The 288358-nt window shown below is 43.2% G+C and overlaps 2 protein-coding genes and 1 long non-coding RNA gene across 4 annotated transcripts in view; 1 reads left to right on the plus strand and 2 right to left on the minus strand.

The window, feature by feature from the left end:
• The first annotated feature begins 9857 nt into the window (after positions 1–9857).
• On the plus strand, positions 9858–144271 carry GREM1 (gremlin 1, DAN family BMP antagonist). The gene is made up of 2 exons (XM_073552149.1): positions 9858–10200; positions 143199–144271. Exon 2 carries the CDS (start codon positions 143200–143202, stop codon positions 143740–143742), a length of 543 nt encoding a protein of 180 aa, XP_073408250.1. The 5' UTR covers positions 9858–10200; position 143199; the 3' UTR covers positions 143743–144271.
• On the minus strand, positions 111022–114981 carry LOC141055528 (uncharacterized). Its single transcript, XR_012221484.1, has 2 exons — positions 114014–114981; positions 111022–113973 (listed from the first exon to the last, which is right to left on the minus strand). It is a non-coding gene; the product is annotated as an uncharacterized lncRNA (long non-coding RNA).
• Positions 144272–168200: 23929 nt separating the features above from the next.
• LOC141055532 (formin-1-like) overlaps positions 168201–288358 on the minus strand; it is a 412359-nt gene continuing 292201 nt past the window's right edge. For both annotated transcript variants that reach the window (XM_073552151.1, XM_073552150.1), the window contains 12 exons: positions 265462–265549; positions 215029–215090; positions 214524–214612; positions 214127–214256; positions 212817–212963; positions 206368–206427; positions 206097–206217; positions 192317–192409; positions 187914–187965; positions 186797–186946; positions 173968–174052; positions 168201–169297 (listed from right to left, as the gene is read on the minus strand). In XM_073552151.1, coding sequence (XP_073408252.1) covers positions 169253–169297; positions 173968–174052; positions 186797–186946; positions 187914–187965; positions 192317–192409; positions 206097–206217; positions 206368–206427; positions 212817–212963; positions 214127–214256; positions 214524–214612; positions 215029–215090; positions 265462–265549 — 1122 coding nt within the window. In that variant the 3' untranslated portion in view covers positions 168201–169252. The remainder of the gene's footprint in view (positions 169298–173967; positions 174053–186796; positions 186947–187913; positions 187966–192316; positions 192410–206096; positions 206218–206367; positions 206428–212816; positions 212964–214126; positions 214257–214523; positions 214613–215028; positions 215091–265461; positions 265550–288358) is intronic.

The raw sequence follows: 288358 nt of genomic DNA on the forward strand, positions 1-288358 counted from the left end.
GAAAAGGGTTTCATATTTGTCTGGCCACCACCTACGACCACTGGACGTGATCGCTTTTCCGACTGCAGAGGACACGTGCTAGCCGAGTGACCAAACTGCCGGCACCGGTAACAACGCGTGGAGCTTCGCACCGGACGTGGCTTGGAGCCGGTGCGAGACACCTCCATAGGTTCGGAGGATGTAAGCTCCTGAGCGGAAGATCTTAGCAGCTCGGTGAAGGTGGGAGCTAAGTTATCCCTTCGTCTAGATTGAGCACGTTCCAGCCCGTGCTCCGTAAACCGGAGATCAATGCGGGTGGAGATGGCAGTCACTTCCTCCAGACTTGTGGGGACCTCTCTGGTTGCTAGAGCATCTTTGGCATGCTCTGCTAACCCTCTCCAAAGCACAGGGATGACTGCTTTATCGGACCACTCTAGTTCGGAAGCCAATGTCCGGAATCGGACGGCATAATGGCTGACAGAGAGAGATCCCTGTGTTAGGGCCAATAATTGGAGAGAGGTGTCGTGCATGATCCATGTTCCCAAAAATACCTGCTTCCGAGCCGCGAGGAACTGAGCAGCCCCCTGAACACGGGATCATCACGCTCCCACAGTGGCGTAGCCCACTCTAATGCCCTGCCAGATAAAAGAGAAACAATAAACCCCACCTTAGCCCGCTCTGTAGGGAACCGTGCAGCCAGTAACTCAAGCTCGATAGAGCACTGACTCACGAATCCCCTACAGGTGGCGCTGTCACCCGAAAACTTGTCGGGGAGCGGGAGGCGAGATATTGTCGGTATAGGCGTGAGTGTGGGCACGCGTGAGACAGCCTCTGCGACTGCCTGAGCAGCGGCTACCGTAGCATTCGCAGCTGAGGTGGAGCTCTCGATAGCCGCCAACCTGCTCTCCAGCTGCCGAATGTACCGCTGTAGCTACTGCAGGTCCGCGATTACTAGCCAGACCCTGGCGCTAGTATAATGTTAGGGACGGCGGAACGCACTAAATATAAATAATAGGAAGTGTGTTCGCCGCCCGGGGTCCACCGTGCAGTAGGTGTAACAACCGCTGCTGAGTAATGGCGGACTCGCTTATATGGCGGTATACTGCGCTCTGGTTAAACGTCACCCGGGGTGCGCAGAGCGGACTCTGTTAAACTCACTGAGGCCCTAAAGCATAAACGCCGAGCCTGTTAGCTTCACAGGTCTCAGCTGGCGTGCACACACGGTATATGGTCACAGGACACGGCCCAAGACAGAGGTCGGTGTCCGACTTGACCTACCGTGCGTGCGGCGTCGCAACTGCGGATGCCGGTAAGTGCTGCTAACTGCAGCGCGGCGGTAACTACTGCCGCTATACGATAGTGCCGTGAGGCGTGACACCATCGGACGCTAATGCAGAGGTGCGGTATGCACTGTGGCCTATAGCTTGCCACTGACTGGCGCTGACTATCTCTCTAGTTCCCTATCCACATGTGTAATATCAGAGGGAAGGGGTTTCAAATGAGTCAGTCACCAGAATCATACATCCGTGACCATTCACACATAGCAAGTATAGCCTATACTAGCGCATGGGCGAGCCGCCATGCGGGCCTTTTATAGCCATGCGCTTCCGGGACCTTCCAGACCTCTGAGATGGGCCAATCAGATCAGGACAAGGACCTGAGCATGTGACCCCCGTTCTCCACTGGGAGATCCTCTCGTGGGCATGCCCAGTAGCGCGGCGAGAGGACTTAGCCTCTTGAGTGGTTTCCTGCAAAGCAGGTTGCGCTACCATTGCTGGTCCAGAGGTGGCAGCAACATCCAAACCCAGAGAGCTGGTCTGAGCAGGGCGCCTGGATCGCCGAGATTGCTGTGCAGGTCCCTGAGCGGTCAGAAAGGAATAAGAGACCGCTGGATGTATGGCTCTGGATTCCTGCTGTGCAGCTGCAGGAATCCGACGCCTATCATTACCCCCCTTCCTAGGGCCCCCCCCGAGCCTCGCTACGCTCAAAGGCCGCGATCAGGAGCGGAGCGTGGATGTTCTCCACTGGCTCCCAGGTCAGCAGGAATCCGACGCCTAACACCAGGTCTGTTTGTGACCCTGTAACCCAGGCAAGAAAATACACAGAAAGTAATAGATATAGAGAAGGTAGTACTCATCCAGACTGGTGATCAGGATAAACCATTTTGCCTCCACGTGCTTCACCCATTAGCTCATCAGGAGTCTTGGTAAAGATAGCAAGTCATGATAATGGCTGATGTTGCAGATTTGGTGCAGAAAATAATCTGCAGCATGTCAATTCTCTGTGCATTTTTGCCCTTCGTTTTTCTTTTTTTTCTTTATTAAATATTTTATTTAATATTAAAATAATTTTTATAGCAATACAATACAAAACAACAACACAGCCATAAACGGGACCCAGTTCCTCCCACATTTCACCCTTTTAAACATAACAGATTATAAGTCTTGCACTATGAATAACAACTATCCTAACAATAGTAATGGCGAATCCAGAACTTGGTTTGGCACATTTGTATAGACGACTAAAGCTGCCCAATATGGAATAAAACATCTATTAAGTATTTAAATTGAAACTATACATAAATCAAAACAGACCTAGTCTAAATCTTCACAGTTCTCTAGATGCTGGGCTGGAGCCGTCAATCCATGGAGCCCATATTTTTTTCAAATTTGGAGATGGCCTACCTTTTCTAATATATATATTTTGCTCCAGATTTAATAGCCAATTAATTTTATTTATAAATTCTGTTACTGTGGGCGCTTGCTCTGATAACCAATGGTGGGCTATCAATTTCCTGGCCATGTATAACATGCGTGCCATTGCTGTTTTGCCATGTTCGTCAGTGTTCAGATCTTCTATATATCCCAGTATACATACTAATGGTGAGGGATCTATATCGTCTGAGTATGTTCTATTAGGCTACTTTCACACATCAGTTTTTTGCCGTCAGGCAGGATCCGGCTATTTTTAGAAAAAACGGATCCGGCATAAATTTTGGAGAACTGTAGAAACGGATCCGTTTTTTTGCTGGATCCGTCTGGCAGGTTATATCTGTTTCCGGGGGCTGGCCAATTGGATCTGAGCATGCGCAGACTTAAAAAAAACGGATCCGGTGGCTGGATCCGTCTTTTTCTGGATCCGGCGCATTCCGGCGCCCATAGACTTTCATTGTAGCAAAAAGCTGGAAGCGCCGGATCCGGCGCTTCCGGCTTTTTCGCCTGAGACAAAAAACGTTACAGTAGCCGTTTTTTCCAGACGCCGGAATGAGACAAGTTGCCGGATCCGGCAAAAAACGGATGAAACGCAATGCCATCCGGCGCGATCCGGCGCCAATGCAAGTCAATGGGGAAAAACTGGATCCGGCATTGCATTTTGCCGGATCCGGTTTTACAAAAAAAAGCCGGATCGCGCCTGACGGCAAAAAACTGATGTGTGAAAGAGGCCTTAATGATCGCTAATATAGCCCTCCAAAAAGTATCCAAAGCAGGACATGTCCACATCATATGAAGCATGTTAGCCGGGGATATTTTACATCTAGCACATAGGGGTTCAGGTCGAAACCCTATATTGTGGAGAAATTGGGGTGTTCTATATGACTGGTGCAATACCTGTAAGTGGGAAAATCTATGGCATTTGCTCAGGGATAACTGTGGAACTCTTTCCAGTGATTCAGACCACAGCCCCTCTTCAATAGGGCTTATCATGCCCTCCCATTTTTCTTTTGCGCTTTTTCTGGGCAGCTGGAGGCTGCTGTTTTTAGGCTGGGGGGGGCCCCACACCGTTTTTTTTTTTAAATTATTTATTTAAATAATTAAAAAAAACAGGGTGAGGACCCAACTATTCTTGAGAACCAACCTTGATGAAGCTGACAGCTGAGGGTTGCAGCCCCCAGCTGTAATTTTCATCTGGTTGGTTCATAAAAAGAAGGGCACCCCACGTCGGGTTTTCATTCATTCTTCTCTCCCGCCGGCAGAGCAGGAGAGAAGAATGCCAGCCAAGGTCAGCACCAGCCGCTGGGAACAGCGCTTACTGTAGCTGCTTCTTCCCGGCGGCCATCCGTGTGGTCCTGATGCAGCTCACGTGTGGCACACGGTTGCCACACGGAGGTACCACATGTCCACAGGGACAAGGATACCGTTTTTTCCTGTACTGGAATTATCTGGACGTGTGAAACTGGCCTAAAGTGGAGTAATAGTGTGATGAAATTGTTCTTAGCGGTGATCTGGGAGTCAAAGATGCTTCCAGCAGACTTCCCCATGCTGTTCTCCTTCTATTCAGCACCTTTCCCATCCATTTCAACATTTTCACTGCCCCGCAGACCCCTTTGTAAGGTCTGCGGGAAAAAATCTTGGCTTTCCCATTGACTCCCATTATACCCATTACTCAAAACATGCATGCGAATATAAGGAATTGCTTGGTTTGCATAATAAGCACTCAAGCATTTTAGTGCTCGCTCATCCCTATTCAAAAACCAGCAGAATGAAGGCAACAATGTTTACCCACCCAGGCCTCCAGACAAATGCACTATCAGGATGCAGCAGACCCATGTAGTTAAGATGGCGGTAACACAGGTGCAAAAATACTGATGAAACAACCACTCACAGCCTACCAATCTATGGAGGGGGTGGTTGCACAATAGAAACTTGTATGCGGCGCTGTTCACACAATGGTAATGCAAAGCATCTGGTTTACAGCCTATTAGTGACGCCCATACTATTAGAGTAGGCGGGCTGCCCAGAGCTATCCAAATGCTCTCTCATCCCTATTAAACATCTGTAAGTAAAGTGATCTAGAGATACTTTCACATGTGTGCCAAATATCACAAATTCTGGTAATATTTCACGGTAAGGATACCGTTATGGCCTGACTTGGGTTACAGCAGTGCTGATGTAGCCACTAGGGGCAACACCACCAGGTATCGTAGTCAGGGATAGCCAAGGAGTCGGCACACAGGAGCAGCAATGTAGTTTAAAGGAACAGCACGTAGTTTAGTTAGGGGTAACCAGGGATGGGTACACGGAGCAGCAGTAGAATCTTGAGGATAAGCACCAGGTGAAAGGAAGCTTGACTAGAGGCTGGTAGCTCAATAATCTCACAAGAAAGGGAGTGCAATGCCAGGTTTAAATAGGGTGTTTAATCAGAGTGGAGCCAATCAGGAACAACACAGGTACAAGTATTTGAGTAAGCACAAAACTGTCCAGCGAGCAGAATGGCTCAGAGGAAAGAGCTGCTGCCTGGTGAACAAGAGCTGCTGGGTTTGAGTCTTGATAGCTACATTCACACATCCATTTCCATTTATATGGGTCACCCTCCCAGGGCCGTGGGGTACTCGGTACCGGGCCGGTGTCGGCGGGATGTGTTACAGCAGCAGTGACCCGGTCCGTGGCCCTGGACGCCCAATTAATAGGGGAAGTTTGAATGGTGGGATGTAGTTAATGGAATAGTTCGTGACTCCACCTGTGGTGCTCGGCAAGTGAGATGTTAAGCCGACGCTGCGTGCAGATCCTCTGGGGCTGATGGTGTGTTGCAGCCAAGATGGTGAAGCTCCCCACAAGTGAAGCTGTAGCCCCAGGGCAGTGTAGGGGTAGAGGAGAGGCACCAGCAGTGTAGTGGCTGGCACCCAGATGTAGCAGTGCTGGGTGTGTTGGCGCAAGAATCAATGGAGGACACCAGGGCTTGTAGTTCCAAAGCTTTACTCACAGTCTGTAGTACACACAGGTGCCTGCCTCCGTACTGTGTCCTCTGGGGCAGAGGCTCAACCAACCTCCCGGTCCGATGGAGTGCTCTCTTCCAACGCTCCGCCAACATGTGCCTTTCTGAACGTCTCCTCTTATAGCGCCTTTAAGTGTGAAGTACTCCTAGTACTGAGTTACACTGGAGTTCCTCCTGACAGATGTTCCCAAGAACTCTACTTGTACGGCAGACAGCTGTAGCCTGCTTCGGGGACTCCTTACTCCTGAGTCCCGACTCACTATCAATGTTGCTGTTGTGCCCCCAAGTCTTAGATGGGAGTAGTGCATTTACAGCCCACTACTCCACCGGTGTCTGCTGCAGGACCATTAGTGTCCATACAAACTCGGGGACCGGACCCCGGCCTTGCGCTTAGAACTTCTAGGCAGGGTTCTTCCTCTAACCAGCGTCCTCTGGCCCCTTTTAGACTGGTTTCACATTAGCACTTTTTAAGCGCACGCACGGCCGGGGGTAGCTCCGCCCCCGAGCCGGCTCTCTGCCCGGCGTGCCCGCCCCTTGCTTGTAGCGCCGCCTCCTAGCGCACAGCGGCGCCTGCGATCGGCGCACCCTATCTTTAGCATAGGGTGCGCAGGCCGTGCGCTAGTTGCGCTTTGACCTGCGCTGCGCACTTTTGACGGTGCGCCGTGCGTGCCAAAATCCGAAAAGTTTGATTTTGGCGCGCACGGCGCACCGTCAAAAGTGCGCAGCGCAGGTCAAAGCGCAACTAGCGCACAGCCTGCGCACGATCTGCGCACCCTATGCTAAAGATAGGGTGCGCCGATCGCAGGGGCCGCTGTGCGCTAGGAGGCGGCGCTACAAGCAAGGGGCGGGCACGCCGGGCAGAGAGCCGGTTCGGGGGCGGAGCTACCCCCGGCCGTGTGTGCGCTTAAAAAGCGCTAATGTGAAACCAGCCTTACTCCTACGTTCTGTACTAGTCTTTCCTTCTTATGGAAGGTCAGGTCTTTCTCCTTCTGTCCTTTCCTGTGCCAGCTGGCACAGAGCACTCCTTCCTCCATCCCTCTTCCAGCGATCCTCTCTCCTCACTCCTCTCTGAGTGGCTTCCTCTCTCAGACTGACCCGTAATCCTAAACCTTCCCGCTCTTTTATGTATTCTAAACTCCACCCGCCTCCCTGCACGTTTCGTGGTCCAAGCAGGGAGCCACCAAAGGTGCGGTGCTCTGCTACACTCCAAGCAGGGAGCCGCAATGTGGCTTTGCTGAACTACTGTGTTGTGTGGGATGCGAATGTTGGAGCGTGGTCAGGAGTTCCCACCTTACCTGGATGGTGGGGAACCACACCTCAGGAGGAGGTGTAGTACCTCTGTGGCGACTGAGCCTCGGGGGTACCACATATACACCCATCAAAAATTGTATATTATTAATTTCTAATATCTTTCTAAAGGTTTTTTTCCTGTTGCACGTCTTTTTGTCAAAAACAACAGTATTGGGCTAACTCTGAGAGCATTTTCTAGCCAACCTACTTCAATTAAAAAAACAAAACAATCTGAACAAAAACCTGAACTTCATTTGGATTTTTCACATCATTTAGATTTCCAACATTAAGGGGGTGGTCCAAAAAAGTGGTGTGACTTGTGGGGGGGGGGGAATTGGTCTCTGCTCTCTGACTTTCGTCTTACAATGAGCAATGACAGTGTGCTCTCTTGATGGCGCATCACTTCTCATCAGAGAGGGCAAGAGAGTGCACTGTCACTGTGCATATTGAACGTAGTGCACAGTGACAAGATCCTATTGAGCGTACATCAGAATTGACAACTGACGCATGCTCGGTAAAGCAGGGACTAGCCCAGCACCAGAAATGGAGGTCACTGATGACTGCAGCCTAGGCCCCCTGATTATGTCCTATTTGAGTATCCCAGCATGCACTGAGGATTTTCAAACAAAGCATCAACAGGAAGTAGTTAAAAAAAAAAAAAAGCAGTTGAATAGTGTGGAAACGCTAGAGATATTTTAATTACAGTATGTTAGAAAAGAGATTACATTATTATATTACATAGACAGACATTTGGAATAAAATAATTGTTACTTTTGGACCACCCCCTTCAGGATAGGTTCACACAATCAGATTTTTAATGAAAAAAAACAGCCAGCATTCGGACCATTGTTATTCCATGAGGCAATGTAGATCAAGATTTTTTTTCACAGACTGTATCAGGGTATGAAAAAAGACCAGTTTCTTCCATAAATCAGATGAAACGATGAGAATAATCCATTCAAGTCTATTGGTGGGCAAAAAAATCGGATGCCGTACGGAGCCACAGTATAAGGCTGGTTTCACATTAGCGCTTTTTAAGCGCACGCACGGCCGGGGGTAGCTCCGCCCCCGAGCCGGCTCTCTGCCCGGCGTGCCCGCCCCTTCCTTGTAGCGCCGCCTCCTAGCGCACAGCGGCGCCTGCGATCGGCGCATCCTATCTTTAGCATAGGGTGCGCAGATCGTGTGCAGGCCGTGCGCTAGTTGCGCTTTGACCTGCGCTGCGCACCTTTGACGGTGCGCCGTGCGCGCCAAAATCCGAAAAGTTTGATTTTGGCGCGCACGGCGCACCGTCAAAAGTGCGCAGCGCAGGTCAAAGCGCAACTAGCGCACGGCCTGCGCACGATCTGCGCACCCTATGCTAAAGATAGGGTGCGCCGATCGCAGGCGCCGCTGTGCGCTAGGAGGCGGCGCTACAAGGAAGGGGCGGGCACGCCGGGCAGAGAGCCGGCTCGGGGGCGGAGCTACCCCCGGCCGTGCGTGCGCTTTAAAAGCGCTAATGTGAAACCAGCCTAACATCCATCATACGAATTGTTACCATTCTTTGACATAGGAAACTGTAAACGGTGTTCAAAATTATTAATAGCTGGTGCTGTTAAAAACTGGACGGCGCACAGATGGCAAGTGAGAAAATAATTGTCCGAATTTATTGAATGAAACTGACAATTTTTTAAATGGTCTTTTGAGCCTAAACATTCTCATAAAATAGCATCAAAAAAGAAGTGGCGTTTGTCTGAAAGCTGCTGACTGAAAAAAATCATACAAAAGGCATGTAAAACTAAGGCCACATGCACACATTGAGTATTTGGTCAGTATTTTACCTCAGTATTCGCAAGCAAAAACCAGGAGTGGGTGATAAACACAGAAGTGGTGACGTGTTCCTATTATACTTTTCCTCTGATTGTTCCGCTACTGGTTTTGGCTTACAAATACTGAGGTAAAAAACTCACCAAATACTGAACGTGTGCACATGGCCTAAACAGCGTTTTTTTTACATGTGTCTTTTCTGGCATTTTTTTTCCTGTGGTTTATTAATTTACTTTTTGAAAATTAAGAGGTTTTAGTACAGGCCATTCTATTCACATATCGTATGATTTCCACCTTTCTCTAAAATTCACAATATGGAATGTCAAAAACTGCCACAAAAAAAAGTGGCTATGTTCACACTGATTTTTTTTAAGGAGTTTTTTTTGTGCAGCGTTACTTAAAAAAAGTCTAAAAAATGTGCGAAAAAATGCTCAGAGTCTTCCTACTCATTTCAATGTTTGAATCACTTTGCTGTTTTTTTGTTGGTTTTTTCAGCATTTTTTTCTTCAGGGTTGGAAAAAAAATGACTAGTAGGAGAAAAAAAGTGTTTTTATTAGGCATATTCCTCCATACTTAAAGGGGTGTGTGCACACAATGTCTTTTTTTTCAGGTGGATTCCGCCCGGATCCCTAAATAAACGTTAAAAATAATGGTTACTGGGATGTCAGCACGACTTCTGCACGTTCCGGTCCGTTCTTGTGGTAGTTTCCCTTTGGAAGCCACAACTATCTCATCAATGAGGGGAAAAAAGGCATTGGCAGCAAATTTGTCACAAAAAAACAACATATAAGCTGCCAAATGGGGAAAAAAACATTTTCCTGAAGCAGCAGTGTGCACAGACCCTGACACAGCAAGTGAAAAAGGCGGTAAAAAAACTATTCAAGAAAAAATGCTTCCAAAGATACTTCAGCTAAATAAAATGAAAAATGCTGAAGTGGTTTTTACTTCAAGACTCAGTCCTTTTTGAACAAAACAATAAAGCAAAACAAAAAAAAACTCCGAGTGGAGACAGAGTTTAGTTTCTTTCCCCAAACGCCGTGTGCCGTGAAGCCCCTCTGCCGCCGCTGCGGTTTGTCTCTATGTCTGTGGCGTGTATAGAGCCGCGTCTGTCCCACACTCTGCGTGTCCTGTCAGTGAGGCTACGAGGACAAGTGTGTGACGGGAGGTGTCAGCGGGGGCCGGAGTCTCCCGGAGGAGGCCGGGAAGTGTCAAAGGGGCGGATGAGAGCGGCCGCCCGGACTGCGGGCGGCCAATGGTGTGGGGGCTCCGGAGCGGAGCTCAGCTGGCAGACATTTAAATGAGAGACAGGACGGCGCTGCGGCAATTTGTAGCCGGGATCTGAAGGATTTCCTCGTATCCTCCCGCATGGACAGCGCAGCAAGGAGACAGCTCCTGTGAGGCAGACACTCCACACAGGTGACCTGAGCCGGCTGTGTCTGTGCTGGGCTGTCACACAGCGTGTGTGGTCATACAGTGTGTGGCAACATAGTGTGTGCTGTCATACAGTGTGTGTGTGTTGTCACACCGTGTGTGGTAATATAGTGTGTGCTGTCATACAGTGTGTGCTGGGCTGTCATACAGTATGTGTGTGCTGTCATACAGTGTGTGCGTGGTAATATACAGTGTGTGTGTTGTCACACTGTGTGGTAATATATTGTGTGCTGTCATACAGTGTGTGTGTGTGTTGTCACACCGTGTGTGGTAATATAGTGTGTGCTGTCATACAGTATGTGTGTGTTGTCACACTGTGTGCTGTCATACAGTGTGTGCTGGGCTGTCATACAGTATGTGTGTGCTGTCACACTGTGTGGTAATATATTGTGTGCTGTCATACAGTGTGTGTGGTAATATACAGTGTGTGTGTGTTGTCACACTGTGTGCTGTCATACAGTGTGTGCTGGGCTGTCATACAGTATGTGTGTGCTGTCACACTGTGTGGTAATATATTGTGTGCTGTCATACAGTGTGTGTGGTAATATACAGTGTGTGTGTGTGTTGTCACACCGTGTGTGGTAATATAGTGTGTGCTGTCATACAGTATGTGTGTGCTGTCATACAGGGTGTGTGTGTTGTCACACTGTGTGGTAATATATTGTGTGCTGTCATACAGTGTGTGCTGGGCTGTGATATAGTGTGTGTGTGTGTGGTAATATATATACTGTAGTGTGTGCTGGGCTGTCACACAGTGTGTTGTAACATATAGTGTGTCACACAGTTTGTGTGGTAAAATACAGTGTGTGTGTTGTCACACTGGTAATGTAGTGTGTGCTGGCATACAGGGTGTGGTAATATACAGTGTGTGTTGTCACACTGGTAATGTAGTGTGTGCTGGCATACAGGGTGTGTGTGTTGTCACACTGTGTGGTAATATATTGTGTGCTGTCATACAGTGTGTGCTGGGCTGTGATATAGTGTGTGTGTGTGTGGTAATATATATACTGTAGTGTGTGCTGGGCTGTCACACAGTGTGTTGTAACATATAGTGTGTCACACAGTTTGTGTGGTAAAATACAGTGTGTGTGTTGTCACACTGGTAATGTAGTGTGTGCTGGCATACAGGGTGTGGTAATATACAGTGTGTGTTGTCACACTGGTAATGTAGTGTGTGCTGGCATACAGGGTGTGTGTGTTGTCACACTGTGTGGTAATATACAGTGTGTGGTAATGTGTGCTGCTCTATTATATAGTGTCACCTGTGCTATTATAGTGTGCATGTGTCTTCTGTATTACTATTATAGTGTTTCTTGTGCTGTTATATACTATGTGTCCTGTTATTATGATTTTGCTCAATATTATTATAACATGTATATCTTGAACAATTCCATAGTGCCCCTACTACTGTTATATAGTATGTGCCTAACATGCTATTATATAGTGTCCTTTTGAGTTAGTCTATACTGTAACATTATATATAGTGTTTCCCCAGTACTTTATATAGGGAGTACTGTAATATTGTATAGGCTATGTGCACACGCTGCGGTTTTGGCCGCTGCAGATCTTCAGCAGTCCTGCAGACAGTATACAGTAGCATGTTATCCTATAGGAGTTACAATCTGCTGTGCACATTCTGCGGATTTTTAACTGCGGAAAAGCTGCGGTTTTGAATCAGGAGAAAGCAATGACATGTCAATTCTTTTTGCGGATTCTGCTGCGGTTTACCATCTCCTCCATTGTAGAGGTGATAAACCGCAGGTCATTTTACCTGCGGTTCCGCAGATAAAAAATCCACAGACTAATCCGCAGCGTGTGCACATAGCCTGATAGTGTCCTCTGTACTGTTATATAGTACATGCTGTAATGCTATATAGTGTATTTGACTCCTTATACTATAATTACAATTGTGGCCAAACAAACTTTAATTTTCACCAACTCTTGCTGTTAGCGTCTTTCAATCTTGTAGTCTGATGTGTCTATGGTTACTGCAGTACAACTCTATAAATATTTTATTTTTTATTTTTTTATACTTTCTATTGAGAAATATATCAAGTTTACGTTAACATTCAATATTTAATTTTGACCCTTATTATTCAAGAGTTCTGCTCTTTGCTCTGTCAGTTGGATATCAGTTTCTGGGCAATATCCTGACCGATGACCGCCCGTTCTTGTCTAATCAATGCTCGGAGTTTATTACAGTTTTTGTTTGCCAACTCTGTTTTTGAGAATTGACCACAAGTTCTCAGTGGGATTGAGATATGGGGAGTTTCCTGGTCAAGGACCTAAAATTTCAATGTTTTGTTACACTGAGCCACATGCTTATCACTTTTTCGGTGTCACATGGTCTCCGTCGTGGTGGATAAAGCATTGTCCATCACTAAATTGCCCCTGGGTCATTGGGAGAAGTTGTTTTTGGAGGAGGGTTATATCCCATTCATTATTCATAACAGTGTTCTTGGGCAAAATTGTGATTGATCCCCTACATGGGTGAAAAGTAACCCCACACGAGTGGTCTCTGGATGCTTTACTCGTGGTAAAGCTCATTTTCTCTTCTCTAGGCCAATCCTTCTTCTAGATGTCGCAGTCTAAAGGGGCTTCATCAGAGAAAATAACTTTACCCCAGTGTTTTGCCGTCCAATCTCTGTAGTTCCAGTATAGATATTTTCCCCCATGAGCTAATATAACATTACGTCCAGCTTTACCTTATGGCAAAATAACAAGGAATTGATTTCTTATACACGTGCATAGATCATTGGGGAACATTTCTGACCCCTTCTAGCAACTATTTTTATATATTTCTGACACTGTTGCATATTTCAAGCTTTTACAAGGTTGCATTTTAGAGTCCATATTACTGCAGCAACACCCAGTTGCCTTATACGTCTATTAAATTCATCTTTGATCCCTACGAGGAACTTATTGCTCCCTCCACTTAGGTGTTAGAAAGTGCAACATTTCCATCTGTATCTCTTACAAGGCTCATTCACACGTCAGTATTTTGCATCAGTGTCTGTATGCCAAAGCCAGGAATGGAACTTACCGAGAAAAAAATATAATTGAAAGACTGACTCCTGGTCCTTATTTTGGAGACATTCCTGGTTTTGGCATACAAATACTGATGTGTGAAAGAGGCCATACATGTAGTTCTACATATGCACCTTTCTGTATGCTGTGACGTTTCCTACTGCTTTATTTTTGTAATAATGGGACATAGAGCGAATCATTGTATATAAAACTTAATGTATAAAGATCTTCTCCATTGGGCCTTGGGTAGGATTCGTAGGATTTCACATGTAGGTGAAAAGGTATTATGTTTTGTCATACATCTGGATTCATAAAGTGAAGTTTATGCTTTTTTTTTGTGCCGGAGAACATTCTGTTTAGTTACGGTCTTACTAATCATTAGCTGTTACACTGACACTGATAGTAAATATACATTTCACAAATATAAGGCGAAATACCTATATAAAAATACTTTTCTGCAAATTACTGCTGCTTCGCTTATGGGGGAAGAAGACTTCTTTCAGGGATTGTCGTATTTGCAGTTACCAGGATATGATGTAGAGTTTTACAGATAGGATTTCTCATGTACGTCTCTTAAGCTATGGCAACAGAGTTCTTTTCAGAAGTGCAAAAACTGCACGTTTTCTAGCAAAGAAGACTGCTATGGCAAACTATTATTTTTTTTTTTTTTTTTTTCCTGAGATTTTTTTTTTTCAAGCTTTTTAGTAGGACAGTGGATAATTTGAGATGTTTCCTTCAGGACATGCAGATTCTTTTTCCTACCAGGAATTTTTCAAAACTTCTTCAGCCGGGGTCACACTGGCGAGGAATACGGCCGAGTGAGAGGCGCTAAAAGCACGCATTACACACGGACCAATGATTCTCTATGGGGTCCCTCGCACCAGCCGTATATTTCTCATCCGTATTCTACGCTCCGTGCCATTCGCAGCATGCTGCGATTGTCAGCGTACTACGGTCATAGTACGCCAATGCAAGTCTATGGGTGCGCAAAAAATACGGATTACACACGGACCACACATGTGACTTGCGAGAAATACGCACCCGGTGTCTTTTAGCAAAGCCGGCAATTCAGTGCACTATACTGTAAACTCACACTGACAGGTTTAATAAAGAAACGAAAGAATAGATATATACACATAGAGAATACATATATATATATATATATATATATATATATATATATATTATGCATTCTATGTGTCTATATCTATTCTTTGGTTTGTGTTATTAAACCTGTCATAGGGCTCCATTATATGTCCATTTTGCAAGCCTGCAAGAAAATCTCACCATACGGATTACATACGGATGCTTACATGCGCAAAATACGCGACCAGCCGACCACACCTTGATTACGGATGACATACGGAGCACTGTTTAGGGGCCATTCATCCGTATTATGCATGTAAAATACTGACCGTATTTTGCGTTGGTTAGTGTGACCCCGGCCTTCGGGGTGGAATATTCAGAGTGAAGAGTTTGAACAGCAAAGTGAATTTCCCTATTAAGTTAATTGGAAGAGTTTTTGGAAAGGATTTAGGGGAAAATCTGCTTCAAGAAAACTCCTCTAAAACTCAATGAGATAGTGTAAAAGGGTATGTGAACACCCTTGATTGAGGCTCCAATCAATTCCTGCACCAAAAACTTTACAAAAAGACTACATGTGCACATACCCTGAAGTGTGTTTGCGCACACAATCTTCTTGTTGAGTTCTGAAATGAAAACTAAGTGGAAACATTTTAAATCTTCATTAAAAAAAAAAAAATTGTCATTAAAAGAGAATTTCTTCTAAAAACTCAGTGTGAACATAATCTGAAGGTGGCTCAGAAATCTTTTCAGTTGGGACTTCTGATGCTAAAGTGGAAGACTTTTATCATATGGGTGACAGAATAAGAAACCAATGGAAAATTATCACTTATTTGTATTGACGTTACAAAAAAAGTGTACCGTAAATGCAGCGTGTGATCTTCTCTTCCTGACCAAGTTTGGAAAGTCTGCAAACTTGGTCAGGAGGAAATGATCACCAATAACTTTTATTATGGACATCTGATCTTAAATTTTTAGTTCAATGTTTTTAAAAGACAAGTACACACCTATGTACATAGAGGATGTGGTGTCAACAGTAATGTAAAGGGTTATGAATCATCGCAATAATTGCATTATGTAAAAAGGGGTAAATGAGTTCCCATCGATTTCCTATATTGGTGCTCGTTACTGGAAGATTATTCAGGGTCTATTCACTTACCCAGCATTTGGTTTATATGAGCTGTCTTGTTTTGTTTTACTAGTGTGTATGTATATTATATTTTTTTATCTGCCATGATAGATTCTATAATATACAAGTTAAAATTGAGGGAGTATTCACATGCGACACACTTGTTGCAGAAATTTCTGTGACTGAAAACAAGTTTCATATATCTGAGTGGAATAAGTCTCATTACCATGTGCATGGCTATTGGCATGTCATACCAGAAGTGACTCGTAAGGGCTTGTGCACATGTTGCAGATTTGATTCCAGCAAAGTTAAGAAACCTGAAATGTCATGTACACGTTGAGTATTTTTGACTTGCAGATTTGTTGCAGAAAATCTGCAGCATGTCAATTCTGTGTGGGGTTTTTTTTTTTTTGCCCTGCATTTCTCACTACTGACCTCACTCAAACGTTTTTGCAGCTGCATTTTCCTGTCAAGAGATACAGAAATTTCTGCATCCATTAACTCAGCGTGTGCATATACCTTTTAGATGTCAAAACTAATTTGGCTTCAGATTTGGGAAGGCTGAACTTGTAATTTGGTGCAATCCACTGTATCACAATGTGTTACCTGGCATTAGTTAACATTTTATATTATATTCAATATTATTCTATTTAAACAAGTTATGCTTTCATTTTTGTAAGGGAGCAGTCAGACGTCCGTATAAATCGGTCCAAGGGTGGACTAAAATTCATAGTGGCCGCACGTCTACCGAGTGTGATGGCTTCCTGTATTTCTACAAAGCTGTCATGCTTAGTCAGGGGACCCGTGGCCAGTCCGTGCATTGCTGTCCGATCTTGGACCAATCTGAATGTGCCCTAACCTTGTTCTATCAAAGGGGTTACTACTTGGCCAACGCTTTCTCAATACTCATGTAAAATAACAGCCCATACTCTCCTCTGGTGCAGGCACCTTTCCTGCAATGCTCTTGTGGCATATCTGAGAAGCTACTACACTCTCCTCTTCTTGGAACACAAATGACATTTTAAAGAAGTGAGTGAGGCGGTCACTGATTGGGTGCAAGGCAAAAGTCTCAATGTCACATGAGCCATGGGAAAGCCAATGCCAACAATATTGGAATGGCACCGGAGGGAGTACAGCTGTTATTTTACATGAGGGAAATATAGTGATTGAGAAGGGGCAGTCTAAGTTATGGACTAAACTTAATGTTGTATTGCATAACTTTTTTTTAATATTTTGAAATCTAGCTTCTGAGACATGGCAGTGCCATCAGTAAGGCACTGTCCAAATAGTGAATATTGGAACTTATGAAACCATCCTAGTGTCAGTACACACAACCTCTTTAAAAGGGTTTCCTACTTTCAGGAACATGGACCACAAATACTCTAAAAAAACAGGGTGGGTACTCTCCTTTCCTTGCTCAAGTGCAAACTTCTCCAACAGCTCAGATCTGTGTTTTGGCTGCAGCAGTGACGTCATGTTAACAGCGCACATCACCGCGGTAGCCAATCTTTGTTCTTAGTGACTTGTACCGTCTACCTCGAAACAGCCACTGAGCACCAGCGGTGATGAGCATTGTTATTGCCTCGTCACTGCTACAGCCAAAACACTGGGACTCAAGGAACATCGGGAAGTCAATGCTGGATGCGAGGAGGCTTAGTAATTGCTATGTTATTTTAGAACATTTAGGATCCACTTTTCTCAAAGTTGAAAACTCAAAGCTACAACTACACAATATATAAGATTTTATCTCCACTCAGATTTCTATGAATGAAAATTCCACACATGATTTTGACACTGTCCTTTATTTCAAACAGTCTAAAAGTTCTTCTACAGTTCTGTCACATATAAATATACCCTTTTAGCTGATATTTTGATATGTACCATGCATACCTGTATTCTTATGTACTATATTAATGATTGGCAGAATACACAGAAATAAATTCCTTTGTGTTATACTGTATCATCAGTTGTACTTGTGCAGCAGAACTCCATTAATCGTTTGGGACAATTGAATATGAAGTGAAATTTCATAGTCCTACACCCCGTACATTGTAACTAGCAGTTATCACAGACCTGAATGACAAATTGCACCTTACAACAACTGCTGCTTTTGTGCATTAATAACCAAATTATTCCCTACAAAACCTATGGAAACCACAAATCTCATATTGTACTATTACATTATTATATCCTTCAGCAAACCCTGCAGCATCCTGTTTTATAGGAAGATTGTATTAATACCACTGTTATCCTTCCCTTCAGATGTATGAAATCTCACCTGTAACGCTTGACTTTACTGACCACTGCGCTCCCATAATGCATTGTTTTGACTCTTTCCGTGCGCAAGCGTACGCATGCGTTTTGACGCCTTTGGACGGACCCAAAAAATGCGACATGTTGCGTCGGGCGCGTCTAGACGCACACCTTGAAGAAAAGCATGCGCACGAAAACACAGACGAACGCATGCAAACGCAAGACCATGCGTACGCCATGTTAAACATGGGTACGCATGTGCACGATGCGCTGCGCGCAAAAACGCTAATGTGAAACCAGCCTAAGCTGTCTACATGTCCGGCCCATAGATCTTAACAGCTTATTTAAATATTATTAAACATGTGATTTCTCTGGACTAGGACATCAGACTGCAGATGTGAAGGTAACAATTGTTACCACCCACCTTTCGTGTCTACCTCTTTCCTCATAGATTGTAAGCTTGCGAGCAGGGCCCTCATTCCTCTTGGTATCTGTTAAGATCTATGTGGTTATTGTTATGCTATAATGTCTATCGTCTGTACAAGTCCCCTCTGAAATGTAAAGTGCTGCGGAATATGTCGGCGCTATAGAAATAAAATTTATTATTATCATGTTCAACTTTCCATGATCTACATGCCATTATAGACTGGTAGAGTTGATCCTAAGGACAGATTTCTTTAAATCTGTATACATGACCTTGCAGAGGTAGCACTTAATGGTATTTGATGGGATTCTTCTTGGCTACATTTTTGGCAGTCCTCAATAACTCACTAGATTTGGTAGATTTCCTGGAGTTGTTATAGAGGCCAGGGACCTATGTAGGAAAACTAATAAAACTACTGTCTACAGGCTGTAAAGATTTGGTCCTCTCTATGAAAACTAACCAAAGGTTAGAGGTTTCCTTTGCTATTACAATATGTACATTTACCCAACCTTGTATTCCTCAGTGTCTCCTAAACGAACACATAAAACTAAACTGGTGGACGGGACTCTTGTTACTCTTCAGTCTTTGTAATCAAAACCAAAGAAAAGACAATGTGTGCATATGCCCTAATGAAATTAAATAAGTAAAAAAGCAAGTGCATTAAATAATTAAAATAGGGTATTTAGTAAACACTAGAGTTGAGCGACTTTTGTTTTTTTAGGGTCGCGTTTCGTTTCGTGAAACCCGACTTTTCCAAAAGTCGGGTCGAGCAAGATCGTCCGATTATAGGGAAAAGTCGGGGTCGTCCCGAAACCCAATGTAAGTCAATGGGGAATAAATGTCGGCAGTGAGAGGAGGACAGGAAACACACCTACAGTGCCCATTTGAATGCCAAAAGCATCAATTCTTCTTTCTTAAGCTTGTCAACCTTAATTAACTTCATAATACAAGTTACGCACTGAAAAATGGGGGTTATTTGGCTAAAGTTGTGGGGGGGGAGGGCTGGCTGCAGGTTTTCATGTGCCCTGGGCGAAAGAGCGCCCCTTTAACACATACCACAACTCATCATGCTCCGATACGGCAGAGAAATAGCGGTATAGTACAATGAAAAATACCTCACTTTTTACATCTCATGACGAGGCCCATCTATTTCTCCATACAGAATCATTGGTCCCATATAATGTTTGAAACAGTATATGATGAGCTCCACATAATGCTACAGTATATGTTGGTCCCCATGGATGAAGCTCCACTGTCTTATGGGCCCAAATAATGCTCCAAACATAATGGGCCCCATTTCTAATGCTCTAGTGTATAATGGGCCCTGTAAATGCTGCTCCAGTGTCTGATGTCCACCTTTGGAATGTTCCAGTGTATGGTGGGCCCCATCTATCATTCTCCAGAGTATAGTGCTCCCCAAAAATTGCTGTCCCAACATTGAAAACAATCAAATAAGTCTCCTCGCTAGGGAATCCCTGTACTTGTCTGGACAGGTGCTGTAGCTTGCTTAACAGCTCGCCAGCTGTTCTCACGCCCAGTATGGATTACACGTGATTGCACAAAGGTTAGAAAGGGTAATGTATCCCTGGATAACATGTATGGATAGCGTACACATTCAAAATATATGTCTATACAGCATGAGGCAGGCTCAGACGGTGTTAGGCCCAGTATGGATTGTACGTGATTGCACAAAGGTTAGAAAGGGTACCGTATCCCCGGATAACATGTATGGATAGCGTACACATTCAAAATATGTCTATACAGCATGAGGCAGGCTCAGACGGTGTTAGGCCCAGTATGGATTGCACGTGATTGCACAAAGGTTAGAAAGGGTACCGTATCCCCGGATAACATGTATGGATAGCGTACACATTCAAAATATATGTCTATACAGCATGAGGCAGGCTCAGACGGTGTTAGGCCCAGTATGGATTGCACAAAGGTTAGAAAGGGTACCGTATCCCCGGATAACATGTATGGATAGCGTACACATTCAAAATATGTCTCAGGAGGCAGGCTCAGACTGTGTTAGGCCCAGTATAGATTGCACGTGATTGCACAAAGGTTAGAAAGGGTACCGTATCCCTGGATAACATGTATGGATATCGTACACATTCAAAATATATGTCTATACAGCAGGAGGCAGGCTCAGACGGTGTCAGGCACAGTATGGATTTGACGGCCCAGATTACACAGCGGAGGAGCAGGGAGAGGTAAAGATTGCAAATGCTGGGGCCCTGCCCAAGCAAGGGGGGCCCACTCGTGGGCGTCGGTACTGGCACTGGGCCCCTCATAGTACAGCGGTGTGTCTGACGGCGGGTGTGCACCACCACCGTCAGAGACACTTGATTGCACTATGAGGGACCCTGTGCCAGTGCCCGCGCCCAAGAGTCGGCCTACCCACCTGTCCAGGGCAACGGCACTCGCACGGTGTCGTGCGGTAGGTGGTGACCCCGGCCATGGGGGGGGGAGGCAGCACAGTTAGGGAGTTTTAGAAAGTGGCATATGTTGATGTTGGACATTCAGCTGATGCAAAAGGTGAAATAGGTCAAGTCCCAGGAAGAGGTGGACCAAAGCAAGCCATTTTTCTGTCACCCTATGTGTCATCAGGGGAAGGTGGGACAAAATCCTTGGAAACCCATGCGTGGTTCATTTTAATGAAGGTTAGATCATCCACATTTTGGGTTGACAGACGGGTCCTTTTTTCTGTCAGGATTGATCCAGCTGCACTGAAGACTCTTTCCGATAGCACACTTGCAGCTGGGCAAGCGAGCTCCTGTAAGGCATATTGGGCCAATTCAGGCCAGGTGTCCAGTTTAGCGGCCCAATAGTCAAAGGGGAATGACCTGTGTGGGAGAACATCGATATGGGAGGAAAAGTAGTTTGTAACCATAGTTGACAACTGCTGTCTCCTGTCACTTTCCATCGATGCAGTATTACCAGTTGTGTGAGCGGTATTTGAAAAATCAGTCCACAACATTGTCATGAAACCCCTGTCTCCAACGCCACTTCTGCTGTGTGCACCACGAACACCTCTGCCAAGCTGCCCCCGGCCCGTACGGCTCGTGTGAGAACCATCACCGCTGCTGTGTGCTGGGAATGCCTCAAGCAACCGATTTACCAGAGTTGCTTGTTTATTAGCCAATATTAGGTCAAGGTTCTCCTGTGGCATGATGTTTTGTAATTTGCCTTTATAGCGTGGATCCAGGATGCTGGCCAACCAGTAGTCGTCATCGTTCATCATTTTGGCAATGCGGGGGTCCCTTTTTAGGATCCGCAAGGCATAATCTGACATGTGGGCCAATGTTCCCGGTGTCAATGATGCACTGCGAGTGCTGGGTGGAGGAGCACTTTCTGGCAAATCCACATCCCTCCAGTCACGCACAAACCCTGTACCAGACCTTGCCACGCCAACATTTTCACTTGCCCCACGAGATGCATCCTCCTCCCCTAAGTAATCATCCCCATCATCATCATCCTCCTCCTCCTCTTCTTCCTCCACCTCGTCCAGGAGAGGTCCCTGAGCAGACAATGGCTGAATGTCATCAAGGATTCCCTCCTCCTCTTCCTCCTCATCAACATTGGCTGCAGACGCCTGCTCCTTAAGGTGCGTCAAAGTTTGCATGAGCAGACGCATAAGTGGGATGCTCATGCTTAGGATGGCGTCGTCTGCGCTTACCAGCCGTGTGCATTCCTCAAAACACTGAAGGACTTTACAAAGGTCTTTCAGCTTCGACCACTGCACACCTGTCAACTCCATGTCTGCTCTCAAAGTGCCTGGCCGTGTATCCTCCCACAAATGCATTATGGCCTGCCTCTGCTCGCACAGCCACTCCACCATGTGCAGGGTGGAGTTCCACCTTGTTGCAATGTCGATAATGAGGTGGTGGTTGGGAAGGTGGAGCAATCGCTGCAGCTTCTGCATACGAACGGAGTGTACAGGCGACCGGCGGATGTGCGCGCACAGTCTTCGCACCTTCTGGAGCAGGGCTGTTAACTCCGGATAATTTTTGAGGAAGCACTGCACCACCAGGTTCAAGGTGTGAGCCAAGCAAGGTATGTGGCTGAGTTTTGAAAGGGCTATGGCTGCCACAAAATTACGGCCGTTATCACTAACTACCTTGCCTGCCTCAAGATGTACACTGCCCAGCCATGACTCAGTTTGTCGCTTCAAGTACTCGGCCAGCACCTCGGCGGTGTGTCTGTCGCCCAAACACATCATCTGCAACACAGCCTGCTGACGCTTTCCACTAGCTGCTCGATAGGGGGACACATCGTGTGCAACAGTGGCAGCTGCAGATGGAGTGCTCGTACGACTGCGCTCTGTGGACGAGCTTTCGCTTCTGGAGGAGGGTCGAACGCCTACAGCCAACTGTTTCCTATACCGTGGGCTAGGCAGCACTGTCCCACCACCGCTGTCCCCTGTGGACCCTGCATCCACCACATTAACCCAGTGCGCAGTGATGGACACGTAACGGCCCGGACCATGCATCAGTTGTGAGGTGCACCTTTCCGCTCACTGACTGCTTGAGTGCATGGACAATGCGGTCTTTCACATGATGGTGGAGGGCTGGGATGGCTTTGCGAGAGAAGAAGTGGCGACTGGGTAGGTCATAGCGTGGTACTGCATAGGCCATGAGTTCGCGGAAAGCTGTGCTTTCCACCAACCGAAAGGGCATCATCTCAAACGAGATTAGTTTGGCAATGTGGGCGTTCAAACCCAGTGTACGCGGATGAGAGACTGAGTACTTTCTTGACCTACTCATAGTGTCTGGGAGGGTGAGCTGGACTTGAGAGCTGCATATGGTGGAAGTAGCGGTGGACAGGGCGGACTGAGAGAGGGTTGATGATGGTGATGGAGTTGGTGTTCTTTCTGATGGCCTAGAATCAGTCTTTCGTTGATATAACAGTGGGATTCCCTGACTGCTGTGGCCTTGCAACGACACATCAACATTTGCTGCTGTGCTAACCGGTGGGCTTACAGTGGGGGAAACAATGTAGCGTTGCTGACTACCTTCGTTGTGATCAGTTGCACATGTGGCACTTGAGGTTTGGTGTTGTGTCCACGCTTGCAAGTGCATGCTGGTTAAATGTCTAAGCATGCAACTGGTATTCAAATTTTTCATATTTTTCCCTTGGCTAAAGGTCTTTGCGCACTTCTTACAGATAACCTTGGCCTGATCATGAGGATTTTGGTCAAAAAAGTGCCACACTGCACTCTTCCTACTTTGGCAGACATTTTGCGGCCTAGCACGCTGTGATCTTTTGACCCTCTGGACAAGCTGTCCAGCAACTCTTTTGATGTTTGGAACCTGTCTTTGGAGTGCTCCGGGCCTGCCAGATAACAGCTGTTGCGATGTCGATGTCTGCTGTGGATGCTCCTCATCTGAGCTATTGGAAGCAGCACCCTCTTCCCCCAATGGATGCCAATCTGGGTCATCCATCACCTCCTCTTCTATGTCATGTGCACCTTCCTCTGTGTCACCGTGTATGGTGGTATAGTGTGCGGGAAGGGGCACCTGAGTCTCATCAGGGTCAGAATCTGGCTCTGTACACTGCGAGGACAATGTAGTGCTCTGAGTGAATGTACCAGCAGAATCATCCATCAGCGGCTGTGCATCAGTGCACTCCATGTCAGATTCATCTTGGCCTGGGTAATTCACCATTTGACTTGATAATCCAGGCATGGTATGTGAAAACAGCTCCATGGAGTAATCAGTAGTATGGCCTGCGTCATCCTTCAATCTTGGTTGGGGTGAAGAACACAAGGAAAGGTGTGGTTCATGAACATGAGCATCCAATGACGACTCAGTGCTTTTACTTTTTACAACTGAAGAAGAGGAGGCGATAGAGCTGGAGGCTGAGTCAGCAATGTAAGACAAAACTTTTTCCTGATGCTCTGGCTTTAAAAGCGGTTTGCCAACTCCTAGAAAACTAAGCGTTCGAGGCCTTATGTAGCCAGACGATGACGCAGGGTCAGCACCTCCTGCATTCGGTCCTATTTTGCTCTTGCCACTACCATCAGATCCACCACCAACACCATCATTAACAGCTGCCAACCCCCACCCAATTCCACGGCCTCTTCCACCAGCCTTCCTCATTTTTGGTAGAAATGTAGACAAAATCCAACAAACTATATAGTAATGTAAAACAAGGTGTCTATAGGACAGGGGAGATTTTGAATTTCTGCAGACACTTGTGGACACTGGACACTTTTGGATTGTGTGAGGCCCAATGAATATCTGAGCGCTATGTGACAGGCTCGATGGCACAGCTGTGACAAAAGTGACTAGAGGATAAGGGAGATTGGATTGCTTTTAAAAAAGTAGTTTGCGGAGCAGTGGGTAAACAGCAATGCAGGAATGTCAGGAAGCCTTAGAAGGCAGCCCAACAACCAACACCACTGATACACCACTATATAGCCTCCCCTTGCACTGCACACACAGTGACTGGTGTGTTGTGCAGGCCAAATTGCTAGCAGCAGAAGCAGTTTTTTTTGTCTTCTTCCCTGCCTAACGCTCTCCCTACAGAATCAGCAGCAACCTCTCCCTATACTAAGATCGGCAGAAGTAAGATGGCGGTCGGCGTGCACGCCCTTTTATACCCCCTGTGACGCCAACAAAAAAAAAAAAAATCACTTGCATGCCCTTCTGAAAGATGGTGGTAACCCGTGCCTATGTCATCACGTTGCCAACAGTGTCTGTGGATCCTGATTGGCTGAAAGAGCGCAAAACAAACTTTTGAAACGCGACTTTGGCACGTAAGTCGCCAACCTCGTGGCCGACCTCATCCTAGGGTCGGGTTTCGTTTCATGAAACCCGACTTTGCCAAAAGTCGGGGACTTTTGAATTTTTTCGACCCGTTTCGCTCAACTCTAGTAAACACTGTTTATTGATCATAAAAGGCATAAGGCTGTCCCACCATGACAAGTTATACCCAATTGGGACAGTAACTACACTCTAATGTTAAAACCTACCTAGTGTGAACAGTGGCAGAAAGTCACCAGGTCCCTCCAGGACACCCACAGGACTCAGTGAGTCTTAGTAATGTGAATGATTTTTCTTATAAAAAGAAAATCCTCCTACTATCGCACACGGCCGCATGCGATCTGTGTACCCTATCTTTAGCATAGGGTGTACAGACCGTGCGCAGCGCATGCACAAATCCTACTAGCGCACGGTCTGCACACCCTATGCTAAAGATAGGGTGCACAGATTGCATGCGGCCGTGTGCGATAGTAGGAGGAGATGACCGGGCGGGGCTAAGCGGCGCCGTGCGCTGCATGTAAAATACGCTAGTGTGAAACTTGCCTAATACAATGATTTTGGTCAGTATCTATCATATACACTGGAAAGATCCCCCAACTGCGTAGCCCAGAAATATGCCATTGTGCACTACAGTTGTGGCCAAAAGTATTGACACCCCTGCAATTCTGTCAGATAATACTCAGCTTCTTCCTGAAAATGATTGCAAACACATTCTTTGGTATTATCTTCATTTAATTTGTCTTAAATGAAAAAAACACAAAAAGAATTGTCCTAAAGCCAAATTGGATATAATTCCACACCAAATATAAAAAAGAGGGTGGACAAAAGTATTGGCACTGTTCGAAAAATTATGTGATGCTTCTCTAATTTGTTTAATTAACAACACCTGTAACTTACCTGTGGCACCTAACAGGTGTTGGCAATAACTAAATCACACTTGCAGCCAATTGACATGGATTAAAGTTGACTCAACCTCTGTCCTGTGACCTTGTGTGTACCACATTGAGCATGGAGAAAAGAAAGAAGACCAAAGAACTGTCTGAGGACTTGAGAAACCAAATTGTGAGGAAGCATGAGCAATCTCAAGGCTACAAGTCCATCTCCAAAGACCTGAATGTTCCTGTGTCTACCGTGCGCAGTGTCATCAAGAAGTTTAAAGCCCATGGCACTGTGGCTAACCTCCCTAGATGTGGACGGAAAAGAAAAATTGACAAGAGATTTCAACGCAAGATTGTGCGGATGTTGGATAAAGAACCTCAACTAACATCCAAACAAGTTCAAGCTGCCCTGTAGTCCGAGGGTACAACAGTGTCAACCCGTACTATCCGTCGGCGTCTGAATGAAAAGGGACTGTATGGTAGGAGACCCAGGAAGACCCCACTTCTTACCCCGAGACATAAAAAAGCCAGGCTGGAGTTTGCCAAAACTTACCTGAAAAAGCCTAAAATGTTTTGGAAGAATGTTCTCTGGTCAGATGAGACAAAAGTAGAGCTTTTTTGGCAAAGGCATCAACATAGAGTTTACAGGAGGGAAAAAAGGCATTCAAAGAAAAGAACACGGTCCCTACAGTCAAACATGGCGGAGGTTCCCTGATGTTTTGGGGTTGCTTTGCTGCCTCTGGCACTGGACTGCTTGACCATGTGCATGGCATTATGAAGTCTGAAGACTACCAACAAATTTTGCAGCATAATGTAGGGCCCAGTGTGAGAAAGCTGGGTCTCCCTCAGAGGTCATGGGTCTTCCAGCAGGACAATAACCCAAAACACACTTCAAAAAGGACTAGAAAAAGGTTTGAGAGAAAGCACTGGAGACTTCTAAGGTGGCCAGCAATGAGTCCAGACCTGAGTCCCATAGAACACCTGTGGAGAGATCTAAAAATGGCAGTTTGGAGAAGGCACCCTTCAAATATCAGGGACCTGGAGCAGTTTGCCAAAGAAGAATGGTCTAAAATTCCAGCAGAGCATTGTAAGAAACTCATTGATGGTTACTGGAAGCGGTTGGTCGCAGTTAGTTTGGCTAAAGGTTGTGCAACCAAGTATTAGGCTGAGGGTGCCAATACTTTTGTCTGGCCCATTTTTGGAGTTTTGCGTGAAATGATCAATATTTTTGCTTCATTCTCTTTTGTGTGGGTTTTTTTAATTTTTTTTTTTTTTTTTTTTACATTCTTCATATTCTTATTCAACTATTATTCTTCTTCATCTTCATCATATTCTTATTTGACAGGCATTCCTGTAGTTATCTATAAAAGTTTGAAGATTACATCTTCCGTTCTGCCTGTCACAAAAGATTTACAACAGGATTTGTCCGCGTTCAGTTTGTCCTGCAGCAGGCATTTTCCAGGGGCACCACGAGGAGGAACGGACTCACCCCCATACACTGCTTAGTCATCTTCTGCTTATAATTTAGATAATGTCTCTTGCTTTTGTCTCTTGCTTTTGTCTCTTGCTTTTGTCTCTGGCTTTTTGGTCTCTGGCTTTTTGGTCTTCTGCTTCTTGATGGTTTTCTTCATGTTCTATGTCCTCTTGGTCATCTTTTTGGTCTTCTTCCGGGTCGTCGTCAGGGAGATCCAGAGTGATAACCAAAAACCATTTTCAAAAGCTTGAACTTGGAAATGTAGCAGAAGGTACAAGAAGGCTGAGGAACTGCTGAGAACCAGCTGATGGTACTGGAACCCGGATGGGTAGCAGAAGGTACCCATGAAAAACAAACAAAGTTGCAAGGCCGCGAGCCGGCCGCAGTTACCGAAACCCACAGTCCTACAGGGGGTGCTTGTCCTATTGGCAATACGGTACCAGCCTTTGTTGCCAGATCCCGAAGCCCATAAACTGCAGGCACCATAGACTCGGCTAACATGACAGGACAACGTATTGGTGGCAAAGTGACATTGACACTATCCGGAAACAGCTGGCGGTGCTGGAAACCAGGGAAAATACTACAAACAGAGTGGAGACAGTGGCACTTTCTGAGCAGCAACTGGCAGTGTTTGAGCCCAGGGTCAATCATGGAGTAGGCTGAGGCCTACTTGGAGCAAGTGTAAAATCTGACGTAGTTTGAATGTGGACGGCGCAGGGACATTGCCGGACACACAGCAGGGGAGCAGCTGGTGTTACTGAACCCCACTAACACAGGAGCTACTGTTTTTCTCTGTGCAGACGGCACTTCCGAGCAACAACTGGCTGTGTTGGAGCCCAGGGATTACAGTTCAGGTGGTAGAAACATGAACACAACAGGAGACCTGGATACTGTTGCCAACCAATTATTTATTCTGGAAGAGGACTGGCAAATTCTGGCGAGATCCAGGCCTTGTTCATTTTCAGAAAAGTAAGTCGGTTAACGTTATCGAAGGATAGTCGTGTGCGACTGTCAGTTCACCACCTGCGGCACTAAAGACGCGTTCCGATAATACACTGGCAGCAGGGCAAGCCAGCACCTCCAATGCATACTGGCTAAGCTCTGGCCATGTATCCAGCTTAGACCCAAAACTTGAAGGGGGAAGAGCTGTCTGGGAGTACACTGACAGGGCAAGACATGTAGTCTGTCACCATCTGACGGAAAGGTTGCCTCCTGCTGACTGGAGCCTTCTGTGATGGTGTAGACATTTGTGGCGGGCACACAAAACTTTGCCACATTTGGGCCATACTGGTCTTGCCTTGTGCTGAGGCGCAGCCTCTGCTCCCTCTTTGTGCAGAGCTTCCTCCACTGCCTTGACGCACAAAGCTGCTTTGTAAAGCAGTAGCAGCACTGCTCACGGGTGGAATGGAGAATATGATGGAATGCACCAGTATGTCTTGGTACTCCCACATTTTACGCTCTGGTTCAACGGTGTTATGAGGCTCTGTAAGTGGTCCCGGTAGCGAGGATCTAGGAGGGTGTACACCCAATAATCAACCGTGTTGAGAATGTGGGCGATGCGGCGGTCGTTTCACAGGCACTGCAGCATGAAATCAACCATGTGCTGCAGACTCCCAACTGCCCAAGAAACACTGTCCCCTGCTTGAGGCGTCATCTCTGCCTGCCTGCTCTGCATCACCCCACCCTCACTCTACATACTGACTACTAGAGCATTGTGTACCTCCCTCCTCTGGAGAGATGTCTTCCTCCTCCATTGACTCCTCCTCATCCTCCTCACAAAGTGTCCCCTGCCTAGGCCTTTGTGAGGAACCACGTTGCGCAGACTGTCCAGAAGCAGATGACATTTGTGACTCCTCAATCTCCACCTCTTCCAAAACCTCCTCCCTTAGTGCTTGCAGTGTTTTTTTTTTTTTTTTTTTTTGAAGCAGGCAGATAAGGGGGACAGTTATGATGACGAGTGCATCATCTGCACTCGCCATCCGCGTGGAATCATCGAAGGCACGCAAAACGTGGCAGATGTCCTTCATAGAGGCCCACTCAGTGGTGCTGAAGTGTGACCGGTGCACAGTGCGACTTGTTTGCGCCTGATGCAGCTGGTACTCCATTACTGCTGCCTGCTGCTCACACAACCGCTCCAACATATTTAACGTTGAATTCCACCTGGTGGGCAGGTCACATATGATGCGATGTTCCGGAAGGCAGAATCGGCGCTGCAGAGCTGCAATGTGTGATCTTGCCATGCTGGAACGCCGCAAGTGAGCGCACTCGATGTGGACCTTGTGCAGCAGTGCATCAAGATCCGGATAGTCCCTCTGAAAGCTCTGCACGACCAAGTTGAGCACATGTGCCAGACATGGGATGTGAGTGAGGTGGCCTAGGCCCAGGGCTGCCACCAGATTTTGGCCATTGTCACACACTACTAAGCCTGGCTGGAGATTCGCTGGCACAAACCACACGTCGCTCTCCTGCTTGATGGCATTCCAGAGCTCCTGTGCTGTGTGGCTTCGATTCCCCCAAAGAAATTCATTTCAGTATGGCCTGTTGACGTTTCACCACGGCTGTGCTCATATCGGTCATAACAGGCTCCTGCAGCACTGATTCTGAGGAACTGGAGTATGAGGAGTAGTCTATGTATACAGACAGGATTCCTGCAATCCTTGGAGTTGGCAGAACACTTACAGCGCCACTCAAGATCTGTACCTGGCTCCACAACATTGACCCAATGGGCAGTGAGGGAAAGGTATCGTCCCTGTCCATGGTTACTGGTCCACACATCGGTGGTCAGGTGGACCTTGCTACTGACGGCGTTTAGTAGCGCATGTTTAATTTTTCCCTCCACATGCTTTTGCAGGGCAGGGACGGCTTGCCTGCTGAAATAAAAGCGGCTGGGCACATTGTATTGTGGGACTGCCAATGCCATGAAGTTACGGAAGGTGTCAGTCTCCACCAGCCTGAATGAGAGCATTTCAAGGGCCAATAGTTTTGCAATGCCAGCATTTGGAGCCTGTGCTCGGGGATGGTTTGCAGAGTATGGCCACCTTTTCTCCCATGCCTTGCTACCGATGGCTGCCGAGTGGCCTGGGAGTGTGAGGATGACAGGGAACGTGGTGCTGTGGGTGGAATGTCACTGGGTCTCTGGACAACAGTGCAAGAGGTTCTTCCATGGCGATCCTGTGAGGAAGCCGAACCAGCTGTGTGAGCTGAAGGAAGAGGCTACAACACGAGCTGAAGAGGTGGTAGGTAGTGCTGTAGGTTGGCCTACGTCTTCAGTGTGTCTTTGTAACTCCACCACGTGCTTGGTCCGCACATGTTTCCACATATTTGTGGTATTCAGGTTGCTGACACTTTCCCTCTTTTTTGACTTTCTGATTACACAGCTTACATTTGACAAAGCAAATGTCATCTGTAACGGTGTCAAAAAAGGACCACGCACTGCAAGTCCTGGGAGTGCCCGTTTTGGAAGAGGAATGCTCCTAATGGGTGCTGAAGTGGAGGTTACAGGCAACCAAGTCTGCCCCCTCCCTCTCCCTCCTGTTTTGGCCTTTCAAGGAATATCTTCCTCAGAGCTGCTTCCACCACTGTTGTGAGCTCCTTTTTGGGTTTGCTTCTGGTGAGGGTTATGGAGCTGGCTGTGCTGACAGAGGAGTAGTGAGTTCTCTATCTGGACTCCCTCTGGTGAAGGGAGGTAATGAAGCTGATCTAAATGGAAGAGACCGGCCACCTGAGGAAGAGGACTGCGATTGGACATCAGGAGTTTGATTGGATTTAAGGCAGCCGATTTCCCTAGTTTCTTGCTGGTGATTTTTCCTGACTGTGGCTCCTGGTTTCCAGTTTGGTTCCTGCCTTCCTAAAGCTAAGTTTTCTCTGCTATTGTTCATATGAGTTTTTGTGTTCAGCCAGCCCTGGCTGGGACTGGGCTGAATCCCCTCTTTTGTCTCTGATCAGTTGATCTCTTTTGCTCTGTCTTCAGAATATACCTGAGTGCTGATATAGTGATTTGAAGTCTAGTGACTTCAGGGCCTTTTTCTCAGACGTGTTGGACATTCTTTTTGGCAGGGTTTTTTGCGTGATTGCAGACAGCAGCTTTTCTTTCCTGTCCTTTATAGTTAGCGAGGCTGAGCAAACGATGGGCCCTATCTTTCTACCTGTGTCTGTGTTTTCATCTTGTTTCACCGACAATACATGTTGGGGGCTGTCTATTGCTTTGGGGTCTGCTCTGGGGCAGTTTAGATTTTCCCTTTCTTTAGGCTTATTTAGTTCTCCGGCCGTGATGAGGCGTCTAGGACCACCGTAGGCACGCTCCACGGCTACTGCTAGTTGTTGTGGATAGGATCAGGGGTCTGCAATCCGCTAGTTACCAACCTCTCCGACTTTCTGGGCTTAGCTTGCTTTTTGTTTTTTCCTCCTCGGTGACTCATTCATAACACACCACCTTCCTGTTCCTCACGCCATGATGGGTCAAGGACCTCATCTACACTCCCCTCTTCAAACACTTGCTTCTCCTGGGTAGTCTCGCCAGCACAGTACACACCAGAAAGTGGCACCTGAGTCTCATCATCTGATGCGTACTGAGGTGTGCTGACCATAGGCACTGGCCCACCCGCCTCTTCAGATTCAGAGGGACAAAGCAGTTGCGCATCACTGCATACTCCCTCTTCACATTCTAGAATGCTGCTTGGCTGGCCACCTGTTTCCAAGCCAAGAGATTCAGAGAACAGAAGTAGAGATGGCTCCTGTCCAGGGCTCTGACTGCCTGGGCAATTTGGCAGGTGGTGAAGAGACAGATGGTTGCTCTTCAGTGCTCTGGCCCTGAGAGGACGTGGAAGTCATTGAAGTCGATGCGTTAGCTGCCATCCATCCGACAACGGCTTCAATTTGTCTGTCCCGCAGCAGTGGGGTACAGCGAGGTCCTACAAAGCTGCGCATAAAGGACTGTTGCCTGGTAAAACTGGGAGATGCTGAGTCACTGGTGCTCGCAGCAGGCACAGAATCCCCACGTCCTCTCCCTGCTGAAACTCCATGACCACGTGCCTTACTCCCTGCCTTCTTCATCTTGGTAGACTGATAAAGATAGGCAGAAAAGTACAAAGGGGGGGGGCTTAGTGTGCTTATTCCTGAACAGCTCCTAACAGGTATAGGAAACACTAATTTTATAAAGTAAGTGGACTACACTTTAATATGAGCTAATGTGGCCTACACAACTGTCAAGTGGAGTGTTTGGTGAACTTTATTTACGTGTTGTTTTTTTTTTTGTTTTTTTTTTTTTTTCAAAACAAAGGATGTGACCAAAGATGTGAAAGCGATAGTATCACAAACTTTTTGTAGCTATTACAATGCAGGAAGGTAACCTACAATGCAATAGATGAGGCTCCAAAAAATATGCTAATACTAATCTGGCTGCGGCTGCAGGGCACAAGCCAGCAAAAAAGCTCCTCTATCTACTCCTATATAGTGTTTTCAACCAACCAATGTAGATGGATACAGATGGATGCACACTAATAGGATAATTAATGAAAAATGAGCAGCAATAATACAAATATGTATGAGGCAGTGACGCATGCTGAGCGGCCTACAACCAGAGGTGGTGCAGGACACACTACAGCGTGAGCTGCACTCACAGACCTTGCAGACAGCTGTGAACAGCGCTGCAAGGCAAAAGAAAGCTACATTGATTGATATTGTGCTTTACCCAGGCTACATTATTATATAGCAAATCGCTATCTCTAACTGTCCCTCAGAGTCTTGAACAGCAGCCTGTCCCTAACTGAATTCACAGCAGAGTGAAGCCTAAACGGCGGCGGCTTTTATAGTGCATCATGACATCATTTCAGCAGCCAATAACAGCCATGCCATTAGTTAACATGCTTAACAGGATGTGCCCACACTTCTGAGGATTCCTCATTGGCTGAATCAAATCAACCTGGCTCATAGCATTATGGGAACTTCTGATTCCGGTATTCGATATGCAAAAAGTATCGAATTCCGATACAGCGAATATCGGCCGATACCCGATATTTACGGTATAGGAATGATCAACACTACTCATAAGACCTAATAGGATGTGGGGGCCTCTGGTTAGGACCCTCTGGATCTAGCAGAGTTACTGATATTTACCTACTGACAACCGCTCATTCAATCTGTCCATGCTTTGGACAATTATTTAATTGACTAGCGTCTATACAATGATATATACACTAGCTGAAGAGCCTGGAATTGGTCGGGCATAGTAGCTAACTGTGGTTAGTGATAACAAACAGTAATGATTATATTGCACAAATAAACATTTCACATCATTGAACACTACAGATTTACAACGAAAATTAACTAAACGTTTACTTAAGTATTGATAGTATTTTATTTTCAACTCATTCAAGAGCCTCTTGATAAACAACATTGCAAAGATGAACAGATTTTTGGCAGTTCCAACTCTTGAACAGATCATGTAAAGTTGACCATGAGAAAAGCATGGAGATTGCAAATCGATCCCTACTACTTTCAAGGACTGTCCCTGAGCCTTGTTAATGGAGATTGCAAATGCCAGTCGAAGTGGAAACTGGAGGCGTTTAAAATCAAAAGGCAAATCAGATGGAATGAGTGGAATTCTTGAAATGAAAATGTCCTCTCCTTTGGCACATCCTGTTGCTGAGCTGTGTATCTAATCCTATCCTGTGTGATACTGGGCTCCCCCTGCAGTCTGTGTCAGAGGGTGGTCTGTGTTGGCACGGTAATAAATTGTGTTATTTCCAGCTTTTACAGAAGGACGATATCATAGAAATGATAAGAATAATAGGCCTCAGTTACCACAATTGTTTACAAGGAAAACTGTTGCTCATAGCAACCAATTGCAGCTCAGCTTCTTTAAACAGCTCTGGTGAAATGAAAGATGCTTAGTGATTGGCTGCTATGTGGAGTGGGCGTGATAGAGAGAGAGATAGATATATATATCTAACACTAATAATTTTACACTTTTTGAGCAGACAATAGAAGCTAAGAGCCACCCTGGCATCTTTTTAAAATCTTTTTTTCTTCAGGACAACCCCTTTTATTAAAGATTAAAAAAAAAACAAAAAACAAAGGTCAAGAGTTGGAGGTTAGGCTAGTTTCAGACCAGCGTTTTTTGCCAGCAGCGCACGCCGCCGCTAAAACCCCACCCCCTGCCCTCCCCTCCGGTCATCTCTGCCTAGTATCGCACACGGCTGCATGCGATCTGCACACCCTACCTTTAGCATAGGTTACGCTGACCGTGCGCTAGTAGAATTTTGCGTGCGCTGTGGCCTTTTGACAGTGCGCACCATGTTGCATTTTGGTGCGCTCGGAGCACCGTCAAAAGGGCGCAGCGCACGCAAAATTCTACTAGAGCACGGTCTGAGCACCCTATGCAAAAGATAGGGTGTGCAGATCGCATGCAGCCGTGTGCGATACTAGGCGCAGGAGGCGGGGCTTAGCAGCGGCGTGCGCTGCTGGCAAAAAAGGCTAGTCTGAAACTAGCCTTACCTTCTTAGGCTATGTTTCCACAATGAGTATTTGGTGGGTTTTTCCTATTGTAGATTTTATGCAGCATTTCTGAATTTAGTAAATAAATTGGGTTGCTTGTGTTTTTTATTTCACGTGATTTTTGACACTGGTTTTTGTCTCATGTCGGTATGTCATCTCTTCATGACCGATGACATATACAGTGGCATGTAAAAGTTTGGGCACCCCTGGTTAAAATTACTGTTATTGTGACCAGTTAAGCAAGTTGAAGATGGAATGATCTCTAAAAGGGCTAAAGTTAAAGATGACACATTTTCTCTGTATTTTAGGCCAAAAAAATTATATATTGTCATTTTAAAAATTACAATAAGGAAAATAGGCCAATGCAAAAGTTTGGGCACCCTGCATAGTTAGTACCTAGTAGCACTCCCTTTTTAAAAATATCACAGCTTGTAAACGCTTTTAGTAGCCAGCCAAGAGTCTTTCAATTCTTGTTTGATGGATTTTCATCCATTCTTCCTTGGAAAATTCTTCCATTTCTGTGAGATTCCTGGGTCGTCTTGCATGCACTGCTATTTTGAGGGCTAGACACAGATTTTCAATGATGATCCAATCAGGGGACTGTGAGGGCCATTGAAAAACCTTTAGCTATCGCCTTTTGAGGTAGTCTATTGTGGATTTTGGTGTGTGATCATTATCCATTTGTAGAAACCATCCTGTTTTCAAATTCAGCTTTTTTACATAAGGTGTTATGTTTGCATCAAGAATTTGTTGAAATTTCATTGAATCCATTCTTCCCTCTACCTGTGAAATGTTCCCTGTGCATTGTCTGCAACACAACTCCAAAGCATGATTGATCCATCCCCATGCTTAATGGTTGGAGAGATGTTCTCTTCCTGAAATTCTATGCAATTTTTTTTCTCTGCACATACCTTTGATCATTGCGACCAAAGAGTTTTATTTTAACTTCAACGATTCACAGGACTTGTTTCTAAAATGCATTGGGCTTGTTTAGATGTTCTTTTGCATACCTCTGATGCTGAATTTTATGGTGAGGGTGCAGGAGAGATTTTCTTCTGATGACTCTTCCATGAAGGCCATATTTGATAAGGTGTCTCTGAACAGTAGAACAATTACCACAACTCCAGAATCTGCTAAATCTTTCTGAAGGTCTTTTGCAGTCAAGTGGGGGTTCTGATATGCCTTTCTAGCAATCCTACCAGCAGCTCTCTGAAACTTTGCTTGGCCTTCCAGACCTTATCTTGACCTCCACTGTTCCTGTAAACTGCTATTTCTGAATTACATATTGAACTGAGGAAAGGACAACTTGAAAACGCTTTGCTATCTTCTTATAGCCTTCTCCTGCTTTGTAGGCCTCCACCATTTTCAGAGTGCTAGGCAGCTGCTTAAAAGAACCCATAGTGGCTGTTTTTTCGCACAAGGTTAGTGGAGGCTATGTGTTTCTAAACCTGTGGAATATGCATCAGCTGGCCTTTCTTAACATTGAGGGTGAACAAGCCATAACCCTTACAGGCTAATTAAGGTCTGAAACCTTGGTCAAAGTTATCTGAGCACACAAATTTCCAAAGGTGCCCAAACCTTAGCATCGGACCATTTTTCTTTTTGTAATTTTTAAAATGTGAAAAAATTACAATGTGTATTACTTTTTAGCCTAAAATGCAAAACAAATGTGTCATCTTTAACTTTAGGCCTTTTAGAGATCATTTTATCTTAAACTTGCTTAACTGTTCACAATAACAGTAATTTTGACCAGGGGTGCCTAAACTTTTGCATGCCACTGTATGTAAGTCATCTGTCATGTCCGTGCCTTTGATGTGGGTTCATCTGATCAGCAGTCGTGTGCATTTGACTGTGGCATTTAGCACGTCGCAAGGCCCTCCAATCGGCACCATGCGATCATGTGATAGGGTTGTCATGACAGCTGGGTTACTGCAGAAGACACCCATACCTGTCATTGTAAGGCTCCTATGACATCCCAGATGGGTAGCCATCTGTCAATCTACATGATATCGGCAGTGATGCGCCTTAAACAGAGCAGCACGGAAGAGGAGAAACTGCTGTCAACATGACATCACTGAAAGATGTAGCAGCGGTCTAAGACTAGCCTGAGCTGGCAGAGTTTGGTGCGGAGCAGAACAGGCAGGTAGCTAGCATATCTTACATATTCTGACTCTTCAGTCCAAAGCACCTGCTGCCATATTTCTGTTATGTTGAGCCACTTGGCCTTGGTCTTCATGTTGAAAGTATGACTTATTGGCTACAATTCTTCCATGAAGTCCACTTCTAGCCAGACTTCTCCAAACAATAGATGGGTGTTAACTGGATCCCAGGTCTGAGCTGATGGCACTGCTAGACATCTTCTGATTTCTAAGAATCATGATGTCTTTCCTGCTGGCTGTAACTGCACGGAGGTGGGTGGGCAGGTGGCGGGGGGGGTCCGGCGGTGTCCCGCTGGTACTGTGGAAGGGCCTGGTACCACCAGCAGGTGCCATATTGGAATACCCGTCGCTTGGGTATTCCAATATGGCGGTTGGCGTACTTCCGGTGCAGTGGATTGTGGGATTCGGGGACATCCAGACGGAAGTAAATGACGGACAATTTAAGGCAATTGTATAGATAGGTTGTACTTAATGATGGTGGTAAAATTCGTTCGATAAGACTTATTTGTAAAAAATTGTAAATTTGGCACAAGTTTTGCAACTTTCAGGCTCTGCCCACGTAGCGTTTTTCAAGCTTTTTTTCCTGAGCAGAAACACATACCCTTGCCAGGGAAAACGCATACGCTTTTTGATGCGATTGTCATGCGTTTTGACATGTTTTCCTATGCGTTTTTGCAATTAGTGTATGTATGCAGAATCGCATGCGATTCCGCACAATTAATGAACATGCTGCATTTTTTCCGCAGCGGAAAAAAACGCACTATTAGCACACGTGCGGTTTACATTCTATTACATTAGATGCTTTTCTTAAGCATTTCCGCAGCAGACACGCTTGTCTAAAAGCGCTGCGGAAATGCTTAAATGCAACGTGGGCACACAGCCTCAAAGTTGAATTCTTGTGCCCTTAACCCAAAGCGTTCTCACACAAAATAGTTAAGAAACATTTCTCACTTGTCTACTTTACATCAGCACAATTTCTTTTTAAACTTTTTTTTTTTTGTTAGGAAGTTTATAAGGGTTAAAAAGTTGACCACATCACATTTGAAGTGACTTTGAGGAGCCTGTAAGATAGAAAATACCAAAACCTGACATTCTAAAAACTGCACCCCTCAAGGTGCTCAACCACATTCAAGAAGTTTAACCCCTTTGCGCTGCTGCCCTTTTTCATTCTTGATTTTCTGATTTTTGCTCCCCTTCTTCCCAGAGCCATATTTTTTTTAATTTTTATTTTTTTCCACATCAATATGACCATGTGAGGGTTTGGTGTTTTTTGTGGGACGAGTTGTAATTTTGAATGACTCCTTTGGTTTTACCATATTGTGTACGCAAAAATGGGGAAAAAATTCACAAGTGCAGTGAAATTTGCAAAAAAGTGCAATTCAAATATATATTTTTTTTTTTAATAATGTTCACCAAATATTAAAACTGACCAGCCCTTATGATTCTACAGGTCATTACAAGTTCATAGACACCAAACATGTCTTGGTTCTTTTAACCCCTTCGCACCCGAGCCTGTTTTTGCCTTCGTGACCGGGCCAATTTTTTTCAATTCTGACTAGTGTCACTTTGAGGTCATAACTCTAGAACGCTTCAACGGATCCTACTGATTCTGACACTGTTTTCTCATGACATATTGTACTTCATGATGGTGGTAAAAATTTTTAGTTATGATCTGCGCTTATTTGTTAAAAAAATCAAAATTTGGCGAAAATTTTGCAATTTTCAAACTTTTAATTTTTATGCCCTTAAATCGGAGAGTGATATCGCACAAAATAGTTAATAAATAACATTTCCCACATGTCTACTTTACATCTGCACAATTTTGGAAACATAATTTTTTTTTTTTTTTTTTTTTAGGAGGTTATAAGGGTTAAAAGTTGACCAGCGATTTCTCATTTTTACAACAAAATTTGCAACACCATTTTTTTTTTTTAGGGACCACCTCACATTTGAAGTGAGTTTGGGGGGTCAATATGACAGAAAATACCCAAAAGTGACACCATTCTAAAAACTGCACCTCTCAATGTACTCAAAACCACATTCAAGAAGTTTATTATCCCTTCAGGTGCTTCACATGAATGAATGGAATATGGAAGGAAAAAATAAACATTTAACTTTTTTTCACAAGCATTTTACTTCAAAACCATTTTTTGTTATTTTCACAAGTATAAAAAGAGAAAATGAACCACAATTTTTTTGTACAATTTCTCCCGAATACGCCAATGCCCCGTATGTGGGGCTAAACCACTGTTTGAGCACACGGCAGAGCTCAGAACGGAAGGAGTGCCGTTTGACTTTTTCAATGCAGAATTGGCTGGAATTGAGATCGGATGCCATGTCGCATTTGGAGAGACCCTGATGTACCTAAACAGTGGAAACCCCCACAAGTGACCCCATTTTGGAAATTAGACCCCCCCCCCCAAGGGACTTATCTAGATGTGTGGTGAGCACTTTGAACCCCCAAGTGTTTCACTAAAGTTTATAATGTAGAGCCGTGAAAATAAAAAAAATCATTTTTTTTCCACAAAAAATGATCTTTTAGCCCCCAATTTTTATTTTCACAAGGGTAACAGGAGAAATTGGACCCTAAGAGTTGTTGTCCAATTTGTCCTGAGTACGCTAGTACCCCATATGTGGGAGAAAACTACTGTTTGGGCACACGGTGGGGCTCTGAAGGGAAGTAGTGACGTTCTGAAATGCAGACTTTGATGGAATGGTCTGCGGGCGGCATATTGCATTTACAGAGCTCCTGATGTACCTAAACAGTGGAAACCCCCAATTCTAATTCAAACCCTAACCCCAACACACCCCTAACCCTAATCTCAGCCCTAACCACAAACCTAACACCAACACACCCATAACCTTAATCCCTAGCCCTAACCTGTGTACCTGCTTTTTTTTTTATTTTTGTGACAAGATCGCTGCCCTGCGATCTGACTCATAGTAACGCCACTTCTCCTCTGATCTCACACTGACAGATGATCAGAGGTGAAGCAGCGTTAATGTGACAAGATCGCTGCCTGGCACATAATAACGCGACTTCTCCTCTGATCTCACAATGACAGATGATCAGAGGTGAAGCAGCGTTACTATGTGACCAGATCGCTGCCTGGCACAGCTGTGCCAGGCAGCGATCAGCTGTGCCAGGCAGCGATCTAGTCACACAGTAACGCTGCTTCACCTCTGATCATCTGTCAGTGTTGGATCAGAGGAGAAGCCACGTTACAATGAGTGAGATCTCCGGGAAACAAGCAGCTTTCCCAGCGATCGCTCCCATTGGCTGCTGTGACGCTGACGTCATCAGGACCCGAACCAATCAGGTCTCTATGACGTCGGGGGTCCCAGGATGCATTGTGCACCAGGAACCCCGCGTTGTAAGGTATGTGGGGGTCCCGGGGGGCACAAAACTGCCGACAGTAGATAAACGTCGGCGCTGCACAAAGCCCAGCAAGCGCCAACGTTTATCTACTGTGGGCGGTCGGGAAGAGGTTAATTTGTGGTGAAAAGAAATCCAAAGGTGTTTTTATTTTTTTATTTTTTTTTCAAAAAAAATTTCCGAGACCCTCCGACTCCATTTTTCGGGAACTGGGGCTGGTTGAAAGCTTGTTTTTTGCATGCCTAGCTGATGTTTTTAATACCCTTTTGGTGCAGATATCTTTTGATCGCCCATTATTGCATTTTAATGCAATGTTTCGCCGAAGGTAAAAACATAATTCTGGCTTTTTTATTTTATCGTTTAGCAATCAGGTTAAAGTTTTTTTTAATAGGGCAAAAGGGAGGTGATTTGTACCTTTTTTTTTATTTGATCTTATTAAAAAAATATATAATTTTTTTTTACTTTTGCCATGCTTTAATAGTCTCCATGGAAGACTAGAAGCTGCCTTAACCCGATCGGCTCTGCTACATACAGGCTATGATCAGATCACCTGTATGTAGCAGAATTGCTGACTTGTTATGCATGCCAACCATTGGGCGGCGCTCATATCAGTCCGGCATTGACAACCATAGAGGTTTCCTGGAGACCTCTGGTTGTCATGCTGACCCATCAGTGAACCGCGATCACGTGACGGGGGTCACCGAGGGGAGGATTTCCACCGCCATTTGCGGAAGCGCGTGTTAAATGCCACTGTCAGTTTGACAGCGATATTTTACGGGTTAACAGTCGCGAATGGATCACGATTCCACCCGCAGCTGTCCTGTCACATGTCAGCTGTTCAAAACAGCTGACGTGCCGGAAAAGATATTTGCTCAGCGCCGTAGCCCACATCAAAGGGGTAGACACGACATGTGCCGTACTAGTACGGCGCATGTTGAGAAGGGATTACTAACCCTTCAGGTGCTTCACTGGAATTAATGGAATGTGAAAGGAAAATATGAACTTTTTTTATGTAAAAAATTTTTTTTTTACTTTACACCCAATTGTTCTTATCTTCACAGGAAAAAAAAAAAGAAAGTGGACACTTTTTTTGGGCAATTTATTCAGAGCACTCTGAGGCCACATGTTAGTGAAAAGTACTGTATGGGCGTACAGCAGGGCTTGGACGGGAACCATATTGGAGTTCAGATCTTGCTGGAATGGTTTGAGGGTGCCGTCACATTGACAGACCCCCCCCCCCGCGGTGCCAGAACAGCAAACACCCCCCCTTCTCCATAAGTGACATCATTTTGCAATCTACACCTCCCAATGAATTAATCTAGGGGTGAGTGAGCATGTTGACGCCACAGATGCCTCAGAGTTTTATACCATTGGGCAGTGAAGAAAGAATAAATTACACTTTTACCACTAAAATGTTGTTTTAGCCTCAAGAGCTAACAGGAAAAAATGGACTTCTTAGTTTGTTGCAAAAGTTTCTCCTTGGGCTGGGGTTACACTTGCGTGTGCAATGTGAGAGACTCTCTTCAATACCTGGCACTCAGACCAGAGTGCGCGGCTGCATAGAAATGCATGCAGCGGCACACTCCAGTCCTGAGTGCTAGCGGCAGTGCCGGGCATTGATGCGAGAGACTTGTGCTGCACATGCAAGTGTAACCCCAGCCTTAGTTCGCCAATACCCTACAAGTAATCGGGAACTACTTTTAAGGCATCATGCAAAGCTCAGAAGGGAAGAAGCGCCATACTATAGTGCTGATTTTACTGTTAAGGCTTGCAGGTGCTATGACCTCAAGGGCTCTCCCAGTGGTACCAGAACAGCATCACTTCCCCTCCCCGTAAGTGACACCATTTAACAAACTAAACTACATTTTGTACCATTGGGCAGTGAATAAAAAATGATTTACTTTAACACCAAAATTACAATAAATGGCGCTAAAATTGTCCCTGAATTTCTGCTGAACAATGTAATACCCCATATGTGGCTGTGCAGTACTGCTAGCCATACGGTGCTATTTGTATCCTAGAGTACAGATTTTCCTAGGTTTTTCTGGATTCCATATACAGAGCCTCTAATTGCTAGAAGAACAGAATCTCCCATCAGGTGACCCTATCTTGGAAATTTAATTCCAAAAGGGTTATATCTACAGATGTAGTGACTGTTTTGACTTCATGGGTGGTTTCCAGAAATGAGCAGCAGTGGATGTTAAGTGAAAATTGCAAATTGCTCTTAGTACCCCGTGCATTGTTAGATGGACGCAAAACATGCAGCCGCCAGAACTCGAACATATTATCTGAGCACACCCAAGATACTTGGATAACAATCGAGCATGATCAGAAAACACGTTATCCGAGCACGTTCGCTTATCACTAGTGGCAATATGTGGTCTGGTCACGGTTTGATTGTATTTGTTTGTTCTATGTGGTATTATTGGTCATTTAAAAAAAAAAAAAAAAAGTACTTAGAGTGTTGGATATTTTTAGAAATTTTTAATAGAGTAAGGCCGGAGTCACACTGGCGAGGAATACGGGTGCGTGAGAGGCGCAAAATGCAAGCATTAGACACGGACCAATGATTCTCTATGGGGTCACTCGCACCAGGCGTATATTTCTCCTCCGTATCCTCCGCTCCGTGCCACTCGCAGCATGCTGCGATTGTCAGCGTACTACGCCCGTAGCACGCCAATGCAAGTCTATGGGTGCGCAAAAAATACGGATTACACACTGAACACACGTGTGACCTGCGAGCAATACGCAGGTCTTTTGGCTGGTGAACAGGAAATGGGCCAATCCATCATCAGGAAGCGTAGACATGCAAATGAGCTCAAAAAGCGCTCCAGACATCCAGGAAGTACGCCTCCACGGAGTACAGCAGCAGCATGGCGTCCACTTACATAAATGTGGAGATGCTAATTGTGCTGGTGCAGGAGCGTCAAGAAATATGGGACCCACGCGACGCAAACTATGCGAACCGCACAAGAAAGGAGGCGTCATGGAGGCGCATCTGTCGCCAGATGTACCATGACTTCGGTGACAGACCACGTGATGAGCAGCAGGAAATTCGTAAGTGCAACCATAAAAATATAATTAACGTTAGCGCGCGCTATAAAATGACTCTACAATCAGCCCCCCCCCCCCCTTCCTGGGCATGTAATTTTAGCCTCATGAGGCCGTTACATTAGGATGTGACACGTGGCTTCACACAGCCATAATTAGGGGTTAGGCCACAAGCTCCTCATCCTCCTAGCCACTAAAATTAGTTTCAGGGGAGCTAATGAGACCCTGGGTATCGGCCCAAATACATATGCCACCATGGGTAGAACGCACACCCCATAAGGCCCCATGCCTAGACTACTGTTTGAAAATGTGACCTCTCAAATATGTGATTTTTGACAATCTTTCCTGTCACATTGCAGTGGAAGATGTGATGAAACGGTGGAGAAGCATCCGGGACCAGTACCGCCGGGAACGCCAGCAGCGGTCCAGGAGTGGGGATGCTGGCCATGTCAAGCGGAAATATATATATTATGACCGGCTGAACTTCCTAGCCCCAATTCTGGCTCTGAGACCGTAAGTACATACCTCACACCACATGACACAAAAACATTACACAAATACTTTACAGGGACAAAAATATTGATGTATTTTTGCCTCTGTTCTATTTCATAACAGAACTCAATCCAACCTTACGGATCGAGGAACGGCCTCAGAGGCAGAGCCCATTATTGATCCTGTAGGGGATGAGGTGGCTGGCCCATCTTCTCCCCCTACAAGAAGGATGTCTGAAGAGGAGGCATCACAAGACCACCCAATGGGTGCCCGACACAACACACCACCAGGACGGTCTGCAGCTGCAACCTCGCCCATCCTGGAAGAGATGGGCAACTTGAGCAGCAGCCCAACTGCCCAGATCAGGCCCTCCCCACAGGCTGCTCTTGCATCACGGCGAATAAGAAGAAGGCGCCAGGTCGCCATTCAAGAGAGCCGGACCCATGTGGACACTGGGGTGCTGAATTACTTGTCCAGAGTCACTACAGATGATGGTGAGGAGGCCTATGCACGTAGCCTCACCCTTTATCTCCGTGCCCTTACCCGTGAGGTCAGGCTCCGTATTAGGGGGTGTATTCAGATCCTGCTTGATGCAAGCACCCCCCCCAATACCCCATATGAGGTGTTTGAATTTCTGGAGAGGTGGCAGCTCTCGCCAAGAAATTTAATGCGCATGAGACCATCCACACAGATGCTTGCTCAAGCAGGGTCTGAACAGCCCCTAATACGTGGGCCAACACCTCAACCCCTTCCTCCCCCTACCCATCCTTCTATTCCGCAGCCCCAAATGTCTTCATCAAGCCAACCCCACCAATATGGCCACTTGTACCCACCCAGTGTTGGAGGCTGGTCCCAACCTGGTTGGGGACGATCTGGCTATCTTGGTGGGTATGAGCCACGGGCCTACCAGAGCCAACAAGAAGCCCCTCACCATCATCATTATTACTCTGGGCAGTATCAACAACAGGCCCAGGAGGCTGGACAACAACAGCATCATGGGCAACAGTATGGCCCCACACAGGGCGATGTTGGCCACAATGTCCAGCAGCACCCACAGGCTGTTCCTCCCCGTTCCCCTTCCCCTACATATGAGGATTTATGAATCAAAAATTTGGAGATGTCCAGTGACATGTAACTGGTGCTTCTAATCTAGACAAAAAAACAGGTGTTCTCCTTCACCAACATTTAGAACATAATTTAACTCACATTTTTAAACAATGTTTTCCAAACATATGAAACAATCCATCATAACAGGCAACGCTACCTCACGCCTTTCACACAGATATTACATGTGTGTATAAAAGAGAATATTTAAATGCGCTATGCTGTTTTACCTGAAAAGATGAAAATACACTAATCACTTGCTAATGCATAGGAAAGGCGTGCTTTCCTTTAGTTAAGTAGTCAACTTTATTAGCATTCTCTAGTAAACCAATTTGAGGCGACCAGCATTCACAATATCACGCTCTCTCAATGTCTTAACAAGTGATTTTTGTATTTTCATCCTTTCCAGTATAGCATGCTTAAATATTGTCTGTTCTACAGACAGGTAATATCTGTGTGAAAGATGTGAGGTAGCCTTGCCTGTCATGGTGGAATCTTTCTATGATTGGAAAACATTATGAGGAAATGTGAGTGTTCTTATTCACTTTATTTTGGTGATGGAGCTCACCCTTTGTTGCCTAATCAAGGTTAATGTAGGCATGCAGCAATGTTGTAATTGAATAATGTTTGGTGCATTTTTTTTCCGTAATGTTAAAGAAGGCCCAAAAGGTCTTTTTGGCCATTGCCAAATTTGTGTTCTGGCAAAATTATGTTTGCCTTTAAGCAAAACAAACAAAAAAAAGGCAAAACTAAAAATTTGTCTACTCTACTTAACGTCTCTGTGTGATTTCTCACTATCCATCACAACATACTTACAGACACCAACCAATGCAAAGAAACACTCATAGAATCATAAAAAGGCTTGAGTAATATATATTTAGACACACTTTGAAAAAAAGAAATTATAACATAGACACAGCATTCTCTTGCCAAGACGTTGCCCCCTCAGGTGAGATAAAGTAATTCGTGAATATATCACGCACTTTGAGGCCAGAGAGCGGTCTACGTTGAGGGATGATAGGTGGTCTCACCCTGCGCACATTGTCCGGCCTACGCACAACACCATCAGAGGAGGAACAATCATGGATCCTGGTGAAGTTATGCAGAACAACACAGGCTTTGACAACTTCATTCATATTTTGCTCACTCAACTGAATGGCAGACTGGAGTACCCGCCATGTGGCACAAAGAATCCCAAAGGAACACTCCACCAGTCGCCTAGCACGTGATAGGCGCAAGTTAAAAATTCTGCGCCTGTGGTCAAGGTTGCGCCGGGGATATGGCCTCATGACATTACGTGATAACTGAAAGGCCTCATCTGCCACAAGGACATAAGGGACTGATTGTTCGGGGGAGCCTGGTAGCTGGCGTGGTGGTGGGAGATCCAACTGGTTGGTGCGTAGCCGCCGACCCATTATGGAAGTATTGAAGACTCTAGAGTCTCCCGTCCTTCCATAGGCCCCAATGTCAACAATTATAAACTTGTATTGAGGGTCTACCAGAGCCAACAATACAACAGAAAAGTATTGCTTATAATTGAAGAATTGGGACCCTGAGTTCGGCGGCTTACGCACCCTGATATGTTTGCCATCCAGGGCCCCAATACAATTTGGAAACTGGCAGTCCTCCTCAAAGTCCCTTGAAATCCTTAACCAGTCTTCCATCCTGGGCTCGGGTAGGACCACCTGATGGAGTCTTGTCCAGATTTCTGCACATGTAGACCTCACTATGCCTGAAATGGTGGACTTTCCAATGAGAAACTCATGGTGGAGGGCGGCATAAGACAGGCCAGTGGACAGGAAGCTGTAGAACAACAGAAATAGTACAGGTTAGAATGGCTAAAGTAAAAAAAAAATCAGTTACATGCCGACCAAACTTGGTAGGAAATGAGAGATAACAACACACACATATGTGGTGGCACAATGACTAAGTGATATGCAGGACATATTAGATGTAACATTCTGCTGTGTCAGGTGAAACATATTTTGAGTAAGATGAGGGTATTAAACATTGTCCAAGAAGGCCAAAAAACATAAATTAACACACATTATGAACATAGAGAATGTGGTTGTGGAGTACATACCGTATTGTGAGTAGAAGTCGCTCCTCTGCAGATATGGCTTTGCGCATCCTAGTGTCCTGAAAGGTGATCCCAGGGCGCACTGTCTCCAAGAGGCAATCAAATGTGGAAATGCTCATTCGACAGTACTGGTAAAATTTGTCCGGATGCTCCCGCAGAGACGAATAGAGGCGGTGAAAATGCCCTCTTGTGAGTCGTTGCCTCAAAAGTGGATGTACCCACATGCGTCTCCTCCTCCGCGGATCCACTATCACAGGATATGGTTGGCCAAAGCTCCGTGACAAAAGCCAGGTAAAGAGAACCTGCTCGGTTGTATTGAATGTCAGACCCTCTGCCATGCTGCACAAAGAACACCAACACGCCTCGTGAAAGCAAGGTGAGAAATGTACAGAATGTAGGCAGCCACCTGTTTCTGAGTGTCTAAATAGGGTGCAGGCTAATGATTTAAATTGTTTGCAGGCCTCAAAACCATTAAATGTCCGTTTTGCAAGGCTGCGAGAAAATCTCGCCATATGGATTGCATACGGATTACATACGGAGACACACATGCGCAAAATACGCGACCTCACCTTGCTTACGGATGACCTACGGACCACTATTTAGTGGTCATTGATCCGTATTACGTATGTAAAATACTGACCGTATTTTGCGCAGGTTAGTGTGACTCCAGCCTAAGGCCCTGCCAAGAGTCATGGTGGCGGCTTAAAAAATCCTTTGGCCAAAACAAATGCTGATGAGTATGTATGTGATCTGGTGTTAGACGTTAATGTGTGTGATTGGTGAGGAATAAGATATGATGCAGAAGTGGAGTTTTTCCAAGAGTGGGCGGTGGGACTGTGGCAGGTTCGAGGGATGGAAGTGGGACTGTGGAAAGTTTGAGGGGTGGAGGAGGTCTAAAAACTGTACCAGCAAGGGGCCCTGAAATTCCTGGTGGTAGCCCTGATAACAATCGGCAACAATCTCATAAGGATTTGAGGGGTGTGTGGTTTTTTTTTTTTTTTTTTCTCCGACATTTGTATTTAGACTGTAAGTTCTTTGTCCCCATTTGTCACACTATTGTACTCTAGCAGGAAAGCATTTGTGACCCTCATGGTGTATAACTGTATGGGTATGCGCGCACGTTGCGGATTTGCTGTTGTAAAATTCTTGCGCGGATTCTTCCTCTTTTGGCAGAAAACACAGTTGAAAATCTGTGCAGATTTTCATGCGGTTTTCTCTGCGGATTTGTAAGCTAAATAAAGATATAATATTTAACTAAAAAAAAATTGTCATTTCCTTGTCCAACTTTTTTCATGCTCCATTAACCCCTTAATGTCCAATGACGGACACAGTCCGTCATCAGACATTTCCCCTGCTTTGATGAGGGCTCCGGCGCTGAGCCCGCATCAAAGCCGGGACATGTCAGCTGTTATGAACAGCTGACATGTGCCCGCAATAGGCGCGAGTGGAATCGCCGTCCGCCCGCGCCTATTAACTAGTTAAATGCCGCTGTCAAAGCTGACAGCGGGCATTTAAATAGCATTTCCAGCCGCCGGGCCGGAAATGACATCATCGCCGACCCCCGTCACGTGATCGGGGGTCGGCGTCATGTTGCCTGGACAACCAGAGGTCTCTATGAGACCTCTATGGTTGTTACAGGCAAATGGCTTTCAGCGCCACCCGGTGGACGGCGCTGAAAGCACAGCAGTAAATGTGCTACATATGGGCGATCTGCTCATCGCTCATATGTAGCAGAGCCGATCGGGTTGCGCAAGCTTCTAGCCTCCTATGGAGGCTATTGAAGCATGCCAAAAGTAAAAAAAAAAAAAAAAATGTTTAAAAATAAAAAAACCTAAAAGTTCAAATCACCCCCCTTTCGCCCCAATCAAAATAAAACAGTAAAAAAAAACCATCCCACATACACATATTAGGTATTGCCGCGTTCAGAATCGCCCGATCTATCAAAAAAAAGCATTAACCCGATCGCTAAACGGCGTAGCGAGAAAAAAATTCAAAACGCCAGAATTACATTTTTTTGGTCACCAAGACATTGCATTAAAATGCAATAACGGGCGATCAAAAGATCGTATCTGCACAAACATGGAATCATTAAAAACGTCAGTCCGGCACGGAAAAAATAAGCTCTCACCCGACCCCAGATCATGAAAAATGGAGACGCTATGGGTCTCGGAAAATTGCGCAAAATTTTTTTTTTTTTTAGCAAACTTTGGAATTTTTTTTCACCACTTAGCTAAAAGAGGACATAGACATGTTTGGTGTCTATGAACTCATAATGACCTGGAGAATCATAATGGCAGGTCAGATTTAGCATCTAGTGAACCTAACAAAAAAGCCAAGCAAAAAACAAGTGTGGGATTCCACTTTTTTTGCAATTTTACCGCACTTGGAATTTTTTTCCCGTTTTCGAGTACATGATATGGTAAAACCAATGATGTCATTTAAAAGTACAACTCGTCCCGCAAAAAATAAGCCCTCACACAGCCATATAAACGGAAAAATATAAAAGTTATGGCTCTGGAAAGAAGGGGAGGGAAAAATGAAAATGTAAAACCAAAAATACCCCTGGTCGTTAAGGGGTTAAAGACCATAAAATCCTTACATACCATGTTCAACTATAAGTGAATATATTATATACATACACACATACAGCTCTGGCAAAATTTTGAGACCACTGCACAGGTTTATAAAAATCAGCTTCTCTACATGTCTGACTTCCATTCCAGTGTTGAACTCCAACCAGAGTCCACCTCATTCTAATTAATATGCTTCTGATTAGGTGATCATCTGAACCAAATCTTATGTAACAAAGGAAAGTATAAAAAAAAAAAAGCCCTGCTGTGGTGTTCACAATCCTCTTGCAATAGGACAAGCTGGATGGCAAAACAAGTGCTAGTAATATCCCAAAAGTAATAGGAATGAAAAAACAACTTTTAACCATGCTAGAGGAATTAAAAAGAAAAGTCTTGAGTGAGAAAAAGGGCTCAATTCTGGCTTTACTAGCAGAGGGATACAGTGAGTGTCATGTTGCCTCCATCTTTAAAACTTCTAAGACGGCAGAGTCCATTACAACAAGGTCAAGCAGCAGACAATGGGAACAACAAACCTACAGACCGGCAGAAGGCGAAAACAACTCTCCACTGACCAGGATTACTGTCATCTTATTCGAATGTCACTCAGCAACCGCAGGATGACATCAAGTGACCTACAAAAGGAATCGCAAATAGCAACTAGGGTGAAGTGCACGGTTCGTAACAGGCTCTGAGAGGCAGGGTTCAAGTCATGTAAAGCTACAAAAAAAGCCTTTCATGAATGAGAAGTAAAGGAGAGCCAGGCTGAAGTTTGCCAAAGACCATAAGGATTGGGCCATAGAGGACTGGCGTAAGGTAAGCTTCTGAGTCTAGTTTTCAGCTTTGCTCAGCAACTGGTTGTCTAATGGTTAGACGGAGACCTGGAGAGGCGTACAAGCCACAGTGTCTTGTACCCACTGTGAAATTTGGTGGAGGATCGGTGATCTGGGGATTAGTGATGAGCGAGTATGCTCGGGTGGTCTCTGAGTATTTTGGTGTGCTTGGAGATTTAGCTTTCGTCGCCTCAGCTGCATCATTTGCGACTGCTAGACAGCTTGAATACATGTGTGGAATGCCTGTTGGGGAATTCCCACATGTATTTAGCCTGTGTACAAGTCACAAATCATGCAGCTGAGACAACGAAAACTAAATCTCCGAGCACACCAAAATACACCCGAGCATGCTTGGGGAGTCCTGAGCAACGATGCTACTCGCCTATCACTACTGGGGATGCTTCAGCAAGGCTGGAATTGAGCAGGTTAATCTTTGCAAAGGATGTAGGAATCAAGCTGCATACAAGGTTAGTCTGAAAAAAAACCCCAGTGGATTCCTTCTGCTCAGGCAATGTTCCCCAACCCTGAGGACTGTTTTTTCCAGCAGGACAATGCACCATGCCACACAGCTAGGTCAATCAATGTATGGATAAAGGACCACCACATCAAATCCCTGTCATGGCCAGCCTAATCTCCAGACCTGAACCCCATTGAAAGCCTCTGGAATGTAACCAAGAGGAAGATAGTCACAAGCCATCAAAGATGAACTGCTTAAATATTTGTACAAGGAGTGTCATAAGGTCATCCTAAAGCAGTGTGAAAGACTGGTGGAAAGCATGCCAAGATGCATGAAAGCTGTGACTAAAAATCATGGTTATTCCAGAAAATATTGATTTCTGAACTCTTCCTGAGTTATATCTTCATAGGTGTATAGGGGCCCATTTCCAATAACAATCACTCCAGTGTTCTTGTGGTACTTTGTTTGCTAACTGTGTAAGAAGGCTAATGGATGGTTACAATACTCTTAAACTCTTGTGCAAGTATGTTAGCACAGCTGAAACCAGTTTGGCTGATTAGAGAAGCTATAAACCTGACCTTCCTTTATGCTAGTTGAGAATCTGGAACATTACATCTGTTGGTTCCATTAAACTCTCAAAATGCCAGGAAAAAAAACTTTCATGTGAAACTCAACAGTCTATTCTTGTTCTTAGAAATGAAGGCTATTCCATGTGAGAAATTGCCAAGAAACTGAAGATTTCCTACAACGGTGTGTACTCCATTCAGAGTGGAGCACAAACAGACTCTAACTAGAGTAGAAAAAGTGGGCGGCCCCATTGCACAACTGAGCAACAAGATGAGTACATTAGAGTCTGTAGCTTGAAAAACTGACGCCTCACAGGTCCTCAACTGGCAGCTTCATTAAATAGTACACGCAAAACGCCAGTGTCAACCTAAAAAGTGTTATGGACAGTCGAATTCGTGTTTGGATCACACAGAAGAATATTTGTGAGACACAGAACTGAGAAGATGCTGGAAGAGTGCCTGACGCCATCTATCAAGCATTGTGGAGGTAATGTGCTGGTAAAGTGGGAGATTTGTACAAGGTAAGGACAGTTTCACACGTCAGTGTCTCGGTACGTGTAGTGACAGTTTTCTCACGTACCGGAGACACTGACACACGTAGACACACTCAGGAATGTGTCTATGCAGATGTCAGCGTGTTTTCACGGACCGTGTGTAAGACACGCTATGTCCGTTTTTGTGCAACAGCACGGATCACACGGACCCATACAAGTCAATGGGTCCGTGTAAACACGTACGGAACACGGATGCTGTCCGTGTGCGTTTTTAAAAGTCAAAGGGTTAACATTAAAAATAATTTTTCAAAAACACGGACAGCACACGGATGGTACACACGGACATACGGATAGCACACGGATGACCTCCGTATGCACACGGACACGGACAGCTCCGATACCGGAATTATCTGGACGTGTGAAACTGCCCTAAAAGGGGATTTTGAATAAGGAAGGCTATTGCTCCATTTTGCAACACCATGCCATACCCTGTGGACAGTGCTTGATTGGAGTCAGTTTCATCTTACAACAGAACAATGACCCAAAGCACACCTCCAAATTATGCAAGAACTATTTAGGGAACAAGCAGGCAGCTGGTTTTCTATCTGTAATGGAGTGGCCAGCGCAGTCACCAGATCTCAACCCCATTGAGCTGTTGTGGGAGCAGCTTGACCGTATGGTACGTAAAAAGTGCCTATCAAGCCAAACCAACTTGTGGGAGGGGCTTCTGGAAGCATGGGGTGAAATTTCTCCAGATTAACTGCTAGAATGCCAAAGATCTGCAATGCTGTAATTGCTGCAAAGGGAGCATTCTTTGACGAAATCAAAGTTTGAAGGAGATTTTATTTCAAATAAAAATCTTTTTTTCGAACCTTGTCAATGTCTGGACTAGATTTTCAATTCATCTGGCAACTCATTTGATTTAAAGTGAGCTTTCATGGAAAACACAGAATTGTCTGGGTGACCCCAAATTCTTCAACGGTAGTGTATGTATATATATTCGGCCAGATACCCTCATTCATAAAATGGTACATAAAGAGTTAACACACACACAAAATTTGCGTGAAACGCAGTTTTTTTTTTTTTTTTTTTTTCTAAATGTGTGGGCTCCTGCATAATTTTCATAACTAGCAGACTGACAGCTGTGGGCTGATAATATTCTGGGAAGGCGCTAATAGCCATAAAGGTATCCAGGCTATTAATATAAGCTCACAGATGTCTGTTTAGACTTTACTCGCAAGCTTACAGGAGATCCCCAGAGAAAAAATTGACATGGGGTCCCACTATAAAATCGAACCAGCAAAAGCTAGGCAGACAGTTGCCAGCTGATATTAATAGCCTGGGAAGGGGCCATGTATATTGGCACCTCCCCCCCCCCCCCTCCCAGGCTAAAAACATCAGCTCTCAGCCGCCCCAGAAATGGCGCAACTTATAGATGCACAAATTCTGGCACTTAGCCTCGCTCTTCCCACTTGCCCTGTAGCTGTGGCAAGTGGGGTAATATTTGTGGGGTTGATGTCACCTGTGTATTGTCCGGTGACATCAAGCACACTGATTAGTAATGGAGAAGCATCAAGAAGACACCTAGCCATTACTAATACTATAGTTTATATTGTAAAAAAACACACAGCCAGAATGATGAAATAATCACACAGACTCCTTTTTTATTGAATCTTAATTTATCATACTTACTGAATGCTTAATTCCCAAATCCCTCGATTTCCTGCAACAAAAATAAAATAACAAATCAACGTAAATACTCTCTGATGCAGTCCATTTACAGAGTGTACCATGACTATCTCATACTGTATGTAGAACAGTCACATAGGGATGTGTGACTGCTCTACCCGGCCTCTAGTGATACAGTGCAGGAGCGATTACCAACCGTCAGTGTATCACTGAGAGTTCATCGGAGTTCATGCTCACTTATGGCACCGCTGTGTGAGAATACACTGACCGTCCTCCAGACAGTGATACACTGCGGAAGGATTACCTCCTGTTAGTATATCACCGGAGGGTAGGTAGAGCAGTCACGTCTCCTGATGTGACTGTTCTGCACGTGAGATTGTCATGGGACACTCGTTATTAAATGGACTATGGCGGAAAGGTAAGTATATGTTGATTTTTATTTTACAACTGAACACAGTTGCCAGATGATGGAACTACTGTCCCATCATCGGCTCATGCTGTCACTGTTCTATATGACAGCAGACATAGCTAGATGGGAGTAGTAGTCCAGACAGACGCCCGCAGACTCTCCGCCCACCCGGTCTTCCTCCTTCCTTTCCGCAGCAGATTTAACTAACTCAATGTAAGTCAATGAGTGCAGAAATGCTCCAGATCCATGAAAAGAATTGACCTGCTGCGGAAAATAAAACTCTGCAAATCAGTGTGGCCTTTTCCACAGCATGTGCACACTAATTCGGATTTGCTGTGAAACGCTTCGGATCCGCAACGAGTGCACATAAACTGGATCCATAGGCTATCAGTGGTTGTTTTATTTAGCCTGAATAGTAGTAGGTATGGTGTGCGTGATTTGGATTTCACATTATGGTTGGCAAACTTTACTGTCAGATCGCTTTTGCATACCTGTTTTTGTTTTTCAATTTGTGTGGGTTTTTTTTTTTTTTTTTCACATTTAAAACCATCCTGTCGGTTTGTGTTAACTATAAACAAGCAACTGTTGACAGATCAATTAAGTGTCTCTATTTAGAACTTAGTGTATGCAAGTTAGGAGATACATGTAACAGCAAAGCAAAAAAAAACTTTCACCTTTTTAAGATTCCTAATGACCTGAGTGCAGAGAGTAATAAAGCTTGGTTTAACAGGGGTAGTCCCGAGTTTTTCAACATGAACCTCTTCCACTCCCTTTTTCCCTTCCTATGTGATAACCTGATTTTGTATCAAATGTATATGCTGTATAACTGATGCAAGCAGAAATGGAAAGAACCCATTAACTATTTTGGCATGTCTTTTGTCAGGTTATAGCATAAAATAATAGTTCAGCATTGGCACATAATGGGATATTCATTAATAATCAATGTAGCCCCTCTGCATCAGTTATGCAATACATATCTTTTCCACATAAATTCAGTTTACCTGTCCCGTGTAAGGAACAGACAGATGGGTACTCCAGAGCAAAAAAAAATTTGTAGCCAGTCTTCACAAGGTTAATAGATGAGGGTCCTGAATGTGGGCCCAGTCTAATGAAGCATGTACAAATGTGGTGTTGTGGAATGTGGAATGACTGTTCAAACCAAGCACAGGCGCTCGTTGTACCCATGGTGTGACAAACCTTTGAGTGCACCTTCCCACCTACTTGTTTTCCATCTGTCAAGTCAGAGTTGTCAAAGACTGGGAGTGGAGATAAAGGGGAAAACAAGAAGGTGTAGTTAAAGGGGTTGTCCAGGATTTCTGTATAATTGTGTTGCCTAGGATGCAGAATTCTGACAGTGTGTAATATACTCCCTGTCTGCATGGTGTCCTAGGAATCCCAATTGGGGTATGTGCACACATAGTTTTTTGTCTCTGCGGATTTTGTAGAGAAAACCGCAGGACAAAGTGCTGCGTTTTTTCTGCGGTTTTGCCCTGCGGTTTTCACCTCATAATGGATGAGGTGTAAAACTGCAGCGTTTCTGCACCAAACAATTGACATGCTGCGTTTTGAAAACCGCAGCAAAACCGCGCGGAAAAAAACGCAGCATGTTCACAGCTTTTTTTTATTTCCATAGGAAATAAAGGTACTGTACAACGCAGCAGAATCTGCAGCGTTTCTGCAGAGCCAAAAACGCTGCGGAAACGCAGCAGAAACCGCAAAGTGTGCACATACCCTAAGTCTGAGCAGCTCTCTCCTGATTCTGGAGGAGCTGCTCATTCCCCAACTAGTTTGCCTGTCTGGCTGACTGGTTGTAACTGCCCCCAGTCTCTGCCAGATCCTCCACCCCCACCCCCTGCCTCCTTCTCCAGTCTGAGGTTCTGCAGCAACTGATGTGTATTGCATATATACCTCATATCACTATGTGTGTGCATGTCCGGGATAGGCATCCGCACCGTCGCAGCTACAGCCACAAAATTTGGCACAGTCACACGTCTGTACCCCGAGAGTGTCCCAAGCTATGTTGTGAGGCGAAATTTTAGCCCCACACGTTACAATTCACCAAACAATTTTGCCCCTATCTACATAATGGGGGGGGGGGAGTGTGCGCACGCATCAAGCCCCGCCCTGTATTATGATGTCACAGTGGTTGCCATGGCGACGCTGATTCATTATAGGTTGCAATGGGGTTGCTTGTCATAACGGTTGCCATGGTGATGATGTCATAATGGGTATATGGGCATTGGACTAAGGGATGGAGGATATGTATGACGGGTATATGGGCACGGGACTATGGGATGGCGGATATGTATGATGGGTATATGGGCACGGGACTATGGGATGGCGGATATGTATGATGGGTATACGGTATATGGGCATGGGACTATGAGGTGAAGGATGTATGATGGGTATATAGGCATGGGACTATGGGATGGAGGATAATTATAATTTGTTATAACTAACCACTGTTAGTTACTATGCCCGGGCAGCGCCGGGCTCTTCAGCTAGTCTACATATATACCACATGTCCCCACTCTCTCCCGCTTCCGCTGCCACTCATTAAGCTCATGAATATTCACCTAACAACCACTTAACAAACACTGTCATCACCACTAATGGGCACAGAGCGGGACATCTCATCACACCAGCATCACGTCTAATGGGCAGAGAGAAGGGTCAGCTCATCACACTGGCATCCCCACTAATGGGCACTGCCAAAAGTCAGAGGTCAATGGTTAATAAAGTGTACTAGGTTATGTATGAGCAGTTACTGATTGGTACATTGGTGCTCAGAGCTGCATACTCTAAGCAGTCGGCCGTACACATAATGGAGCTTCATGTGCGAACAGTGACTAAATGTTGGGAGAGTCCCGACAATCTATAGAAGGAATTACATTACTACGACTGGACTAGGAGCATTAAAGCAATTTTCCTACGAACAAAATTAATTTAAAATCAATATATCTTTTCCACAATTTGTGTTTAAAGATAACCTTATAAGATTATCTCAGGACATGGACTCTTTTTGTAAACGCTTCCAATTGTGGAAATTATTATTCCAAGATGTATTGATTAAAATTAACTTTCTTCATGAGGAAAAACCCCTTTAAGCATGACTGCATACTGTCCCTGTAATGGTACCAATAAGTACAGTGCAGTGTACTGACCTTCGTACCTGTATACTGCAGTGTACCGGCCTCCATTTCTGTTTTCTGTATACAGTGCAGAGATGTTAGACTTCAGAGACTGATCTCACAAATATCAGCCGATAATACACCAATGTGATCTCGCATAGATTCATAGCACAGTGGCAGATCACACACTACCAATGTGATATAACAGATCAGCAGACACAGACCTCGCATCTGTGACGCATTGACGGACAATACACTACACCAGTATGATCTCCTCAAACAGATCTATTGCATATCAGCAGATCACAGAACTCACCAGTGATCTCTCACAGATCAGGACACCATAGACTAGACCTGATATATTTCTCTATCACATTAGCAGATTACACTTTGCCAATGAGATCTCACATGGATTCCTGACAGATCAGCCGATCACAAGCTTCACCCATGGGAGCTTCTCACATAGGAGGGTGACATAACCATGAACAATCACCAATGTGATCTCCCAATTATAGATCTTTTGCATATTATCAGATCACACACTCCGAGTGATCTAGCAGCCCACAGACCTGCGCAATGTTATCCGACACATCTGCGTCTTGTCATTCAAACTCTCTTGTGATCTCACCCTCAAGCGGATCTGCCGGTAACCAATCACAAGCCGCAGTGTGAAGACCCCGGGTGGTGCTGTCTCCAACTCTGCTTGAGCAGGTGTGGGGGCAGAGCTATCATGTGACCGCAGGCTGAGCGTCTGGTACTGACTGAGGGTCCGGTAAGTATGCAGAAGGTGTGTGACCAGCATGATGAGGGGCCGTGGCTGGCAAAAGAGGGGGCATAGCTCTGTTCTTGCCATGCCTCCTCTTTTGCTAGCCACGGCCCCTCATCATGCTGGCCACTCACCGTCTGCATACTTACTGGACCCTCAACAGTCAAAAAGGGGGTGTGGCGGCTGATTCTCAGTGCAGTGTGGCAGGGGCAGACACTGACAGCTTGGGACCTCTGTGCTAGAAATGTGTCTGGGCCACTCTCCTTCTATGGCGACAGAGATATATCTGTCTCTATATATAGAAATGAATGTGTATCGCCAACCAATCACGAAGCATCTTTCATTTCACCAGAGCTGTTCATAAGAAGCTGAGCTGTGATTGGATGCTATGAGCAACAGTTTTCCTTGCAAACAATCGCTAAGCATCTCTCATTTCACCAGAGCTGATTAAAAGAAGCTGAGTTGTGATTGGTTGCTGTGACCAACAGTTTTCCCACTTGACAACACCTCAGCAGACATGGTGGGAGAAATCTAGCATCCCTGGGAACATAAGCTCCCAGCCATTGTCTGCCCCCCTGAAAGGAGGAGAGCACATGACAGAAATGAATTCCCCCAACCCCCCCCCCCCCCGTGCCTATATACACATCACACATCCTCCATCCTGTAGGCACATCTTCCCTCTTAAACAGATCATTGGTATGGAAGTCAGAGCAAATCCATCCAGTGCTTTGGTTTTGACCCCAGGCCTCTCTTAAAGGGATCCTCGGTATGGAAGTTAGGACCGCTCCACTCGGCTTTGTGGTTCTGACCCCAGGGTCTCTTAAAGGGATCATTGGTATGGAATTTGGGGCAAATCCACTCTGCGCTTTGGTACTGACCCCAGGCCTTTAAAGTGAACTCCGGTATGGAAGTCAGGGCAAATCCATCCAGCACTTTAATTCTGACCCCAGGCCTCTTTTAAAAGGATCCCCGGTATGGAAGTCAGGGCAATTGACTTCAAATGCTCTGGTACTGACCCCAGGCTCTCTTAAAGGGATCTCCGGTATGGAAGTTAGGGCAAATCCCTCGGCGCTCTGATTCTGACCCCAGGATTCTATTAAAGGGATCATTGGTATGCAAGTCAGGGCAAATCCACTCAGCGCTCTGGTTCTGACACCAGGCCTCTCTTAAAGGGATCCGCAGTATGGAAGTTAAGACCGTTCTACTCAGCACTCTGGTTCTGACTCCAGGCTGACAGGATGATGTGGGACATTAGTGGTAGTTGTCCAGTGGCTCTGACTGACGGAATGATGTGGGATGTTATGGGTAGTCCGGTAGCTCTGGCTGACGGGATGATGTGGGATACTAGTGGTAGTAGTTCGGTGGCTCTGGCTGATGGGACGATGTGGGATATTATAGTGAATGTAGCTATGTGGAATGGGCGGGGCTCTGCACAGAGATATAGATATATCTCTAATTACAGGGGTTGGACAAAATAATGTAAACACCTGGAAACATCAGCAAAAGTTAGTTTAATATGGTGTAGGTCCACCTTTTGCGGCGATTACAGCCTCAATTCTCCGAGGTATGGATTCATACAAGGTGTGAATTGTTTCCAAAGGAATTTTAGCCCATTCTTCAGTTAAAACACCCTCCAGTTCTTTGAGCGACGATGGCGGCAGAAATCGACTAACTTGAATCTCTAAAATCGACCGTAAATGCTAAATAATGAGGTTTGGGGATTGTGGGGGCCAGATGAGATGCTCAACTTCATTAGAATGTTCCTCGTGCCATGCTTTAACGATTCTAGCTGTATGAATTGGTGCATTATCATCCTGAAAGATGGCATTCCCCTCCGGGAACCATGCTTGAACCATAGGATGCACTTGGTCGCCCAAAATGCCTAAATAATCTCGGCTGTTAATTTTTCCATAAGGGATATCATTGGCCCAGTGGATCTCCACGAAATAGTACCCCAGATCATCACAGAACCTCCGCCATATTTTACGGTTGGGAGAAGGCAGTCTGGATGGAATGCTTCTTTCAGCTGTCTCCAAACGTACACTCGGCCGGAGTTTGGAAATAGAGTAAACGATGATTCGTCTGAGATCACGTTTCCACTGCTCGAGGCACCAATTCTGGAGGTTTCTGCACCACTCTAAACGCTTGGAAACATTTGTCATTGAGAGTAGCGGTTTTCTAATTGCAGCTCTTCCGTGGAATCCAGATTTGTGCAGCTCCCGACGAACAGTTTTCGTGGAAACTATTCTGTAGGTGTTCATTGAGCACAGCAGTGATTTTCGGAGCTGTGGTCTTGCAATCCTCTCACAATTCGCTTTAGAGTCCGACGGTCTCAGTCAACTTCGACTTTCGGCCGGACCTGTGCTTTGCTGTGGATGTTTTTCCTTCTCTTTCAAACAGTCATTACTTTGGAGACAGTACCTCTTGACACGTCAAGCATTCGGGCACTTTCTGTTACACTAGTGCCTTCCATACGAGCACCAACAATTTGGCCTCTTTGAAAATCCGAGAGGTCTGCCATTGGTATCAGGTTCTCATCAATGTTCTTACAATTCTGCAAAACAAAGAGATAATTTGCATACACATCACAAATAATCAACTACAAAAATTACCATATGTCACGGTTTGCATGTTTATAACATGTTCGAAAATTATGATGCCAAAACGTTAGGTGTTTCCATTATTTTGTCCAATCCCTGTAGATAGAGAGAGAGAGAGAGAGAGAGAGATGTGTGTGTGTGTGTATGTGTATATATATATATATATATATAATATATATATATATTGTGATGTAGCGCTGTCATTCAGGGGATTCTCGCTTAGCCGCCACAAAACCAGATCCAGCACGGGTTTTCATAAAGTAGTATAGTCCATGAGGTTTATTCATCATCCTAAACCAAAGCAATATGCAACAGCATATAAACAGCAGAGCGTCCATCATAGCTTCACTCTGTAAACCCTGTGTTCACACAGGTTGTAGAATGTCCAGCATACAGGCTCTCTTAGCCTCATTTATCTCACCCAGGTCCGGGTCTCCTCATGGCTGCTTCAACTTACTGCAGACATTCATTCCCTCCCCTGGGAACTCTCAGACATGTGCAGTCATTCACCACAGCCACTCCACAGGCTGCTAGCCAGGAAGCTCCATCTCAGTGGGACCTTCCACACTGGACCAATCGGGTCCCAGCATTCACCCCCCATGTGACCTACCCTGCCACCATTATATGGTCCATAGTCACGCCCACCAGGTCACATGACTATGACCTCATCACAGGTCCTTCACACACATACACTTTACAATAGCGTTATTAAACACACCCCCTGGGTGGGTTTGTAGGTAACTGGTCCCTAACACACAGTGGTCACTGCACCACTATATAATATATTCATTATTTGTTATAACTAACCAGAAAGAGTTACCATGTCCAGGCATTGCCAGGCTCTTCAGCTAGTAGATATAGCGATATAGATGTATAAATATAGCCACATATACATGTGCATATACTGTATACTGCATAGTTTCCTTATTATGTATATTGCCGTCCCTTATTATACAGTGCCCTCTCGTTATGTACAGCACCGTCCCTTATATGGATTATATAGAATCGGCTCGGACTGGCCCACCGGGGAACCAGAGGATTCTCCGGTGGGCCCAGGCACTAACACCTGCTGGCATACTGCTGCCTAGGGCCCCTACTGCTCCAGGGGCCCCCAGCCAGTGGCTGTGGGGCCACTGAGTCAAGGGGGCCTGCCTTCTGCCAGCGTAGCAGCAACTGGAGACAGGATCCTGTCGCTGATGCTAAAGCAAAATGAATATTGACGCTTCCCCCACGCCCCTATGGGCATGGAGAGGCATGAAGACCACTTCACTTTAATAGCGGGCTGCAGCTAACACTGCCTGCATGTAAAGCTCCACCACTGCACTACACACAAAGCATCACTCAAACGCAGTGCAGCACATCCCGGCTTCCTGCCTGAGACAGCAAAGCTGGATGACGTCCTCATCCAGCGCACTGTCTCAGACAGAAAGCTGCCAGCGAGGAAGAGGCTGCTGGGATGTGCTGCGGGGAGGTGAGCTGTGCTGTGTGTAAGTGGTGTGTTTGTGTGGTGGTGGGGATGGACAATTATATTGGGGGGGGGAGGCAATGAAGGAGGTGATGGGCATTGGTGGGGGAGGCAATGATGGTGATGAAATGGGCAGTGGTGGGGGAGAAGGCAATGATGGAGGTGGAGAGGGGCTACATTATATTCTGTGGGGGCACTGCATTATTCTCAGGGGGCTGCATTATATTCTGTGGTGGAGCTGCATTATTCTCTCAGGACTACATTTTATTCTGGAGGGCTACATCATACTATGACGGGGCTACAGTATACTCTATGGGGGGGGGCTGCATTATATTCGGTGGTGGTGCTGCATTGTACCCTATGAGGGTGCTACATTATATTCTATGGTGGGGACTGCATTATACCTTTTGAGGGGGTTGCATTATATCTTGTGGGGTGCTGCATTATTTTCTATGAGAGGAGGGCTCCATTATATTTTGAGGGGGCTACATTACAGTATATACTGAGGGACTGTGCTATACATAAGTGAGTACACTATATACTAAGGGGCTGTGCTATGTATAATAAGCGATGACATCTTCCCCTACCTCCCCCATTCCTAAATCCATTATAAATCCCCCTTCCTCCCATCCCAAACACCCACTCCCCTCACTGTCCTCCTCTCCCCCACCCCAATCATTGCCCTCTTCACCACCTCTGTCATTGCTTTGTCTCTCACCAACCCATCATTGCCTTCTCCCCCACCACCCCCATCATTGCCCCCACCATCATTGTCATTCTACTACCACAGTCAATATGTAAAACAGGAGGGCACCACAGGACAAATCGAAAGGGATACACCTGAAGTCTGTAGGAATACAACTTGTATATACTAAAGAAAAAGACTATAGGCCATGCAAACGGGGATCACCTTTGAAAAATGTTACATAACTTTATTTGGTACAAAAAGCAGAACAACACATTAAACATTTAAGTCACACACGTGACATAACCTTATACTCATAATGGAGCTGCAGCCCAAAACCCGGTGACATGCAGAAAAATATATGGATATGAACAGGACACCACAGGATTTAAAGGGGGATATACCTATGTCTCAAAAATGTCAATTATTATATGGGCTGCTCCAGGTGAGTAGAACTATTATCAGAATATGAACAAATACACATGCAATACCATATAGAAAGACTGTAAATCTATGAGAACAGCACAAACTCATAAGAATGAAGGTGTACCAATAAGAGTATGACAAGATTGCCAATACTTGAATAGGACTGTAATATATAAAAAGGGCTAAACTCAGAAAATTCTGGATAGAACTGGAATATCAGTAGACAGGAATGGCTTGGTATCCATTTCAAGGATCCAAATGACCCATCGGGATAAAGGGTCAAAACAACCAAATGACTGATACCTCACATCAATAGGGAAGTGGGTCGCCCTCCCAGGGCTGTGGGGTACTCGGTACCGGGCCGGTCTCTCAAAGGGGAATGTCACAGCAGCGGTGACCCAGTCCGTGGCCCTGGGCGCCCATGTAAAAGGGGTTAAGTGATGGAATAAAGTTTGAGTGAATGATTCGTGACGCCACCCGTGGTGTTCGGCAAATAGGGGGTTAAGCCGGCAGATCCTCTGGGACAGATGGTATAAGGCAGCAAGGTGTATTAGCACCCCACAGGTAGAGCTGTAATCCCAGGGCAGTGAGGATAGGTGTTGAGGAAGAGGGTGCAGTGTCTGGCACAGGGATGAAGCAGTGCTGACGGGGTTGCAGGAAGAAGACAAGGACACAACAGGGTGCAGTTTCTTTACCTTTACCTTTGCTTGGCAAATGCAGTCCAGGGTCCAGATTACAGATGGCACAGAAGCTGGCTAGCTTTGAAGCAACTTGGGAATCTCTCTATGCAGATGGGTTGTGTAGTCTCCTTCCTAGCGCTTATTTTTAGCTACTTGCAGTACTGTGTTACACTGAAGTTCCACTTGCTTATTCTCTTTAGAACTCCCTCGTATGGCAGACAGCTGTAGCCTTCCTCTTCTGGCTCACACGTCGCTGTTGTTTTTCTGAGTCTTATGTGGGAATAGGGCATTTACTAAAGCTTCCTATTCCTCCGATATCTGTTGCAGGACCATCAGTGTCCGTACAGCCTTGGAGACCGGGCTCCAGATCATGCGCTATAGCTGGGAATGAGCCTGAACTCTGCTCAATCTCCCAGCTCTTCTCCTACACATCCACACACGTTGCCCTCCTCACACGAACTCCAATTTTTCCCTCCTGGTCCCCAGAGAGTAGCTCCTCCCCCAGTTTTGGTTCAGAGCTCCCTCTGCTGACCTGGAATGGAAACCGTGCTGTGATTAACTGCTAGAGAGATCCTTTATTGCTTCCAAGCATGACATCGCACTCCCTAGGAGGAAGGCAATGCCACTGTGGCGACCATACTCCTGGGGGCACCACATTAGCGTTTAGTACTGCCTATAAAGTACACAAGTCACATGGAATGGGCTGAGAAGATGCCCAACGCGTGTCGCCACTCTCGGTGGCTTCGTCAGGTGATGTTAGGATATAACAACGGTTCAGATAATGGCAGTTCGTTAGCACAGATGTGAGGCAGTCCTTAAACTGCAGCTCCTACTGCAAACTCGATGGCACCGGCAATGGCCGACGTGGGATCTGGCAAGCAAACAATACCCCTTCTGATAACAGTGGTCTGTGTCGGTACCTTCCACTGCCCCTAGTCCATATACTGTAGATGCCTACAAGGGTACGGGCCACTGTACGGTCTAGGCCCGACGTGACTCTTGCATAACTCTCCTGACAGTCTCAGTCAAGCAGGCCCAAAGTGGCTGATGGTACTACGGGTCACGGTCTTGTACGAGCCCAATGTGGCTCGGTAGGTATTTAATGGCCCAGTCAGGGTGCAAATGACTGTCCTGGCCCCGGTCACTTATGGGGTAAGTGTGTAGTACTCATGGACACTGAGCGTCCTGTGCCTTGCTCTCTGGCACTCACCGGACTCGCACTGCACATCCCTCTCTCTGGTCCCCATTGTTGGCAGCGGGTAGCGACAGGCACTGGCTTGCATGATGCTGGTGCTCGCAGGGCACTTCTCTCTCTGGCTGCTGCACAGCTGGCTCATCTCCGCTCGGTGTGCACGACTCAGCTCTGTGTGTACGGCACGGCTCTGCTCTGTACAGCTCTGCTGACACGGCTCTGCTCTCCAGGTGATGGGGGCTCCTTCTATATGGCCCGTCACCACACCGGTACACTCTGATGGGGAAGCAGAGCTCACTGCTCTGCGTGCCGCTCTCTGCAATGCTCCCCACACTCCTCTCTGCTGGCACCAGACTGCCCTGCCTCGCACGCTTTCTTCTTCTGTGTGCCAGATGCTGCGTGCCTTTTTCTGACTCTCCCTGGCTCTCCAGGTATGCAGGAAGGTCCCTCCCACTCAGGCTTCCCTCAGGCTGCAGGGGAAGGTCCTCCTCCTCAAAGCTATCCCACCGGGAACAGAGGATGCAGCCTTTCTAGTTCCGGACCCAGCATGCAGGTACCTGGGGTCCGGTCATCCTACTTGCATAGCGGTGGCAAGTGGGGTGATAGTTGGGGGGGGGGTTGATGTCACCTTTGTATTGTCGGGTGACATCGAGCCCCGGGGTTAGTAATGTGGAGACGTCAATAAGACTCCCCCATAGTCACATTGTAAGAAAACAGACACCCAGAATAAGGTCCTTTTAACTGAAAAAATGACACTCCTTTTAATAATCTCAATTAAAACATACTTATGACTTCGCCTAACTCACCAAAGCCCTCGATCTCCTGTAATAAAAGTAAAATAAAAAAACAATATACCATACCTGTCTGTCATTCTGTCCCACGCCGTAATCCATGTCTGGGGGAGAATTAGTTTTCAACTTGGACAGTGCCAAGATGTGACCATCCAGGCTGAGAACCACTGATGAATGAGATGCTGCGACATCACTGAGGCTGCGTTCCCAGCCGGGCTGAACTGCGGTGACCTCGGGACCATGGGAAAATGCCAGTGATGGGGTCACTGCAGCACAAGCTCAATGTCTTCACAGCAGATCACTGTGAAATTCTCACTGTGATATCAAATCCCCCCCCCACCTCTCACCCCACTAGCCATCACTACAGGGCAAGTGGAAAGAGCCGGGCAAAGCACCAGAGTTGGTGCATCTATTAGATGTGCAGCTGTGGGCTGTTGTTTTTAGGCTGGGGGGCCTAAATCAATGGCCCCTTACCCCCAGCTATGAGCTTTAGCAAGGCTGGTTGTCAAAAATGGAGGGGACCCACACCATTTTTTTTTTTTTTTTTTAATTATGTAACTAATTAAACAGCGTGGGGACCCCACTATTCTTGATGACCAACCTTGCTGACAGTTGCAGCCCCCAGCTGTGAGTATTGCCAGGCTGGTTATAGAAAATTGGGGGAACCCACGCCAGGTTTTTCATTCATTTAATTATAGCGCAAGCAGTGGGTGAGGTATACCGTCATCTGCTCCTGCTATTACTGTTCTTAGCAGCAGCAGGTGTAGGTTGATGGGTGTAATAGTCCCAAAAGCCCCCACCTGCTGTCATCATTCTGACTTTAATTTAACACTCATCATTCTCCTCTGCTCGCGCCGATCGCCGGGGAACAGTGCTTACTGTAGCGCTTCTTCCCCGGTGCCGATGTGTCACACGGATGACATCAATGTTTGTTCTCCATATGCACGTGTGCGGGATGTTTTGTGGCCTGCGCTGATAGTAAAAAAAAAAAAAAAAAATGGACAAGTCAGCGCGTTTTGCTCATGGACACATGGTCCGTGGAAACACACTTGACACAGACCCATTCATTTGTATGGGTATACGTGTGTCAGTGTCTCCGGTACGTGCGAAAACTGTCACCACCGGTACCGGAGACACGGATGTGTGAAAGAGGCCATATAAAGTGTTTTCACTTTCTCATTTGAAGCTTCAACATGTCCCAGTCTACAGGGTTGTTATTTCTGCTGTTTATTTATGGTCTCCTTTGAAGGCTAAACTGCCTCCATGTTGCCTACCGTACTCCATGTGATTTTACAATCTTGTTTGATAGCTTCATCTATATTTTTGTTTATTTCATCCAGCAACTTCCTCATCAGGGTTTTGGTCCTTGTCATTTTTTTTATCAGTGTTTATGTAGCGCCCCTGAAGGTTCAATCGCCACAGAGAGGTACTGCACCTCCTGAGGTGTAGTATCCCACTCTCCAGGTAAGATGGAGACACCTGACCAGACTCCAGCACCTGCACCCAGTACGGAAACCTTAGAACAGCAGGGCAACCTCTATGACCCCTACTTGGTTCATGAAGGGAGGTGGGTGGAGCTTAGGTTGCACTAGAGAGCAGGAGAACTGATAGGAAGTCAGAATTAGTTCCCCAGAGGGAGAAGCAGAGAGAGGACGTGTTGTGAGCTCATTTTCGGGTTTGCCTCTGGCTTCTGGTGAGTGTTATGGAGCTGGCTGTACTGACAGAGGAGTAGTGAGTTCTCTATCTGGACTCCCTCTGTTGGTGAAGGGAGGTAATGAAGCTGATCTAAATGGAGGAGACCGGACACCTGAGGAAGAGGACTGCGATTGGACATCAGGAGTTTCTGATTGGATTTAAGGCAGCCGACTCCCTAGTTTCTTGCTGGTGATTTTTCCTGACTGTGGCTCCTGGTTTCCAGTTTGGTTCCTGCCTTCCTAAAGCTAAGTTTTCTCTGCTATTGTTCATATGAGTTTTTGTCTGGTTTACTTAGTTTTTGTGTTCAGCCAGCCCTGGCTGGGACTGGGCTGAATCCCCTCTTTTGTCTCTGATCAGTTGATCTCTTTTGCTCTGTCTTCAGAATATACCTGAGTGCTGATATAGTGATTTGAAGTCTAGTGACTTCAGGGCCTTTTTCTATCAGACGTGTTGGACATTCTTTTTGGCAGGGTTTTTTGCGTGATTGCAGACAGCAGCTTTTCTTTCCTGTCCTTTCTAGTTAGCGAGGCTGAGCAAACGATGGGCCCTATCTTTCTACCTGTGTCTGTGTTTTTCATCTTGTTTCACCGGCATTACATGTTGGGGGCTGTCCTATTGCTTTGGGGTCTGCTCTGGGGCAGTTTAGATTTTCCCTTTCTTTAGGCTTATTTAGTTCTCCGGCCATGACGAGGCGTCTAGGACCACCGTAGGCACACTCCACGGCTACTGCTAGTTGTTGTGGATAGGATCAGGGGTCTGCAATCCGCTAGTTTCCTACCTCTCCGGTTTTCTGGGCTTGGCTTGCTTTTTGTATTTTCCTCCTCGGTGACTCATTCATAACAGACGTGTATGCAGCAGCCTCCTGTGAGCTGGAGCTGCTGGGGAGGAAAGGAACAAAGCTCAGTTCTCCAGAAGGAGAGGAAAGGACGGGACGTGTGGAGGAGAGCTGGGGCTAGAGCAGAGCTCTTCCCTAAGCTTATGCGCCAAAGGCCCAGCACCGGTATCCGAGGCGCTGTGTGATGCTAATGATCCTACAGCAGAAATTTGAGGACTAGAAGCTGTAAACGCTTTATTCCCAACTAAGAATCGACGACACAGTAGCAACATGTGTGAGCCGGGACATGATTGTAAGGAGTCCCTGAAGTGGGCTACAGCTGCCTGTCATGCGAGTGGTGTTCTAAGTAACAGAAAGAGGAACTTGAGTAATTCATAACTGCAAGTACTTCAGATTAGCACTAGTAAGGAGATGTCCAGTAAAGGCACATACGGACAGGAGTGCTGGAAGGGTGTACTTCATCTGCCTGGGAGTTGGCTGAGCCCCTCACATGGAGGACACGGCACTGAAGCGGGCACCTGTGTATGCCAGAAATGTGAGTAAAGCTTTGGAACTGCATTCAGCTGTGTCTCTGCCTTCTTCCTGCGTCACCTTCTCAGCACTGCTACATCTATGCCTGAATACTACACCATTTACCTCAACATCTACTACCACTGCCCTGGGACTACAGCTCTGCCTGTGGAGCACTATTACACCTCTGCTGCATCACACCATGTCTTTCCCAGAGGATCTGCACTGCAGCGCTGGTCTCCTTCTGACCAGATACCACAGGTGGCATCACAAACTTATCTACACAAAGTTTATTCCACCTATTTACATGGACACCCAGGGCCACGGACTGGGTCACTGCCACCGCGACACATCCCTTTAAGACACCGGCCCGGTACCGAGTAAACCCCACAGCCCCTGGGGTGATCCATTTACTCAAATTCTCATATGGGGGGGAAGTTACTCCTTCTGCTACTAAAGTCAGTGTTGCTCATTTTTCACTAAGATGTTGTAAATGAGCTGTCCATGTTTTTCATTGTCCCATGGACTTGTACTGGATTACTAAGTTTCTTTTTTTCCGCGGACACACTGTTTGGGGGGGGAAATTAAGTGTTATCTGTGAAAAACACTGAGTAGATGAATAATAAAATGCAGTGACATGTTAGTTAAATTTCCTAGTTCCCCTGTGAAAGTTAAATAGACACTCCTCAGTTATATTTGTTTTCTCTGAAACATACAAATGTGGATTTTTTTAATTAATTTTTTTCCAATTACACAATTAATAGGTGTTGGGTTTTGTGTGCAGGACCTGTGATCACATGGGTAGATCTGCAGCTCCGCAAGTCTGTAAAAGTGTGCTGATAATGGCAGGAGCTGCTGCTTTAAAAAAGAAAAAAATGGATATATGGTGTGTGTATAATAAATATATATTATAATATTTTGTGCCGAGTAAGGCTATGTGCGCACAGTTTTTTTTGGTGTGCGGATTTTGGAGAGAAAACCACAGGTAAATCCGCAGGCGGTTTATCTGCGGTTTTGCCTGCGATTTTTGCACCTCATAATGGATAAGGTGTAAAACTGCAGCGTTTCTGCACCAAACAATTGACATGCTGTGGATTGTAAACCGCAGCAGAATCCGCACCGTGTGCACATACCTTAGGCTTCTTGTTGGAAAGATGGCTGAGACTATGTTGCTGCTAGAGTTGTCACAGGCACCTGTGGTGCAACATTGTAGTCAAGCAGACAGTGCAAATCATCCTTGAGCTATGTGCACTTGAGTCCTGCATAACTGGGAGTTGTGCATGAAGACTGAGGGGCTGTAACTATCTTTTATTCCATAATACAGATGGATTAGAGAACCTCACAGCTTGTGCATGGCCAAGGAGGGTGCTGTGTGTTCAGAAAGCATCGGTCTATCTATAGAAGCTGTAACCTAAAAAACATTTTTGGACTTGCCAGTGTTCATCACTGCAATTGGAGAACTCCTGTGTATACCAAGAGTCCTGGCCGTCTGAGCCGACCCTGTGTGTCCAGCATTTTCTTCTTCAGTTATTACGGCCAAGACTCTGTACCATACATTCTAGCAGCTAAGCTCAGTGCTAGTGTTTATAGCCCTTAACCTTGTTGAGTAGTGTGGAGCGATACCTTCCGATATAGGGAAATATCGGATCGGATTGAATCGGACCAATACCCAAAAAGTATCAGATATCGCCGATTCCGATACCGGAAACCAATGCAAGTCAATGGGACACAAATATCGGAATTAAAATAAACTTTCTTTCCTTGTAGGTTAATTCTACATGAAGGAAAACTAAGAATAATGAAGAATGTATTAGGGGAGGTGGAGGAGACATTAAAGGCATAGAGGTTTAGCCCAATCAAATGGAATAGCAGGAAATAATTTTTTTTAAGACGTTCGGAGTTACAAAGATATTGACTATGTTAAAAGGGTTGGGTAGCAATAGAGGGAGACGTTCAGAAAAGGCACGTGTTGGCGGAGTGTTGGAACGGAGTGCTTCATCTAGCTTGGAGGTTGACTGAGTCCCTGACCCGGAGGACACGGCACGGATGCGGGCACCTGTATGCACAACAGACTGTGAGTAAAGCTTTGGAACTACATGCCCTGGTGTCCTCCAGTTATTCCTGCGCCAACACATTCAGCACTGCTACATCTGTGCCTGGCACTGCACCATCTACGTCTCTTCACTACCTCTCCATCTACACTGCCCTGGGACTACAGCCCTACCTGTGGAGGGCCACACCATCTGTCCCAGAGGATCTGTCTGCAGCGTCGGCTTAACATCTTCATTGCCAAACACCACAGGTGGTGTCACGAATCATTCATTCATAAACTTTAATTATCCACACGTTCAACATTTCCCTTTTACAATGGACGCCCAGGGCCACGGACTGGGTCACAGCTACCGTGACATCTCCCATTGAAACCAACGGGCCCGGTACTGAGTACCCCACCAGCCCTGGCAGGCGATCCAACTTGGCGGAAATACATAAAAGGTTGTCTGGGCTTTTCACATAATCTCAGTGCATATCTAGGCTGCAGAATGCTGACAATAAGTAATTTACCTTCTGCGGCTAGTCTGCACGGTTTCCAAGATATCATCTCTTGCTTCCAAGATAAACGTCCGGGGGGGGTGTTCTGGCATTGAAATGAGAACTGGTCATTTCCTCCTCCCTCACTAGTTTCACTTTCCATAGATCACTGTTCAGCATGTGTCTGGGAGAGGAGCAGCTGGGTGGTCTGCTCGCAGCCAATCACAGCCATGCCATTAGTTGACATGCCTACATGCCTAATAGGATGTGCCCACACTTCTTAGGATTCCTCATTGGCTGAATCAAATCAAACTAGCTCATAGTATTATGGGAACTTCCGATTCCGGTATTCGATATGCAAAAAGTATCGGAATTCCGATACTGCAAATATCGGGTATCGGCCGATATTCGCGGTATCTGAATGCTCAACACTATTGAGTGGTTCGTACCAGAACAAAGTCAACCTGTGTCAGTACTCCATCTTTGTACAGGGCACAGTGATGGGGTTTAGATGAGTAAAAATCAACACTTAGAAATTCATAATACGGCCACACGCACCGTTATATTGGTCCACTGACTAATCCTGCATCTCTTGGTGTTCATTTGTGTTACATTGTAATATTTACTGTTCTGTTAAGTTATAGAAGTATTCTGTTATTCAATGCAAATCTCACTAGATTTATGAATGCAAACTACATAGATTATTAAATAGATATTTGGACTTAATGAGGCTAGTGTACTTGCTTTGAAAAGCAATGTTAGTATGGCTGTAGAAGTCAGAAAGTGAGCCTCAAACTATATAAAATACCTAAAGTAACAAACTCAGCAAGTGCTCACCATCCCTGGGTCCAACATTGGCTCCCCACTGCTGCTCCCGTTATGGGGTTTTGACACCACTCTACAAAGTCACTGAGTTAATTAGCTACAATGTTGATAGCATGAGCTATCAGTAGAGGGTCCAGGTGTTGGACCACCACTGATCAGGTATTGATTGTCTGTCTGACTGACGTTTCCTAAGCTTTTTTTTTTTTTTTTTTTTTCCTCCCCTACGAGGAAAAAACTGACACACTGATGGGCACAAGGGTCAATAAATGAAAATATAATCTAGCACCCTTAAGGTCCATTTGTGGGGGGGGTTTTTCATAGGAGGGGAAAAAGTCTACCTTAGTCTCCATTTACACGGACCAACTGGTGGCACTAAACGTCTGGCGATTGGTAAACTTTTCCTGATGGGCGGTTGATTAATAGTCTGTTTACACAGTAAGAACACAGTATGCTATGAACACTGAACCAAGTATATTAGATGGCTCTGCGCATGTAGGCTGTCATCATTCTTAGCAGCACGTGTCCTCATTACACAGGACGATGCACCGCCAAGAATGATAATCTTTTACGCTGCACAAGAGATCATTTCACCCGAGAAACAAGCGTCTCTCGCTCGTCGTGTGATCAGCCTGTTTACACTGAGATTAATGTGAAACAAGCGTTCTTAAACACTTCCACAATTTTTCAGTGTAAATGCAGCTGTAGCTACAGCAGGCAACTGGCAGCTTTAGTGTTCATGGATCACCCCCAGGGCTCTGTACCAGGCCGGTGTCTTAAAAGGATAGGTCGCAGTGGCCTGGTCCGCGGCCCTGGGTGGCCAATGTGAAATGTAGCTGAATAAAGCTTATAGGTAGATTATTTGTGACGCCACCTGTGGTATTCGGCAATGAAGGTGTTAAGCCGACGCTGCGGTGCAGATCCTCTGGGACAGGTGGTGGGGCGCAGCAAAGATGTAATAGCTCTCCACAAGTAGAGCTGTAGTCCCAGGGCAGTAGTAGTAGTAGATGATAAAGGAGTGGATGATGTACTATGAGGCAGTGGCGTAGCGTGGGGGGGGGGGGGCGGTCCGTCCCAGGCGGCACGTGTGTTGGGGCGGCGCGGCAGCAGCAATTTCTCTCCTCCATGGGAGAAGCGCGGAGGCACAGTGCAGCATCGGGCCGGCCTGTGCACGGGCTCGTGAGGCTGAGCAGAGCGGCCTGTTCCGCCACCGATAGAAGGGGCGGGCCGTCCCCTCCAGCCTTTGCTCCTCGGTACTGAGGCGGCTTCGGCACTGAGGGCTGTGGTGGAAGCGGGGACGCTGGCAGCCTTCCCGGGAGGACGGGTCGAGGCACCATTCATTCATTGCAGAGCCGCCGTCTGACAAGGTGAGAGGTCTCTGGCGGTGTGAGTGCCCGACACCAGCGCCATTCCTGTGCCCAGTACAGCAGGGCAGGTGGAGGTGGGCGCACACACTGGCAGCCCGCAGTCCTCGTCTGGGACCCCACAAGGGCTCCTTGGGGTCTGTACTGTCACCAGTTCTCTGCCCCTCATTACTTGTGTCCTGGGGTGTGGGGCAGGCACATTACTGTGGGGGTGTCTGCTGGGGGTTGTAGTCCTTCACCTCCCTTCGTGTGCCCTTTGATATGATATAAATGGGGCAATTCTCTGCGCCCCCTGATAGTGAGGCCGGTGCTGGGTGGTCTCATCTCTACACCACAGTTTAAGGGGATTTCCATCACTTATTGTTGGGTCCAAGGTGGAATAATTAAGCCGAGACCCCCAAATCCTATTCTTGCCCCCTGGATCAGCGCCGCTCGTCACGCTCACAGCGGAGTCTCGGGCAATCTATGGTCATCAATGTCTGGAAGGGGTGTCTCGAGACCGCTGCAGCCAGTCCAATGCCACCAATCATCTGCAGTGTTCACGTTCTGTCCTGCATCATAGATGATGATGATGATGATGGTGGAGACCTCATCTAGCCGTCCTAATGGTCGTAGTGATGTGATGTCACACCGCACCATCGGTTGTCATTCTGGGGATGCTCCTTAAGTACACAGCCGTACGGTGGCCCCCAGCCGAGTGCAGGGGCCGGGGTTCCGCTCTCATCATGTATGACCGCATACACAGGTCTGCTGGATTTCATACACATCCTATACCCGTGTATATCTAGAGAACTGCAAGAAGATGAAAGTCTAGAAATTTAGAAATAACAGCAGAGCTAGTAGCAGACTAAAAATTAGATCTTTGAGTGTAGTGTGGGCTCTTCGGATGCTTCCGGGATCCGGATTATCAATGACCAAAGGGGCAGCAAATTTTTCGACCGCCCCGGGTGCCACAAACAGTTGCTACGCCACTGCTATGAGGTAAAGGTTATAGCAGTGCCGAGTGAGTTGGCTCAGGAAGAAGGCAATGACACAGCTGAGTGCAGTTCCAAGGCTTTTACTCACAGTTCAGTTGCATGCAGATTGCCCACTTGGTGCTGCGTCCTTCAGGCCAGGAGTCCAGCAATCTTCCCAGATGGATAGAGCACACCTTTCCAGAACTCCCCTCAATTTGTACCTTTCCTGGCTGTCTCACTGTGTTCCTTTTCTGCCTTCTCCTATGCAACACCTCACAGTCAGTGTCCCAGGTTAGCAGCTGTGGATCCTGTCTGATAACGTGCACAATTCGTTTCCTTGATCCTACTCCTTGCTGCCTTTCCGGCGAGATAACTGTGGACAGTGACCCCCTAAAGTGGCCACAGCTGTCGGCTTTGCTAGATAAGTCCTTAGTTCAATCCACTAGGCTAAGGGGCTGAGTCCCCTCTGTGACCTGATGGCTTATCAGCATGGAACGAGCCCCACGGCAGGCCTCTGCCTATCCCGTGCCTTTAAAATCCCTTTCCTCTTCCAGGGAACCTTCCTTCCATCCTTGTCCTCCCCCAGCAGCACCTCCAGCATAGGAGCTGCTGGACAACAAGTCTGTTCACTTCCTCCCCCTAAGGGGAATCTCTCTAACTTCCCCTTCTGCTATCCTGCTCAGCCTACAAGCTCCGCCCACCTCCCAGCACCCATTCCTATCCAAACCAGGTGAGTCAATACCTGCCTGGCCATAGTAAGAGGTGAGTGTCAGAGTACTTGTTGGGCGTCTCTCCCTTACCTTGGGAAGTGGGATATCACACCTCTGGTTGAGGTGCAGTACCTCTGACGTCTGAATCCTCAGGGGCGCCACATACCCGCCCCTGTTAAACGCATGTCCACGGGCTCAAACAAAGTGAGAAAAACATGATGTTACTGGAACATGCAAAAATATTTTTAAACACGTGTTATCAGATAAAACATTTTCAACTCAACTTCCCTTTACGGGAGGCACTTTCTCTTGAACATTACATTTTAACGACAATCTATATCCTATATACTATCTTGCATTATTTATGCTATGCTAATACCCATCCTATATTTCTTACTCCCTAAGTGTTATCTAACTCTGGTCGCATTGTTTTAAAGTGCTACTGGGGCAACTGCTTCCTCTTCAGGTTTGCCTCCAGATCTGGATACTCTCTTGTCCCTGTAACAGTATACTCATTTGTTACCTCATGCATTATAAACCAGTCTATCATACCTATACTAATATAAACATTTCTATCTTTTACCATACTGTCTACGTCATGAATATACTAAAACATTCCTATAAAGTGCTTCTAACCAAAAGGTTCTGAGTGACAACCGCCAGCTAAGGTTCGCCACTGCTGTACTTAACTATCTATACACATTTACTTTTCATATCAAAATTCTATACCTATCAATATACATTTCCTACATATTGCATAAGATTTACAGATCTAACACGTTTTTTATTAATTACAATGAAAAGCAGCAATTATCAATGATGAATGGCAAATACTGCCCCAGCCAGGGTATCTTCTAATATCCTTGTACTGTGTGGAGGACCCGCTCCAAACCTCCAACGGTGGTCCTGGGTGGGATGCAGGACATTCTGGTCTTCCCGCTTAGACCTTGTCTTCGGCCACATCCAACAAGTTTTTGTTCAGGTCTGTGATTTTGTGAAATGATGGATTCTTATTTTCCTAAAGACTCATGTAAAACCAAGAAAGAGAGCACCTTGATAGGCGCTAACTATTTACAAGTGGAGTGTCTGGATCACTCAGGGTTCATGTTCTTATTATAAAAGAAACACTTTAATGGGAAACGTGCAAAAACCCTCCTGGGTAACTTATGTACATTAGTGCAAGTCAGTTCTGATTAGCATCAGGTTTTGGCTGCTTGCATAGTAGAACTTGGCTGCTGCCACTTGATGGCTGCTGCCACTTGATGGCTGTGCAAGCACAGGACCATTTCTGTCCACAGGCACATTGCATAGCACCAGGATCATGGATTCCACACCCGGTGACTGTGTGGCTGGTGTGCACTGTTTGTGGGTGTCAGGAGTTCCACCAGGGTGTCATCAGCTGCAGTAGTGATGTCGTCGCCGGTTACCTGCATTTCTCTGGTGCCGGACTCCTTCCATTGCGACACTGGTTTCAGTTGTGTGTGCAGCTCCTCAACTTCTCCTTCCAGGAGTGCCAGGTCAGCTACCGACGACCGGTTGGAGCCTCTGTCTTCCTGGCCTGGGGAGTCTCCAGCTTTCACTCGCCATAGCGTCTTCCTGGTGCTCTCCCTTCTCTTCCACTTTGTTTAACCGGTGCGGGGCCTCTCTCTGCCCCCTGGGGGTGGTGTCTCTTTTCTTTGCTGCCAGACCAGGCTAGGAGGCGGACCCCTCCGGCTGTCGACCATGATGCTATCGCATAGAATTAAAGGCAGGGGGCGTTCATATTGTTTCGTGCTCTTTCTTGGGTGCTGACCACGAAGGCACACCTTACTTCACAGCCATGGCGGCCATCTTTACATTCAAAATCACAGTTCAATAAATCAATTCCTTTGCACATTTTAGGTTCAGCATTTCACAAATCAGTCAAATCTTTGGCACACAGGAACCAGTGGCAGCAGGCTTCGTAATCCTGTTAGTGACGCCAAGATTGGATCACCCCCAGGACTGTGGGATACTCGGTACCGGGTTGGTGTCTTAAAGGGATAGGAGGCGGTGACCCGGTCCGTGGCTCTGGGTGGCCAATGTAAAATGGGTGAAATGTAGCTGAATAAAGTTTATAGATAGATGATTCGTAACTCCACCTGTGGTATTCGGCAATGAAGGTGTTAAGCCGACACTGCGGTGCGGTCCTCTGGGACAGGTGGTGGGGCACTGCAAAGATGTAATGGCTCTCCATAGGTAGAGCTGTAGTCCCAGAGCAGTAGTAGTAGATGTTAAAGGAGTGGATGATGTAGTATGAGGTAAAGGTTGTAGCAGTGCCGAGTGAGTTGGCGCAGGAAGAAGGCAATGACACAGCTGAGTGCAGTTCCAAGGCTTTTACTCACAGTTCATTTGCATGCAGGTTGCCCACTTGGTGCTGCGTCCTTCAGGCCAGGAGTCCAGCAATCTTCCCAGACGGATAGAGCACACCTTTCCAGAACTCCCCTCAATTTGTACCTTTCCTAGCCGTCTCACTGTGTTGCTTTCCCCGCCTTCTCCTACGCAACACCTCACAGTCGGTGTCCCAGGCTAGCAGCTGCAGATCCTGTCGGATAACGTGCACAATTCGTTTCCTTGATCCTGCTCCTTGCTGCCTTTCCGGCGAGATTACTGTGGATAATGGCTGTGACCCCTAAAGTGGCTACCGCTGTCTGCTTTGCTAGATAAGTCCTTAGTTCAATCCACTAGGCTAAAGGCCCCGTCACACACTAAGCGATGCACCAGTGATCCCGACAACGATATGACCCAGTCAGGATCGCTGGTGCATCACTAAGTGGTCGCTAGTGAGCTGCCAAACAGGCAGATCTCACTAGCGATGTAGCGACGCAGCAGCGATCGTTACCTGTCAGACGCGGCGATGAAGACGCCCGCCCGCTTCCACACATCGCTCGTCGGCGCCAGCAAGAAGCGGCCGACGAGAAACGGCCCAGGACGTTATCGCGCGATCAGCGATAACCAGCGGGGGAGCCGGTCAGAGGTAAGTATCACACATAGCGATATCGCTAGCAATATCGCTGCTGCGTCACAAAATCGGTGACGCTTTAGCAATATTGCTAGCGATATCGCTTATTGTGACGGGGCCTTAAGGGGCCGAGTCCCCTCTGTGACCTGATGGCTATCAGTGTGGAACGAGCCCCACGGGTGGCCTCTGCCTATCCCGTGCCTCTAGAATCCCTTCCCTCTTCCAGGGAACCTTCCTTCCATCCTCGTCCTCCTCCAGCATAGGAGCTGCTGGACAACACACAGCTTACAAGTTCCGCCCACCTCCCAGCACCCATTCTTATCCAAACAGAGTGAGTCAATCCCTGCCTGGCCATAGTGTAAGTATGAGGTGAGTGTCATAGTACTTGTCAGGTGTTCTGTGTGTGGTTTGGTGTCTCTCCCTTACTGGGAAGTTGGATACCACACCTCTGGTTGAGGTGCAGTACCTCTGTGGCAACTGAACCCTCAGGGGCGCCACATTCAAAGTATTGTTTGAGTTTGTCTGTGCACCATCCCACCTACTTATTTTTCATCCATCTCTACCTTTTTTTTCCTGGCTACTGTTAAGCCAGAGATGTCAATGAAGATTGGGGTAGAGCTGGATGCAAAACCAGTGGGTGGATAGGTGGTCACACGAAGGGTGCGCCAAGCAGTGTGCTTGGTTTGAACAGTCATTTTATGCTGCCAGACAAGACACCCTAGCAGAAAACTTATCTTGCTCCTTTTATTGGCCTGTGTCAGGTGCTTTAAACTGCATGACTTTGCTATACATCTCTATGCATGTCTCCTTTTTAGGCCGGGGTCACACTAACCGACGTAAAATACGGTCCGTAGTTTACAGGCGTAATACGGATGAATGACCCCTAAATAGTGCTCCGTATGTCATCCGTAAGCAAGGTGTGGTTGCGTATTTTGCGCATGTCAGCATCCGTATGGCGAGATTTTCTCGCCGCCTTGCAAAATGGACATATAATGGAGCCCTATGACAGGGTTTCTAACAGAAACGAAGTAATAGATATAGACACATAGAATGTGTGTGTGTGTATGTGTATATATACACACTGTGTATATACACAAGTCATTGAGATAAATATATATATCACAGAGTTCTTCATAGCAGAATTGCAGCTAATTAAATTGCCGGCTTCTATAAAATAATTCCCCAACCCGACATGAAATGACACATGCTTTACATTCAGTAAAGCATTTCATTTCATGTTTTTTATATGTCCTTGACTAATAATTCGATGCGGGTTTGTGTGCAAAATTTGGGAGTTGTAGTTATTTTCAGGGGTTAATTCGTTGTTAAAAAATGCATGGGCTTCCCATTGCCCTGTAGCGGTGGCGAATGGGTTAATCTAACAAAGGGTTAATGTCACCTTACAATCGAATGGTGACATTAACCCTTTGTTATATTAACCCACTCGCCACCAATATAAGGCAATGGGAAGCCCACGCATTTTTTAACAAAGAATTAACCCCTTAAAATAACAACTACAACTCCCAAAGTTTGCACACAATCCCTCATCTAATTATTTGGCAAGGATATATAAAAAAAACATGAAATGAAATGCTTTACTGAATGTAAACCATGTGTCATTTCATGTCAGGTTGGGGAATTATTTGATAGAAGCCGGCAATTTAATTAGCGGCTATTCTGCTATGAAGAACTCTGTGAAAATATATAAATATATGGAAATCCAGAAAGAACTCAGCAAACCAGGATTGGAGTAAAATGATACTTTTTTTTATTTCTTCAACAAGGTATAAAAACGACCCACAAGAATCAGAAACCAGAGTGCATGGCAGGAATAAACGCAACTGGGACTATGCGTTTCGGCGGCCTAATCCGCCTTCTTCACGGTCCAAACCATTGACCCGTGAAGAAGGCGGATTAGGCTGCCGAAACGCGTAGTCCCATTTGTGCTAATTTCTGCCATGTACTCTGGTTTCTGACTCTTGTGGGTTGTTTTTATACCTTGTTGAAGAAATAAAGAAAAGCATAATTTTACTCCAATCCTGGTTTGCTGAGTTCTTGCTGGATTTCCTTTTTGTTCTCTTATTGAAGGATTTACTCCTAATCCAGTCCGTGCAGGTACTTGATTACCAGATGGAAAGACCCAGGAGTATCATTGCTGCAGCTGGACACTGACACACACACATATATATATATATATATATATATATATATATATAGTCACACTGACATGCATGTGTATATATAATATGTATTCTATGTGTATATATCTTTTCTTTCTTTATTAAACTTGTCAGTGATTTTACTGTATAGCGCACTGAATTGCCGGCTTTTCTAAAAGACACCGGGTGCGTATTTCTCGCAAGTCACATGTGTGGTCCATGCGTAATCCGTATTTTTTACGCACCCATAGACTTGCATTGGCGTAGTACGCTGACAATCGCAGCATGCTGCGATTGGCACTGACCGCAGAATACGCACGAGAAATATACGGCTGTTGGGAGCAAACCCATAGAGAATAATTTGTCCGTGTGTAATGCGTGCTTTTAACGCCTCTCACTCGTCCGTACTTTATCTGCCCTGTTAGAATGCTGTAGATAAGCCCCTGATGGCGGTGCCGGCAGCTCATGGTCCAAAAATGGGGTGACAGGCTCCCTGTAAGACGGTTAGGACTTTTTGACCTTTTCAGGTATGTGTACACGCTGCGGATTCTGCTGCGGATCCATAGCGGTTTTGGCTCTGCAGGTCCGCAGCAGATTCTGCTGCATTGTACAGTACCTTTATTTCCTATGGGAAAAAAAACGCAGTGCACATGCTGCGGATTTTTCCGCGCGGTTTTGCTGCGGGTTACAATCCGCAGCATGTCAATTCTTTGTGCGGTTTCACACCTTATTATGAGGTGTGAAACCGCAGGGCAAAACCGCAGGCTAAACCGCAGATAAATAGATTTTCCAACAAAATCCGCACAACCAAAATAACTACGTGTGCACTTACCCTTACACAGACTCCATTAGGGAAATTGGGGACGCTTAGTATTGGGCTTAAAAAAGAAACCTAAGAGAAATACAATCCAGACAAGCAATGATATCGGCTTTGTTTATTCTAGAAAGTGGCGCCTGTAAGGTGATTTAATTAACTTGTATAAATATATACAGTCTCTGAGAGAGAACCTCTGCAGAGCAGTCCATCAGCCATGCTGCAGCTCTGTAGAGGGATTTTTCCTAGAATGCTAAGATCCTCAGATATAGGAGTTGTGTATATTGAACTTGTATACTAATTTGGCTTGCCGTCTTTCTTCGTGCCTTAGGGCAGTACAAAGTATAATTAATTTGAAAATACATTTTCATGATCATCCAGGCCTATGTAAACACCGCAATTAGCTCCTGTCAGTGTATATTTTGAATGAGGCTAATGTATAGACATATGATCCCTGTAGGGGCAGCACAGAGTGTGTACACAGCGCGTCATATCAAGTATTGCTGAGATCATGTCTGTTCTCCATTTGATCCTTTGAAGGGGTGTCATAGATCTCACTAAATATTTTGTTTTGTATTTTCTACTGATTTGTACTTGGCCATCCCACCGCAACAAGGTGTACCCAATTGGCTTTTACGCATTTTTTGATCAAAGGTGTTAATGAAGCACTATATATATATATTTTTTTTTTTATTTTTTCCTTTACTATTGCTATCTACTTACTACAGAGTATATGCTCATTTTTGTTTTTTTCTTGGGTTTTGTTTGTCAACTGGCCACAATGTGAACATGCTCCTACAAATTACATTTATACCAACTTAAGACCCTGCTCATTTCTTTGATTTGTACCTGGGATGCATTGTTGTTCTCGTGTCTTGTCCTGAAAGGGAAAATTCAAAATTTCCTATTTTTGTTGTATACATGCCACATTGTGACAGCAAATTATGGTCCCCTTGCTTTTTCCTCCATGTCACATGACTCTGCAGAGACTGCTCTGCCTACTGTCTTGCCCCCCCCCTGCAGTTTTCCACCTACTGCACTATAGGAGTCCGCAGGTGGAAAACCGCAGAAACACAGGAAGAAATCCGCAGGAAAAATGCAGGTCATTTGACCTGCGGATCTTGTGAATTCTGCACAGAATACGCACCGTGTGCACATAGCCTGAGGGCTTAGGCAATGAGCCCACGGAATGTATTTTACTGCAGTGATATCTGGAGCGAAAAATATCATTGCAAAAGAGGATCATGGAAGCTGCACGTTTCAACCTTTTGTATGAAAGGGTGAAATCTATGTACACAGCATAAATTGACATGCTACGGCTCTTGCATCCTCCACATCAATAAGAGATATAGGTGCATTTCACAGCATGTGCATTATATTTCTTAAAATTTCATGCAATATGCTAGCTCTGTAAGGGTTTGGCCCTGTAGATCTGCTGCGGATTCGCCAGAAAATACAGTACAATGTTATCCAATGGGGAAAAAAAACCCACTATGCCCATGCTGCGGAAAATTCCGTGTGGAAACGCAGTGGTTTATTTTCGACAGCATGTCAGATTTGTGCGGATTCCACAGCGTTTTTACACACATTCCATTATAGGAATCTGCAGGCGAAATCCACAGTAAAACGCAGGTCATTTCACCTGCGGATTCTGCAGACTCCGTGCGGAAAAATCCGCGCGCAGTTGGAAAATCTATATTTTAAATCTATATTTTTGCTTGTGTGTGAACTGGGCCTTATTAGGTCTCTGATTTTATGCTTGATCAGCATAATGAAAGGACAGGGACCCTGATTCCAGGGTTATTATTATAGCGCAATTTATTCCATGGCGCTTTACATGTGGGGTATACATAATAAACAAGTATAATAATCTTAAACAATACAAGTCATGACTTGTACAGGAGACTGAAGGACCCTGCAGGCGAGGGCTCAATCTACAAGGGATTGGTGAGGGGAGAGCTGGTCATGTAGCGGTTTAGTGGTTACTGGAGGTTGCAGGTTTGTCGGAAAAGGTGAGTCGTCAGGTTCCTTTCCAAGGTTTCCATGGTAGGCAAGAGTCTGAAATGTTGGGGTAGAGCATTCGAGTACGGGGGATGCTTGGGAGACATCTTACATGCGACTGTGGGAAGAGGAGATGAGAGGGGAGTAGAGAAGGAGATCTTGTGGGGATCAGAGGTTGCATGCAGGTAAGTACTGGGAGACGAGGTCACAGATTTATGAAGGACTCAGGTTGTAGATGGCTTTTGTATGTCATGGTTAGGGTTTTGAACTTTGGGTATTGGGGAGCCAGTGCAGGGATTGACAGATGGGAAAGGCTGGGGAATAGCGGGGGGACAGGTGGATTAGTCAGGCAGCAGAGTTTAGAATAGATCGGAGGGGTGCGAGAGTGTTAGAGGGGAGGCCACAGAGCAGGAGAATGCAGTAGTCAAGGCGGGAGATGAGGGCATGCACTAGTTTTTTTCTGATTCTTGGTTGAGGAATGTATTGATCCGGAAATATTTTTGAGTTGAAGTTGGCAGGAAGTGGAAAAGGCTTGGATATGTGGTTTGAAGGAGAGATCAGAGTCAAGGATTACCCCAAGGCAGCAAGCTTGTGCGACTGGGGAGAGTGATCAGCTATTTACTGTAATGGTCATGTCACTTGGGGTGCAGTGAGACAGCTGTATAAATCAGAACGAGATCAGACCGCAGTCTGTAGACTGGCCGTCAGCTCTCCCAACCAGAGTGTGACCTCTTCATGCATTTCTATGCAGCAGCCACGCTCGGATCAGGAGACTTTGGTTCGATCTCGGTCTGATTTTATATGGCTGTCTGAATGCGCCTTTACTGAAAATCTTGTCGCAGCTCTGAAAAGACTGATTTCTGTTGCAATATAGTTAGCCCTCTCTATAGTGAGTTTTTTTTTTCCCAGTAGTCTGCTATGCATGAGCTTTGGTTAGCTCCAAACTACCCCATTTGACTGACAGCTTGTCAATCAGCAGAGCGGGGCAGAAGAGCTGGGTTAACCGGAGATCCAGCTTACCTACCTTACAATGCTGATCATCAGCTTTCTGCCTATACACAGTGTAAGCAGATAGCTGTCAGTTTATAAATGGGAAATATTTCCGTTTGGTTCTACAGAAAAACTACAGCAGAACATGTCTAATTAGCTCATATGGGGAAAGTGCATGATTCTTGTCTAATTTTTAAGCGATACCTGCCTTGTGTTCTCAACCAAACAAAGCCTTAGGCCCCCGTCACACATAGCGACGCACCAGTGATCCCAACAACAATATGACCTTGTCAGGATCGCTGGTGTCGCTACATGACCGCTGGTGAGATGCCAAACAGGCAGATCTCACCAGCGATCAGGACCAGCGACGACACGGGTAACAAGTGCACACGTCACTTAGTTACCCGCTGTGTACCTTAGATACCAGCGTGATGGCGCTGGGAGCTGGTATTCAAGGTAAACGGCGGGTTTCAGAGCGCTCCTGCTGGCGATTCTGTGGCTTCCACTGACATTGGCGTCGACAGAGCAGCAGCTTTTCCGTTCTACTCCGTTGGGGTGTGATTTGTCATCTGGCTCCCTGCTGCCTAAATGTGGGGAGCCAGCTGTCAGTTGGCATGATGTTGGTAGTCATGCCCCGTTGACAGAGCTGTTCTGAAGAATAGCTTATTTGATGTGGAGAAATTGCGTTGCCAGCAGGAGAGGTCGATGACTACTCTGTAGAGAGCAGGCAGGTAGGTAGCAACTACCTGCCTGTGTTTTTTTTTCTTTGTTTTTAAAGGCTATAGAAAAAAAAATGTAAATCCTAAGGCTCTGTTCACACGTTCAGGATTTTTCGCTTTTTTTAGCGTTTTCCCCCTGCAAAACCGCTTAAACGCATCCTATTAGAATGAAATCCGCAATTTTTATGCTCATGATGCTTTTTTTCCGCATAAAAAACACAGCATGTTCATTAATTTTGCAGAAAATCTGCGGATTTCATTGTATTAGGATGCTCCGGGAAAAAAAGCAAAAAATCCACAAAAAAAAAATTGCGGATTTCCTGGGAAGGAGTCTGGTTTTTCTCAGAAAATTTCTGCATACGTGTGCACGTAGCCTTATACTATGAAACCTCATAACATCCCCTGACTCCTCTAAGATTTAATACTTGTAATATTTGATACAGAACCTGTACGTGAAAGGCTAGCAAGCAGTGTAAATAAATCTCTGTAGTGAGTGGATGATGGTCACTTTCTTTCCATGTAACTTAATTGTGTTTTCTGCAGGGATATGAAAATGAGTGAGATTTAACAGAAGGTGGCAGCAAATACTGACTGTAAAACCAGTGAAATGTGAAAGACTGAACGCCCATTACTTAGCATTAGGAACCTGTTTGCTTTACAGAGTAATATATTTGAAAACTGGTGTAGATCAAAATGACTCCTTTTTATCAGCAAGATATTTAAACAGATCTTAAATAGTGTTCATTTTTTTTTCCGATCCAGTTATTGACAGTAATAAAACTTAAACTGCTTTCCACGTGGTGTATAGATAATATAAATATAATTTATACAGCTAAAAAGTTTGTGGAAAATGAGTCGCACTAAAGAATTTCTGGTAAGTGAATTTCAGCATGGCACTGTACGCTTATTACCTTGCTTTTAGCTGCACTCCTGCTTATCTCCTAACCAAAAAAAAATGCAGAAAACCATGGTCTCACTGGCCTCATCCCCTGCAACCACTTAAAACTGTACTTTGTGCATATGCCAGTTTAATATGGCCAGGAATTGTCCTAACCTTCATGCTTTGAAACGTGTTACTCAGCATTCTGTCAGCATCATATGTGTTGGAACCATCTTTCCGCTCACTTCCCAACATACGTTTGTCATGCAATTGCTCAATGACTTGTTTGCCTCTTTTATGCTTATCAGAGTTTTTTTTTTTTTTTGTCTATCAAAGATTTGCCCTGATTTCCTGCAATCTGTCTCTACTACTAGAGGGGATACAGTACACTTGACCACGGGTAGTGTACAATAAATTGGAAGGGGAGATGCCAAATGGACAACGCTTTAGAGTGATTTTTGGAGGAGTTAGGCTAGGGATACACTGTTAAGCCGTGTTTTCAATGGCTTCCGTCTGAATTCATTTTGTGGGCCTTCCTGGCATAGTTTATGCTCACCTAAGGCTACTTTCACACGTCCGTCGGTGGCATTCCGGCTCCGTGCGGCAAAAAGATGGAGTGCCGGATCCAGCCGTGAATGGAGGGACCGGAAGTATATGCGGAGCATCTTACGGCGCCTGACACAGCTATGTTGCGGAGTCGCCGGGGAAGAAAAGGATCCACGAGCCAGTGAACAGGGTATGAAAAAGAGAGAACGGGGTATGAAAGAGAGAGAGAGAGAACGGGGTATGAAAGAGAGAGAGAGAGAGAGAGAGAACGGGGTATGAAAGAGAGAGAGAGAGAGAGAGAGAGAGAACGGGGTATGAAAGAGAGAGAGAACGGGGTATGAAAGAGAGAGAGAGAGAACGGGGTATGAAAGAGAGAGAGAGAGAACGGGGTATGAAAGAGAGAGAGAGAGAGAGAACGGGGTATGAAAGAGAGAGAGAGAGAGAGAACGGGGTATGAAAGAGAGAGAGAGAGAGAGAACGGGGTATGAAAGAGAGAGAGAGAGAACGGGGTATGAAAGAGAGAGAGAGAGAGAGAGAACGGGGTATGAAAGAGAGAGAGAGAGAGAGAGAACGGGGTATGAAAGAGAGAGAGAGAACGGGGTATGAGAGAGAGAGAGAACGGGGTATGAAAGAGAGAGAGAGAGAACAGGGTATGAAAGAGAGAGAGAACAGGGTATGAAAGAGAGAGAGAACAGGGTATGAAAGAGAGAGAGAACGGGGTATGAAAGAGAGAGAGAGAGAGAGAACGGGGTATGAAAGAGAGAGAGAGAGAGAGAACGGGGTATGAAAGAGAGAGAGAGAGAACGGGGTATGAAAGAGAGAGAGAGAGAGAGAGAACGGGGTATGAAAGAGAGAGAGAGAGAACGGGGTATGAAAGAGAGAGAGAGAACGGGGTATGAAAGAGAGAGAGAGAGAGAGAACGGGGTATGAAAGAGAGAGAGAGAGAACGGGGTATGAAAGAGAGAGAGAGAGAGAGGTATGAAAGAGAGAGAGAGAGAGAGAGGTATGAAAGAGAGAGAGAGAGAGAGAGGTATGAAAGAGAGAGAGAGAGAGGGGTATGAAAGAGAGAGAGAGGGGTATGAAAGAGAGAGAGAGAGGGGTATGAAAGAGAGAGAGAGGGGTATGAAAGAGAGAGAGAGAGGGGTATGAAAGAGAGAGAGAGGGGTATGAAAGAGAGAGAGAGAGAGAGAGAACGGGGTATGAAAGAGAGAGAGAGAGAGAACGGGGTATGAAAGAGAGAGAGAGAGAGAACGGGGTATGAAAGAGAGAGAGAGAGAGAACGGGGTATGAAAGAGAGAGAGAGAGAGAGAACGGGGTATGAAAGAGAGAGAGAGAACGGGGTATGAAAGAGAGAGAGAGAACGGGGTATGAAAGAGAGAGAGAGAACGGGGTATGAAAGAGAGAGAGAGAACGGGGTATGAAAGAGAGAGAGAGAACGGGGTATGAAAGAGCGAGAGAGAACGGGGTATGAAAGAGAGAGCGAGAGAGAACGGGGTATGAAAGAGAGAGCGAGAGAGAGAGAGAGAGAACGGGGTATGAAAGAGAGAGCGAGAGAGAGAGAGAACGGGGTATGAAAGAGAGAGAGAGAGAACGGGGTATGAAAGAGAGAGAGAGAGAACGGGGTATGAAAGAGAGAGAGAGAACGGGGTATGAAAGAGAGAGAGAACGGGGTATGAAAGAGAGAGAGAACGGGGTATGAAAGAGAGAGAGAACGGGGTATGAATCATAGAATCATAGAATCGTAGAGTTGGAAGGGACCTCCTGGGCCATCTGGTCCAACCCCCTGCTCAAAGCAGGATTCGCTAAATCATCCCAGTTAGATGTCTGTCCAGCCTCTGTTTGAAGACTTCCATTGAAGGAGAACTCACCACTTCTCGTGGCAGCCTGTTCCACTCATTGATCACTCTAACTGTCAAAAAGTTTTTTCTAATATCTAATCTGTGTCTCCTCCCATTCAGCTTCATCCCATTGCTTCTAGTCTTTCCTTGTGCAAATGAGAATAAAGTTGATCCTTCTACAATGTGACAGCCCTTTAGATATTTGTAGACAGCTATTCAGTCTCCTCTCAGTCTTCTCTTTTGCAAACTAAACATTCCCAAATCCTGCAACCTTTCCTCATAAGACAGGGTTTGCAGACCGGTCACCATTCTGGTCGCTCTTTTCTGAACTTGCTCTAGTTTGTTGCTGTCTTTTTTAAAATGTGGTGCCCAAAATTGGACACAATATTCCAGATGAGGTCTGACCAAAGAGGAGTAGAGGGAAATAATTACTTCACGTGATCTAGACTGTATGCTTCTGTTAATACATCCTAGAATTGCATTTGCCTTTTTTGCTGCTGCATCACACTGTTGACTCATATTCAGTCTGTGATCTATTAGTATACCCAAGTCTTTTTCACATGTGCTGTCACTTAGCCCTATTCCTCCCATTCTATATATGCTTTTTTCATTTTTATTGCCCAGATGTAGTACTTTGCATTTCTCCCTGTTAAAAACCATTCTGTTAGTTGCTGCCCACTTCTCCAGTTTATTTAAATCTTTTTGAATCCTCTCTCTCTCTTCTCTAGTATTAGCTATCCCTCCTAGCTTTGTGTCATCAGCAAATTTAATCAGTTTACCCTCAATTCCTTCATCTAAATCGTTGATAAAGATGTTGAACAATGCAGGGCCCAGGACAGAGCCCTGTGGTACCCCACTTGAGACATTCTTCCAACTGGATGTGCAGCCATTTACGACCACTCTTTGGGTCCGATCACTAAGCCAGTTATGAATCCACCTAACAGTTGCCTTGTCCATTCCATACTTAGTCATTTTTTCAATAAGGATTGTATGAGAGACTTTGTCAAATGCTTTGCTGAAGTCAAGATATACTATATCTACAGCATTTCCTTGATCCACCCAATCAGTAATACCATCATAGAAGGAAATTAAATTAGTCTGACATGACTTATTAGTTACAAACCCATGCTGACTCTGTTTAATCACTTCATTCTTATCCAGGTATTGACATACATGTTGTTTAATAATTTGTTCAAAGATCTTTCCTGGTATAGAAGTCAGACTCACCGGCCTATAGTTGCCTGGGTCCACCTTCTTCCCCTTTTTGAAGATAGGAACAACATTTGCTCTTCTCCAGTCTTCTGGCACATCTCCTATTCTCCAAGAATTTTCAAAGATTATGGAGAGGGGTTCAAAAATTTCTTCTGCTATCTCCTTCAGTACTCTGGGGTGTAATTCATCTGGACCTGGAGACTTGAATTCATTTAGGTTAGCTAAGTGTTTCCTCACTATCTTTCTGTTTATAGATATCCTGGATTCTTCTATTCCCTTAATAGGACAGTGAATAACAGTTGATGTTACATTTCCTTTCTGAGAGAAAACAGATGCAAAATAGGAATTTAAAAGTTCAGCCTTCTCAACATCCTGTCTTACCATTTCATCATTTTCATCCTGTAAAAATCCTATAGCATCTTTGACTTTTCTTTTACTTTTGACATATCCCCAAAATCCTTTATTATTGCTTTTGACATCTCTTGCAAGCCTCAATTCATTTTCAGCTTTAGCTAATCTGATTTGTGCCCTGCAGGTTCTGCAGACAGCATTATATTCTTCTTTAGAAATGCCTCCTTCTTTCCATTTTATAAACATTTTTTTCTTCCTTTTTAGCATGTGCTTAAGTTCTGTGTTCATCCATCCTGGTTTCCTTAAATGCTTCCTATTCTTCCCTCTTTTCGGAATTGTTAACAACTGTGCTTTGAGAATTTCATTTTTCAAGATTTCCCATCCTTCCTGGACATTTGTCTTTAAGGATATCCAGCCATTGGATCCCTCCAATTCTCTTTCTGAATCCCTTAAAATCTGCCTTTCTGAAATCTAACCTTGACGTCTGAGTCTTCACAGGTCTTCCGCCTCTAGTTATCCAAAATTCTAAAATAGCATGGTCGCTACCTCCTAGGGTCCCAGCCACTTTTACCTCCTCAACCATTTCCTCCCTGTTTATAAGGATTAGATCCAAGGTAGCAGTTCCCCTTGTTTTCTCCTTTACCTTTTGGAAGATAAAGTTGTCAGCAAGAGAGGATAAGAATTTCCTTGACCTGTTAGTTTTGCCTGAGAGAGATTCCCAACAAATGTCTGGATAGTTGAAATCTCCCATGACAACTATGTTATATTTTTTGGAGAACTTGGCCATTTGATGCATAAAGAGTTCATCCATATCTTCAGCTTGCACAGGCGGCCTGTAGTAAATGCCTACAATGGTGTCCTTTCCATTGTTCTGTCCTTGTATTCTTACCCAAACAGTTTCCACAGAACTCCCAGTCTCTGAAGCTTCAATCTCTGTGCAGATATACGCATTTCTAACATACAATGCGACACCCCCTCCTCGTTTATCAAGTCTGTTTCTTGCAAATAAGTTGTATCCTTCTAGTCTTGTATTCCAATCATGTGTATTGTCCCACCAAGTTTCAGTGATTCCAATGACATCATATTTCTTTTCCTGTGTTAGTAGTTCCAATTCTCCTTGTTTGTTGCCCATGCTTTGTGCATTAGTATAGAAACATTTTAGTTTGTGATTGGTTTCTCTTTCTCCAATATTTTTATTAATTAGATTCTTTCGTCTTTGTTCTTCCTTTCCACTTCTAATAGCAGAGTTCTCAATAGCATTTGTCAGGTGTATGGCTTTTTCTGGTCTTTTGCTTCCCTTCCCATGTTGTTCTAGTTTAAAGCTCTCCTTACAAGTGTAGCAAGGTGACTTCCAAATACCTGCTTTCCAGTCTTCGTAAGGTGCACCCCATCTCTAGCAAGTAGTCCATCGTATAAGTAGTTCACTCCGTGATCCAGAAATCCAAATCGTTGCTGACGGCACCATCGACGTAGCCAGTTGTTCACCTGCAGAATCTTATTCCACCTCCTTGTTCCATGGCCATCCACTGGGAGGATGGAAGAGAAGACCACCTGCGCTCCCAGTTCTTTCACTTTCTTGCCTAAGTCTTCAAAGTCTCTGCAGATGGTTTCCAGGTCGTTTCTTACGGTGTCATTTGTCCCCACATGTAGTAGCAGGAATGGGTAGTCATCTGTAGGTCTGAAGAGTCCTGATATCCTGTCAGACACATCTTTAATTTTTGCACCTGGAAGACAGCACATTTCTCTTGAAGTTATATCCGGTCAGCAGATAGCGGCCTCTGTTCCTCTCAACAGGGAATCCCCCATGACCACCACTCTCCGTTTCTTCACAACATTTTTCTTTCTCCATCCAGGAGGACTCTGAAGGCGTACAAGGTTGCTGTTTGTTGGCAAAGTCTTATCCTGATGTATTTCTTCATCGTTTTCCTGCGTGAGAGCCTGGTACTGGTTTCTGAGCAGTATGGGTGCTGACTGCCTCCTGATCCTCCTGCTTCTCTGGGTCACATGTCTCCATTCCTCTGTTTCTTCAGGTGCACTTCGAATTTCTTCTCTTTCTGTAACATGAAGAGATAATTCTGCTCTGTCCAAGAACTCTTCACCTTCCTTAATGATCTTCAACGTAGCTAACCTCTCCGAGATTTTGCAACTTTTCCTCCAACAGGGTCACAAGCTTGCATTTGTGGCATGTGAAGTTTGGCTTTTCCACTGGTAAATCTGTGAACATGAAAGAGAGAGAGAACGGGGTATGAAAGAGAGAGAGAGATATCCGGGCATGCGCACAGGGTAAAACCGTGCATGCGGTGGCCGGATCAGGTAGAAGCCTGATCCGGCGGCCGGAATGTGCCATAGCGTAACATTGTCCCACAGAGTCGGGAGGGCCGCATCCGGCCATGTCCGGCTTTTTTCGCCGGACAAAAAAACGCTGCAGCACCCGTCCTGTCCGGCCGCCGGACAGAGGAATTCAGCCGGATCCGGTAAAAACCGGAACAAACGGAAGCACATGCGGCGCGATCCGGCGCATGTGCTTCTCAATGACAAAAAAACGCATCCGGCGGTAAAAAAAAAACGGATCCGTTTTTTTACACACATGCCGGATTGTGCCTGACGGCACAAACCGGATGTGTGAAAGAGGCCTAAGATAGATAATGTCCTTGTGCTTGTCTGACAAGAGTGACACTGGGCATGGGAGCACAAAGTAAGTCATTTAAATTCTATAGGGCTGATTTTGAGAAGATGAATTCATTAAGTAGTGTGCTCCTCTTTATGAATTTGATTGTATTTCAGTGATCTCTTTAACCCCTTCACATCCAGGCCATTTTCCTTTTTTTGCTCCCCTTCTTCCAAAAGCCCCAACTTTTTTTAGTTGTTCATCAATATGGCCATGTGAGGGCTTGTTTTATGTGGGATGAGTTTTTCTTTTGAACGGCACCATTGATTTTACCATATCATGTACTGGAAAACAGGGAAAAATTCAAAGTGCTGTGAAACTGCAAAAAAGTGAAATTCCACAATGGTTTTTTGAAAAAAAATTTTTTTTTGACCATGTTCATTAAATGCTAAAACTGACCTGCCATTATGATTCCCCAGGTCATTACAAGTTTGTAGATACCAAAGATGTCCAAGTTCTCTTTGGATTTTTTTTCACCACTTAAAAAAAAAAAAAAATTGCCATTTTTGAGGGGCTGGGCGAGGGTTTTTTTTTTTTTGCGCGCCAATCTGACGTGGTATAGATATCTTTTGATTGCCTGTTGCATTTTATTGCAATGTTGCAGAGACCAAAAAAGTAACTTTTTTTTTCTCATTATGCCACTTAACGAGCGGACTAATTCTTTTAATATATAGATCGGGCGATTTTTGAACGCAGCGGTACTAAATGTTTTTTTATTTGTTTTTATTTTGAATGGGGTGAATCGGGGGTGATTTGAACTGCTTCAATAGTCTCCATGGGAGACTAGAAACTGCGATCGTACGATCGCTTGTGCTACATAGAGCAGGGCTGCAGTCGTGCTCTATGTAGCAGAAAGGCTCACTTGCTAGGAGCGCTGTAATCACTGGTTTAGAGGGACAGCTGGGTCTTGGTACATTTGCAGTGGTATGATACTCCTTCCATTTCAATATGATCACTTGCACAGTGCTCCTTGGGATGTTTAAAGTTTTAGAAATCATTTCATATCCAAATCCGACTTTAAGCTTCTCCACCACAGTATCACAGACCTGCCTGTTGTGTTCCTTGGTCTTCATGATGCTCTCTATGCTTCAAACAGAACCCTGAGACTATCAGAGTAGGTGCATTTATACGGAAACTTGATTACACGCAGGTGGATTATATTTATCATCATTAGTCATTTAGGACAACATTGGATCATTAAGAGATCCACAATGAACTTCTGGAGTGAGTTTGCTGCACTGAAAGTAAAGGGGCCAAATAATATTGCACGCCCCACTTTTCAGTTTTTGATTTTCCACAAAAATTTAAAATAACCAATAAATTTCATTCAACTTCACAATTGGGTCCCACTTGTTGATTCTTCACCAAAAATTTACATTTGTTATCATTGTTTTGAAGCATGATATGTGGGAGAAGGTTGAATAGTTCCAGGGAACCAAATACTTTCGCAATGCACTGTATCTACGGTACTTTGTTTTCCATTTCCGGAAATATCTGGACGTGTGAAAACGGCCTTATAGAATGCTGTAGATAAGCCTTGAAAGGCGGTGGCAGCATCATATAGCGGCCAAAACAGGTGACAGGTTCGCTTTAACTAAACAACATCCAATTGTTTTTGGAAATTACCCATGCAGTCAAAATCATCACTACACCTGTAGGTAAATTCCCAGCAGGAGGTGTAATCTCAAAAATGAGGTCACTTGATGGGTTTTGCTCTTCCACAAACTACACTGCTCAAAAAATAAAGGGCGCACTTAAACAACAGAATATAACTCCAAGTAAATCAAACGTCTGTGAAATCAAACTGTCCACTTAGGAAGCAACACTGATTGACAATCAATTTCACATGCTGTTGTGCAAATGGAATAGACAACAGATGGAAATTATTGGCAATTATCAAGACACCCTCAATAAAGGAGTGGTTCTGCAGGTAGGGACCACAGACCACAACTCAGTACCAATGCTTTCTTGCTGATGTTTTGGTCACTTTTGAATGTTGGTTGTGCTTTCACACTCGTGGTAGCATGAGACAGACTCTACAACTCATACAAGTGGCTTAGGTAGTGCAGCTCATCCAGGATGGCATATCAATGTGAGCTGTGGCAAAGTTTGCTGTGTCTGTCAGTGTAGTGTCCAGAGGCTGGAGGCGCTACCAGGAGACGTGGAGGGGGCCCTAGGAGGGCAACAACCCAGCAGCAGGACCGCTACCTCTGCCTTTGTGCAAGGAGGAACAGGAGGAGCACTGCCAGAGCTCTGCAAAATGACCTCCAGCAGGCCACAAATGTGCATGTGTCTGAGCAAACGGTTAGAAACCGACTCCATGAGAATGGGCTGAGGGCCCGACGTCCACAGATGGGGGTTGTTCTCACAGCCCAACACCATGCAGGACGCTTGGCATTTGTCACATAACACCAGGATTGGCAAATTCGCCACTGGTGCCATGTAATCTTCACAGATGAGAGCAGGTTCACACTGAGCACATAAGACAGAGTATGGAGATGCTGTGGAGAGTGATCTGCTGCCTGCAACATCCTTCAGCATGACCGTTTGGCAGTGGGTCAGTAATGGTGTGGGGTGGCATTTCTTTGGATGACCGCACAGCCCTCCATGTGCTCGCCAGAGGTAGCCCGACTGCCATTAGGTATCGAGATGAGATCCTCAGACCCCTTGTGAGACCATATGCTGGTGCTGTTGGCCCTGGATTACTCCTAATGCAGGACAATGCCAGACCTCATGTGGCTGGAGTGTGTCAGCAGTTCCTGCAAGATGAAGGCATTGAAGCTACGGACTGGCCCACCCGTTCCCCAGACCTGAATTCGATGAGCACATCTGGGACATCATGTCTTTCTCCATCCACCAACATCACGTTGCACCACAGACTGTCCAGGAGTTGGCTGATGCTTTAGTCCAGGTCTGGGAGGAGATCGCCCCCCCCCAGGAGACCATCTGCTGCCTCATCAGGAGCATGCCCAGGCGCTCTACAGTAGGGAGGTCATACAGGCACGTGGAGGCCACACACAATACGGAGCATCTTTTCCTTGTCATGAGGCATTTCCACTGAAGCTGGATCAGCCTGTAGTTTGATTTTCCACTTTGATTGTATCATTCCAAACCCAGACCTCCATGGGATATTTATTTTGATTTACATTGATAATTGTTATGATTTATCGTTCTGAACACATTCCCCTATGCAATGAATAAAAATTTGCAACTGGAATATTTAATTGAGATATCTAGGATTTGGTATTTTAGTGTTCCCTTTATATTTTTTTTGAGCAGTGTATATTATGAAAATTTGTTCTCCAAGAATGAAAAAGTGCTCCTTCCCTCCTGAGTCTCACCATGTGGCTAAGCAGTACTGTATAGCCACATATCGGGTATTGCCAGATTCTGCAGAAATTGTGAGACAAACCTTGCTGCCATTTTTACCCATTGTCCCTTGTGAAAATGTAAAATTTGGGGCTAAAACAAATTTTTTGTGGTAAAAAAAGGTTAATTTTATTTTCACTGCGCAATGGTATAAAATTGTCAATATGATCACTGCACCTTTAATTTATTGAGATGTGTAGTTTGTAAAATGGGGTCACTTATGGGGATTCTGCTGTTCTGACACCTCAGGGGCTGTCCCAGTGGGTTATGGCACACGTAAACCACAACAACAAAATCTGCACTAAGGCACTCCTACCCTTCTGAGCTTTGCACTGTGCTTGAAAAGTAATTTCCAATTACATTTAGGGTATTTGTGCACTCAGGAGAAATTGTACAACAAACTGAGGTCATATTAGCTCTAATACAAATGAAAAACTTGGGGCTAAAAACATTTTAGTTGTAAAAATGTAATTATTCATTCTTCAACTCCCAATGTTAAATTCTGTGACACATCTGTGGAGTAAATATGATTACTGCACCCCTAGATGGATTCATTGAGGGGTGTAGTTTGTAAAATGGGGTCGCTTATAGAGGGTTCTGCTGTTCTGGCACCTTGGGGTTCTGGCAGTGTGACATGGCATCCTTAAGGCCCAGGGGTATTTCTGTTTTTGCATATGTTCCTTGCTCCCCTTCTTCCTAGAGCTATATTTTTTATTTTTCTGTCAATCTGGCCATGTGAGGGCTTGTTTGTTGCGGGACAAGTTGTACTATTGAACGACATAATTGGTTTTGCTAAATGTACTGGAAAATGGGAAAAATATTCAAAGTGCAGTGAAATTCCAAAAATGTAACTGTACAATTTTTTTTTTTTTTTTTGCCATGTTCACTAAATGCTAAAACTGACCTGCCATTAAGATTCCTCAGGTCATTACGAGTTCCTAGACACCAAACATATATAGTCTGTTTTTTTTATTAAGCTTTGGATTTTTTTACCACTTTAAGAAGAGAAAAAAAAAAAAAGAGCAATTTTCGAGACTCGTAGCGTCTCCATTTTTTGGGATCTGGGGCTGTGTGAGGCCTTATTTTTTGCATGCCGAGCTGTTTTGTTTCTACCTCCAAAAGGTGATAAATCTTTTTGATTTATTGTATTTTAGTGCAATGTTGCGGCGACCAAAAAAAGTAATCGACTTTTTTTTATTTTGCGTTACACAGTTTATCGATCATATTCTTTTTACATATTGATTGGGTGATTATGAGCGCTGCAGTGCTAAATTCTGTGTTTTTTTTTTTAATTTATTTTGAATGGGGCAAATGGGGGTGATTTAAACTTTTGTTTTTTTAATATTTTTACCCTTTTATATTTTTAGTTTTTACTTGCTTTAATAGTCTCTATGGGAGACTGGAAGCTACGATGTTCCGATGCCTGTGCTACTCAGCAGGGCTTCTCACTTAGTATGAGTGCCGACCATAGATCGGCGATCATAGCTATCCGGCAATGACAACCATATGGGTCTCCTGCAGACCCCAGGTTGTCATGCCAACCTGCAGGCATTTGACACAGGCAGCGATAGGCATGGTTTGCGACCCTCTGTCACTTCAAATATGAAGTGGTCCCTGCAAAAACTGGGTCTTATAAATGTTGTTGGAAAACTGAAGTTACTGATCACTTTACCCTTCTAACTTCCTAACAAAAAATTGTTTAAAAAATGATGCAGATAATAAATCACACTTCCCACATGTCTATTTTATAACCATTTTGTGTAGTATAACTATTTGGTTTAAGGGCATGAAAATTCAGAGCTTAAAACTTGCAAAAGTTTCTATTAAAATGTTTTTATATTTTCAGAAGTAAACTCAAATCATATAAACGAAAATTTAATGCTACCATGAAGTACAATGTGTCACAAAAAATAGTCTCTGGAACATTTCAACATATCCGAGTGATTCTAAGTTATAAACTTAGTGACACTAGTCAGAATTGAAAACTGGCCAGGTCAGGAAGGTTAAAACAGGGTGGAGGTTGAAATTTTTGTTTCAAGCATGTGATGCTCGTTTAAACTCCATCTTCTGGGAGAAATACTTCATTTTCAGGAACAATTTCAAGGGTATCACCACTTTCGGGCATGACTAAGATGAATCAAAGATCCTACAATGATTTTTTTTTTTAAATTCTTGTTTTGCATGTTGACCCTGTGTGAGCGACATGCAGATAGTCATCCATATTCTCTTCTATCCCTTGGTTGAAGTTGGCTTTTTTTCTTTTTTAAACATTACTAATTATGTAAGTTGGGAGCAAAGCTTTACAACTTTGGCAATCTGACAAGCCTATATTGTTTGGTGAATTTAAATCTAGAAAAATAGTATAAGCAGAAAAAAGTGGTTTCTGGATTTCATAATTACAGGATTATTCAGTGTTTGATGCAAGTAAAAATACAACTAAGGCTATTTACATTGCATTTATGGCCATTGTCGGGTGCATGCTCAGTAATCAACTTAAAGGTGTGATCCAGGAAAAAACTGGCTACTTCCTGAAAAAGCACCACCTCTGACCATGGGTTAGGTCAGGTGTTGCAACATTGTGCATGGTAGCGGCTGAGCTCTAATCATCGCAATCGAGCTTGGACTGACCCACAGGAAAATCCTCCGGTAGGCCCCTATGAAATAGTACTAATGAGTTGTGCGATTGCACTTGATTCACAATTTGCTGAAAAAGGTATATCGTAATCTAATCATTCATTAAACAAGCTAGTCAAGCTAATATTACATAAAAGTAAATTTGTGTACTAGGGTTGGGTTATTTTTTTATGTAGCTGAACAATGGGCCCCAAAAATCAATTTTACTGATGGGCCTTTGCCAACCCAGTCCAACATTGCACACAACCCATAGGTAGGGGTGATGTTTCTGAAAGAAAACAGCCATGTTTTTTTTGTTTTTTTTCTAATCCTGGACCACACGTTTAACAGAGTGAATCTGCTATAAAAGAAAAAACATATTGGCAGAATTGCTGTTATTTAGTTAGTTTTTGGGGAAAATAAAAGTGAGTAATTTAAGATCTGAACTTTGTATAGATACCAAACTAGTATAAAAAAAAAAAACTAATGTCAACCAAATTAAAGTTCTATTTCTTGTAAGGCAGGGAGGTGGTTAAAAAAAAAATAAAACAAACAAGAGCGCCTACTGGAACTCTGCTGCCCAATGTCCTGCCTAAACTTGTGCCGGTCTGCCATAGTTGAATGACCTACAATGTGAAAGACATAATAGAATAGTTAGTGACTGTATTGGTATTCAAAGAAATATGATTAAACATCATTGCCTATACTACTTAATGTGCTACTTTTAGGAAGACCTTTCACTTGCTCAAAAAAATTGTAATACCTTTTAAAATTCCCAGAGCCACTCCAATTCTTCAGTTCTTCAGTTTTGTGTTACATTGCTCCATTTTAGGAAATAGATGATTTTCAGTCTTCTCTGATTCGTGTACTTTTACCCCTCCCTCCCAGACACTGCCTATAACTGCTCAGAAGCTGATCTGTCAGTCTCAGATGCTGCCATGGGGTGAAAGCACAAACCCCGAAAGAAAACTCTGAAGAAACAGCCAGTTGAGCTACAAGCAGAGATTTCACATACTTCGCTTTGGAAGCAATAAATGAGAATGTCTGCAATGGAACGATGCAGTACAAAAAGGAAGAGTGGCAAAATCAGTGGAGCGCTTCTATTTTTACAAAGTATCTAAAGCCATTTCTTTTAGCATATGACAGTGACCTCTTTAATGCACAACATTCTTCATGTTTCTGCCCTTCTCTACTGGGGCTTTTCATGCAAATGGAGCGCACCCCACGGGCCTTAAGTTACTCGGTACTGGGCCGGTCAGGTTCTTTAAAGGGGATGTCATGGTGGCAGTGACCCGAACCATGTCCCTGGGCATCCAGTAAAAAAAGAGTAAAGTTATGTGGTCTTTAATCGTGACGCTGCGGTTTTGGTCCACTGGAGCTGTTGGTGATGCAGTAAAGATGGTTCAGCTCCCCACGGGTAGAGCGGGGCCCCAGGGCAAATATATTTGATTGTTCAGATGGTGGTGAAAGTTGGGGTGCAGAGGAAAAGTGAAGGACACAGAGGTGTGGTTTTCTTTACCTTTTACTTGAACGTAAATGCAATCTGGGGTACTACATACAGATGATGGATTGAGTCCGGCTTGCCTGGAGGCATTCAGGGGACCCATCCTGCCAGGTGGGAGTGGGGACCTTCCTTCTGCGCTCTGTTTTCAGGTCCCTGCTGCTTGTAGCTAAGCTGCGGCCCTCTCCTGCATGATGATTGCTAACTTGTATGGCTGACAGCGTGAGCCTATATCATGGGCACTGTCTTGTTCACAGTCTGCTCCCGTGCCTTCAGGTGTTCAGTGTGGCCAAGGAACTTGCAGTCCCCTGCACTCCAGATTCGGCTGTCAAGGCATAAGCTCCTGCCCAGCCAAGGACTCTGGTGTCTATTATCAGCGCTTTGCTCTGGGATCAGCTATACACAATTTTAGTTCCCCAGAGACCCTTGTCTCTGCTCCTGTCTCTTCCCTCTCCACAGACCAATTCTAACTGTCTTGTCATGAGCTCCAACTGCTCTCGTTTCCATGACATCTCTCGCAGCTGTCTTCTTACTGACTCACTAACCCTACCTGCTGGCCAGAATTTATAAGAAAGCTCCCCTTTCTGGCCTGCAGCAGGAATTGTCATATACACTGTTACCTGGCATGGGGACCCTCCTTCTGCCTCCAGGCATGACATCTCCCCTTAGAGGAAGCCAATGTCACTGTGGCAACTGGACTCTAGGGTGCCACACAAACAGCCACTTCTCCAGCTTAGATCAATGAAGCCTTCTCATCCACATCAATCTGTGCAAAAAAAACCCAAAACCTTAAAGCGAACCTGTCAACCATTTTGGCCGCTATAAGATGCGGCCACTGCCTTTCAGGGCTTATCTACAGCATTATATAATGCTATACATAAGCCCCCGAGATCCAACCTGCAAGATAAGAAAAATGAGTTTTATTATACTCACCTGGGGGGGTGCGTGGTCCAGTCCGGTCTGATGGGTGTCGCAAATCTGGGTCCGGCGCCTCCCATCTTCTTGAGATGCCACCCTGCTGCTTCTTCATCGCTCCCCAGCATCATGCTCCTGCGCAGGTGTACTTATCTGCCTTTTTGAGGGCAGAGCAAAATAATGCAGTGCGCAGGCACTGGGCCTCTTTGACCTTTCCTGACACCTGAGCACTGCAGTACATTGCTCTGCCCTCAATAGGGCAGAGAAGTACACCTGTGCAGGAGCGCGATGCCAGGGAGCGATGAAGCAACAGGAGAGCGGCATCGCAAGAAGATGGGAGGTGCCAGACCTGCGACACCCATTGGACCATACTGCACCGGTCCGCCCGCAGCAATTGAGTATAATAAAGCTTATTTTTCTTCACTTGCAGGTCGGATCAGGGGCTTATCTACAGCATTATAGAATGCTGTAGATAAGCCCTGAAAGGCAGCGGACGCATCTTATTGCGGCTGAAACAGCTGACAGGTTCCCTTTCAATACTGTTCCCTAGTGTAAATTATAAATAAGATACTTGCTTCCATTTCTGTGCTAGCAATGTTTGTGCCAGTCTCCCAAGGCTCATATAACATTGTAAGACATAAGCTGCAGTGCGCAACAGCACACGCTTATGTGCTGCCGTTCACACTTGGACATCCAAGGTTCATCCAAAGGAAGAGTGAGAACTGAAGAATTTTAGCGACTACTGATTGGCTGCAGTGCTCATGTATAACCACCTCGCTTGAGCCTCAGGAGACCCGATGCTGACACTGTTGAAGTAGCATTGGTGCAGGGGCTAAATATTTTATTATTCATCTTACGCTGGGAAATGGTGTTCAAAAAAATGGTTTTTCAAAGAGGTGAACAACCCTTTTCTCCAAAACCAGGATGGTCTTCTTTCAATCATATAGTTCTGAAACCTTTTTTGGTATAATGTTTGATGCTTTCGCAAAGCCTGTAGTTATCTGTATAGATATATTTGAAGAGAACCTGTAAAATCCAGGAATTCCATGTACGTGCAGGTATTTATTTTTCTCCCTTATCACGCCATTAATTCCACTGCGGTTTACAGAAATTATCGGCATGGGGGTAATCTGAGGTATATAGTGTTTCTGGACATAAGTTCCCTTAATAGAAGTATTAAAATATAACTTTGAAAGCAAGATCTAGAAATGATGTCATGTTCTTGTCAGTGTTCATTGTTAAATTATTCTAATTATTGAAAGGTTGTGTACCAGGATTATGCTGGAGTCTAGACCAATATATTGTTACACTACCCACTTCCTCATATTGCATTAGAACATGACTTAATGTCTCTACAATGTAAGAAATTTAGGAATTTAAGTAAACACCAGACTGATTACGTAGGCTTTTCTGAAGGTCAATCAAAGGTTTTTCTTTAAAGGAAGCCTAGCAACTCTGAATTCCCATTTTCTTCTAATTTTGCATTTAAGCTTTAAAATTCCAAAGGTAAAAACAGGCAAAATAAATAATCTGAGGGTATGTGCACACGGTGCGGATTTGCCTCTGCGGATATGCTGCAGTTCCGCAAGCAATGTACAGTACAATGATAATCAATGGATTTTAAAAACCGCAGTGCACATGCTACAGATTTTTCCGTGCGGATTTGCTGCGGTTTTAAATCCGCAGCATGTCAATTCTTTCTGCGGATTCCGCAGAGGTTTGACACCTGTTCCATTGTACAGGTGTCAAAACGCAGGGGAAATCCACAGGTAAAGCGCAGGTCATTTTACCTGCGGATTTACCTGCAAATCTGTGCGGAATAATCCACGGCACAATCCGCACCGTGTGCACTCATCCTGAGAGTGTGTGTGTATGTGTATATACACAAGTGGTCAAAATTGTTGGTAGCCCTCGTTTAATGACAGAAAAACACACAAGGGTCACAGAAATAACTTTAATCTGACAAAAGTAATAAATCAATCTATGAAAACTAACAAATGAAAGTAAGACATTTGCTTTTCAACCATGCTTCCTCAGAATTAAAAAAAAAAAAAAAATCCTGAAAGAGGCCTGGACATAAATGATAGTACCCCTGAAAATAATGTGACAAAAGGGACATGTTAAATCAAGGTGTCGACTAATTAGCATCACAGGTGTCTACAATCTTGGAATCAGTGAGTGGGCTACAGATACACACCATGTCACCAAACAGCACAGTGAGTATCACACTCAACATGGTTCAGAGAAAGCGAAGGAAAGAGTTGTCTCAGGACATTAGAAAGAAAATTATAGACAAACCTGTTAAAGGTAAAAGTTATAAGACCATCTCCAAGCAGCTTGATGTTCCTGTGACTACAGTTGTACATATTATTCAGAAATTTAAGCTCCATGGGACTGTAGCCAACCTCACTGGACATGGCCGTAGGAGGAAAATTGACAAATCAAAGACGGATAATACGAACAGTAACAAAAGGGCCCAGAAAAACTTCTAAACAGATTAAAAGTGAACTTCATGCTCAAGGAACATCCGTGTCAGATTGCACCATCCATCGTTGTATGAGTCAAAGTGGATTTCACGGGAGACGACCAAGGAGGACAACATTGTTGAAAAAAAAAAAAATCATAGAAAAGCCAGACTGGAATTTGCCAAACTACATGTTGACAAGCCACAAAGCTTCTGGGAGAATGTCATATGGAGAGATGTGCTTTCCCAGCTCTATGTTCACAGATGGAAAAATGAAGCATATCAAGAAAAGAACACTGTCCTGACTGCGAAACATCGAGGAGGCTCTGTTATGTTCTGGGGCTGCTTCTGGCAGAGGATGTCTAGAATCTGTGCAGGGTATAATGGAATGTTAAGACTATCAAGGGATTCTAGAGAGAAATGTGCTGCCCAGTGTCAGAAAGATTGGTCTCAGTCGCATGTCATGGGTCTTGCAACAGGATAATGACCCAAGAATGGCTAAGAGGAAAACATTGGACTATTCTGAAGTGGCCTTCTATGAGCACTGACCTAAATCCTATAGAACATCATTGGAAAGAGCTGAAACATGCCGTCTGGAAAAGGCAATCTTTAGGCTGTGTACACACGTTGCGATTTTTAAGCATTTTTGTCGCAAAAACTCTTAAACACATACAGAACGCACTACGTGCATTCCTATGGAATTCTGCACATGCTGTGCTAGTGCTGCGATTTTTTTCCGTGGTGGAATCGCATCGTGGAAAAAACGCAGCATGCTCATTCTTTTTGCAGAATCGCCGCAATTCTGAAAAGAATTGCTGTGATTTCGCACCCATAGGAATGCATGAGATTCGCTTACTTCCCGCATGTGGCTATGCCCACCATGCACAAAGTGAGCGGCTCATGTGCGGATGGTGTGGAGGAGAGGAGACTGTCCTCCAGGCCCTGGGTACCATATCCTTGTAAAAAAAAGAATAAAAAAAATCGGGTTATATTCACCTTCCGGCATCCCGCGCAGCCTTCCCGGGCCTTAGCAATGCTTCCGTTCCCAATAATGCCTTGCGAGACCTTTGATGATGTCGCGGTCTAGCGATAATGTAGCGGTCCCTATTCCTCATGACAAGGGCACATTCACTTATTTGTAAAAGAATACATTTGTCGGACCATAAGACGCACTTTTTTCCCCCAAAATTTTGGGGGGAAGTAGGGGATGCATCTTATGGTCGCAATGTACTAACCTCCGAGGCTGGTGCGGGTGCCGCTGGGGCTCTGTAGTGCGGTGGTGGCAGCGGGCTGTGCTACGGTGCAGGGGTAGTGGCTCTCTGTGCTCCGGTGCAGGGGCGGCGGCTCCGCCGGCATTTCCTCCCAGCCCAGAGGCCCCCCTACATCCCTTGCTGGCCGCCGCCATGTTGCGGTGGCCTCCGGGAACACAGCCGCTGGTCCAGGAAAGTCACATGTGCAGGTTCAGATCTCATCCCGAGATCTCGGGTGACGAGATCTCGGGGGATGAGATTCAAATCTCGGCAACGAGATCTCGGGACGAGATCTGAACCTGCGCATGCGCCGTCCATGGACCGGTGGCCATCTTCCCGGAGGCCACCGCAACATGGCGGCAGCCAGCAAGGGATGTGCGGAGGCCTCTGGGCTTGGAGGAAATGCCGGCGGAGCTGCCCAGCTGCCCCAGCACAGCCCAGCTGCTCCAGCACAACCAACCTGCCGCCACCGCACGAGCCTGGAGCACTGAATGACCCCTGTGACCACTCCTCCACCTGTGACTGATCCCTTCCCAGGTAAGCTGAATTCGGACTGTAAGATGGACCCCCATTTGACACATTATTTTTTTTCCTATTTTCCTTCTGAAAATTGGGGTGCGTCTTATAGTCCGAAAAATACGGTAATTATAAACATATGTTCATAGGTTATGCATGATTTTGCACATTTAATGAACTTAAGTTCATTAGTATGGCTGGTTGGTATTCAGCAATCAAAATTTATAGTGAATGTATGTCCTCAAGCTCCACATGGCTAAGCTGCTAACATGTGAAAAAAGGCTGCTCAGAGCAAATCAGCACCCATACTGCTCAGAAACCAGTACCAGGCTCTCACGCAGGAAAACGATGAAGAAATACATCAGGATAAGACTTTGCCAACAAACAGCAACCTTGTATGCCTTCAGAGTCCTCCTGGATGGAGAAAGAAAAATGTTGTGAAGAAGAAACGGAGAGTGGTGGTCATGGGGGATTCCCTGTTGAGAGGAACAGAGGCCGCTATCTGCAGACCGGATATAACTTCAAGAGAAATGTGCTGTCTTCCAGGTGCAAAAATTAAAGATGTGTCTGACAGGATATCAGGACTCTTCAGACCTACAGATGACTACCCATTCCTGCTACTACATGTGGGGACAAATGACACCGCAAGAAACGACCTGGAAACCATCTGCAGAGACTTTGAAGACTTAGGCAAGAAAGTGAAAGAACTGGGAGTGCAGGTGGTCTTCTCTTCCATCCTCCCAGTGGATGGCCATGGAACAAGGAGGTGGAATAAGATTCTGCAGGTGAACAACTGGCTACGTCGATGGTGCCGTCAGCAACGATTTGGATTTCTGGATCACGGAGTGAACTACTTATACGATGGACTACTTGCTAGAGATGGGGTGCACCTTACGAAGACTGGAAAGCAGGTATTTGGAAGTCGCCTTGCTACACTTGTAAGGAGAGCTTTAAACTAGAACAACATGGGAAGGGAAGCAAAAGACCAGAAAAAGCCATACACCTGACAAATGCTACTGAGAACTCTGCTATTAGAAGTGGAAAGGAAGAACAAAGACGAAAGAATCTAATTAAAAAAAATATTGGAGAAAGAGAAACCAATCACAAACTAAAATGTTTCTATACTAATGCACAAAGCATGGGCAACAAACAAGGAGAATTGGAACTACTAACACAGGAAAAGAAATATGATGTCATTGGAATCACTGAAACTTGGTGGGACAATACACATGATTGGAATACAAGACTAGAAGGATACAACTTATTTGCAAGAAACAGACTTGATAAACGAGGAGGGGGTGTCGCATTGTATGTTAGAAATGCATATATCTCCACAGAGATTGAAGCTTCAGAGACTGGGAGTTCTGTGGAAACTGTTTGGGTAAGAATACAAGGACAGAACAATAGAAAGGACACCATTGTAGGCATTTACTACAGGCCGCCTGTGCAAGCTGAAGATATGGATGAACTCTTTATGCATCAAATGGCCAAGTTCTCCAAAAAATATGACATAGTTGTCATGGGAGATTTCAACTATCCAGACATTTGTTGGGAATCTCTCTCAGGCAAAACTAACAGGTCAAGGAAATTCTTATCCTCTCTTGCTGACAACTTTATCTTCCAAAAGGTAAAGGAGAAAACAAGGGGAACTGCTACCTTGGATCTAATCCTTATAAACAGGGAGGAAATGGTTGAGGAGGTAAAAGTGGCTGGGACCCTAGGAGGTAGCGACCATGCTATTTTAGAATTTTGGATAACTAGAGGCGGAAGACCTGTGAAGACTCAGACGTCAAGGTTAGATTTCAGAAAGGCAGATTTTAAGGGATTCAGAAAGAGAATTGGAGGGATCCAATGGCTGGATATCCTTAAAGACAAAAATGTCCAGGAAGGATGGGAAATCTTGAAAAATGAAATTCTCAAAGCACAGTTGTTAACAATTCCGAAAAGAGGGAAGAATAGGAAGCATTTAAGGAAACCAGGATGGATGAACACAGAACTTAAGCACATGCTAAAAAGGAAGCAAAAAATGTTTATAAAATGGAAAGAAGGAGGCATTTCTAAAGAAGAATATAATGCTGTCTGCAGAACCTGCAAGGCACAAATCAGATTAGCTAAAGCTGAAAATGAATTGAGGCTTGCAAGAGATGTCAAAAGCAATAATAAAGGATTTTGGGGATATGTCAAAAGTAAAAGAAAAGTCAAAGATGCTATAGGATTTTTACAGGATGAAAATGATGAAATGGTAAGACAGGATGTTGAGAAGGCTGAACTTTTAAATTCCTATTTTGCATCTGTTTTCTCTCAGAAAGGAAATGTAACATCAACTGTTCTTCACTGTCCTATTAAGGGAATAGAAGAATCCAGGATATCTATAAACAGAAAGATAGTGAGGAAACACTTAGCTTACCTAAATGTATTCAAGTCTCCAGGTCCAGATGAATTACACCCCAGAGTACTGAAGGAGATAGCAGAAGAAATTTTTGAACCCCTCTGCATAATCTTTGAAAATTCTTGGAGAACAGGAGAAGTGCCAGAAGACTGGAGAAGAGCAAATGTTGTTCCTATCTTCAAAAAGGGGAAGAAGGTGGACCCAGGCAACTATAGGCCGGTGAGTCTGACTTCTATACCAGGAAAGATCTTTGAACAAATTATTAAACAACATGTATGTCAATACCTGGATAAGAATGAAGTGATTAAACAGAGTCAGCATGGGTTTGTAACTAATAAGTCATGTCAGACTAATTTAATTTCCTTCTATGATGGTATTACTGATTGGGTGGATCAAGGAAATGCTGTAGATATAGTATATCTTGACTTCAGCAAAGCATTTGACAAAGTCTCTCATACAATCCTTATTGAAAAAATGACTAAGTATGGAATGGACAAGGCAACTGTTAGGTGGATTCATAACTGGCTTAGTGATCGGACCCAAAGAGTGGTCGTAAATGGCTGCACATCCAGTTGGAAGAATGTCTCAAGTGGGGTACCACAGGGCTCTGTCCTGGGCCCTGTATTGTTCAACATCTTTATCAACGATTTAGATGAAGGAATTGAGGGTAAACTGATTAAATTTGCTGATGACACAAAGCTAGGAGGGATAGCTAATACTAGAGAAGAGAGAGAGAGGATTTAAAAAGATTTAAATAAACTGGAGAAGTGGGCAGCAACTAACAGAATGGTTTTTAACAGGGAGAAATGCAAAGTAATACATCTGGGCAATAAAAATGAAAAAAGCATATATAGAATGGGAGGAATAGGGCTAAGTGACAGCACATGTGAAAAAGACTTGGGTATACTAATAGATCGCAGACTGAATATGAGTCAACAGTGTGATGCAGCAGCAAAAAAGGCAAATGCAATTCTAGGATGTATTAACAGAAGCATACAGTCTAGATCACGTGAAGTCATTATTTCCCTCTACTCCTCTTTGGTCAGACCTCATCTGGAATATTGTGTCCAATTTTGGGCACCACATTTTAAAAAAGACATCAACAAACTGGAGCAAGTTCAGAAAAGAGCGACCAGAATGGTGACCGGTCTGCAAACCCTGTCTTATGAGGAAAGGTTGCAGGATTTGGGAATGTTTAGTTTGCAAAAGAGAAGACAGAGGAGACTTAATAGCTGTCTACAAATATCTAAAGGGCTGTCACATTGTAGAAGGATCAACTTTATTCTCATTTGCACAAGGAAAGACTAGAAGCAATGGGATGAAGCTGAATGGGAGGAGACACAGATTAGATATTAGAAAAAACTTTTTGACAGAGTGATCAATGAGTGGAACAGGCTGCCACGAGAAGTGGTGAGTTCTCCTTCAATGGAAGTCTTCAAACAGAGGCTGGACAGACATCTAACTGGGATGATTTAGCGAATCCTGCTTTGAGCAGGGGGTTGGACCAGATGGCCCAGGAGGTCCCTTCCAACTCTACGATTCTATGATTCTATGAAAATCCAAGAGAAGCATGAATGCCATGGCATGCGGCTGTCACACCCTTATAAGCCATAAATGGCTCTAGCACAGTACATCTTAAGAACGGTACCAAAAATGATCATACTGTAACGTGGTATCCAAACAGTGATTAAAGATTAGCACGGATGTCTATATGAGCCCTGACAATACTTTGCAACAAGCAGTAAAATCTAAAAATAAAAATATTGGCATCTCCATAGTGGTATTGACTTGCAGAATATATTTAGGGCTGGTTAAACACTTGCATTGGGCAGAGCTGTGGAGGGCTTAGTACTTCCTCCGTTAAGCCCCGCCCACTGCCGCACCTCTTTCATTCAGCTCCGCCTGTGTCTGCATGCATCCTGCGTACCCATCTTTAACATTGGGTATGCAGTCCATGCGCATCTATGCTGAAGCATCCGTATGTGTAGTTTTGACGTGCCTGTTATGAATGGGTCACAGAGGAGAAAAAAAAGCAAAACAAGCTAAGTCACAGAAAACCAGAGAGGTTGGTAAACTATGCAGATTGCAGATCCCTGATCCTACCACACAACTAGCAGCAGCCGTGGAGCGTACCTACGATGTTCCTAGACGCTTCGTCACAGTCATAGGACTAAATAAGCATGAAGCATGAAAATGGGAAAACTAACTGCCCCAAAGGAATAGATAGCCCCCACACATGTATTGACGGTGAAACAAGATGAAGGCACAAACACAGGCAGGAAAATAGGCTGAGAAAATGATGGGGCCCAAACTAACTAGAAAGGAATAGCTTAGTTACTCACCGATAACGGTGTTTCTCAGAACCCATGACAGCACCACGGAGAGAGGGGATCCGCCCTTCAGGGACAGGAACCTACAGATAAAAAGGGCGGTACCTCTCCTCCGCCTTCAGTTGGTTACAGAGCATCAGAGGGTCTCCAGGTTAGTTAGACAACAGAAATATATGCATAACATTATAATATTGCTTATTATCAGAAGCACCGTGTCTAAACGGAAACACTCTACTAACAGTAAAACGTGCCCACCACACTCGTGAAGGGGAGGGGAATAAGCGGGTGCTGTCATGGGTTCTGAGAAACACCGTTATCGGTGAGTAACTAAGCTATTCTCCCTCACCCATGACAGCACCACGGAGAGAATTACAGAGATTGGTAGCTTAGGGAGGGACCACCGCCTGAAGGACCCTACTCCCGAAGGTCAGGTCAGACGTAGAGGCTAGATCTAATCTATAGTGCCTAAAAAAGGTCAAAGGTGATGACCAGGTGGCCGCCTTACAGATTTTTTCTATTGATACCTCAGATCTTTCAGCCCATGAGGTCACCATCACTCCTGTGGAATGGGCTCTCAACCCTTCCGGAATGGTATTTTCACTGGATGAATATGCCAGGGCAATCGCATCCCTTATGCACCTTTCCAGGGTACTCTTAGATGCTTTGAGTCCCTTCCAAGGTCCCTGAAAACACACAAGGAGAGAGCCTTCCTTCCTACATTTCTTGGTGGCCTCTAGATACTGCACTAGGCACCTCATCACGTCTAAGGTGTGGAATTTGTCTTCTCCCTTCTTTTTAGGATTTGGGCAGAATGAAGGAAGGACTACCTCTTGGGACTTATAGAAGTGTGATGACACTTTGGGTAGATATGCCAGGTCAGGCTTTAAAATGACCCTATCATCTAGAATCTTTGTGAAAGGTGGCCCTACTGATAAAGCTTGCATATCGCTCACTCTGCGAGCTGATGTTAGCGCCAAAAGAAGCACTGTTTTTAACGACAGGATTCTTAGGGATGCTGAGTGAATAGGTTCGAATGGAGGGCCTGTTAGCGTGGATAGTACAAGATTTAGATCCCATGATTGTAATCTTTGATTAGCTATCGGCCCGGATCTGGATACGGCCTTAGTAATCTGTCACCCAGGGATTACCTACCACATTATGGTTATAAAGGTGCCCAAGGCCTCTACTTGTACCTTTAATGTGTTGACCGCTAGACCCTGTTCTAGGCCCTTTTGTAGAAATTCTAGGATTTTGTCAATGTGAACCTCATCCTGAACCTTTACCTCCGAAGTGGGTAAGAATTTTTTCTCTTTTTTTTTTTTTGTAGTGTAGTTATCAGGTTCTCTGAAATTCCTCTGTCTCTCATCAGTGCCCTCTCAAATTCCATGCTGTTAAATGGAATCTCCCTGCCTGAGGGTGTAACACTGGCCCCTGCGATAGCAGGTCCAGGAGATCTGGGAGGATCCATGGGTCGGTTAGAGAGAATATTCTTAGCCAGGAGAACCAGGTTCTTTTGGGCCAGAAGGGGGCTATTAAAATCTTTCCTGCCCCATCCTCCCTGACTTTTCTTAACACTGCTGGGATCAGCATGATCGGGGGAAAGGCATATGTTAGGCCCCATGTCCATGGGAGTATGAAGGCGTCCAGAGCTAGAGGATTCCCCCTGGGGTCTATGGAGCAGAAAGTTTCCACTTTTTGTTTCTGAAGTCGGCAAACAGATCTATGCCCGGGTCCCCCCACATTTTTACAATCTGCCGAAAAACGGATCGCTTTAGGACCCATTCCCCTTGTCATAATTGGGAGCGACTTAGAAAGTCTGCCCTTTGATTCTCCGTGCCCCGGATGTGTAGTGGTGACAGAGATAGCAGGTTTGCCTCTGCTAATTTGAGGACTCTGGAGAATGTTTCCATTAGGGCTCGGGACCTGGTTCCCCCCTGATGATTTATATATGCTATTGTGACTCGATTGTCCGAAATATGCGGACATGATGACCCCGGAGCAGGGGTAAGAAGTGTACTAATGCGTAGCCCACTGCTAAGAGCTCTCACTGGTTCGAGGAGGCTTCTAATTCTTGAACTCCCCACGTACCCTGGGCCACTTCGTTGTTCATGTGTGCTCCCCACCCTGTGGGACTGGCATATGTGGTAGCTATGTGTGTTATTTTTTGTTACCCAGGGGATCCCTTTGGAAGGGTTGTCTTGGCTTTTCCACCAGGTTAGGGAATGAGTAGTTTTTGAATTTAGGGTAATACGACCCTCTAGGTGTCCCCCTACTGCAGACTAGTTGGCTAGTACATCCCACTGTAGAACTCTCGTGTGTAACTGAGCCCATTGGACTGCTGGCAGGCAGGCGGAGCGAGAACCTAGTCGTGACATCGCTTTTCTTAATGTCATGGAGGGATTTTGGATGGCTCTTGTTACAATTTGAGCGATTTTCTCCTTCTTGCGGTCTGGGAGGCGGCACTCTTGAATGTTTGAGTCCAATATTAGACCCAAGAATTCCCGTACTCTGCTGGGCTCTGATCTTGATTTTTTAGATTCAGGAGCCAGCCCAGGCCTTGCAGAGTGCCCATCACTCTGTCCCCCTGTTCCCAGCGTTTTTGAACCAAGCTGGTTGCTATTAAAAAATAGTCCAGATACGGGATTAATATTATGTCTTGCTCCCTTATATGGGCCATCATCTCTGCCCGTGGAGCTACAGATATTCCGAATGGCAAGGCTCTATACTGGAGTTCTCTTATCTCGCCCTTTATCGAGACAGCTAACCTGAGATATTTCCTGGAGTTTTTGTGAATGGGGATGTGATAATAGGCGTCGCTGAGATCCAACACCGAGATTGGTGGTGGACCTGATTGACTCCAAAAAAATTTTTTTTTTAAATTTATAATTGTCTGAAACCTGCCGCCTGGCTTGGTCACCAGGAAAAAGAGGGGAGTAAAACCCCTTGCCCCTTCCCTGCAGGGGAACCTCCTGGAGGGCTCCTTTTTCTACCAGGCTTAGGACTTCGTTTCCTAGGGCTTTCTGCTCTTGCATACTGGATCTTAGCGGAGTCATTACATACTTTTGAGGCGGGAGGGAGAGAAGTTTATCCTTAGGCCCTCCTGGATTAGGGGGTTTACTGTCCATGGGTTGTTTGATATTCTTTTCCAGGCTGGGAGAAAAAAGGGTTAACCTTCCCCCCACCCTGAGCAAACTGTCACCTAGAGGGCTTTTTGTCTCAGGACAAGTTGCCGAGGAAGAACCCTCTATCTCTTCTCTTGTCAGCCCACTTTGCTCTCTCGGTGGTCTCCGCAAAAGAAACTTTCTATTCCGAAAGGGCCTCTTAGCTGCATTTGAGAGTGCTGCTGCTTTGGACGATAACCAGACTGAGTCTGCGGATGAGTCCGCTAGGAAGGCAGCCGCTCCCCTTATTACTGGGATAGAGTCTAGGATTTTATCGCTTGGCGTCCCGCTATGGCTGGCCTGAGGTTACCTCCAGCTAACTGCCATGCACCTTTAAGAAAGGTATCTGCCTTTTTATCTAGGGGACCCCTGAGGGTGCCCATGTCCTCAAAGGGGAGGGCAAAATTTTTTTTTTTTTTTTTTTGAGGCCTTTGCGACAGCTACATCGAGCTTCGGGCCCCTTTCCTCACAGGGATATTTCCTTTTAAGGGAAGGGACCGTGGTGTTTTTCCTGTCCGGTTTATCCCATTCTTTTTGATTAGACCCCGCACATTTTCATTTAGCGGGAACACTCTCCGCGCCTTTTCTGGCCCAGTCCCCCGAACATTATGTCCTGGACTGTTTTATCCGGCCTAGGGTCCAGCACCCCCATGGTAGACGTTACCGCTTTCACTAGTTTGTCCACCTCGTCTAGGGGGAAGCAGTGACGCCCCTCTGTTTCCTCGTCTGAGGATGAGGAACTGGAATCTGAGGGTTTTGACGTGATTTCTCCCGATGTCGAGGAATCTGACTGGGAAATCACTATTGTGTCTTTCTTTTTTTTTTTTTTGATTTGTCCCTATGCTTAAGGGATATAAGGGCACTCTGACCTCCAATTTAATCGCAGCTTTTAGGTCAGAGGCCAAATCCGGAGTTTCCTAACAGAGGATTTCTTTTGTACATGGTTCCGTTTTTTTTTTTTTTTTTTTTTTCGCACTCGATGTTTTCTTTGCTTTGGCTTTTGCCCCCGGTGGTCACTGGGGTTATAGCAGTTTTTGGCCCCTGATCATTTGACCATTCCCTTTTCCCATGGGGTCACATGGTCTAGGCAGGTGTTGGTGATAGCGTCTTGTGAAGCCACTGCAGAAACCTGGTGGAGTTACCAGCTGGCTTGAAGCCACTGCTGAAACTGGTGTTGAACTCTGGCTGCCTGGTGTCCGCAGCAGAGTGAGATGGTGAAGGTGGCAGCTGGCTCTGAGGTGTAGAACCACTCTCTCAAGAAATAGGTAGGGGACTAGCACAAGTGGGGCACCCCTTTTCTTTTCCCCTTCTTTCCCTAGTAAGGGAAATGGAACTTTTAATACAATGGTGAACATTCACGAAGATCACTCACCCAAAGGTATGCGGCTGCAGGTATCGATTCGGGAGATGGAGTCAGGTCCTGAATAGGCTGCACTCCTGGTGGCGATTTGCTCCTTGCAGCTGACGTGCTATGCTGCGTGGAGTGACTACTGGAACGACCATCTGTACTGCGTTCTTTTGACGATGATTGTGGTGGTGGTGCTGCTGCTGCTAAAGCTGCTGCCTGGCTTGCTGCTCCTGTTGCTGGTCACTATCCCCTTCAGGATCACCTCCAGCCTGGAGCGCTTGTGCAGCCACCATTTTAAAATTTCCCGGCTGGCGTCACCGCTCCCATCCTGCACCGCGGTCCCCGGGAGAGCGCTCCTGCGCATGCGCCGGTTCTAGGGACCCGGAAGCCGGCTTCTACTTCCGGGGCGGCCGCCATCTTGGTACACCTCTGTAACCCGGCGCCGCCCGCATGTTTACCGGGTCCCCACGAGCCCCGACTTCCTCTCCGGAGCGGCGGCTCCGGCGTCACTCCCGCCCGCTCACCCGGCAGCCCGCATGGGCCCCAGCAGTGGCGGCTTCGGGCACCGCACCTTCCCGAGGCAGGGGCCTTCCCGCTGCCACCACCGGTCAGGCCGGCCCCGGATCCTGGACACACGAAAGGTACCGTCCTGTGGGTCCCTCCGTCAGGGACAGGAACCCAACTGAAGGCGGAGGAGAGGTACCGCCCTTTTTATCTGTAGGTTCCTGTCCCTGAAGGGCGGATCCCCTCTCTCCGTGGTGCTGTCATGGGTGAGGGAGAAAGACACTGTCTGCAACCTGCAAAAAACCCTACAAAAATAATGTCCAACACTTCTGATAGCAAAATTAACCCTGAAGTCACTAGACTTCTCCCAATATTCAGACAGAGCAAAAAGAGACCAAACTAGTAAGGGACAAAAAGCAAATTGGCAAAATACTGATAAATAAGAGTGGAAATTCAGCACAGCCCCCAGCCGGGCCTGGCTGACCACACCAAAAACTGAATAGACCAACAAAATCAAGTGTGAACATTAGCAGAAAAACTTAGCTTTAGATGACTGGAACAGAGCTGAAAACCAAGAGCTGACAAGCCAGACAGAATCACCAGCAACTGAATAGGGCGTCGGCTGTCTTAAATCCAATCTGAGACTCCTGAGGTCCAATCGTCGTCCTCACTCTGAGGTGGCAGATTTCCACCGATCAAATCAGCCTCACTACCTCCTGTTACCACGAGAGGGAGTCTGGAAGGAGAACTCATAACTGGTGAACCAGAGAATGAACTCACAACACGCGCGCCCCCCCCCCCCGGCCACAACAAAATGCAATATGTTGCATTCGGCGCAGCATCAAAACGATACATCTGCATACATCCGTATGGCCTGCATACCCAATGTTAAAGATGGGTATGCAGGACGCATGCAGACGTAGGTGGAGCTGAATGGAAGAGGTGCGGCAGTGGGCAGGGCTTAACGGAGGAAATACGCAGCTCTGCACAACGCAAGTGTGAAACCAGCCTTAGATGTCACTTTCCACACAACAAATGTTGTAAAAACTAAACTTAAAATAAATTTGTACAGTGGAACGTAGGACAAAAAATAAACTAGTGTTACTTTATTTCCCATTTATCAGTACATAAATTATGGCTTTCAAATCTGCATGCAAAGTAAAAGTTATGTCTATGGAAAAATAAGTTATTGGTCTTGGAAAACAGAAAAAAAAAAATCTGTTTGGTAGGTGCCAACCATTTGTAGGTTGGGGTGACAATAGCAGTGTCCACTACTATCCATTGAGATACTAGTGTGTCTGAACTAATAGAATTTGAAACTATTTCATCTCCACTCCTGGCATGATGCTTTCCCTAGAATGTGATGGAATCAGTGTGGATTTGTCACGGTGGTGACAGACCTTTCTCTAGCTTTGGCATCTATTAGAAGATTCACTAGAATTAGAGGGGTTTTGCAGATCTGCTCACTTCTTCATTGGAGGTGAGTGATGACGAGTCAGCGGCCACCTGCCTATCCTATTCTAATGAAGATATGCACACAATGCAGGCCGATCACACGTCTCCGCACATATGTGGGGTCATGATGTTATTAACAATGCTCAATTCTAATGGAGAAGAGTTCTTACATACAACTCCCCTTTTAGCATTCACAACTCAAAATTTGGAATACTTTTCAACAAATCTCAATACAGACCTCAGATGTGCAAATGCTCACTTCGTCCCACATCAGCACTAGTCTAAACTTTCAGGTGCTGTCAAGAAAAGTCCTGACAGTGCTCAGGAGTGAAGAGAATTGCAGCAGTATAATTTAAAAGACGCCGTGTGACTTGCATTTTCCAGAGCCTCCCTTTTTCTTTCGGAGTCGGCAAGTGTCTTTCAAATCCTATTGTGTATGTGTGGCCACATGTGCACACTGTTCCTGCTCCTAATGTTCCAGTCTGATTTGAGTTACGTTTGTACATTTTAAACCAGTATTTTTCAGAGATTTAGGAGAATTTGCTTTCTATTTTGTTGCATTAGGAGTGTGCATGCCATCTTTTTCTTATTTACATAAAAGAAAGGTTGTTGAAGGATATAGACTGTTTCTTGACTGATCCTTTCTCAAGATATGGCTTCAAAGCAGTTTATAACAAACTCCTTGAGTATAATTCTGCATATGGCACTGAATTTCCTGAGTAATACAGCACTATTATAGACTTAGTGTAATTGTATAAATGGATCTGAAAATGCCTTTTTTTCGATACTGTAATCTTGAAGTAATTAAAATGACCCATGTTGGCTTTATCAGCCTTAAGATGTAGGAGGCGAATTATAAACTATTGGCACACTAGTACAGATGTCCTGTGAATCTTCATGAAATGATTTCAAATGTAACATGTGTTAAGGATGGAAGATGGATAATTGTTTCACTTTTTTTTCTTTAAGATGGGGTTAAGACTAGAGTTGAGCTAAACGGGTCAGTCAAATTCAAAAGTCGCCGTCTTTCGCTAAAGTCAGGTTTCGCCGAGCGAAACCCGACAATAGCATGAGGTCGGCGACCTGAGTGCCAAAGTCTCGTTTCCCATAATGCCTTCAGGCGCCTTTTCTCTGCCAATGAGCAAGGATGCACACTGTGGGCAACGCGATGACATGGGCAGCAGCCACCACCATCTTAGAGTAGGGCATTTCAGTGATTGGCTTGCTTTGTGTGGCGTCACAGTGGCTATAAAAAGCCCTGACCGCCGACTGCCATCTTACTTCTGCCGATCTTAGCATAGGGAGAGGTTGCTGGCTGCCGCTGCTTCTCAATAGGGAGAGTGTTAGGCAGGAAAGAAAACAGAGGCAGGGAAGAAAAAAGAATCTGTGCTTCTGCTGATAGCAATTGTGCTGTACAGTTAGTATGCAGTGACAGGGGAGGATTTTTTTGTGTGCAGCAGCGCTGGTTATTAGGCTGCCTTATAAGGCTACTTGATAGCTGCATTGCTGTGTGCACACTGCTGTGCAGACTGCTTTTTACACAGCACGCCTACTTTTATTATTTTTTTCTGAACCGTTACCGAGCGTTCATTTTTTTTCCCACACCGTATTGGGGTTGAGAGACAAACTCAGCAAGCATATGGGTATCATTCTTCATAAAAGAAATAAAGTATTACAGCACATGAAATCATATTGATACCCCAAATAATGGACAAAAATAAGGACTGATCGCAATAATGCATATAAACCAAAAAAAGAAACGATCATCAAGTCCAGAATCATCAAATATATAAATATTTTATTGGATTAATTACAAATATGGTAGCCAGTATAGGGTGGTACACACCAAAGTGCTATGTGCAGTTAACAAACACAAACGGGACGCAGGTGTGCTGTCTGAGATAAGAAAATGTCCTTTTTCTATATAGAAAGTGGCTAAATACAACTTAGATTAGTAAAATATGATAGACATTCCCTCAGATATATTTGCATGAAGATGATTAATTATACCGCCCAAGCGGCAGTCATTAAAGCATATTATCAATATGGTATCAGAGATAAAGCCCTGTAACTCACAGTACATACCTGACGAAGGCGCGCCGAAACGCGCGTTAGGGTGACGCCGGTGGTCACTGTCTTCATTCCCTCTTTGCCGCTACCTCCCTCGTGGCCTGGCGATTTGAACTCTGTATGTACTGTGAATTACAGGGCTTTATCTCTGTTGATACCATATTGATAATATGCTTTAATGACTGCCGCTTGGGCGGTATAATTAATCTTTTTCATAGAATCATAGAATCGTAGAGTTGGAAGGGACCTCCTGGGCCATCTGGTCCAACCCCCTGCTCAAAGCAGGATTCGCTAAATCATCCCAGTTAGATGTCTGTCCAGCCTCTGTTTGAAGACTTCCATTGAAGGAGAACTCACCACTTCTCGTGGCAGCCTGTTCCACTCATTGATCACTCTAACTGTCAAAAAGTTTTTTCTAATATCTAATCTGTGTCTCCTCCCATTCAGCTTCATCCCATTGCTTCTAGTCTTTCCTTGTGCAAATGAGAATAAAGTTGATCCTTCTACAATGTGACAGCCCTTTAGATATTTGTAGACAGCTATTAAGTCTCCTCTCAGTCTTCTCTTTTGCAAACTAAACATTCCCAAATCCTGCAACCTTTCCTCATAAGACAGGGTTTGCAGACCGGTCACCATTCTGGTCGCTCTTTTCTGAACTTGCTCTAGTTTGTTGCTGTCTTTTTTAAAATGTGGTGCCCAAAATTGGACACAATATTCCAGATGAGGTCTGACCAAAGAGGAGTAGAGGGAAATAATTACTTCACGTGATCTAGACTGTATGCTTCTGTTAATACATCCTAGAATTGCATTTGCCTTTTTTGCTGCTGCATCACACTGTTGACTCATATTCAGTCTGTGATCTATTAGTATACCCAAGTCTTTTTCACATGTGCTGTCACTTAGCCCTATTCCTCCCATTCTATATATGCTTTTTTCATTTTTATTGCCCAGATGTAGTACTTTGCATTTCTCCCTGTTAAAAACCATTCTGTTAGTTGCTGCCCACTTCTCCAGTTTATTTAAATATTTTTGAATCCGCTCTCTCTCTTCTCTAGTATTAGCTATCCCTCCTAGCTTTGTGTCATCAGCAAATTTAATCAGTTTACCCTCAATTCCTTCATCTAAATCGTTGATAAAGATGTTGAACAATACAGGGCCCAGGACAGAGCCCTGTGGTACCCCACTTGAGACATTCTTCCAACTGGATGTGCAGCCATTTACGACCACTCTTTGGGTCCGATCACTAAGCCAGTTATGAATCCACCTAACAGTTGCCTTGTCCATTCCATACTTAGTCATTTTTTCAATAAGGATTGTATGAGAGACTTTGTCAAATGCTTTGCTGAAGTCAAGATATACTATATCTACAGCATTTCCTTGATCCACCCAATCAGTAATACCATCATAGAAGGAAATTAAATTAGTCTGACATGACTTATTAGTTACAAACCCATGCTGACTCTGTTTAATCACTTCATTCTTATCCAGGTATTGACATACATGTTGTTTAATAATTTGTTCAAAGATCTTTCCTGGTATAGAAGTCAGACTCACCGGCCTATAGTTGCCTGGGTCCACCTTCTTCCCCTTTTTGAAGATAGGAACAACATTTGCTCTTCTCCAGTCTTCTGGCACTTCTCCTGTTCTCCAAGAATTTTCAAAGATTATGGAGAGGGGTTCAAAAATTTCTTCTGCTATCTCCTTCAGTACTCTGGGGTGTAATTCATCATTGGATAAAGAACTTACTCGCCTTTCTCTTCTCCCGCTCTCTTGGGTGGCGAGAATGCAGACTTTTAAAATGATCTGTCTCCCAAAAATTATCTACTTACTTCGGTGCCTGCCCCTAACAATTCCGCAACGGTATCTCACCAAAATTCATTCGCTAATGAGTAAATTTATATGGGCTGGGAAAAAACCTAGAATAGCCCTGAGATGTATGCATGCCCCGTTCAGTGGTGGAGGAATGGGTATTCCTAATATTCTAACATATCACAGAGCTGCTATCCTGGAACCGGCTCGAGATTGGTGGAAGAATGATTCAGACTTGAGATGGTTACAGATTGAGTACACCTGGGCACAGGCCCACTCCCCTAAACAATTCATAGACTCCCTGCTCCTAACCCCTTCGCCCCCCGGCGATCTTCTACCCACCACAGCAGCTCTAAAGAAAGCTTGGTCCTTATGGAGCAAGCCAGTGTCACAGGCTCTAGGTCCCAGCCTTCCCCTTAGATCGCTGGAAGCCTTCATTCCGAATTTGAATCTTGCCGCCTGGACACGTGGAGGTCCAATTACCCTAGCAGATCTCTATAGAGAAGGCGTCCTACTCCCGTACTCAGAAGTGTGTGTTAAATTTAACCTCCCCCGACACAGTTTATTCCAGTTTTTTCAAATACGTCACTTCCTTCAGTCCGCTCCTCACCTACCGGTTCCCACAACAGCCGACCACGCCGCAATTAAAAAATTCTTTCAAAATAGCAAAATCAAAGGCCTTTCATACATCCATAACCTGCTAAACTCCCCGGAACCGGACAAACAATTGCCGTATATGCTCAAATGGGAAAAAGATCTAGCCTCTCAGCTTCCGTCGCAAGAATGGTTCGCGGCCTCAAAATGGATCCACAAATTCTCTTCATGTCTCAATCACATAGAGCAATTAAAATAATATATCTGAGGGAATGTCTATCATGTATTTTACTAATCTAAGTGGTGTTTATCCACTTTCTATATAGAAAAAGGACATTTCTTTTCTATCTAAGACAGCACACCTACGTCCCGTTTGTTTGTTTGTTAACTGCACATAGCACTTTGGTGTGTACCACCCTATTCTGGCTACCATATTTGTAATTAATCCAATAAAATATTTATATATTTGATTCTGGACTTGATGATCGTTTTTCTTTTTTTGGTTTAACCGTATTGGGGTTAAAGAATATAATTACTATAATACTGCTCCTATGTACAAGAATATAACTACTATAATGCTGCTCTCTATGTACAAGATTATAACTACTATAATACTGCCCCTATGTACAGATGGAAGAGGCCACGGACATGGGCAGGGGGCAGCTGGTACTGATGGTGGTGGTACATTTGCTGGTTATGCCAAAAGCACAATAGCAGCTAAGGAGATGTTGAGCCAGCGTCGTCTGGCTCAAGAAGGCCTTTAAGGTTCCCTTTTCTGGGAGTAGGTAAACCGCTTTTAAAGCCGGAGCATCAGGAACAGGTTTTGGCTTACATTGCCGAAACAGCCTCCAGTTCTATCGTCTCCTCTTCTGAAATTTCAGAAACTGCAAGCACTGAGTCGTCAGTGCAGGCTTCTGGTCATGAACAACACCTTTCCTTGTGTCCTTCACCCCCACCAAAAGTGAAGGATGCAGCAGGCCACACTTCAGATCAATCCATGGAGCTCTTTTCACATACCATGCCTGGGTTATCCAGTCAAATCCTGAATTCCGCAGTCCAAGATGAATCTGACATGGAGTGCACTGATGCACAGCCACTGCTAGATGATTCTAATGGTACATCGACACAGAGCACTACATTGCCCTTGCAGTCTGAGCCAAAATCTGACCCTGATGAAACTCAGGTGCCCCTACCCGCATACTATAACACCTATTTTGCATCTGTTTTCTCTCAGAAAGGAAATGTAACATCAACTGTTCTTCACTGTCCTATAAAGGGAATAGAAGAATCCAGGATATCTATAAACAGAAAGATAGTGAGGAAACACTTAGCTAACCTAAATGAATTCAAGTCTCCAGGTCCAGATGAATTACACCCTAGAGTACTGAAGGAGATAGCAGAAAAAATTTTTGAACCCCTCTCCATAATCTTTGAAAATTCTTGGAGAACAGGAGAAGTGCCAGAAGACTGGAGAAGAGCAAATGTTGTTCCTATCTTCAAAAAGGGGAAGAAGGTGGACCCAGGTAACTATAGGCTGGTGAGTCTGACTTCTATACCAGGAAAGATCTTTGAACAAATTATTAAACATGTATGTCAGTATCTGGATAAGAGTGAAGTGATTAAACAGAGTCAGCATGGGTTTGTAACTAATAAGTCATGTCAGACTAACTTAATTTCCTTCTATGACGGAATCACTGATTGGGTGGATCAAGGAAATGCTGTAGATATAGTATATCTTGACTTCAGCAAATCATTTGACAAAGTATCTCATACAATCCTTATTGAAAAAATGACTAAGTATGGAATGGACAAGGCAACTGTTAGGTGGGTTCATAACTGGCTTAGTGATCGGACCCAAAGAGTGGTCGTAAATGGCTGCACATCCAGTTGGAAGAATGTCTCAAGTGGGGTACCACAGGGCTCTGTCCTGGGCCCTGTATTGTTCAACATCTTTATCAATGATTTAGATAAAGGAATTCAGGGTAAACTGATTAAATTTGCTGATGACACAAAGCTAGGAGGGATAGCTAATACTAGAGAAGAGAGAGAGAGAGGATTCAAAAAGATATAAATAAACTGGGGAAGTGGGCAGCAACTAAAAGAATGGTTTTTAACAGGGAAAAATGCAAAGTACTACATCTGGGCAATAAAAATGAAAAAAGCATATACAGAATGGGAGGAATAGGGCTAAGCAGCAGCACATGTGAAAAAGACTTGGGTATACTAATAGATCACAGACTGAATATGAGTCAACAGTGTGATGCAGCAGCAAAAAAGGCAAATGCAATTCTAGGATGTATTAACAGTAGCATACAGTCTAGATCACGTGAAGTCATTACTCCTCTTTGGTCAGACCTCATCTGGAATATTGTGTCCAGTTTTGGGCACCACATTTTAAAAAAGACATCAACAAACTGGAGCAAGTTCAGAAAAGAGCGACCAGAATGGTGACCGGTCTGCAAACCCTGTCTTATAAGGAAAGGTTGCAGGATCTGGGATTGTTTAGTTTGCAAAAGAGAAGACTGAGAGGAGACTTAATAGCTGTCTACAAATATCTAAAGGGCTCTCACATTGTAGAAGGATCAACTTTATTCTCATTTGCACAAGGAAAGACTAGAAGCAATGGGATGAAACTGAATGGGAGGAGACACAGATTAGATATTAGAAAAAACTTTTTGACAGAGTGATCAATGAGTGGAACAGGTTGCCACGAGAAGTAGTGAGTTCTCCTTCAATGGAAGTCTTCAAACAGAGGCTGGACAGACATCTGACTGGGATGATTTAGCGAATCCTGCTTTGAGCAGGGGGTTGGACCAGATGGCCCAGGAGGTCCCTTCCAACTCTACGATTCTATACACAGTGACACAGAGTAAGGTGCAGATGAAATTGAAGAGGTGGTGTTGGATGACCCAGTTGTTGACCCGGTTTGGCATCCATTGGGGGAAGAGGGTGCCGCTGGCAATAGGTCAGAAGACGAGAAGGTTCTGCAGCAGGCATAGTCATCTCAGCAGCGGTTATCTGGCAGGCACGTAGCTGTCCAAAAACATGGTGAAAAAACAAAGCGCTGCAGGACAGACGGTCAAATTAGCACAGCGTGCAAGCCCTGAAAATTTATACTATAGTAGGAAGAGTGCAGTGTGGCACTTTTTTGACCAAAATCCTATTGATGAGGCAAAGGTTATCTGTAAGAAGGGCCGAAGGACCTTTAGCCGAGGGAAAAATCTCTGAAATTTGAATACCAGTTGCATGCTTAGACCTTTAATCACCATGCACTTGCAAGCGTGGATGGACTACAAAACCTCAGGTACCACATGTGCACCTACTCCGACTGAAGGTAGCCAGCAACGCTCCATCACTTCCCCCACTGTAAGCCCACTGGTAAGCACACCAGCAGCAAGAAATGTTGAGGTTTCGTCGCAAGGCCTTTGCAGTCAGGGAATCACAATGTTTTTGCAACAAAAGACTGAATCTAGGCCATCACCAACCCCCTGTCAGTCCGTCATGTCCACCGCTAGTTCCCCCATATGCAGCTCTCAAGTCCAGCTCACCCTAGCAGAGACTCTGAGTAGAACAAGAAAGTACTCATCCTCTCATCCACGTACACTGGCTTTGAACGCCTAACATTGCCAAACTGATCTCATTAGAGATGATGCCCTTCTGTTTGGTTGAAAGCAAAGCGTTCCAAGAGCTCATGGCCTACGCTGTCCCCCGCTATTACCTACCCAGTCGGCACTTCTTTTCTAGAAAAGCCATCCCTGCCCTCCACCTGTCCACCTGCATGTGAAAGACTGCATTGTCCATGCACACAATCAGTGAGTGGAAAGGTGCACCTCACACAACAGATGCATGGCCATGGCTGTTACGTGTCCATCACTGCGCACTGGGTTAATGTGGATGCAGGGTCCACAGGGGACAGCGATGGTGGAACAGTGCTGCCTAGCCCACGGTATAGGCAACAGTTGGCCGTAGGCGTTCGACCCTCCTCCTCCAGAAGCAAAAGCTCGTCGACAGAGAGCAGTCGCACAAGCACTCCATCCGCAGCTGCCAGTGTTGCACACGAGGTGTCCCACTATCAAACAGCTAGTGGTAAGCTTCAGCAGGCTGTTTTAAAGATGATGTCTTTGGGCGACAGACACACCGGAGGTACTGGCTGACTACTTGCAGCTAGAAACTGAGTCATGGCTGGGCAGTCAGTGATAACAGCCGTAATTTTGTGGCGGCCATAGCCCTTGCAAAACTCAGACACATACCTTGCCTTGCTCACACCTTGAACCTGGTGGTGCAGTGCTTCCTAAATAATTATCCAGAGTTAACAGCCCTGCTCCATAAGGTGCGAAGACTGTGCTCGCGCATCCGTCGCTCGCCCGTAGACTCCAGTCGTATGCAGAGGCTGCAGCGATCGCTCCACCTCCTAAGCACCGCCTAGTCATAGCCGTTGCAACAAGGTGGAACTCCACCATGCACATGGTTGAGAGGCTGTGTGTACAGAGGCAGGCTGTAATGCATTTGTGGGAGGATACACGGGCAGGCAGTTTGAGGGCAGACATGGAGTTGTCGGGTGTGCAGTGGTCAAAGCTGAAAGACCTCTAAAGTCCTTCGGTGGTTTGAGGCATGCACACGGCTGGTAAGCGCAGACGACACCATCATAAGCATGAGCATACCACTTATGCGTCTACTCATGCAAACTTTGACGCACATTAAGGATCAGGCATCTGCAGTGGAGGAGGAAGAGGAGGAGGGAAGCCTTAATGACAGTCAGCCATTGTCTGCTCAGGGAACTGTCCTGGACGAGGTGGAGGATGAGGGGGATGATTATTTAGGGGAGGATGCTTCTCGGGGGCAAAAGAAAATGTTGGCTTGCCAAGGTCAGGTACAGGGTTTGTGCATGACTGGAGGGATGTGGATTTGTCAGAAAGTGCTCCTCCACCCACCACTGTCAGTGCATCATTGACACCTGGAACATTGGCCCACATATGTGATTATCTCTTGCGGATCCTAAAAAGGGACCCCCGTATTGTCAAAATTATGAAGGATGACAACTACTGGTTGGCCAGCATCCTTGATCCACGCTATAAAGGCAAATTACAGAACATCATGCCACAGGAGAATCTAGAGCTAATATTGGAGAACAAACAAGCTACTCTGGTAAACCATTTGTTAGAGGCATTCCCAGCACACAGCAGCGGTGCAGGTTGTACCACGAGCCGTACTGGGCCAAATGGAAGAGGTGTTCGTGGTGCACACAGCCGAACTGGCATTGGAGACGGGTTTCATGATCAGGTTGTGGACTGATTTCTCGAGGACCGCTAACACGACTGTTAATACTGAATCGATTGCAACAGACAGCAGTTAACTATGGTTCAAAATTACCTCTCTTCCCCTATCGATGTTCTCCCTCACAGTTCATTCCCCTTTGACTACTGGGCCTGTGAACTGGACACCTGGCCTGAATTGGCACAATATGCTTTACAGGAGCTTGCTTGCCCTGCTGGTAGTGTGCTATCAGAAAGAGTTTTCAGTGCTGCTGGATCAATCCTGACAAAGAAGGACCCGGCTGTCGACCCAAAATGTTGGTGATCTCACCTTCATTAAAATGAACCATGCCTGGGTTTCAAAGGATTTTGTATCACCCTCCCCTGATGACGCATAGGTTGACAGCAAAATGGCTCGCTTTGTCCTCCTCTTCCTCTGACTTCAGCAATTCCTCCATTTGCAGCTGCTGAACGTCCAGCCTATGCCTCAACATATGCCAGTTTTTCCACCTCCGTAACTGACCTGTACCCCCCCCACAGGGCCGACGTCAGCACTTGGCGGACCCAGGTAAGTGCTGGGGCCCTGAGCAGATGGGGGGGGGGGGCCCACTCGTGGGTGACGGCACTGGCACAGGGCACCTCACAGTACGCAAAGGTCTGACAGTGGGGGGGCCCACTTGCCGTCAAGACAGTCATACTATGAGGGGCCCTGTGCCACTGCCGTCACCCACGAGTGGGCCACCCCTGCTTGCTCAGGGCACCAGCACTTGCAATACTTACCTCTCCCTGCTCCACCGCTGTGACCTCTTCCGCGTTTCCTGACAGTGACATTCAGATCAGAGAGCGCGATGACATCACATCTGTACGCCATCTGCCTGAACAGTCCAAGTGCAGAGAGGTGGAATATGGCGACGCTGAGGAGTCTAGAGTAGAGCAGTGCCCAGCGAGGAGAGGTGTTTATTTTTTTTTTTAATGTTTGGAGCAATATATGGGGAGCATTATACACTGTAGAATTATATATGTTGCCCATCATACACTTGAGCATCATAGATAGGGCCCATTATACACTGGAGCATTATAAATGGGGCCCATCATACACTGGAGCATCATCCATGGGGCCCATCATACACCTGCGCATTATAAATGGGTCCCTTTATATATAGAGCATTATACACTGTTTGCATATTTAATTTTTTTATGTCAGGTAATTTTTTTAGTAAACATTTTCAAAAATTGAAAAAGCAGGTAGTCATATACAGGATATTTCCCAAATAGTGTATTACACAAACACAATAGAACCCCACAAAAAGCCCTCCCAACTCACCCAAAAAAACACCGTCTCTCCCGATGCATTTGGTCTCTCACAGCAACAATTTTTGGGTTGTACCCTACTCAACGCTCTCATCCAAGTTAATCTAGGAGGCGCCAACCTGGGTGTGTCCAACCAAGATGCCCACATATCTTCCCATTTCTTAGTTGCTCTCTTTTTCCATATCTATATTATTAACTGCATCGGTAACTTACGTGATTGTGGGTACAGAAGATCCCTTCCAGTGAGCCGCCACCCTTTTACGAGCTTGATATAATATTCGTGAGACTGCCAGCTGGTGCGCCTCCGAAAGCAGCAAAGTCTCCACCCGCCCCAGAAGAGCCATTTTGGGGTCTAGTACCATTTGACATTGATAGACAATATTAAGTAAATCATTCACACCTCCCCAAAACCTACGTAACCGAGGACAGTTCCAGGTCATGTGTATCAGATCCGCATTGGGCGTTACACATTTACAACAATCTGCCTCTCTAGCATAGCCCATTTTCAACAGCTGTACAGGGGTTCGATAAACTCAATGAAGCAAATAAAGATGCGGCACTCTCTGTGCCTCGCTAACCGAGACTTTCGTGACTTCTTGCAATGCATCCTCCCATTCATCATCTGTTAAATCACCCACATCAACTTGCCACTTATTCTTCAGCGTCTCCAAACTTGCCACTCTCTTTTCCAACATGGTTGCATGTATCATGGATATAATACCTCTTGATCCTCCTCCCATCACTACTCTATCCAACAGCGGAGTTTTAGCTGGATTACCAAGTGGAGCCAGTCGCTGTTGTGTTTCACAAGCATGTCTCAGCTGGAGACATTGAAAAAATCTTTTATTAGGGATGGAAAATGTCTGTTTGAGATCCTCAAAAGATCGAAACTCCCCTTCCGAATAAAGCTGTGATACTAGTTTAAGCCCTCTCCCATAGCTCAAAACCCTCTAATTTATTTAGCTCTGTATATGTCAAGTTTTTCCAGATCAGGGAATGTGCCGTGACTCCCTGTATACCCAATATTTCTTTGGTCGTATTCCATACCTTATCCATGCACTTCATTATCGGACTATTGATAGCTTGACCCTGACGGAACCGCCCTGAGTCTAGCGCCTGCACCAGTAAGTCCTTTCCCACTACGCATGTAAGCATACATTCCGAGGAACTTCGCATGAAGTAATCCTCCCCCCTCATCCTCTGAAATGCTGCAACTGCGCTGCAAGAAAATGCAGAAACTGGTCAGGAACCGCTACTCCACCCAGTTATTTAGATGTACGCAAAACCTCCAACTGAATTCTAGGAACACTCCTCTTTCCAGATAAGATCTCTAAATATTCTGTTTATCTCATAAAAGATTCGACCAGGAATCCAAATGGGCGCATTGTGGAGCTTCTGGCATGAGAATCATTTTTACCAGGTTTTCCCTTCCCACCATACTCAGTGGTAACTTGCACCAGTCCTTTATTTTTGGATGAAATTTAGCAAGTAGTGGGGTAATATTTAAACGCTCAAAATCTTGTATATTATACCCAATATGAATTACCAAGTATTTAAACTCTTTGACTACATTTAATCGTCCGGCCAATTCCAAGGAGTTCTCGGGAGCATCTCCCACCCGCATAATTGAAGATTTCTCCCAGTTAAATCATAAACCAGAGATCACTGCGAAGGATCCAAAGACTTCCATTACCACCCTCAGAGAAGACTGCCACTCTCCCAAAAACAAGAGCATGTCATCAGCATACGCTATTTTTTTTTCTTGCAAAGACTCATACCCAAACCCCTTAATTTCAGGTGTCGCCCGAATTACTACCCCCAAGGGCTCTATTGCCAGAGCAAACAGTAGGGGAGACAGTGGGCACCCCTGTATGGTCCCTCGAAAATTTTTCCGAGAACCCATCTTGGCTAATATAGCCCACAGATATGGCCATTCGACGCTGTCAAATGCTTTAGCAGCATCCAAAGATGCAACAGCCCTAGGTTCCTTTCCCTTTGATGGGATCTGTAAATTTAGGTACAACCACCAGATATTAATTGCAGTTGATTTCTCTTGCATAAAACCAGTTTAATCTGGATGAATAATACTAGATATTACTCTAGACAGCTGCATCGCCAGAATCTTTGAAAAAATTTTGACATCAACGTTTAAAAGGGAGATAGGCCTGTATGACTCTGGAAGACAAGGATCCTTATCAGCCTTGGGGATCACCACTATGATTGCTTTATTCAAGGACTGGGGCAAGTGCCCATCTTCCCTAGCTGCCTCAAACACCTTCAACAGCTTTGGAAGGATTATAGTTGAGTACTGTTTATATACCTCCACAGGCAGCCCATCAGACCCTGGTGTCTTATTCCATGCCATAGAATCTAGAGCCTCCTCTAATTCCTCCAGACTAATTGGTTCCTCCAGCCGAACAGCTTCCGATTCCGACAGAGTAGGCAGGCCAGCAGTCCCCAAAAAGTTACTGAGCAACTCGTCAGAGAACCCGCCCTGTGAATTATATGTCTCAAACTCGCTAAAAGTTGCTAGAATTGCCCCAGAAGATCTTTCCAGTTCCCCATTTTTGTTTTTTTTTATCTCCGCTACCATTGCAGGGCCAGATTGAGTCTTGATCAGGGTAGCTAGTAGATGTCCAGTTCGCTCCCCCTCCCCGAAATAGACCTGCCGCCGGAGGTATCGTTTATCTACAGCTTTTGAAAGCTTATGTTGGGCTGATCATTTTTCTGCATCTTTTAATGCGTTAAAATGTACAGTATATCCGATGGAGTTTTCAAATATTGCAATTCTGCAGAGATGGCTTCCTTCTGGAAAAGTTCCTCATTCTCTAGTTCAAACTCTATTCACTTCCGAGATCAACAGTCCTCTCAGATAAGCTTTAGATGCATCCCATATTCTTTCCCTGGGGGCTGTACCCTCATTAATAGCAAAAAATTATTTTAACAAGTCAGGGATCCTAGCATCTCCTTGAATACGTAACCAGAATGCGTTAAAATGACCATGGTGCCCGTTCCCCTCTCCCGCCATTTTCCCAATTAAATGTCGCCATAACAGGGGAGTGATCTGCCAAGGCCCTAGGTTGATACTTGTTTGTATAATTATTACTAGGCAAGTTGTATTTGATAGGATCCCTTTTATTATTGAACTACTATGTTCTCAATCAACCGAAAAGACTCAAATATCAAAGCCTAATATTTTTGGAAGTTGGAGTGGGTTTTTTTTTAGATTTGGCTTTCTTAGGAGGATATCTGTTTGTGCAGGTAACTATTACTGTGCAGAATTATAAGGCAACTTAATAAAAACCAAATATATACCCATCTCACTTGTTTGTTTTCACCAGGTAAACCAATGTAACACAAAATGTAGAAATAAACATTTCTGACATTCAAAACCTAAAAAAAAGGGACCAACAGAGCCACCTTTCTTTACGATGACACTCAGCCTTCCAACCATACATTGTCTGTTGCTTGATCTGTTTACGATCAACATTGCGTGCAGCAGCCACCACATCCTCCCAGACACTGTCCCCAGAGGTGTAATGTTTTGACTCCATGTAGATCTCACATTTTATGAGGGACCACAGGTTCTCTATGGGGTTCAGATCAGGTGAACAAGGGGGCCATGTCATTATTTTTTCTTTTTTTTAAGACCTTTACTGGGCCGCCACACTGTGGAGTATTTTGATGCATGTGATGGAGCATTGGCCTGCATGAAAATCGTTTTTCTTGAACGATACAGACTTCTTCCTGTACCACTGCTTGAAGAAGGTGTCTTCCAGAAACTGACAGTAGGTCTGGGAGTTGAGCTTAACTCCATCCTCAACCCGAAAAGGTCCCACAAGTTCATCTTTGATACCAGCCCATACCAGTACCCCACCTCCACCTTGCTGGCATCTGAGTCGGAGTGGAGCTCTCTGGCCTTTACTGATCCAACCTCGGGCCCATCCATCTGGCCCATCAAGAGTCACTCATTTCATCAGTCCATAAAACCTTACAAAAATCTGTCTTAACATATTTCTTGGCCCAGGCTTGATGTTTTAGCTTATGTTTCTTGTTCACAGGTGGTCGTTTCCCAGCCTCTCTTACCTTGGCCATGTCCCTGAGTATGGCACACCTTGTGCTTTTTGATACTCCAGTAACATTGCAGCTCTGAAATATGGCAAAACTGGTGGCAAATGGCATCTTGGCAGCTTCACGCTTGATTTTCCTCAATTCATGGGCAGTTATTTTGAGCCTTTTTTTCTTATCAACACGCTTCTTGCGACCCTGTTGGCTATTTGCCATGAAACGCTTGATTGTTCAGTGATCACGCTTCAAAAGTTTGGCAATTTTAAGACTGCTGCATCCCTCTGCAAGACATCTCACAATTTGACTTTTCAGAGTCCGTCAAATCTCTCTTCTGACCCATTTTGCCAAAGGAAAGGAAGTTACCTAATAATTAAGCACACCTTATATAGAGTGTTGATGCCATTAGACCACACCCCTCCTCATTACAGAGATGCAAATCACCTGATTTACATAATTTGCAGTTGGCTTTCAAGCCTATACAGCTTGGAGTAGGACAACATGTATGAAAAGGATGATGTGATCAAAATTCTCATTTGCCTTATAATTCTGCACAGTGTATAGGCCCATCATCCATTGGGCCCATCATACACTGCAGCATCATATGGGGCCCATTATATATGGAGCCTAATATAGGCCCATCATACAATGGAGCATCCTATGGGGCCCATCATATACTAGAGCATGATATGGGGCCCATTATATATGGAGCATTATATAGGCCCATCATACAATGGAGCATCATCCATGGGGCCCATCATATACTAAGAGCATCATATGGGGTTCATTATTTATGGGGAATCATATAGGATATGGAGCACATATGGGGCCTATTCTGTATGGAGCATTATATGGAGTCCATTCTGTATGGAGCAATATATGGGGCCCATCATATACTGTATGGAGCTTTTATATGCGACTCATTATACTGTATGGAGCACTATGTGGGGCTAATTCTACTCTATGGGGACCGTCCTATACTGTATAGCACATTATATGGGGACAATCATAGAATAGTAGAGTTGGAAGGGACCTCCTGGGCCATCTGGTCCAACCCCCTGCTCAAAGCAGGATTCGCTAAATCATCCCAGTCAGATGTCTGTCCAGCCTCTGTTTGAAGACATCCATTGAAGGAGAACTCACCACTTCTCGTGGCAGCTTGTTCCACTCATTGATCACTCTAACTGTCAAAAAGTTTTTTCTAATATCTAATCTGTCTCCTCCCATTCAGTTTCATCCCATTGCTTCTAGTCTTTCCTTGTGCAAATGAGAATAACGTTGATCCTTCTACAATGTGACAGCCCTTTAGATATTTGTAGACAGCTATTAAGTCTCCTCTGTCTTCTCTTTTGCAAACGAAACAATCCCAGATCCTACAACCTTTCCTCTTAAGACAGGGTTTGCAGGCCGGTCACCATTCTGGTTGCTCTTTTCTGAACTTGCTCCAGTTTGTTGATGTCTTTTTTAAAATGTGGTGCCCAAAACTGGACACAATATTCCAGATGAGGTCTGACCAAAGAGGAGTAGAGGGAAATAATGACTTCACATGATCTAGATTGTATGCTTCTGTTAATACATCCTAGAATTGCATTTGCCTTTTTTGCTGCTGCATCACACTGTTGACTCATATTCAGTCTGTGATCTATTAGTATACCCAAGTCTTTTTCATATGTGCTGTTGCTTAGGCCTATTTCTCCCATTCTGTATATGCTTTTTTCATTTTTATTGCCCAGATGTAGTACTTTGGTTTTTAACAGGGAAAAATACATTGTTAGTTGCTGCCCACTTCTCCAGTTTATTTATATCTTTTTGAATCCTCTCTCTCTCTTCTCTAGTATTAGCTATCCCTCCTAGCTTTGTGTCATCAGCAAATTTAATCAGTTTACCCTCAATTCCTTCATCTAAATCATTGATAAAGATGTTGAACAATACAGGGCCCAGGACAGAGCCCTGTGGTACCCCACTTGAGACATTCTTCCAACTGGATGTGCAGCCATTTATGACCACTCTTTGGGTCCGATCACTAAGCCAGTTATGAATCCACCTAACAGTTGCCTTGTCCATTCCATACTTAGTCATTTTTTCAGTAAGGATGGTATGAGATACTTTGTCAAATGCTTTGCTGAAGTCAAGATATACTATATCTACAGCATTTCCTTGATCCACCCAATTAGTGATTCCGTCATAGAAGGAAATTAAGTTAGTCTGACATGACTTATTAGTTACAAACCCATGCTGACTCTGTTTAATCACTTCATTCTTATCCAGGTACTGACATACATGTTGTTTAATAATTTGTTCAAAGATCTTTCCTGGTATAGAAGTCAGACTCACCGGCCTATAGTTGCCTGGGTTCACCTTCTTCCCCTTTTTGAAGATAGGAACAACATTTGCTCTTCTCCAGTCTTCTGGGACTTTCTCCTGTTCGCCAAGAATTTTCAAAGATTATGGAGAGGGGTTCAAAAATTTCTTCTATCTCCTTCAGTACTCTGGGGTGTAATTCATCTGGACCTGGAGACTTGAATTCATTTAGGTTAGCTAAGTGTTTCCTCACTATCTTTCTGTTCATAGATATCCTGGATTCTTCTATTCTCTTAATAGGACAGTGAAGAACAGTTGATGTTACATTTCCTTTCTGAGAGAAAACAGATGCAAAATAGGAATTTAAAAGTTCGGCCTTCTCAACATCCTGTCTTACCATTTCATCAATTTTCATCCTGTAAAAATCCTATAGCATCTTTGACTTTTCTTTTACTTTTGACATATCCCCAAAATCCTTTATTATTGCTTTTGACATCTCTTGCAAGCCTCAATTCATTGTCAGCTTTAGCTAATCTGATTTGTATCCTGCAGGTTCTGCAGACAGCAATATATTCTTCTTTAGATATGCCTCCCTCTTTCCATTTTATAAACAGTTTTTTCTTCCTTTTTAGCATGTGCTTAAGTTCTGTGTTCATCCATCCTGGCTTCCTTAAATGCTTCCTATTATTCCCTCTTTTCGGAATTGTTAACAATTGTGCTTTGAGAATTTCATTTTTCAAGATTTCCCATCCTTCCTGGACATTTTTGTCTTTAAGGATATCCCTCCAATTCTCTTTCTGAATCCCTTAAAATCTGCCTTTCTGAAATCTAACCTTGACGTCTGAGTCTTCACAGGTCTTCCGCCTCTAGTTATCCAAAATTCTAAAATAGCGTGGTCGCTACCTCCTAGGGTCCCAGCCACTTTTACCTCCTCAACCATTTCCTCCCTGTTTATAAGGATTAGATCTAAGGTAGCAGTTCCCCTTGTTTTCTCCCCTACCTTTTGGAAGATAAAGTTGTCAGCAAGAGAGGATAAGAATTTCCTTGACCTGTTAGTTTTGCCTGAGAGAGATTCCCAACAAATGTCTGGATAGTTAAAATCTCCCATGACAACTGTGTCATTTTTTTGGAGAACTTGCCCATTTGATGCATAAAGAGTTCATCCATATCTTCAGCTTGCACAGGCGGCCTGTAGTAAATGCCTACAATGGTGTCCTTTCCATTGTTCTGTCCTTGTATTCTTACCCAAACAGTTTCCACAGAACTTCCAGTCTCTGAAGCTTCAATCTCTGTGCAGATATACGCGTTTAACATACAATGTGACACCTCCTCCTCGTTTATCAAGTCTGTTTCTTGCAAATAAGTTGTATCCTTCTAGCCTTGTATTCCAATCATGTGTATTGTCCCACCAAGTTTCAGTGATTCCAATGACATCATATTTCTTTTCCTGTGTTAGTAGTTCCAATTCTCCTTGTTTGTTGCCCATGCTTTGTGCATTAGTATAGAAACATTTTAGTTTGTGATTGGTTTCTCTTTCTCCAAAATTTATTAGATTCTTTTGTCTTTGTACTTCCTTTCCATTTCTAATAGCAGAGTTCTCAATAGCATTTGTCAGGTGTATGGCTTTTTCTGGTCTTTTGCTTCCCTTCCCATGTTGTTCTAGTTTAAAGCTCTCCTTACAAGTGTAGCAAGGCGACTTCCAAATACATGTTTTCCAGTCTTCGTGAGGTGCACCCCATTTCTAGCAAGTAGTCCATCGTAACGGTAATTCATTCCGTGATCCATATATCCAAATCGTTGCTGACGGCACCATCGACGTAGCCAGTTGTTCACCTGCAGAATCTTATTCCACCTCCTTGTTCCATGGCCATCCACTGGGAGGATGGAAGAGAAGACCACCTGCGCTCCCAGTTCTTTCACTTTCTTGCTTAAGTCTTCAAAGTCTCTGCAGATGGTTTCCAGGTCGTTTCTTGCGGTGTCATTTGTCCCCACATGTAGTAGCAGGAATGGGTAGTCATCTGTAGGTCTGAAGAGTCCTGATATCCTGTCAGACACATCTTTAATTTTTGCACCTGGAAGACAGCACATTTCTCTTGAAGTTATATCCGGTCAGCAGATAGCGGCCTCTGTTCCTCTCAACAGGGAATCCCCCATGACCACCACTCTCCTTTTCTTCACAACATTTTTCTTTCTCCATCCAGGAGGACTCTGAAGGCGTACAAGGTTGCTATTTGTGGGCAAAGTCTTATCCATCTGTATTTCTTCATCGTTTTCCTGCGTGAGAGCCTGGTACTGGTTCCTGAGAAGTATGGGTGCTGACTGCCTCCTGCTTCTCTGGGTCACGTCTCCATTCCTCTGTTTCTTCAGGTGCACTTCAAATTTCTTCTCTTTCTGTAACATGAAGAGATAATTCTGCTCTGTCTAAGAACTCTTCACCTTCCTTAATGATCTTCAATGTAGCTAACCTCTTCGAGATTTTGCAACTTTTCCGCCAACAGGGACACAAGCTTGCATTTGTGGCATGTGAAGTTTGGCTTTTCCATTGGTAAGTCTGTGAACATGTAAGCAAGAAGTGCAGCTCACCAAATGGCTCCTGGCCTCTTCCATACTGAGATTTCTTGAAAACGATGAAAGATGAGCCAAAACTCGCGCGCCTTCCCCTGGTTTTCCGATTTCCTCTTTTCAGCTGCAACGGCCAAAACCCTGTGATCGTCGAGCTCGGAGACTCTTCACTTATCCCAGAAGGCACTGGGAATATGCAAATGATCTCCTCAAGACTCTTCCCCTGGTTTTTATCATACTGTAGCATTATGTAGAGCTCATCATATACTGTATGGAACATTATATGGGACCAATTATTCTGTATGGCGCACTATGTGGTGGCCATAATACTGTATGGAGGAATATACTGTCCATTTTTTGCGCTATTTTAGAATTTAAAATAGTTATCAGTCATGTAATGTAAGAAGTGAAGTATTTGTCATTGTACTATACCAATATTTCTCTGCCGTATCGGAGCATCATGAATTGTGGTATGTGTTAAAGGGGCCCACAGACACACTCTTGCCCGGGGCACACGAAAACCTGGAGCCAGCCCTACCCCCCACAACTTTAGCCAAATAACCCCCAGTTTTCAGTGTGCAACTATTATAAAGTAATTTGAGGTTGACAAGCTTAAGTAATAAGAATTGATGTCGTTGGCATTGAAATGGGCACTGTAAGTATGTTTACTATCCTCCACTCCCTGACAACTTTGCTTCCCCATTCACTTGCATTGGGTTTCGTGTTTTAGTCGGACCTCCAACTTTTCACAATAGTCGGCCGATTTCGTTCGACTCGACTTTTGAGAAAGTCGGGTCGGCCCTAAAAAAGGCAAAGTCGCTCATCTCTAGTTAAGACCTTTCTACTACCCTGATGGAAAGTGAAACTTACTCCTCTTTGCTTCTCTATAGAACATACACCAACAATTGGGCATTAGTCCCTGTATTAGAATTAAGGCTCCCGCCTACAACCTCATTGCCCAAATGCAACAGTATTTGATATTTAGGAAAGTTTCATGTTTTTATTTTACTTTTTCTCTCTTCTTGTACGTGAAAACTTTGAACTGATTTGTCAGTATTAGTTTTTACCATCAGTGTAGCTCTTAGCCCCCCCAAAAAAACACCTGAGGTTTCCCATATCAAAGAGTGAAAAAAGGATATACCGTAACTAGGTGGCTATTGTGCTGTCCAAGTGTTTTTGTTTTTTTTGTTTTTTTAACAGACCCATAGAATTTCATTGGAGAGATTGGGATTTAGATAAAAAAAACGGACATGTCACTTTTTTTCCCTCTCAACGTGGTGTGTTTTTGTGACAAAGTATCTGCAACATTTGGTGACAAATTTAAAGAGTGTTTGTGTGCATTAACTGCATTTGTCACTAAATTGTCAAAAATTTAAAGAGAATGTTTGTGCATTAACCGCATTTGTCACTTGGAAGAATTTGGCACAATATCATCAACAAATACAAAATAAAAAAAAATGACTTCAAATTGCAAATGAGGGATTCGATGTTTTATTGAAAGAAAAAACCTATTAACTCGTGAATAGTCCCATAGACCTTATCTGTGAAAAACAAAAATACATGAAAAACTGAAGGTTGATTCCTTAGATATTCCAATTTTGGGGGCATCTTAATCCCTCCAGCCGTACACTATAATAGGACAAAATGTTGTGCAGACTGTGATGGGTAAATTAACTAATTAGTTGCACTTTGTCTTTGATGCTTACAGCAACTTTTAATCCTTAACCCCTTAGTGACAGAGCTAAATTTTAAAAATCTTAATCTTACCAGTGTTACTTTATGTGGTAATTCTGGGACGCTTCAACAAACTTCAGTGACTTTGAGATTGTTTTTTCGTGACACATTATACTTTATGATAATGGTAAATTTAGGTTGATATGTTCTGTGTTTTTAAAAAATATCAGAAATTTGACAAATGTAAAAAAAAAATAGCAATTTTAAAACTTTGAATGATTATCCCTTTAATTCAGTTATACCATAGCAAAAAATAATAATTCCCACATGTCTGCTCTACATCAGCACCATTTGTAAAATTGTATGCTATTTTGTTAGCATTGTAGGAGGTTTAAAAATGTAGCAGCAATTTTTCATTTTTTCAAGGAAACTTACAAAATTATATTTTTTAGGGACCTATCCAGGTTTGAAGTGACTTTAGGGGTCCTATATATTGGGACACCCCCCAAAGTTCTAACATTTTAAAAACAACACCTCGTGACATACTGAAAACTGCTATCCGACAGTTTAACAACCCTTCAGGTGCTTTTCAGGAATTAATACAAAGTGGCATGATAGGAATGAAAAAGTTGATTTTCACCACCTAATTGTCACTGACTTCAGAACATGTTACTATAGCCGGCAGACTCTAAAGCCCCCGTTACACACTGCGATATCACTAGCAATATCGCTGTTAAGTCACCAATTTTGTGACGTTGCAGCGATATTGCTAGCGATATCGCTGCATGTGATATTTACCTCCAACCGGCTCCCCCGCTGCTTATCGCTGATCGCGTGAGAAGCTGCTGGACCATTCCTCGTCGGTCACTTCCTGCGGTGCCGATGAGCAACGCGTGGAGCCGGGCAGGAGGACGTAGGATCGCCGCGTCTGACAGGTAAGTAGCGATCCCCGTCCCCAGCGATGTCGCTGGTGAGATCTGCCTGTGTGGCAGCTCACTAGCGACCACCTAGCGATGCACCAGCGATCCTGACCGCGTCATATCGCTGGTCGGGATCGCTGGTGCATCGCTAGGTGTAACGGTACCCTTAGGCCGCTATTTGCTAGTGAATTCCCATGGCAAACATCAGGACCACACAATCATGATCTCAGGGTGCCAATTGGGATAAAGAGGGAGAAGCCATACTCTTTTAAACATTTATATGTAGTCAGAATTGGCAGCAGCATCTAAGGGGTTAAACAGATATGGACCGTGACAACACTGATCGTGGCTGATGCAGCAAGTTTTCAGCTACAGTGTACAGCCGACAGCTGCTGGAATGTTACTTGTATGGGGATGCTAGTTTCTTATATCTCAGGCCAGTTAAAAGACGTATTGACGGTCATTAAGGGGTTAAGATGCTCTTCAAAAAATATTCGCTCATATATACATTTTAAAGCCTGGGCCTTTAGCCTATCATGAACACCATGGGGAGCTTGTGCTTGCCATCCTTTCAAAAACTGGTGCAGCTGAAGCATCCCATTTATAAGTATACTCCGCAACTAGCAACTTGAGAATTTACTGATATTTCCAACAAGTACAGAGTCCTGGCACCAACTTTGCTGCATATTCTAGTGCTTTGGCCATTTTAGATCTGTTTAACTTTTGTGCTAGCCTTTTATTATAGAAACGGATTTTCAGGTGTCCCACTTCCAAAACTGCTGCCACTAAGTAAAATTTTTGTTTAATCTGTGTCACAGAATGACAGCACATCGCTAACGTATGCCGCTTATGACATGCGTTAGCAATGCGCTCGATAATGGGAGTGTATGGCAGCGTTAATGTCGCGGTGTAACGCAACCCATTAAACAGACTGCCTAAACGCAATATGAACCCAGCCTTAGTAGTTTTCAGTTACTGAAATGTTCGTGCTCTGGGGTGGGACTGTTGGCGGTTTTTTGTGTGTGTGTGTTCTGGCCGCCTCATCATTGTTTCTTAAATGACAGGTCACTAAAATAGAATGCAGGTCACTGAAGGTTCAAATATTGCACTTGCACAGTTAATATTGTTGTCTTAATTAGAAAAAGTAGCCACCAGAATGGAATCAGCAGCGTATGCATATATCGGCAAGATATGCTCTTAATCTGCACAAGCCTCACCACTGGTTGGCTGTGCCTGCGCAGATTGAAAGCATCACTTGCCAATAGATGCTACTGCGCATGAGTCGCCGGCGCCATTTTGTTGGAGCAAAAAAGAATTTGGCACCAGCAAGTTGGTGGCGGCGCATGCTCAGCTGCATCTATCAGCAAGTGATGGCTGCTACTGAACATACGTCGCTGCCATTTTTTTTTTTTTTTTTTAAATGCCACAATATTAACCCCTTTCCTACATTAGACGTACTATTCCATCCATGTGACCTGGGACCTAAGTCCCAAGGATGGAATAGTACATCTAGCGTGATCAGCTGCGCTCACGGGGGGAGCGCAGCTGATCACGGCCCGGTGTCAGCTGATTATCACAGCTGACACCCGGCACTATGTGTCAGGGGCGGTCACGGACCACACCTGACACGTTAACCCCTGGCACACTGTGATCAAACACGATCGCAGTATATCGGGGGTTTAGGGAAGCATCGGGAGGGAGGGGGCGCAATGTGCAGCGCTGCTGCGGGGGCCTTCTTCCCTGCAGGTCCTCGGATCCAATATGGCGGCGGGGGCCTGCAGGGAGCTGGCTTCATGTTTCCAAAGCGCCGGCATGAGGAAGCCTCCCACGCTGCCTGTGACAGATCGCTGATGTAATAAAGCAGATCGACAATGTAAAAGTGTAAAAAATAATTTCTAAAAAAAAAAAAAAATCGCTAAATAAATTTAAAAAAATATTCCCTAATTCATTTTTTGAAAAAATAAAAAAACAATAAAAGTACACATTTGGTATCGCCGCGTCCGTAACGACCCGCCCTAATAAACTGTCCCACTAGTTAACCCCTTTATTGAACCCATTAAAAAATAAAAATAAACGAAGCAAAAAATAAAGCTTTATCATCATACCGCTGAACAAAAAGTGCAATAACGCGCGATCAAAAAGATGGATATAAATATCTATAGTACCACTGAAAATGTCATCTTGTCCCGCAAAAAACGAGCTGACACAGCTTCATCAGCGAAAAAATAAAGTTATAGCTCGTAGAATAAAGCAATGCAAAAATAATTTTATATAAAATTGTTTTCATTGCATAAAAGCACCAAAACTTAAAAAAATGACAAATGAGGTATCACGGTAACTGTACTGACCTGCGTCCCAAAAATCGGAATAAAAAGCGATAAAAAAAGTCACGTGCCCGAAAATGGTACCAGTAAAAACGTCAACTCGTCCGCAAAAATTAAGACCTCACATGACTCGGTGGGTCAAAACATGGAAAAATTATAGCTCTCAATATATGGTGATGCAAAAACTATTTTTACAATAAAAAGTGTCTTTTAGCGTGCAGCAGCTGCCAAAAATAAAACCCGCTATAAATAATAAATCAAACCCCCCATTATCACCCCCTTAGTTAGGGAAAAATAATAAAATAAAAAAAAGTATTTCCATTTTCCCACTAGGGTTAGGGGTGTGTTGGGGTTAGGATTGGAGTTAGAATTGGGGGGTTTCCACTGTTTTGGCACATCAGGGGCTTTCCAAACGCGACATGGCGTCCGATCTCAATTCCAGCCAAAAACGTCAAATGGCGCTGCTTCCCTTCTGAGCTCTGCCATGCGCCCAAATAGTGGTTTACCCCCCACATATGGGGTATCAGTGTACTCAGGACAAATTGCACAATAACTTTTGGGGTCCTGTTACTCTTGGGAAAATAAAAATTGGGGGTGAAAAGATCATTTTTGTGGAAAAAATATATTTTTTTTAATTGTACGGCTGTACGTTATAAACTTCTGTGAAGCCCTTTCGGGTTCAAAGTGCTCACCACATATCTAGATAAGCTCCTTGGGGGGTCTAGTTTCCAAAATGGGGTCACTTGTGGGGGGTTTCCATTGTTTAGGCAGATCAGGAGCTCTCCAAACTTGACATGGCATCCGATCTGAATTCCAGCCAATTCTGCAGTGAAAGTCAAACGGCGCTCCTTCTCTTCCGAGCTCTGCCATGCGCCGAAACAGTGGTTCACCCCCCACATATCAGGTATCGGCGTACTCAGGACAAATTGCACAATAACTTTTCCAGTCCAATTTCTCCTTTTACCCTTGGTAAAATAAAAAAATTGAACCTGAAGTAATTTTGTGAAAAAAAAGTTAAATGTTCATTTTTTTTTTTTTTTTTTAAACATTCAAAAATTTCCTGTTAAGCACCTGAAGGGTTAATAAACTTCTTGAATCTGGTTTTGAACACCTTGAGGGGTGCAGTTTTTAGAATGGTGTCACTTTTTGGGTATTTTCTATCATATAGACCCCTCAAAGTGACTTCAAATGTGATGTGGTCCCTAAAAATAAAATGGTGTTGTAAAAATGAGAAATCGCTGGCCAACTTTTAACCCTTATAACTTCCTAACAAAAAAAAATATTTTGGTTCCCAAATTGTGCTGATGTAAAGTAAACATGTGGGAAATGTTACTTAAGTTTTTTTGAGTGCCATATCTCTGTGAATTAAGAGCATAAAAATTCAAAGTTGGAAAATTGCGAAATTTTCAAAATTTTCACCAAATTTCAGTTTTTTTCACAAATAAACACAAGTTATATGAATGAAATGTTACCACTAACATGAAGTACAATATGTCACGAAAAAACAATGTCAGAATCACTGGGATCCATGGAAGCCTTCCAGAGTTATTACCTCGTAAAGGGACAGTGGTCAGAGTTGTAAAAATTGGCCCGGCATTAACATGCAAACCACCCTTGGGAGTAAAGGGGTTAACTGTGTAAGTGCAGTATTTAAACTAGGCAGGTCACTGAAGGTTCAATGACCTGTTATTTAAACCAGAATGACTATGTTGAGGCCAGAGCATGGGGAAAAAAAGCCACCCCGGAGCATGATCTCATTAACTCACAACTGCAGACACAGATTACATAAGAACCACAAGACTGATACCATCAACCCAGGTATCATTTTAATCTGTGTAGCCCTGCCAACCTGAGACTATGTAGGTTTCTTACAAAAATTCTGCTGACCTATTTTGCTTCAAGCTCAACAATGATGGCAAAAAACTGCTCGGTGGGGATTTTGTAGGTCACCCATGGGAACTGCTCGATGCCATTCTGCATATAGCATGGGAGAAATGGATATTTAAGTACACTGGACTGTGGAGTTGAAGTTAATCACATTTAGAAAAATCTGTTTAAGGCAAACTACGCAATTGTAGCCATTTAGAAGGAGGAAATTGTATGACTTTTTTACACCATGTATACTACAAATAACCAAGATCTTTTTTTTTTCTCTTTTTTTTTAGGATGAACCGATTGGTTTATTCACTGGGACCCATGTTCCTACTCTTTGGACTTTTGCTACCAAACATTGAAGGAAATAAAAAGGTTCGCGGGTCTCAAGGGGCCATTCCTCCTCCTGACAAAGGGCAACCTAATGACTCTGAGCAAGGCCAGCCAGGAAATCGAAGCAGAGGAAGAGGCAAAGGACAAGCCCTGGTAGGTGAGGAGGTGTTAGAGTCCAGTCAGGAAGCACTACATGTTACTGAAAGAAAGTATCTGAAGAGGGACTGGTGTAAGACACAGCCACTCAAGCAAACCATCCATGAGGAAGGATGCAACAAACGCACCATACTCAACAGATTCTGTTATGGGCAGTGCAATTCTTTCTACATTCCTCGACATATCCGCCGGGAGGAGGGATCCTTCCAGTCCTGCTCATTCTGCAAACCTAAAAAATTCACTACCATGGTGGTTACACTCAATTGTCCTGAGCTACAGCCATCCACAAAGAAGAAAAGAATAACACGCGTCAAGCAATGTCGCTGCATCTCTATAGATCTGGACTAACTAACATCATAGTGGTTATCCTCCGCGCTGGACAAAATGATTACATGATACATTCACACAGCTGGACTGCTCCCATGCAGAAGGTGGCTTTGTGTGTATCAAGCCACAATTATTTCTGGATGTCAAATAATCACCTGTGTCAAAACTACTTTTAGTCTTCCTAGGGTAACCCAACAAACTCTGGCTCACCAAAGATGGACTGACTGCTCCAGTAAAGCACAAAGTGCATTCTTGGAGTACAGAAAATAAAACCCCTAGGTGCAGTTTCCATGTATACAATGTGTATATATCTTATTTATTCACACTTACATGTTTGTGATGCACATAAGAGTGTCAGTGGGATAAAAATGTTGGCCTGTAACAATTTTATAACCAGGAGATGGAAAATTAATTCTGCACCTGATCACGACAGAAGAGCACATTTGGCTTACCAGTGACTTTTGACAATTTTAACACTTATTGAGGTATAATTGCATCAAGTGAAATAAAAATTCTTAATTTTGGTTCAAGCTTTAAGAAAAAACAAGAATGTGTCAAGTCTGTTGATTCTAAATGTTTTACCTTAAAAATAAAGCACAAATAACCCCTCCACCACTTGAGACACTAAAATGGCAAAAGTCTATAAACAGTATTCGCAAAGCTGTAACCTGATAATTCACCAAGATATATAATTTTTTTTTTAAATACAGATTGGTAAAATCTTATGAAACACCATTTAGAGGGGTCAAGTAGCCTTAGAGTCACTGCATCCTGGCATCGCTCAATACACTTGTATTGAGTGAGGCCACACACGTCTAGTTGCCACCCATACTTATGGTCACGCAACTGCTGCCGGAGAATCCGGACAGCACACAGTACGCACTATGAGGATTCTCAAGTATTGGAAGGCCAGCTAACCACTTTAATGCTTGAAAACCCAGTGACTTTTTTTGTAGCCAATTAGCTCTACTTGTACAATATCTTGCATTGGGTAGAGGGAAATGCTCGAGTGATTTTACAATGCAGGAATATAAAGTGAGGGGCATTAAAATACTTTTACTCTCAAAAACCAGAATGTCAAGTGTTCCTGAACATTGTCTCATGTCACTATTGCTCTTGTGGCTAACTGATAAGAATTTTTGTTGAAGTCCCTTATTATTGGTGGCTATAGAGTGGGTAATAAATTAAAAAAAAAAAAAACAACTTTTCAACCAAGATATGAAAATGAGAAAACTTTTGAAGTGCTGTTCCTACTTTTCTAGCGTTTCATATTAATTTCATGGTCTTGAAGAAAAACAACCAGGTTTGTTAATAACCAATCCAGTTGTGTTACAGACTGCTTTATCTTTTTGCTTCTAAATTGATGTGCAATTATTATGGGCTTTTTTTTTTTTTGCATGCCACCCAATTTTTTTTTTTTTTTATGTGCATAATATTAAGTCATTCTTCTCTACAAACATTGCTGACCTTTCATGTCTCATGAGAAAAGCAAGAAAACTTCACTGGAAAAAGATCCAGTCCTAAAGTGGTATGTACTATTTATATGCAAAATTCAGAGATCAATGGTTTAGGAGTCTGGTATACCAACACGTCACTACACAATATATACAATACAAATTCATTTTATACCTGTTCTTTACCCTATGGGACATGCAACATGTGAGGGACCATGTATGTATTTTTATACATGCACTCTCCTAGGTACAGGTCAGATTTTGGCAAGCTTCTGAACAAGATGTAGTAATTTTAATGGCCTCTCTCAAGCCCAACCAGATGTTGACTCCTCTTTGATCTGAACAACACGTCAGGGTTCAGACAATAAGATTAGTTTACAATTTATTATGCCTTTGATTCCTCCACACTGATGAGTTTTAAATTTGTTACCCAGCACGCTGGTCGCACGAGGAGGGACCACAGAGGGGAACTACAAGAAAGCCTAGAGGCGGCGGGCAAGTGTCTGATTTCAAAGTTGATTTTACTCTGTCACCTTTAAAGTTCGATTCACGCCTATTGCTGCTTTATATAATAGTCTTGCAAGGACACTTTTAGGTTAACTATACATTAGCATGTCAACAAAATGCACTTATTGCATGGATTCTTAATGAAGAAAACCTCCCAAGTCATAGGTTTCAGAAAGGAGCATGCATATTTTGACATGAATGAGCCGAGTGGAATAAATGGCAGAACAGTAATGCGAACTTAGAACAATGGAGAAAACCTATAAGCTTACCTGTGATCTAATTTCTGGGTGTCACATTGGGCCCCATGCTTTACCAGATGTTAAATCTTCCAATGTCGTCATTACTCATGGTTTCAGCGTCTGCTGACATTAATGAAAATTTTGTTATGTGGAAAAATGTTTGAGTTCTCCGCTGTTGCGGTACTTTTAAGGATTCAGTTACATCACTTTTATATTGTACTAGATTTCTCCCATCCGGTCAGTGTCTGCAGAGGTGTTGTCAAGTGGGAAAACTGTTGCTCATAGCAACCAATCACAGCTCAGATTATTTTAAACAGCTCTGGTGAAATGAAAGATGATTGGTTGGTGATACACACATTCAATTTTATACATATATAGATATTTGTAGCTAGATGTCCTCCATTACACCAGTACAGCCTGCAGTGTGAAAAGGTTCTCAGGTATACCATACTGCTAAAAAACCTAAAGATATCAAACATGGAGGTTTTGTAAATGCTACATTTTTGCAGAGCTTTTTTTCTTTGTATCTTTCTACAGTAGCCATCAACATACTGTCAATACAGTCTGCTTCTGGTTTCATTGACTGACTTTGTAGGTTCAGTTTCTACAACCTGCAGTGAAAAGCCTATAATAAAAATTAATATGCAACACATTCAGTGGTCAGCAGAAATCAGTACTACTTAAAAAAAAAAAAAAAAAAAAAAACAGGGTAGTACACCTTTAGTATTAAATTAATGTGCAGGTGAACAAATATGCTATGTGACTAATATATGAAAATATACAAAGTGTCATCATCACACTGTGACAAATTAATACATCAACTCCAATATTGCTGTAAATGTTAGTGTTTTTTGAACAACGCGCAAAAAAGCCTCCATCCACATCAAGGTGCAGCTAAATATGGATGTCCCTAAAGACTAAATGTCCTAATCTCCATGTGCCATACATAGAGTATTTGTGCACCTGTTTAAATTAATTTAATACTAAAGGTATGCAGGCCCTGTTTATTTTTTGGAGTACAAATCGGGCGGTGTGGCCCCCTCCAGGACTCCTTCCCATGCAAGGTTTTAATTGTGAGCTATGCCTGGTTTCCTTCTCGCTCCCAATTCACATGGAGAGATGGGACATTGTGTTTAGGTACAACTTGACGTGATTGGATGTCTGTTAGCGGTTTTTGATCCTTGAGTGCAATAAAATAACTTACATTTTTTAACGTCTGCAGCAATATTTCAGATCATGTGTTCCTTGACCACATTAGGCATGTATATGCTGGTTTCAGCATACCTACTACTTACCTCCCTAATGTCTAAGTGAGCAGAGCCAAAATACTTTTCACGGCAGTAAGCTTCCAAGTTTTTACCTTGTATACTGTATATGCATTTTCTTCAGGCACAGTAAGTTACAATATTTTAAATCCACCCCCCAAAAAGATACCTACTTGTGGTCATTGCAAATATCACCTGTTAGGTGTTGGAAATGGAGGGATTATGGGCCCAATTCATCAAAGCTTTTACGCTAGTATTCTGGTATAAAAAGCTTTGAACAGTTGCAAAACTTTGACGCTATTCAAAGCAATGTTAACATTTGGCAACTTTTTGCTTTGTCGCACCATTAGCGACCAGCTCTGACAAATTGGGCATGGTACCTGCCGCTAGTCAAATTCATGATGAGCGGCGGCATTTGCTATTCCATAAATCTTAGTTAAGCATGGACTGGAGTAAATCTGGAGTCACACACAGCAACTTACCAGCGATCCCGACAACGATATCAACGTGTCAGGATTGCTGGTAAGTCGCTATGTGATCGCTGGTGAGCTGCAAACAGACAGGTTCACCAGAGATTAGCACAGCGATGCCGAGCGCGCGGCATCGCTGTGTTCGTTAGTGCTGATGCTATGGATCCATGTAAAAAATAGAATTAAAATAAAAAATATTGTTATTCTCACCTTCCGACGTCCCGCGCAGTCTTCCCGCCTCTCTCCACGCTCCGGTCCCAGTAATCCTTTGTGAGAATGACCGCGATGACGTCCGTTCTCGCGGGATCGCGAAGTCTCGTGGTCATTCTTGCAAAGGATTACTGGGACCGGGAGAGTGGAGAGAGGCGGGAAGACTGCGCGGGACGCCGGAAGGTGAGAATAGCAATATTTTTTATTTTTTTTATTATTTTACAGCTGATCGCTGGTCTCCCGCAGCGATGCGTGCTAGCCAGCGGGAGATCAGTGACAAAAAAAAAAAATGTCCAGAGGTTTCTTGTAGCGATCGGCCCCCCTGCCAGTATCGCTGATCGCTACAAGAAACTTCTGGACATTTTTTTTTTTGTCGCTGATCTCCCGCTGGCTCAGCAGCGATCTCGCTAGCGAGATCGCTATGTGTGACTGGGCCTTTAGATTTGAATAGAGACGCACACCTATCTGATTGCCATTTGTCCGGTTTTAAAAAAAAAAAGCTAAACCAGAACAAAAATTAGCAATAAAAAGGTTAAAAAAAAAAAAAAAAATACAAATGGAAATTGTCTAAGAATGACACAATGCCATATAAAGTCTACAAGAGGGAAGTTTAAACATCGGTCTATGCAGAACATTTAGGAAGCAAAATGACTAATGAATGTAATGGAACTAACTATGATATAAATGAAAACTAATATATAATAAGTGGAAATCCTTATGCGCTGAGTTTAGACTCTTGTACACACCACATATGATTATACCGTAGAACCATTCTGTCTTTTCAGTTACTATTTGATTAGGATTTAAGGTTCTTTAACAGAATGACCCCATGAAGTCTGAGCTCAGCAATAAAATCCTACATCTTATGGCTTTTGCAAGAAAGGGATTTTGCAATGTTTAAACCATCAGAGGTTTGAATGGTGCATAATATCCCCCCTAATCCTTAGAAGTCGTCCTACTTCTGTGATGAAGCAGTATATTAAAAGGAGAGGAAATTTAGAACCTCATAAAAATAAACAGCGTGAAGCAGCAGACATACGAGACTTTTTTTTTTTTTTTTAATTAAAAGTGATGCTCACCCAATTTACATCTGTGCACTATGAATACTGTGGGGGTTTTTTATGAATTCTGTGTGGTTTTTTTTACAAGTTAAAAATATAATTGTTTTGTCATCTAGAAGTTTATGAAGAACAGCAAAGCTTGGCTCTTCATCGGATACAAACCGCATCACGTCCCAGACAAAAACAGCCAATCAATTAACCTTTCCTCATGGAGCGATCAGTGTAACGAGGAAATAAAACTGCGACACGTCAAAAATTTCCAAATGGAATTTATTAGCATAAATATGGATTCCTTCAATTCTTTAGGATTTCCAGCATAGGCAAGCGCCATCTGTAGATTCTTTGCATACAAAAATACACTTAAAATGGTAAACAATATTCTGAAATAAGGAAAATATAGCGACTTTTTGTAATATTAACATGTATCACGCCATCTGAAATAATAAAATACTTTATTTGGTTCTAGAGTGTAAAAACTAGATTAGAAAAATAATTAAAAATAATGATAATTTGCAGTTCTTTCAGGCACACAATACATGGTGAGTAATTGCAATTGGTGTCATGCACAAATATAGAGGGAAAGCAAAATTAGTTAAATTTACAAGCACTTTCAAACTTTGTAGACTTTTATTTTTTAAAGGATCCCTAATAAGTGGTTTAATTAGCATATTGGGAGTTGTAGACAAGTATGAGACTTATCTGCTATAAAAAAAGTCATCCCTGGAGTGTATTTTTCAATGGTTTAGATGTTGGCATACCCTTGACGTGACCGTGTCCACACAGTCTTAATTTGCACAGTACTTTGTTGACACTGCTCAAACAAGTGCTACCTTAAAGGGCCTGTCACACTAAGCGATATTGCTAGCGATATCGCTGTAACGTCACTGGATTTTATGACGTAGCAGCGATAATGCTAGCGATATTGCTATGTCTGATACTTACCTCCGACCGGCTCCCCCTCTGTTTATTGCTGATCGTGCGAGAACGTCCTAGACAGTTTCTCGTCGTCAGCTTCCTGCTTGGCTTCCTGTGGAGAGACGAGCGTGGAGCCGGGCGGGAGGACGCAGGATCGCCTAGTGTGACAGGTAAGTAGCGACCCCCGACCCCAGCGATGTCACTAGTGAGATCTGCCTATGTGCCAGCTCAGTAGCGACCACTTAGCGATGTACCAGCGATCCTGACCGCTAGTAGCAGCTGTAGACAGGAGCCAGTGATGAGAGCTCACACTGACCGTGCAGAGCCTTGTCACAGGACACCTGAGCTGTGCTAGTGTGCTCTCTCATTGCTGACTCCTGTCTGCAGTACAGTATCAGCTGCAGACAGGAGCCAGTGATGAGAGCTCACATTGACCGTGCAGAGCCTTGTCACAGGACACCTGAGCTGTGCTAGTGTGCTCTCTCATTGCTGACTCCTGTCTGCAGTACAGTATCCAGTAGCAGCTGCAGACAGGAGCCAGCGATGAGAGCTCACACTGACCGTGCAGAGCCTTGTCACAGGACACCTGAGCTGTGCTAGTGTGCTCTCTCATTGCTGACTCCTGTCTGCAGTACAGTATCCAGTAGCAGCTGTAGACAGGAGCCAGCGATGAGAGCTCACACTGACCGTGCAGAGCCTTGTCACAGGACACCTGAGCTGTGCTAGTGTGCTCTCTCATTGCTGACTCCTGTCTGCAGTACAGTATCCAGTAGCAGCTGCAGACAGGAGCCAGCGATGAGAGCTCACACTGACCGTGCAGAGCCTTGTCACAGGACACCTGAGCTGTGCTAGTGTGCTCTCTCATTGCTGACTCCTGTCTGCAGTACAGTATCCAGTAGCAGCTGTAGACAGGAGCCAGCGATGAGAGCTCACACTGACCGTGCAGAGCCTTGTCACAGGACACCTGAGCTGTGCTAGTGTGCTCTCTCATTGCTGACTCCTGTCTGCAGTACAGTATCCAGTAGCAGCTGCAGACAGGAGCCAGCGATGAGAGAGCACACTGACCGTGCAGAGCCTTGTCACAGGACACCTGAGCTGTGCTAGTGTGCTCTCTCATTGCTGACTCCTGTCTGCAGTACAGTATCCAGTAGCAGCTGTAGACAGGAGCCAGTGATGAGAGCTCACACTGACCAGGCCGAGCCTTGTCACAGGACACCTGAGCTGTGCTAGTGTGCTCTCTCATTGCTGACTCCTGTCTGCAGTACAGTATCCAGTAGCAGCTGTAGACAGGAGCCAGCGATGAGAGCTCACACTGACCGTGCAGAGCCTTGTCACAGGACACCTGAGCTGTGCTAGTGTGCTCTCTCATTGCTGACTCCTGTCTGCAGTACAGTATCCAGTAGCAGCTGTAGACAGGAGCCAGCGATGAGAGAGCACACTGACCGTGCAGAGCCTTGTCACAGGACACCTGAGCTGTGCTAGTGTGCTCTCTCATTGCTGACTCCTGTCTGCAGTACAGTATCCAGTAGCAGCTGTAGACAAGAGCCAGTGATGTGAGCTCACACTGACCTGGCCGAGCCTTGTCACACGACACCCACGGAAATTGTAGGGGCGTAATGTTGCACTGTATCCATGGCAATTAAACCGCTAAAATCTATACTACAGGTATTTTTTTATGTGGGCCAAGACATCTACATACCTGCTGAGCTAGTGTGCTCTCTCATTGCTGACTCCTGTCTGCAGTACAGTATCCAGTAGCAGCTGTAGACAGGAGCCAGTGATGAGAGCTCACGCTGACCGTGCAGAGCCTTGTCACAGGACACCTGAGCTGTGCTAGTGTGCTCTCTCATTGCTGACTCCTGTCTGCAGTACAGTATCCAGTAGCAGCTGTAGACAGGAGCCAGCGATGAGAGCTCACACTGACCGTGCAGAGCCTTGTCACAGGACACCTGAGCTGTGCTAGTGTGCTCTCTCATTGCTGACTCCTGTCTGCAGTACAGTATCCAGTAGCAGCTGCAGACAGGAGCCAGCGATGAGAGCTCACACTGACCGTGCAGAGCCTTGTCACAGGACACCTGAGCTGTGCTAGTGTGCTCTCTCATTGCTGACTCCTGTCTGCAGTACAGTATCCAGTAGCAGCTGTAGACAGGAGCCAGCGATGAGAGCTCACACTGACCGTGCAGAGCCTTGTCACAGGACACCTGAGCTGTGCTAGTGTGCTCTCTCATTGCTGACTCCTGTCTGCAGTACAGTATCCAGTAGCAGCTGTAGACAGGAGCCAGTGATGAGAGCTCACACTGACCAGGCCGAGCCTTGTCACAGGACACCTGAGCTGTGCTAGTGTGCTCTCTCATTGCTGACTCCTGTCTGCAGTACAGTATCCAGTAGCAGCTGCAGACAGGAGCCAGCGATGAGAGCTCACACTGACCGTGCAGAGCCTTGTCACAGGACACCTGAGCTGTGCTAGTGTGCTCTCTCATTGCTGACTCCTGTCTGCAGTACAGTATCCAGTAGCAGCTGCAGACAGGAGCCAGCGATGAGAGAGCACACTGACCGTGCAGAGCCTTGTCACAGGACACCTGAGCTGTGCTAGTGTGCTCTCTCATTGCTGACTCCTGTCTGCAGTACAGTATCCAGTAGCAGCTGTAGACAGGAGCCAGTGATGAGAGCTCACACTGACCGTGCAGAGCCTTGTCACAGGACACCTGAGCTGTGCTAGTGTGCTCTCTCATTGCTGACTCCTGTCTGCAGTACAGTATCCAGTAGCAGCTGCAGACAGGAGCCAGTGATGAGAGCTCACACTGACCGTGCAGAGCCTTGTCACAGGACACCTGAGCTGTGCTAGTGTGCTCTCTCATTGCTGACTCCTGTCTGCAGTACAGTATCCAGTAGCAGCTGCAGACAGGAGCCAGTGATGAGAGCTCACACTGACCTGGCCGAGCCTTGTCACAGGACACCTGAGCTGTGCTAGTGTGCTCTCTCATTGCTGACTCCTGTCTGCAGTACAGTATCCAGTAGCAGCTGCAGACAGGAGCCAGTGATGAGAGCTCACACTGACCTGGCCGAGCCTTGTCACAGGACACCTGAGCTGTGCTAGTGTGCTCTCTCATTGCTGACTCCTGTCTGCAGTACAGTATCCAGTAGCAGCTGTAGACAAGAGCCAGTGATGTGAGCTCACACTGACCTGGCCGAGCCTTGTCACAGGACACCTGAGCTGTGCTAGTGTGCTCTCTCATTGCTGACTCCTGTCTGCAGTACAGTATCCAGTAGCAGCTGTAGACAAGAGCCAGTGATGTGAGCTCACACTGACCTGGCCGAGCCTTGTCACACGACACCCACGGAAATTGTAGGGGCGTAATGTTGCACTGTATCCATGGCAATTAAACCGCTAAAATCTATACTACAGGTATTTTTTTATGTGGGCCAAGACATCTACATACCTGCTTAAGAGGTTTAATTAGCATTTTGGGGGAGACAGACTCCCTTTAAAGTGAGAAAGCTTTACTTTTAGCTACTGATGGCGGTAAAGTTCATCAACGCAAGTTAGCATGCAAGGCCATCACCCATAAGTGGTCCAACACAATTGTTATGGGAACCTTGTCATTTTCACAAACACACCATTTTTTTTTTTTTGCCATAGAGGTCTAGTCCAAAAGATTTTTGAGCCCCCTAAAAAATTGATCAATGATTTTTAAATTGTAAGCTATAATGTACTAATACAGCTCAATTAAGGCCGGTGCTTCCATCGTCCGATAGCACTTGTGGTTCCAGACTCCCTTGTTTCAATTTCCTTCTGTATTTACATGTATCCAGAGCAGTGTGTGAAGGAGGCTGCCTGACTGCTTATTTATATACAGTATGTCAGATCCTGCGCTCTACATAGGACTGTATTATCAATGCAAAGCAGCGCAGCTTTCAGGAAAGAGCTTCTACCAGATGATGGGGGAATCGGGCTGAGCTTTATTGGGGAGTTAACTTACTATTTAAAATTCTAGAAATAGACTTTTTTTTTTTTTTTTTTTTTAAGCATTTGTCAAGTGATCTAGTAGGGGAACAAATGGGGAATCTAGTAGGGGAACAAATGGGGAGAGCAAAGGTTTTGTATGGTTCTTGCTTAGATGTGCTAGCGACCCTGTAAAGGTGCCAATAGCCATGGTTGGTGACCAATTTTACCCCCATATTTTCAGCTATGATGTGATTTTCCATTCATTTGCCCTGCTTTGTGCTGTAACCACATCAGCTCATAACACAAAATGAGGCTCATGATTTAACAGTAACTAAAATGGTCAAAGATGGAGACAAGACACATGGTAAGTCAGTGACCCTGCTTCTGCAGTCAGAAATGGAGATTTAGTTATCCCTGATCTGAGGTCTAAAGGTGGATCCTAATCCACTAATTGGCCGCAAATAGTCTATTGTATGATGGTATGGAAATCTATAAATCGGCATATGGAAGATATATGATCCAAGGAATATAACCAATTGCATAGTCAAGAAGGAATGAGAAAAAGTTAGTAATTGGTGTTATTAGGCTCTATGTTACTCATTGATAAATACAGACCTACACATTCTAGAGGCAGTAAATGTGACATTTTAACAAAAGAATGTTTGTTAAAGGGAATCTGTAAGCAAGTTTTTGCTATGTAATCAAAGCAGCATGATGTAGGGGCAGTGACTCTGATTCCAGCAATGTGACACTAAAGGGGGTTTTACACTAAGCAATATCGCTAGCAATATCGCTAAAACGTCACTGGTTTTGTGACGTTATAGCGATATTGCTAGCGATATCGCTATGTGTGATACTTACCAGCGACCGGCTCCCCCGCTGCTCATCGCTGATCGTGCGAGAATGTCCGGCTCCATTTCTCGTCGGGTGCTTCCTGCTGGGCTTCCTGCTGTGACGTCCAGCGACGCGTGGAGGCGGGCGGGAGGACGCAGGATCGCTGTGTGTGAAAGGTAAGTATCGTGCGCTGCGTCGCTGCTGCATCGCTGTGAGATCTTTCTGTATGAAAGCTCACTAGCGATCATTTAGCGATGCACCAGCGATCCTGACCGGGTCGGATCGCTGGTTGGATCGCTGGTGCATCGCTAAATGTAAAAGGGCCTTTACTGGCCAGTGTTTTATCAACAGGAGATTATCACTGGAGGATTAGGTGTATCCTAGTCCAACACTGATTGGCAGCCTTCTGCCTATGCACATTGTACACAAAAAAGCTGCCAATCTGTGGCAGGGTTATACAGAGCTCAGCATTCCGTGCTCTGACAGATCTGCAACAGAGGAAACAGGGATTCTATCATAACTGCTGCACCCGGTAAACTAAGTGACACATTGCTGAAATCAGGGTCTCTGTCCCAACATAATGCTGGTGTCACATTATATAAGCAAAACCTGCTGACAGATACACTTTAAGCATGAAAAGCTCAACAGATAAGAGGTGGATCACACTTCCGTTTTTTGACGTCCGTCAAAATCCGCCGTTTTTTTCCCCATAGACTTGCACTAGTGGATAAAGCGGATCCGTCCAAAAATCGGATCCGGTAGGATCCATTTTTTCACACTTTGGCGGACGCCAAAAAATTGAAACGTGAAACAGGCCTAAGTCCATCTCATATACTTCAGCCACAGTTTTATATTCTGCAGGTCTTAGCACATTTCTTCATGTCATGGTCTGTGCTTACGAGAACTAATCAAGTTCTTAATCAGTTGGATAATTTTTAGTCATAAAGTGATTTGGATTCTCAATTTGACCACAACCATAAAAATTAAGCTCTACCTAGCCAACGTTATGGTCCTCATTATCTATGACCAGGTTGAATCCCACACCATGATGACTAATGTGCAAGCTAATATCTAGTCTCAACGCTCAGCTTACAGGTTTCTTTATAGGACATCACTGATTCATGATCATTAGGAATGATTCATTGTAAAGCACAGAAGCATACAGACTAAACAGACTCGTTCTTTGTTGGGACGAGGGGCTACGCCGAAACTGACACTGCTTGTGGTGTGTAATTTAAGAACCACTAATGGGAGCACACTCATTTGTAAATGACTATATAAACTGTTCACTATGAAGACAATGGACTGGAATTTGCCCTGGATAACCCATGAAAATAGAAACTGGCTTCACTCTAGTAACATTTTACATAATTTATTTTTTATTTATATGCTTTTCATCTAATTTCAATATGTTTTAATGTGTCATTTGACAGTTTTGAAAACTTATGCTTAAGTGGCCATAGTGTTCTGCAAAAAATATAGAATTTATTCTTTAAAAAATTCACTAATGTCACTTGATAATATAGCTCAATTATTATAGGTGCCTCCACTGTCCATGGTGCTCCACGTACGGCTTGTTTGCAAATTGCCTCTTCAGACAGCAAGAGGACAAGAACTCTAGCGCCACCTATTGGAAGTAGTAATCCTAAAAGTCAATGTCGACCCTCTAATGGGGCTTGCCATATGACAGAGTAAAAGCCAAACCAGAGTCTCAATTTGCAGACACAGTTTTTCGGGGTGTTGCCCCTTGTCAGTGCAAAGTATGAGTATCTGCCAAGTTTTTTAATTTACAGAGTTTCGGGAGCACTTTCATAAAAGTGGACAACGCCTTTAAGCAGGGTCTTGTACATGTATAACAAAAAAAAGAAAAGGAAAAAAAGGAAGCCATCGCTCCCCTTTTCCCAGCTACAGTACTGCCTGTGCTTGGGTCTGTTAACACACATGACTGCTGCAGACCATTACTGGGATAACAGCCGCTACTGATGTAGATGGCAACAGCCCTTGAGCCCAGTGATTGGCTGCAGCAGTCATATGCACTGTTAACACGATATCACCGCTACGACCTATCAAAGGCTGGAGAAGTAGAGGAGAGGCGGCATTGGAATCGCGTGATGTCACAGTTGCGTTAGATATTTTCTACATCTAAAAGCCGTCGCTTAACTAAAAGTTCATCCCAAACAGCTCCTACATGTATTTTTTTGTGCTGGATGACACTTTTGACTCATAATTCATAAAATCTGTAGTACGATGCATGTCACCGATGATGCCTTTATGTCGTCACCATTTTTGTATAGTAAAGGTAGGCTGTATTTTTGGGCAATCACACATAGGACGACAGTAGACTCACTGGTGTCACCAAATAACGAGAAACCAAACGGAAACTTTTTTCCAGGAAAGAATGAAAATCATCACAGATGAAAACTATTGCTATTCTTCGCTACACAATTATAAATTAACATGTACCTCCTCCTGGGAACTTATTCCATGTTCCAGGCCATCAGCACCTAAGTTACAGTTGTTTATACTGTCTTACCCCATTTTACCATTTAGCCATACCAGTAAATATGTTACAAGAAACCATGGACTTGTTTCCAATTCGTTAGACGCATCAAGCTTGTAGGGATATATTTCTGTCCCCACTAAGTCACTGGTGGGGGCTGATGGCGGTCACTGGATGATGATGTAATGGCGTCTTAGAACAGTGTACACAAGATCAAGTTACCTTCCCTGAAACATCTTGCATCTCCCAGCACAGCCCAACGATAGCTGATACTTCGCATCACAGGTGAGTTATGTGGAAGAGTCACAAAATGCTAAGGGTCACATACATAAGATTCAAACAGGACGCAACAGACCATAATCTGTCACAGCCATCAGCAGGGAAACCATAACTGATGTAACACAAATCTTCTTCAATGAAATATAGATTGGTGAATGCAGCCAAAGGTCAAAAACACAGATAAATAACATTATTACATTATTTAAAAGGGCTGAACGTGATTTACTAGTGTTTAGCAAAACGATATGTGCAGAAATGAAGACTGCCCTTGTCCGGTTGCCACGGGGGTGCGGACTGGATGCTGGATCAAGGCAGCACGAATCTTTTAACATCTATAACACGGATTCCGTAAATACAGTAGGTATATATTGCTCTTTAAGATCTCAGTTTATAAAATATGAATGGTGATTGAATACTAGAGTATTGGCTAGTGACCAGTGGCTTTCTTGAATTGTTTGTATACTTTTGACGTTTTTAATCAGTTTCTGGGTGTTACGTAATTATCATTCATGTAATTTGTATAATTAGTCCATCATCAATGTGTCTAAAATTATACAACTGATTTTTACAAAAGTGACACAGAATTTTTTTTTTGTACAGGCACAATTATGAGGTATGGTAACTATCACTATGTGACTGCAAGTCTACAGTGATATAGCCATCATCCAAGTATACACACAAGACTGGGCATATCTACAAAGGATATAGCGTATATTAAATTCAAATTCTCCAAGCATGGACTAGAAGAGACAGTCACCATAAGTAACATCTCCATATCAGCGTAGTGGACAAAGGATAAAGTGCAACAATTGGTGATTCATTTCTAAAGAAACGGTATACAAATTGCCTCTTGGAAGAGGACTAGAACTTTATAGCGCCACCTGCAGGAAGTAGCGATCCTACAAGTCACTATTGACCCTTTAATGAGCCTTGCAATATGACTTAGGATAAAAGCCAAACCAGAATCTCAATTTGCAGACAAATTTGTGTTTCGGGGTATTGCCCCTAATGAGTGCAAAGTATGAGATCTGATTTGGCTGGGTGGAATTATAGCGCTCTATTCCTCTTCCTCTATGAAGTGGCAATTTACATATTTATTTTCCCAGAGGAACATTGCACAGCAAATAAGACTTTTTACATTTGCATGCCAGGACCGGTATGTCACTCTCAACGAGAAACGTTACCTGTTAGACCTAAGGAAAAGGTAGTCATTCCTGAGCATTACATTTAAGATGCAGATCAGATAATTCATTTATGTTCCAAAGGTTCTTTAGTAGACAACATGTCCAACCTCTTTTTGTTAAACTTCTATAAAATCAGCTGCAGTTTGTTTAAACTGCTCCTGGTGTTTCTTATTCTCTCCAGCACTGACGTCATGTCGACAAAGCTGCAGTCAATCACTGAACTCTGAGCAACTCAATTTGGGCAAAGCCACTGAACTTAGTCATGGGTTGCAAATCTGTTGATCTAACATCAGCGCCGCAGACGAACAGAGCAGCGGTGGAGACTAAGCTCTGGACCCAGGGTGAGCGAGTTTTCTGAGAGCAGAGAGCACCTTTAAGTTTAAATACAATTTTTTAGTAAGATTTCAGAGGCTTTTTAATAAAAAAAAAATATATTGTTACATTTCTACCTATGAATAAAAAATCATGCTACATGATTTCATAATTCAGGGACAGTGTTCGCAACTGGAATCTGAATGTGCCAAGCAAATCATCCACTTCAAGGTCTCTTTGGGACAGAGGTCTGGGGCAAGCTGTTCTAAGGTTAACGTGGGATATGGTCTCATTATTTGGGATCCCTACAACTTCAGGAGGCAAAAATACTGGAGTGCAGGGCAAATAGGAAATATCAAGGGCAATTAAGGCCCCCATTATATGACCGATTCCCCCAGACATCAAATCTAAGTAGCAACCAGTATAGATAAAACGTAACTTTTAATATAAAGTTTAATATATTTCTATTTTAGTAGCACAAACTTAAAAAGAAAACACCTTAGTTTTCTCGTATAGACATATAAATCTGAATAGTCACAGCGGTGGGCAGACTGTCAGTAAAGAAACCCGACCTAAAAAAAAAAAACCTTCCACATACAGTGAGTACGGAAAGTATTCAGACCCTTTTAAATTTTTCACTCTGTTTCATTGCAATCATTTGGTAAACTCAAAAAAGTTCATTTTTTTCTCATTAATGTACACACTGCACCCCATCTTGACTGAAAAAAACCAAATGTAAACATTTTTGCAAATTTATTAAAAAGTAAAAATTGAAATATCACATGGTCATAAGTATTCAGACCCTTTGCTCAGACACTCCTATTTAAGTCACATGTGGTCTTTTTCCTTGAGTTCCTCCTCGAGATGGTTCTACTCCTTCATTGGAGTCCAGCTGTGTTTAATAAAACTGATAGGACTTGATTTGTAAAGGCACACTCCTGTCTACACAAGACCTCACAGCTCACAGTGCATGTCATACCAAATGAGAATCATGAGGTCAAAGGAACTGGCCAAGGAACTCAGACAGAATTGTTGCAAGGCACACATCTGACCAATGCTACAAAATAATTTCTGCAGTACTCAAGGTTCCTAAGAGCACAGTGGCCTCCATAATCCTTAAATGGAAGAAGTTTGGGACCACCAGAAGTCATCCTGGACCTGGCTGTCAAGCCAAACTGAGCAACCGTGGGAGAAGAGCCTTGGTGAGAGCGGTAAAAAAGAACCCCAAGATCACTGTGACTGAGGTCCACAGATGCAGTAGGGAGATGGGAGAAAGTTCCACCAGTCGGGCCTTTATGGCAGAGTGGCCCGACGGAAGACTTTCTTCAGTGCCAGACATATGAAATCCTGAATAGAGTTTGCTAAAAAACACATGAAGGACTCCAGACTATGAGAAATAAGAGTCTCTGGTCTGATGAGACAAGGATAGAACTTTTTGGTGATAATACCAAGCTGTATGTGTGGAGAAAAACAAGCACTGCTCATCACCTGCCCAATACAATCCCAACAGTAAAACAAAGTGGTGGCAGCATCATGCTACGCGGGTGTTTTTCAGATGCAGGGACAGGACGACTGGTTGCAATTGAAGGAAACCTGAATGCGGCCAAGTACAGAGATATCCTGGATGAAAACCTCTTCCAGAGTGCTCTGGACCTCAGACTTGGCCGAAGGTTCACCGTCCAACAAGACAATGACCCTAAGCACATAGCTAAAATAACAAAGGAGTGGCTTCAGAACAACTGCAACCATTCTTGACTTGCCTAGCCAGAGCCCTGACCTAAACCCAATTGAGCATTTCTGAAGAGACCTGAAAAATGGCTGTCCACCAGTGTTCACCATCCAACCTGACAGAACTGGAGAGGATCTGCAAGGAAGAATGGCAGAGGATCCCCAAATCCAGGTGTGAAAAACTTGTTGCATCATTCCCAAGAAGAGTCATGGCTGTACTATCTCAAAAGCTTGCTTCTACTCAATACTGAGCAAAGGGTCTGAATACTTATGACCATGTGATATTTCAGTTTATCTTTTTTAATAAATTTGCAAAAAATTCTACATGTTTTTTTCAGTCAATATGGGGTGCAGAGTGGATACTAATGAGGAAAAAAATGAAATTTTATGAATTTAACAAATAGCTGTAATGAAACAAAAAGTGAAAAATTTAAAGGGGTCTGAATACTTTCTGTACCCACTGTATATGACTAAGATGACCATGATCAATATATTACATAAAAAAAGGAGTTCCCATGGTTGCAATGTCTCATAAGAAAAGATTAAATAATATAGTATATGGAAGTCTCCCGCCCAATATATGTTCTCCGCGGGATAGACGGAGGGTTTTATGTTCCATAGATCATGAGATGAATCCTCATCAGGTCTGGAAAAGACAGTCAAGTAGTGGTTTTTCTTGACTCTGCCTTTTCCAGACCTGATGAGGATTCATCTTGTGATCTATTGAACATACTACCTTCTGCCTATCCTGTAGAGAACATACACTGCACAAAAAAATAACACTTAAACAACAGAATATAACTCCAAGTAAATCAAACTTCTGTGAAATCAAACTGTTCACTTAGGAATCAATACTGATTGACAATCAATTTCACATGCTGTTGTGCAAATGGAATAGACAACAGATGGAAATTATTGGCAATTATCAAGACACACTCAATAAAGGAGTGGTTCAGCAAGTGGGGACCACAGACCACATCTCAGTACCAATGTTTTTTGGCTGATGTTTTGATCACTTTTGAATCTTGGTTGTGCTTTCACTCTCGTGGTATCATGAGACAGACTCTACAACCCACACAAGTGGCTCAGGTAGTGCAGCTCATCGAGGATGGCACATCAATGCGAGCTGTGGCAAGAAGGTTTGCTGTGTCTGTCAGCGTAGTGTCCAGAGGCGCTACCAGGAGACAGGCCAGTACACCAGGTGATGTGGAGGGGGCCGTAGGAGTGCAACAACCCAGCAGCAGGACCGCTTCCTCCGCCTTTGTGCAAGGAAGAAACGGAGGAGTACTGCAAGAGCCCTGCAAAATGACCTCTAGCAGGCCACAAATGTGCATGTGTCTGCACAAACGGTTAGAAACCGACTCCTTGAGGATGGTCTGAGGACCTGACATCCACAGATGGGGGATGTGCTCACAGCCTAACACCGTGCAGGACGCTTGGCATTTGCCACAGAACACCAGGATTGGCAAATTCACCACTTGCACCCTGTGCTCTTCACAGATGAAAGCAGGTTCACACTGAGCACATGTGACAGACGTGACAGAGTCTGGTGACGCCATGGAGAGAGATCTGCCTGCAACATCCTTCAGCATGACCGGTTTGGCAGTGGGTCAGTAATGGTGTGGGGTGGCATTTCTTTGGAGGGCCACACAGCCCTCCATGTGCTCGCCAGAGGTAGCCTGACTGCCATTAGGTACTGAGATGAGATCCTCAGACCCCTTGTGAGACCATTGCTGGTGCGGTTGGCCCTTGGTTCCTCTTAATGCAGGACAATGCCAGGCCTCATGTGGCTGGAGTGTGTCAGCAGTTCCTGCAAGATGAAGGCATTGAAGCTATGGACTGGCCCACTCAAGAGTTGGCGGATGCTTTAGTCCAGGTCTGGGAGGAGATCCCTCAGGCAGGAGACCATCCGCCGCCTCATCAGGAGCATGCCCAGGCGTTGTACAATAGGGAGGTCATACAGGCACGTGGATGCCACATACAATACTGAGCTTCATTTTGACTTGTTATAAAGGACATTACATTCCACTTTAATTTTTTGTGCAACTCCAAATCCAGGCCTCCATTGGTTAATAAATTTGATTTCCATTGATTATTTTTGTGTGATTTTGTTGTCAGCACATTCAACTTTGTACAGAATAAAGTATTCAATGAGAATATTTCATTTATTCAGATCTAGGATGTGTTATTTGAGTATTCCCTTAATTTTTTTGAGCAGTGCATATTGGGCGCGAGACTTCCATACACTATATTATTTCATCTTTTTTCAGGAGACATGGAGACCACGGGAACTACTTGTTTTATATGCAATATATTGATCACGGTCATTTTAGGCATATATGTGGTGGGGTTTTTTTTTTAGGTCTGGTTTCTTAAATGGCAAACTGCCCACCGCTGTGGCTGTATATGCATTATACAGGAAAACCATTTTAAGTTTCCATTTAAATATTACATTAAAAGTTAAAGCGAACCTGTCAGCTGTTTTGGCCGCTATAAAATGCAGCCACAGCCTTTCAGGGCTCATCTACAGCCTTCTATAATGCTGTAGATAAGCCCCCAATCCGACATGTAAAAATAGAAAAGTAAATTTTATTATACTCACCTGGGGGGCGGTCCAGTACGATGGCTTTTGGAGGTCCTGGTCCGGTACCTCCCATCTTCTTGCGCCACCACCCTCCTGCTTGCTTCATCCCTCCCCGGCATCACGCTCCTGTTGAGGGCAGAGCAAAGTACTGCAGTTGCTCAGGTAAGAGAGGCCCTGTGCACTGCAGGAATTTGGTCTGCCCTCAACAGGGCAGAGAAAGTACGCCTGCGCAGGAGCGCAATGCCGGGGAGGCATGAAGCAAGCAGGAGGGTGGTGTTGCAAGAAGATAGGAGGCGCCGGACACGGACCTGCGACACCCATCTGACCTGACCGAACCAGACCGCCCCCCCCTGGGTGAGTATAATAAAACTTATTTTTCTTATGTTGCAGGTCGGATTGGGGGCTTATGTATAGTATTACAGAATGCCGTAGATAAGCCCTGAAAGGCAGCGGACGCATCTTAAATCGGCTGAAACAGCTGACAGGTTCTCTTTAAGTTTTATCTATACTCACCTTGCTGCTACTTAAATTCATGAGGCAGTACAATTTTTCAGAAAGCACATTAAATTGGCTTTCTTGGATTATGATTTAAATCAGTCAGGATTTTTAGGCCCCTCATCTCAATATGAATGTTTACCCAGTGTTAAAATAAAAACACTGTTACTCCCCTCTTATGCCAGCACCATTCCAGTTGTGTCTGCACTTGTGCTCCCGGGGCTCAAGTGCACACACCACTGGAACAGCGCCGGCACAGGAGGTGAATATAAGTGTTTTTATTTTAACAGGGGGGTAAATATTCAGAGTGAGAAGGGGTTGTCCAATTAGTGGACAACCCCTCTAAGTACATAGTGTACACAGTAAGGGTCCCGTTACACTAAACGATGCACCAGCTATCTCAACAATGATACGACATGGTCAGGATCGCTGGTGCGTCGCTACATGATCGCTGGTGGGCTCTCAAACAGGCAGACTCACCAGCAGGGTAAATAGCGGGTAACTAAGCACGCGTCCCTTAGTTACCCGCTGTGTACCCTGGATACCAGCTGGTATCCAAGGTAAACAGCGGGTAACTAAGCGCGCGCAACTCTGGGAGCTCGCTGATCGTTGGTCTCCCACTGCCACACTCAGCGATGCATGCTGGCCAGCGGGAGTCCAACGATCAAAAAATGGCCCAGGACATTCCTGCATGATCAGCGATACCCGGGGGGGGGGCGATCACTGATGCGTGCCACACACAGCGAGATCGCTGATGCGTCACAAAATCGGTGACGCATCAGTGATCTCGTTAGCGATCTCACTGAGTGTGAAGTACCTCTAAGAAATCCCAGCTTTGCTCACTGTGTAGTGGTTGTTGTTGGAGACAGTAACTTAACTTCTATTTAAGTGAATTTACAATTCGCACACTGTGCATTTCCTCCAGCCCCAGAAATTACTAACAGCAGATTAGTGGGGGTGTCAGACCTGCACTGACCCAATATTGATGACATAGTCTAAGGGCACAATTAGACGGCCGTATAAATCAGAGCGAGATTGGAATACACTGCATGGACTCGCCGGTAGCTCTCCTGACTTGAGCATGAGAGATTCATGTATTTCCATGATGCCGTCATGCTCAGGTCAAAAGAGCCTCTGGCCAGTCTGTGAAGGGAAGCAAAAGGCCAGAAAAAGCCATACACCTGACAAATGCTATTGAGAACTCTGCTATTAGAAGTGGAAAGGAAGAACAAAGATAAAAGAATCTAAATAATAAAAATATTGCAGAAAGAGAAACCAATCACAAATTAAAATGTTTCTATACTAATGCACAAAGCATGGGCAACAAACAAGGAGAACTGGAACTACTAACGCAGGAAAAGAAATATGTCGTCACTGGAATCACAGAAACTTGGTGGGACGATACACATGATTGGAATACAAGGATAGAAGGATACAACTTATTTGCAAGAAACAGACTTGATAAATGAGGAGTTGGTGTCGCAGTGTATGTTATAAACACGTATATCTGCACAGAGATTGAAGCTTCAGAGACTGGGAGTTCTGTGGAAACGTTTTGGGTAAGAATACAAGGACAGAACAATGGAAAGGACACCATTGTAGGCATTTACTACAGGCCGCCTGTGCAAGCTGAAGATATGGATGAACTCTTTATGCATCAAATGGCCAAGTTCTCCAAAAAATATGACATAGTTGTCATGGGAGAGTTCAACTTTCCAGACATTTGTTGGGAATCTCTCTCAGGCAAAACTAAAAGATCAAGGAAATGCTTATCCTCTCTTGCTGACAACTTTATCTTCCAAAAGGTAGGGGAGAAAACAAGGGGAACTGCTACCTTGGATCTAATCCTTGGATAAACAGGGAGGAAATGGTTGAGGAGATAAAAGTGGCTGGGACCCTAGGAGGTAGCGAACAAGCTATTTTAGAATTTTGGATAACTAGAGGAGGAAGACCTGTGAAGACTCAGACGTCAAGGTTAGATTTCAGAAAGGCAGATTTTAAGGGATTCAGAAAGAGAATTGGAGGGATCCAATGGCTGGATATCCTTAAGGACAAAAATGTCCAGGAAGGATGGGAAATCTTGAAAAATGAAATTCTCAAAGCACAATTGTTAACAATTCCGAAAAGAGGGAAGAATAGGAAGCATTTAAGGAAGCCAGGATGGATGAACCCAGAACTTAAGCACATGCTAAAAAGGAAGAAAGAAATGTTTATAAAATGGAAAGAGGGAGGCATATCTAAAGAATATAATGCTGTCTGCATAACCAGCAGGGCACGAATCAGATTATCTAAAGCTGAAAAGGAATTGAGGCTTGCAAAAGACGTCAAAAGCAATAATAAAAGATTTTGGGGATATGTCAAAAGTAAAAGAAAAGTCAAAGATGCTATAGGATTTTTACAGGATGAAAATGATGACTTGGTAAGACAGGATGATGAAATGGTAAGACAGGATGTTAAGGCGGCCGAACTTTTAAATTCCTATTTTAAATCTGTTTTCTCTCAGAAAGGAAATGTAACATCAACTGTTCTTCACTGTCCTATTAAGGGAATAGAAGAATCCAGGATATCTATAAACAGAAATATAGTGAGGAAACACTTAGCTAACTTAAATGAATTCAAGTCTCCAAGTCCAGATGAATTTCACCCCAGAGTACTGATGGAGATAGCAGAAGAAATTTTTTAACCACTTCCATAATCTTTGAAAATTCGTGGAGAACATGAGAAGTCCCAGAAGACTGGAGAAGAGCAAATCTTGTTCCTATCTTCAAAAAGGGGAAGAAGGTGGACCCAGGCAACTATAGGCTGGTGAGTCTGACTTCTATACCAGGAAAGATCTTTGAATAAATTATTATGTATGTAAGTACCTGGATAAGAATGAAGTGATTAAACAGAGTCAGCATGGGTTTGTAACGAATAAGTCATGTCAGACTAACTTAATTTCCTTCTATGACAGAATCACTGATTGGGTGGATCAGGGAAATGCTGTAGATATAGTATATCTTGACTTCAGCAAAGCATTTGACAAAGTATCTCACACAATCCTTATTGAAAAAATGACTAAGTATGGAATGGACAATGCAACTGTTCCAGTTGGAAGAATGTCACAAGTGGGGTACCACAGGGCTCTATCCTGGGCCCTGTATTGTTCAACATCTTTATCAACGATTTAGATGAAGGAATTGAGGGTAAACGGATTAAATTTGCCGATGACACAAAGCTAGGAGGGATAGCTAATACTAGAGAAGAGAGAGAGAGGATTCAAAAGGATATAAATAAACTGGAGCAGTGGGCAGCAACTAACAGAATGGTTTTTAACAGGGAAAAATGAAAAGTACTACATCTGGGCAATAAATATGAAAAAGCATATACAGAATGGGAGGAATAGGGCTAAGCAACAGCACATGTGAAAAAGACTTGGGTATACTAATAGATCACAGACTGAATATGAGTCAACAGTGTGACGCAGCAGCCAAAAAGGCAAATGCAATTCTAGGATGTATTAACAGAAGCATACAGTCTAGATCACGTGAAGTCATTATTGCCCTCTACTCCTCTTTGGTCAGACCTCACCTGGAATACTGTGTCCAGTTTTGGGTGCCACATTTTAAAAAAGACATCAAGAAACTGGAGCAAGTTCAGAAAAGAGCGACCAGAATGGTGACCTGTCTGCAAATCCAGTCTTATGAGGAAAGGTTGCAGGATTTGGGAATGTTTAGCTTGCAAAAGAGAAGACTGAGAGGAGACTTAATAACTGTCTACAAATATCTCAAGGGCTGTCACATTGCAGAAGGATCATCTTTATTCCCATTTGCACAAGGAAAGACTAGAAGCAATGGGATGAAACTGAATGGGAGGAGACACAGATTAGATATTAGAAAAAACATTTTGACAGTTAGAGTGATCAATGAGTGGGACAGGCTGCCACAAGAGGTGGTGAGTTCTCCTTCAATAGAAGTCTTCAAACAGAGGCTGGACAGATATCTGTCTGGGATGAATTAGCGCAGGGTTCCCCAACTCCAGTCCTCAAGGCCCACCAACAGATCATGTTTTCAGGATTTCCTTTGTATTGCTCAGGTGATAATTGCTTCACCTGTGCAATACAAAGGAAATCCTGAAAACATGATCTGTTGGTGGGCTTTGAGGACTGGAGTTGGGGAACCCTGATTTAGCAAATCCTGCTTTGAGCAGGGGGGGTTGGACCAGATGGCCCAGGAGGTCCCTTCCAACTCTACGATTCTATGATTCTAACTGCTTTCTGATCTGCTCTGATTTATACGGCTGTCTGACTACACTCTAAGGATCATCAGAGTTGTAATCCAGGACAATCCCTTTAATATTGTACATTCTGGAAAGTCTTTTTGCCCCATGCTATTGTTCTCCCTAGTCCAGGGATCAAATGACTGGTAGATAGACATCTATTCATATATGGTCTCCTTCAAAGAGACTATCTAATGTGTTCTCGCTATCGATCTACAGCAAAAGGCAAGTCAGAATACTTAAATTTAAAATACATTTTTATTGAATTTATATTGAAAAAAATCCCCACGGAGAATGAGTATATCATAACAAATGCAGGGGGATATGGTCTATACTTAAACATGATAATTGTATACATGAAGGTGTTCTTTCATTCCTTGGGGGGGGGGGACTCTGTCTTGGGAAACATGAGGGGGGGGGGGGGACAGTAAGAAACATCCAAAAGGGAATAAATAACCATATTAGTGGCTTTGACCTGTAACATGGTTGCATATTCTATATTGTACTTTCTCAAAGCCATAGAACAATCCAAAATGAAAGTAAATTATGGAAAGCCTTGCAAGGGGCTTATAGTACACAACAGCGGTGTTCAATGACTCTTCACATTCCGTGACGTGTCCTGTTTAACCTGGGCTTGGCATGTCACTAAACCTCATTACACCTGCATATGCACAAATATAAAAGCAACATAAAACATAACATTTCTGTAGTGCAAGATTGTAGCTGCTCAATGAATGTTGAGGGTAAAAGAAAAACCGAGACACAAAATAAACATATCTATACTTGGCTGCAATTTTCTACTGGACCTTCATGAACCAGGTACTAAGCAGTCGTCTGGCGAAGTCTGTAAAACTCCTCTATATACGTAGCACATGGAGAGCGTTTATTAACAGAGAATATCCTGCTTACATACATAAATAGATTTATATTTATCTCAAATATTCTATACAACAATGTACAAGTGCATTCTATAAAAGTCACAGAATTAAAACAATTGTAGCAAATAGGTTTTCATTTGTAATTTAGGATTACAGTCTATTTTACTAAACCTAGTTGCCCATTTAAAGCTTTCGCGGTCTCCCCTCTCGGGGGGTTTATACACATTGGCTATATAAGGCCCGTACACTTGACAGGACCATGTTAGATACATATTTACATTTATAGATCTTTATAAAAAGGAGAGTTCTTATCTTCAGTCGGAAAAGAGTCTCTCGGGTTTGTCCGGTAGGTTGTGAACAGTTGTCTTTTGCAGCAGAGGTATATCGATGATGTACGCACATCGACCCATCCATCAGTTGTTGACAACGCTTGCTTCTTTCTGCCGTAGTCGCTCTTTCTGTAATACCAAGGGGAAAATAAACACATAGGACTCATTTAATCTCTGGCATTTATAATGAGAATGGAAAAAAAACTATTCCGATTTCAATAACTTTTGAACAGATGTCACTGTGACCGGACTCCGACAATACAAAGACTTGGTCAAGAGCAACTTTCTCTAATAAGTTACAGACTTGACGTGGTTCCTCGCACCTCAGTGAAAGTGGTTTCAAGCCACCGCCTAATCGCATCCTTGCCTTTCAGACTGGCTGCAGCACCAGACATAACACAGAGACATCTCTCGTTAAGGCTGTCTAATGACGTCTTTTGCTCTGTGCAAGTTGGATCAGATTCTCTCTGTGCGTGAAGGCACATTTCAGTCAATACTTTGATGGATTATACAAGGCTGAGAATTTCCACTGGTCTGGGGCAACTATTTGATTTGTTTCTTGCTATTTAAAAAGTAATAGGCATTTCAATTTTTATTTCATTTCATAAATCAATAGTACATTTAAAAATCAGAAACGTTGTAATATATTTTATTAAAGAAATCTGCTTCTTTCTCCTCCTAGACAGATCATTCCTTCTCAATTCATGGGTAAAATCAGAAAAATCTGTATTCAGTGAAGACAGACATTCACATTACTGAGCAAGGAGGTAGCAATTGGTGCTTTTAAAATTCAATGGAGAGGGGAGAGGAGGAGCTAGATGTAGACAGTTGGTGCTCAAAGTTCTATGAAAAGTTGCAGCAGAATGTCTATCGACTATCGCAGAAATGGGAATCTGGGTATCTCTGAAGACAGATTTTACATTTGAATTGAGAATTTTGAAAATGAAAGATCAGTCCAGGAGGGGAAAAAGAAAGCTTATTTCCTTGATACATATTACAAAGTTTCTTATTTTCACGCGAATTATTAAAATTAAAACAAGGGTTACTCTAACTTACTTTTTCACATAAACTGCATATTTTGATTTAGTCAAATACTGAGCCTTTTCCAAGGGGAATGACATAATTGAAAGTCGTGACATACCAGATTATTATGGGCAGTTTTGGCACAGGATGTTTTTAGTTATTTAGGCTTCAAACAGAAATCTCGAGTTGGTCATTGCAGGTTATAAATGTTGGGATGACGCTGTCAAGTGTCTGGAACTTGCTCTGCGTTGCAAATGACACAGTAGGAGTCTTAGTTAAGTTTTCCAATACCCAAGACAAAGTTTTAGTTTGCTGCCTAAGGGTATGTTGCCCACAATCTGGAATAGCAGCAATTTTGATGCAGCTCACCTGTGCTGGGTCCAAAACGCTGCGTTCTACCACACAAGCACAGTAGATGGGATGTATAGAAATCTCCTGTGTGCTTCTATTTGACGCTGCGTAAACTCACCCGTACAAGCCACACCATGTCAATTTCTGTTGAAATTTCGACATTAGGCTATGTGCACCCGGTGCGGATTCTGCTGCGGATCCGCAGCGTTTCAGGCTCTGCGGGTCCGCAACAGATTTAGCTGCATTGTACAGTACCATAGTTTTCAATGGCAAACTGAAAAACGCTGTGTATATGCTGCGGATTTTTCCGCGGGTTCAAATCCACAGCATGTCAATTCTTTGTGCGGAATCCGCAGCAGTTTCACACCATCTCCATTGTAGAGGTGTTAAACCGCAGGCTAATCCGCAGGTCTTTTGACCTGAGAATTTACCTGCGGATTTTTCCAAATCCGCGCGGAAAAATTCGCAGGACCAAAATCTACGTGTGCACATAGCCTTAGAGTGTATTGGATGCGGTAACTCTGCATGGTTCAATGAACACATGCGGATTTAACTGCATGGTTACATGCAGCAAAAATACGCTGCTATTTTCTAATCGTGGGCATGTAGCCCTAAGTGTCTTTTCACTGTGTGTTTTCCATTTATCAAAACAGTAAAGTTTGGTAAATGGATCCATAGACCCTTCACAAGAGAGACACCAATTTGGGCCTCATTTGGTGGTGGTCTTCAGCGTGTAAAATCTTCTTGGCTGTATTCCATAGCATAGAAGACTATGCTATTCCATGTAAAGGAATCTATTACAAAAACCGAGGTGGAACGTTTCTCCTTGTGGAGAGTGACATACCGACTCCGTCACTCCAAGGCAAGGAGGCTTATTCACCATGCAATGCTCCTCTGGGAAATTTAATATGCAAATTACCTCTTCAGAACGGAAGAGTACTTGAATACCGCCACCTATTGGAAAGCAGCTATGAAATGTTATAAAAGCCAAATCAGAATCTCAATTTGCAGACACGGTGTTTCAGGATGTTGCCCCTCGTCAGTGCAAAGTTCTCAACATCAAGCCCATAGCCCTGCACGCTTAATACACGTCTAACCAGTGGGCACATTTGCTAGAAAATATTGACCAAACTAGATACTTTTTATCAATTTTCAGTAACTATTTTGATTTATTTTGACTTTTTGCTATGTTGTAGAACGTTCTTGACTGTAAAAATTGCAAAAACTGCAACTTTGTAAGGAATTCTTCTGTAAAAGTTGAAATAACAGATTTATGAACGTAGACATAAGACTGGAGCTGTATGGTGATCATCACCGTGACACGGGTCACACAGCCAAAGATTTCTGTATTATCCATCATAGTTTATTTCTTATCTCCTCTTCCCACAATCGCATGCAAGATTTCTCCCGCACATCCCCCTCCTCTGGAAAGGTCTACCCTAACATATCAGACTCTCACCTACCGTGGAAACCTTCAAAAGGAACCTGAAGACCCACCTCTTCCGACAAGCCTACAACCTGCAGTAACCACAGATTCACCATACCGCTGCACGACCAGCTTTACCCTCGCCTACCGTATCCTCACCCATCCCTTGTAGATTGTGAGACTTTGTGGGAAGGGTCCTCTCACCTCCTGTACAAGTCGTGACTTGTAATGTTTAAGATTACTGTTAGGGATGAGCGAGTATACTCGTTAGAATTTGGTACTCGGTGAGTAATGCGGTACTCGCGGTACTCGAATCCTGGCGAGTATTTCACTACTCGCCTCGTAATATTCAGTACAGCCCAGCACAGTGCCTGCACAGTCCCACACAGCCCAGCATAGTCCCCGCACAGTACCTGCAAAGCCCGGCAAAGTCCCGCACAGCCCAGCACAGTCTTCACACTGGCCCGCCCAGGCCGGCACAGTCTTCGCCCAGGCCGGCACAGTCTTCGCCCAGGCCGGCACAGTCTTCGCCCAGGCCGGCACAGTCTTCGCCCAGGCCGGCACAGTCTTCGCCCAGGCCGGCACAGTCTTCGCCCAGGCCGGCACAGTCTTCGCCCAGGCCGGCACAGTCTTCGCCCAGGCCGGCACAGTCTTCGCCCAGGCCGGCAAAGTCTTCGCCCAGGCCGGCACAGTCTTCGCCCAGGCCGGCACAGTCTTCGCCCAGGCCGGCACAGTCTTCGCACAGGCCGGCACAGTCTTCGCACAGGCCGGCACAGTCTTCGCACAGGCCGGCACAGTCTTCGCACAGGCCGGCACAGTCTTCGCACAGGCCGGCACAGTCATCGCAGAGGCCGGCACAGTCTTCGCACAGGCCCCGCCCAGCACACACAGTCCATTTCTCGCATTTCCCATAGACTTACCTTGGACTCGCTACTCGTTACGAGTACCCGAGTATTAGGAGGTACTCATAATGAGTACAGCGAGACCAAATACTTCACTTTTCGCTCATCCCTAATTACTGTACTTGTTTATTATGTATACCCCTCCTCACATGTAAAGCGCCATGGAATAAATGGGATTATAATGACAAATAATAATAATAGTATAATACAAGTGAATGGGGTTGCATTGTTACAGCAACAATTCACAAAAACTGGGAACCAGCGGGTCATAATACGGCCCCATCTACTTGCATTATGTTGCAATATATCAGTGGGATACAGTTATCTTTGGCGGCATCACCTACGTAGGTAATGTTGCTGTGTCGCACCAGCCCAAACATTATGGGCTAAGAAGAGGATTTATTTTGTTAGTTCCAAACAATATCTTCACCGGATAAAAAAAAAATGAAATGTGGACATTTAATGAACTTCCAGACATCATAAAACATGGAAAAATGCTGACCAGATGATCTGATAATCAGCATTAAAAATTTAGGTAAATTCTCACTTAGCAGCTTTGTTTTTTAATGGCTAAAATTGAGCACTAATTTTTTTTTTTTTTGCAAAATTAAATTATAAATTTTTAGTGTACAACAGGTGCCATTGGTGAGAAGAGAACCCGATATGGATTCACTAAAGAGATTAAATTAGATCACAGTATAAGGTGAGCTTTTATCTATCCCTAGTGCCAGCAGCAGACCAACACGAGACTGTGTGTGGGTGAAGGAGTACAGTAATGGCAAGTTTATTTTATAAATCGATTGAGTCTGGGGGGGGGGGGGGACAAAAACAAAAAACAGTGAAAAGTGCTATGCTTTATCTCAGGTTTTCTTAGCATTTTATGTGCATTCTTAAAACAATATATAGTGATCTCCTGCTTTGTAAATTAGCACACTGGTAACATTTTTTAATTGTTACAAAGCAGATATATATATATATATATATATATATATATATATATATATACACACACATATGGTATATATGATTATATATTAGATAGATATAGATAGATATCTATAGATATAATGTTGCATTTTAGAAAAAGTCATTCTTACCAAACTGGCGGTTGGATTAATCTTTTTGGTTTCCACTTTCTTTTCTGCTGTCAATTTATTCACAGACTCTTGAGCCATACGAAGCCTTGATATGGGGTAAGAGAAAACATCAAAAGATGTTAGTTTCAAGCCCACAATAGAATTTCACAATTATTTTTCTGATTTACTATAGTACCGTAGATTTTTCTAGAACTGTAAGTGTAAAAAATATAGAAAGGAAATAGTTGGCGGTACAAGGTGGAAGATAATGGAGAACATATTGGCTTCTATGAAATATCTAATGACCACTGGGCCATACCTGCCAATAGATGGGCTGATTGATCAGAGTTGTAAACAGGTGATATCTATGTCAATACAAGAAATTTACAACCCTGATTAATGTAAAACTACTGTATATTCTGCTTACAGGCTGCAAAAAATGTGATATTCCTGGGCTCGGTTAAATATTAACATTTCTATTGCGTTTTTTAGTGCTTCAGAAAACAAAAAATAAACTTTTAAACCATGTCACATCCAGTACAGTGTCTATTACACATGTGTTATACACACATAGTCCTGCAAATTAAAATCAGAGCGTCAGGGTTAAATTACCAAAAAAGGAAACCCATCTGAAGAATTTTTATTCTATTTACAACGTGGGGAAAAAAAGAAAATAAGCCATTGTAACAAATGTTAGGAGTGTACATGAAATGAAAAAGGAAATAAGCAACCTCAATCAGTAGACAAGAAGTCGAAGTGTTATGTAAAATCATCTGGAAACGTCTGCATTAAGCATGTAGCCACTTAGAAAACATCCCCGGCTCCCCTGTTGAAGTTTTACATGTCCCCAAGGAGGCTACGGATTCAACTCCAAAGAATTGCTTGCATCTGGTTACTCTTTTCCCACCACACTGAGTTACACTGTTTAAATCTCTTAATTGATTTATTCAAGTCAATAAAATAAATGCCACGGTGCCCCATGCTGCTCAGTTCCCAAGTTTATGGTGGAACAAGACATTCAGACAACATTAAAGGAACGAGACATGGGGATAGGGGAGTGAACAGTGTGCAGAAATCAGCACACTTTTTATTAGCTCTATATAATGATATAAGTAATACATGGTACAGACGCTGGAGGGTGGCCACCTAGGTGTTAAACAGAGGTGGCTTATAGAAAAGTAAGACTTTGAAAAGTAGTCCTTAGGCTTTTTTTGCTCTATACTCAGCCAAATTATACGTAATGGTACTTGCATGATTATAGCCTTCATGAAAGCGGAGGCAGGATCATAGAATGTTAGATTTGGAAGGGACCACCAGGGTTATTGTATCCAACCCCCCTGCTCAATGCATGATTCCTTAAACCATCTCAGACAGATGTCTGTCCAGCCTCTGTTTGAAGACTTCCATTGAAGGAGAACTCCCCACCTCTCATGGCACCCCGTTTCCCTCACTGAACAAAAAGTTTTTCATCTATATCTTCTCCCTTTCAGTTTCATTCCATTGCTTCTCTCATGCCTCCATGTGCAAATGAAAATAAGGATGATCCCTCTATACTGTGACATCTCTTCAGATATTTGTAGACCACTAATAAAGTCACTTCTTAGCCTTCTTTTTTGCAAGCTAAACATTCCCAGATGCTTTAACCATTCCTCGTAGGACATACTCTACAGTGTGCTCACCATCCTGGTAGCTCATCTCTGAACTTGCTCCAGTTTTTCAATGTCTTTTTTTTTTTTTTTTTTTTTAAATGTGGTGCCCAGAACTGGACACAGTATTCCAGATGAGGTCTGACCAATGAGGGGTAGAGGGAGATAATTGCTTAATGTGATCTAGACCAGAGTTCCCCAACTCCAGTCCTCAAGGCCCACCAACAGATCATGTTTTCAGGATTTCCTTAGTATTGCTCAGGTGATAATTACATCACCTGTGCAATACAAAGGAAATCCTGAAAACATGATCTGTTGGTGAGCCTTGAGGACTGGAGTTGGGGAACCCTGATCTAGACTCTATGCTTCTCTTAATACATTCTAGAACGGTGTTTGCCTTTTTTGCTTCCTGCATCACAGTGTTCACTCATGTGTTGTCTATGATCTATTAGTGTACCCAAGTCTTTTTCACACATACTGTTACTTAGTTCTATACCTCCTATTAATTGTAATTGTGTTTTTTCTAGCCCAGATGTAAAATCTTGCATTTCTTCCTGTTAAATACCATTCTATTAATCGTCCGTTGTTCAAACTTACCTAGATCCTTCTGAACCCATTCCTTGTCTTTACTAGTGTTATATATCTCTCCTAGCTTTGCATAATCTGCAAATTTGATAAGTTTACTTTCAGTTACCTTATCTAGATCATTTATAAAATGTTGAACAGTGGGGGCAGGACAAAGCCTTGTGGTACTCCACTCCACTTGAAACACTCTTCCAATTGGATGTGCAACCATTACCAAATTTTGGGAGAGACAGAGCTTTGCCTCCAGGAGCACAGATTTTGCTAGAATAGTTTGTGGACTCCATATACAGAGGCACTAAGTGCTAAAAGAGCAGAATTCCCCCTCAAATGACCCAATTTTGTAAATTACACCCCTTTGGGAATTTATCTACAGGTGTAGTGGTGATTTCGTCTCCATGGGTGTTTTCCAGAAGCAAGCAACAGTGGATGTTGCCGAGTGAAAATTGCTAACTTCCGTTGTAGTGACCAGTACTTGTGCCCAGCTCATGCAGCTGTAAACTTGACGGGCTCTCATTGCTACAGAAATGCCAAACATGTGGACATCAAAGGTGGTTTAAACACACAGGCTCAGAAGGGAGAGGGGGGCATTTGAGTTTAGGAGCATAGAATTTGCCAAATTCCTTTGGGGGGCAAATTTCAGAGCCTTTTGCTTTTCCAGAGCCTTTGTACCACCAGTAACGTGGAAGCCGCTATATTTTCAATAACAGATGACGGACCTGAGTGGACACTTGCTTTTTTTTTGAGAATTGAGTTGACGCTCTTATTGGAAACATTTTACGTAGCATTTGGGATCACATTTATCCTGCACCCTATGCTTAGAACTTATATTGGGGTTTTCATCTAAATCTCCTAGTGACGTGATTCAGGTGAATTCCTCGCAGGATCCATTCACAATAATGAGGCAGCAGAGATACTCTGGGACTCTGTATAGCCTCTATTCAGCGGTATTTTTCTTTTCAGAGGTGCACAACCCGACTGGCTGATGGCACTTTTATGCGTGCCTAAATAGACGGACACCACCAAATTACAAGTCAGATGGCATCAACAGTGCTTCCATCTGCCTCATTATAGAAAATCTTCTGTCATGGGGTCCCGTCTGAATCACGTATTTCAGAGATTTTCATAGAAACCCCAGTGTAAACGCTCAGCGCAGCAGGGCACAGGTTAGATGTGAGCCAAATCTAACTGCAATTTTTGGGAGACCAAATAAATAAAGCAACAGCAGGTGAAGAATTGGTTTTATGTTTTACGCCATTCCTCGTGTGAAATTAGTGAATAGACTACTTTTTTCTTTGGGTTGCTGTGATTACAGCGATACCAGATTTATATACCGTAGTTTTTTATGTTTGCCATACGCTAAAAGATTTTTCATCGCCATATTTAGATAACTATAATTTCTTCCATATTTTGGCAGACCGTGTCATGTGAGGGCTGGTTTTTTGCAGGACGAGTTGATGTTTTTATTCGTACCATTTTTGGACAAATGACATTTTTTGATCGATTTCTATTCCAATTTTTGGGAAGCAGAATGAACAAAAACCAGCAATTCAGGAATTAAGTTTATTTTTATGGTGTTACACGTGTGGTAAAATTAATATGGCAGCTTTATTCGGGTAAGAATAATCACAGCGATACCACATTTACCGTATTTTTTTTAATGTTTTGTTGCTTTTACTCAAACTATTTTATAGAAAAAAAAAAATTTTTTTGCATTGGTTTATTCTGATATCCATAACTTTATTTTTCCGCTGATGGAGCTGTATGACAGCTTTTTTTTTTGCAGGACAGGATGACATTTTCAGCTATACAATTTTTATTTGCATTTGTTTTTTTGATCGCATTTTATTCCACTTTTAAAGCATTGTTTTTTGCCTTGTTTATTTTTTATTACAGTGTTCACTTAAGAGGTCAACTAGCGTGATATTTTTATATGGTCGTTCCAGAAACAGCGATACCAAATATGTGTACTTTTATCATAAAAATATTTATTTATGGGTACAATAAATAAATTATGTGATGTGATTTTTAAAAAAAAAAAAAATATATATATTTTTGCGACTTTTTTTTACTTAGCCCCACTATGGGACTTTCACTTTCAGCACTCTGATCGCAGTTATAAAGCATAGCAATGCTTGAGTATTGCTCTGCTTTGTAACTGTTAGGCTGGTTTCACATTGGCGTTTTTGCGCGCAGCGCACCGTGCGCATGCGCACTGCGCCCCTATGTTTAACATGGCGTGCGCAGTGTTTTGCGCATTAGCGTTTTCGTGCGCATGCGTTTTTTTGTCTGTTGCGCCAGGCGCGCCAGACGCAACATGTTGCATTTTTTGGTCCGCCCTGTCTTGGCAAAAAAACGCATGCGCACGCTTGCGCACGGAATGCGCAAAAAACCCCCATTGGCGCCTATGAGAGCGCATGCGTGTTTGCGCACGCTTGCGTTTTTTTGCGCATGCGTTTTTAAGGTCAACACGTCTGGAAAGTTGTCTAGACGCTAATTAAGCAGGTGATAAAAAGTTTGAGTGGGCGGTGGAATTCACCAGTACTCTGGAGAGTAGAGAGCGAGCCAGACACAATCAAATTTTCTCCACAAGAACCTGCTGATAATGTAAGTATAAGGCCTGTTTCACACTTCCGTTTTTTTGGTCCGCTAAAAAACGGATCCGCCGCTAAAAAAACGGATCCGCGATTTTTTCGCGGATCCGTTTTTTTTTTCCCATAGACTTACATTTGCGGCTACCGCGGATCCGTCAAAAAAATGGATCCGTTTGCGGGGAAAACGGCGGATCCATTTTTTTAGTGGACCATCCAAAAAACGGAAGTGTGAAACAGGCCTAAATACCTATATGTGTGCCTGAATGTTGAATTAAAAAAGTTCAAAACTTTTCTATGTACTAATTTCTCTTTTTATTTTTTCCAGCATGTCTTCTTCATCTGAAGAGTTCGTACCCGAGACTGGGCACGAGGCCGAAGAAGTGAGTACCATGCTTCCCTATGGATAGTTAAAAAAAAAAATGTACACATGTGGCTAATTTTTTTTTATTATTTTTCAGAGCTCATCCTCCACCACGCCACCACGCCAGGAGGAACGGCAGGAGCAGCAGCAAGGCCAAGTGCGGGCGGGAAGACGGGATGTAAGTACAGAATGTTTAAATTTTTGGGATAGCTTAATTTCTATATGCAATTTTTTTTGGGAAACCGTATTGTTTTTTTTTTATATTTTTTTTTATTATTGAAAGGTTTTTTTTTCATTTTTATGAGTATTTTTGGGTTTTTGTTATGCTTGTGGTTTTAGTGTGGTTTTTTTATTATATTTACAGCAACGTTTTTTTTTTTTTGGTTTTTGAAAAGGGATTGAAAATGTTTTTTCGGTTTTTTTAATGTATTTTATGTGTTTTTTGGTGTTTTTTTTTTTAAATAGCATGGCTTGGTATTTTTTTTTTTTTTTAATATTTTCTGCAATGTGTACTTTGCTGGGTTTTTTTTTGGTATTTGAAAGGCATTAAAATAACCGAAAAAAACTTTTTCAATGCCTTTCAAAAAGCAAAAAAAAAAAATCCAGCAAAGTACACATTGCAGAAAATATTAAAAAAAAAACAAAAAAAACCAAGCCATGCTATTAAAAAAAACACACCAAAAAAAACATTGAAAATGTTTTTTCGGTTATTTTAATGTATTTTGTGTGGGGGTTTTTTTGGTGTGTTTTTTTAATAGCATGGCTTGTTTTTTTTTTTTATATTTTCTGCAACGTACTTTGCTGGATTTTTTGGGTATATGTAATTTATTTGTATTTTATTTTCATTCATGCATTTATTTTTATATTTCAATGTATCAAAATTTTTTTTCTTTATTTTCTAGGCTCCACTGCGGGAGGAGGAGCTCGCCCTGGACAATGACGAGCTCATTCGTCTAGTCCAGGAGCGAGTTCCGTTGTGGGACACCTGTCACCAGCTGCACTCGGACAGCGTGGTGATCCGGCGGCTCTGGAACCAGGTGGCCGAATCGCTGATGGATGGCTGGGACAACGCGACTGCCAGGGTCCGCAAGGAGTTTCGTAAGTATTTCACTGCAGTGTGATGCAGCAGTGATCTTGGCCGTGATCACACAACTTGGTGTGATGCTATTAACCCCATGGAGTTTCTAGCATCACACACAGTTAGGTGATCACAGCCTCCAGCGCATTGTCTTTAATTTTTTTTTTTTGTGTTTTATCGTTTCCCTACAGTGAACAAAGTCAGAACCCGTTGGCGCTCGATGAAGGACCGCTTCAACAGGGATATCCGCCAGGAGAGAGAGGTTCGCAGTGGTGCTGCGTCAAGGACCGGCACGAAATACCGGTATCATCGTGCCATGGCCTTTTTAAGACCGGTCCTTGCCTCCCGAACGTAAGTATATTCTAGTTGTATTGTGTTTTATTCTGTGCTTTTCAATTCCACAGGACTTGTCGATTTTTATGCTATGGTACTAATTTCTTTCTTATATTTTCACAGCACCTGGAGCAGCACCCTGCAACCTGGCTCCGAAGCGGTCCTTCATCCAGCTGCCACGGACCCCTCCCAGCCATCCATCAGCGACGAAGCACCTTGCAGGTCTGGACCACAGTCATCTGGAGACCAGGAAGCTGGTCGCTCAGGTGTTCCCCTGTCCCAGGTCTCTGCCACTGGTTTTGCGGGCACTTCCCGCCAGCAGCGGCAGAGGGCCTCGGACAGGCCTGCCATGCCCGAGTTCGTTCAGTTGAGCTCGGTCTTTCAGAGTAGCCTCAAGGCACTCTCTGATAGATTTGATAGCGGGTTCCTCCTTTTGGACCAACACTTCAAGTCTATCGAGGGTCGCCTTGAGCGCCTGGAAGCCGACCTCGCCAGACCAGACCAGCATTTTTACACACAGATAGCTCGGGACTCGGCGGAACACCTTACCCCTGAACTCCAGTTAACTGTCATGCAGGCCTGCAACAATGCTTATATGCAGGCTATGCAGCAGACTCGGTATATGCAGCAGTCAGCGGTGGCATTTCCACCAGTGCCACCGTTGACTCGTTATACTGCAATACCGACATCTGCTGCATATCACTGCACGGCCACCACTGTTCCAAGCTTCGCCGGACCACTGCATACCACCCCAAGTCCGAGTGCAGCTGGACTGTCACCCGCCATCTCCATGCCAAGCGCTGCTCCTGCCTGGCCCACCACTGCTGCCACCACCACCACAGGATGGCCCGTCACCACCCCTGTCTTCAGCGCCACCAGCACGAGGACCACCCCTGCCTGGACTGCCACCGCCACGGAGCATCAGCAGACGGGGGACCCGCACTCGATATTTGCGGCACCGACCATAACCTCCACCACCACCAGCATGCAGCACGATCCTGGCAGGCGGTCCCCAACCACCATGCGGTCCCCCAGCTCCAGGCGGTCACACAGGTCACGGGGGTCCAGTATGTCCTCCGGCACAAGACGGGAAGGCAGCCGCCGAAATCGGAGGGAAAACAGCAGGAGGTCTCTCACCCTCCTTCCTCCCTCACCTCCCACTTCCCAAATTTCCTTACCTCGCCTCCCTTCTCCCACTTCTTTAATTCCTCCCTCCCCTCTAACCACAACCTCCACCAGCCATTCCTCATCCCTCCACACCCCCCAATTTCCACCATCCTAAATAAAAAAAGTTGTTAATTTTTTTTCATAAAAATGTTTGGTTATTTTGTGTTTCATCACCTGCACACACTGCGCCTTACACTTTGTGTTTGTGACACCACATAGCTCCAGTACTGACACGTTTCTTGTGTCATTCTTGGAGCTATGTGATGTGATAAACACAAATATATGACTTGTATTTTCATGCACCAGTCTCTTCTGTCTGTTGGTATTGGTCAGAATAATGGTGGAGGGTACAAGGCATATATATTCTCAACTTGCAGGTATCATAAAGACTGATTTGAGGATGGTATTTTATTATTTTATTTTATTTATGAAGTCAGGATGCTTTTTTTTTGGGGGGGCATCATCACTTCATGACACCAGGCCAGGGAATGGTAGAAGTTGTAAACCTTTCTCATCTCTCCAGTCTGCATGCAAGAGTGGAGATAGTACAACCAAAATATTTAACATGACATGGTCAGTTATCAACCAGAGTGAAGGATGCTAACATTTATTAACAAACATATTTATACCATTTGGTCCTGCCATGCTACACGACCCACATCGGTTACGAAGAAATCCGCAAATTTGTCCCTCATTTGGGCAACTTCCACTGAAGACCGAAGAGGGTGCTGATTATAATCAGGCAAAGGGTTGGCAGCAGGTTCGTCCATATCAAAGTTCGGTGGCTCCTTTGCCATTACAAAGTTGTGCAGAACCACGCATGCATTCACAACCTCGTCCACAGTTTCCATTTTCAGGTTGATGGCGGTGCTAAGAATTCTCCATCTGCCCACTAAAATGCCAAAGGCGCACTCTACAGTCCAGCGTGCCCTTGTCAGCCTGTAATTGAAAATTTTCTTGGTGTGGTCCAAGGCACGGCTGGAGTACGGCTTTAGCAGGTTCTGGCACATCTGAAATGCCTCATCCCCAACTAAAACAAATGGCAGTGGTGGAGCATCAGTTTGGGGAAGAGGCTGTGCCTGTGGAAAATTAAAATGGTTGCTGTACAACCTCCGGCCCATATTGGAGTTCTTGAAAGTGTGCGAGTCGTTGCTCCTTCCGAAAGCCCCAATGTCCACCGCCACAAACCGGCAGTCAGCATCCGCTATCGCCATAAGGACTGTGGAAAAGTACTTCTTATAATTGAAGAACTCGGAGCCACTTCTTGCTGGTTTCGTGATTCGGATGTGCTTCCCATCCACGGCTCCTAGGCAGTTTGGAAAATTGCAGAGTTCCCAAAATTTTTCAGCTATTTGAAGCCACTTTTCGGTGGTGGGTAAGGGCAGATACTCCAGACAGAGAACTTCACACAGAGCCCTGCAGGTGTCGGCAACTATCCCGGATAAAGTGGAGATTCCCAGCCGGTACTGGAAATGCAGGGATGACAGACTCTCTCCAGTTGCCAGGAACCTGTCAATAAAAAAAAAAAAAAAAAAAAAAAAAAAATTATATTTCTGTCTAGGGTATAAATAAAAACCCTGGAAATCAAAAGTACATGGGATATCTGTTTTGCATGATTTTTAAATAAAATATAGCAGAAAAACATTTTGCAAAGAATTTTGATTAGTAAATGAGAAAATCCAATGAGAAAAAAAAATTAGGGAAAAAAAAAGGTTCACTAAAAATGAAGCAACAAAATATTACCCCAAAAAAAAAAAAAACATTTTTTAAAAATCCAAATTAATTTAGGCACAACATTACACTCCATAAGGTGACGAGCAGTTTCAGTAAAAATGATGCAAAAAATTATTAACCAAAAACCAAAAATGTTAAAAAAAATAATTTATAAAAAACCCAAACAATTTAGGCACAACATTACATACCATAAGGTGCCGAACAGTTTCTCTAAAAATGATGCAAAAAAATATTACCCAAAAAAATTTTTTTATAAAAAAAAAAAAAATAAATAAATTTAGGCAAAAAATTACATACCGTAAGGTGACCAGGAGCCTTTCTTCCAGAGGAATGGCACGCCGAAGCTGAGTGTCCCGTCTCCGGATGATACCTTCGACCATACCCAGCAAGTCCATGAAGCTCTCCTGGGACATCCGGATATAGTCTCCAAATTTCTGCGGGTTGACCTGGAGCTCGGTGTACAGCGTGTGATACGCTCCACGGCTTTCCCGGACTTCTATTATCGGATGCCTCCAAAAGCGACGCCGCTGCCGTCTCTGGTGTCTCTCCCTCTCCCGCTGGCAAGCAAAGGCATACGCCTGAGACATCGCGATGTCAAGATCAAGCTTGAAACGGAAATTATCCATACGCATATCCATCATATCCACTGGCAAAGCAGCAAAATGTGAGGAATTCTGCTGTACAAGGTCTATATAAAGACACTCCCACTGTTGTCCCATTTGTCCCATTGGTGAACTCTCTCTTGTTTGTTAAAAACAGTTTTTGAAATATCACACCTAAAAACGCATGCGCGTGAAAAACGCATGCGCAAGCCAAAAACGCATGAAAAACGCAAGCAACGCTGCGGTTTTTTAACGCATCAGCGTTCGCTTGCCGTAAAAAAAACGCAGCGTTGCTTGCCTTTTTCATGCGTTTTTCATGCGCACGATGCGCTGCGCAAAAAAGCACCAATGTGAAACTAGCCTTAGTGCTGCATTGGCACAAGTTAAATTGATCATGTGCAGTGCAAAACCTAACTGCTAGAGCCTGGTGACCCAGATGTCGACATCGGGTGACCCGGATGTCGACATCGGGTCACCATGACAACAATCATTGCCCCGCGATGACTAGGGGATGCCGATAGGAGGGGAAAGGGAGCACTCTCCCTCTGCCTGCCTTCTAAATGCTGTGATCCATATCGATCGCATCATTTAGGGGGTGAGTCTGCTGGGAACAGTGTGGGCACCGTTCCTGGCAGTGAGTGTTAGGTGTCAGATGTGAAATCAGCTGATCACCTGGCAGCGGTCGAGTGCGCAAAATCGCCTGGACATATTAAAACGTCCAAGTTCGGTAAGCCTGGATGCATGGATATGTCAAGGGTTGTGAAGAGGTTAGCACACCTATTTTATCTGCCTAATTTTACAACTGTACACCCCACATACTGTACATGCTTTTGGCCAGCTATCACATTTTGCTTTGTGTATCTATACCTAATTACTTCGCATTTTTGTTTACTTTTTTTTTGGTATGGGCTGAATAATTGTGGTTGATAACATTGTCAAAAGGTTAAAAACATGGGAGCCACTAGCAGCAGAGAAGCAACACCACCACCGGGGCCAGTCTTCTGGGCAGTAGTACTACCAAACAGATCACAGTTAACCTCCTTTGCCTCCGGCAACTATTAATGAGGAGGAATCAGAGGGGTTTATGGAATTTATGGCACATCAATCATCTCGGTCACAGCAAGATAATGTTGCTGCTGACAGAGACACCATCAGTTTTAGTCAGTATCCGGTGAAAAGTGGTCTGTCTGTACAAATTAGTTTTATTATCCAATTGCCATTTGCAAGATAGTATTAGCAATTTTATTTTTTAAAACTTTTTTATTAAAAAATATGAAGTCTGTCAGTGCGCTGTCAATGTGGCCTTATGATAATTTCTGGCTTTTAGGGCAGGTGAGGATGGCTGTATTATACGTCAGAGCGTGATTCGGAAAAACATCGGATCACATCCGGAACAATGTTATTCTACTGTATCTGACTGGGTAAAAGTTTGATTTTTTTTTTCTCTGACAGCATGTGAGAAATATATTGCTGCACGAACACGTTTGATCAGATATCCGGATCGCACTCAGCCATACAAGTCAATGAGTGCGTGCAAACATCCGGACCAATGTTATTCTACTGTATCTGACTGGGTAAAAGTTTGATTTTTTTTTTCTCTGACAGCATGTGAGAAATATATTGCTGCACGAACACGTTTGATCAGATATCCGGATCGCACTCAGCCATACAAGTCAATGAGTGCGTGCAAACATTGCACTGCGCTCAGGTGACACCTGAATGCAGTTTGATTTCCACAAACAGACAAAATGGAGAGATGGAGAAATTTTGTTTTCCATCTTATTCTCATCCAAGAGTGTCAAAGGTTTGGCCAGGGTGTCATTTGCATAAACTGGGTAGATTCTCTTGCATGAGAGAATCTACGGCCATCTGCATGAGCCCTTAAACTGAAAATCAGACAAATTTCCTAAAGGAGATTTAAGGATGCTACAAAATTATTAAAATTCTAATTAACTGTAATATGGGTATTGATTTGACAGTTGTGATAGATTTATACAAGATCATCAGGAAGGAAATAAATAGATACTTCTACCTTCAGTTCCTTATAGATTCATACGAGTATGGATTCTCAGGTGTTAAGGCTGCACGGTTTGTTTTTCTTCACCCGAGTGGCATGCTGCGTTACCCTATATACTACTCATAAATGTTGGATTGGTTGCAGGTTATAGCACAAATCATTATGGTTTTTACTACGATGCTTCCACACAGCAGTTTAGCGGGAAAGCTGTTACTTCTTATGTTCATGAACCCAATTCTGCTCAGATCACAGATCGACAAATCCCCAAATGCCCACACGTTGTTCAGCTTCTGACCTACTACTACTGAAAACAAACATCCGACTCTTGTTCTGTCCTTTCAGAAAGGTAGACGTTTGTAGCATTTGACTGCTGGGGGCCAACATCAGCTTCATTTTAAGTCAGATACCAGAGAAAATGAAAAACTGATAAGCGGAAAAAAGCCAAAGAGAAGGCGGGGGAATCTGTTCCAAATTAGCAAAGGTCTCCTTTCATTTTACTGGCAAGTAATTGGAAGTGGTAAAGAAAAGTGTAACTTATCGGATCTGGCGTGTTTATCTTTTCGTGAGGACAGGCGGCCGCTGGTGGGTTCCCTCTGGAGCCCTAGGGGGGAAATCACCTTCCCTTGATGTCCATTTGATCCGAAAAGAAAACAAAGGCGCCTGTGGAACGAGTGAGTGTAATTTGGGCGGCCCAGATGCTGAGTAATACAAGGAAGGGCCTTGATTGGAAACGTACCTTTCTGTGGAGAGGACTTTGCTCTCTCGTTTCCACACAGCCTTGAAGTCACAGCAGAATTCGTACCACACAACAAAGAAGGAATTGGGGCTGATTTCCTTCTCACCGGGCTTTGGCTTGGCTCCAAAAAATCCAACAGTTTCTTCAAAGCTGCAAACGGGAAGAAGAGCTATCAGCAAACAACTCTTGATGAAAAAATATATTCCTTTAACTTCCCTGCCCCCCAATCCAGAATACTATAAAGTTGGCTGAACTAATACAATCCCACAACCTTATCCCTAAAATCTCAATTATGTACAAACTTTAAAGCCAAGTGATCTTTATAGTCACATTCATATTTGAACCAATGTCATAGTAACTTTGATATAAGTCTACTGTGCAACTTTTAATGCTTTTAACATTTTACTCAGGATTGAAATAAAGTGCGTAAAGGTCATCCAAATCCACCACAAGTAGATTTGTAAATAGGCTTTCGCCCCCCACCCCAGGCTAAAGATATCATATAGTCCATAAATCAATTTAATGTAACAACTGCACTTTTTGTTCATGATCAAGCTGGTGTACAGTAGATATATAAAAAAAAGAAGAGGGCAAACACCGAAACACAGATAAAATGATAAAAATATCATATTAAAGTGGCGTTGACCATGAAACCAGCTATTTTCTGGTGAACAATCCTAACGCTGATGTAGCTTTACACGTTTTAGTTCATATTGGCCATTAGATGTTCAGCCTGCACATACATGGACGTGCGTGTAGGCAAATGCCTAACGCACGTCCATGTATGTCCAGGCTGAACAACTAATGGCCAATATGAACTAAAACGTGTAAAGCTACATCAGCGTTAGGATTGTTCACCAGAAAATAGCTGGTTTAATGGTTGCTCAACCAATAAACCGACTTCCATACAATGTGTATGTTCACGGACAGGCTGACTAACTTCGCATGCGGTCATGCTTATTGTTGGCCGATCAGATGGTAAAAATTTATGATTTTTGATAATCTGGGAAATTCTTCCTCTACTGTGGGAATTACATTTTTCCCCAGATACAACATTAGTAACAGCTCATGAATGAATGACTGAAAATTCTTGTACAAGTAGTAGTATAAAGTGTACCGGCTGTGTGCTTTGCTTAGGTTATTTTCTTCAGCTTTATGTTCATCTTTGGCTGGAAAAAAAAGCAAAAACAGTAGGTTATAAAATTAGTGTTTGAGTGTTTAACCACCACAATGGGAAAATTTAGGAATAGAAGCTTTCTTTTCAAAATCCATGTACTAAAATGAAGGAAAATAGGTGTATGAAGGTACCCTAAATAGACTTGTATCTGAAAGGTCAGTTCCTGAAAATTTCAGAACAGCTAAGAACAGTATAGCAAAAAGGAAAAATAAAGACACTTGCCTCCACTATGCTCCATTAGTAATATTTTATTGAGTTAATTTAAGTTACTTATGTAGTGCAATTTCTATGAACTAATTAGTAATACTGATACACTCTGACCGCATCTATTTTATTGGTTAAACTTTTACATAGTCATTTACATTCAATGCTATTTAAATGGGTTTTGCAGACCTTACAATTTCTATTTAAAAGGGCACAGAGCAATACTTGACCCCAGAGGTCCTGTGCTCACCTGATGCTTGCTGATTTTTGGTGTAAACCCAAAATGGCCACTTAGCTAATCACTGGTGAGACTGGTCACTAGTGTGGCCAATGATTGATTGGCTTTGTGGGCGTTTCCAGGGATGACGGGACCAGGAAGCGCAGACCAATGCAGTGTTGCATTACTTGTGTGGTCGTGATGCCCCTCAGACAATGTCTGAGCAACGCTTTGGACATCTGATTGACACGTGCATTGGAGCACCTTATCGTTTGATGGTAGCACTCCTGCTTATATTTAAAGACAAGTATACATTTTTCTATGTACTCCTGAAGAAGCCATCTAGGGGAAGCGCATCGAGCTGAAGCATTCTATTTTGGATTTTAGCATATTATCCTATTTTGTGCGGAGACATTTCCCTGTGTGGCAGTGAAAACAGGAAAACAAAATCCAGCATCCACAGCACAGGTTTGAATAATTAAAACAAGACTTTTATTGCGACATTAAAACAAAAAATAAACAATGAACAATGAAAAAGGGATAGTTTGCACGCTTTTTCTTTTTTTCATTGTTTATTTATTGTTTTAATGTTGTAAAAAAAGTAATATTTCAATTATTCAAACCTATGCTGCGGATGCTGGATTATTTCCTCTTTTCACTGCCATTATTGCCCAGAATTTAGGGTGCCAATCTCTGTGGTTACGTAGAACTCATCAGAGCAGAAGTTAATAGTGTTGATATATTTTTTAAACTAATACCCTCCCGGTTGATACGGCCCCATTCATACATAATTGGTATTTTCCACTACTACTTATCCAATTTTTAACAATTTGAGAATTTTGACCTTTGGACCTAATATTTTCTCTTTATTAATAATAGTTTAATTGATTTAATAAAAGTAACGTTAAGTAGTGTAATTTTTGTGAACAAATATGTAAAAGTTTGCTTTCATCATATATTAAGGGGAGTCCACATGTTGTGGTCTAATTGGCATTTTCCCATGTATGACACTTTCTACGCCTGAGAGACCAAGTATAACACTCTAGGTTTAGCTTGGCTTAACAGGGGCCCTGTGGTGTGAACTAGAGTATCCTGAAAACCTTGCCCAGTTTTAGCATAGTGATGATAGACAGGCTTCTCATGCATTATTTTTGTTTTTCTTTTCGTGTACTCACGTCCTGCGCACAACTGGTCATAACACAACGTTCTTCAGAGCTCCTTGGCACAAGCATCTTGCCATGAGCTATTAAATCTTTGGTCAGCACCAACTAAGCCCAGATGGATAACATCACATTTTTCTTAAGCAATACCGACTTGACATTGCTTGGAAAGCTAGTAACAGTGTAGTTGCCAGTATCAACCAAATTAATCGATTGCTTTAACTTTTCTTACAGCCAAGTCAAAGTTTGAAGGAGCATGAACATGTAGCGGACCCCAAGTCTCTTAATGTACAATAGGTATGCATTGTGTGGGACACCATGGTTCAAAAGGTGATGAGAGGTTTTAGAATTGGGTCAAATCCTAGTTAGAAGTTAATAAAAAAAAACATGTTGGAAGTAAAAAATGTATATAAAAACACAATGTGGCCATGTCAGACAATGGCAGCTGCTTTTAAATAATTAGAAATTGATATTAAATTGCTGTCAGTGTCCATAAACTGGCAACCAATTCATGTTCAATTTCTAACACATAATCCATTATAAAGCTGCAATTATAAAGTTGCCAACAACAAAACATAACACATTGTGATACTCCATAATTTCCCTGCTTTCTAGTTCTAGATTATAACAATTAATTTAAAATCCTTTTAAAGAAGTGGTTTACTTTAAACAATCCTGTTTCAATGGTTGACCAGAGGGAGCTCATGGGAGCAAATGTTAACTTGACCAGTTGCTCCACTGTGCGGGAACTCAGTTATGGAAATCCAGCGTTGATATCTTACACAAGTGACCCACAAATGCTTTGAGGAAGAAAATTTCACTTGCAGCCTTCTTGCTGTCCATCCCTCTGCCTGCTTCAAGTGAGTAACTGATAGGTCACTTGTTTCAGAGGGCTGTATCTCCTGACCAATATCTCCCGAAAGCGCCTCTAGTGCAATGGGCAGAACACGGGCAAATTGATTTACTGGGTCTAGCAACGCAACGAGAACCTACTGCACATGCAGTGCCCCTGGCTTTAATGGTGCTTTCTAGAGAACTCAGTAAAGGAAGGCAGGTCGCTAAAAACAAAAGTGACTTGTATGTTTGATACAGGAGGCAGGTGGGGTGTAGGGAGAAGAGCAGCAGAGCTGCAAGTGCAGTGACCCAACCCTAAGCACTTGTGGTTCATTTGGATAAGACTTCAACACTTGATAACTGAGAAATGCCAAAACTGATTTATATAACCAAGGTACGGCTGTAAACAGTCTTGAAGAATCTGTAGGAACATGTTATTAGTTTGAGATATAAAATATTCTTCACAGATTCCCTTTAAAGAGTTTCCACTGAAATCAGTCCATGCAATGCTGACATGTTGTATGTGCCTCCAAATCAAGAACTTGTCTTTTGAACCACGCTTCTCTTCTGTTGAGTGATGTAATGACACAAATAAGTTAGAGATGGTAGACAAAGTTTGTGATGGCATGATATAGCCCCATGGTGCCTGGTGAGTTCTACATCAAACTATCAATCCAGAAAAATGTCTATTCTCTGGCAAGAATGACAAAAACTTCACACAACACGCGTTTCTTTGACAGACTTCGGTTGTTGAACAAGACCTGGAACTACATGAGCAGGTTCTTAAGTATCTTGCACTTCCAACAAAACTATTACAAGGTGCCTGAGCATGATCTGCATGTTTCACAATTGGAAAGATCAGGGTCTTCTCCACTTGCATGCCATCTGTCGAAGAAGATTTCCTTCACACAGCACACTTCAAATGCTATTTATGTGAAAGTTGCAACACTGCCAGTACATGTTGGAACAATATGATCCTAATAAAGTAAAATAACCTCAGAAGAGGAACGGGATGAATTATAAGTTTGTAGGGGCTCAGGGAGGCAGTAGACCAGCAATCACTAGAGTGGGCAGACTATGCAGGAGATTTTGGAAGGGAAAAGAGCACTTAGGTCTTGAATCATACGAGAGAAAGGAAAGAAGAAGCTGTTCATAATATTCAAGGATGTAAGGGAACACAAGAGTGTAAGATCACAACTTCAAAGACCATTGTGACCTTGAGTGTGGACAAGCACCTCAAGCAGGAGGTTTTTATATTATAATCTCATTCATAGTTGAGTCTGGCGTTACATTGACTTTCTTAGACTACAGTTTGGAACCAAAATATTTGTATTTCTAAAAGTCTAAAAAAAAAAAAATATTAAAGTCTAAAAAAATTGTATTTGGTAAATATGTAGTCTGATCATTTGATGATGCAGCATCCTCAAAATCCAGATCCAAAGACGATGGATTAAAAAAAAAAAATCAAAGTATAATGAACGTCTTTTCATTTAAGCCTCAAAAAACCTATTGGAATCTATGATGCTGCCTAAGGGTCTATGAAAATCAAGAAAAGTATATCGATCATCATCATCTGCAATCTGTGTTCTGTCCATGAAGAACATCGCTCACAGCACACAGACTGCCATTGGTCTTGATAGAGCAATTCCTGCTTACACAGGTTGAGCCATTGCAAACAACAATGATCCTTCGGGTAAACCAAAAGATCATTTCACCCTACGAATGAGCATATAGTTTTGTTTATTGGGTGAACGGCAGCCTGTTCAGACTAAACAATTATTATGAAATGATTATTCCTTAATGAAAAATTGATTTTCCATTAGTTTTCATGATTTGTCACTATGTTTACTGTCTCTAGCAGTGAGGAATACATTGCTACTATATAAAAATAAACTATATATTGATATATAGGGAATAAAGATGCTTACCTTTCTGTATAAATTCTGTCATTCTGTCCTTGAAGGGCTGGAGATGATCCTCTGGGGAATCGCTCATCACTGCATTGGATTGCTTCTCAGATACTGTAATAAGAAAAATCATAAAAAAAACAAAATGAAGATTGAAAAGCAAAATTAGTTCTGGGTCGAGGGGTAGGTTCCCCATGTGCCTCTACTGATATCATTAGAAAGAAGGTATACAGGAACCTCAAACTTCACCCTTTGCATTGCTAAGGCCGGAGTCACACTGGCGAGGAATACGGGTGCGTGAGAGGCGCAAAAAGCACGCATTAGACACGGACCAATGATTCTCTATGGGGTCACTCACACCAGGCGTATATTTCTCCTCAGTATCCTACGCTCCGTGCCACTAGCAGCATGCTGCGATTGTCAGCGTACTACGGCCGTAGTACGCCAATGCAAGTCTATGGGTGCGCAAAAAATACGGATTACACACGGACCACACGTGTGACCTGCGAGAAATACGCACCCGGTGTCTTTTAGCAAAGCCGGCAATTCAGTGCACGATACAGTAAACTCACACTGACAGTTTTAATAAAGAAATGAAAGAATAGATTTAGACACATAGAATACATACATATATATATATATATATATATATATATATATATATATATATATATATATATGCATTCTATGTGTCTATATCTATTCTTTCATTTCTTTATTAAAACTGTCATAGGGCTCCATTATATGTCCATTTTGCAAGCCTGCGAGAAAATCTCACCATACGGATGCCATACGGATTACATACGGATGCTGACATGCGCAAAATACGCGACCACACCTTGATTACGGATGACATACGGAGCACTGTTTAGGGGTCTGTCATCCGTATTACGCATGTAAAATACTGACCGTATTTTACGCAGGTTAGTGTGGCTCCAGCCTAAGGGTAAAATCCTCACCAATATCTGCAGCATAAATTGGCAAACCTGAAAACAAAAATCAACTTTTTTTTGCAGCAAACTTATTAAGTGTGCCAGTGAGTGGTCTCTCTTTTCTTTGAATCACACAAAAGTAGATGCTGGCTTCCGAAATCAACTTCTTATTGAGAATTATTTAGATATACAGATGTAGATAATTAAAGAGGTTGACAGCTACTTTTTTTATTGATGGGCTGATTCATTGACTATAGAAATGATAAGTGTTCTGGCAGCATCCAAGAAATTCCAGCCAGCGCCAGTAATAGCTAATCAGTGGGGGCTCCGGGTGTCACTAAGATAGTCCATCAATAACTGATTGGAGGGAGCACAGAAAGGGATTTTAGAGATCCTCCAAAAATTCAATACTAGCAAAAAGGCAGAGATGCTTACCTGCCCAGGCCTCCAAACAAATGCAGAAATACCAATGAGGCAACCGCTCACAACCTACCAATCCAAAGAACGGGAACATACCCTAAAGATCCTTCAGGATGGCAAAAAGCAAAACAGTGCCACAAATGTTTATAGGTGTTGTCTGGATTTGCAGCTTAGCTCCATTAGAAACTATAGTTAAGAGCTACAATACCACCCTTATCTTGGAGGCAGGATATATAGAAAAGGAGAAAGAGAAACAGCGCTTCATAAGGAATCCCTGTGGATCCCAAAATATACTTACACAAAAATTGGTGTTCCCTGTGGTTGGATCTGCTCACTTCTAGATGGTGTATTATGAATACAACCCCTCTGTATGCTTTTGTAAGAAAAACCACTATAGCCACCACTTCCTGAACTTGTAGAATTCTGGTAATGATAGTTTGTGGATGATAAACTTGTTGATTGACACAATGGTAGAATAGAATTACTGCGCCGAAAAAGAGCTCATTTTCCACCAACTATCCTTAGATGTGCACATCGTGTAGACAGGCAAGCCATGGAAAATAGCTAGATTTTTCTTATACCGAACATCCCCTTTGATTGTGTAAATCTGAAGAAGTCCTTCCACATACGTAGGTTACATTTAGTAATTTGGTAGCTCTGTGCAGAGACAATTAGAAAAGACTGACTGAAAAAGAAAGGATTGTGGGAGAAATTTAGCTATGAAGACAATGTAACTAACTGAAGAAAATACGGTATCTCCTTTTTGTTTTTTCATAAAATTAGTCCTAAAGACTAATCTAGGGATCTTTAAAATCATTCCACAGCCAAAATCAAAGACTTCAAATAATGACCTGGTTCAAACCTAATCACTACTGATGTCAGGCATCAGGCAAAGAAAAAAAAAAAAAAAAAAGACTTGTGACAATGTATTTTTTTATAAATTCTATCCGGTTTTACAAGCGATCGTCAAGTTAAATGCTTTTATTTGCATTTTTTGTTGCCAAAATCTCTGCTCGGGACATTCTTTCACTTCTAAAATTAAGTCATGCATGATCTCATATTCACATGCTCCGTTTGATCTAATTTCCAATAGGACCATATTATGTTCACTAATTAACTTAGCTTAATTTATTTGGAAATTTGATAAGAACCAAAATAAAATCAAGCAGGCAAATGATTGTTCTTCTTGGTGAACAACAGCTGTTGCAAGTTCTTTTAAAATGTGATTTCCAGGTTTAGAAGAAAAGTCTGCCGTCAATCTATGTAATCACAATTCCCCTGTATTTTCACTGTAGGAGTTAATGGTCTTGTGACCTCATGTACGAGATTTGCATACTTGCGAGCACATTCAGTCTTTCCTCTGCTTCTAACGTAGAACATTGAGAGTAGTGGAGGAAAGTCTAGTCAGCACATAACCACACCTATGCAAATCACTCATATATGGTCACGTGATCTTGGGCAACTATCACATTCACAATAGTGGATGCTTTTTGGGATTTCTCTCTGCACTCTGGTAGAATTATTGACCCACCTATGTGTTGTGATATACTACTATAGATTTTCCACACTCACCGACCGATAAGGATGGTGTTGCGGTTTTGCGAGACTTAAAGGGAATCTGTCACTGGAAATTTGCGGGCTATGTAAATGTCCTGTGTCCGGTCCGATGGGCGGTGTTTCTTCTTTTCTCCACCCCATCCGTGGCCGCCGTCTGCGATATTTTCTGGAATTAGAGCAGTTCTCCATATTTCGCCCGTGCGCAAAGCAATCTTGCCTCGCGCACGCTCAGTATGCTTTGCCCAACTGCGGGCAAAGCCGAAAATCATTACTGCGCATGCGCCGGTACACTATGTCCTGGAAGTATTTCGCTGTGTTTCGGGACACAGTGCAAAATGAGGGTTCAGTCGCCACAGAGGTACTGCACCTCCTCCTTAGGTGTGGTGCCCCACCATTCAGGTAAGGTGGAGACACCTGACCACACTCCAAACACCTGCACCCCACACCACAAAGTAATGTAGCAAAGCACCTTCGGCGGCTCCCTGCTTGGAGTGTAGCATAGCACCCCCTTTCGGCGGCTCCCTGCTTGGAACACGAAATGTGCTGGGAGGTGGATGGAGTTTTAGTTCGCACAAAAGAGCGGGAAGAGTTGAGTCAGTCAGTCTTTCATTCAGTCAATGAGTGAGGATGTAGAAGGACAGAGTGTGAGAGAGAGAAGATCCCCAGGAGAGGGTTGGAAGAAGGAAGTGCTGCAGCAGGCCACAGTGATCTGGGTCTGCTGGCACAGGAAAGAGACACAGAAAGGAAGCTTGATTCTCCATTGGGCAGAAGGATTAGCACGGAACGTGAGGAGAATAAGAGAACAAGGACCAGGGTTAGAGGAGATCTCTTTTCAAGTTCTAAGCACAAGGCTAGGGTCCGGTCCCCGAGGTTGTACGGATACTAATGGTCCTGCAGCAGACACCGGAGGAATAGAAGTAGTGACCACTTTATGCCCACACAAGACTTGGGGGCACAACAGCAATATATTAGTGAGCCGGGACTTCGTAGCAAGGAGTCCCCGAAACAGGCTACAGCTGTCTGCCGTACAAGTAGAGTTCATAGGAACATCTGACAGGAGGAACTCCAGTGTAACTCAGTACTAGGAGTACTTCATTCAAAGGCGCTATAAGAGGAGACATTCAGAAAAGGCACATATGTTGGCGGAATGTTGGAAAGGAGTACTTCATCTTGCCTGGAAGTTGGCTGAACTCCTGACCCGGAGGACACGACACGGATGCGGGCACCTGTACCTGCAACAGACTGTGAGAGTAAAGCTTTGGAACTACATGCCCTGGTGTCCTCCACTTATTCCTGCGCCAGCCTGCCCAGCACTGCTACATCCCTTGCGCTTGACACTATGTTAGCTACGTGTCACTTCACCTACACTGCCCTGGGACTACAGCCCTGCCTGTGGAAGGCTATAACATCACTGCTGCACTACACCATCGGTCCCAGAGGATCTGTCTGCAGCGTCAGCTTACATCTCTTGCCGAACACCACAGGTGGCGTCACAAATCACTTATAGACTTTCACCACCATAAGCACACTGAAACATAACCCCTTTTGTAATGTAGCCCCAGGGCCACGGACCGGGTCACTGCTGCCGTGACAACCCCCGTTGAGAAGATCAACCAGCCCGGTACCGAGTACCCCACGGCCCTGGCGAGTGAGGGGCGCTCCATAAGTACACAGTGCCACATAATATGATGACTGCAATATATTAAGATGACAATTTTCTAAATGAGAATGCTTATCTAATGCGGACTAGGTATACAACAGATAGTGGGGAGATGGTCCCAAATGTAGTAAACCATCACAGGCCTATATTACACAATGTATTATTGACCCCACTCCAATTCTTCATTTTTGTGTTGCACAGCCTAGAAATGACAAATATCGTAGAAGACAAAGTCTCTCATTTATAACCTCCATAACATAGCCATGAGGGTTACAGCTACAAAAAGTGTCTATCTTTAGAGGTCTCAGCACATGTGTACAATAAAGAATCATGATGTTATCCTTGGTTTTGTCTACGGGGGCGCTGCCTTATTCCACACAGATTAAAGAGGATTGCTGGTGGTTTCAGCAGTGGAACAACTTGTGACCAGCTCATATTTGGGTTACCCTTGAAAAAAAAAAAAAGAATTGTAAAAAGCTAAGCACTTCTTTAAATACTGAAAACTGTATTTAGTGTAGACAATTAGATTAAAAAAAAAAAGCTGAAGTCGAAAATGATATTTCATGTGCAAGTATAATTTTTCATCCTTTTCTTTCTATTTCAGTCCTCCGTGGAAATCATTTTGAGATTATTACATTGAAGTGACCCATACTAATCAGTGGCAGTAATCAAGAGTGCAAGATGCTAATTGACAGTGGCGACCACTAACATTTGCTGGGTGGAGCACTGGAACGCAGACTGGTGTCATGTTAGGGAAACCTTTAAGAGAAAAGGTCAGGAAACTTAAGAGGATAAGAACACAAAGGGGTCCAGGTTATGCAAACAAACCTCCAAGTTATGCAAGATCAAGTAATCCTTGAAATGTCCTCTTATGAGTGGTTAAAGCATCAGTAGCTCCTTAGTCTACACACACAAGTTCATAAGGACTAATGTTACATTCTATACCTTAGACAAACAGACAATTGTGGGTAGCATTACTAGAGCTGTAACAAATGTGAAATCAAATGGTAAAAAAAAAGACAAAAAAACATTGTGCTCAATATTCAGGTAACTGTTTTAAACCCGGCATAATAAAATATTAATTCTGACCACAATTAGAAGTTATATCAAAGGAATAATAGTACAGTCTGGATGATACAAAATATTGGGGAAAACAAAAGCCAATGTAAAACCTATGAATACATACCATGCAAATGAAAAATTGTGATTTTAACTATGAAGTGAAAGGTGCAACCCAACAGATTACATATAGCACTGTGGATTTCTTTGGCTGTAGTTAAAAGATTTCTCCACTACTTGGACAACCCCTTCTGCCGTTCCAGCAGTATTAGAACTTGCAGTTCTGGAGCTATCATGCAGTTGTTATGACATCAGATCCAATTGGTGCTGGCATCTATGTCTCCGCCTTTGGATAAATCAAACATGAAGAGGAACTGCGGGCTGAAGCTATTCCCTTACTTCCTCTTCATATTCAATTCATGAGGAGGCAGGGACAGGGATGCCAGCACTGACTGGTAAGGGTTTGGGTAAGAATACAAGGACAGAACAATGGAAAGGACACCATTGTAGGCATTTACTACAGGCCGCCTGTGCAAGCCGAAGATATAGATGAACTCTTTATGCATCAGATGGCCAAGTTCTCCAAAAAATATGACATAGTTGTCATGGGAGATTTCAACTATCCAGACATTTGTTGGGAATCTCTCTCAGGCAAAACTAACAGGTCAAGGAAATTCTTATCCTCTCTTGCTGACAACTTTATCTTCCAAAAGGTAAGGGAGAAAACAAGGGGAACTGCTACCTTGGATCTAATCCTTATAAACAGGGAGGAAATGGTTGAGGAGGTAAAAGTGGCTGGGACCCTAGGAGGTAGCGACCATGCTATTTTAGAATTTTGGATTACTAGAGGTGGAAGACCTGTGAAGACTCAGACGTCAAGGTTAGATTTCAGAAAGGCAGATTTTAAGGGATTCAGAAAGAGAATTGGAGGGATCCAATGGCTGGATATCCTTAAAGACAAAAATGTCCAGGAAGGATGGGAAATCTTGAAAAATGAAATTCTCAAAGCACAGTTGTTAACAATTCCGAAAAGAGGGAAGAATAGGAAGCATTTAAGGAAACCAGGATGGATGAACACAGAACTTAAGCACATGCTAAAAAGGAAGAAAAAAATGTTTATAAAATGGAAAGAGGGAGGCATATCTAAAGAAGAATATAATGCTGTCTGCAGAACCTGCAGGGCACAAATCAGATTAGCTAAAGCTGAAAATGAACTGAGGCTTGCAAGAGATGTCAAAAGCAATAATAAAGGATTTTGGGGATATGTCAAAAGTAAAAGAAAAGTCAAACATGCTATAGGATTTTTACAGGATGAAAATGATGAAATGGTAAGACAGGATGTTGAGAAGGCTGAACTTTTAAATTCCTATTTTGCATCTGTTTTCTCTCAGAAAGGAAATGCAACATCAACTGTTATTCACTGTCCTATTAAGGGAATAGAAGAATCCAGGATATCTATAAACAGAAAGATAGTGAGGAAACACTTAGCTAACCTAAATGAATTCAAGTCTCCAGGTCCAGATGAATTACACCCCAGAGTACTGAAGGAGATAGCAGAAGAAATTTTTGAACCCCTCTCCATAATCTTTGAAAATTCTTGGAGAACAGGAGAAGTGCCAGAAGACTGGAGAAGAGCAAATGTTGTTCCTATCTTCAAAAAGGGGAAGAATGTGGACCCAGGCAACTATAGGCCGGTGAGTCTGACTTCTATACCAGGAAAGATCTTTGAACAAATTATTAAACAACATGTATGTCAATACCTGGATAAGAATGAAGTGATTAAACAGAGTCAGCATGGGTTTCTAACTAATAAGTCATGTCAGACTAACTTAATTTCCTTCTATGACGGTATCACTGATTGGGTGGATCAAGGAAATGCTGTAGATATAGTATATCTTGACTTCAGCAAAGCATTTGACAAAGTCTCTCATACAATCCTTATTGAAAAAATGACTAAGTATGGAATGGACAAGGCAACTGTTAGGTGGATTCATAACTGGCTTAGTGATCGGACCCAAAGAGTGGTCGTAAATGGCTGCACATCCAGTTGGAAGAATGTCTCAAGTGGGGTACCACAGGGCTCTGTCCTGGGCCCTGTATTGTTCAACATCTTTATCAACGATTTAGATGAAGGAATTGAGGGTAAACTGATTAAATTTGCTGATGACACAAAGCTAGGAGGGATAGCTAATACTAGAGAAGAGAGAGAGAGGATTCAAAAAGATTTAAATAAACTGGAGAAGTGGGCAGCAACTAACAGAATGGTTTTTAACAGGGAGAAATGCAAAGTACTACATCTGGGCAATAAAAATGAAAAAAGCATATATAGAATGGGAGGAATAGGGCTAAGTGACAGCACATGTGAAAAAGACTTGGGTATACTAATAGATCACAGACTGAATATGAGTCAACAGTGTGATGCAGCAGCAAAAAAGGCAAATGCAATTCTAGGATGTATTAACAGAAGCATACAGTCTAGATCACGTGAAGTCATTATTTCCCTCTACTCCTCTTTGGTCAGACCTCATCTGGAATATTGTGTCCAGTTTTGGGCACCACATTTTAAAAAAGACATCAACAAACTGGAGCAAGTTCAGAAAAGAGCGACCAGAATGGTGACCGGTCTGCAAACCCTGTCTTATGAGGAAAGGTTGCAGGATTTGGGAATGTTTAGTTTGCAAAAGAGAAGACTGAGAGGAGACTTAATAGCTGTCTACAAATATCTAAAGGGCTGTCACATTGTAGAAGGATCAACTTTATTCTCATTTGCACAAGGAAAGACTAGAAGCAATGGGATGAAACTGAATGGGAAGAGACACAGATTAGATATTAGAAAAAACTTTTTGACAGTTAGAGTGATCAATGAGTGGAACAGGCTGCCACGAGAAGTGGTGAGTTCTCCTTCAATGGAAGTCTTCAAACAGAGGCTGGACAGACATCTGACTGGGATGATTTAGCGAATCCTGCTTTGAGCAGGGGGTTGGACCAGATGGCCCAGGAGGTCCCTTCCAACTCTACGATTCTATGATTCTATGATTCTATGATTCTATGATTCTATGATTCTATGACTGGGCGCCGGGCTCATGTATCCCAACAACAGCACAGGAGTCTCGGGGAGAGCGAGCGCCCACACTAAGGGAAAGACACCGGCACGGGAGGGGAGTATAAGCTTTTTATTTTATCGGGGCCAAGAGTGGAGTATGAGAAGTTGTCCAACTAGTGGACTTCTTTAAAATCAAATCAGTTACTGTATAGTCTTGGGGTAAATGTTTTTAATCTTGAAGGTGGAAAATTGGATTTTGATCACAAAAATCGTAAGTTTGAGTTTTGGGCAGAGCAATGGCAATTGAAGTTTAATGTGGATAAATGCAAGGTCATGCACTTGACCAGAAGAAACAAAATGTATAATTATGTACAAAATGGTAAAACACTGAGTAAAACGGTCACTGAAAAAGACTTGGGTGTATGGGTGCACAGCAAACGCATCTTAGTGACCAGTGTCTGGCAGCTGCTGCCAAGGCTAATGAAATAATGGAAAGCATTTTAAGAGGCATAGTCTCAGATGCTCATGACGAGAACATAGCTTTGCCTCTATACAAGTCACTAGTGAGGCTTACAATACTGTGTACAATTTTTGTCTCTGGTGTATAATAAGGAGATGGTTGCTCTTCTCTGCACCTGCTCTAGCTCAACTAAGGTTAATAATGGAATGGGTGGACTGAAATGCCCAGACAGGTTATCAAATTTAAGGTTATTCAGTTTGGAAAAAATGAATGCTTCAAGATGATCTTATTACAATGTACAAAAATTATGAGGGTACAGTACAGAGATCTTTGTAATGATCTTTATACACATAGGCCTGAAATGGTGACAATGTGGCATCGTCTACATCAAAAGGAAAGAAGGTTTAATCATAAATCACAGGTGATTATTTATTGTAAGAACAATGAGACTATGGATTCTTTACTGTAAGAGCAGTGAAACATGGAACTCACTGACACATGAAGTTGTAATGGCCGATTCACTACAAAAGTTCAAGGAGGACCTGGATGCCTTTCTGAAAAAATATATTACGGGTTATGGGCAATAGATTCTGTGATGTGACGTTGAGCCAGGGAACTAGTCTGATTGACTGATTTAGAGTCAGGAAGGTATTTTTTTACCCTAATATAGGGCAACTAGCATTTGCATCATGGTTTTTTTTGCCTTCCTCAGGCAACAAATTAGATCATAGCTTGAACACTAGGCAGCAAGGTGGCTCAGGGGTTAGTAGTACAGCCTTGCAACACTGGGGTCCTCGCTTCAAATCCCACCAAGGACAACATCTTGAAGGAGTTTGCGTGTTTGTGTTTCCCATGGGTTCTCGTATTTCCTCCTACACTCCAAAGACATACTGATAGGGAATCTAGATTGTGAGTCCCAGTGAGGACAGTGATAAGGTCCATTACATATGTGATCAGGCTGCAGCGCGGGCGCCTGCCGAAGAGTTTTTTTCCCCCAAGATATATATAAAATTCATTATGTAATACAATTGATAAGAAAAATAAAATCAGAAATCTAGCAAAAAAAGCTGATATCCACTGTTTGAATATCTATAAGGCATATCACTGATTAACTACGGTAATTCAAAACTAATTCCCCGAATCTCTGGTTCATGTTGTAGTTTCTCGTTTTCTGATATTTTCGATGACAAGAACACGATGCTTGAATAATGGAGCCCCGACAAATACCTGACTTGCCTCATAAGTCAATAAAGGTTGATCTAGAATAGATTTATTAGCATCTGCTTGAAAGCGGGATTTGGCACAGACATTGTGATACAAGGTGCTGCATCACCAACAGTGAGCAAGTCAGTCCAAATGAGCTGTTTGTTTTAAATGCTGGATAATACGTGAATTTTAGATCCCTTAAGGTGATGTCAAAGATTAGAGAAAAAAAAAAAGCATCACTCAAAATAATGAGCGCCGCATGTGATCAGTGCATTGTACATGTGTACAAAAAATAAAAATACTGAAAATCATTTGTGCACTAAAACAAAACAACTAAAAAACAGTCTGTGTGGTTCAAAATGACTGATGCCCAAAACACACAAAATCTAAAGAAGAATATTGCATGTTTATTAATAAAGTAACTGGATGAGCATAACACAAGGAACTTGGTCACTTGCCCAAAACAAGCCAATGTGGCTTTAAGGAACAATTTGAATACAGGTGTTCTCCACAAAGGGGCAGATACACAATTGGTGAAACCTGTGCAGTCACACAAGAGCCCAAGAGGTAAGGGGCCACTTCTACTCCCAAAGCAGGCGGCTTTATGTTTTATGATCCTGATCTGTAAACTGCTCTGGAATATAGAAAAAAAAAAAAATAATAATAGCTATTAGACTTCAAAGGGCCCATATATTGTTCTTGCACTTCTGGCTGTGTCTGCAAATGTTTCTACAAGGTCACGAGATTGGGGATCTCAAAGGATAAATGCAAATGAAGGCAAAATAATTTTATCTACAGAATTCCATTTTAAGGGGATGGAAGGATAGGTGATAAAGGGATGATTGCTGGGCTGAACAGCTGGGACCCCTCCACCATGAGAACAGGAACCCCGAGGTGTAAATTTACCTGCAGAATTGCATCTCGAGGTACACAGCATACTAAGCCAGCGCAACACCGATTCCTACACTGTGAGCTGGCTGTTCTCAGGTACAGGAGCTGCAAATAGCTGATATGTCGGGTGTCTGACACCAGCAAAGTTATAGTCAAGCAAGGGAACTGATCACTTCTGCTAATTTTCTACATGAACCAAAAGAAGGGTTTTTTTTTGTCTTTGTCTGCTTAAGGAAAACATTAACAAAGATCCTTATAAAACATGAACAACAAACAATAAGACTTCTGCAAATTAAAAGTTTTCTTTCAATAATATATTACAAAAAAAAAAATCTTAAAGTTAAGAAACCCAATCTTCATGGTGCTGCTACGGCAGCCTTTGATCTTCCAGCCTCAAACATACCCGTCAAAGCGTAAGCAAAGCTTATAAACTGTTTATTTTATGTCCCAGCTTTAAAACTCTCTCCCCTCTCTAATCTTAGCGCTGTGCGTTTCTTCCTCAATCCCTTTTTACCAATTGAAAATTCTTTTCTTGGAGCTGTTAAGTTGTTGTTACACAAGCGCGGGGAGAAGTATTTCTCTTATTAAACAAGAAAGCTCTGTGGAGTTAAACACATGGCCTTACAGATGACAGAGAGGAATTCTTGCATGCTCCAAGTCCATTTCCCACAGATTTGATGTACACGGGTACTGAACCTCCCACCCCCAAGTTCATTTTTATTATTGTTATACACATCATATATTAACAAAGTATTCATATTGTTTACATTAATGTTATCATTTCATATTGCCGAGAAATTAGATTTCCATTATTATCATCCCCATTTGAACAACATTTGTTTTTTCTTGTCGTTAGATCCCAGACTGAACATTCATCTGCTGATCTGCTTCCCAGTAAGGACTGATTTTTGGTTCTAAAATGATAAATAATGAAATTCACTAAAATAAATATTTACACGGACTATAAATTTGTGACACTGAAATTTTAAGTTGACAAATTTTAGTAAAATAATTTAGATGGTGCCTGAAACTTAAAGTAGTTGTTCCAGCTGGACAACTTGTCTACATTAGGCATCCCTGACATTACAATGATTTTATTGCTTTGAGTCCATCAGTTGAAAACCTTGATTATCAGCTGGGAATGTTGTGGAAGGCACAATATGTTGGTGGCCAGGGAAAGAGAAATGTGGTGTTACATGGCAGCCATTCAAATGAATGGGCAACAATGTAATACAGGGTCGCTTGAATGCACAAAAGGGAAGTCACTATTTGCAGTGGGTGTTTCATTAGGAAAACCCACTTGAATATAAATATGTCTTCGTAAATTGCAAATGAATACCTTTAAAGAGGACTTTGACAGCTGATAAGTAATTATTGTATTGGCTGGGAATCGAATCTGGGTCAACTGCTTGGGAAGCAGCTATGCTCCCCACTATACCACCAACACATGAACCCACTTGCCCAATTTGGGCAGGGGCAGCTCCTAGACAGCGCGTGACTTCATCCATGTATGTTTGAGTCTGAAACTTGCCACATTTCAGAGATGGTGGACCAATCAGAAAGCCCAGTCCCTGGCATCTTCTCCCCACCCATTCCCCTTTAGTGACAGGTCTCTCCCTGCGTGCATGTGTAGGAAGAGACCCGAGTGTCATTAGCAGCAGGTGGGAAGAAGCAGACAGGTACTGGCGTTTCTGACTAGTAACCTGGCTTCTTTTAAAAGGGAAATCGACAGGTCCCCTTCATGCCATCCAACTCACCATTATTTGTACATTCCTTTATATACACCTTGCCAAATAAGTCCCTTTATAGTCTTTGACACAAACTGATGCTTGAATTTTTTTTTAATATGAAAATTTCCTTTTGACTAGTCGATGGAACGTTTTCTTCCCCAGACAATTCGTCCTACTCAGCATGTTATCATGCCCTGGTGTCATCGCCTGCTCTCTGAAAATCTCACTTATGTGCGCAACTTTCTTGCCTACATATCACCTCTAAAGCTGGTGTACGCTTCCTGGTTTCAAAGGTGCACTGTGCATGTCCGGAACTGAAGAAGCTCTGTTCCGGGGGCTGATCGTCAGTCTTCTTCAATTCCGGACATGAGGAGTGGGGTGGTGGGCAGGTGGGACCTGTAAGTTTCCCTTTAAAGTATGTTTTACTCTGAAACAAAACAGCATTTCAGAGTTATTATTTATTATTATAGCGCCATTTATTCCATGGCGCTTTACATGTGGAAAGGGGTGTACATAATAAAAATGAGTAAAGTAATCTTAAACAATACAAGTCATGACTGGTATAGAAGGAGAGAGGACCATGCCAGTGTGGGCTCACAATCTACAAGAGTTAAATATTCCTGGCTGAAATCATAGAGCCAATGTCTGATACATGTTGCCAGTGGATAGGGCAGCATTTGTCAGGTTCCCTTCAACGTAATAAACTCTCATGCCTTTCCTTAGGCTTGACATTCAGTAACTCACTAAATACTGTCTTGAGCCGCCACTCTTTATCATATCTGCAAAATACATAGGTAATTTTATACCTTGAATGCTTCAAAGAAAGAAAGACAATTACTTTACCTTCTAGCTCTTTTCTCAGCTTTCTTAAGTCTTTTTCCAGATCCTCAAACTTCACTTGTGCCGCCAGCATGAAATCTTGTGGTTCAGGCATCGGGAAGACACTTTTATCGGTCCCACCATCCTACAGAAAAGATATCAGAGTACAGTTTTTATGTTGTTAAACTATTTATTTTAAAAGGTGTATAAAATTTTTTTTTTTTAAAATCAGGGCCATAAACAAGAACATAAAGAGAGTAAACATCACAATAAGGAATTCAAACAACACTCTTACCTTGTCAAAGTGGCGAAGATAATACCGGACCACGTAATCAACCAGATTGACTCCATTATCCTGACAACAGAGGAAATTTAGTCATCTTATGATATAATGTAAGATGAAACAGAGGTAAATAACATGACATTTCATGTCCGCTTCTGTTGAGAAATGTAGAGAGGCGGAGGGCTAGCACTCGACTCTTGTGGATGTGACAGTGCTAGTGAATGGAGCCAATGGTCCCATAAATAGTAGAGTATATAATCACTGCACTCGTACAACTTGAAGAATTTTGCTTCAAGTGAATAATTTATTACAGGTGAAGTGACACGCAAGTTTAACGTTTCGGCCAGTTAATGGCCTTGATTAGAGTTGAGTGACTTTGGTCGGATCGGGTTTCATGAAACAAAATTTGAGTCGGATGAAACTGGTCCGACTAGGGCAAAAAAAAGTCGGAGTTTCGTTCGAAACCTGACCCCAATGCAAGTCAATGGGAAATAAAAGTCGGCATTGAGCGGATGACATTTATCCACTCAATGCTGACTTTTATTTCCCATTGACTTGCATTGGGGTCGGGTTTCGGATGAAACTCCGACTTTTTTTGCCCTAGTCGGACCAGTTTCATCCGACTCAAATTTGTTTCATGAAACCCGATCCAACCAAAGTCGCTCAACTCTAGCCTTGATCACAATTCCGTCCTTAGAAGAATCTCTCTAGAATTAGACACGTTATGTCACTGATGATGATTGGTGTAGGAGTATATAGAAAAAGTCCACAATGGGGGAAGTTATGCACAGGGGTCTGAATTGACGCCACACTGAATATACATAAGGGTAAAAAGGATGTAGATCCGTTGGTGGAATAGCTGTACATACAGACACAATTGTGTCATAGAAGCAAATGAATGGCGTTGTTTCAAGAGCCGACACTAATGGCTAATTGAGGGATGCTGGCACGTTTGTGTCTTAAGCAAAGAGCAATTCGGTAGCTACCCCGTGCTTAGATACACATGCTAGCGTCTCCCACTTAGCCATCAACGTCGGCTCCTGCAGCTGCGTCTTCCACATGCTCCATGGACACAAACATATCTGCTCTTATGGCTGTGCCACCACCGGATCAGCGCCGATTCAGCCATCTGAATTGCCCTTTGCTTAAGACCCAAACGTGCCAGCATCCCTCAACTAGCCATTAGTGTCAGCTCTTGCAACAACGCAATTCATTTGCTTCTATGACACAATTGTGTCTGTATGTACAGCTATACCACCAACGGATCTATATCCTTTTTACCCTTATGTATATTCAGTGTGGCGTCAATTCAGACCCCTGTGCATAACTTCCCCCATTGTGGACTTTTTCTATATACTCCTACACCAATCATCATCAGTGACATTACGTGTCCAATTCTAGAGAGATTCTTCTAAGGATGGAATTGTGATCAAGGCCATTAACTGGACAAAACATTAAACTTGCCTGTCGCTTCACCTGTCACTTGTAATAAATTATTCACTTGAAGCAAAATTATTCAACTTATACGAGTGGAGTGCTTATATACTCTACTGTTGAGAAATGGACAGGCCAATATGTATATACCTACTAAAATGGCATCATATTTAAAGGCCTGTCACAGTCCTCGAAAACAATAAGATTAGAGTGGTAGTGTCACAATACACATTTAAGACATATCTATAGAATATTCAATAAATGTCTGACAGAAGCAAGTTCCATTTTTGGGACCCACAATAATTTAAAAGAATGTTGGTCCGCCGATCGCACCTTCCAGCTGACGACTGACCTGCAGTGACTGACGAGATGGCCAGCCAAAGCATGCTTGCTCTCGCCATTATTTACAATGGGAGTTGTCAATAAAGCTAACTGCATTCCTACCCTCATCTATCAGACATCCTGTGGATATGCTATATTAAATGTCTCATGAGAAGCCCCTTTTAACGTTTAAACCCCTAAAGACAACTTCATATTATACAATCTAATAATTCATTTTCTAAGCAAAACCAACCAAAACCTGTAAATTTGGTGCAGTCAACATAGGTAAAGCCAGTTAAGTCAATCTATAGAAAAAAGGTGGCGGAGGGGTAAGCAGAGCCAATATTGTAAATAGGTGTGCACATCACTTTTTCTACCATAATAAAATATTAATTTGCCAATACAACAGATAAATTACACAAAATAATATCAAATACACAAAATATTGTGGAGAAAAAAATTAGAGAATTCGGAATTCTCCTAATCAGCAAAAGTGTTCAGTATGTCCTCATAGGTGTACCTATCGTCATATTGGACTGTTTATGACAACTGGGAGGGGTTACCTTCAACTTTAGATGTCCCAGTCAAGACAGTTTAGCTTAGATATTTATTATCTACCAAAAATATATGGACGCTTTTTCCATCTATGAACTTATTACAAAGGACTCTATCAGATCTTTTGGCAAGTATACAGCGTATCAGTAGACTACTGCCTAGGGGGGAAATCTACATCTCACAATTATGTCACCCAAGTCTTTACACATATTAGACAATCCACATATGGTTCTACACATTACTGGACTTCTCCTGCAGCGAAATATATGTCACACACTTATAAACAACTCGACAGATAAGGATCCACCAATCACTGATTCACATATGGGAAACACTCGATACACATTCTATAACACATACAAGGCCCATGGAACAGGATTCAATCAACTTGTCAGCTACCAGCTTGGCACAACATATCAATATCAAACATCATGAATAACATTCTTTACACTGAAACTCGGATTTTGTGCCAAAGTCTGTTGGTTATTTTATTTTTAAACATATGATCATCTCTCTTGTACATTGTTTCTTTGGAATATTCTATTATAAGAAATACAACAACAACCATGCACATAATTACAAAATCATTGCTACTTCCCTGTAGGTGCCATGAGCAGAACCTAAATAGTAAAAGTACTGCGGAATGTGTTAGCGCTATATAAATTAAAAAAATATTATTATAGACACTATTAGCAGCAGCTTTTATTCTGTGAATGGACAGCTAACAGAGTATCACAAAGTGCAGACAGGACAAACATCTTAATCTTATGTGGCACCCCTGAGGGTTCAGTCGCCACAGAGGTACTGCCTCTCATCCAGAGGTGTGGTACCCCACTCTCAGGTAAGGAGGGAGCACCACCCAGGACTCAACACCTGCACTCAACACAGACTATTGCAGCAGGGCACTCTGGACGTACCCTAAGGGAGGATGGTCTCATCCCAGGCTGGGTGCTAAAGGGTGTTGGGGGAGTGGGTGGAGAAGGTAGGAAAAGGGGAGGAACTTAAAGAGCGGGAAGGACAGTTGAGAAGGAGGAAGGAAAGTGGAGAGATGTGATGTGGGGCAGCTCCCTGTCAGAAGGAGCTGTAGAGAGGAAAACAGATTGAAGGAAGCTCCGGAAGACAGAAGGGGTCATTGGGAGACATGTAGTGAAGAGTCCACCCGTGGGGCCCGTATCCACACTGAGTGCCGTCAGGTGGAGGGATCAGGTCGCAGTGGGGTACCTGCCCCCGAGACTAGTGGAGAATCACCAAATAATAAAGATGAACAGCATCTCATCCGGGTGAAAAAACATATGAACATTTATTGTGCCATGACAAAATGCGACGTTTCGACCATCACATGGTCTTTATCATGCTTGATAAAGACCATGTGATGGTCGAAACATCGCATTTTGTCATGGCACAATAAATGTTCATATGTTTTTTCACCCGGATGAGATGCTGTTCATCTTTATTATTTAGATTTCGTGTCCAACTGGGTCTTTGGACTTTGAACGTGCCTCTCTTGGATCAAGGAGTTGCTGTCAGCCACTTTTTCTTTTACGTTAGTGGAGAATCACCAGACTCAGCTAGCAAGCCGGAGGCAGGGGCACCTCTAGGTGCTTCAGCCATAGCCACAGTTACTTCGCTGAAAAGGCAGCCACATAGGAGCAAGGGGACGCAGAGAGGACGTCACCAGACAAGGTCCGCAGCTGTAGGCTCGGGACACTGACTGAGGTGTTGGGCAGGAAGGGCGGATAGCCAGCACAGTGAGATGGCCAGGAGAGGTACATACAGAAAGGAGTCCTGGGAATGTGCTTCCCAATCTAAAGTATCTTAGAGTTTACTGGACCCCTCACCTAGAGGACATGGTGCCAAGCGGGCATCTGCTCACACCAGAACTGTGAGTAAAGCTTTGGAAATTGCACCCAGCTGTGTCCTCTAATAAGTACAGCGTCACCTGCCCTGCACCACATTCACCAACCTCACCTTTAACAGCATCATTAAAACTGCCCTGGGATACAGCTCTACCTGTGGAGAGCTCAACCATCTCTGCTGCCCTGTCACCATCCCAGAGGAACTGCATAGCAGCATCGGTCCCCTGACCGAATACCACAGGTGGTGTCACAAACACTTTATTACAAACTTTATCTCCTTGTAAATATCCCTTTAATTGGGCATCCAGGGCCACAGACCAGGTCACCGCTGCCGTGACACTTCCCCTTTAAGAACCGGCCCGGTACCAAGTACCCCACGGCCCTAGCAAGCGATCCACTTACAGGTGCCGTAATTGTAAAATCACTCACCCAATACCACTGAAGATGCTTATCTCAGCGCAAAAGCATTTTGGAAGGCTTTACTTATTTTAAAGGCTATATTGAATTTTCTTCCTAAATGCAACATTAAGTAATTTGCTAGAATAAAACATTTTCAACCCTTTTGCTGCTGCAGAGTGTTGGGAAGTCCTTTATCTAGCTCCCTCTTGTATAATCCTACCTCCCTTCTGTCAGTGCAAGGCATAGTGTCAGGAAGAGGGATGTGATTGAATACAGAACTCTATAGCATGGAGAGGGGATAAAGTATCTACAGTCCCAGGGAAAGCAGAGAAAACAAATTATAGAAAAGAAGGAAATAAGAGCATGATAGATGTTGTGTTTACACTATGTGCTACTGAAATCACAGCAGTCTGGATACAAAAAGACCTCACATCTAGTCTATATTACTACAAGGGAAAAATCAGAAGCTTGGATCAGTTGGCAAACTGAATATAAGTGTGGTAATGGTGGTGGGGGCTGAAAATGAATAAGGAAATGAAAATTGAAGACTGAAACTTGATACAATTTATTAACAAAAAGTAACTACTAACAAATGTAAAAATTATTTTTCCAAGTCAAAGATTTTGCATATCAAGGGTCAACTTGGGTATTTATTTGTACTATTGTCAAATTGCTCAATGTAAAAAAGAATAAAATTAAAAAAATAATACTCAGATTGGAGAAATTCAGTGAATGGGGCAACACTACAGTTGCTTGCACTGCGGAGGATCCTAACAGTCACTGCGCGGGAGGAAAACTTGTTAATTAAGGTTAATATGGCCACTTCATTCTGACGATCAATGGTGCTTCCTATGAATTATAATCAGCAGTATGGCATATTATGGTCATTTTCTATAGCGTGAAAACCTTTGAGATTGCCTTAAATTTTGGTTCCATTTTACCAATTCTACAAAACCCAACAGAAACTGGAGGAAAACAGTTAACTATGCGACAATACATGCATTTCTCCATCTGTGAGTTGGATTACACTTCAATGTTTTTGACCTTGCCAGAATTGCTTTTATTCATGTACCGTATTTTTCGGATTATAAGACGCACTCCCCAAAAATTTTGGGGGAAAATGGGGGTGCGTCTTATAATGTGGATATATCTTACTGGCCGTGGTGGAGCAGGGTCCAAGGGTTGCTGCTGGAGGAGGCAGGAGTGGAGCATTGCTGCAGGCCGCAGGCTGGGATGAGGGGGTTTTCCGATGTGCGCCGCTGCAGGTGTTTGGTGGTGAGAGGGCTCTGTCGACATTTTGTGAAAGCCCAGAGCCCCCGCACTTAGATGGTTTACAGTGCGGTGGACTCCGGGAAAATGGCTGCCAGGGCATGCGCAGATGGAGATCTCGGCAACAAGATCTCGGGAGATGAGATATCAGCGCTGAGTTGTAAGTGTGGAACACCCCCTCATCCCTGTTTGCGGCCTCCAGAAGGAACCCTGGGACCCCGCTTCCCTACAGCCACCACCCCTGGTAAGCAATAAACACATGGATTATAAGAAGCACCACCATTTTATTAAAAAAAGTTTTTTCCTATTTTTCTCCTCAAAATTTGAGGTGCGTCTTATAATCCACAAAATACTAATATTACTTTTTTATTTACTGCTATATTACAGACAAGGTCCATCAAAACCCCTCTACATTTCTGAAGTGTTGATCCAGAGGAAAGTAAAACACAACTATGATGTGGTTGCCAACTGCCTCATTTTGCAATTTCCAATATGGCATTAGAAGTAAATCAGTTTCAAAAAATAAAAAACCAACATAAAAAAAGAAATAATCCACAATATAAGTTTCATTTTTCTTCCCTTAAAAAAGTTAATTAAATTGAAAACATTTAAAGGTCTGGAGCTTACTCTACTCTTGACATCTTTAAGTTTTGGCAGGATTTCCAGCCCAAATCCATCTGCTTGTCCTCTTGTCCGGTTGCCTCCATTCATATAGTTTCCAAAGGCAAGAATTAAGCCCATGATGTCTTTTACAGCAGCCACTTCCAACAAGCTCTGGAAAATAAGCATAGCAATGTACTAAAGTCCACACTGATGCCTCACAATCACCAGAATAGGGGTTCCCAAGCCCCAAGTACATCTTTATCACTCAGCTGTAATGTAAATTAGATTAAATAGCGCAATGAATAAAATATTTGTGCTTGTTTTCAATTTAAAGTCCATTGGGTTAGTGGAGACAACCAAGTACTCTACACTTCAGTTTCCATCAACTTCGTAGACTTTAAATCTATTGAACAAGTGCAAAAAAAACAAATGCTCCATCCAACCTCCACTTAAAGGGAATCTGTCACCCCTTTTTTGAGATATCATATAATGATATCATTCAATCATGTGTCACATAAGGATTCTCTTAGTACTTTTGCTTCCCCCTGACCCCGCACCTTTCATGCATAAATACCTTTTTTATATCGGTTCAGATGTATGTAAACTGCCGCTGTCCGGTCCACTGGGCGGGGCTTATTCACCTGCTCCCCCCCTCCCTGTCTTGCTCTACACAAGAAGAAATGCGTAGAGCAAGACAGGGAGGGGGGAGCGGGTGAATAAGCCCCGCCCATCGGACCATGGCAGTTGACATACATCTGAACCAATATAAAAAAGGTATTTATGCATGAAAGGTGCGGGGTCAGGGGGAAGCAAAAGTACTAAGAGAATCCTTATGTGACACACAATTGAATGATATCATTATATGATATCTCAAAAAAGGGGTGACAGATTCCCTTTAACAAATCTTAGTCCCAAAGTCTTTGGCTTACAACTCAAGAAAGCAGTAAAATCTTACATGACTTGGATCTGCATTATACAACAAGTTTTAAAAATTGCTGGTAAAATTACAAGTTGATGAGCAAGAACACTTTCAATTGAACAAGATTTTAAGATAATTTTGAGAATACATCAGTAACACCATTATATAAAAGAGTTATTTCCAAAATAGTGATTCACTACTTCATAGGATAGGGGGAAAGCTTCACCGGGGGATCCGACAACTATCAATTTCAAAAACAGGGCTCTGCTTGGCTTTTAACCAGGAGATCCATAAACAAGAAATTAAGGTGAGATTGAGCACATGCACCGCCATCATATTGAAGAAGGGGCTCTATGGCGCCTTCTTCCAGGGCGTCAATCTCAGGATCATTGAAAGGACATTCAGTAACACTTACCGTGCAGATCTGGGTGACAATGTCTATTTTCCTATGAACTGACCCAATTCCTTCAGCAAAGACTGACTGGAAAATTATACACTTTGCTCGCTGTGTAAAATTTGGGATCTGAGATAACTCGTACAAAAACCTGGATAAAAAAATAAAAAATAAAAAGACCCTTTTGAAATCTATGAGCCATATGAGCAAAAGAAAACATGTAATGAAATACATATTAAAAAACAATTAGTTTGGGCACAAAGCAAGGTGGATCCAACATGACAAGCCATCACCCAAACTTGGCGGTGACATAATTAGTTTATACCGGGATCGTCCATCTAACGATACATACAGATTTCAGTGACATTATTAACCACAATACTATAAAACCACAAGGAGCAGATGTCATGATTCTTACTGTTCAGGTTTGTCTAGCAGCTTCACATGTTCTGCAGTAGAGGTCTCATAATGCTTTTTGATCGTTTCCAGCTCATCCTTTTGAGCCCTCTAAATAATATAAAAAAGGAAAAAATTATTTATTTGGGTGTATGTATTTGATAGTTACACAATTTGTATATACACTATAGAAATTAAAGTAAAAAAGTAATATCTTGGCAAAATATATACAATATAATATATTGCTCAGAAACATATGGACATTACTGCAGTCAAGATATCACCCATGCTTGACAATTTATTCATGATGGGTGAAACTGCAAGAAGGCAGGATGTATATAGTGTCCGTCTAAAGTCTAGTTCAGTGACAAAAAAAAAAATTGAGACTGTTTATGTCACAGGTAAACTTTACTAAAATTACAAAAACCACCCGACCGCCTTATAGGCAAAAACTGTCACATCAGCAATCAAATATAAAAATGCTAGGGCTAGGTGATGTGAAATTTAGACAATTAAAATCTACTTACATTTTCATACAAAGCTCCTAATGTTTCCAGATCCACAACTGAATCATCTACATTTAAGATAGCTGTGGAAATAAAAATCTCACATTATTGAGGGACTAAAATTACCTACATACTTCAATATACAAATTCTCTGGTTGTTGATGAATAATTTGTATTAGGATAAAACTAGACTGGAAACACACAAATCTCAGTCATCAAAACCAGTGAAATTTATGGTCTGATTTTTTTAGCGCCTTTTTCCTCCAATAATTACAGACTGGTGGCTAGGGAAGACAGATCATTCCATTTAAGAGGCTGTAGCTGGATGGGCAGTGTATCCTTAGCCACCGATTCGGCATCTAACCTCACCAAGGTAAAAAGGGAGTAAGAAAGGAAACAATCAAAATGTCTACGAACAATGTGCTTTAGGGCCAAAAAGATATAAAGTGGTTGAAATTGACCCAAAAAGCACTGCCCAAATAAATAGTAATGTCTGGACGCAATTCCTTTTTTTTGGCAGAACCGTAGGGTTTAGGATTTTTGCTCCTATTAGAATTTGTTTTTCCAAGTACAGAAGCATTAGGATGGGTGCATATACGTACAGTCACAGTCCACTCTGTATATAGATTTTATTACGCTATAAAGCACTGCGCACAATTTGCTCGTATGTACAAATTCCTTCCAAGCATTTTCCATTAATCAGATTCTTCTTATACGTTTAATCAAGTATCTCCTTAACCAGCAATTTTAGACAATAGTTTAACATCTTCTAATTGCAAGAAGATTTTGTGTCAGCAATTTTGGATTTCTTATTCACTAAATGATACTTAAAAATTATACGCAAACAGCCTGTAGGAAGTGCAGTGTTACAGATGGTTCTTTCATCTGTCAAATTGCTGACAATTGTCCTAATAGCAAGAAGTAAAGTTTCATCACAGTGATGACCTTAAGGCTAGGGTCAGACAGCCATAGATTCTCTCATCCGAGAAAATCTTACCCATCATGCTAATTGCATTCTGATCAGATTCTCTCGGATGAGGAGAAGATGGAGAACAACATTTCTCCATCTTCTCCATAGTGTTAGTATGATCCAAACATTGGATCTAACTCGGACATACAGCGATTTTTTCCTTAGACTGTTGCGGTCCGAGGACTAAACAAAATCAACTAACATTGCAATCCAATGTTTTGTCCGTACATGTACGGCGGATGTCGTAAAGAGAGTAAACTTGCATGAAGTCAGGGAATTTTAAAGATTATAGTCAGGTGTATGAGTAGCAAATTATACAGAACAGGTGCTGAGCCTGCAATCTACTTGGCATATGCTAGCTGTGTTAGGGTGTGTGCACACGCTGCAGACTTGGTCCTGCGGGTCCACAGTACCATTATATTCAATGGAAAATGAAATCCGCAGTGCACACGGTGCAGAATTTTTCACGCGGATTTGCTGCGGTTTCAAATCCGCAGTATGTCAATTCTTTGTGCGGATTCCGCTGCGGTTTGGCACCTGCTCCATGGCAGGTGTCAAACCGCAGGGGAAACCGGCAGGCTGTTTTAATTCCACAGCACAATCCGCAGCGCGTGCACACACTGCGGTTTTGGCCGCAGCAGAACTGCAGCAGTTCTGCAGACAGTGTACAGTAGCTTGTTATCCTATGGGATTTACAATTTTCTGTGCACATGCTGCAGATTTTTAACTGCGTAAAAGCTGCAGTTTTGAACCCGCAGAAAGAAATGACATGTCACTTCTTTTCTGCGGATTCTGCTGCGGTTTACCTTCTCCTCCACTGTAGAGGTGATAAACCGCAGGGAAAACCACGGGCCAATCCGCAGGTAAAACCGCAGGTCATTTTACCTGCGGTTCCGCAGATAAAAATCCGCAGACCAATCCGCAGCATGTGCACATAGCCTTAGGGTGCTTTCATATTGCGTTTAGGCACCCAATCAGTGGCTCTGTTGGGGCTTATGTTCAAAAGTCCTGCAAAGCTGAATTCAGATGCATGCACCGACAGGGATATTGACTATAAGGATGCCGGCAGAGCGTAGTAGACAGAGAGAGTGCCCACCTCCAGTAGGCATATATGCCTGAAAATAATGCACATCAGAGAGTACCATCCGCTCTGTCGGCACCATTATATTCTATGGCCCTGTCTGCGCATACATCCAAATCCCGTTTTGTCGGGGGTTACAAACGTAAGCCTCGACAAAGCCACTAATGAATACATGTCTAAACGCAATCTGAAAGCACCCTATCACATCCAACATCTTTTTGCAATATCAATGAACCAAGCTTGCTCCAATTGCTGCTGTTTAACCATCTAATTGCTGCTGTTAATCACCAAGAGTCAGGGGGTGTAACTAAAATAGGTGCAGGGAGTACAATCACACTCAGGTCATGGAGCCTAAGGGGTCCAATATGTCCTTTTGGTTTATACAGAAAAAAAACAATACTATTAAAGAACTGCAATAATTGTGGGCCTCGTTGGAGCTTTTGCATTGAGAACCATGAGCTTCAAGTTACACCGCTGCTAAGAGTAGCATTCAAATAGTGTGATTGGCAGTGGGCATGTGCAACAGCTCTGATTGACCCCCTTATGATGCAATCATGGGGTGTAGACTGGAGGCCCACATTGCTGCCATGCTGGGCTTCACAGGAAGATGTCAATTTAATTATATTATTTCAATACGCAGTTAACTATAAGATCAAATATCGCAGATTTGAGTACCCTTGCTGACAAACAAAATAATGTAAAAAAAAGTAGTTTTAAACAAAAAAAACAAAATAAGTTAAATTCCTCTCGCACTTCTAAGGTTAAAAATAAAAAACAAATTTTGGTTTGCAATCATAATATATGCAAAAATCCGATAAACAATGCAAAGTTAATTAAACCATATGTTAAAAGAAAAAAAAAGATGAAAAAAAACCCCACTAAATTTGCAATTTTTCAGCCTTTGAGCTTTTCAAAAAAAGTTAATAAAAATCCTTTTAAACATTTCAAAATGATTTTAAATAACAAAAAAAATCAGCTTGGTGCACAAGAAAAAAAATAAAGTTTTTACAAACCTCCAATTGAAAAATAAAGTTATGGGTCTCAAAAAACACCCCCCAAAAATACAAGGTTTGATCATAATCACTTTTATAAACAAAGGCAGTAAAATAATGAAATTGCTTTTTTTATTATTATTTCTTCACCCCCTTTACAATTCTTTTTTTTTTTTTTTTAACAATTTTTAGTACATTGCATGGTAAAATGAATGGTGGTAGTCAAAACTAGAAAGTTACAGCTCACGGAAAAGGTTAAGAAAAAAAGTCAAAGCACAAGGTTGTGAAGGAGTTATTTGGCATCTTGAAGTTCTTCACCTAAAGCTTACAATGGCTTAAAATAGAAAGCTAATACACCCTTTATGGATCTCCTCTGTCGCTGTGAGATAGCAGGTATGCGGGATGCAGTGACAAGCAGGAGGAAGAGCAAGAGTTAAAGGGTTCATTACAGGGGATACTCCACGCAGGGAGAGAATGAGTTATGAGTAAAACTGAGTATTATATCAGGGTAAGAACAAATGTTTATGAAACGGGTTAACTTATAAGTCTGATGGTTTCTGGGCTGTGAAAGCTTGAAATCTCACAGTGGCGCCGCAAGTGACACGTGAAGTCTCTGGCGTGGTCCTGAAGAAAGTTGAATCACTGCTTCCTGACGAAAGCGGCATATCCTGGCTCTCCTAGGAGAGGTCCTGGCGTAGTCTGTGGTACCGCCTGAGCTTGGCTCAGTTCAGTCAGCGGAACAGTGCAAGATGGATTCTCAGTGACAGGGGTGAGCGGGCACACAGCTACACGTTGCTCACAGTCAGTGTGCGCATAGGCTGTGGAACTACAGCGCTGGCCTGGGCTATATTGTCGCTTTACGGAGAGAGAATCAACCTTCTCCTGCTGTGCACTCTGTCTTCAGCTTTCTCGCGCACCCTCCCTTTTATGCCTGACACGCCCCGTACTGTTGAGTGCAAAGGTCTGTCCGGTCAGAAAACTTCCCCCTGGCAACAATGGTGACAGTCCCGATAGTTCCGGAACCGACGCGAGAGAGGTACCACCGGCCCGGTCCATCTTCCTACATCGCTTCCTGGGATTCTTTATATTCTGGCTTGTGGCAATGAGATTTTGACACGGACAGGAGTCAGTTCAGTCATATGTCATTGTCAGATCACTGGAAGTCTGGATACAGAATCCAATGAGAACAAGTAAAGAGTTCTGGTTAGCTTGCTACTTTTGTCCACTGTAAGCAATTAACAAGAAGAAAAATCAAACTGCCGGAAAATGTAGTATTAACCCCTTCACTACCATGGGTGGTTTGCACGTTAACTCCCGGGCCAATTTTTACAATTCTGACCACTGTCCTGTTATGAGGCCATAACTCTGGAACGCTTCCACGGATCCCGGTGATTCTGACATTTTTTTCTCGTGACATATTGTACTTCATGTTACTGGTAAAATTTCATTCATATAACTTGCGCTTATGAAAAAAACGGAAATTTGGCGAAAATGTTGAAAATTTCGCAATTTTCCAACTTTGAATTTTTATGCCCCTAAATCACAGAGATATGGCACACAAAAAACTTAATAAGTAACATTTCCCACATGTTTACTTTACATCAGCACAATTTTGGAATCAAAATATTTTTTTGTTAGGAAGTTATAAGGGTTAAAAGTTGACCAGCGATTTCTCATTTTTGCAACACCATTTTATTTTTACAGACCACATCACATTTGAAGTCACTTTGAAGGGTCTATATGATAAAAAATACCCAAAAGTGACACCATTCTAAAAACTGCACCCCTTAAGGTGCTCAAAACCACATTCAAGGAGTTTATTAACCCTTCAGGGGCTTCACAGGAATTTTTTGAATATTTAAAAAAAAATGAACATTTAACTTTTTTTCACAAAAAAAATACTACAGGTTCAATTTTTTTTATTTTACCAAGGGTAACAGGAGAAATTGTACTGCAAAAATTATTGTGCAATTTGTCCTGAGTACGCTGATACCTGATATGTGGGGGGGAACCACTGTTTCGGCCCATGGCAGAACTCAGAAGGGAAGGAGCGCCGTTTGACTTTTACAATGTAAAATTGGCTGGAATTCAGATCGGACGCCATGTCACGTTTGGAGAGCCCCTTATGTACCTAAACAGTGGAAACCCCCCACAAGTGACCACATTTTGGAAACTAGACCCCCAAGGAACTTATCTAGATATGTGGTGAGAACTTTCAACCCACAAGGGCTTCACAGAAGTTTATAACGTACAGCGGTACAATTGAAAAATCATATTTTTTCCACAACATGATATTTTCACCCCCAATTTTTATTTTACCAAGGGTAACAGGACCCTAAAAGCTATTGTGCAATTTGTCCCGAGTACGCTGATACCCCACATGTGGGGGTAAACCACTATTTGGGCGCATGGCAGAGCTCGGAAGGGAAGCAGCGCCATTTGACTTTTTTTTGCTGGAATTGAGATTGGACACCATGTCGCGTTTGCAAAGCCCCTGATGTACCAAAACAGTGGAATCCCCCCACAAATGACCCCATTTTGGAAACTAGAACCCCCAAGGAACTTATCTAGATGTGTGGTGAGAACTTTGAACCCCCAAGTGCTTCACAGAAGTTTATAACGCCCAGGCGTGAAAATAAAAAATTCATATTTTTTTCCACAAAAATGATATTTTTGCCCCCAATTTTTTATTTCCCTAAGGGCAACGGGAGAAATAGGACCCCAAAAGTTGTTTTGAAAATTGTTCTGAGTAGGCTGATACCCCATATGAGGGGGTAAAACACTGTTTGGTGCATGGCAGAGCTTGGAAGGGAAGGAGCACCATTTGACCTTTTCAACGCAGAATTGGCTGGAATTGAGATCAGACGCCATGTTGCGTTTGGAGAGCACCTGATGTACGCAAATAGTGGAAACCCCCAATTCTAACACCAACCCTAACCCCAACACACCCCTAACCCTAGCCCTAATGGGAAAATGGAAATAAATACATTTTTTAATTTTATTATTTTTCCCTAACTAAGGGGGTGATAACGGGGGGTTTGATTTACTATTTATAGTGGGTTTTTATTTTTGGCAGCTGTCACACGCTAAAAGAGGCTTTTTATTGTAAAAATAGTTTTTGCATCACCACATATTGAGAGCTATAATTTTTCCATATTTTGACCCACCGAGTCATGTGAGGTCTTATTTTTTGCAGGACGAGTTGACGTTTTTATTGGTATCATGTTCGGGCATGTGACATTTTTTGATCGCTTTTTATTTAGTTTTTTGGGACGCAGAATTTACAAAAACCAGCGTTTCATGAATTTCTTTTGGGTGGTGCATTTACGCCGTTCCGCCTGCCATAAAATTGATAAAGCGGTTTTCTTCTTCGGGTCAGTGCGGTTACAGCGATGCCTCATTTATTTCTTTTTTTATGCTTTGGCACTTTTATGCAATGAAAACAATTTTATATAAAAAATTATTTTTGCATCGCTTTATTCTGCGAGCTATAACTTATTTATTTTTTCGCTGATGATGCTGTATCATGCCTTGTTTTTTGCGGGACAAGATGACGTTTTCAGTGGTACCATGGATATTTATATGCGTCTTTTTGACCGCGCGTTATTGCACTTTTTGTTCAGCGGTATGATAAATCATTTTTTGCTTCGTTTTTTATTTTTTAAGGGGTTCGCTTAAGGGGTTAACTAATGGGACAGTTTTAGAGGGCGGGTTGTTACGGACGCGGCGATACCAAATGTGTACTTTTATTGTTTTTTTTTATTTCCAAAAAAATGAATTTATTGGGGAATTTTTTTTTTTTTTTTTTTTTTTTAATTTATTTAGTGATTTTTAAAAAATTTTTTACCCTTTTTTTTTTTTTTTTTTTTTACTTTATTACAATGTCCCAGGGGGGACATAACTGTCACGTGACAGATCGCTGATCTGTCACATCACAGATCGCTGTGACAGATCAGCGATCTGTCACAGGCACTGCTGTAGGCTTCCTCATGCCTGCGCTCTGCGGGCAGTGAGGAAGCCAGCTTCCTGCAGGCCTCCGGAGGTCTCCGACGCCATATTGGATCCGGAGACCTGCAGGAAAGGAGCCCCCCGCAGCAGCGCTGCACATTGCGCTGCCGTGGGGGGCTCAGGGATGCATGGAGGGAGCCCCCTCCCTGCCGATGCTTCCCCTTAACCCCGGTACACCGCGATCGTGTTTGATCGCGGTGTGCAAGGGGTTAACATGTCGGGGGCGGTCCATGACCGCCCCTGACACATTTGTGCCGGGTGTCAGCTGTGATAATCAGCTGACACCCGGCCACGATCAGCGGCGCTCACCACGTGGGCGCCGCTGATCGCACTAGACGTACTATTCCGTCCTTGGGACTTAGGTCCCAGGTCACATGGATGGAATAGTACGTCCATTGTAGGAAAGGGGTTAAAGCATAACCATTGTTTTAATTTTTATTTCATGCATCAATAATACATGCAAAAATAAGAAACTATGTAATAGATCTCATCAGAGAAGTCTGCTTCTTTCTATGTCAGAATTGAGATAGAAGATGGCAGCTGGTACGGCTAAGATTCTATGTACATAAAAGGGAGGAGGAGCTCTGCCTCTAGGCTCCTTCCTCTTCCATCTACATAAAATTGTATTTATAGCAACACATTTCCTATCTCAGTAATGGGAAAGTCTCTCTTCACTGAATACAGACTGTACCTCAGAATTGAGAATGAGTGATCAATTTTGGTAGAAAAAGAAGCAAATATTTCTGATGAGACGGTCACGCTTCAATCATGGTGTGAAAAATTTAGTGCATAAGATTGTGTCGTAAGTATTGTACCACACAACACACTGGTTCTCGGCTTATGTTGCAATCCGCAAAATCAATTTACCCATATCAGACTAAACAAGATCTCTCAGATGCAGAACACCTTCATTGCTGTCCCTGTGAGCCATCTGATAAGTGCAGTACATAAGAAGCAAATCCCAAAAGGTGACAACTGAATTAGGAGCTAAGGAAGAATCCATATAGCTAATTTGGACGTGTCCGTGTGCAAAGAGTCATCCACACCTCAACAGTAACTTAGGTATCCATAGTTACTACCGCTAGCAGCTGACTATATGCATGGGCGTAACCATGGATACCCAAGTACTGTAAGGCCCTGTATAGGCGTTACGTGACATATCTAATAAGGAGAGGAGCTCTCCCTTGTGACGAGTTAAGGCATAAGCCTTTTTTGAACGATAGCCTGGGCGGCAACACTGGGAGGCAACATTGCAAAGATGGATCAAATTGATCGCACTGCTGCATGTAGAGAAGCGAATCGCATACTGATGTGTAAACTGTGTCTTAATGAAACAGAAGATGAACGAAATTGTCAAACAACTGCTGATGCAGCCATACAGAGGGCGGTCAGAGCAAGAGAAGCGAAGTAACAATCACGTAGAACATCTAATGCTGCACGACGAGTAACACGCAATGCACAAAGTGATACACAAATTTCACAAAGACGAGAACAAGATAAAAGACATGTCCAAAATGCAAGAGCCACTCGACGACGGCAAGATACATTTGCCGCTAGAGGGCTTCCTAATCAAATTATTTTTTTTATTATTTATTTATATAGCACCATTGATTCCATGGTGCTGTACATGAGAAGGGGATACATACAAATTTCAGATATCACTTACAGTAAACTAACAATCACAGACTGATACAGAAGAGACAGAGGACCCTGCCCTTTCGAGCTTACATGCTACAGGATGGTGGGGAAGGAGACACTAGGCTGGTGGGTTGCAGCAGTTCCGGTGTTGGTTGAGGTGATATCACCGGTAGTGGTGAAAGAGAAGGGGGTAACAGGGTCATTGCAGCCTGTAAGCTTTCTTGAAGAGGTGGGTTTTCAGGCTCCGTCTGAAGGATCCAAATGTGGTTAATAGTCGGACTTGTTGGGGCAAAGAATTCCAGAGAATAGGGGCAATTTGGGAGAAGTCTTGGAGGAGGTTGGGTGAGGAGTGAATAAGTGTGGAGGAGAGAAGGAGGTCTTGGGAGGACCGGAGATTACGTGAGGGAAGGTATCGGGAGATTAGTTCAGAGACATATGGGGGGACAGGTTATAGATGGCCTTGTAGGTCAGTATTAGTAATTTGAACTGGATACACTGAGGGAATGGGAGCCAGTGAAGAGATTTGCAGAGGAGTAGTGAGGAGAGAGATGAATTAGTCGGGCAGCAGAGTTAAGGATGGACTGGAGAGGTGCAAGGGTGTTAGCAGAGAGACCACAAGAGGATGTTGCAGAAGTCGAGGCGGGAGATGATGAGGGCATGCACAAGCATTTTAATAGATTGAGGGTTGAGGAAAGGACGGATTCTGGAAATATTTTTGAGCTGGAGGCGACAGGAGGTAGAAAGAGCTTGGATGTGTGGTTTGAAGGACAGGGCAGAGTCAAAGGTTACTCTGAGTGTGATATCATTAATTGTTATAGCTAGGTCGGGCAAGGAAAATCTGTGAGATGGAGGAAAGATGATGAGTTCATATTTGTCCACATTGAGCTTGAGGAAGCGAGAGGAGAAGGAGGATATGGCTGATAGACACTCTGGGATTCTGGACAGCAGAGAGGTGATGTCTGGGCCAGAGAGGTAGATCTGAGTGTCATCAGCATAAAGGTGGTACTGGAATCCGTGGGACTTTATGAGTTTCCCCAGACCAAGTGTATAGATTGAGAAGAGTAGGGGTCCTAAAACAGAGCCTTGGGGGACTCCATCAGAGAGAGGGTGGGATGAGGAGGTGGTGTGGGAGTGGGAGATGCTGAATGTGTGGTTGGAAAGGTATGAGGAGATCCAGGATAAGGCAAGGCCTTTAATGCCGAAGGAGGAGAGGATCTGTAGTAGGAGGCAGTGGTCAACTGTGTCAAATGCAGAGGACAGATCTAGAAGCAGGAATATAGAGTATTGTACATTTGATTTGGCTGTAAGTAGGTCGTTAGTAATTTTGGTCAGGGTTGTCTCAGTGGAGTGATGGGGGCGGAAACCAGATTGTAGATTGTCAAAGAGCAAGTTAGGAGATAGGTGGGAGGAAAGTTCAGCGTGGACATGCTGTTCCAGGGGTTTGGAAGCGAATAGGAGCAACGATATTTGGCAATAGCTGGACATAGCGGTTGGGTCGAGGGTTGCCTTTTTAAGGATAGGCGTGATTTTGGCATGTTTGAAAGCAGAAGGGAAGGTACCGGACGTTAGTGATAGGTTGAAGAGGTGGGTTAGGGATGGAATAAGTGTGGTGGTGAGGTTGGAGAGGAGGTGGGATGGGTTGGGGTCGAGTGCACAGGTTGTGAGGTGTGATTTTATAGAAGAGACGATTAAGCTCCCCTTCATTGATGTTAGAGAGTGAGGTTATGGGGTTTGGGCATTGGTCTTGTATACAAAGGGGTTGTGGTGGTTGAGTGATGAAGACTTGCCACTTGGAGGTTGGACGGAGAGTAGATGCGGACAGAGTGGACTTCAATAGAGGGGAGGATTAGGGAGGGAAGAGGTGGGATTGGGTTGAAGGTGCAGTTTGAAGAAAGGAGAAGACCCACTCCTCCACCATGTCTATTGCCAGGGCGAGGAGTGTGGGTGAAGTGGGGGCCGCCGTAACACAGTGCAGCAGGGGAGGCGGTGTCAGAGGGTTTCAGCCATGCTTCTGAGAGGCCGAGGAAGGCAAGATTGCGAGAGAGAAAGTGGTCATGAATCACATGGAGCTTATTGCCGATGGAGTGGGCATTCCAAAGTGCGCCCGAGAGAGGGAGCAGGGGGTTTGGTGTTAATGGCACAGGTTTTAAGTTGGAAAGATGGCGGTAGTTATTATTAGATAAGGAGCTGTAGGAAGGGGTAGTAATGGGGCGTATGAGCTGTGGGGGTCCAGGATTGGGAGATATGTCACCAGCAGTGAGGAGAAGCAGAGAAAGGGAGAGCAGATGGGAGAAGGAGAGTGGGCAGCTTGTTTTATGTTTCATTCGGACAGATTTGAGGTTGAGGAGCAGTTCAGCAGAGGTCAGGTGGGGAGGAAAGAGGGAAGGGGAGAGGATTTTTTGGTTAGAGGGTGCTGGGGTTTGGAGATAGCGAAGGAGAGTGAGGATTTAAGGAGCAAACACTGTGAGGGTATATGTAAACATGGTGAAGGAGTAGGAGGGTGAATAGAAAAGCTAGATCCAAGTAATAAGTGCTTACTCAGCAGACATATCCAAAAGAGAGAGATGCATAGCGTGGGGTCCTGACTCCTGCCGTGACTAACTGCCGTAGTAATAACTGCATCTTCACGATACTTTTGCTGAAGACATACTTATGCTGCAGGGAGATACGTATTGATGAGACACGTATTGCTGAGACACGTATTGAAGAGCACTATGCTGGGGAACAGACATTTCGATGTCAGTTCTGCCAATCTAAAATTTTCAAAGACGAAATGGCGCAGGACAAAAAATTCCCTTGCTGCTGCAAGAGAGGGCGCATCCAATTACATCCCATTTGTATGGATGATCAATTAGTCAAGTTGATGAAAGGAGCGCATAAGCACTCCAATAACTTTATGGCTAATATAAAGCAATACAATAGCTCTCTTGCTTTGGCATCAATGGGAGCACAAGTAGCGCCACCTCCTAGGCATGGTCCATACTGTTTTCGAATTCATGGACAAATTTACAAACAAAACTGCCCCATTGCATCCTGCTGTGGGTAGTACTCACAAGTAGAGATGAGCGACACTTCCTTTTTTTCGGGTCGAGTCGGGTCTAATGAAATAGGCAGACTATAAGGAAAAGTTGGAGGCCAACTGAAACACGAAACCCAATGCAAGTCAATGGGGAAGCAAAGTCGGCAGGGAGTGGAGGACAGTAAACACACATACAGTGCCCATTTCATTGCCAAAAACATAAATTCTTATTACTGAAGCTTGTCAACCTTAATTTACTTCATAATAGTTACGCATTGAAAACTGGGGGTTATTTGGCTAAAGTTGTGGGGGGTAGGGCTGGCTCCAGATTTTCGTGTGCCCTGGGTCAAAGAGTGTCAGTGCGCCCCTTTAACACATACCACAACTCATGATGCTCCGATACAGCACAGAAATATAGGTATAATACAATGACAAATACTTCACTGCTTACATGACATGACTGATCAATTTTAAATTGTACAATAGCTCAAAAAAAGGACAGTATATTACTCCATACAGTATTATGGCCACCACATAGAGATGAGCGAATTTGCCTTTTTTCGGGTCGAGTCGGGTTTTATGAAACCCGACTTTCGCAAAAGTTGGGTCGAACACAATCGGCCGATTATTGTGAAAAGTCGAAGGCCGACTGAAACACGAAACCCAATGCAAGTCAATGGGGAAGAAAAGTCGGCAGTGAGTGGAGGACAGGAAACACACCTACAGTGCCCATTTTAATGCCAAAAACATCAATTCTTATTACTTAAGCTTGTCAACCTTAATTTACTTTATAATAATAGTTAGGCATTGAAAACTGGGGGTTATTTGGCTAAAGTTGTGGGGGGGGGGTATGGCTGGCTCCAGATTTTCGTGGGCCCAGGGCCAAAGAGTGTCACTGGGCTCTTTTAACACATGCCACAATTCATGATCCTCTGATAGGGCAGAGAAATAGCGGTATACTACAATGAAAAATACTTCACTTCTTACATCACATGACTGATATCCATTTTAAATTCTCCAATAGCTCCAAAAACGGACAGTATATTACTCCATACAGTATTATGGCCAGCGCATAGTGCGCCATACAGAGTAATGAGGCCCATATATTTCTCCATACAGAATCATTGGTGCCATATAATGTTCGATACAGTATATGATGAGCTCCACATAATGCTACATTATATGTTGGTCCCCATGGATGAAGCTCCACTGTCTTATGGGCCCAAATAATGCTCCATATATAATGGGCCCCATTTCTAATGCTCCAGTGTATAATGGGCCCTGTAAATGCTGCTCCAGTGTCTGATGTCCACCTTTGGAATGCTCCAGTGTATGGTGGGCCCCATATATCATTCTCCAGAGTATAGTGCTCCACAAAAATTGCTCCCAACCTTTAAAACAATTAAATAAGTCTCCTCGCTAGGGAATCCCTGTACTCTGGACTCCTCGTCGTCCCCATCTTACATCTATCTGCACTTGGACTGTTTAGGCAGAGGGCGTACAGACGTGATGTCATCGCGCTCTCTGACCAGAATGTCACTGTCAGGAAACGTGGAATACGTCACGGTGGTGGAGCAGGGAGGGGTAAGTATTTCATCTTTGCAAGTGCTGTGATCCTAAGCAGGGGGGGCGGTGTGTGACGGCGGGTGGGGTGGGCCCCCTCTGGGGTGGGCCGGGTGGGCCCCCTCCGGGTGGGCCCCCTCCCTCCCACCGGCAGAGACACTTTTGCGTACTATGAGGGGCCCTATGCCAGTGCCGTCGCCCATGAGTATGCCCCCCCACCTGCTCAAGTAACCTGCACTTTCATCTGCACCTACCTCTTTGTCACCGTGTAAGGTGGTATAATATGCGGGAAAGGGAACCCGAGTTTCATCAGGGTCAGATTCTGGCTGTGTAGAGTGCGAGGGGAATGTAGTGGTCTGGGTCAGTGTACCAGCCGAATCATCTATCAGTGGCTGAGCATCAGTGCACTTGTGGCTTCCCCAGGAGTACTGTCGCCACAGTGGCATTACCTTCCTCCTAGGGATTGTGATGTCATGCTTGGGAGCAACGAAGGATCTCTCTATCAGTTAAACCAACACACAACACAGTTCCCACTCCAGGCCAGCAGGGAGAGCTCTGAACCTGACTGCTGTGGAGCTGCTCTCTGTGGTCGGGAGGAGGTAAGTTAGGGCAGTCTGTGAAGGGAAGGGGTAGTGTGTGGACGTGAGAAGGGGAGCTGGAGGATGAGCAGAGTTAAGGCTCACTCCTAGCTGGAGCGCATGGTCCGGACTCCGGTCTCCGAGTTTGTAGGGACACTGACGGTCCTGCAGCAGAAACCGGAGGAAGTAGCAGCTGTAAATGCTCTGTTCCCAACTAAGGCTCAGAGGCCCCAGCAGCGACGTGTGTGAGCCAGAAGGAAAAGGCTACGGCTGCCTGCCATACGAGAAAGTTCCAAAAGAGAGTCAACAGGGGGAACTTCAGTGAACTCAGTACTGCGAGTACCTCAGATAAGCGCTAGAACAGAGGCCACACTACCTATCTGCATAGAGAGAATTCCTAATTTGCTTCCAGTCTGACCAACTCCTTCTCCATCTGTACTCTGGGTCCTGGACGGCACTTACCAAGTACAGGTAAAGGAACTGCACGACTGTGTCTGTCCTCTTTCTCCCGCGCCTGGCGCACGGCTCTGCTGCATCCTGCACTGCACACCATCTACCAACTCTTTCATCTGCCCTGCGACTATGGCCCTACCTGTGCAGGGCTTCTACATCTTAGCTGCACCACAACATTTGTCCCAGAGAAGCGACACTGCAGCGCTGGTCAATCTGACCAGAAACCACAGATGGCGTCACGTATCATTCACCTATAAACGTTATTCACCCCTTTGCATGGACGCCCAGGGCCACGGACCGGGTCACCACCACCGTGACACATCCCTCTGAGACACCAGCCCGGTACCGATTAACCCCACTGCCCTGGCTGGCGACCCACACTCCATGTCAGATTCATCTTGGACTGGGGAATTCACGATTTGACTTGATAACCCAGGCATGGTATGTGAAAAGAGCTCCATGGAGTAATCTGTAGTGTGGCCTGCCGCATCCTTCTATTGGTAGGGGTGAAGGACACAAGGAAAGGTGTTGTTCCTGACCAGGAGCCTCCACTGACGACTCAGTGCTTTTATTTTTTGAAACTTCAGAAGAGGAGGCGATAGAGCTGGAGGCTGTGTCAGCAATGTAAGCCAAAACTTGTTCCTGAAGCTCCGGCTTTAAAAGCAGTTTACCTACTCCAAGAAAAGGGAGCCTTCGAGGCCTTGTGGAGCCAGACGATGAAGCAGGCTCATCACCTCCTGCCTTAGGTGCTATTGTGCTTTTGCCACTACCAGCAGATGCACCACCACCACCACAATCAGTACCAGCTGGCAACCCCGCCCATTTCCACGGCCTCTTCCACCATACTTCCTCATTTTTGGGAAAATGTACCCAAAATACCACAAGCTATATGGTACTGTAAAATAAGGTACAAGGTGTATATAGTATTGGGGAGAATTGGAATCTCCCTAGAGATTTTAGGAGGCTGAACTATTATCTCAGGCCCACTATAGATTACACCTCAATTTAACAGGCTGAAATTGGCTGGTGTATGACAAGGTACAAGGTGTATATAGTATTGGGGAGAATTTGAATCTCCCTAGAGATTTTAGGAGGCTGAACTATTATCTCAGGCCCACTATATATTACACCTCAATTTAACAGGCTGAAATTGGCTGCTGTATGACAAGGTACAAGGTGTATATAGTATTGGGGAGAAATTGAATCTCCCTAGATATTTTAGGAGGCTGACAATGATGCTCTCAGTTCAAGTATGGCAGCAGGCAGCCTAATAAGCAGGACTGCTGCACACAAAAGTGTGGAAAAATGAACGCTTGGTAACTGTGCAGAAAAGAGGAAGAAATGTATTTTTGCTTTTAAAAAAGCAGTTTGCACAGCAGTGTGCAAACAGCAATGCAGCTATCAGGGGGCCTTATAAGGCAGCCTAATAACCAACAGAGCTGATGCACAAAAATATATCCTCCCCTGTCACTGCACACAAACTGTTGTGTTGTACAGTGAAAATCGCTACCAGCAGAAGTTTTTTTTTTCCTCCCTGCCTAATGCTCTCCCTTATTCAGAATCAGCAGCAGCAACCTACCTCTCCCTATGCTAAGATCGGCAGAAGTAAGATGGCGTGCACACCCTTTTATAGCACCTGTGACGCCACACAAAGCAAGCCAATCACTTGCATGCCCTTCTCAAAGATGGTGGTGACCGCTGCACGTCATCGCGTTGCCCACAGTGTGCGTCCTCCATCATTGGCTGAAAAAGGGCGCTGGAAGCATAATTTGAAACGAGACTCTGGCGCTCTTGTCGCCGACCTCATGGCCGACCTCACGCTATGGTCGGGTTTCTTTTCATGAAACCCGACTTTAGCGAAAGTCGGCGACTTATGAATTTGACCAAACCGTTTCGCTCAACTCTACCACCACATTGTGCGCCATACAGAATAATGAGCCCCATATATTTCTCCATACAGAATAATTCGCCACATATAATTTTCCATACGGTATATGATGAGCTCCACATAATGCTCCAGTATATGATGGGCCTCATGGATGATGCTCCAGTGAATGATGGGCCCTAATAATGCTCCATATATAATGGGCTCCATTTCTAATGCTCCACTGTATAATGGGCCCCGTAAATGCTGCTCCAGTGTCGGATGTCACCAATCTGGAATGCACCAGTATATGATGGGCCTCATGGATGATGCTCCAGTGTCTTATGGGCCCTAATAATGCTCCATATATAATGGGCCCCATTTCTCATGCTCCAGTGTATAATGGGCCCTGTAAATGCTGCTCCAGTGTCTGATGTCCCCAATTTGGAATGCTCCAGTATATGATGGCCTAATGGACGATGCTCCAGTCTATGATGGGCCCTAATAATGCTCCATATATAATGGGCCCCATTTCTAATGCTCCACTGTATAATGTGCCCCATAGATGCTGCTCCAGTGTCTGATCTGCCCCATTTATAATGCTCCAGTATATGACGGTCTCCATGGACAATTCTCCAGTGGTGTTATGTGCCCAAATAATGCTCCATATATAATGGGCTCCATTTCTAATGCTTCAGTGTATAATGGGCCCCGTAAATGCTGCTCCAGTGTCTGATGTCCCCATTCTGGAAAGCTCCAGTATATGATGGGCCTCATGGATGATGCTCCAGTCTATGATGGGCCCTAATAATACTCTATATATAATGGGCCACATTTCTAATACTCCAGTGTTTAATGGGCCCCATAAATGCTGCTCCAGTGTCTGATGTCCCCCATTTGGAATGCTCCAGTATATGATGGGCCCCATTTTTCATTAACCCAGGCATGGTATGTGAAAAGAGCTCCATGGAGTAATCTGAAGTGTGTGCTGCCGCATCCTTCACTTTTGGGGTGGGTGAAGAACACAAGGAAAGGGTTTTTTCCTGACCAGAAGCCTACACTTACGACTCAGTGCTTGCATTTTTTAAACTTCAGAAGAGGAGGCGATGGAGCTGGAGGCGGTTTCAGCAATGTAAGGCAAAAACAGTTCCTGATGCTCTGGCTTTAAAAGCAGTCTACCTTCTCCCAGAAAACAGAGCCTTACAGGCCTTCCAGAGCTACACCATGATGCAGGCTCAACACCTCCTGCCTTAGCTGCTATTGTGTTTTTGGCACTACCAGCAGATGCACCACCACCACCATCAGTACCAAGTGGCCGCCCACGCCCGCTTTATAGCTCTATACAGTCTAGGGATAACAGTAAATCTACGCATTTATTTCATGAGTCATACACAGCACTCACAGGCTCAATATGGATTACCCAATAAAATAAAAAAGTTGAAAAAGGGTACAGTATCACCAGATACAAGGTATATATAGTATAGTGTAAACATTATGAATCTCTGTATACATTTCAGGAGGCAGACATAACTGCTCTCAGGCCCAGTATGGATTACGCAAGAACATGAAAAACTGTAAATGCACAATATAACACAAGCGTACAGCTGTATACAGTGTTGGGGTAATCTTAAAGCTCCTAATATATTGCCGGAGTAACAGACAGACGTTCACAGGCTCATTAAGGATTACACCAGAATCTAAATAGCTAAAAAGGTTACTGTATCAGAAGTGTACAGCTGTATTCAGTGTTGGCCAAATTTGAAATCTCGGTATATATTTCCGGAGTCACCCTCAGACGCTCATTCAGTCTGGGTTTGACCATAATAAAAAATGTTGTAAAAAAGGTACTGGATAACAAGATAGCAAGTATATATAGTAGGGTACAATTGAAATCTCTGTATACATAGTCCCGTAGTCACTCTCAGACGCTTACCCAGTATGGATTTGACCGTAATACTAAATGTCGAACAAAGGTACTGTATAACAAGATACAAGCTGTATCGAGTATAGGCTAAAAATTGGTATCTCCGATTCACCGTATATATAGAAGGCATAAACCACACATGCTCACTCACTATGGTTGATACCCTAACACAAAATTTTAAACAAAGGTACTGTATCAACACATACCAGGTGTATTCTGTCTAGGGGAAATTGGAAATTTCCATCTAGACTTCCGGAGTCAGATACAGACACTCCCAGGCTCACTATGTATTACACCAGAATTTAAAAAGTAGAAAAAGGGAAAGCGTACAACAGTATACAGTGTTGTGGTACTTATAAATCTTCGTATATATTTCAATCTCAGTAACCCAGTCCAGACTCTCTGCTACTGGAAACTACATGGATACAAGTACAGATGGAAATTCGAGTGTTATCAGAAATTTGGGAATTACTCATCGCGGGAAAACCTCCCGGTAGAAGTTGCAGAGGCGATGCAGATCCTCAATTACTGTGTCTGTGGAGACAGCGAAAATGGTTCTTTGTGAAGAAAGGATTGTTTTATCGCAGTAGCATGGATCCCATCACCGTTACTCGTCTCCATCAAATTGTGATCACAGGGAGAGATGTAGACATGGTCCTCACAGACTATCATGATGTGTTTGGTCATTTTGGAGTGCAAAAGACAGAAGCCACAGGCAGTAGGCGATTCTATTGGATTGGCATGAGAGGAGACATTGAAAAATGGTGGCAGGAATGTCACACGTCTGTGACTATCACAACTGTGAAAGGTGATCATAAAGCACCACTGCATCCGCTTGTAAGTTGACGTCCATTGCAAATGGTAGCCATTGATCATCTGAAGGTAGAGACCAGCAGGACAGGCCATAGCTACATCTTAACCATAATTGATCAATACACCAAATTTCTAGTGGCCGTCCTTGTGAAGGATTTAACTGCCCTGACTAAACAGCGGTGGAGCAGGGAGAGGTAATTATTGCAACTTGCAAGTGCTGTGGCCATGACCAAGCAGGGGGGGCACACTCGTGGTCAACGGTACTGGCATAGGGCCCCTCATAGTACGCTGGTGTGTCTGACGGTGAGTGGGCCCCCCCACTGTCAGAGACACTGTATTGTACTATGAGGGGCCCTGTGCCAGTGCTGTCGGCCATCAGTGGGACCATCCACCTGTTCAGAGCAACGGCACTTGCCCGGGTGCGCCAGGTGTTGACCCCAGCCATTGGGAGGTGGGTGGGCAGCCCACTTAGGGAGGTTTAAAAAATGGCATATGTTGATGTGTTGGCTGGACATTCAGCTGCTGCAAAGGGCAGAATTGGGCAAGTCCGAGGAAGAGGAGGACAAAAGCGAGGCAGTTTTCTGGCAATCTATGTGTCATCAGGGGAAGGTGGGACAAAATCCTTTGAAACCCATGCATGGTTCATTTTAATGAAGGTTAGATCATCAACATTTTGGGTCGACAGACGGGTCCTTTTTTCTGTCAGGATTGATCCAGGAGAACTGAAGACTCTTTCAGATAACACACTAGCAGCAGGGTAAGCGAGCTCCTGTAAGGCAAATTGTGTCATTTCAGGCCAGGTGTCCAGTTTAGAGGCCCAATAGTCAAAGAGGAATGACCTGTGAGGGAGAACATCGATATGGGAGTAGTTTGTAACCATAGTTGACAACTGCTGTCTCCTGTCACTTTTAATCGATGCAGTATTAGCAGTTGTGTGAGCGGTACTTGAGAAATCATTCCACAACATGGTCATTAAACCCCTGTCTCCAACGCCACTTCGGCTTTGTGCACCACGAACACCTCTTCCATGTTGCCACCTACGGCTCGTGGGAGAACCAGCACCGCTGCTGTGTGCTGGGAAAGCCTCAAACAAACGGTTGTTGATTAAATGTCTAAGCATGCAACTGGTATTCAAATTTCTGAGTTGTTTACCTCGGCTAAAAGTCCTTCCGCACTTCTTCTAGGTAACCTTTGCCTCGTCAGTAGGATTTTGGACGAAGAAGTGCCACACTGCACTTTCTACTGTGGTATACATTTTCTGGCCTTGCACGCTGTGCTAAGTTGACCATCTGGCCAAGCTGTCCTGCAACTCTTAGTTTTTGGTCCACATTTTTGGACAGCTATGGGCCTGCCAGATAGCCGCTGCTGCGATGTCAATGCCTGCTGCGGATTCTTCTCCTTATCTGAACTATTGCCAGCGCCACCCTCCTCCCCAATGGATTCCAATCCGGGTCAAGAACTGGGTCATCCATCACCTCCTTCACCTTCCTCTGTGTCACCGTGTAAGGTGGTATAGTATGCGGGAAAGGGCACCTCAGTTTCATCAGGGTCAGATTCTGGCTCAATAGACTGCAAGGGCAATGTAGTGCTCTGGGTCAATGTACCAGCAGAATCATCTAGCAGTGGCTGTGCACTCCATGTCAGATTCATCTTGGACTGGGGAATTCAGGATTTGACTGGATAACCCAGGCATGGTATGAGAAAAGAGCTCCACAGAGTAATCTGAAGTGTGGGCTGCCGCATCCTTAAATTTTGGTGGGGGTGAAGGACACAAGGAAAGGTGTTTTTCCTGACCAGAACCCTGCACTGACGACTCCGTGCTTGCAGGTTTCGAACGTTCAGAATTGGAGGCAATAGAGCTGGTGGCTGTTTCGGCAATGTACGCCAAAACCTGTTCCTGATGCTCCGGCTTTAAAAGCGGTTTTCCTACTCCAAGAAAAGGTAACCTTACAGGCCTTCTTGGGCCAGATGATGACGCAGGCTCAACACCTCCTGCCTTAGCTGCTATTCTGTTTTTGCCAGAACCAGGCGAAGCACCACCACCATCAGTACCAGCTGTGCCCCCCTGCCCACATCCGCAGCCTCTTCCACCATACTTCCTCATGTTTGGGAAAATGTACCAAAAATACCAGCAGAGAGATGGTACTGTATGAGGAGCATCCACCTGTGTAAGGTGTATTAAAAAAATTAAATATACGTATACATTTTGTCAGTCACAGACGCTCTCAGTATGTATTTGACCGTAATCCAACAAGCAGATATACGGAACTGTATCAGAAGTGTACAGCTGTATACGTTTTTTGTGTAACTAGCAATATCCGTATATGTATTTACGGAGTGTCACACAAACACAAGCTGACTCTGTATAGCTGTGATTGTAATGCGAATGGCAGATATACAATACTGTTTGAGAATCGGACAGCGCTATACGGTGTGTGTATGGAAAATTGTCAATCTCTGTCTATTTTTATACGGACTGACACACGCTGTCTGTCTAGTTTTGACCGTGATCAAACAACAGATATACGAAACTGTTTGAAAAGCGGACAGCTCTCTAAGGTGTAGATCTGAAAAAATGGAAAATCTCCTCGGCTTGTTTTTCCAGAGTCACACCCAGATAGCTTCTATTTGTCCATGATACAAGGTGGTACACGGTAGTGTGTGAGGAGCGTACACCGCTTTATGGTGTCTGTATGGAAAATTGTCAATCTCCGTCTATTTGTATACGGACTGACACACGCTTTCTGTCTAGTTTTGACCGTAATCAAAGAGCAGATATATGAAACTGTTTGAAAAGCGGACAGCTCTCTAAGGTGGAGGTCTGGAAAAATGGAAAATCTCCTCGGCTTGTTTTTCCAGAGTCACACCCAGATAGCTTCTATTTGTCCGTGATACCAGCCGGTACACGGTAGTGTGTGTGGAGCGTACACCGCTATATGGTGTGTGAAAAAATGAATGCTCAGTAACTCACCAGAACAAAATAATAAAAGTTTGAGTGCTTTGAAAAAAGCAGTTTTTACAGCAGTGTGCACACTGCAATCCAGCTAGTAGGTAGCCTTAAAAGGTAGCCTAATCACCACCAGCGCTGCTGCACACAACAAAAATCCTCCCCTTTCACTGCACACTAACTGTACAGTGAAAAGCGCGATCAGCAGAAACAATTGTTTTTCTTCTTCCCTTCCTAATGCTCTCCCCAATTCAGAATCATCATCAGCAGCAGCACCTCTCCCTATTCTAAGATCGGCAGAAGTAAGATCGCGGTCTGCGGTCACGGCCTTTTATACCCACTGTGACGCCACACAGAGCCAGCCAATCACTTCAATGCCCTTCTCTAAGATGGTGGTGGCCGCTGCCCATGTCATCGCGTTGCCCACAGTGTGCATCCTCCATCATTGGCTGAGAAAAGGCGCTAGAAGCATTACTTGAAACGCGACTTTGGCACTCTGATCGGCGACCTCATGGCCGACCTCACGCTATGGTCGGGTTTCAATCGGCGAAACCCAACTTTAGCTAAAGTCGGCTATTTTAGAATTTGACCGACCCGTTTCACTCAACTCTGCTCCCAAGTATGCCCAGATTTATATCTTGGATAGTGTAGAATCATTAAGTACAAAAAGTCTAGCAAATAAAAAGTGACTCCCAGCACTGCTGTCATCTCTTCGAGAGAAAATGAAAGCAATTAACCCACTTGCAAGAGCCTTCACAATGATGAGGGAATTTGAAAGAGAGGAAGAGAGGATTGCTGAATTAGAAAATCGCGATCCACTCGAAATAATGTCAATTATAAATGACTACAATGATGACCAGAGGCGCTAAAATGCACCAAGGTGCAAGGAAGTAGCTATAATTTATCAAAATGCATTGGGTGAACCCCCATTTAATAGGGATATCAGCGTTCACCTGAAAAGTGAAAACCAATAGCTCAACCATTTCCTTTAGAAATAGAGCTATGGGATAGCTCTACCCGTGCACTTTCTTCATGGATAGCACTATCGAATAGCTCTACCTGAACAGTATTAACGACAGAGCTTTTTCATACATAAGGTAGGAGTGGCAGGATAGGTACACCAGGTATTTATGTTTGCTGTTAGTCGGCACATATGCCAGTCTGGTGCGTGGTTACACCCCTTTGCTTGGCTCATAATCCCAGCGCGTGCCCAAAGGATGAGCAATCACTCGTCCTTAACTAATGATCAGAACATAGATACTTATTACATAAACTCACACACTAAATATTTCTTCATGGGCGGCACCGGTGGCTCAGTGGTTAGCACTGCAGCCTTGTAGTACTGGAGTCCTGGGTTCAAATCCCACCAAGGACAACATCTGCAAGGAGTTTGTATGTTCTCCCTGTGTTTGCGTGGGTTTCCTCCGGTATCCTCCCACATTCCAAAGACATACTGATAGGGAATTTAGATTGTGAGCCCCATCAGGGACAGCGCCAATAATATCTGTGAAGCGCTGTGGAATTAATGTGGCTATATAAATGAGTAAAATAAATTTAAAAAAATAAATGAGTTTTGCTCAGAACTGAGTAATTCCTTATATCTTTGGCACCTTAGATTTGATTTATTTTGTTAGAATTGTACAGTGGTATCTGTGTAAGAGCATGTCTTTGGAGAAGACCACCTCTGATCTAGACCAGATATTCTTGTGATGGATTTTCAGTTTCCACATATGCCATGTATTATGGCCCTCATCTTTTTAAAGGCCACCCTTGTAGAAGACTTTTTGACAATGCAATTGTGGGTGGTCGTATTAAAGAAATTTTAGCATTTATAATTTGGGTCTTAAGTGATTAGTTTAGGTTTGAATTTCTAATGTGTCATCATTAGAGCACAATATCTAAACATTACCACTTTTTTAATAATAAAAAAAGCAATGGTTAACATTTAAGTATTAACAGGTCAGGAGATATGCAATAAACTATTTGCCTATGAAGTCCTATTAATTTCACTGGGAAACTTCAAGGAATTACTGGGTTCCTAGTGGTTAACTCCCTATTGATTTTGTCCTCGTACAAGACTGAAGACAGAATGTAAGAAAATGGTGGAACTTAAAAATAAGACAAATTCTTCATTATACAATGTCTTACATGTAAATCCTTGATAACCAGAGAAAGTTTTACAAAGTTTTAAAAAGTCAAAATTGATGAATCAAACCGAAAACATCTGGAATTGCTAGACTCTGCCCATAAAGTGGGCCACCCCACAAAAAAAAAAAAAAATAATTAATAGACAGGTAAGCACATAAAATAGACTTAAAATTGTGCAAATTAAATAACGAATTGGATAGAAACAAGCAAATATGCAAAACCCACCCAACTAGACAAAAATAAGGCTCAAAGGCATTGATCAATCAGAGCCAATGATTGAAGCATTTTCCATTTTCTGGTTCTTTGAAGAGATATGTCAATTTTTTCACATTTGAGAAAAACTATTCTAGTTTTATCAATGATTTTTTTTTTGCATGAAAGAAAAAAAAAATCTGTTCTACCTTCCATCTAGTTAACTATGAAAAATTGTCAACACTCAGATGCCATCAAATTTGTGCAGACACTTGGATCAACATTGCACATGTCTCCGATTTTTCAGGGACCACTTGGTCCACAAAAAAAAAAAATCTAAAAAAAAAAGTTCTATAGACTATACTAGGTACGAGTTCTATCCTTTAAAAACACTGATGGAACACATATGCAGAAAACAAATGTTTAAAATTGACCCTAGTTCATGCCATCTTTCACAAGCAACAAAACTCAATTTTGCAGAAAAGGCCTCCGGAAGAAGCAGCCCGATACAGTAAACCAATGTGGACTCACCGAGGCCAAGTACAGTCCAGTAAAATCCGATTAAAATGTTTCTGTACAAAAGAATTACTACCAAACAACATTGAAGCATGGTGTACATTCCCTGCAGGATTGTGGTTATTGTTGTAAATGGTTTAATATTTATAAACTTTTCAAATAACTTTTTAATGCATTACTTTAGAAGTTTTTGAGGCCAAAAGAATTCTGCCCATATATTAAACCTTTTTTTTCCATCTTTAGTTGTATTATTGCAAGCGTTATTTTTTCTGCAGGTCTACAAATATAACTCGCGCTCTGTCTACTCTTCTAATACCCATACAGGGTGTTCTACTTATCGTTTCCTGCGATTCTTGTCTTAGCTACTTTTCTTTCCTCATAAAAGTTTCCTTCTACTTTAAATAAAGTTGGCCAACCCAGTGTGCCAGAATAGTATTTAGTTTACAAAATCTTGTTGCCAGGACATATTTTCCCATTGTAAACTTCCACTTTGAAGAGAAGTTTTACTTGTTTTTCTTCCTTTGCAAATATCATTTTCTTTCTGTTTTCACTTATGTTTGACTGGCTTTTGGACTTTGAATCTAATTTTTCAACAGCCGTTGACTATACCATTCAACTTAAAGGGAACCTGTCACCAAGTTTGGCTGAAATGAGATATGGCCACCACCTTTCAGACCCGATATACAGCATTCTATAATGCTGTATATAAGACCCCAACCCGAGAGAAGAAAAATAGCTTTTATTATACTCACCTGCGGGGCAGCCTGTCCGAGGGATGTCGCTGGTCCTAGTTGCCCCTCCCTTCTTATGATCGCCGCTCTCCTTCTTGATTCGTGTGGATGACACGTCCCTACATCATCCACAATGTTTTTTTGGCATTGCGCTCCTCCGCAGGCATACTTTTCTGCACTAATGAGAGCAGAGTAAAGTACTGCAATGTGCAGGTGCCAGGAAATATCAAAAAGCTCTGGCACATGCGCTCTGCAGTACTTTACTCTGCCCTAATCCGGGTAGAGAAGTACACTTTTGCAGGACTGCAATGTCGGGAAGACTATGAAACAAATTTGAAGACATTGCAAAAGATAGGAGGGATGGCTAACACTAGAGAAGGCAGAGAAAGGATTCAGGAGATTCTAGAGAAGTTTGAACAATGGGCAGCGACTAATAGAATGGTATAGGGAGAAATGCAAGATCCTACATCTGGGCAAGAAAAAGGAAAATTACATCTACAGAATGGTAGGAACAGAACTGAGCAACAGCATGTGTGAATACTTTGGTATACTAATAGATCACAGAATGTACATGAGTCAACAGTGTGATGCAGCAGTAGAAATAAACAATTTGAGGATGTATTAAGAGAAGCAAAAAGTCTAGTTCATGTGAAGGAATTATCCTGCTCTATTCCTCCTAGGTCAGACCTCATCTGGAATACTGTGTCCAGTTCTGGGAACTATATTTTAAAAAAAGACATTGAAAAACTGGAGCAAGTTCAGAAAAGAGCTACCAGGATGATGAGCAGACTGCAGAGTATGTTGTACAAGGAATGGTTAAAAGATCTGGGAATGTTCAGCTTGCAAAAAGCTAAGAGGAGATGTAATAGCTGCCTACAAATATCTGAAGGTATGTCACAGTGTAGAGGGATCATCATTCTCATTTACATACGGAAACATGAGAAGCAATGGAATGAAACTGAAAGGGAGAAGTTACAGATTGGATTTTAGAAAAGACTTTCTGACAGTGAGGGTGTTCAACAAGTGGAACAAGCCATCACAAGAGGTGGCGAGTTCTTCAATAGAACTCTTCAAACAGAGACTGGACAGACATCTGTTTGAGATGGTTTAGGGAATCCTGCGCTGCACTGAGCAGGGGGTTGGACACGATGACCCTGGAGGTCCCTTCAAACTAACATTCTATGATGATGTAGGGTCGCTTCATTTACACGAAGCAAGAAGGAGGGAGGCGAGAGACACTGGACCAAGAACATCGACACCTGTTTAGCGTAGGAAAGATTCTGAACTTTTTCCCACACTGTCAGTTCACCTCAGGTCAGCCGGGAACTCCACACAGCCTCAACGACTACCTCTAATGTCACTGAGGCTGCACGGAGTCCCTGGCTGACCTGAGGTGATCTGACAGCGTGGGAAAAAGTTCAGAAACTTTACCACACTATCGAGTTCACTTCAGGTCAGTCAGGGACTCCGCGCAGCCTCACTGACATCATTGGTAGTCAGTGAGGCTGCGCTGAGTCCCTGGCTGACCTGAGGTGAACTCAGGAGCGTGGGAAAAGTTCAGAAACTTTCTCACAGTAATCAGTTCATCTCCGGTCAGCCGGGGAGCCTGTGCAGACATGATTTCATTCATTCTGCAGTGGTTTACAGTGGGGCCGGTAGCATTAGCATCGGTCCCTGTTGTAAACTAATTACCCCCTTGTGGTGGATTGCAGCGTGGGACCTGAGTGAACAGCAAAGAGGTATGGATATTGTTGGTTTTTTATTTTATTTTTTACAGAACAAGGGCTTTTGTTGGATTGGCAGAATAATAAATTTGGTCAAAAACTGTGTATTTATTTCATTAAAATAATTTTTAATTAATGTGTGTGTCTTTATACACCCTTTACTACTTTAGGATTAATAAAGGATAGGTGTCTTATTGACACCTCCATTATTAACCTGGCTTAATATCACCTTTCAATAGCAAGGTGACATTAACCCATTATTAACCCATGAGCTACCGCTAAAGGCAATGGGAATAAGGCTAAGTGCCAGAAAAGGCGCAGATCAAGACGGGTCAAAGCACGAGATAGCAATACAGTACCAAAGGGTTAGACAGAATGGATAGTCAGGACGTAGCAATAGATCAGAAAACCAGAACGGGCAATAGGCGGTACAATAGGGACAAACTGTAATGGAGTAACGAAAGCCAAGCCAGGAGGTCAGAACCGGAAAAGACAATAGTGCCAAAACGAGAAACGGAGTACAGAGTGAGGGAACGGACCGGGTCATACACGGGAAGCAAACAAGCAATGCAGAATACATGCACACCAGGGGTCAGACACACCAGAACAGTATAGCTGACAGAGAACCCTGGTAAAGAGTGAGTATAAATACCCCTCCCAGATCCAGAAAGAGGCCACGAACACTTAACCCTGTGAGTGCAGGGCAAGAACCCTGTTCAAACCATGACAGATATGACATAATTTTACTATATATACATGTAAACCATGTGTTATATCATGTCGGGCTCGGGAATGATTTTAAAGAAGCCAGCAATTGATTTAGCGGCTATTATGTAGGACTCTAGGAAAATATATTTTATATATATATATATATATATATATATATATATATATATATATATATATATATATATATATATATATATATACACACACACTTTTTTTTTTTTTTTAAATATATCTATTCTTTCATTTCTAACATGTCAGTGTGATTTTCTGTACAGCTCACTGAATTGCCGGCTTTTAAAAGAAGGATCCGTCGAAAAACGGAAGAAATGGATGGAAAAAATGATGTGACGGATCAGTTTTTTCACTAGATCCGCTAGCCAACGGATTGTGACCGATAGCAAAAAACTGATGTGTGAAAGTACCCTTACAGGCCTGTCACTTTATATCCTTCTGTTAACAGTAAATGCAGCAGATTTCTTTATATCAGAATTATGGCCTGTAGACATGGATCTCTGATAACTGGACTGATTTATCATGGTTTTCCAATGTGTCCAACTAGACTGCAGAGGTACGTATGAAGATTCCAGAAGGTTTGTTTTCAAGCTGAATTATTGTAGCTCTGCACAATTATAGTAGGTACAAAAACCATTCTGAACCAAAGTTGTGTATAGAGATGATACTCTCACAACTTTGGCTGACAACACAAGCCCAGAAGGAAGAAGAGAGGGGTTTATTGACAGTTGTGGAGAGAGACAGGAGAAACACCTACAAAGGGTAACAATAGAATGACAATACAATACTGTATGATTCCCAAGTCATAGGACATTGGGGCAGTGAAAAATTTTGGTCTGCCCATGATTTTGTAATAAGTCAAGCAAAAAAAAAAAAAAAACAACATTCGGTGGGTTTCAATTGGACAGGTGGCTATACATAATTACGGCAGGTTGCAGGAATAGGTACTGCATCCAAAGCTTATTTCAGTCTAAACAAAGCCATAGAGCAGAAGAAAGTGGCTAACCATTGTTTATGGTATTGTAGATGACAAAGAACAGATTACACCACTTTACATTCTCATAAATGATAAAACCGTCTAGATTTTACACCAGTTTTATGGCAGCTGTACATTATTAAGCAATATACTGTTGTCTCATTTACCAGCCAGCAGGAGCAGTGTCACAAGGCTCGCACCTCTAACAGTCGGAAAAGTGCTAATGTTATGAAGCTGGTCTGCATGAAGCTTGCCCTGTAATGCAAATTAGACTGATTAAAGCCAGTCCTTTCCTGGTGGGTTTTCACTTCCCTCCTACACACAGTGTCAACCTCCTGAATATCTCACCTACACCTTCCAATAAGTCCAAAAGGAAGCAGACGCATGCTGTGCAAGGCTGGTAATTTTATTGGGTTCCTCAACCTTTAAAAATCTGTTACAAGCCTGGTCTGGTTTCTAAATTCCTTTTCTGCAGGGAAATTAAGGCAAACATTTTTATGTGGCCCTACAGTGTCTGCTCACTCCAAAAAGAATTTATACTTAGCAGCGTCATTAGAGCAAACCTGCTCCCATTAGAAAATAATAGCCGTCAGATGGGACATAGAGCAGAGTAGAACCCAGCTCCCAGGCAGGCGCTCATAAAAATAAAAACTCGCCGGCTACATTTCACACGCTCCTGTTATTGAATTGTTTTAAGTAGAAACTTTCCTTTGGGTCCTGTCCTTTTGCTTTGACATGCTAAATCCAAAATGATTATACAATTCTCGCCTCTGAGCACCTCAGGGCTGCAGATGCCACCAGGGGGATGTTTTACAAGATCTATGAGGATACACGGATCCTGTGACCTCCTAAATATTATCCCAGGAGCTTACGGAAATTCCAAATAAAATAGCACTCAGAGAGACACAGGATTGCAATATAAGAGTTAGAGGAAAGATGTTATCATTCGTAAGGCGCCAATGCATCGCACAGCACAGTCCACAGTGAGCGCAATTAAAATGACATATATGTCACCCGATGTTACAGTGAGCAGCAAGCACGCTCCTGTACAGACTACACACTAAATTCTGCAACATATTCTCCTCTGATTATACCTTAAATTACGTTAAGCAAAATAATGTTAAATGGACATTTTATCCGAATCCAAACAGTTTACACACTGTGTATAGCCATGAAACGAACTTCCATAAATAAGACTTAAGATTATAATGGAATATATGAGACTTCTAGGATTTCAATTGAATCTTGCCCTTTAAAGTTTAAGGGATTGTCAGGTTTTGGAAAACCCATATTCCCTGTCTGCAGATTGTTTAAAATTAATGAAAATAAAAAAATAAAAAAAGTGCTTTACGCTTCCTCCCTTGGTCTAGTGCAGAGTCTGACGATATTCCCGGTGTCTGTTGCGTTGACATCACGTCAACATCTCTGCTGCCAATCGATGAGCTCAGCAGCTTTGAGCGGGTTGTCTTGTTAATTCCACAAGAGTCACTGTGCTCAGTGTTGCATGAATGGTGCGGACACTTTTTCTTAATTCTTTTTGTAAAAAGAAACTGCAGCTGTGGTGTAGAGTTTTTCTGAAACATCAAAATCCCTTAAGAGAATAACTAATTTTTTAAAAATATTGTGGAAAGATTTGAATTTTTGGGGTTATGTGATTCTCCCCATCGGCAATCACTTTGCCAAAAAGTTAATTTCCAGCATATAGATCCATAGATTTTGTAATGAGTCGTGCACGGCTGTGCGTTGGCTCATGCATGAGCCAAGTGGTTTGAGTGATCGGTAGGGATATCAAGACCTGGACGCTTGCTCTTCTATGGGAAATTTAGGAAGCTCCAACATTTCAAAAATCTTGTATAAGGTAACACAGTACAGGGGTAATTAGGATTAAAAACTAATTTTTATATACACTTACAGAATTCAGAATTACAAAAAGGGGTCCATGTTGAGGAACCTTATCTATTAGCAGATGAGGAGTACCTAAAAAGTGCATTTCTCTCACTAGAGGAAGCAGCACAGTTGTAGAGTACACAGACAGCCTATCTATTTCATTGGGCACAGTGTACACCCTGTACTGGTGCTTTGATGGAATTTAACACCAGATTTTAGGTTCTATCACTCATTGCTAGGATTATTAGGAGTAGATATGCACAGTGCAAAGATAAGTTCAAGGTGCACAACTAGAATATCTATTTTTATTGTTAATCTAAGACAATCCTCTGTTTCAAGGCTAAAGTATCTTTTTGGATTGAGGGTCCTGGAAAAAAATAAGCCTTCAGCAGTTTTGCCAATGATTTGCAGGAAACATTCATTGGAGAAGATTAAGCACAATTGAGATAAATGAACAACTCAAGGGAACTGACGGTCTTGAAGAAAATGTATTGGTGTTGCCAAATGAGCTTTAAGAGGCCTACAGAGATTGCAACATTTGCAGAAGCCATAAGTCAATCCCTGGAAGCAAGTTTCTGAATTCTGGGGAAAAATAAAACTTCAAAGAACAGTTTTATACCAACAACATTTGTAGGCACTCTCCTTTGGCCAAATTAAAAACTCATACAAGAGTCATGTTCAATTAGTGTAACAAGTGGAGAATGCAAATAACGGCACATTCCCAACCAATAGAGTAAATAAAGAAATGCAATCTCTCTACATGAGCACAGCGAAACGTCTAAATCACCGTTCATCCAAGCAATCTGTATTTATCCCAGCATTTCAGGGTTTCAACAGCTTTAAAAGCCAGGGAGAAAAAGCCTTCCGGAAGTATCAATCCGAAGTATTTACAAAGCCAATCTAAAGCAAATCAGGGGGCTAAAAGTATTCATCTAAGGTGACAGCAGCCCCCTCACTTTACAGGGAGAATGCTAAATATATTCAATATATTGTAAAATCTGTTTTCATCTACACATTCCATAGTTATTATGCTTTCAAATACATAAAAGTATTGTGCCAAGAATGTACACATCTTGATGCGCGTCCTATTGATCTCAGTATGCATTAAATAACACATTTCTCTTGCCATCGACTTAACACGTACACTGATATTTTTGCATTTATTGATTTGGACTGAAGAAAATTCAGTTCTTAATTACAAAGATGTACATAGTATTGTTTTTCTTTGTATAGCAAAAGCACAGTCCTGTACTAAAATGATTTCCACCCCTACCTATTGCCTATATTTAAGAATATATTGTAGGCTTCGGAAAGTGAGTACATGGGTCTCTCTAAGGGCATGTTCACATGTGCAGAAAAAGATGCAATTCAACAGAAACCATGAGCATGTTGCGGAAAAAGGTCATGCCGAAATTTACATGTGGTGAAGATATTTTGTTTCAATCTCAAACTTTCCTCGTTCTCCTTTTCCTCTTCTTTAGTCCACGTTCATAAGTTCAGTATTTGGTCAGTATTTTACATCTGCATCTGTAAGCCAAAACCTGGAGTGGGTGAAAAATGCACAAGTGGTGCAAATGTGTCTATTATACTTTTCCTCTGTTTCACTCCTGATTTTGGCTTACACACTGACCAAATACTGAATGTGGCTCTAGCCTCTGTTTTCTCCCCCTACATCCCTATTACCCTCTCCTTTCTTACACACTCTTCAGCTTTCCTCTCTGTTTAACTTACTCGCGTCTATTTAACCCATTTCACTGTAACCCTCCAACACCTCCCCCCTCCAACCCTCTTCACTCTAACCGAACAACCCTCTTTCTTATCCTCCAACCTGCTTTTATTTCTTGCCCTGCAATCCTCTTCTCTAGGGGTGTAACTTCTGTGGTAGGGGCCAGGATTGGGGGGTGGACCGCTGCTTACCACGACCAGATGACACGGACACCAGGCTGATGTAATGACAAGGCTGAGACAGATTTCAGTTGTAACAGTTCTGGATTTATTCGTCGTCCTCCTGACGACCACTGCCTCGCACCGCAGCCACTTTACACTTCTCTGCCTCCAGGCCCGGGTACCTGCACCTATCCACCAGTCGTAGTAACGTCCCTCGCGGATCTTTCACTGGGGCTGTCCTAGACCAATCTACCGCCAGTGCTTCACCTGCCCGAGGTCGTCGTCCAATCGGTACCCCCGGGGCCTCGCCTGTCCTGCGGTACGTCGTGTCCGACCCATCACCTCGTCTGTCCTGCGGTACGTCATGTCAGGGCCACCCCCCTTACTGTCTTCTCCTATCAGTCCCCCAATCAAGCTCTTTACCGTTTCCGACTTCCGGTCTAGTCTTCTATCGAGCTCCTCCCGGGACTGACTTCCTGGAACCCCAACCACTACTACTTATCCCCTCTCTCACTGGGAATTCCCCTCCTAGGTTCCTATCTCCCCGCCCCATGACTATGCGTTTCTCGAGCCATAAGCCGTTAAGTCCAAAGCTACTCTCCCCTGCCATCTTGTGGTCATTTCTTGGTACTGCACTCTCCTATCTCCCTTTCCTATCTGTCACCCTTCTAACCTGTCAATCTTCATCTCTAGGGCACAAACCGTCCCCACCTACTACCAGTCAAGTCTGTCCGTCAAGTCACCTTCCCCACACTACAATACGTGTAGAAGTTGCAATTACACCCAAGCCCTGGAGCCTAAGGGGCCCAATTACTCTCTTTAGCCTATATGAAAAGACAAATACTGTTAAAGACTTGCAATAACTGGGGGGCCCTGTCAGAGCTTTTGCTTTGGGGCCCATGAGCTTCACCACTGCTCTTCTCACTCTACCACTTTTCTTCCTTTCCATTGCTCTATTTTCTCACTCACCAATGCTCCTCTGTTTTTCTCACTGTTAAACACTTTCTCTCCAACCTTCTTCATTCTAACCATTCACTCATCTTTCTTACACTTCAATCTTCTTCTTGCTCTCCACCACTCTTCTACTTTTCCAATGCGCTTCTCTTTCACACTCACCAAGGATCTCTTCTCTTTTCCGCACCGTTGAACACTCCTCTCCCTCACTCTCAGAACTGCATTATTGAATATGATTTTCAGAAGAATACTTTATATTCTTATATTTTGTGACTGGTGGGATCAAACGTCACTAGTCTGATTAGGTTCAATTGGGTACGTAATTATTAGGCACAGTTTGGCAATGGTCATAGAAAGCAGTGACTCCTCACACATTTCTGCAAGTAAAGTGCGTCTTTGGGTCTTTGCCCTTATAAGCTCAGATGAAAAGAAAATAGTAATCAGTGACTGGAAATCCTCTTTCTAGCAAATGTAAGTTTGGGAAACTAAAACAGTGTCTTTACAGGAGGCAGGAAAGAGTAATGACCCTTCAGACTTGTTTAACAGTCTCCTGCGAACTTGACTTTTTTTTTTTTTTTTTTTTTTTTTTTTTTTTAGACACTTCTCTCCTTGACTGTGTCTATGAGAGGCATGGTGATTTATGAGGTGAGGAACATGGAAGATCTTATGTGGGATCAGGAGATTCCCTTGTTATGTAAAGTCGCCAGCACAAAGTCTCTGGAACCAGGAATATACTGACAGCATCTAGGCTGGTCCTTCCAGAAGCTCTGCTGGGGCAGACTGCAGCCCTATAATGCGTGGCCCATTAGTTTGTGGCTGTAGAAAGCCTTCATAAACACAGATGTACAGCATAATCTTGGAACCAACCTAAACAATACAGTATAACGTTCTGAACATGAATGGTCTCACTATTCCTCTGGAACTTTCTTTATGCATTTATCTGAATAATATTCTTATATTACAGTATATATTAAATATTTGCTATAGGTTCTGGCTTCATCAATAGTAGTCTTAGGATTTGAACACACACAAAAAAAAAAAAGTAACTGATCTGAAGATACATCTCAATGCATGTTTGAAGAGGTTCTCAGAATCGAACCAAAGTATACCCTCTTCCCTATCTGAACAGGGAACAAGAAATAGACTTCTAAGGGTTCTCTGGGATTTTTCCATTGATGACTTTTCCTAAGCATTTGAAGCATTTGATGAGTAGGATACAGCCTTTTGAATACCTTCAATAAAAATACTAAATGACGCCACTCTTGGTCCCTTTTGTGATCATCCATTTAAGCAATGACGTCAAGTACAGCAGCTTGTTGCCATCCCCACAGCTTAATTGTTAAAACCATTAAACTTATGTATTTTTGTTCTCTGAACTCAATGCTCTTAATCCCACTGTCCACTTTATTTTTCTTTTTTTTGTTTATTTTTAACAGTTCTGCAGTTCAAGAGATATGGGCTTTTTACTTAATGCCAATTTTTATGGTCTTTAACAATGGAGCATTGCCCAAAGGATGAGGGCATGTCTGCAGGATGCTCAAAAATTACCTTAGAAGCAACAGTAATGACCTGAAAAATTAGAATGAAAGAAACAAACAGTCTCTGGAACCTGCTTGTGGATTTAAAGAAGAAAAAAACAAAACAGGAGGAAGCAGGTATAAAATAAAAACAAAAAAAAAAAAAAAAAAAAATCGACCAACTTTAGTCCTGGCAATTCTAAGTTCTTACTTAAAAGCGCTAGCAACTAGGTGACTCTTGTGTAATGTCAACTACCTTTTATCAACTGTAATGGATATCCAGCAGCAGCGAAACAGATTTCAGGAAGCAGCTCCTGGTCTCCTGTCTGTTAAACAGCAAACAGGCATAGGAGAGCTGCAGGCTTTCAGTTCAGGGTAGGTAAACTATTGAATAACTAGATGGTGGCCAGATTCTAAAGCATCGGGTATTCTAGAATATGTATGTAGTTTATTAAGATTTAAGAATAATGCAGTGAGTACACTAGTAAAGTCGCCGGGTGCGACCAATCAGGCTAGTCATCAGCGACCGCTGCGACCAATCAGCGACGTGGGATTTCTGTTACAAACAGAGAGACAGACAGAATTAGAAGATTATATAGTAGATGGCATGCATGATGCAGGGAGGGAAATGAGTGGAATGACATCCAGCTCCTAAAGTGTCAACAGATTTCAGATGAAGAGGATCTGTTCACTCAAAGTGGATGGCAAGTTACAAAGCATGAGCGTGGGGACAGTCCTTGGACATATTAGAATGGCTGTTGGTGCACATACTTGTGACTTGTTGAGAAGGAAGAGGAAAAAAAGGCCATGCCCTTCTATTTCTTCTCTGTATGAAAGGAAAGGTACACTTTGAAAAAAAAAAGTCAAATAATTGTTTAACAGCAAATGCATTGCTATCCAAAATAGTTTAAAAAAGTCCAACACCAAACCATAAGCAAAAAGGCCCCCTAATGTTGCAGCTGACTGCATTCATTCATTTACGGTACTTTGCATGGAATAGACTTTGACTGGGTCTCCGCATGCATTCGTGTAACAGAGCACATTTGGCGTTCTACTTCAGCCACAACAGGAATGTGCAATTATTGTGATATACAGTATAAAGGTTAATGTGCTTGATTCATCAATTTCAAGAAGATCCTGGACAAAATGTCAAGACAGTCACGTCAGAAGCTTAAACTGCAGCCTTTACTCTTTGCATTAGCCACGCTAAGAATCATTTTCAAAGGAACAACAAATCATGTGATTATAATTCTGCTCCGGAGATCAAAGCTCTGTCCTCTTCCTTGACCTTCAAGATGTCTTTCTAATACAGGTCCAAACCGTGTATAACCCAAAATTTAGACTGGCTATGCATCATACGACTGCAAACGCACTAATGAATACAAAGGTCATATATTTGCTATGTTGATGTTATAGCGGTCCATGATCAAACGAGTTCTGTTAGTTATACTGTGGGAGTCAGTAAGTAGTATTACTACTTTCTACTAAACAATCTGAAAATTAATAATGCAATGCAGTTGCTGGACTGTCATATGTATTACCACGGAAGTGTCATTTTAGGCAATCAGGGTGTGTGCAGAGAAATTTTTCTCTAAATTTTGGATACAAGTCTAAAACTTGGAATAGGAGATGGTTGCTGGCACTGCAGGAGAGAACAGCCAGCTACCACTCCATTAGCCAAACTCAAAGTGGATATTTAGAAGTCAATAACTGTCAGCCAAATGGACAGCCATGTGTATGGCTAGCATTAAGGCCCCATCTCACTAAGCAATCTCGGTAGCGAGATCGCTGCTGAGTCACAACTGTTGTGACGTAACAGCGATCTCACCAGCGAGATCGCTGTGTGTGACAGCGATCAGCCCCCCCTGCCGGTATCGCTGATCGCTGGAAGAAACCTCTGGACATTTCTTTGGTCGCTGGTCTCCCGCTGGCCAGCACGCATCGCTGTGTGTGACAGGCGGGAGACCAGCGATCAGGTGTAAAAAAATAATAAAAAAAAATAAAAAATATAGTTATTCTCACCTTCCGACGTCCCGCGCAGCCATCCTGCCTCTCTCCACGCTCCGGTCCCAGTGATCCTTTGCATGAATGACCGCGAGACTTTGTTATCCCGCGAGACCGTGACATCTCGCGGTCATTCGTGCAAAGGATCACTGGGACCGGAGCGTGGAGAGAGGCAGGATGGCTAAACGGGACGTCGGAAGGTGAGAATAGCTATATTTTTTATTTTGATACTATTTTCTACAGCGATAGCCAGCGATGCCGGGCGCTCGGCGTCGCTGTGCTGATCGCTGGTGAAGCTGTCTGTGTGACAGCTCACCAGCGATCACATAGCGACTTACCAGCGATCCTGACACCTTCATATCGGTGTCGGGATCGCTGGTGAGTCGCTTAGTGAGACGGGGCCTTTAGGGTATCACCACGTTGGAAGGAAAGAACTGCTGACAATTGAAAACAAAAGCCATTTATTTTTAGAGGTCCTTTCACCACTTTGAGCATGTTAAACTGCCCATATCATGGAATCATGGCTATCGAGCTTAGTAAAATGTCGTTTTTAGTTTTAAATTTCTTATCTCCGTTGCGGCAAGATTACCTTGTAAAGTTTAGATTCTAATTTATGAAAAGGACAAGTGGGCAATAGAAGTTTTTGTTTTTGGCGGGTGGTTACTTTATCCCCTGCATGGCATGCTGTTGACCAATCACAAGTAAGAGGTGTCATGCAGTGAAAAAAAAACAAAAAACACAAACACCCCAAGGGAATGTAAAACCCAGATTTCTCTGTATGAGACATACAGCTCTGCTCTCAGCCATAATCTCACTCCCAGCATCTACTGTGTAAAGTACAGCAGAGCTGTGTAACATTACAAACACCTCTTGCAGCTTTCATTCAGGTCACTGTCAGTGTTGGACAATTAGAGCAGAGCAGACAGTGCTGTGAGATGAAAGCTTCAAGTGGGTTTTTAATGACACACAGCTGTACTATACTCCTCTCCCATGCTTGTAATCACAATAGATGCCAGAAGTAAAATCAGTGAGATGGGCAGTGCTGTGTGTCATTACATGTCTCACAATGAATGAAAGATGGGTCCGACATTTTCTGGGGGTGTGTTCTTTTTTTGTCCCAGTTTGATGCCTCCTGCTTAAGATTGGTCCACATTATACAGTAGAAAAAAGTAACTGCGCCCAGGTAGGTATCTGTTAACGCCACCTTAGTCTTAGCAAAAATTAAACTAAACTTTACAATCCAATATCTCTGCAACAGAGATGAAAAATTACAAATTAAAAGTCACGAATTATTCAGTTCTGCAGCCACTTTTCCATGATGTGGCCAGTTTTACATTGTAAAGACGCACTCTCAAAGTTTTTATTTTCTTAATATATTGCAGTCATAATATATAGCACTGTGTGCGCACAATTACTCATTTTGCCTGTGTAGCTACATAATTCTTCTCTTTTCTGTCCTATATGAAGAAATAGGAAGTCTTTTACCTGCATGAGTGATCCGCTCACCAACTCCTGACATAGCTGCGCAGCTCCCGCTCCCCGCCAATGACTTTGCTAGGCATTGCTCCTACCAGCCAGTTTCCTACTCCACACTGATGAGGGGCAATACCCCGAAACAGCTGGCTGGTCATTGCTTGCGTTGAGAAACACGTGATGGTGTCTCCGCGGCTTCTGTTTTGCATGTTTTACATATTTCCCATAAGGGATGGGGGCAGTGCTCTAGAGTCACTGCGTTGAGAAACACGTGATGGTGTCTCCGCAGTGTCGGATGTTGATCTCCATGAGTTCATTCATCCTCCTTTTCAATGACTTTGCAGTGAGCAGAATTGTAGTTCCAATGATGACTCATGCAGGCAAAATAGACGTCTTGTTTCTACGTAGAGCTTAGAATGATTCAGCTAGTCTGCTTCTAATCACATGATATCATATAACTAATGGAAAAGAGAAGAATTATCTGGGTAGAGGGGCAAAATGAGCAATTGTAAGAGCACAGTGCTATATAATATGATGACTGCAATACAGTAAGAGAATAAAAACTTTGTTGGAAGATTTTCAGTGGCAATCACTGCTAAGTTAATCTCTTTCCATTGAAAGATGTCATAAATCAAATAAAAAAATACACCACAGGTTTGTGTGGGACAATTCTGCAGCTTGTGAATGGTGCTGTAGTCAGATGGAGATTTTCTCTTGCAAATCTAATATTTATATTATGTTCAGATATACAATTAGGTTTGTTAATACATTTAGCACCAATAACAGTATATTTTGACAGCTGTCATTTACAGTAAAGGCCGCACTGAAGGGCATTGCACTGTATTTTGTCATTTTAATGTCACATAGATTAATGGTTTATGGTTGACAAAAATATGTGCAGTCTATACTTAACAGGTTAGATCATCACTCCTCAATTTCCTTTCCAAATCTCCTTGAAGCTACAGAAACTTCCAAGAGGAATTATAAATTGACACAGTCCCATGGAAATTTATGTTTTGGGACAACTTGTTTAATAATATTTAGAAAGTCAGCACTTGAGATCATTGTGAAAGCATAGCTGGTGTCCCGGCAACGTGATGGGATCAAGACACCTTTGAACTTTATAAACTGTGATAAATATTGTGCTTCAGGCACAGACAGTAAATTTTATAATGTTAATTTGTGCATGGGACTTTTAGAAACATAGCCAATACTTATTGCTAGAAGCCTCGGCTTTGCACAAACAATTTTAGTGCGGAATGCAGACTGAGAAATATATTTTGCCGGTACATGGCATTTCTCTAGCTTATAAATAAAAATGTACAAAATTACAGAAATTTCCTGTGTTCATGGTTTTTTTTTTTTAAAGGAACATATCTGATTTAGTAATAGGTGATTTTCAGTGGAGTAACTAAAGTACGATGGAACCAGGTGCAAAATTTGGACCTGGGCCACCACCTGCATGTTTGTCAGATGTATAGGCCCTTGTAGCATTCCAGATCCCATGAAGACACATGTGCTCACCCTCATGTAATAATGTCCTCACCTTGTCCCCTTCTTGTAATATGTGTCTCCCATCCTGGTATAATGTGCCACATCCTTGGCTTTTTCCAGTAATTATGTAGTTGTTCGGCAGATCTTTTTAAAAAAAATATATATAAAAAAATAAACCATTCTACTCACCTTCCTCCACTCCAACGATCTGCGGTGTCCTCTTGGTGTCCTCTTCTATAGCTGATGCGGAAGCTGCCGGCTGACTTCAGCGAGCAGCACATGATGTCACTGCCAGTGACTTGCACGCAGACATCAGATGCCAGCTTCAGATTGACTGGCAATGTGTATAGCAGGGTAGAGACTCGGCAGGTCTCTGCGCAGCAATACATGTCAGCTCAATGTGCATCTGAGGAGGCACGTTGAGCTGAAATATCTGCTGACATCAGTGGGCCCCCCTCCCGCACGTGCCTGGTCATTTCCACGCTCTCTACGACAGTGACAATTACGCCCCTGGTGTTTATGCTCACTGTTCAGCATGTCAGTCTCTAAAAACGATGTCTCTTGATTTTTTTTTAATTTTTGATTCTTTGCAAAGCCATCCATAAACTTGAGCCATCGCTTAATTTTGTGGATGCTATAAATAGTTTTGAGCGGTTTATTTTTTATTATTCTTATTACTTCCTTCCTAACTGCAAAAACAAGAATGTTCTAAAATGTTCTATCATTTTTAACTTGTACAGTCTGTGTCACTCCTTTACCTAGCTGGCTGAGCTGTTGCTACTTACACAGATCTAACAGTACATTGCTCCTGGCTGTGTGTAGTATTTTTGCTTCTCTTCCTTCTCTCCATGTTCAACACAGCAGCAAGGAGAGAGCAGTGAGATATATATGGCATAGGTTGCGTTTGGGCGAAAAAAAAAGCATACATTTGTTTAGGGAGGAAAGAGAGCACATGCTATATAGTATAGAAAAGTATAAAAAGGAGAAAAACACACTGGGCTGATGAGCATTGCTATTGCAGAAGTCTATTCCAAGGACGTGATATAAAATTAATTTACTGGCTATCAATGCATTTTGGCATCACATTGAAGCCTATATTAGGTCAGTATACTATGGTACACAAGCCTGATGAAGGCATCAGTCGAATGCTGAAATGTTTTATTTCACATCCGTGGACTAGACATCTTCACCAGCACTGCTCCTCATCCTCCTATATTTTTCACCTCTTTAAAACAACTCTTAACTGACATATTTAAAAAGTGTCAAAAAGGTGCGCGCGGACTTTAAAAGGTGCCCTAAATATTTTTAGGTTTCTATTTAGGTTAAATTTAATTTAATAGAAAAATGCAATTTTTCCCTTCTACAATTTGTAGAAAATCACATCACACAAAACTGTAAATACTGATGTAACACAAGTGTAAAATATTCACACAAAATGCAAATTTCACTAAATTCTTTCTTACTCATATCTGGCCCATACAGTATTTATAAATTCATCATTTGACAAATGAGAGGCTCAGCATGCTCCCTTATGGCCCCATAAGTCTACGTCTCAATCAGAGCCATCGTGTGGAAACTCACCAAAGTGTTAAACTGATTAAAAAGTAGCTAAAGCCTTAATAATGAACAGCAAGAGGGCAAGGGGCAGGGGAGCTGGGAGTGCTAATTCCTGGAGCAACAAGAGGGAAAAACTGTGTAAAACACAGCAAAGCCCCTGTAATACTTCCATCTAAGTGGCGCTTGAACTAACGAGTATTGTACTTCAAAGACGGAGGTCATTTCTGTTGTAATGGGATACAGATGGATCTGAATCCACTAGGTGAGTCGCTCAACACACACACCTTTCCCCATGTCACATGCAGCTAAAAAGCTGAATATTACATCAAACTATAGTAGAAAACCTCAAAAATGTTATCCAAATGATCAGATATAATCAAATGCAGATCATGCTCTAGTAATACACATTGGTAAAGATTAGTGATGATCGAACGTGCTCAGATAAGGTAAACATGTGTTGCAAATGTCAAACAACTGCGATACATGCAGGCGCGAGGACTCAAGCATAGTATTCAAGCACGCAGAAGACACGCGGTTAGCACCTGAGCATGCTCGGATAACTCCTTAAAGGGAATCTGTCACCTCATTTTAGCCTAATAAGCTGCCGACACTGCCATCAGGAGTTTATCTACAGCATTCTGTAATGCTGTAGATAAGTGTCCGATGAAACCTGAAAGATAAGAAAAACAAATTAGATTATACTCACCCTGGCGTCCAGTCCGGTCCGGCGCCTCACATCTTCCAGCGATGCCATCCTCCTTCTTAGTTCTGCTGCGGCTCCTGCACAGGCGTACTTTATCTGCCCTGTTGAGGGACCAACGGGGGCGGACCACGCCCCCCCCGGTAAGTATAACATAACTTGTTTTTCTTATCTTTCAGGTTTCATCGGGGCTTATCTACAGCATTATAGAATGCTGTAGATAAGCCCCTGATGGCGGTGCCGGCAGCTGATAGGGCTAAAAATAGATGACAGATTCCCTTTAACACTTCAGTGCCGGGAGCTGTCCAGCACCACTTCCGACACTTCAACCCCCTAAATGCTGCGATTGAACTCAATCGCAGCATTCCAGGAGTAGGCAGAGGGAAGACAGCCCTTCTCTGCCTTTGGATTGTTGCCAACGTGACCCAATATCATCACCAGCACTAGAAAAGTTGCTACATCATGCTTAGAGCATGATCAGAAACTTTGTTTATCAGTGCAGAGCTGACAGTATGCATAGCATAGGGATTCTGCATCCCCATGCTATGCAAGCTGTCAGCTTGCAAAAATTAGCCCACTAGTTAAACCCTTTAGTGATCATAAAAACACTTAAAAAAAACCCCAATGCTATATCATATCGACGAACAAAAAGTGGAATAAAACGTGATAAAAAAGACAAATATAAATGGTACCGCTGAAAACGTCATTTTATCCCGCAAAAAAAGAAGCCATCATATAGCTCCATCAGTGGATTAAAAAAAGCTAAATAGCTCAGAATAACACAATGCAAATAATTTTTTCTACAAAATAGTTTTTATTGTGTAAAAGAGCCAAAACAAACAGATATAAATGTGGTATTGCTGTAATCATACTGACCTGAAGAATAAAGCCACCTTATCAATTTTACCACAAGTGGAACATAATCCACCTACCCCTGCCCCTCCAAAAAAAAAAAACCAAACAATTCCTGAATTGACATTTATTGTTCATTCTGCCACCCAAAAAAACAGAATAGAAAGTGATCAAAAAAGGTCTTGTGTCTGAAAATGGTGCCAATAAAAATGTCAACCCGCCTCGCAAAATACAAGCCCTCACATGTCTCTGTGGGCCAAAATATGGAAAAATGACAGCTCTCAAAATATGGTGATGCACTAAAAAGCCTTTTTTAGTGTGGGACAGCAGCCAAACATAAAAAATTATATAAATCTGGTATCTCTGTAATCGCACTGACCAGAAGAATAAAGTCTCTCATAATAATTACATCGCATGAGGAACGGCGTAAAAAATACAAAAAACAATTCTGTACCTGCTGTTTTGTTCAGTCTGCGTCTCAAAGATCGCAGCAAGGCTTGACGCACATTTATCCTGGGCACTGCGTTGAGCACCAACACCGGGGTATCCGTGTAAATCTCTGAAATATGCAATTCAGACGGAACCCTTGGCGGAAGATTCCCTATAATGAGGCAGATGGAGACACTGTGGATGCCAAAGGACCAGTGATCCGGTGGTCAGTATTTTTAGGATTGCATAAAAGTGCTATCAGCCACAGTTTTATGCACTTCTGAAAAGAAGAACAAAGTTGAATAGAGGCCAAACGGAGTCCAGAGCAACTCTGCTGCCTCATTATAGTGAATGGATCCCTCTGGGATTTCATCTGAATCACGTCACTTGTCGATTTAGATGAAAGCCCGAATATAAGTGCTCAGCGTTCTATGCTGGGTAAATGGGATCCCAATTGTTATGTTCCCAATAAAAGCTTCAACTCAATCCACAAAAAAGTAAGTCCCCACTCAGGTCCATCATCTGTTAATGGAAATATAGGAGGCTTCCACGTTACCGGTAGCACAAAGGCTCTGGAAAAGCAAAAAGGCACCTCAAAAGAAATTCAGCAAATTTTGCGTTTCCTAATCCAAATGCTCCCTTCTGAGCCCCACAGTGTACCTAAACCTTATATAGCGTCCACATGGTTATAATTTCTGAAGCGATGAAAGCCCGCATAACTTATCGGTGCATATCTCCAGAAGCATAAACTGGGCATAACATACTGGTCACTACAACGGCAGTTTGCAGTTTTCACTCTTCAACATTCATTGCTGCTTGTCTCTGGAAAACACCCATGGAGTCAAAACAGCCACTACACCTGTACATAAATTACCAAATGGGTATAATTTCCAAAATGGGGTGGCCTGAGGGGGGCGTTCTGCTTTTCTAGCACTTAGGGACTCTGTATATGTAGTCTGCAAACAATCCTAAGAAAATCTGCACTCCAGGAGGCAGATAGTGCTCTATCCCTCTCGAGTCTCTCCGTATGGCTAAGCAGTACTGTATGGCCACATGTGGGGTATTGCCACGTTCAGTAGAAATTATGGGACAAATTATAGTACCATTTTTACCCACTTCTTGTGTGAAAATGTAAAATCTGGGGCTGAAACAAAATTTTGATGGTAAAAATGTAGTTATTTTTTTCTTCATTGCCCAATAGTGTAAAAATCTGTGACACACCCGGGGTGTCAATATGATCACAGCACCCCTAGGTGAATTCATTTAGAAGTGTATTTTGTAAAATGGGGGCACTAATGGAGGTTCTTCTGTTCTGGCAACTCAGGGGCTCTACCAGTGGGTCCTGGCACACACAAACCATAACAGTAAAATCTGCATTATAGTATCCTTGCTGAGCTGCTTCCCTTCTGAGCTTTGCAATGTGCCTGAAAAATATTTCCCGATGACACAGTGTACTGGAGCTCAGTTTGTTGTAAAAAAAAAAAATTTCTTATTTGCCCTTAGAAAATTTAAAAACTTGGGGCAAAAACAACATTTTGGTGGTAAAAATGTAATTTATTCTTTCTTCACCGCTCAATGGTGAAAAATTCTGTGAGGCACATGTGGTGTCAATATGATCACTGCACCTCTACATGAATTCATTATGGAGTGTAGTTTGTAGTTCACATATGGAGGGCACCTCAGGGGCTCTGTCAATGTGACATGGCACCCTTAACCGCTCTCTGCCATTGGATGTACTATTCCGTCTATGTGACCTGGGACTTAATTCCCACGGACGGAATAGTACATGATAGGCGATCATCCGCGCTCACAGGGGGAGTGTGGCTGATCGTGGCCGGGTGTCAGCTGATTCTCACAGCTGACACCAAGCACTAAGTACCAGGAGCAGTCACGGACCGCTCCCGGCACTTTAACCCCCAGAACACTGCGATCAAACATGATCGCAGCGTTCCAATGGAATAGAGAAGCATCGTGCAGGGAGGGGGCTCCCCGTGTGCTTCCCTCAGAACAACGCGATGTGATCGAGTTGTTCTGAAGTTCTCCCTGCCTTCAGACCCCCGGATCCAAGATGGCCGCGGGGTTCTTCCGGGTCCTGCAGGGACATGGCTTCTCAGTGCTGTGCAAAGTGACAGATCAGCGATCTGACTTTATACAGTGATGTCCCAACCTGGGACAATGTAAAAAAGTAAAAAAAAGAATATACTGTGTAAAAATATTTTTTTTAAAAATTCCTAAAGAAAAAAGATAAATTGCTCCAATAAATACATTTCATCTAAATAAAAAAAAAACATTTAAAGTACACATATTAAGTATTTCCATGTCCGTAACGACCCGACCTATAAAACTGTACCACTAGTTAACCCCTTCAGTGAGCACCGTAAAAATAAACGAGGCAAAAAACAATGCTTTATCATACAGCCGAACAAAAAGTGGAATAACACGCAATCAAAAAGACGGATATTAACATGGTACTGCTGAAAACGTCATCTTGTCCTGCAAAAAATGAGCTGCCATACAGCTCTATCACCGGGAAAATAAAAAAGTTATAGCTCTCAGAATAAAGCGATGTAAAAATTATTTTTAATAAAGAGTTTTCTTTGTATAAAAGCACCAAAACATTAAAAAGAGATATAAATGAGGTATCGCTGTAATCGTACTGACCCAAAGAATAAAACTGCTTTATCAATTTACCACACGCGGAACGGTGTAAACGCCCCACCTAAAAGAAATTTATGAATTGCTGGCTTTTGTTAATTTTGCCTCCCAAAAATCGGAATAGAAAGCAATCAAAAATGTGATGTGGCCAAAAATGGTACCAATAAAAATGTCAACTCATCCTGCAAAAAACAAGACCTCACATGACTCTGTGGGCAAAAATATGGCAAAATTATAGCTCTCAAAATGTGAAGAGGCATAGTTTGCAATAAAAAGCGTCTTTTAGTGTGTGACAGCTGTCAACATAAAAATCCTTTATAAATAGGAAATCAAACCCCCCTTTATCACCCCTTTAGTTAGGGAAAAAATAATAAAATAAAAAAAGCATTTATTTCCATTTTCTCATTATGGTTAAGGTCGGGGCTAAAGTTAGGGTAAGGTTTTGGGCTAAAGTTAAGATTAGCGCTAGGTTTGTGGTTAGGGTTGGGATTAGGGTTAGGGGTGTGTTGGGGTTAGGGTTGGAGTTAGAATTTAGGCACATCAGGGGCTCTCCATGGCGTCCGATCTCAATTCCTGCCAATTTTGCACTGAAAACTCAAAACGGCGCTCCTTTCCTTCCGAGATCTGCAATTTCTTCTGCTATCCATTTAAAAATAAAAAAAATTGGGGCCAAAATAACATTTTGGGGACCAAATTTATTTATTTTTTTTTCACGGCTCAACGTTATAAACTTCTATAAAGTTCCTGGGGGTTTAAGGTGCTCACCACACATCTACATACATTCTTTGAGGGTTTAGTTTCCAAAATGGGGTCAATTGTGGGGGTTTTGCTTTGTTTAGGCACATTCCTGATTCCAAACGCAACATGGCGTCTACTAATTGTGCTAGAAAATTTTGATAAAGTCAAATGGAGCTCCTTCCCTTTTGAGCTGTGCCATGTGTTTTCCCCCCACATAAGGGGTACAGACATGCTCAGAAGAAATAGCACAATAAATTCTGGGGTTTATTTCCGGTTACCCTTGCCAAAATAAAAAAAATTGGGTCTAAAGTAAATTTTTTGTCCCACATTCCAAAAATTTCTGTGAAGCACCTGAAGGATTAATAAACGTCTTGAATGTGGTTTTGAACACCTTGAGGGGTGCAGTTTTCAGAATGGTGTCACTTATGTGTAATTTCTATCATAAAAGCCCTTCAAAGTCACTTCAAATGTGAAGTGGTCCATAAAGAAATGGTTTTGTAAATTTGGTTTGAAAAAGAATTAATTGCTCGTCAACTTACTTTTAACCCTTATAACTTCCTAACAAAAAAAAAATTGTTTCAAAAATTGTACTGATGTAAAGTATACATGTGGGAAATGTTATTCATCAACTATTTTGAGCGATATGACTGATTTAATGGCATAAAAATTCAAATTTGAAAATTGCAACATTTTCCAAATTTTTGCGAAATTCCTTTTTTTTTACAATTAAACAAGTTATAGTGAAGAAATTTTATCACTATCATGAAGTACAATATGTCATGAAAAAAGCAAATGTAAGAATCAGTAGGATTGATTGAAGCGTTCCAGAGTTATTGCCTCATAAAAAGACACTGGTCAGAATTGTAAAAATTGGTCTGGTCATTAACGTGCAAACCACCTTGGGGGATCAAGGGGTTAACCAAAAGACTTTATAAAAGTAGTGTCATTTCAACTATCTAGTCAGGAGAGGAGGTGTGTTTTCATTGCATAAAATCCCAAAAATAATCTCACACAGCCCCAGTTTGATTTAAGAACTATAAAATAAATGGATATTCCCAGAACTGAAAATTCTCTCTGATGGATAGGCAAGAGGAACTTACATGGTGGCTTGACGAAGGAGAAATTTAAAAACCAAGGCTCTGGATCTTGAGAATGTTTTTTTTTTTTTGAATGGAGGTGTTCAAGCTTATCCTCCACTCCATTTATTGTCTAATGGACTGCTGAAGAAAGCCAAGTGCATCACTCAGCAAAACACTTTAATATATGTCCAACTGCACATTTTTTATGCATACATATAATATAATTACAAGTTTAGTCTCTTGTCAAAAGAAGAATTCTTAAACCTCTGTTAAAGAGGCATCAAGACAACATACATGTTCATATGATGAGGAGTCAAGAGATGCAGTCAACAGGTGTTGAAGAAAAAGTAGGACTACAAAGCTCAATACAATTTACTGGCTGAATCACTTTTAGGAGTCCAGATGTAAAGAAGAAATACAGCAAAAAAATGCCAATTTTTTGTCAAAAATGACACATATCTCTCACCCCAAAACTTTATATCTATACAGCAATAAGTGAGGTTAAAAAATAACTTTTAATATGTAACTTAAAAGCCCCAAAACAAATAATGTCACCAATAGTGATTAAAAGGATGCCATTTGATGGGTAATCCCTAGAAAAAATAGGAACCACCCAACCGCATCAATCAGGATATAAAACGTTGCTAATATATCATGTCAGGCAACAGTTTGTATAAAGGATACAGCATGGGACGCTCTTCTAAGGGAAAGTGCAGGGCATGTGCAATATAGGGTGAGCTGTGGACTGCCCTTGTAAGGGCAGAAGTCTGGGGATCAGATGATGATTAGTTTTTGAGGGATTTGACAGGGTATTGTCTTCCCATCGCTACCTCCCTGTGTGTATACTTATTGCTGTATAGATGTCCAGATGTAAAGCTCAAAAACTACTAGTGCCATTTTAAGATGCTGCAGGCTGACGCAACGCCAATAACGGGCCCACCAGAGGATTTTCTGTTCTTCCGGTGGATTAGCCAAACATTGCATGTGGAAAGAGTTTTCAGAATCTTTTCCAAAAGTATTTTTCTGCAGATTAATACACCTCAAATGCAGAACATCTGAACATAGTCAAACTTCTTGTGGCAGATGCAACCAAGAGCAAGTACAACTATATTTGTCCATGCTCATAGCATCAATTCAATGAAACCCTGTAAAGTTACCTATTTTTTATATTATCCTTACTGAGTGTAACCACATATGATCTGAGCATTTCTGTATATTTGACTCCATTCTTTCCACATTCCCATATCACCTCATTCTCATGGGTAAGAATGACATTGATACTTTGGGGAAATGTTGGCATACCAAGATCAGTTACTAGAGATGATCTTTTGACCTTCAATGATGCTGACTTTGCCAAAGTTTCCCCCAAATGTAATTCACCATAAATAAAATTGCACAAATCTCAATACTGTAATTAATTGGAAAATACATATGGGGAAGATGAGAGAGAGCGCGAGCGAGAGAGAAAAACGCTGCTATGCATAAGAAATTCCACTCTACAGGTAACAGAGAAAGTGGACTTGAAGAGCCTACATTATACAAAACAGAGACTTAGCCCAATTTCAGAATGACATATTTCACAGTCCATATACAGACTGTAATGCCCGGACTGACCGCAGATCTCCTTACCCGAATCTACAGCCTTATAGACACCAGAAAAATGTTTACAGAAATTAGCCAAAGCCAGTCCTGAATGTATTAGGAAAAAAAATATATAAAAAATATAGACAAACCGTTGGTAATAGGAGAAAAAAGGAACCACAAGCAACGAGTCCTAGAGGTGGATAAATATAGGAGGGGAAAACAGACAAATGAACGTACAAACCATCGTGGTATTCATCACATCTCAAAACAATATCCAACCAAGTGTCATAAATTCGGCCCAAAGCTGCCAATTCTTACCCGTTTTGCATAAGTGGTCCCAGAAGGCACCTATAAGAAATTCCCAAAGCGCGATTTGCTTGTTAAATCATTGCTTTATCAACCAGGAGCGTTAAAGCAATCATTTAACAAGATAAATGTGTGTTTGGGATTTCCTTCAAATCCATTTTCATCTCCTTTATTTAAAAAAAAAATAAATAAATAAAGATATTAGCCTACTCTCTGACGCTTTAGCAGTGTGGGAAATGGTGCAGGTCAAGTTGTTTTTTTATTTTATTTTTTTCATTTTACGATCTACAAATTGAATCTCAAAATATTCAAATTGTGTGAAACTGCGAATTTCAGGAAACTGGACAAACTTGATTCTTTGTGGATTGATCCACTAATTACTAACAGTTATGTCTTTACTTCCACTGCAATGAGGGCCAAGTATTACAGACAAATTAGGATTTCCTCAAAAACCACTTACCTTGCTGAATGTCCTTCATGTCAAGGTGTAAACTGGATATTAAAATTCCTACAGCCTGTGATCTTTTTCCATCCAGGAGTTTTATAATCTGTAATTAAGAGAAAAGTATTTATTGTAATAAAATCTTATAGATGTATAACAAACCTCTACAACCCAACCTACAGAACAAGCATCAGGAACAAATTCTGCAAAAAAAAAAAAAAATAATAAAAAAGCAAACCTATAATAAATAAATATATATATAACATCTGAGTATTTCTTTTCTACATCATGACATGGACAAGATCTGTTTTCATCATTCAGTAGAAAAACATGGGGAAAAAGTCAGTGCAGAAATACATATGATGCAGTTATTGGAACTGCAAGAATAGAGTACATGTCCCTCTTCATTGTTTATGGTGGCACTGAGGTGACTGAGCTTGGTACTCCAATTCTGATTAATGGAGGGAAAACTAGTTTCAAACTTGTGCTCAAAGGAGTTAGACCAACTCAAATAACAAATCCATTTTGTTTTACAGATTCTTGGACCATTATCACCTGGATTTTGACACCATGCAAAGACCACACATTTTCCCTTCTTGAACCACAATCTTTATTTGAGTCTGGAGACTCAGGTTTGGCGAGTTAAGCAACGACTATTTCCAATTGATAATCCACATACCACTCTACGCAGTGTTGAGCCTGTCCGTGCACAACCTCTCCAGGTGAACGAGTTTGTCCACAATCCCACCCCTTTATCCAAAACCGATTCACACTATGGAGCGAATTACCCCTTCATCACTGCATCTTTAGCTCTTATTAGAAAACTAGAAAAGCCCATGGCACTGCAAATGAATGCATTTTCAAGCTGAAAATTCTTTAGTGGATATGCAATCCAATTTGATATACAGTACATGACATTTCAGTCTATAAGACCTTTAATCAGACAAAATTAATTGCACCAAATAGAATAATATCACAGAAGGGAAACCACAAAATAGCACTGTACTGCGAGGTAAACAACACCTGAGCACATTCTTCTCCATAAACTGGTGTCTCTTACCTTGCAGTATAGCTTGTGGACTAGAGTGGTATTGTACACATGCACCTTCATACACAGGCATAGCGTGCTAGCCATCTCTTAAGTTTAATTCTTAGTAGAGCCCCTTTGGCTGTTCTGACCTTCCAAACGTGATGCATATCCAGACACTAGCTTCTGCCTATATTTCAAAGGAATCTTAACCCATTCCGCATGGGCAAAAACTTCTTGTTCAATAATATTCTTGGGTTTGCATGCTGAAACTGCCTTCTTCAAATTCCACCAAAGTTATTCTTTTGGGCTCAAGTCAAACATCTATAAAGACCACTCTGGGATTTCATTCTGAAACCAAACCAAGTAAATTTGAGGTATTCTGAGGTATGCTTGTGGTAATTATCCTGTTTTAAAGTTCAATTATGCCAAATCTACAGATTTCCCACAACAGAATTATGTTTTCTCCCGGGATTTCCTGATACTTGATCAAATCCATCTAGCCATCCAGTGTCAAAGAAAGCAAACCAGCCACGGAACATTACTAAGCCACTGGCATGCTTCACTGTAGGCTTCACAGAGCCTCTGCTGTGTGTCACTGTTAGCAGGGTGCTCTTTTTATTGCTTCATATGCTTCAATCTTCCTCCTCCAGATATACTCCTGATCCATACAACAGAATTTTAAAATTTCTTTACCTTATTTACAATATTGTAGTATAATGGTGCCAAGTTTTCTTGAGCTTTTGGGTAAGCAGAGGTGTATGTCTTGGTTGCCAGATCCAGGTATTTTAGCCAGTGTTCCTTTAAACTTTGAACTCAAGTATGCTTAAACTGTATTTCTAGGAAAATTCAATGGCTTTGCTGTATTTTTGTAGTATTTTGCTCATTTTTGTAAGGAACCTTTTGGATTGCTTTCTTGACCGAGCCATATTTCTGTCATGCAATGAAACATCACAAACAGCAAACCCCTGTCTAGTTCATGTATTTGATGTATTTTATCTCAAGAGTATTCTAATGCTGATCCTTCTGTGAGCCAGTGCCGGGAGCGCAGTTACAACTGCTGCTCTCTATCACAGATCGATGACTGAACCTGTGCTGAACGTTCATTTCCTCCCAGGAGCAGAGCTCTAGGTGTGGGGGCCAGGCAGGTTCAGAAAGCTACTAACCTGCAACCTAACTCCGTTTCTGCAGGTTAATAGCATTTTTTCACTTGACAGGTTCCCTTTAAGAGTGTGATGTGGGATGTTTAGTACTTTCCGACATGAATCAGTTTGTCTTAATAGGCAGCCATACCTTCTGTCTAGGAGCAGTAAGGCCAGACATTGCTGCACCATTGAATAATACAAGCTATATATCGTAACGTGGTGTATCACTTTACTTGTCAATAGCAAGACTATTCTTACATGCAGCTGTGTCTGACTTATCGCTCGGAAAATACAATTGGAGAAAATATGGGAAGTGCTTTCTCTAGTTTTATAATGGGACACAATGTTTGTGGTCACTAAAATGTTAGGGAAGAATGTGGTAGTCTATATCTGGCTTTATCAGGGCCACACTATATTAGAAGTGACAGATATAATGAAGCGATTGATTACAGGGCTGGAGTCTTGCAGACACCTCATTCTTTTTCTTGGCTATTTTTCTATCAAGTGACTCAACCTTTTGATTAACATAACTTAAGTAATAAAAGTACAGCAACTGTTCAACATATGTGTATAGAACTTTATGGGATGACCGGGAGTACAAAGCATAGCTGCTCTTACAGGCAAGATGTCTTTCCTATGTAAATGATGAAGGGAGCAGGACACAGTGGCCATTATTTTAAAAAGTATGCCCTATTTGAGTATTTAGTATCGATTATGAGTGCCACATGCAGAAATTCCAGCATATGCAAATTGCCTCTTGAGAGGAAGAGTAGACCTCTAGTGCAACCTACTGGAAGTATTAACCCTAAAACTCAGTATCGACCCTTTAAAGAGCATTGCCACATGACTTAAAGCCAAACCAGAATCTCAATTTGTAGACACTGTTTTGGGGTGCTGCCCCTCATTAGTACAAACTGTGTGATCTGGATTGGCTAGGTGAGAGATTTCAGACAGAGATCCAAGGGGTAAAGTTTCTCCTTGTGTTGCGTGACATGCCTAACCTGGCATGCCAATGTGATAAGGCTTATAAGCCTTGCAATGCTCCTCTGGGAAATTAAATATGCAAATTGCCTTTTCAGCGAGGAACTAGATAGAACTCTAGTGCAATTTATTGGAAGATTTATTGGAAGTAGCAACTACCCGCACTTAAACACCTTGGTTGCTATTATGTTATTATTAGTCTAAAGAATGTTCTGCCACACTGAATGAATTTGTAGTTTCCAGACCAATCTCCAGCTATCATTGTATCCAGAACAAAAGTGAGACTCCTTGTTGAAGAGCACAGACCCCCATTGCAATCTTGCTCTGCAGCCTGATAGACTTGAGAGGAGGCTTGAAGTCAATGGAACAACTTCACGAGGAATCTTCATACTGGTCCTACTCGCGAGACTAAGGTATGGGGTGGTTTAACATACCATAACCGGGCCCTCTAGTTTTAATTTTAGGTATACTAACAGTTCAGTGCTACATTGATTTGGAACCAGTACAGCCATTTATTCAAACCGTCTCAGGAACGGTTTTTCAACACATCAGAAGGCATGCTGCTCATGCAATGACCTGAAGCATCTCCGGACTTGTCTCCCATAGAGCACATCTGGGACATCATTGGTTGACAATTGCAAAGGGAACAGTCAGCAGCTGAGCCTGATGATTTGCTCAAGTGCATGCAGAGTGGCAGAACATGCCTCAGATAACCATTAATAAATAATAATGCTAAGGCATCCAAGTGTGTGTATTTTTGAGTGGCAATCACGCTTCATACTGAATAAATCAAGAGGTTTCAAAAATATTGTTAGCATTTTTTCCATAATTTGCATATCAGCAACATGTTTATCCATCCATGTACGCGTTTGTGTATGCACATTTATCTATATACACACACACACATATAATGGTAAAAGAAAACATGACTCAAAGAGAATACTGCTTATGTAATCACAGTCACAAGCTATAAGCAAGCTTCCTGTGATCATTTAGATTAATCGTAGTTATCATACCGTATGTAAAGAGCAAAAGATTGTGTGCCAGTGGCTACCTAGAGTGGGCTTCCTTAATACTGCTAATAACAGAAGAAAACAAAAAAACAAGTATCAAATTGAACTGGTTTTGACTGCAATGAACGTGTAAACATCTTCAACAAATCCAGGAATATTCAGCAGCCCAAAAGAAAGAAAGAAAAATCTCAGCGATAAACACCCCACACCCAAAATCCTTTTATTCTAAATATTTGAGTAGTCCACATAATGCTCAGCCAAGAAGTTCAGGTCTCTATACACAAATACACATGGTCACAATTATTTGTGAGATTTGGCCCTCTGGGAGAAAAACCAAGTCATTAACACTCAGTTGACTGACCAGAACCACCCTCTAAGGCTCTGTCTTATCAAGCACTACCTGAAAAGGGAAGTTAGCAATGCTGCCCACAAAAGGGCACAACTATCTATAACTATAGAAAAATACTGCAAGAATCTGTACAGTGAACATGCTAAAGCTTAAATAAATTTACGATGCGGATAACTCCGAAGTCAATTTGGCATGCGACACATCAGTGGTCAGACTACAGACTGACAAGTTCAGATCAGCCACTGGTCTCCTAATCCAATCTTGCAAGGTTCATACAAGGGGGTACCCAAAAGTAAAAGGAATCGTCTTCTGGAGGTTGGGTTGCTTTTAGTACAGGCTTCCACTGCAAGGTGAATGTTCACAGAGTCAGTATGACGAAAAAGGTCGCGTTTGGCTCAAGGGATTTTTTTCAACAAGTTGGTCAATCTTTCTCCTATACTATGATGTCAAATTTACACTAACAACCAGGGTTGCAGAGTCAGAGTCGTTGAGTCGTAGTTGGTGTCGGTGTAAAATGGACCAACTCAGAAAATATATAATAAATTTAGTACAGTAGTACAATGCAGGACGCGCTGAATTATTTGATCAGAATTTGGGAAAGCTATGAAGTATCTTATAAATGTCTGTTGTGTTCCTGATCTTAGGATCTCCACTTTTAGGTGATATGAAACTGTGCTGTACTTTCTGTGCTGAGGCAGTGCTCTAGAGTCGCAGTCAGGAGTCAAGGAAATGGAGTCATCAGAGGTTTGGCTTACAGACTCCACAGCCCTGCAAACAACGTCTGGCTATGAAGCTTTGTTTCCATTGAGGGGGGACAAAAAAACCATCTGAAATGGTTGTTACAATGGGGAACCCAAAAGAAATGGAATTAATTTATAAAAACAGTATAATATATATATATATATATATATATATATATATATATATATATATATATATATACACACATATATATACACACACATACACACATATTGTGTGTGTTCAATTCAAAGAAAAGCCCAGATGAACGGCACCAAGGCTCTAATCCACCATAATCCACCAGCAACAAGTCGAGGATCAATCACAGGCACACAGTGTGTAAAACACTGCTGGGAATCACAGTGCTCAGCATCAGAAAAAAAATGCTAAATTTGTGAAAGAAGGAAAAAGATGCGGCGCTCACCCAGATTTGCAGTGCAGTGTTTCTTTATTCAACCATTAAAGGTCACAGAATAAAGGACGGGCAGGTAACATGAGGCATGCGGGGAAAAAGACGGACGACGGCCGTTTCGCATACACAGACGCTTCAACAGGTCCAGGCCCTTTATTGTGTGACCTTTAATGGCTGAATAAAGAAACACTGAACTGCAAATCTGGGTGAGTGCCGCATCTTTTTCCTTCTTTCACATATACAGTGGGGAAAAAAAGTATTTAGTCAGTCAGCAATAGTGCAAGTTCCACCACTTAAAAAGATGAGAGGCGTCTGTAATTTACATCATAGGTAGACCTCAACTATGGGAGACAAACTGAGAAAAAAAAATCCAGAAAATCACATTGTCTGTTTTTTTTTCATTTTATTTGCATATTATGGTGGAAAATAAGTATTTGGTTAGAAACAAAATTTCATCTCAATACTTTGTGATATATCCTTTGTTGGCAATGACAGAGGTCAAACGTTTTCTGTAAGTCTTCACAAGGTTGCCACACACTGTTGTTGGTATGTTGGCCCATTCCTCCATGCAGATCTCCTCTAGAGCAGTGATGTTTTTGGCTTTTCGCTTGGCAACACGGACTTTCAACTCCCTCCAAAGGTTTTCTATAGGGTTGAGATCTGGAGACTGGCTAGGCCACTCCAGGACCTTGAAATGCTTCTTACGAAGCCACTCCTTCATTGCCCTGGTGGTGTGCTTTGGATCATTGTCATGTTGAAAGACCCAGCCACGTTTCATCTTCAATGCCCTTGCTGATGGAAGGAGGTTTGCACTCAAAATCTCACGATACATGGCCCCATTCATTCTTTCATGTACCCGGATCAGTCGTCCTGGCCCCTTTGCAGAGAAACAGCCCCAAAGCATGATGTTTCCACCACCATGCTTTACAGTAGGTATGGTGTTTGATGGATGCAACTCAGTATTCTTTTTCCTCCAAACACGACAAGTTGTGTTTCTACCAAACAGTTCCAGTTTGGTTTCATCAGACCATAGGACATTCTCCCAAAACTCCTCTGGATCATCCAAATGCTCTCTAGCAAACTTCAGACGGGCCCGGACATGTACAGGCTTAAGCAGTGGGACACGTCTGGCACTGCAGGATCTGAGTCCATGGTGGCGTAGTGTGTTACTTATGGTAGGCCTTGTTACATTGGTCCCAGCTCTCTGCAGTTCATTCACTAGGTCCCCCCGCGTGGTTCTGGGATTTTTGCTCACTGTTCTTGTGATCATTCTGACCCCACGGGGTGGGATTTTGCGTGGAGCACCAGATCGAGGGAGATTATCAGTGGTCTTGTATGTCTTCCATTTTCTAATTATTGCTCCCACAGTTGATTTCTTCACTCCAAGCTGGTTGGCTATTGCAGATTCAGTCTTCCCAGCCTGATGCAGGGCTACAATTTTGTTTCTGGTGTCCTTTGACAGCTCTTTGGTCTTCACCATAGTGGAGTTTGGAGTCAGACTGTTTGAGGGTGTGCACAGGTGTCTTTTTATACTGATAACAAGTTTAAACAGGTGCCATTACTACAGGTAATGAGTGGAGGAAAGAGGAGACTCTTAAAGAAGAAGTTACAGGTCTGTGAGAGCCAGAAATCTTGATTGCTTGTTTCTGACCAAATACTTATTTTCCACCATAATATGCAAATAAAATGAAAAAAAAAAACAGACAATGTGATTTTCTGGATTTTTTTTTCTCAGTTTGTCTCCCATAGTTGAGGTCTACCTATGATGTAAATTACAGACGCCTCTCATCTTTTTAAGTGGTGGAACTTGCACTATTGCTGACTGACTAAATACTTTTTTTCCCCACTGTATGTGCGTGTGTGTGTGTATATATATATATATATATATATATATATATATATGCACACACACACACACACACCATATAAAGTGAGAGTAATTTGAAGGCGACCACATGGACAAATATATATATACTCTATGCATGCCAGGCAATGACCTCTCTGATGAGGTTTATGAATTTTCCTCAACTAGTTTCATGATCAATTCTTTCATTTTAATGTACTTAAAGGACCTCCACACAATTCCAGACAATGCCATTGTCACAGGTTTGCCACAACAGGGGTGCCAGAAGACTGTAGCTTCTGATTTTCTGCACTAATTAGAAGCACTTAACCATTGTATTAAAATGTGCAGGTTTCTGCTAGAAGTGCAGGGGTTAATCTGTTCAGTTGAGAGCTTCTAATGCTTTCCTGAGTTATGGACTCAGCTGTTCAGTGCTAGCCACTCCCCTCTGCTATATATACTTGCCTCAGGCTATTAGGGATGCCAGTGTTTGCTTCATGCTGCTTGGCTCTGGAGCTGGAGGAGTTGGTTGTTTGGGGTGGCATTTGGAGTGTTTATCTAAAGACTGTTGCTAGGTTATTCAGTTGTGTGCATACCCTCATCCTCTCCTAATTCGATTTATCCCTCCTTCAATCCCCGTAGTTCCACTCTGTTTGTAAGTGCATATTTGTGTGACTGGTTATTTCCTATATCCTTGTATGTATTCCCTTGTTAATCTTGTTTGTGTATCTACATACATTTCTACTCCCCACTTCCACTTCCCTGGGTGAGGGAGGAAACAGATTAAGGGAAGATTCCGGAGCTCAGCAAGGTACGTGGCCGCACCGTCTTCAACAATAAAAGTAATCCGGGGAGCAGGGATAGCTAGGGCGCCTCTAGCACTAGACACAGGTTAGGAGACCTTGGTCCTGGGGATTCCGACAACAGAGATGTGACAGCCATGAGTTCATCAATGGTTCAACAGTGATCTTCCAGAATGCCAACTCATTGAGCAAAGAAAAAAAGTCACCAATGCCAAATGCACTTTCACCAGCAGCGTCGGCTGGCACACTGACTCAAGGTTTCCGTGAATATTCCACTAAAGGCAGAAACCCATACTACAAGCCCCCTGCCCTTCATAAGACTATTTTTATTTCATATATGCCTAGGAGGCTCCTAAGTTGGGGGTAAGCAGAACTGTGGCCGGTTTGGGTTTTGTGGTACGTACTTGAAATGTGAATGTGAAATGTGTTAAATTGGCCATAGCCCCAAGTTGCTTATTGTTTTTTTTGCATTAACTGAAAAACAGAAGATTCACACACACCTGAAGTGTAACGGAAGTTGATCCTAATCATACAAAAGTTCAGGTCGCCATTAAACTCCAAGGTCACTGCATTAGGAACAGTCTGGCTGTTGAAATAGATTCTAGAAGCAGCTACCTAAGGTCCATACATACTACATTTTGTGTGCATGCTTTCTCTCTGATTTCAAGTTAAAGGCAAACCTCAGTATCACCCATCAGAATAACACAAAATCAAACATTCTCATATATGCGGAAATTGTAATCCAAGAACTACAGGATGCAGATCACTGGCCTTCAATCGTACAACTGGCTAGCTATTTGTGCATCAGTTTCTATTCAGTTTTTAGCACCTTTAACGTCTTAAGCACAGGGCTTTAAAACATTGGCTGTTCATGAATGACATAAGAACCATCCATTATAATCCATATACCATAGACTTCTATGTTTTAAAAACAAAACCATTTGCTGTTTTTTAGTTCCGGCTAAAAAAATGTATATATTTGAAACTAAGTAGGATAGATGTAAAATGTTAAAACCCAAGAAAAAAAAAAACAACAAATTAACATAAACCCTGTAGTATCTAAACAGTAATAGTTAATGTTAACCTAAGCTACTTAGTGAATACTACTTTGATTAAAAAGTGTAAAAACCCATCGAGACAAGTTGCATCCGATCAGGATGAACGCTCTTGATTGGGTACACCATGTTGCGGTGAGATGGCTTTTACGCTTTTTGATCAAAACAGCCTTATTTAAATATGGTGAGACGCAGGGAGAGGGATGAAGGAGCTTACCACGCTGAGAATGTGTAGCTGGAAATTTGACCCGGAAGCCTCCTGAGGGTGCAGTTTCCACTGGTGATCACAGGAAGGTAGACGAAAATTGGGGAAAAATTCCGGCACAACCATCCAGGGATAAGTTAGCCAAGGACTAAGGGAGTGTATACACCTGAAACGCGTCAGATACGAGGCTTCGCCTTTTAATGTTTTAAATAAAGTATTTTATTCCTGGATGGTTGTCCTGGAATTTTTCCCAAATTTTTGTCAGTCTTATCTAAAGTATCCTAGGTTATTTACATGTACAGGCAAAGAAAAAATAAAAAAATGAATTATATTTTTTTATTTCATTTGAAGACAACAATTTACGCAAGACAACTAGCAAAAGCGACCATAAAATCATAAAATGCGGCATATACCAAGGTGATGCACTATCCCCATTGCTGCATAAGCTTGAACCCTCTCCGTCAGATAATTACAGAATCTGGCTATAGATACAAGTTCAAGAGTGGAAGCACAGTCAGCCACATCCTCTACATGGATGACAAGCTGTAAGCGAAAAAAAAAAAAAAAGATACATCAATTTACTGATCCACTTGACAAGGATCTAGAGCAAAGGCATTGGGATGTCCTTCGGACTGGAGAAGTGTGGCTGGTTGGAAATAAAGAGATGCAAAGTAGTCAAGACTGATGGAGTGGAATTAACAGCAGGGCACATAGCAGATGTACAGACATGCTACAAGTACCTCGGCATCCCACAGGGATATTGGTAACCATGATGAGGAGGCAAGGAAAGCAGCAACATCCAAATACCATCAAAGGGTAAGACAGGTCTTGAAGAGCCAGCTCAATGGGAAGAATAAAATTCACGTTATCAGTACATATGCTGGCATAGTGTGCTGGCCAAAAGAAGAGATGGAAGCGGCAGATGTGAAAACACGAAAGCTCCTCACAATGCATGGAGGTCTCCACCCTAAGTCTAGTACCCAAAGATTGTATACCAACAGAAAGGAGGGTGGTTGAGGGTTGATAAGCATCCAAGCCACCATCATGGATGAAACAAGGAGTATCCTGGAATACATCAGAAAAATGGCACCAAAAGAGGAGTTGCTGAGAGAAAGCCTAAGGCTATGTGCACACGCTGCGGTTTTTGCTGCGGTTCCGCTGCGGTTTTGGCCGCTGCGGATCTGCAGCAGTTCTGCAGACAGTGTACAGTAGCATGTTATCCTATGTGATTAACATTCTGCTGTGCACACGCTGCGGATTTTTAACTGCGGAAAAGCTGCGGTTTTAAATCCGCAGAAATAAATGACATGTCAATTATTTCTGCGGATTCTGCTGTGGTTTACCACCTATTCCATTGTCCAGGTGGCAAAACCGCAGGGAAAACTGCAGGCCAAACTGCAGGTAAAAACGCAGGTATTTTACCTGCGGTTCTGCAGATAAAAATCTGCAGACCAATCTGCAGTGTGTGCACATAGCCTAAGGCAGCAACAACAACTGATCTGGAAGGAAGAACAGTAACATGAAAGAGTCATGGCAAGACAAGCCGCTGCATGGGATGTACCACCGAAAGATAATGAAGGTGGCTGACATGGAGAAATCCTACAATGGCTGGAGAAAGCTGGGCTCTGAGACAGCACAGAGGCACTAATCATAGCAGCACAAGAGCAAGCACTAAGTACCAGATCCATAGAAGCAGGAATCTACCACACAAGACAAGACCCAAGGTGCAGACTATGCAAAGAAACCTCAGAAACATTCCAACACCTAGTGGCAAGAAGGAAAATGCAAGCAGGAACGGCGTATACCGAACGCCACAACCAAGTAGCGGGAATTGTACACAGGGACATCTGCATAGCATATGGGCTAAGTCCCCCTAAGTCCAGGTGGGAGACCCCAGAAAAAGTGGTGGAAAATGAAAGGGCTAAAATTCTGTGGGACTTCAAGACCAAGACAGATAAGGCCTCTTTCACACTTCAGTCTTTTGACGTCAGTCGAAATCCGATATTTTTTGAAAAAAACGGATCCATTTTTTTTTTAGCAAAATCCGTTTTTTTTCCTCATAGACTTGCATTAGCGACGGATGGCCGTCCGTTTCATCAGTCATTTGACGGATCCGTCGGAATATCAGCATCCGTCTGGATACAACGGACATAGTAACGTCATAGTAACGTTTTTTGTCTGCGTCGAAAAGACTGGAGTTGACGGATACATCACTGTCCGTCATCTGCTAGAATGGACGCCTATGTCTGGCGGATCCATCGCCATCTGTCCCATAACGAAATCCAGTGACTGAATCCGTTTTTTTAAACTGAGCATGCCCGGAGGAATATCTATTCATTTAATTTAATCCCAAAAGCCATTCTGGCATAGAAAATCTCTCTCTCTCCAGAATCCTGTTCCTTTAAATTCCAAAAGCTGTGGCTTCGACGGATCCATCAAAAAAACGGATCCGGTGCATCAGTTTTTTTTGCGATCTTCACTGGATCCTTTTTTTTACACTTTGATGGATTTTGACTGACGCCAAAAGACTGAAGTGTGAAAGAGGCCTAAGCAGGTGTTAGCTAACCAACCAGACATTGTCATAGTAGACAAGGATCAGAAGACAGCAATGAAAATAGATGTGGCAGTGCCAAGTGACAGCAACATCAGAAAGAAGGAATATGAGAAGCTGGAGAAATACCAGGGCCTCACAGGAGAACTGGAGAAGATGTGGAAGGTGAAGGCAACAGTGATTCCAGTGGTGATAGGAGCACTTGGAGCAGTTACCCTAAGATGGAAGAATGGCTACAACATCCCAGGAGCAACATCTGAGCTCTCTGTCCAGAAAAACGCAATACAGGGAACAACTAAGATCCTGCGGAGAACCCTCAAACTCCCAGTCCTCTGGTAGAGGACCCGAGAATGAGAAAGGACAACAAAAGACCACCCCCATTGAGGGGTGAGAGGGAAGCTTTTATTTATTTATATATATCTAATAATTAAAGCTCAATGTGGGTGTGTATGTATGTATGTATGTATGTATGTATGTATGTATGTATGTCCAGGATTGGCATCCGCACCGTCGCAGCTACAGCCACAAAATTTGGCACAGTCACACGTCTGGACCCCGAGAGTGTCCTAGGCTATGTTGTGAGGCGAAATTTTAACCCTACGCGTTCCAATTCACCAAACAATTTTGCCCCTATCTACATAATGGGGAAAAAGTGTGTGTGTGTGTATGTGTGCGTGTGTGTATCAAGCCCCACCCCTCATCATGATGTCACAATGGTTGCCATTGCGACGCTGATGTCATCATAGGTTGCAACCCCTGCCGCTCATTATGATGTCATAATGGTTGACTATGGGATGGAGGATGTGTGATGGGTATATGGGCACTGGACTATGGGATGGAGGATATGTATGACGGGTATATGGGCACAGGACTATGGGATGGAGGATGTGGGATGGGTATATGGGCACTGGATTATGGGATAGAGGATATGTATGATGGGTATATGGGCACAGGACTATAGGATGGCGGATATGTATGATGGGTATATGGGCACGGGACTATGGGATGGAGGATATGTATGATGGCCGGGTATATGGGCATGGGACTGAGATGAAGGATGTGTGATGGGTATATGGGCACTCGACTATGGGATGGCGAATATGTATGATGGGTATATAGGCATGGGACTATGGGATGGAGGATGTGTGATGGGTATATGGGCACGGGCCTATGGGATCGTGGATATGTATGATGGGTATATGGGCACGGGCCTATGGGATGGAGGATAATTATAATTTGCTATAACTAACCACAGTTAGTTATTATGCCCAGGCAGCGCCGGGCTCTTCAGCTAGTATATATTTAGGATGAGCAATATATACAGGGTGGGCCATTTATGTGGATACACCTTGGTGGGCAATTTATATGGATACACCTAAATAAAATGGGAATGGTTGGTGATATCAGCTTCCTGTTTGTGGCACATTAGTGTATGGGAGGGGGGAAAACTATTCAAGATGGGTGGTGACCATGGTGGCCATTTTGAAGTCAGCCATTTTGAATCCAACTTTATAAATGGCCCACCCTGTAGAAATATATTTTATTCTATAAACTACTGACATGTCTTCGAACTTTCAAGCACTAAATTTTATATTTTGAGAAAATGAGAGATGCTCAAAATAACAAAATGCAGTGCTTGCAGACCTCAAATAATGCTAAGAAAACAAGTTCATAATCATAATCATTTAGAAACAATACTAAAGTTTTTACTCAGGAACAGTTCAGAAATCAATATTTTTAATCACTGCTTTCATGCGTCTTGGCATGCTTTCCACCAGTCTTTCACACTGCTTTGGGGTGACGTTATGCCACTCCTGGCACAACAATTTAAGCAGTTATTCTTTGTTTGATGGTTTGTGGCTATCCATATTCCTCTTGATTACATTCCAGAAGTTTTCAATGGGGTCTGAAGATTAGGCTGGCTATGACAGGGATTTGATGTGGTGGTTCTTCATCTACACATTGATTGACCTAGCTGTGTGGCATGGCACATTGTCCTGCTGGAAAAAAAACAGTCCTCAGGGTTGGGGAACATTGCCGGAGCAGAAGAGATCAACTGTTTTTCCAGGATAACCTTGTATGCGGCTTGATTCATACGTCCTTCACAAAGATTAACCTGCTCAATTCCAGCCTTGCTGAAGTAACCTCAGATAATCACCGATCCTCCACCAAATTTCACAGTGGGTGCAAGACACTGTGGCTTGTATGCCTCTCTAGGTCTCCATCAAACCATTAGGCGACCAGATGTTGGGCAAGGCTGAAAATTAGACTCATCACAGAAGATTACTTTACTCCAGTCATCCATGGTCCAAACCTTATGGTCTTTGGCAAACTTCAGCCTGGCTCTCCTTTGCTTCTCATTGACGAAAGGCTTTTTTCCTGCTTTACATAACTTGAGCCCTGCCTCTAGGACCCTGTTACGAACTGTTCTTGCTGAGCACTTCAACTCAGCTGCCATTTGCCATTCCTTTTGTAGGTCACTTGATGTCATCCTGCAATTGCTGAGTGACATTCGAATAAGATGAGAGTAGTTTTTGCCCTCTGCCGCTCTGTAGCTTTTCTGTCCCCAATGTCTGCTGCTTGACCTTGTTGTATTGGACTGCCGTCTTAGAAATTTTAAGGATGGAGGAAACATGATGCTCACTGTATCCCTCTGCTAGTAAAGCCAGAACGGAGCCCTTCTTTTCCTCACTCAAGACTTTTCTTTTCAACTCCTTTGGCATGGTTAAAAGCTATTTTTTAATTCCTATTACTTTTGGGATATTACTAGCATTTGTTTTGCCATCCAGCTTGTCCTATTGCAAGAGGATTGTGAACACCACAGCAGGGTTTTTTTTATACTTTCCGTCATTAAATAGGATTTGGTTCAGGTGATCACCTAATCAGAAGCACATTAAATAGAATGAGGTGTACTCTGGTTGAAATTCAACTGACACTGGTAGAGAAGTTGATTTTTATAAAACTGTGCAATGGTCTCTTAATTTTTGTTGAGGACTAATTTATGAATTTTGATGGATTAAGTGTAATTAATTGTTTTATACATTTCAATAGATTTTATTTTAGAAGTACTTACCGTATATACTCGAGTATAAGCCGAGATTTTCAGCCCATTTTTCTGGGCTGAAAGTCCCCCTTCTCGACTTATACTCGAGTCATATACCGAGGGTCGTCAGGGGAGGAGAAACACGGATGTCAAAGATCATAATCGCCCCCCCTCCTGGTGCAGTCTCTGCAGTCCCCCTGCTTCTTTCATGGTCTCAGCGAGGCAGCTCTTCCTGGCTTAAGCGGTCACGTGGTCCTGCTCATTAAAGTCATGATATGCGCATATTCATGACTTTACTGAGCGCTACCATGTGATCGCTGAAACCTGTTAGAACTGCCGTGTCGAGACCATGGAAGAAGCAGGGGCTGCAGAGACTGTGCGCCAGGAGGGGGTGAGTATGATGGGGGAGGACGGGGAGCAGTGCAATATTCACCTGTCCCTGTTTTACCGCTGCGCACCGCTCTATCCTTCGCATCCTCTGACTGACGTTCAGGTCAGAGGGTGTGATGACATAGTCAGTGCGTGCCCTTTGCTGAACGTCACTGCAGAGACCCGGGAGACAGAGCAGCGCGTGGCGGTGGAATGGGGGACAGGTGAATATCGCCAGTGCTGGGGGCCTGATCCAGCAGCGACACCGCCTGCTCAGGTCACCGGCACCTGGCCCCCAGCGATGAGAGGGGAGTATGTCATTTTTTCTTTTTTAATAGCAGCAGCATATGGGGATTATTTATCTATGGAGCATCTTCTTGGACCACCATTAACCCTTGTGCAGCAATATATGGGGGGTATTTATCTATGGAGCATCTTTTTGGACCACCATTAACCTTTGTGCAGCACCACCCTCCGCTTAGACTCGAGTCAATAAGTTTTACCAGTTTTTGCAGCAAAATTAGGGGGTCTCGGCTTATACTCGAGTATATACGGTAATTTTTTTTTCCTGAGTAATACGTTATCTCTTGTTAGTCTGTGTTTAAATTTATTTCCTAGCGAGTGGATAGCGCGACATCCTCTTTTATTATTTACATGTACTATTGCTATTTACTTATACAGCGTATTTGCTCATTTTGTTTCCCTCTTGGGTTTTGTCACTGAAATTGTAATAGTGTAAACGTTCTCTTACAAATTGCATGTATTTCAGCTTATGCTCCAGCTCATTTACTTGTTTTTTATTGTAGATGCAAAATCTTTCTTACATCTGGCAATATATTGGGGCAAAATTTGAAATTAAATAATTGAGTATGAGAACCAGAGTATGCCATACTGGCTAAAACCGTACTGAAAAAAAAAGTACATAGTTTACACAAGTTACCATAAACTTGGCATTCAAATTATACATGTGGGATAAAATTGCATGATTGAAATCTATTGTTATTCCTCTCATCAAGGATACAAGCCACATCTCCAAAGAAAATAGACATCACAAATTCTGCTCTTTGGCTGTAGATGATGAAACCGGCATATTAGGATGATGTAGAGGGGTGGGTGATGGAAGAATGAGCCATCTAATCTTCAGTGTCCGGTCTTGTTTAAATTTTAACCAGCTTACATCATTTTTCTGTAAGGCTTTACTGAAGTTTCTCAAGGAAATTTACCTATAAACAATGGCAACAGAATACTACGCAAATTAGGCGTTACCAAAATGAGCCTCACAATCAAGAACATTTCAAATTCCATTCACTCAAACATTATCTTGAAATTTGTTTCTTCACTTTCAACTTCAAGTCTCTGAATTTCATTTCATTGGGTTTAAAAATTGCTCATTATTTCCATTCTTTCTTTGAATTCTGTTTTGTCACAACGTTTTGCTGAAGACTTTGCCATCAATTTCACCATGATTTGGTGCAGATTTACAGCAAAGTTTGGCAAGGGATCTTTTCTGCTTTTAACTAGAGATGAGCGACTTTGCCTTTTTAGGGTCGAGTTGGGTTTCATAAAACCCGACTTTCTCAAAAGTAGGGTCGAACGAAATCGGCCGACTAAAGGGAAAAGTCGGAGGCCGACAAACCCGAAACCCAATGCAAGTCAATGGGGAAGCAAAGTCGGCAGGGAGTGGAGGACAGTAAACACACCTACAAGGCCCATTTCAATGACAAAAACATCAATTCTTATTACTGAAGCTTGTCAACCTTAATTTACTTCATAATAATAGTTACGCATTGAAAACAGGGGGTTATTAGGCTAAAGTTGTGAGGGGGTAGGGCTGGCTCCAGGTTTTCATGTGCCCTGGGCCAAAGAGTGTCAGTGTGCCCCTTTAACACATACCACAACTCGTGATGCTCCGATACGGCACAGAAATATAGGTATAGTACAATGACAAATACTTCACTGCTTACGTGACATGACTGATCTATTTTAAATTGTACAATAGCTCAAAAAAGGACAGTATATTACTCCATACAATATTATGGCCACCACATTGTGAGCCATACAGAATAATGATCCCCATATATTTCTCCATACAGAATAATTGGCCACATATAATGTTCCATACAGTATATGATGAGCTCCACATAATGCTACAGTATATGATGGTCCCCATGGACGATGCTCCAGTGTGTTAAGGGGCCAAATAATGCTCCACATATAATGGGCTCCATTTCTAATGCTCCAGTGTATAATGGGCCCCGTAAATGCTGCTCCAGTGTCTGATATCCCCAATCTGGAATGCTCCAGTGTCTTATGGGCCCTAATAATGCTCCATATTTAATGGGCCCTATAGATGCTGCTCCAGTGTCTGATCTGCCCCATTTGGAATGCTCCAGTATAAGATGGGCCTCATGGATGATGCTCCAGTGTCAGATGTCCCCCATTTGGAATGCTCCAGTATATGATGGGCCCCATAGATGCTGCTCCAGTGTCTGATCTGCCCCATTTAGAATGCTCCAGTATATGATGGGCCTCATGGATGATGCTCCAATGTCAGATGTCCCCCATTTTGAATGCTCCAGTATATGATGGGCCCCATTTTTAATTAACCCAGCTCCATAGAGTAATCTGAAGTGTGGGATGCCGCATCCTTCACTTTTGGTGGGGGTGAAGGACACAAGGAAAGGTGTTTTTCCTGACCAGAACCCTGCACTGACGACTCCATGCTTGCAGGTGTCGAACGTTCAGAAGAGGAGGCAATAGAGCTGGTGGCGGTTTCGGCAATGTACGCCAAAACCTGTATCTGATACTCCGGCGTTAAAAGCGGTTTTCCTTCTCCAAGAAAAGGCAACCTTACAGGCCTTCTTGGGCCAGATGATGACGCAGGCTCAACACCTCCTGCCTTAGCTGCTATTGTGCTTTTGCCAGAATCAGCCAATGCACCACCACCATCAGTACCAGCTGCGCCCCCTGCCCATGTCCGGGGTCTCTTCCATCATACTTCCTCATTTTTGGGAAAATGTACCAAAAATACCAGCAGAGAGATGGTACTGTATGAGGAGAGTCCTGCTGTGTGTAAGGTGTATTAAAAAAAATTAAATCTACGTATATATTTTGTTAATCACAGACGCTCTTTCAGTATGTATTGGGCCGTAATCCAACAAGCAGATATACGGAAGTGTATCAGAAGTGTACAGCTGTATACGTTTTTTGTGTAACTAACAATCTCCGTATATGTATTTACGGAGTGTCTCACACACGCTGACTCTGTATAGATGTGACTGTAATGCGAACGGCAGATATACAATACTGTGAGAATAGGACAGCTCTATACGGTGTGTATGGAAAATTGTCAATCTCCGTCTATTTGTATAGGGACTGACACGCTGTCTCTGTCTAGTTTTGATCATAATCAAACAGCAGATATACGAAACTGTTTGAAAAGCGGACAGCACTCTAAGGTGTAGATCTGGAAAAACAAACTCCTCAGCTTTTTCTTCCAGAGTCACACCCAGATAGCTTCTATTTGTCAGTGATACCAGCCGGTACACGGTAGTGTGTGAGGAGCGTACACCGATATGCGGTGTGTGAAAAAATGAACGCTCAGTAACTCACCAGAACAAGATAATAAAAGTTGGAGTGCTTTGAAAAAAGCAGTTTGAACAGCAGTGTGCACACAGCAATGCAGGTAGCCTTAAAAGGCAGCCTAATCACCACCAGCGCTGCTGCACAAAAGCAAAAATCCTCCCCTTTCACTGCACATTAACTGTACAGTGAAAAGCGCTATCAGCAGAAGCAGTTTTTTTTTCTTCTTCCCTGCCTAACGCTCTCCCTTATTCAGAATCAGCAGCAGCACCTCTCCCTATTCTAAGATCGGCAGAACTAAGATGGCGGTCACAGCCTTTTATTCCCACTGTGACGCCACACAAAGCCAGCCAATCACTTCAATGCCCTTCTCTAAGATGGTGGTGGCCGCTGCCTATGTCATCGCGTTGCCCACAGTGTGCGTCCACCTTCATTGGCTGAGAAAAGGCGCCTGAAGCATTATTTGAAACGCGACTTTGGCGCTCTGATCGGCGACCTCACGCTATGGTAGGGTTTCGATCGGCGAAACCCGACTTTAGCTTAAGTCGGCGTTTTTTTTTAATTTGACCGACCCGTTTCGCTCAACTCTACTTTTAACCAAAACTAATTTCTCCAATTTAGGCAAGTTATACTTGGTAACGTGTAGCCAAGTAACGTAGGAGTACAGTATTGATTTGCAACATTGCAACCGCTGATTGTGAAATATATGCCACACTAAGATAAGGTGTCACTCTAAAAGACTCCGTCTATGCAACTTTAATTTGCACAGAATGTATTTGTGTTATGGTACTGCAGCACAGGCCTAGGGTAGGAAGGGGGAAATTGACCCTCCACTGCAACTAGGCTGATACCCTACGATGGAGTGGGAGACCCATTCCTTGCGAATAGACCTACCGACGATCCTAGGTTAATCTCAAGCGAAGACCTTTAGATAGGGGGAAGGGGATCCCAGAAAGATCTAAGGACTGGGTCCAAAAACGGGTCACCTCCTAATAGAAAACAAAGAGAAGGCTGCAGAAACAAACTGAAAACAAAAACTAAGACTTGCAGAACCGGAGGTCCCGAAAATGCACTAATTAAACACACAGGAGGCAAAACAAGGCTCCAAGCCAGACTTCAAGCAGATTAACACTGTTGTCCAGCAAGGAATGGGAGACAGGTGCAGGCTAATAAAGGGTGATACAATCACCTGACCCAAGACAAACCCAGCACCAGAGGAAAAAGACCAGCAGCCAGAATATTACAAGAAAATGGTGGATAGTCACAAACTGAACAGATTCTAACAATTTGAGTTTCATTTTTCTTTTCGGCATTTGCCTCCTATAGTGTTGCACTGCTTAGTGTTGCACTGCTTATTGCTGGCTGCAGAATGAGTTAACTGTGTGCATCAATACATCTTGTAAGCAAAATGCCCTGGGTCAATTATGCCCAGACAGTAGGACACTGAGTAGCAGGAGTGATAAGTGATGAAGGCAGGGCATAAATAGCTAAAACACTGAGCTGCTGTGTGAGGGGCAAAGTCATTGTAAGTGTGGAGTTAACACTACACAATGATTTTTACAGAGTGTGTTCTATGAGTTCAAAGGAAAAGCAGACAGAACCAAAAAGCCACATACAATTTGGAAAGTAAAGGGGTATTTAGGTTTCCCAACTTGTGTGCAAGCCCAGGGAACTAGTTAGGACTGTAAGACGCTCCATCCTGCACTGTATTCTCCCCCAGGAACGAGAGATAAGCCCTCCTGTATTAGTGAGCAAAAATTACAAAGCGTGAGCAAGGTTTGCCACGCAGAGAGGCTATTTCCGTGAAAAAAAAGTGAATAAACTGACAGGACAAAGTTAGCTCCCATAAAATCAAAAATTACATACAGCAGAGGGGAGAATACAGGTTTATTCCTTACTGTGAGTTTTGCCACACAAGAATTTTCTGAGGCTTGAGAGAGAAGAAAATGATTATGATAGAGATAGCCTGTGTATGAGAGTCAGTGATACAGTAACTGAGTGAACAGGAAGCAAGTGTGCAAGTTATCAGACCAGTGTGCTACTGTAGGATACTGCTGCCAAGAGAAGTGACTGTTATAACTGGTTATGACAAGTATTATGGACATGTGCAATGTGTAGCAGACAAGAGAGATTGTGTCTGGGAGAAGGAAGTACTGCTGATGTGTTTGCCAGCAGACTGTCACACGCACATACAAAGTATTGCCGGTGGTAGTTCATTGCTGTAAACTAACTTTCTATCTCTGTTAAAGCCTATTGCAGTAATGATCAATTTTGTTGCCTGCTTGTATATACAGTGTCATGCAAAAATTTGGGCACCCCTGGCCAAAATTACTGTTATTGTGAACAGTTACTGCAAACTTGTGAGTAGGATTTTGGTGCTGTTATACTGAATAAAATGATGCCTGCGGTGAAGAAATCAGTCTTGTGGTTCTTGTGTAATCAATGTTAGAAGTTTTCAGTTAATGAGATGCTCGTGCCCACTGGTGTGACTAGGTAGATTCTTATCTTTGTGATCTAGGCTAGAGAAATAAAGAAGAGACCTGCCCACAGGTCAGCCCTGAAGCACACACAGTCTGTCTCTCTCTGTCTCTATGATGAGGAACAGGTTTGTGCGCTGAAACTTCTGATTACACAAGAACCACAAAACGGATTTCTTTAACCCAGGTATCATTTTGATCAGTGGAACACCACCAATCTGACAATGCATATAGTTTATTTAACAAAATCCTACTGATTGGTTTGCTTTAGGCAATTTTAAGACGGAATTATCTCTAACTAAAAGGCCTGAAGTTAAAAGATGACATTTCCTTTGTATATTTTAGGAACAAATATAGTAATTTTTTACATTTAAAAATTACAAAATGGAAAATGGCCCAATGCAAAAGTTTGAGCACCCTTGAAGATTTGTGTGCTTACCGTATTTTTTGGACTAGAAGATGCACCGGAGCATAAGACGCATCTAGGTTTTAGAGGAGGAGATTAGGGAAAAAAAATTGAAGCAAAAAATGTGATAAAATCTGTACTAAATATCCCCTATGCTGGTATACATGGTCTCCTCATCCCCATCCTGATACACATGGCCCCCTTATCCCTACCCCAGCACTGAAATCTCATTTACCAAGATCTTGATGCCGAGATCTCCTTCTGCGCATGCACTACACACCGGCGGCCATTTTCCCGGAGTCCACTGCACAGGAAACCACGGGCCTTTCACAAAATGTTGGAAATGCCCCCCCACAGCATCAGAGACCCCAGTAAGATCGCCGGGCACCCCCTCATCCCCCAGCCTGTAAGGTGTATACGCATTATAAGACGCACCCCCATTTCTCCACCAAATTTGGTGGAAAAAAAGTGAGTCTTATAATCCGTAAAATACGGTATTTTTTGTTGCCTAAAATACAAAGGAAATGTGTCTTTAACTTTAGCCCTTTTAAACATCATTTAATCTTCAACTTGCTTAACTGTTTACAGTAACAGTAATTCTGACCAGGGGTGCCCAAAATTTCAAATGCCATTGTATGTACAGCTAGACAACCATGCATAAAGAAAAATCATTAGTGTGCCTCTGTAAAAATCAAAACTACAGTGTGAGCTTGGTTTGGCGATATGCATGACTTACATTTTTTATATTTCTCAGGATGTTTTAAGGATTTTTTTTAGATACACTATAATAATATTTATTGAAGTGCCAAACACCTAGTATTGGTGATACGACACGTGTACTTGTTAACCTACAACAACTTGTATGCAATGCATATGCCATATTCTATGATCTGAAAGCAGACACTTTACTGTT

Source organism: Dendrobates tinctorius, unplaced genomic scaffold, assembly GCF_039654945.1.
Source record: "Dendrobates tinctorius isolate UK_male_01 unplaced genomic scaffold, ASM3965494v1 ptg000186l, whole genome shotgun sequence".
NCBI lineage: Eukaryota > Metazoa > Chordata > Amphibia > Anura > Dendrobatidae > Dendrobates > Dendrobates tinctorius.

Bases quoted from the DNA above. Each gene is read 5' to 3' on its own strand.
- GREM1 (XM_073552149.1), top strand. From the start codon at position 143,200: ATGAACCGATTGGTTTATTCACTGGGACCCATGTTCCTACTCTTTGGA.